We start from the raw sequence: 283994 nt of genomic DNA, 5'->3' as shown, positions 1-283994 counted from the left end.
CGGACGAGTGTCTTCAGTTTTAGAAACGCTCAGTCGTAAATAAAGTAATTGAACAAAAGCAATGTCTTGATAGCAGACTTTCTTGTATAGAAAGTTTGGAAAAAGCATTCTTTACACCAATTGCTTCATATTCTATTAATTAATTAAACCAAACAAGCAATAAGACTCCTAATTCAGGCGATAGCAAGGAAAGGTCTTTGTATCATTCTCTCTAACCACTTTTTCGCAATAAAGAACAGCGGTGATTGTTCATTTCCTATCATTTCCTATTGTACTTCGATGAAACGTGAGTAATTCGTAGTCATACCAACAGTGTTAGTCGGTAGTTTGCGTGATGTTTTAGACTCCTCCAGGAGTTCTGAGGAAGAACGAGTTGTGTTAGCGTAACGGTTAAAGTGTTTGACTGCTGAGCAAAAGGTTATGAGTTCGAACCTGAAGATGTGTAAAAATGCCGGCACGGTAACTGAGCGTGTTCGGTCAGAGAGTTTAGCTGCCCTCTGTAAGAAAAAAACTGAGAGAACAAATCGACGATCAACCTGAAAAGGCGTCATCAGACGTCCGCCACGAAGAAATTCAACAAACGATATAGAACGAAATGAGATAAAAAAACCTTCTTTACTTAAAAACAATATCGAAGTGTCTTACTTCATGAATTTTATTTGTTTGAATGTAATTTTTTGATATTTCTACTGCTATGTCTCCTCATTCTAATCATAGTAAGTTTTCGGTTTTTCTAATTTTGTCCTCCAATATTTCTTTTCACAGGAATTAAAAACAATGAAAAGCCACACATGCAATATTCATGTTATCTGTTTTGTTTGTATATATTCTCTTCCGCCGTCGCTGGTTTGCTATCCATATCGAGATACATTCTTCTGCGACAATATTAAAAGTATCATCTAGAGCAGAATTGCGGGTCGTACGTTGCCGAGCTACTCGATTGTCTGACGCAGTTCTTTGCTTTGCTGCTTTGGCAACATCATCTTCAACGTTTTTGTCGACTGATCTATGTTTTGGCAAGTATTTGCTGTCCGTTGTGACAAAACACCAATTGTTTCGTGCAATGGTTTACTACATTTAATGCTGCACAATAAGTACGTTGAACATCAAAACATAATTACAGTAAGTCATTTATGGGGGAAAGGTATCAGTCAAGAAGATGTGTATAAATCAAATTTTTGGGCCAAATAATATTTGTGAAATCGAATGATAAAGTGTGTCAAAGCAGTCGGAACACCGTGTGTCTGCACAGGCGAGCAGTGCAGTGATGACAAAATCGCGCACAGCGCGGAATGCGGGGAGCACGTATCTGTAGCAGCGAAAGGGTTAATGCGGCCGTGGTGGCTTTACTTCATAAACTGCGCGCTCCCCCCTAAACGTAAGTCTGCGACGTATACTATACTATACTATACTATACTATGGCGCTGCTTCTCTTGGCGCGTACAACTGGCAACGCAGCAATCTCCCGCGTCTGGGCGGGCATGCGCGAACCGCCAGGATAAAAGAATTCAACTAAAGACAGACGGCCTCAGCTTCAGGGGGATTTTTGTTGTTGTGGTCTTCAGTCCTGAGACTGGTTTGATGCAGCTCTCCATGCTACTCTATCCTGTGCAAGCTTCTTCATCTCCCAGTACCTACTGCAACCTACATCCTTCTGAATCTGCTTGGTGTATTCATCTCTTGGTCTCCCTCTAAGATTTTTACCCTCCACGCTGCCCTCCAATACTAAATTGGTGATCCCTTGATGCCTCAGAACACGTCCTACCAAGCGATTCCTTCTTCTAGTCAAGTTGTCCCACAAACTTCTCCTCTCCCCAATCCTATTCAATACCTCCTCATTACCGAGCGAGGTGGAGCAGTGGCTAACACACTGCACACGCATTCGGGAGGACGACGGTTCAATCCCGCGTCCAGCCATCTTGATTTAGGTTTTCCGTGATTTCCCTAAATCGTTCCAGGCAAATGCCGGGATGGTCCCTTTGAAAGGGCACGGCCTACTTCCTTCCCCGTCCTTCCCTTATCGCCGGCCGCGGTGGTCTCGCGGTTCTAGGCGCGCAGTCCGGAACCGTGCGACTACTACGGTCGCAGGTTCGAATCCTGCCTCGGGCATGGATGTGTGTGATGTCCTTAGGTTAGTTAGGTTTAAGTAGTTCTAAGTTCTAGGGGACTAATGACGACAGCAGTTGAGTCCCATAGTGCTCAGAGCCATTTGAACCATTTGAACCTTCCCTTATCCGATGAGACCAATGACCTCGCTGTCTGGTCTCCTCCCCCGAACAATCCAACCCAAATACCTCTTCATTAGTTATGTGATCTACCCATCTAATCTTCACCATTCTTCTGTAGCACCACATTTCGAAAGCTTCTATTCTCTTCTTGTCCAAATTACTTATCGTCCATGTTTCACTTCCATACATGGATACACTCCATACAAATACTTTCAGAAACGACTTCCTGACACTTAAATCAATACTCGATGTTAAAGAATTTCTCTTTTTCAGAAACGCTTTCCTTGCCATTGCCAGTCTACATTTTATATCCCCTCTACATCGACCATCATCAGTTATTTTCCTCCCCAAATAGGAAAACTCCTTTACTACTTTAAGTGTCTCATTCCCTAATCTAATACCCTCAGCATCACCCGACTTAATTCGACTACATTCCATTATCCTCGTTTTGCTTTTGTTGATGTTCATGTTATACCCTCCTTTCAAGACACTGCCCATTCCGTTCAACTGCTCTTCCAAGTCCTTTGCTGTCTCTGACAGAATTACAATGTCATCGGCGAACCTCAAGGTTTTTATTTCCTGTCCATGGATTTTAATACCTACTCCAAATTTTTCTTTTCTTTCCTTTACTGCTTGCTCAATGTATAGATTGAATAACATCGTGGAGAGACTACAATCCTGTCTCACTCCCTTCCCAACCACTGCTTCCCTTTCGTGTCCCTAAACTCTTATAACTGCTATTTGGTTTCTGTAAAAATTGTAAATAGTCTTTCGCTCCCTGTATTTTACCCCTGCCACCTTCAGAATTTGAAAGAGAGTATTCCAGTCAACATTGTCAAAAACTTTCTCTAAGTCTACAAATGCTAGAAACGTAGGTTTGCCTTTCCTTAATCTAGCTTCCAAGGTAAGTCGTAGGGTCAGTATTGCCTCACGTGTTCCAATATTCCTACGGAATCCAAACTGATCTTCCCCTAGGTCGGCTTCTACCAGTTTTTCCATTCGTCTGTAAAGAATCCGCGTTAGTATTTTACAGCTGTGGCTTATTAAACTGATAGTTCGGTAATTTTCACGTCTGTCAACACCTGCTTTCTTTGGGATTGGAATTATTATATTCTTCTTAAAGTCTGAGGGTATTTCGCCTGCCTCATACATCTTGCTCACTAGATGGTAGAGTTTTGTCAGGACTGGCTCCCCCAAGGCCATCAGTAGTTCTAATGGAATGTTGTCCACTCCCGGGGCCTTGTTTCGACGCAGGTCTTTCAGTGCTCTGTCAAACTCTTCACGCAGTATCTTATCTCCCATTTCATCTTCATCTACATCCTCTTCCATTTCCAGAATATTGTCCTCAAATACATCGCCCTTGTATAGACACTCTATATACTCCTTCCACCTTTCTGCTTTCCCTTCTTTGCTTAGAATTGGCTTTCCATCTGAGCTCTTGATATTCATACAAGTGGTTCTCTTCTCTCCAAAGGTCTCTTTAATTTTCCTGTAGGCAGTATCTATCTTAGCCCTAGTGAGATAAGCCTCTACATCCTTACATTTGTCCTCTAGCCATCCCTGCTTAGCCATTTTGCACTTCCTGTCGATCTCATTTTTGAGACGTTTGTATTCCTTTTGCCAACTTCATTCACTGCATTTTTGTATTTTCTCCTTTCATCAATTAAATTCACTATTTCTTCTGTTACCCAAGGATTTCTACTAGCCCACGTCTTTTTATAGCATTCGTTATTTCGTGAGAATAAAGAGCCGGTTGTGTTGCACACGAGAGAGTGTCAACAGATACTTCGACGTAATTTATAATATTCGAATGCAGTGTATGTCCCAAAGTCCTACTGCAAATCGGCGTCAGCGATATGATTACCTCTAATTCGCTTCTCGAATATTGGTGTCACTTGTGCAAGTTTCCAGTCTTCGGGTACGGGTATTTCGTCGAGCGAACGGTTGTACACGATTGCCACGTTTGCGGCTATTACCTCGGCATACTCTGAAAGGAGAGTAACTGGTATGCAGTGTGGACAGGAGGCGCCGCCTTCATCGACAGATTGAAGCTGCTTCTCCCCACCTGGAAAATCCACCCCTACGTGACTCGCGACTTGAGCCGCTATAGTTTCCAAGTCTGGGACATTTCGTTCGTCTTCTTTCGTCAAGGAATATCTGCCAGGTTTCGAGACACGGTTTGGTTGTGGAAGCTGTGAAAAAGCATGTAGGGACAAGTCGTAGTTTAACGTTGCTACCAAGAACGCGAAAAGTTCTTGACCACTATCCCTCAGATTTTTGCAAGATACTCTTAATAAACTTCGTACAGACATAGGGGATAAATGTTTGAAGTATATGCGGTAAACAATGATGTATGTAAAATTTACAGTTATTAATGAAACCAAGTTATTGGTTTTAAGGTTGTTACCAAAAATCTCCAAACGTATTACATTGATCTACTTCCAGTTTTTACAATGTACTCTAATAAAAGTGTGTACGGACGTAGCCTACATATTTTTTAAAACTGTGTGTGGTATATAAGTATACAAATGCTATATAAAGGAGAAACGTTGTTCGCAAAAATCTCGAAAAGTTGTTGAACAATTTACTTCAGGTTGCTACACGATACTCCAACGAACATTCAGATGGACATAAGCCACACGCAGTATTTCTTTAATGTATCAATATATGTAAAGGGAAAAAGTTGTCAAAATTTTCTAAAATTTCCTGACCAGTTTAAACTTTTACAGACGTTCGGACGGACATGAGCTACATAGTTTTGAAACAAGTTGTACAGGTTTTCTGTCTAAATCGACTCCAAGGAGGAAAATAAAGCGCTGTGCTCTGCTGTGAAAATGTGAGGTTTTGTTTTCTTTATCTGAGACATTTCACGTCTCTTTAAAAAAACTATAGCTGTTGCCGACTGCCCTTTCGTTAATTGTTGCTTTTATAAAAATTGTTTTTGCTCCTTCTGGTTTATTTAATTATTTTTAATTATTATTGGCGTAACAACGCATATATGGAAAGAGTGACGTGAAATTCTTTTAACAATGCTGTGCTTTTAATTGCTTTATCATCGTTACCTTTTTTAGCAAAATAAAATGATGGAAGTATTATTGTTCTGAATCTGGCCTACAATTGAAAGAACGATTTTTTTAGTAACTGCAACTCATGCTAAGTATCAATATATCTTTCCTACTTCATAATTATTCAAAGTTGAAATTAATGTCCTATGATCACTGATGTTACAGTTCGTACGATCGTTCACAAATACAAGTTTGCAGTGGATTTTTTTTCTTACTAAAATGCTATTTCATACCACGGCTAGCCCAAGAACATGAGACTCTCATTAAAGAAAATTACGTATTCACTATAAAATTTAGCCAGATCAGAACGGAGCACAGCAAGTTTCCTATCAGATTCTTTAGGTACATAAAATTATTTGCACTGAAAATTATATCCTATCAGCAGCCCGCGTCAACCTGCAACACATCATAAAATCTGCTGATCTTCACTGCCAGCCTGGGAGCTAAAAGAAATAATATTATTTTTTACTATTATTTTACCGCTTCCTTGCGGTATACTCGACTATATTGTAAGTCGTTTAAATACGCCGCGGCAGCGGCTCTTCTTTCTCCACACCGCTCAGCTCCACAGATAATATTTTTATATGGCTGAAAAATATCTTAACAGGATGGGATAATAGGCAGGCACACTTTAACATTTAAGTAATACAAGTTTTCATTTAAACAACTCTATTTAAACATTTAAATATCTTAATAATTACAGACCTGTGTACATTCACGCGCAATGGCGTCCAATTCACAATCTCGACAAAAGAATGCTACCTTCGCGCTCTCTACTACAACAACAGGAGATCTTTATCTCGCAGCTTCCAGATTAAGAAGACAAAGACATTGCTTTACATCATGCCTTATATACAAATTCATTTGGGTGATCTCTGTACAACATTTATCTTCTGTGTCGGTCTTATTATTCGCCGACACAGACGTTCTCAAAAATAAAAATAAAGAAAATAATACATAATCTTACATAATGACACAATATGACACATCTAATATTTTAATTATTACATAATATATTGTCTTTGTTTATTACAAGACGTTACAATGCCCCCTGGCAGCATTTGACTAACGATGAAAATGTTCGGCAATATGCTGCCACTAACGTCAGTCTTGTTTATTGTTTATTACTTTGGTTGGAACATTCACTTTACACTACTCAGTTCTTTTACACTGTAGGTTTAATTACACTTCGTATACTGTTCTTACACTTTGCGAGGTGACCGTCAACCTAGTCCCAGGGTCATTACATTTATTTGGCTCCCCCATTCGGGCTACGTGCGATCAGAAAACCTGGGAAAACTGCGCCGGAGCCATGGTCATCTCACGAAAAGTTCAGACTCTATTCAATGTCCACATATAACAAAGGCTATTTGTGATAGCATGCTACACTTTTAGTCTCTTTGTTATCAATATACTACTTGTATTCTGGATTGTTATGAAAGTCACTTATTACACATTTTTACAATAGTATAATGAACCGTCTTTGCACTTACTCTCGACAGTTGGTTTAAAATGTCTAGCATTCGTGCGAGTATCTTTCATTAACATGACGAAAACACATTAGATCGATACATCACTAAATCCATGAATATTTTGAGTTTGTGTTGGATAACAACAAAAAAAAATGTTTATCACGTCATTGCGTGTCCATTAAACACCATTCATGTTAGCACATTATACATATAGTTAATAGTTCATTTGAATGACAACAATGTGGTATGGAGCTGGCGGCGCGAAGCAATTGTTGAGTAGCGTCGTCTGGAACGCCGCGTACCGACGGCCGCTGGGTTCGACGACCGGCTCTCAATAACAGTGAGGTCGTGCTAGCGTGGCGCCCAAGCAGTCGCGAACCGCGCTGAACCATTCGCTGTTGTCGGCGAGTGGCAGTGGTTTACCGCAACCGGCTGGATGGCGGCACGGCACTCGTCTCTGCTTCTCCGCATGGCTCCCCGTCGTGGCGCATGAAACAAACATTCCACAACGGTGTACTGTCTTTAAGGACACAGATTACTAGCTGTGGAAGAAGAGGCAATTTGTTAAAAGCGTTTATTGTTCAGTAAGCCGTCGCTTCACTGGTATGCACAGGATGTTTTGGCGTGATAACAGGTTTTTTGTGGCATCGTGACACTGGTATTCAGAGTTCGTCACACGCACATTGTACTACACATTTTCACTCACTTCCACGGTTGATGCACTGCCAGAGCGTCTTTCAACACGCGAAAATGGTTCGTTACACTCATACTACATGTCTCCGTTGAGCGATGTTTGTGTAAATCGTCTCCGAACGGATCAATAACTACTGTTTTTATACACTGTCTATTGTTCGTTGAGCACTGCACTAGGACAGTCTATCACTCAACACTAGATTTATCGACGTATATATTGGTGCAGATACAACAGTCATTTTCTGTCCCTACTACACACAATATTCCGTCCTGTCCTTAAGTGTTTATGCACACAGTTTATTTTTTAACACCTTTTAACTGTTCTTTGCATAGTCACTCTGATTTACATAGCATTTATTGGTTTTCACTTTATCACAACATATTTTTCATATTGTTACTAGGCGTATTTGGCCCTTTTGTAAATTTTTTTAACGGTGTGTGAATTTTTTATACATATTTTTTTTTCTTAGTGTAGCTTGCCTGGTTATCACCCATCTATCAAACAGATTTTACCATGTGCATGACAGCTTGACTTGGGCATATTGTTCAATAAATACTTCGTTCAGCACTAACATTATTTTTAATGATTTTTCCTATATGACTACAGTGTAGGTTCTGCATTGTCTGACTTAACTCGCGTATCGCGTAATGCATATTCAAGGTCGTGTACCAAGTACACAGGCTTCAATTGAAGCATTGCTACATACAGAACGGAGTTTCCACGGAACGGGCTCGTTTTTAATTAGGTTCTGCTCCAGTGTCGTTCTCAAATCACTACTGGCAGCAAACATCACATTACATCATTGTTGCATATTGCAAAGTCAATGTCTGACTAGTAAAGACTCTCTCTCTCAGGGTTTCTTATCCTAATACAATTACAGCAATTACCTTACTCTATACGATTGCATCATTAATTGCACTTACACACTACACATAGAAAATGGTTCAAGAAATTAATCCTTTATACAACAAGAAAATTGTTCATTGTTTAATAAGCACATAATATCTTAATGACTAATTGTCTGTAAACAAAATCTGTCCTGTGTAAGCTATTGCTCACTTTCTGATTCCACTTCCTCCCAGCTTCATTACACACAAATTTCTTTCTAAATACTAACACACTTATATTCTAAAACACAATTAAAATCTTCTTACACCTATTACTCTTTATATTTTATGTGTCACTGAATAAATAACTTCACGTCTTTACGTGGATATAATCCTTTGATCTTCCCCGTATGGGGATGTGCTAACAAATAGCTACATTCATGTGGCACGCCTATTACTTTAAAGGGTCCTGAATATAGCAATTGCCACTTACTATTCTGTTTTAAGGTGGCTGAGGATTTAGGGTGGTTACGAATGAGTACTAGGTCTCCTACATTATATTTCTGTTTGTTTGTTACTCCTCGGTCGTACTTCCTTTTCCTCTTTGCTGCACAGTTGGTTAGTCTGTTACATATCTTTTTCGTCTTTTCTTCCCTTGTTTCTGCCTTAGCTGGCAATCTCGGCAACGGCGTGAGCCATTCATTCGGTGTCTCCTTAAATCCATTCAATATCTCTACCGGTGGATAGCCTGTACTTGAATGGGGTGTTGAATTGTGTATTTCTACAAATTTCGGTACTAGCTCTGGCCATTTAGTATGTCGGTTTCCTATGTAGATTCTAAGGAACTTATTCAATTCTTTGAATATTCTTTCAACTAGGCTTGCTTCTGGATGGAATCGGGATACCAGAATGTGCTGTATATTTTGTTCCCGTAAGTAATTTTTCCAAGTTCGACCCGTGAAATAAGATGCATTATCAGTTGTTATGGCTTCGGGTTTTCCCACTTTAGGCAAATATTCTTGACTGATCCGCCTGACCATGGTTTTGGCAGTAGCTGATTTTATGCAATAAATTGCCAAGTGTTTGGAAAAAATATCGTACATGGCCAGTATATATTTCATACCTCCTCTGGCCATGGGATAGGGACCTGCCACATCTACCGATACTATTTGAAGTGGCCTGAGAGGAACTATAGGGTGTAGTTCAAACTTGGTGGATCTATTGTAATGTTTCGCTTTTTGACATATCACGCAAGTTCTAACTGTTGTCTGAATATGGTGTTTCATACGGGGAAAGTAGCAGTATCTCGCCATGATCTCTGCACACTTTCCAATCCCTGCATGGCCCCATGCCAAGTGCGTGTGCCATATCATAACTTTTACTGACTGGCTGGGTATACATACTGCCCAGCAGTCTTCTTTCGTGCTAATTTTATGATACAAAATATGGTTCACTATTTTAAAATTTTGCTCATCTCTATTGTTAACCCCCTCTTCAATATCATTAATAATTTTTCTCCACATCGGATCTGATCTTTGTAACTCGAACATGTTTTTACATATATATAAAAAATCTTTCATGTAAGTGTTGTCACGCACTAACAACACTTTATATTCCGCGGATTGCTCTAACATTTCTGCTAACTCCGGTAATCCTGCCGGCAGTCGTGACAGAGCATCCGCTATTACGTTATCTTGGCCTTTTATGTACATGATCTTTATCCTATATTCTTGTAAGACAAGCATCCATCTCCTCAGTCTGGTATGGAACAGCTTGCATGACATTAAAAAACTTAACGCTTGGTGGTCACTATAGACTCTAATCTCCTTCCCTTGTAGATAATAATTGAACTTTTTGACAGCCCAGACTACTGCAAGTGCTTCGAGTTCGGTTGCCGAGTAGGCTCTCTCGCAGCTAGTTAAAGTCCTACTGGCGAAGCCGATAACTTTTATTGTTGTTGGGTCGTTTCCTTCTTCCCACTGAAACAAGCACGCGCCCAAGCCATAAGAACATGAATCCGTCGCGAGACAAAAATCTTTGGACAGATCGGGGTGCTGCAAAATATTCGCATTCAGTAGGGCGGTTTTAATCGCTTCGAAGGCTTGTTGACATTTGTCATTCCAAACCCATTGCACATTTTTTCGTAATAGATTTAGTAGTGACGCGTCATTTAACAGCTGATTGGGCACGAACCTCCTGAAAAAAGACGTCAGCCCAAGGAACGCTTTCAATTGTCTCTTAGTGCAGGGGCTTGGAAATTGTCGGATCGCGTCTAATTTTTTGTTGTCTGGACTGATACCGAGTGGTGTAATAAGATGGCCTAAAAATTTAATTTTGTTTCTGCCAAATTTTGACTTTTCGAGGTTTGCTGTCACCCCTGCTTGCCTAAATCTCTCTAGTACTCTGTGCAACAACTCCATGTGTTCGTCCCAAGTAGCAGTCGCGATTACCAAATCATCAACATATACCGTAATTTTTTCCAATAGGTCTGGACCCAGTACTGTGTCTAGTGCAGTAATAAACACTCCAGCACTCACATTCAATCCGAAGGGAAGCACCTTGAATTGGTAACTTCGCCCCCCGAATATGAAAGCTGTGTACTTCCTGGATTCCGGTGTAAGGGGAATTTGCCAATATGAACTTTTCAGATCGATCGAGGTCAAGTACTGCACCCCATGAAATTTTTGTATTTGCTCGTCTAAATTCTCTGGACGAGTCCGGACAGGTATAATAATTTTGTTAATGTCCCTAGCATCTAACACTAGCCTGATTTTTCCATTGGCTTTCGCCACTGCTACAAGAGGACTACTGTATGGAGAGAAGGAGGGCTCTATGATATCCCACTCTAACATCTTTCGAATTTCTTTAGCTACTAATTCCCTCCTCGACCAAGGGATGGAGTAGGTTGCGCGACAGTATGTATTATGGGGTATCACCTCTATGTGATAGTGGTACCCTTTGACTATTCCTGGTCGGTCGGTAAATACCATAGTATATTCCGATAGCAGCTGCGTCAACTGTTGCTTTTGCGTATCATTTAAACCTTCCGATTCGTGCACTTTAGTCTGAAATGCCTCAACATTTGTTCCGAAATTTTGATCCTCTAAATTCGGGTAATAGAGGTCTGTTGCATGTGAAAAATCATCGAGGTGTAGTACCCAAGGGTTCCTACCTTTGATATCGATTCGATTACAGCACGGCACAAGTACCTCCTTCGATTTCATCATAGATAATTCAATCCTTCTACCCCTATTAATTATGCTTAGTTTCCCCACGGAGAGGTCGATCAATGCGTCCCTCTCACGGAGAAAATCTACTCCCAGAATGCAGGCCACCTTCAATCCTTTAACCACGAGGAACGAGCTCACTATGGCTTCGCCCTCCTTATAAATCTCCACCTGCACCTGGTACTTAACTGATTGGCTCTGTGCACTAATGGCTCCAGACACCTTACAATTATTAACCGGGAAGGTCGGAATACTATGTCCCTTTCCCAGTGCTTTAAATAGCTCCATACTCATCACACTTACTGAGGCACCTGTGTCGATAATTATGTTTACTGCAACCTCATTGATTCTAGCTTCAATAATAGCTTGCACATTTTCTTTATTATCCTTCTTACATTCGTGCGGTTCGTTCAGCAGATCTTTATCCATACTGACACCTTCGTTGTATCGCAGCATGCGTATCCCAGGTCTATTACTATTATTACTCGAGTTGCTCTCACTCCATCCCTCGGCCGTCGATGGAGAGCATATCGAGGCCGATTCTAGTTTGTTGGATTAGTTACTTGGGAGGTACTTGGACGGCTATTGTCCGCGACCTCCACTATATGTACGTTCTGATTTGTAGGCCGCCACGGCTGCGCAATAGGCGCGTTTTGCGGTGGTGGTCTATTGTTGTCATACCGGTCACTAGCCTGTCGCTCTGGGCTTCTACACTGATTCTGTTGCCAATTTCGATTACTATCATTATAATTACTCTGCCACTGACCTCGCGCATTTTTCCAGCGGTTGGTCCCTGACATTCCGGATTCGTATCTGTCGTCAAATCGACGCTTTTTGTTATAATTTGGTTGTCCATACCCGTTTTGGCCTCTACCGTTACTACCATTTTGCGATTGTTCTTGTCGCTTGCTACCACCCCCACCATTTCTATGGTTGTGGTTCTGTGCACTACTGTTTCTGTCGTGATTACATCCTGACCCATTATTCCGCAAATGGTCGCACGCCGATTTTACATCTTCCTGTATCAAATCTATGGAATCTAGGACCGACAGGAAGTTTTCCATGTCGCTTTCTGGTACATGTATTAACTTCTCCTTGATCTGAATTGGTAAATGGGATTTGAGTAGTCTTATTATGTCTCTCGGTGATATAGGCTCGTCCCAGTAGCGTGTTTTGTTTATATATTTTTCAAAGTACCGCCTCAAATTCCCAAGACGGGGTGAGTACGGTTCGGGATTATATACCTCTTTTCTTAGTCGCTCTTGTATACAAGGCGACCAATATTTCGATAAAAATGCCCTTTCAAACTGTTCGTATGTCTTGCAGCTGTCTGCTACTTCTGTAGCCCACAGTGCTGCGTCACCTTGAATGTACGACATTACGTATTGTATTTTCTGTGTTTCGTTCCATACACTGGGTAAGATATTTTTAAAGCTTTTTATAAATACTACTGGGTGTACTGATTTCCTTTCAGTAGTAAATGTTTGAAATTGTCTATTTTTAATTAAACTTTCTTCCACTAATATTTTTGAACTACATGGGTTTGCTGCTGGGACATATGCTGTGTGCTCCGAACCGGAGCTACAGCTCTTCGCATTATCGACTACAGATTCCCCATTGTTGTATCGCATATAAGTTTGTGCGTTGCCAAAACCATGGGCTGTTGGCGACAGAGGTTCCTGTTCCACTTGTTTCCTGCTTTGTGCTAAACCCTTCTCCAGTTCGGATATCCGTTTGTTAACATTCACTTGCCACTGCGGAATATCCTCACTGAGTATTTGTTTAATGGTTTGCACATCGTTCTGTACCTGACTATTTACGGCGGTACTGAACGATTCTGAATCTCTATTCGCTATTGCTGCTTCTACTTTAGAATTAATATTCGTGTCAATCTCAGTCTCCTTCACTTCTAGCCATGAGTTAAATTCTGTTTCAATTTTATTTGCCTGTTCATTCCACTTCTGCTCTACTAGCTGTGTGGAATCTATTTCTAGCTTTTCTACTCTGTTGGCTAAGACACCTATTTCATCTACCATGTTAGTGTTTGCTACTTGCAGGTGGGTGACCTGTTCAGTCAGCTCCTGCACGGCCTTAGGTATTGACTCATAATTCTTTTTCATATCTGCTATCTCTTTTTTCATACTTTCTATCGATTGCACAAGTTGCTGGTCTCGCTCAGCTTGCTGGCGATCTCGCTCGGCTTGCTGGCGATCTCGTTCAGCTTGTTGGCGATCTCGCTCAACTTGCTGTTGCGCAAATTTTGCCTGGTAATCTAGCACACGCTCTAATATAGCCTGAATTGAATACCCACCAGGCAGATTACCACTCTCTGGTTCCTGCTTTTCTGGTGGTGGTACAATTTCTTTATCTACATCAACTTGATGACTAGTGGGCGGTGGCACTACTTCCTGTGGCCCTGCCCCCACATTTTCGCCTGTTATATCTTCAAAGAGCGTACTAGTACTACTTGAGGCACCCGGTTCCACATTTCCTTCACTAGCTAATTGTTGTTCCTCAATATCCATATTGCTCGGACGTTGACTACGCAACTTAACCATATTCCTAAATTGCTTACTAAAACACAAAATCTAACAGTTTTTCCCCTTGCACACAAAATACATCACTTTATATACACTACACTGCACACTAAAAATTACTATCTACATCAACTTTGTCCTGTCACAAATACTAACATCAAACTACTTACAGTATGCACACCACTAGCGATATGAGATTACTTCACTGGAGCTCAACTTCTACAAACAGGACAACTACACTGTAGTCTTACCTTTACTTTATATTATCTCGGGGTTCGGCTGCCCCCGGATTACGTAGTCGTTAGAGCTTCTCAGTACAATCAGGATCGTCTTCTCAAACTCGCTTGCAGTAGTACGTTTTGTCATGAAAGAGTGTTTGAACCTTCATTAATACATAGCATAGATCATGATATACATACATTTAACACTAAATACATATATATCTATACATACATAACAATAGACACTGAAAGAAAAATACATAAAATTTTATAATCGTGGCCACTGCAAATTCGGGCCCCGCGTTTTTGGGCGACAGTTTCACGTCTCTTAAAAAACTGTTACGTTAATTGTTGCTTTTATAAAATTGTTTTTGCTTTTAGATTTATTTAATTATTTTTAATTATTATTGGCGTAACAACGCATATATGGAAAGAGTGACGTGAAATTCTTTTAACAATGCTGTGCTTTTAATTGCTTTATCATCGTTACCTTTTTTAGCAAAATAAAATGATGGAAGTATTATTGTTCTGAATCTGGCCTACAATTGAAAGAACGATTTTTTAGTAACTGCAACTCATGCTAAGTATCAATATATCTTTCCTACTTCATAATTATTCAAAGTTGAAATTAATGTCCTATGATCACTGATGTTACAGTTCGTACGATCGTTCACAAATACAAGTTTGCAGTGGATTTTTTTTCTTACTAAAATGCTATTTCATACCACGGCTAGCCCAAGAACATGAGACTCTCATTAAAGAAAATTACGTATTCACTATAAAATTTAGCCAGATCAGAACGGAGCACAGCAAGTTTCCTATCAGATTCTTTAGGTACATAAAATTATTTGCACTGAAAATTATATCCTATCAGCAGCCCGCGTCAACCTGCAACACATCATAAAATCTGCTGATCTTCACTGCCAGCCTGGGAGCTAAAAGAAATAATATTATTTTTTACTATTATTTTACCGCTTCCTTGCGGTATACTCGACTATATTGTAAGTCGTTTAAATACGCCGCGGCAGCGGCTCTTCTTTCTCCACACCGCTCAGCTCCACAGATAATATTTTTATATGGCTGAAAAATATCTTAACAGGATGGGATAATAGGCAGGCACACTTTAACATTTAAGTAATACAAGTTTTCATTTAAACAACTCTATTTAAACATTTAAATATCTTAATAATTACAGACCTGTGTACATTCACGCGCAATGGCGTCCAATTCACAATCTCGACAAAAGAATGCTACCTTCGCGCTCTCTACTACAACAACAGGAGATCTTTATCTCGCAGCTTCCAGATTAAGAAGACAAAGACATTGCTTTACATCATGCCTTATATACAAATTCATTTGGGTGATCTCTGTACAACATTTATCTTCTGTGTCGGTCTTATTATTCGCCGACACAGACGTTCTCAAAAATAAAAATAAAGAAAATAATACATAATCTTACATAATGACACAATATGACACATCTAATATTTTAATTATTACATAATATATTGTCTTTGTTTATTACAAGACGTTACAGACAGACAGATTGTTTCACCCATATACAGGGTGGTCCATTGATCGTGGCCGGGCCAAATATCTCACGAAATAAGCGTCAAACGAAAAAATTACAAAGAACGATACTCGTCTAGCTTGAAGGGGGAAACCAGATGGCGCTATGGTTGGCCCGATAGATGGCGCTGCCATAGGTCAAACGGATATCAACTTCGTCTTTTTTTTTTAAATAGAAACCCCCATTTTTATTACGTATTCGTGTAGAACTAAAAGAAATGTGAATGTTTTAGCTGGACCACTTTTTACACTTTGTGATAGATGGCGCTGCAATAGTCACAAACGTATAAGTACGTGGCATCACGTAACATTCCGCCACTGCGGGTGGTATTTGCTTCGTGATACATTACCCGTGTTAAAATGGACCGTTTACCAATTGCGGAAAAGGTCGATATCGTGTTGATGTATGGCTATTGTGATCAAATTGCCCAACGGGCGTGTGCTATGTATGCTGCTCGGTATCCTGGACGACATCATCCAAGTGTCCGGACCGTTCGCCGGATAGTTACGTTATTTAAGGAAACAGGGTGTGTTCAGCCACATGTGAAACGTCAACCACGACCTGCAACGAATGATGATGCCCAAGTAGGTGTTTTAGCTGCTGTCGCGGCTAATCCGCACATCAGTAGCAGAGAAATTGAGCGAGAAAATCTCAAAAACGTCGGTGTTGAGAATGCTACATCAACATCGACTGCACCCGTACCATATTTCTATGCACCAGCAATTGCATGGCGACGACTCTGAACGCCGTTACAGTTCTGCCACAGGGGACAAGAGAAATTACGGGACGATGACAGATTTTTTGCACGCGTTCTATTTAGCGACGAAGCGTCATTCAGTAACAACGGTAACGTAAACCGGCGTAATATGCACTACTGGGCAACGGAAAATCCACAATAGCTGCGACAACTGGCACATCAGCGACCTTGGCAGGTTCATGTATGGTGCGGCATTATGGGAGGAAGGATGATGGGCCCCCATTTATCAATAGCAATCTAAATGGTGCAATGTATGCTGATTTCCTACGTAATGTTCTACCGATGTTACTACAAGATGTTTCACTGCATGACGAAATGGCGATGTACTTCCAACATGATGGGTGACCGGTACATAGGTCGCGTGCGGTTGAAGCGGTACTGAATAGCATATTTCGTGACAGGTGGATTGGTCGTCGAAGCACCATATCGTGGCCCGCACGTTTACAGGATCTGACGTCCCCGGATTTCTTGCTATCGTGATTCACCGACAACGCCTGACAACATGCGTCAGCGCATTGTCAATGTATGTGCGAACATTACGGAAGGCGAACTACTCGCTGTTGACAGGAATGTCGTTACACGTATTGCCAAATGCACTGAGGCTGACGGACATCATTTTGAGCATTTATTGCATTTATGTGGTATTTACAGGTAATCACGCTGTAACAGCATGCGTTCTCAGAAATGGTAAGTTCACAAAGGTACATGTATCACATTGGAACAACCGAAATAATATCTTCAAACGTACCTACGTTCTGTATTGTAATTTAAAAAACCTACCGGTTACGAACTGTTTGTCTAACATTATGAGCCATATGTTTGTGACTATTACAGCGCCATCTATCACAAAGCGAAAAAAGTGGTGCAAGTAAAACATTCATATTTCTTTACGTACTACACGAATATGTAATAAAAAAATGGCGGTTGCGGGCCAACCATAGCGCCATCTGGTTTCCCCCTTGAAGCTAGACGAGTTTTGTTCTTTGTAGTTTTTTCGTTTGACCTTTCGTGAGATATTTGGCCCGGTCACTATCAATGGAGCACGCTGTATATTCTTTCTCATCAGACATTTTTTTTATTGTGTGCGCAACGATGTGTGATTTCGTTTTGTTCCTCTCGGTCTATTTTCGCAAAAAAGAAAACAAAAAAAAAACAGAAAAGCTGTATATATGGCTTATCGGCTTATGATTACAATAGTGCTACAGGACACTAATTTACAAAAAAATAAAATAAAAAAAATAAATAAATAATGGATGCATGAGGCCAGAGAGAGGTGGGAAGGGTACACATAAAGCGGGTGTGTATATCCAGTTGGCGGGTTTGCTAGTTTCGTATAAATTTCTCAGTTCCCTCAGATACTGTTGCCTCCATTTGAACCCAGACGTTCACTTACATAGTTCAGAAGTAGTGGATACTTTGTCTTAGGATGGCGCTCTGCTTTTTTTTTTTTTTTTTTTTTTGCAGGTGCACTTTGCCTATATTTTTGTTGCTTCTGTATGTTAGGCCGGTATTAGACTATCAAATTTCTTTGTCCAGTTTCTATGTCCAGTTTCTATGTCCAGTTTCTATGTCCAAGCTATTTGATGGTGTAATAGGGAACTTTGTCAAATGTCGTCCAATATTTGATCAAATCTAGGGCCTCGCTGTAGATTTGATCAAAGAAGTCGCTTGTCTTCTGTTCACTGCAGTGTGACATGTTAGCGCATGGAGCGCTAGCATCGCTGCAGCGTTCTGTCGCCTGTAGTGTTTTTATAACCATTGCCGGTAAATGCAATTGGTGTGTGCTGACAACCACAAAATTAATAGAGGTGTATGAAGCTGATGAGGCGCCTTACAACATGAGGTGGCTTGAATACCAAAATAGATTAAGAAGATTGGAGACAAGACCTGACCAAACCTAACATAACCCTCTCCTGTAGCAAGGAATCGGAGTGTTACAGTGAGCCTGTCTTCTGAAGATGTAGCAGTTCTTAAGTGAATATTGTGCTTTGTGATATGAGGATACACTTCATTGAGCACATACAGAAATGTATGCTCATCCATTCTTAAGTAATTGATGTACGACTTGACGTCTTCCACTGTAAGCTCACGTAACAAGTTTTGTTGAATGCTTTTATCGTGTCGTCGTAAAACTCATGGCTTCACCCAGATTAGATTAGTTTTTCGTTCCATAGATCCGTGCTGAGGATGTCCTCGTGGATGTGGAACATGTTAATTTTTTAAAGCTGAAATAACAACACTAATAGTATGAAAATGTACAATACATAATTTGTTTCTATTAAAAATTTCGTCAATGGAGTAGAAGGAGTTGGCCACTAGTAAGTCTTTCAGGCTCCTTTTAAAGTGATCTTTATTTGTAACTAAAGTTTTTATGTTTGCTGGCAAATTATTGAAGATGATTAGTGGACCCCTTTTTGAACTAAAGTAAGTGCTTTTAAGTCCTTCTGCAGATCATTTTTTGTTCCTGGTATTGTATGTATGAACTGAGTTGTTTGTTGGAAAAAGAGATATATTATTGAGGACAAATTACATTAAGGAGTAAACATAGTGAGAGGCAGTAGTTAGTATACCCAATTCTTTGAAGAGGTTTCTACAGGACGTCCGTGAATTTACTCCACAAATAAAACGTATTACACGCTTTTGGACTCTGAAAACTTTTGTTTGGATTGAAGAGCTACCCCAAAATATTATACCATATGACATTATGGAAAGAAAGTAGGCAAAGTATGCAAGCTTTTTCATTTTTATGTCGCCTATGTCAGCTAACACTCGAATTGCAAATACAGATTAGTTGAGGCGTTTCTGCAGTTCTGTGGTGTGCTCCTCCCAAATGAGTTTATTATCAAGTTGTAATCCCAGGAATTTAAGACTGTCAACCTCGTATGTACGGTTCTTTTTTTTCCCCCACTTCTCTTCGGCATGTGCACACAATGCAAATGCGGTACGTGCAAGTGCTGCGGTTAATAACAAGTTGTTGTTGTCAGCCATCTTGAACTTTGACGAAAAATATGATGGCAGTGTAATACCCCTTCTAGCCGTACGTCAAAGATCTTTCTCGAATATATTTGACGGAATATTTTATCACAGCTTTGATCAAATCTTTGACAAAGAAATTTGATAGTGTAATACCGGCCTTAAGGAATTAAGTCCGGCCACAACGCCCTTCTGGACGCTAACCCTTGTTGTTGTTGTTGTTGTTGTTGTTGTGGTCTTCAGTCCAGAGACTGGTTTGATGCAGCTCTCCATGCTGCTCTATCCTGTGCAAGCTTCATCTCCCAGTACCTACTGCAGCCTACATCCTTCTGAATCTGCTTAGTGTATTCATCTCTTTGTCTCCCTCTACGATTTTTACCCTCCACGCTGCCCTCCAATTCTAAATTTGTGCTCCCTTGGTGCCTCAGAACATGTCGTACCAACCGGTCCCTTCTTCTTGTCAAGTTGTGCCACAAACTCCTCTTCTCCCCAATTCTATTCAGTACCTCCTCATTAGTTATGTGATCTATCCATCTTATCTTTAGCATTCTTCTGTAGCGCCACATTTCGAAAGCTTCTATTCTCTTCTTGTCCAAACTATTTATTGTCCATGTTTCACTTTCATACATGGCTACACTCCATAGAAATACTTTCAGAAACTACTTGACGACACTTAAAACTATACTCGATGCTAACAAATTTCTCTTCTTGAGAAACGCTTTCCTTGCCGTTGCCAGTCTACATTTTATATCCTCTCTACTTCGACAATCATCAGTTATTTTGCTCCCCAAATAGCAAAACTCCTTTACCACTTTAAGTGACTCATTTTTTAATCTAATTCCCTCAGCATCAGCCGACTTAATTCGACTACATTCCATTGTCCTCGTTGATGTTCATCTTATACCCTCCTTTCAAGAGACTGTCCATTCCGTTCAACTGCTCTTCCAAGTCCTGTGCTGTCTCTGACAGAATTACAATGTCATCGGCGAACCTCAAAGTTTTTATTTCTTCTCCGTGGATTGAATAACATCGGGGAGAGGCTACAACCCTGTCTCACTCCCTTCCCAACCGCTGCTTCCCTTTCATGCCGCTCGACTCTTATAACTGCCATCTGGTTTTCTGTACAAATTGTAAATAGCCTTTCGCTCCCTGTATTTTACCCCTGCCCCTTCAGAATTTGAAACAGAGTAATCCAGTGAACATTGTCAAAAGCTTTCTCTAAGTCTACAAATGCTAGAAACGTAGGTTTGCCTTTCCTTAATCTATTTTCTAAGATAAGTCGTAGGGTCAGTGTTGCCTCACGTGTTCCAACATTTCTGCGGAGTCCAAACTGATCTTCCCCGAGGTCGGCTTCTATCAGTTTTTCCATTCGTCTGTAAATAATTCGCGTTAGTATTTTGCAACTGTGACTTATTAAACTGATAGTTAGGTAATTTTCACATCTGTCAACACCTGCTTTCTTTGGGATTGGGATTATTATATTCTTCTTGAAGTCTGAGGCTATTTCGCCTGTCTCATACATCTTGCTCACCAGATGGTAGAGTTTTGTCATGACTGGCTCTCGCAAGGCCATCAGTAGTTCTAATGGAATGTTGTCTACTCCCGGGGTCTTGTTTCGACTCAGGTCTTTCAGTGCTCTGTCTAACTCTTCACGCAGTATCGTATCTCCCATTTCATCTTCATCTACATCCTCTTCCATTTCCATAATATTGTCCTCAAGTACATCGCTCTTGTATAGACGCTATATATACTCCTTCCACCTTTCTGCTTTCCCTTCTTTGCTTAGAACTGGGTTTGCATCAAAGCTCTTGATATTCAAACAAGTGGTTCCCTTTTATCCAAAGGTGTCTTTCATTTTCCTGTAGGCAGTATCTATCTTACCCCTAGTGAGATAAGCCTCTACATCCTTACATTTGTGCTCTAGCCATCCCTGCTTAGCAGTTTTGCACTTCCTGTCGATCTCATTTTTGAGACGTTTGTATTCCTTTTTGCCTGCTTCACTTATTGCATTTTTATATTTTCTCCTTTCATCAATTAAATTCAATATATCTTCTGTTACCCAACGATTTCTACTAGCCCTCGTCTTTTTACCTGCTTGATCCTCTGCTGCCTTCACTACTTCATCCCTCAGAGCTGCCCATTCGTCTTCTACTGTATTTCTTTCCCCCTTTCCTGTCAATTGTTCCCTTATGCTGTCCCTGAAAGTCTGTACAACCTCAGGTTTAGTCAGTTTATCCAGATCCCATCTCCTTAAATTCCCACCTTTTTGCAGTTTCTTCAGTTTTAATCTACAGTTCATAACCAATAGATTGTGATCAGAATCGACATCTGCCCCTGGAAATGTCTTACAATTTAAAACCTGGTTCCTAAATGTCTGTCTTACCATTATATAATCTGATACCTTTTAGTATCTCCAGGATTCTTCCATGTGTACAACCTTCTTTTATGATTCTTGAACCAAGTGTTAGCTATGATTAAGTTATGCTCTGTGCAAAATTCTACCAGACGGCTTCCTCTTTCATTTCTGTCCCCGAATCCATATTCACCTACTACGTTTCCTTCTCTTCCTTTTCCTACTGTCGAATTCCAGTCACCCATGACTTAAATTTTCGTCTCCCTTCACTACCTGAATAATTTCTGTTATCTCGTCATACATTTCATCAATTTCTTCATCATCTGCAGAGCTAGTTGGCATATAAACTTGTACTACTGTAGTAGGCATGGGCTTTGTGTCTATCTTGGCCACAATAATGCGTTCACTATGCTGTTTGTAGTAGCTAACCCGCACTCCTATTTTTTTTTAATTCATTATTAAACCTACTCCTGCATTACCCCTATTTGATTTTGTATTTATAACCCTGTATTCACCTGACCAAAAGTCTTGTTCCTCCTGCCACCGAACTTCACTAATTCCTGCTATATCCAACTTTAACCTATCCATTTCCCTTTTTAAATTTTCTAACCTAGCTGCCCGATTAAGGGATCTGACATTCCACGCTCCGATCCGTAGAACGCCAGTTTTCTTTCTGTTGATAACGACGTCCTCTTGAGTAGTCCCCGCCTGGAGATCGGAATGGGGGACTATTTTACCGCCGGAATATTTTACCCAAGAGGACGCCATCATAATTTAATCATACAGTAAAGCTGCATGCCCTCGGGATGTAGTTTCCCCTGGCTTTCAGCCGTTCGCAGTACCTGCACAGCAAGGCCGTTTTGGTTAGTGTTAGAAGGCCAGATCAGTCAATCATCCAGACTGTTGCCCTTGCAACTACTGAAAAGGCTGCTGCCCCTCTTCAGGAACCACACGTTTGTCTGGCCTCTCAACAGAGACCCTCCGTTGTGGTGGCACCTACGGTACGGCCATCTGTATCAGTCACAATTGTGTCTATTTGAACTTTCTTGTCCGCGGAGAACGCCGCGCTGTGTTGCGCTCGCCGGGAGCTGCTCGGCTGTTGTCGATTCTCTGGCGTACGCGTGCCGCCGCCTTTTCCCGTTACGACAGAGCAGAGCAGGCAGTAGTCTACGGTGCTGTTAGATGTTGCACTGCCGACTCCACGGTCTCAGGACCGGTCCGGCGTGTTCTCCGCGACGAATAAGGGGGAAGGAAGGTGTGCTGGTGGGCGGAGGTGGCGGGGGCGGGGAGAGGAACGACAGGGAAACAGAAGACGGGAGAGGCGGCAGGACACAGGACGGGCTGTTTCCAGGTCTCGCCGACAGCTGGCGCCGGCGTGCTACTAGCCGTGTTGCACACATCCGCCCTGACCCTGGCGCGTACAGCCCGTGCAGAAAACATAAGCACCGGTCGCGAGGGCGCTACGCGGAATCTGAGAACAACACACCTGTTCAGGGGCGCCCGCAGGTTTTTGTCACAGTAGTGGCAAACAGTTTCCACAGGGGTGAAATACAGCGAGCGAAAGGCTGTTTACAATTTGTACAGAAAGCAGATGGCAGTTATAAGAGTCGATGGACATGAAAGGGAAGCAGTGGTTGGGAAGGGAGTGAGACAGGGTTGTAGCCTCTCCCCGATGTTACACAATCTGTATATTGAGCAAGCAGTGAAGGAAAGAAAAGGAAAAATTCCGAGTAGGCATTAAAATCCATGGAGAAGAAATAAAAACTTTGAGGTTCGCCGATGACATTGTAATTCTGTCAGAGACAGCAAAGCACTTGGAAGAGCAGTTGAACGGAATGGACAGTGTCTTGAAAGGAGGGTATAAGATGAACACCAACAAAAGCAAAACGAGGATAATGGAATGTAGTCGAATCAAGTCGGGTGATGCTGCGGGAAGTAGATTACGAAATGAGACACTTAAAGTAGTAAAGGAGTTTTGCTATTTGGGGAGCAAAATAACTGATGATGGTCAAAGTAGAGACGATATAAGATGTAGACTGGCAATGACAAGGAAAGCGTTTCTGAAGAAGAGAAATTTGTTAACATCAAGTATAGATTTAAGTCAGGAAGTCGTTTCTGAAAGTATTTGTATGGAGTGTAGCCATGTATGGAAGGGAAACATGGACGATAAATAGTTAGGACAAGAAGACAATAGAAGTTTTCGAAATGTGGTGCTACAGAAGAATGCTGAAGATTAGATGGGTAGATCACATAACTAATGAGGACGTATTGAATAGAATTGGGGAGGAGTTTGTGGCACAACTTGACTAGAAGAAGGGACCGGTTGCTAGGGCATGTTCCGAGGCATCAAGGGATCATCAGTTTAGTATTGGAGGGAAGTGTGGAGGGTAAAAATCGTAGAGGGAGACCGAGAGATGAATACACTAAGCAGATTCAGAAGGATGTAGGTTGCAGTAGGTACTGGGAGCTGAAGTAGTTTGCACAGGATAGAGTAACATGGAGTGCTGCATCAAACCAGTCTCAAGACTGAAGACAACAACAACAACATATATATATTGCCAGATTTTCTGTTTCTGAACCATATTCGGCCAGTAAATTGTTTTCTTACCACTAATAATTGTTTCTGCGATAGATGTGGAAATATTTATGCGATATGTTCCTATTAGAACACAGCAATACCCACCTAGAACGTTCCGGCAATGAAGGTAGCTCACGCCACGCGCTGCTAGATCACGTTCGTTGACAATAGTTCCAATGACGAATACTGCCTACTTCTACAGACAAGTAGCGATATTAGTGACCACACAGTACCCTCGAACACTTCTCCAGCAAACGAAAAGGAACATAATACAATACGCTAATTTAAATTAGCGTCTGACAACTGTTAACCATTATTTGAAATTTGAAAGAATAAAATTTTGCCGAGTGTGTTTTGTTGTGCAACTGTATTGTGTTGCCAGTTGAGGTTTACGAAGAGGTTTGTACCTAGTGAGGTGGGAACAGAGAGGGTGACATTTTAGTACCATATAAGTCAACAATCGAGATGGAACTCTCACCACGGGTACCATTCTTAATGGGACCACGTACACATGCAGTAGTTTGTCGATCGGCAGATTCGCTTTATTTTATTATGGCTTATTAGTAATGCCTAGAGTTTGTTAACATGTAAACGGTCTTTCCTTATCAGATACGCATTGTTTACACTTACTAAAACCTCGAATATTCCGGCTATAGATATCTATCTTTAATTTTGTATTTTTCGGTATATAGATACTGCATCGTAGATTATTTTTCAAGGAAGATATCATTTTTTTTTACGTTTGTGTTTAACGTCCCTTTATGACACAACTCACTCTTTTAATATGTAAAGAACGAACAATGGGCGTGCCTTCAGAAAAAAAATGCTTAAATGTTGCTCAAGAATGCATTTGTAAAAGTTAACAATACGCTGCTGGTTCATTTGATTATTCCCATTGTTGCCTCATTTGCTGTTGTTAATTTCTACCACGTGTGGGTGTAGAAATAAAAATACAGATACTTCGTACGCAATAGTTGTAAGATGGATATATAACAATTTTGCACATCAACAAACGAGATTTTTAAATTTCTCGTCATTTTTTAATTTTGGTTCGATTCTCCTTTAAAGTTTTTCATTGCTCTAGTTAATCCTGTAATTCTGTTTACATATGTTTTATATAATTTTTACATGTTATCGATATTTTCCGGTTATTTTAGTGTCAATTTTACAGGTATTTTAAATCATACATGACTGAGCCATAAAGTTACAGGTATTTTTTATATTCGTAAACTGAATGATGTCTCACCAGGGGTAACTGCTCCCACTGCCCCCCCCCCCCCCCCCCTCTGCGGGCGCCCCTGCATCTGTTGCTGTGTCACGCGTGCTACGGTATTTCATTCTTTACGAACTCGTTTCGTGAGCACCTCTCCGAGATGACCCTATCACTGGGACGAAATCGATAGATGGGAAGGAATCCCAGCAGCAGCGCCCCGAGAGAGTTTTGTAGGGCCGTCACTGTTTGCAGCGTACACCAGCGATGTGCTGGCTAACATCGGAGGCTGCGTGACGGCGTTGGCGAACCGTGTGTCATCTGGGGGGGGGGGGGGGTAGTTACGCCACAGCGCGGTGGCGAAGTGCTGGAATACCAGCAGAGGGTCGAGAAAAGCTCCAGGAGGATAGTTAGTTAGCTACGTGTTTCATTGATCAATCTCACGGTAACCTTTATGGTGTGGAAGATCCTAAGTGCATAATAAACGCACACATTGAAACGTCCCCTTAGAAAAATTATACGTGACTGTGCTTAAGCAGCCGGCCGGTGTGGCCGAGCGGTTCTAGGCGCTTCAGTCTGGGACTGCGCGACCACTACGGTCGCAAGTTCGAATCCTGCCTCGGGCGTAGATGTGTGTGGTGTCCTTAGGTTAGTTAGGTTTAAGTAGTTCTAAGTTCTAGGGGACTGATGACCTCAGAAGTTTAGTCTCGTAGTGCTCAGAGCCATTTGAACCATTTTTTTGTGCTTAAGCCGACACACAACATTTTTTGCCCAACGCAATCTGACTTTGAAAAATTCCTACAAACGAATGGCCCTGACTAACAATAACCTATACCTTTCATGAATCACGTACCTCACAAAAATCTTCGTTACTCGAACTACTGCAATACAGCGAGCGCCACTACTGCCAGCTAAATAACAGATTCGAACTACGGAAGGCACTAACTACTGATAGGCATAGTTTGCAGATGAAAGATTTTGGTAGAGAACAAACAATGTATTTACCTTAATAGTGTTCAAATGTCATAATATATATATATAGCAGTTCATGACATCCAGGCTTACAAATTTACTTTCTCTGATGGACACACGTCCAGATCGTCCGCTCTCAAAACTCCGCCATCACACTTCCCCTCATCCACCACTGCCGGCGGCTCACCTCCAACTGCGCAACGCTACGCGCTGTTCCCATCCAACTGACCAACACTAAAACAGCGAATATTCCAACAATGCAAACCAGCCACAGACTGCACACAGCGCAGCCAGTGATTTTCATACAGAGCGCTACGTGGCGTTACCAACATAAAAACCGAAACAGCCTACTTACAACATGTGTCAAGGGTTTTTTTTTTAAAAAAAAAGAAATTAAAATTATTACCTACCCTATTCCCTTAAATGGCACAAAGTGCACACATTATACTTCTAGATTTAATTATTCCTACTGGCAGTTGACCCTCAAGGTCAATAAATACAACGTACTCGGCGTAAACAGCCTCAGACACGAGGCGAGCAGTTCGGTACATATTTGACAGCTCGTTTGCGTCCAGCCTGAAATGAAAGACTCCGACAGAATCCCTCGTTTTTGAGAGAACCTCCCGTAAAATTTTTGAAGCGCCGTCGACTCAAAACAGACGGGACCATTCATTAATTAAAACTTGCGGGATCATTTTTCACGGACATACACACATCAGAGGAAGTGTTGCATCAGCCCTGTTCCCAGAACTCCTGAACATGGACGTTGACTGTGCGACTTATATCACAGACACAGTCCTTTTGACTGTTCAGAGGTGTCACTAAACCCGCCAAAGATGTAAAGAACCGACCAGCGCCTACTATTAGACAGAGGGTGTCCGTCAGCCAGTCAGTCCCAGTCATTCCACCAGGAAGGAGGTACACGGCAAGTGTTGTCTGTAGTTCAGCCGTGCCTAGACGGTCAATACCGCGGTTCGATCGCGTCCGCATTGTTACTTTGTGCCCGGAAAGGCTCTCAACGAGGGAAGTGTCCAGGCGTCTCGGAGTGAACCAAAGCGATGTCGTTCGGACATGGAGGAGATACAGAGAGACAGGAACTGTCGATGACATGCCTCGCTCAGGCCGCCCGAGGGCTACTACTGCAGTGGATGACCGCTGCCTGCGGATTATGGGCCAGAGGAAAAAAATGGTTCAAATGGCTCTGAGCACTATGGGACTTCACTGCTTTGGTCATCAGTCCCCTAGAACTTACAACTACTTAAAACTAACTAACCTGAGGACACCACACATATCGATGCCCGAGGCAGGATTCGAACCTGCGACCGTAGCGGTCGCGCGGTTCCAGACTGCAGCGCCTAGAACCGCCCGGCCACTGCGGCCGGATGGAGGTTTTTACCTCATGGCGTTAAGAAGCTGTCGCAGTTGGAAAAGATTAAGTTGTACATGGTGAGTCACCTAACGTTACCGCTGGATATATTTTGTAAACCACATCAAATACTGACGAACCGATTCCACAGACCGAACGTGAGGAGAGGGGCTAGTGTAATTGTTTAATACAAACCATACAAAAATGCACGGAAGTATGTTTTTTAACACAAACCTAAGGTTTTTTAAATGGAACCCCGTTAGTTTTGTTAGCACATCTGAACATATAAACAAATACGTAATCAGTGCCGTTTGTTGCATTGTAAAATGTTAATTACATCCAGAGATATTGTAAGCTAAAGTTGACGCTTGAAACCTCCGACGTTCAGTTGCGTGTTGTAACAAACAGCTGCAACATACATCGCGTTTCTGCAGAATGATCTGCCAACGTTGCTCGAAAATGTCCCACTGGAAACGCGTCGACGTATGTGGTATCAGCATGATGGTGCACCTGCACATTCCGCAATTAACACTAGGCTGACCCTTGACAGGATGTTGGACGGGCGTTTCATAGGACGTGGAGAACGCATAAATTGGCCAGCCCGTCCTCCTGATCTTACACCTCTGGACTTCTTTCTGTGGGGTACGTTAAAGGAGAATGTGTTCCGTGATGTGCCTACAACCCCAGAGGATATGAAACAAAAGTATTGTGGCAGCCTGCGGCGACATTACACCAGATGTACTGCGGTGTGTACGACATTCATTACGCCAGAGATTGCAATTGTGTGCAGCAAATGATGGCCACCACATTGAACATCTATTGGCCTGACATGTCGGGACACACTATATTCCACTCCGTAATTGAAAACGGAAACCACGTGTGTACGTGTACCTCACCCCTCATGGTAATGTACATGTGCGTCAGTGAAAAAGACCAATAAAAAGGTGTTGGCATGTGGACGTAATGTGCTGTTCCAGTCTCGTCTGTACCTAAGGTCCATCACCGTTCCCTTTGGATCCCTACGTAATTCGGTGCTCTCCGATACACACGATCGAACAGCGGAGGAGTGGTACTCAAGCGTCAACTTTAGGTTACAGTATCTCCGGATGTAATTAACATTTTACAATGCAACAAACGGCACTGATTACGTATTTGTTTATATGTTCAGATGTGCTAACAAAACTAACGGGGTTCCATTTAAAAAAACGTAGGTTAGTGTTAAAAAACATACTTCCGCGCATTTTTGTACGGTTTGTATTAAACAATTACACTAGCCCCTCTCCTCACGTTCGGTCTGTGGAATCGATTCGTCAGTATTTGATGTGGTTTAAGAAATATATCCAGCGGTAATCTTAGGTGACTCACCCTATATATATATAATATATATAGTGTGTGTTTTGCATTTGTATTGTATAAGCGAGAAAAAAGGACGGCATAATAAGGGCGCTTGTAAGTAAAAGTGCTCATTCCACGTTAAATCGCTCCTTTCGCACGCCCCAAGACTTAATTACGTGAGGAAATGCAGCTAACTAGCCGCATGTGTGTGTAGCTTTCTTTAATCGAAGGACGTACTTCTAGTTCAGGCACCCACAAATTCCTTAACACCTCGAGCTCTCCGCCACACTGACGCTCCTCATCGGCCGCATTTTGGATGCCGCTGTTGCCGTGTGCGACGTGACACAGCTGCCGCGTGTTCCCAGTCGGGTGTTTACCTTCAAGCAGGCAAGAGAACAAAAGTACGGGCACATAAGTATTAATTAAGGCTAAAAAGACAACTAGGGGACAGATGAAGGGGATGTCGTACTGTACAAGGCGGCGGCGGCGGCGGCGGCGGCAGCGTTCGGAATGCAGTCCCATAACAGACGTTACACTGAGGAAGACGTAGAGGTGTTACGCAAGTCGAGGATGGGAGAAAGCCCGAAACGCGTCCCTGCGTACAAATAAAACTGAACGGAAAAACGTGCCCGCTTGTCCAGTTGTCTCAAGTACAGGGCTCCAGTCCACGGCGTAGCAGTTGGCCTGCCAGTAATCTACATCTACAGCCATACTCCGCAAGCCACCTGACGGCGTGTGGCGGAGGGTACCTTGAGTACCTCTATGGGTTCTCCCTTCTATGGCCGTCTCGTGTTGTTCGTGGAAACGAAGATTGTCGGTAGGCCTCTGTGTGGTCTCTAATCTCTCTGGTTTTATCCTCACGGTCTCTTCAAGAGATATACGCAGGAGGGAGCAATGTACTGCTCGACCCCTCGGTGAAGGTATGTTCTCGAAACTTCAACAAAAGCCCGTACCGAGCTACTGAGCGTCTCTCCTGCAGAGTCTTCCACTGGAGCTTATCTATCATCTCGGTAACGCTTTCGCGATTACTAAATGATCCTGTAACGAAGCACGCTGCTCTCCGTTGGATCTTCTCTCTCTCTTCTATCAACTCCACCTGGTACGGATCCCACAATGCTGAGCAGTATTTGAGCAGTGGGCGAACAAGCGTACTGTAACCTACTTCCTTTGTTTTCGGACTGCATTTCCTTAGGATTCTTCCAATGAATCTCAGTCTGGCATCTGCTTTACCGACGATCAACTTTATATGATCATTCCATTTTAAATCACTCCTAATGCCTACTCCTAGAAAATTTATGGAATTAAGTGCTTCCAGTTGCTGACCTGCTGTATTGTAGCTAAATGATAAGGGATCTTTCTTTCTATGTACTCGCAGCACATTACACTTGTCTACATTGACATTCAATTGCCATTCCCTGCACCGTGCGTCAATTCACTGCAGATGCTCCCGCATTTGAGTACAATTTTCCATTGTTACAACCTCTCGACATGCTACAGCATCATACATGTGGACAAATTAGCAGCCCAACATGTTACGTGCGTGCGAATGCTTCCAGGGGTAGTTGTGCCGCTGTGTCGTTAAACAGTGAATACGCTACGTTTGCTACTTTCCCGCTTTCGCGACTTGCCTGCGTACACCGGCACCACCCGCACCACCCGCACACAGCCTCACGGAACTCTGCTCGCTGTGAGCTCCACCGCTTGTCTTCGTGCGTCCTCCGACGCCACCGATTCCTCCCCTGCGCTCACCTCTGCAGACACCGCCTCGCGTTTACGCAGAGCGCTTTCCTCGGCAAACATTCCCGCCGCGGCGCCACGTCACATAAAGAGGGCTGTCACAGACTTAGAGGCAGCAGTCGAGTGGACTTGCCAAAAACATTCTGAAGCCAACATCCGATGACAATTTCAACGTTTAAAACAAACGGTGTCGAGAGACTCTGTTGTCATCTTCTGGCCCTAAAAAATCTTCTCGTTATGGAAGGCGTGTTCTGACACCTGAAGATGACGCCAAAGTCAGTCGAAACCGGTTGTTTTAAATATTCGTGCGATCTTGGCTTTAGAATCTTGTCAGCAAATAAAACAGACAACTGTCTTCTCAAGATAAGAACATTCTGTCAGCTGATTGTTGGTTGATTTTTTTTGGGGGAGGGGGGGGGGGGAAGGGGACCAAACGGCGAGGTCATCGTTCCCGTCGCATTAGGGGAGGATGGGGAAGGAAGACGGCCGTGCCCTTCAAAGGAACCATCCCGGCATTTGCCTGAAGCGATTTAGGGAAACGACGGAAAACGTAAATCAGGGTAGCCGTACGCGGGTTTGAACAGTCATCCTCCCAAATGCGAGTGCACTGTGCTGACACACTATCAGCTGAGTCAACGTAGAAGAGCGTATTTACCTTTTTGTGCGAGGCGAGTAATTTATGAATATGCGTTCGTTTACACGAGATTATTCCACTTTGTTGTTGTTGTTGTCTTCAGTCCTGAGACTGGTTTGATGCAGCTCTCCATGCTACTCTATCCTGTGCAAGCCTCTTCATCTCCCAGTACTTACTGCAACCTACATCCTTCTGAATCTGCTTAGTGTATTCATCTCTTGGTTTCCCTCTACGATTTTTACCCCCCACACTGCCCTCCAATACTAAATTGGTGATCCCACGATGTCTCACAACATGTCCTACCAAGCGATCCCTTGTTCTAGTCAAGTTGTGCCACAAACTCCTCCCCAGTCCTATTCAACACCTCCTCATTAGTCATTTGATCTACCCATCTAATCTTCAGCATTCTTCTGTAACACCACATTTCGAAAGCTTCTATTCTCTTCTTGTCTAAACTATTTATCGTCCACGTTTCAGTTCCATACATGGCTACAGTCCATACAAATACTTTCACAAACGACATCCTGACACTTAAATCTATACTCGATGTGGTGTGTCTTACGAAATTCCGACGCTGCTGGAGCGGTCTCTGGCGTCCTGTTTCTTTCACTAAGATTTCTTAATGCTACGAACATACGTAAATATTCGCTTAAAGCTGACTATTTTTGAAAAACAGACATAATGTCTGCAGGGATACCGCAATCACTTTTTATACAATATTATAATCCGTCTCGATTGGGAAAATGTTTATTCACATGACAGGTTTCGGTCGCTCTAGAAGCATCTTCAGATCTGCAATTTCGGTTACAGCAGTAACCCGTCCACACTCAGCAACCTTGACATGGTGCATCACATTCACGCAGCATGTGAAGGTTGCTGGGTGTGGACGGGTTCCTGCTGTAACCGAAATTGCAGATCTGAAGATGCTCTAGAGCAACCGAAACCTGCCATGTGAATAAAGATTTTTCCAATGAAGACGGATTACAAGTAATATTGAAGCTCACGAAGCGGGCATGTTTTGGTGAGTAGTTTTAAGTTGAATATTCTCCTTCAAATATATTGACAGCTTTAGCAGAATTTTACAAATCTGCCTCTCGTCAAACACAACGGTTTTTCGATCACACGACCCTTGTATAGTACTTCCACTAGGCTTGACGTTATTTCCTAATTTGTGTTTTTAAAATCTTAAATTTATGGGATGCCATTCTATGCTAAATTGTAGACTGGCAACATACTGTGTTTAATGATTTCAACTCCGCACGTGGCTTTTTACAGTAAAAACTCGATTAACCGTCACTCCTTAAACCGTCAGTTTCTGTTAACCGTCACTGCTGTAACAGCATAATAACACTGTGATAACAGAATGCTCTAAGGTGCAGCGACGCGTTCGCTTTGTTTATTTACTCTATTTTAGTGATAAGTGAATGTACCCGCCCGCCGTAGAATGGTACATAAAGTATGACCTCCAGCTGACGTGGTAACACATCTCCCCCTTTTCTTGTCTTTGTCTCACTTGTGAGTCGACAATCACCACTGGATCGGTTTCCAGTTGTGGCGAGAAGACTGTAATATAATTGTCGCAGTGTATCTAGCGGGCTGTGCCTTGTTAAGTGTTTTCCACTTGAATAAGCTTTATTGACTAATATTTTACACTGCCGTATTTAGTGCAGGTGTGTGTGATACAGTGACTTGATAAAATGTCTGAAAACGTAAACGTGTTGTTTTAGGACTTAGTCAAAAACTTGAAGGCAGAAGAAATTGACTATTTTCAAGCTAGATAAACTGTTTCACCTGTAAGTTCATAGTACAGTACAGTACTGTACATTACGTATTTTGCAACTTTTGTAGCTACTGTACGGATGTTTTTATCATGTAATAAATAGTTTTATTTGCTGTTACAATCGTGTTTGTTTTCGCTCCGAAATATTATTATATTACTGTGAGAGTGATGTGTGCCTATACATAAAATAATTCATTGAGGTTATGTTTTGGAGGAATCCAGTGTTTCTGTTATCCGTCTATTCGCTCAACCGTCACGACCACGGCCCCGAAGATGGCGGTTAATCGAGTTTCCACTGTATTTATCGCTATACAAACTGTCAGTTGTACAGTTCCTTTGCCTCACAAGCAACCTTGTTAATTTTTTACACAATTTGAAATAGTCATAAAATAATTTGTTGTCCTTTATTCTGGCGTAAGCTATGCAAGGAACTGTTTATTTTCGCAAGAAAATTCCTTCCTTCTAACTTTTTGCAGTGCTGTAAACGTGATTGGAAATGCTACATAACAATATTGCAGATACGAATAAAAAGAAAATCCATCTTAAAGTCACGACATAGCAAGATTTCAGAGTACTTTGAGCTGTGGAGTCTAGTTTTGAAATGAATATTACGCCAAGAAGTGTTTCCTCATTTGCGTTCCTTCTCCGAGTAGGATATGATAAAAAAAATTAAGAAAATGCCCTACATACAGCTCCGTGCGTCTCCTGAACGACACGCCGCAGGGCTGCAAACGGCCTCGCCAGAGATGGGCAGACTCGTTCATCCTTGGGAACTAGTTCACCGCTGATCGTTCTTTTTTGGGAACCGTTCGTTTTTACTCGTTCACCGTTCATTTGTGCTTGGTATATGGTTCTTATGAAAACTGAAAACTAGTAGTGTAGGTGACTGAAGGATGCATGGCACCAAGATGTGGCACTTGGCTCCCCCCTGGAGTACAGGGTTTTTATTCATTACAGAATTCTTACACACTTTTAGATGTAATTTCTGTGATTCTGCAGAACCTCTCGTTTAGCCAACCGTAGCCTCGTGTGGCTGATCGCAGGGAAATAATATAGGGTGGCGCACGGAAAACCGGCCCCGAGTACAGACTGCTCGCCAATTACGGACGATGTGTTGCCTATTACGAGCAGATACAACAAACAGGCAAACATGTAATAATTATGCAGTGAAGAAATAACAAGCGAATGCAAGCAACAATTGCGAAACAACCGATGACGATGTGTAGAGAGCTGGAGAAGAGAACATGAAAATCTCACGCGAACTTAATACGCCACAAGTGTCTTGTATAAAATTCTTCGTTTCGACTTCCACTACATAGCTATGCTACGTTGTAAACAATAATCGTTTACACCCTATATATAGTGTAGTCTTGTAAACCTGTTGGTGGCTGTTTCCGAACTTAATACGCCACAAGTGTCTTGTATAAAATTCTTCGTTTCGACTTCCACTACATAGCTATGCTACGTTGTAAACAATAATCGTTTACACCCTATATATACTTCACGTTGTCTATGAGTTCGTAGGCGAAGTAGAGACTTTATGGAAGCATAAAATAAAATGTGGTTTTTTCATACTTGCGTCACACGCTTAGTAAAAAATAGGTTTTTATGTTGCATTATTGAAGTTAATGCAGCAATAATAATAATAATTAAGTTCGCAGTAATAAAGTTTTGGTTTGGAAGCTCCTTCTGAACAAATGTTTTTCAGATAATAAGTAAATACGATTTTATGGCAATCGATGTCTTTTCAAATGGAGAGGCACCGCTTTTCCTAGTGAGCCAAAATGACTCACAACCCACTTTTTTTCTTTCTTTCAAAGAAACCAAACTAGCAGGTAAATCAAATTGGAAACAACCAAACTTGAAAATAACTACAGCCTTCCCAAATGTAATGTTTTGTATATGAAAGATGCACGAAAATCGTTTTATATGAATTTTCTTACACTAAAAATTAGGCACATTATTGAAAGTTAGCTGCTTAATCAAGTCGATGGAACCAAAAAATATACGAATAACAAAAAAACTTGCCTGCTGTTAATCGATATAATGAAGTGAGCTGATAAGCCTTTTTCTTACCTGAAATGACGTACCTATTACATACGACGTAATTTTTATGTAATTTACGTAACTATACTATATTTTTGGATTACCGGTCGTGGACGCTGAATAGCCAGAACCAAGTGTAAGAACAGTTTGGAACACGTGTAAAATGGGCGAGCGCAGTAAACGAAACGAACAACTCGATACTGAACTGACTAGGAGCAGTCGGCAGTGGAACTGAGACAGGCGGTCGTGCGAAGAACGACGGGGGAGGCCGAGGGAGACAGAGACTGAGGCGAGCACGCGACCCAGGCTCGAACGAGAACTGCCCAAGTGACCGCCGCGACCCAAGTGAACTAGGGACCGATCTTTTCCTCGGAATTCGTTCCTTTCGTTCATCTTGGTGAACCGTTCCTTTGCACCCGTTCGTTCGCCAACTACCCATCTCTAGGCCTCGCGATTCCCCACCAAACAGAAAGGCGACGGAAAACGTGCACCACGCACGGGCTGCCTACCTCATGCGCAGCGCGGCCTGCTCGCTGGCGCTCTCTGCCAACTGCTCGAACGAACCACCGAGCACCCCTAGGGGTGGGGGTCTGACACTGCCCGCCCCAGCTGCCACGTGGGAGACACACCGGAAACGTGCGCTTCCCTCGGGATGTGTTCCCGCCAGACCCTTCTGCCCCCCCCCCCCACCATCCCCGACACTCCACAACCAGGTCCCACAGCCAGCACTAACGTACCTCAGCATCGACAGCAGCGACGGGATAAACTGCGATTTTCCCACAGCAGTGATTTCTGTGGATCCTACTTTCCGGTAACTGCGATTTATCGCAGTTAACGAATTCACAACTTGTTGTTGTGGTCTTCAGTCCTGAGACTGGTTTGATGCAGCTCTCCACGCTACTCTATCCTGAGCAAGCTTCTTCATCTCCCAGTACCTACTGCAGCCTACATCCTTCTGAATCTGCTTAGTGTATTCATCTCTTGGTCTCCCTCTACGATTTTTACCCTCCACGCTCCCCTCCAGTACTAAATTGGTGATCCCTTGATGCCTCAGAACATGTCCTACCAACCGATCCCTTCTTCCAGTCAAGTTGTGCCACAAACTCCTCCCCAAATCTGTTCAATACCTCCTCATTAGTTATGTGATCTACCCATCTAATGTTCAGCATTCGTCTCTAGCCCCACATTTCGAAAGCTTCTATTCTCTTCTTGTCCAAACTATTTATCGTCCACGTTTCACCTCCATACATGGGTACACTCCATACAAACACTTCCAGGAACGACTTCCTGACACTTCAATCTATACTCGATTTTAACAAATTTCTCTTGAGAAATTCTTTCCTTACCATTACCAATCTACATTTCATATCCTCTATACTTTTGCCAGCATCAGTTATCTTGCTCCCCATGCGGCAAAACTCCTTTACTACTTTAAGTGTCTCATTTCCTAATCTAATTCCCTCACCATCACCTGATTCAATTCGTCTACATTCCGTTATCATCGTTTTACTTTTGTCGATGTTGACCTTATGTCCTCCTTTCAAGATACTGCCCATTCCATTACTGGAAATTTACAAATAAACACTACTCATTTTTGAAAAGTTTATTTAAAAACCAAAAATTTTAGCGCTGCCGATACGGCTAATGGATTTTCCGGTTTTGTAACCGTTTAATAGCAGAAAATAAAAAAACACTCATTGTAACAGAAACCAAACAAATACGGAAAAATACAGGTAACAGTCTTCAACCGGGCCGACTTTTCCAGCGCTAGGTTGAGTGCGAAGGGGTGCAGGTCACAATCCGTAAAATGTGATTTCAAAAGTCTAACAAATCATATCTAAAAGTACCAGGTAACATTAAGAGAAATAACGTATCGGGAATTCTTCAGGCTGTTTTTGTCCGGCGTTGCAACTACAAAAATGCGTGATTTTTTTTCTTGACTAGAGGCGTTTCGCTTTATCGAGGTAACGCTTAATCAGTGACCTGTAACTATGTTATTTACATTTTTATTTACTTTAAGATTAAAAACAGTTCGTTAAGAATATGTTAATTTGTACTTGGGGTGGTATTGCTCGATTTCTCTTACATCGGGCCGGCCGGAGTGGCCGTGCAGTTATAGGCGCTACAGTCTGGAGCCGAGCGACCGCTACCGTCACAGGTTCGAATCCTACCTCGGGCACGGATGTGTGTGCTGTCCTTAGGTTAGTTAGGTTTAAGTAGTTCTAAGTTCTAGGCGACTGATGACCTCAGAAGTTAAGTCGCATAGTGCTCAGAACCATTTGAACCATTTTTTTTTCTTACATCGGGAAATACCGTCTGCTAGCACAGCGTTGTTTTTCTGCGTTGGATACTGATAAATTTATGCTTATATGGATACGGTGTCTGTTCTTTCGGACTCTTATGTCTTCCACGAGCAATGAGTGTGTTGGACTGGGACACTACGAATGTAGTGTGTGGACGTACAAGGTGGGAATGTGGGTCTCGCGGGAGGCGAGCCGCACTATCGTGTGTGCCCTCGGTGGCTCAGATGGACAGAGCGTCTGCCGCGTAAGCAGAAGATCCCGGGTTCGACTCCCGGCCGGGGCACACATTTTCGCCTTTCCCCGTTGATCTATATCAACGCCCGTGCGCAGCTGACGGTATTGACAAAATACTGATAATTTTGGTCATTACTCTTTTTCGATCTTAAAGGACATCCAAATGTAAATAAGTTAATTACAGACCACTATTGATGCTCTACGTCAGGGGTCTCCAAACTGCGGCCCGCGTTAGCTGGCTGGACATCCCTGGTCTCCGGCCCGCCTAATATTTGAGGTGGTGTCTATATTGCCGGCAGTTGAGTTTCGAGGCCTATCGCGACCGATACACCGCGACATCGTCGGAGCTCTGTCTTTACAAAGCGGAAGGTCACGGTTAAACTTGTGGCTATCCACAATAAACAGACAGATGGTGGAAGAAAAAGAAAACGGTTAACAGACTAGTTTGGCGAAAACATTTTAAGTAAAAAAACTCTTTCCATTTTATTCTACTCGAGAGTCTGGTGCAAGTCTTTCAAATGGACGCCACTTCGGCGACTGTCTTTCGTAATCAATCATTATGGAAGATGCTTCTTAAGCAACTTTCTTTACGTATTTCGATTTTCAGATTTTCCTTGTCTCTTCGAATTCAAATTTTGAATTGTCCCACACCTACTAGTAGAGCGCATAAAACACTAAAAAACTCGTGAGACACTCGCAACATAGACACAATCACGCGACAGAACTATCAAATATACGCTCTGGCTCTGCTACTCGCTACAAGACTACATAACTAAACTTACTGTTGCGCTGCTTGAAATAACAATGCGTTGACATACTCTACCTGTGTTAAGTCTTGTAGTAATAATGTCGTTACCAGTGATTTTGAGATTTCGTTAACTTTGCAGGACGCTTTCGTGAAGAATGTGCAGTGACATACTTTTTTGTCGGTGAAATTCGCCGGAATAAAATATGCCAGAAATTCGGTCATGTACGTTGCCCAATCAAAATTATGTAATTAAATAAAAATCGTAGTTTGTTTCAGTGCTAGCTATTCCAACAACCTTAGACTTTTGCGACTTCATCTTTCCTTTAGCCTTACATTGCGGTGATCGTGGAGTGCTAGGATTGTTTAACCCTAGGACGCCCAATCCTTTTTTTCTAACTTGGATGCGTAAGGGGAGGGTTCGGCGAGCCCACAGATTTTAATAAGTTTACTCACGAAAAATTACAACTTCCAAATTGGTTTATGTATTTTAACTAAGGCATCGGTTTATAAATGTTGTTAATTGTTATAAATATCGGAACGAGTAAATAAAAAAATTGACATATTACAATACAAAATACAGATGTGTTCATATACAATAGACTACCGAGTCCTCAACTTCGAGGCAAGAAACACACTTCACAATTTTTTCTGAATGTGTGTTACACACATGTTTATGACACTGTCCACAATACTGTTTTGGTTCACTTAGATTTTTGTACTTCTGCTTCTTTGTTTTAGCTTTTCTTACACAAATATGGCACCGTCCTTTCACTGCAGGAGGCTGACGTGCTTCTGTTGTCACTTCTTTGATTTTCTTTTGTAGATTAGTCCCTATTGATTAATCACTTTGGTTAGATAACCCTCTTACATTGGCACTTCTTTCTTCTACCTGCAATTTGACTAGTTCCATCCCACCTTGCAGTAGATAAAGTTTCCGTTTGTCGTGTTTCTTTTCATTCCATCTCGGATGTTGCCGGATGAATATGGTGGTTGCATTGATAGCACAAATGTCGATGAGAGAGTAAAATACAGATAGAGGCCATCTCTTTGTTCCCCTGTTGCAGGTGCACATACGCGCCATTTGATCAATGGTATCAATTCCACCTTTAGTGGAATTATAATATGCATTTATCTCGGTTTTATTGTTCTCTCCTCCAACAGTGCCTTTATCTTGGTGCGTTGTTGACAACATCAGTAATTTTTTACTCGGTTTCGTTTTTGCTGTGTAGGACACCAAAGTTACTGCAGGCCTACGTGTTGGGAACTGCACTGACTCACTGCAACTTTACAAGATAAATAACAGCTGACTGACGTCAACAATCACTTCCTCTGAAAGTAAACCGATTGTTGCGAATAACAAGAATACCGACCGACAAGAAACTAACTTGCATTGCTGTAGAAATGAGAAATATGAAATCCTACTGAGGGAAATTTTCTATAGCACGGAAGCCTCGGGGGAGGGTTTGTTGGACACATAGTAAGTTTTAGTTTTTCTTTCAAAGCAGGAATTTTCTATAAAATATATTGACACTAACGTTTCATAAAATAGCCAACAAACAATAACTCTAAGGGAATATGTAGTGTGAAAGTTACTTAGGCAAAAGCAGGGGACATAAAAAAATTGTGGGTCCAACGAACCCCCCCCCTTCCCCCATTAGGCGTCCTAGGGTTAATCGCACTAGGTAGATCTTGGCCCTTATGACTTCGTGGAGGAATCAATGTGACCCTCAGACTAGAACGTTTGGAGACCCCTGCTCTACGTCAATAAAGCGAAACGCGTCTGGTGAAAAAAATCGCGCATTTTTGTAGTTGCAACGACAGAACATAAGTACCTTCAACAATTGTAAAGCAGCCACGGACACAGTGTGGCCGCAGTAACCGGGGGAGACGCCGGCGAGGTGACGACCTCGTTAGCTGCCTCCCCCCCCCCCCACCACCACTCGGCCCCGGTTAGTTACCTGGCAGCACCTGCCCCCCCCCCCCCCCCCACCTATCCAGCACGCCGGCCAGGCAGAGATTGTTCGTGCCGCGACCGGTTTGTCGGGCAGTCAGTCGGAGGTGCGTGTGCTCCGTGATCGAACGCATCTGTCGGCGCTGCGGTTTCCGCGATCGCCGCCGTGTGTCGGAGGAAGGAAGGCAGAGGTTGCAGCGTGGCGGTGCACCTGCCGGGCCGCGCAGCTGCCGTGAGGGGGAGGGGCGGCGGAAGTGGAGGGGGGAGGCGGCAGGAAAATCTCGGCCGCCGGCCGCGCCGCCTCCAGTGCCGACGCAGGTGCGCCGCGTTCCGAACGCGAGCCGTCTCCAGCTGGACAAAGGAGCTCCCTCCAGCAGGGCAGCGACAGCAGACCGTGCCGTTACCCAGCCTTCGTTCTACTGGAAAGTCGGCCGCGCTCGCCTCCAGATATTACGTGAGCTCACCTTCGCTGCCTCCCTTCCTAAAGGAGACACACAAAAAAATAGAACGGCGCGTGTGAAATGAACAGTTCAGTCTGTGCCTGGCATCAGTAATATCGACGCCACAGATACATTAAAAAGCGTATTTCGTGTCAAATATAGCCGTGTGGGTACCATCGCAGATGTCCGACAAGCGCCGTGTGGTACGAAACAATCCGAACATTTATTAATTCGTTAAAAATCCCTCACCAGAACTCTTCTTCGTACTGCACTGCGAAAAATTTCAGTAATCTCGTAATCTTGCCCTTTTTTCTGCACACTATAATTGCGTAAAGAACAGAACAGTCGGCTAGCTCGCTTCGCCGTGCTATCCGCGAGTTGTTTGTTGCCGAGATACTGCCGGCCGAGTTCGCAGATATTATTAACTCGTGTGACAATTGCCGAGCGCCAACGACGTTACTCGAGAAGTTCGGCAAACACCTGAAGTGCGACTCTCGGTGAGACTGCGACGCTACGATTCGCAGACAATTTACGTGCTCCGTCGGCATTTCGTAACGAACGGCGAGAAAGAAAATAAACTCGAGGTGCGATCGTCGGCGGGTCAGCGACAATAATAGTGCTCCGGCGATGTTACGTAACGAGTAAGAGGGAGAGCAAAAACATCGGAAGTGCTTCTGTGGTTTGTACTGTGAAGCGGCAGGCATTACAGACAACGGAATGGCGGCTGCGGAATCGTGTGTCGTTCGCGTGACGCGCGCGCGACTCTGACTCAGGTGCTGGCGTCGCTTCGATCGAGCGAGACACGCGGTGAAAGGAGCTGACTCGCAACATGCTGTGCGGCATTTCTCGGCCGCGCAAGGCGCCCTCCTGCGACGACGGTTTCGCCGAGGACCGGGATAAGGATAAGGACACGGGACACTGCAGGACCTGCGGCAGGAGTCCTGTCATGGCGCCCAGGAACACGCAGGTCAGTCGCCAGCAGTGTGTCCCCATTCTTTTTTTTATTGCCTGACCCTTCCACTCAGCTGCTCAGATCTCAGTTACATCTGTTATGGATTACCAGTAATCGAACTCGCCTGTAAAATAAATAGCTTCGCACATCTGATTACTTCATAGGCGAATTTCAATGTGTTTTCATTTAATTTTCATCAACACGAGTGCTATGCAGTTCACACTTAAAAGCCTGGCAGAAGGTTCTCCGAAGCACTTTCAGTTAGTTTTCTCTACCGCCCCATACGCTAATAGCGGGTAGGAAAAATAGACACTTGAATCTACCTGTAGGAGGTCTGATTTCTCTTATTTCATTTTAATGATCATTTCTGCCTGTGTAGGTGGGTTTCAACAAATTATTTTCGCATCCCGATGAGGAAGTTGGTGATTGAATTTTGTGGAAAAATCCCTCTGCAATGAAAAATGCCTTGTCTTAATGGCTGACATACCAAATCGCGTTTCGTATCTGTGACGTTCTCTCCCGTGTTTCGCAATTGTAAGAAACGCGTTGCCCTTCTTTGAACTTTGTCGATTTTTCTCCGTCAATTCTATCCGATGCGGATCCCACACCTTAAAGCAACACTCCAGGGCAGGGTGGACAAGCGTAGTGTAGGCACTCTCATTAGGAGACGTGTTGCATCATCTAAGGCCCTAGCCACACGACATTTCCAAGTCATTTGCAATTGGTTTTGATATTCTGATGACTTTACTAGACGGTAAATGACACTATCTGCAAACAATCTAAGACGACTGTTCACATTATCTGCCAAATCGTCTAAGTAGATTAAGAGCACCAGAGGGCCAATAGCACTTCCTAGGGAACGTCGGATATCACTTCTGTTTTACTCCATGATTTTCCGTCAATTACTTCGGAGTGTGACCTATGTGACAAAAAAATCACGATTCCAGTGGCACAACTGAAGCGAAACTCTCTAGGCATACAATTTGAGTAAAACTATCTTGTGGTGGGAAAGTGTCAAAAGGCGTCTGGAAATTCAGAAAAATGGAATGAATTTGAGATCCCCTCTTCATAGCACTCGTTACTTGGTGCTAATAAAGAGCTAGTTGTGTTTGACGAGAACGATGTTTTCCGAATACGTGCTGACTGTGTTTCGCTGGACCGATACCGTAAGGTAGTTCATTTCAAACATGTAAGCGAGAAAATATTCAGAAAAAACAGTGAAATTAAATTTAAAGTTGGTTGGAAGTCGCTAAATACATGCATTATCAAACAATGGGTTAATTTGCGTTCATTTCGTATCTCACTTCGCCCATCATCGTTTTTGCCCAAACAGTAAAAGCCATCTACTAGTTTTAGTGTCTGATTTCCCAATACAATTCCCTCTGCATCACCTGATTTTCTTACATTCCTCCATCCTTGTTTTAATTTTGTCGATGTACATCTTACAATCCGCTTTCGAGACACTCTCTCTTCCGTTTAGTTGCTCTTAAAAGTCCTTCGCCGCCTGCGACTGAATTACAGTGTCATCGGTAAACCTCAAAGTTGTTGATTTCTTCTTCTTGAACTTCAATTGCCTGTCGAAATTTTTGTTCGGTTTCATGTATTGTGCGCTGGTGATAGGCTGGCTGCTTGGCTCTAAACATTATGGGACTTAACATCTTAGGTCATCAGTCCCCTAGACTTAGAACTACTTAAACCTAACTAACCTAAGGACATTACACACATCCGTGCCCGAGGCAGGATTCGAACCTGCGACCGTAGCTGCCGCGTGGTTCCGGACTGAAGCGCGTAGAACCGCTCGGCCACCTCGGTCGGCTGGGGATAGGCTATACAACCCTAGTTACGTTGAAATACCAGTTTCGGAACGTGGGAAAAACGAACCGATGGGCCTGTGTTCTGACACGGAAGTTCAGTTTTGAAAATGTCCTTTTTCCAGTGATGTCTGCAATAACTAGAGACAGCTACACTGTTTGAGCGACCCTAAAATTTCGAACACTTTTTAGCGACTTGTGTGTAACAGTTTGTGTGAAATGAGGTGTGCAAGAAGTTGACCTTCCGCTCAATATAACCCATTTTCAAACTGCCGCAATTCCGTTGACCGTCGTCTTAAGAACCTCAACGCGACGCGTTTCGCCGGCCGCCACTGAGACTTGGACGCGAGGGAGGGGCGAATGCAACTTAATGTTTATTAGCTGCCCGGCGAGACATTCAGTAGAATAAGCCCTTACTGGTTCTGAGGCATCTGTATCAGTCTATGGCATTCGAGACTTTGTGTTTAGTTTTGTGCCGACACTTCGACTTGTCATTGTGCGGCATACAGGGTGCACCTGTCGATGTTGTTTCGTGCAACCCGCCATGTTACGCCTGGCCTTCAAAAAAACCACGCCCGAGATTTTTACATTGTGTCGCTAGCTACGCGCAGACTGTTGGTCCAACAGAAAAAAATGGACAGGACCTTTTTGTAGGAAATGTAATGTAGTTAAATTTTGTACCGGGATAAGTTTTCGCTGGAGGCCACGGTTTTACAGTTACTCAAGAAAATCGTGGGAAAGTGACCTCGAAACACGCCTCCAAGCCCAATCGCATCCCTCGCCTGTCAGTATATGTCGTTTGTTGTTCCAAACGAGTTTCGGTCTCGTCCCACAAGTCAGCGAGGGAGAGACACATCGTTCGTTCTTAAGTTCGCAAGCCGCACCCCAAACTCCCAGTTCCTCGGCTGATGATCTGCCTTACCCACGACTGAACCTGTGTTGTTATTCTTTTCCTGTCCCAACAAAGCGTTACACACAGATATTTGTACGCGTTGGCCGATTTCAACTGTGACTCAGTGATATTGTAGTCACTAAATCAGTGGCGGCTCGTGAGTATACATTTTGGGTGTTGTCAAATTTTTAGATTCAGATAAATTCGAGTGTGTGAAATTAATAGCATCTGTTGTATAACAGTAGTGCTAATCGACAATTGCCGGCCGGGGTGGCCGAGCGGTTCTAGGCGCTACAGTCTGGAACCGCGCGACCGCTACGGTCGCAAGTTCGAATCCTGCCTCGGGCACGGGTGTGTGTGATGTCCTTACGTTAGTTAGGTTTAAGTAGTTGTAAGTTCTAGGGAACTGATGACCTCGGCAGTTAAGTCCCATAGTGCTCAGAGCCATTTGAACCATTTTTGAATCAACAAGTTTACACAACTACAGCCACTGCCAATAATGATGATGATGATAAGTTGCGTAACGAATCTGACAAAAAAATTCTTTGTCGAATTTTATTCTTTATTACGTAATTAAGTACAGAGTAGGGCAATATCAAAATAACGTATGTTTTGACAACTCTCTATTTCGCATTTTTGTGTAAGTGGCAGTTTTCGAACTTTTCCATTTTTTTCGGAAAAATGTTTAAGGTCCCTAACAATTTTATTCGTTCGCGAATTTACTTCCGGGAGGAAAATCATATTCTTACGCTGCACCCACACAACAACCTGTGCTAACTGCACATTTCCTTGTTAAATGTTCGCTTGTAGTCACGCCCAGTTGCTTTCGTCACTCTCTCAATCAAAAGATACCTTCTTGGAGGCCCTAGTTCCTTTTGCGGCTGACTGTTCCCGGTAACTTACTTTTCTGTCCCCAGAATGGGATTTTCACTCTGCAGTGGAGTGTGCGCTGATATGAAACTTCCTAGCAGATTGAAACTGTGTGCCGGACCGAGACTCGAACTCGGGACATACGCCTTTCGCGACCAATTGCTCTATCGGGTCAAGCACGACTCACGACCCGTCCTCACAGCTCTGTTAGCATTAAAAAAAAAATCAAAGTAGGTGATGTTTACACTGCACACGAAAGCCGATTCCCGCACACTAAACAACCAACTCGAAATACAAAGTGGCATTTGTGGAAACGGTTAAACCCAAAGAGAAATGTCTACTAACGTGGTCACGTGACTAGAATGAAGATGATGCGCTGCCACCCACAAGGGCCTAAAGCACTCTGCTGTCGATGCCTCTCGTAAGTGAATATCAGTGATACAGTTTCCTGTGAGGTTTCATATGTACAATGTGGGCCGATAAACGTGACTCACTAGAAGATTTCAGAACTATGACTAAACGCTAGTCTCGCAATGGACAGTTATGTGGCTCTGAGCCCCAAGGGACTTAACTTCTGAGGTCATCAGTCCCCTAGAACTTAGAACTACTTAAACCTAACTAACCTAAGGACATCACACACATCCGTGCCCGAGGCAGGATTCGAACCTGCGACCGTAGCGGTCGCGCGGTTCCAGACTGAAGCGCCTAGAACCGCTCGGCCACTCAGGTCGGCAGCACGAGTCAGCCGAGGTTGAAAGCGGAGAGGCGAATCAGACGTCCCGGCAGGGAGCGCAGTGGGAAGTGCCGGTTAACGCGATCTCGGACCGTACGGTTTGTTCACGGAAACGGACGCGCGTAAAGTGCCTGCGTCAGCACATTTCCTCCCGTATCCACACGGTAATCGTGTTCTCTCCGTAGTGTATATAAATAAAAGGTTAAACGTACACGACGAACACGTTTTAACGCAAAAAAGCAAAATTCCGTCTACAGTCAGTAAGGACATCAGCTTACGAAACTTCAGGAACTCGGACAAACTCGGTGGTCAGAAAGGCAGCACCTAACATTTACGTGACGGAGAGGCGTTCAATTAAGCAGTGGAACAAATTTTTTCCCGGATAATTTAGGTCACAAAATACAGAATCGTGGAAAACTCCCCCTTCAGTGCCCACAGTTCCACGAAGCTCCGCTAGCTGGCGGCGCTGTACGTAGCCGTCTGGAGCGGAGCTGCGGTCCGAGCAGAGAACGGGCTTCAAGTTTCCCAGAAATTTGTAGGCGCTCGCAGAATGTCCACGGTCCCCTCCAATGCTAAATTTGTGATCCCTTGATGCCTCACAACATGTCCTACCAACCGATCCCTTCTTTTTGTCAAGTTGTGCCACATACTCCTGTTCTCCCCAATCCTATTCAACACCTCCTCATTAGTTATGTGATCTACCCATCTAATCTTCAGCATTCTTCTGTAGCACCACATTTTGAAAGCTTCTATTCTCTTCTTGTCCAAATTATTTATCGTCCACGTTTCCCTTCCATACATGGCTACATTCCATACAAATAGTTTCAGAAACGACTTCCTGACACTTAAATCAATACTCGACGTTAACAAATTTCTCTTCTTGAGAAACGCTTTCCTTGCCATTGCCAGTCTACATTTTATATCCTCTCTACTTTGACCATTATCAGTTATTTTGCTCCCCAAATAGCAAAGCTCCTTTACTACTCTAACTGTCTCATTTCCTAATCTAATTCCCTCAGCATCACCCGACTTAATTCGACTACAGTCCATTATCCGCGTTTTGCTTTTGTTGATGTTCATCTTATATCCTCCTTTCAAGACACTGTCCACTCCGTTCAACTGCTCTTCCAGGTCCTTTGCTGTCTCTGACAGAATTACAATGTTATCGGCGAACCTCAAAGTTTTTATTTCTTCTCCACGGATTTTAATACCTACTCCAAATTTTTCTTTTGTTTCCTGTACTGCTTGCTCAATATACATGTTGAATAACACCGGGGAGAGGCTACAACCCTGTCTCACTCCCTTCCCAACCACTGCTTCCCTTTCATGCCCCTCGACTCGTATAACTGCCATCTGGTTTCTGTACAAATTGTGAATAGCCTTTCGCTCCCTGTATTTTACCCCTGCCACCTTCAGAGTTTGAGAGAGAATATTCCACTCAACATTGTCAAAAGCGTTCTGTAAGTCTACAAATGCTAGAAACGTAGATTTGCCGTTGCTTAATCTTTCTTCTAAGATAAGTCGTTGGGTCAGTATTGCGTCACGTGTTCCAATATTTCTACGGAATCCAAACTGATCTTCCACGAGGTCGTCTTCTACTAGTTTTTCCATTCGTCTGTAAATAATACGCGTTAGTATTTTGCAGCTGTGACTTATTAAACTGATAGTTCGGTAATTTTCACATCTGTCAGCACCTGCTTTCTTTCGGATTGCATGTTCATTGGGTGCAGAAAACTCACCAGGAGTACAGTACGGCGCCTGTCAAGTTCCGCTCGCTCCTTATCGGTCTCACTTTGCGTGGTTCGTCGCCTAAACGTATTTTGTGCATCACGTGACGTGGAACGTGACAAAAGGCTGGCCGCCGCTCCACGTGTGTGGCTGCGCCGTGCGTGCGCGCGCTTGCCCTTGCCGGCCGGCGCCGAGGTCACATTCCAGCAGCCTCCAGCGAGCGCCGGCCCGGCAGCGCGACTCCGCAGCGCCCTCTGCTCACCCAGGCGTGCCGGAAGCTGGCTAGGTAGCTGGCTGACTGGAGCCTCCTTGTCCGGCACGTTTGTCCACTGCTGCTGTCGAGTTTCGCGATCGCATCCAGTTTTGTGGAAGTGGGATGTGTGGGTGGAGGAAGTAAGGTTGGGGGTGGGGGCGGACAGATTGTGACGAGGTCTGCCCCCCCCCCTAACGGTAGACGATGCGATGCTAGCACCTAGAGAACGTTTTCGTATAAGAGACGAAGCTAGTGCCACTCTGAAGTCACAATCGGATGCCAGTGACTGAGATGTATCCGGTAAAAACGCATGTCTCTAGAGACGGACGCTCGAATTCGAGACCTCTGTCTTTCGTGGGCAGGTTGCAAGACCCCCCCACCATACTTACAGGAAACCCCCAGCATTGCCAGTGGGTCGCAGAGATGACGTAAGATGCGTAACTGTGATTGGTTGTGCTCCTCCATCCGAGTTTTGCGGAGCCCGAGACGACCCGTCCTCGGACTGTCTTGCTGAGTCGTCGTGTAGGGCTCTTTCTTCCTGTTTTGCCGACAAGCTCTGCTTCCTGCCATTCTGACGAAGCGGGAAACTGCATTACTCGGAATAATGTTCAAAAGGGATGCCGTTAGCCAATGTGGCCGAGCGGTTCCAGGCGCTTCAGTTTGGAACCGCGCGACTGCTACGGTCGCAGGTTCGAATCCTGCCTCGGGCATGGATGTGTGTGATGTCCTTAGGTTAGCTAACTAGTTCAAAGTTCGAAGGGACTGATGACCTCTGATGTTAACTCCCATAGTGCTCAGAGCCAGGGATGCCGTTATGACGTACTTGTTTACCGTAAGCTGATATCATCTACATCCATACTCCGCAAGCCACCTGACGGTGTGTGGCGGAGGGTACCTTGAGTACCTCTATCGGTTCTCCCTTCTATTCCAGTCTCGTGTCGTTCGTGGAAAGGAGGATTGTCGGTATGCCTCAAAGAAGGATTGTCGGTATGCCTCTTCAGATGGTTCAAATGGCTCTGAGCACTATGGGACTCAACTGCTGAGGTCATTAGTCCCCTAGAACTTAGAACTAGTTAAACCTAACTAACCTAAGGACATCACAAACACCCGTGCCCGAGGCAGGATTCGAACCTGCAACCGTAGCGGTCTTGCGGTTCCAGACTGCAGCGCCTTTAACCGCACGGCCACTACGGCCGGCCGGTATGCCTCTGTGTGGGCTCTAATCTCTCTGATTTTATCCTCACGGTCTCTTCGCGAGACATACGTAGGAGGGAGCAATATACTGCTCGACTCCTCGGTGAAGGTATGTTCTCGAAACTTGAACAAAAGCCCGTACCGAGCTACTGAGCGTCTCTCCTGCAGAGTCTTCCACTGGAGTTCATGTATCATCTCCGTAACGCTTTCGCGATTACAGAATAATCCTGTAACGAAGCGCGCTGCTCTCCGTTGGATCTTTTGTATCTCTTCTATCGACCCTATCTGCCACGGATCCCACACTGCTCAGCAGTATTCAAGCGTACTGTAACCTACTTCCTTTGTTTTCGGATGACATTTCCTTAGGATTCTTCCAATGAATCTGTGTCTGGCATTTGCTTTACCGGCGATAAACTTTATATGATCATTCGATTTTAAATCACTCCTAATGCTTACTCCCAGATAATTTATGGAATTAACTGCTTCCAGTTGCTAACCTGCTATGTTGTATCTAAATGATAAGTGATCTTTCTTTCTGTGTATTCGCAGCACATTACACTTGTCTACATTGAGACTCAATTGCCATTCCCTGCACCGTGCGTCAATTCGCTGCAGATCCTCCTGCATTTCAATACAATTTTCCATTGTTACAACCTGTCGATGTACCACAGCATCATCCGCAAAAAGTGTCGGTGAACTTCCGATGTTATCCACAAGGTCGTTTATGTATATTGTGAATAGCAACGGTCCTACGACACTCCCCTGCGGCACACCTGAAATAACTCTTACTTCGGAAGACTTCTCTCCATTGACAATGACATGCTGCGTTCTGTTATCTAGGAACTCCTCAATCCAATCACACAATTGGTCTGATAGTCCATATGCTCTTACTTTGTTCATTAAACGACTGTGGGGAACTGTATCGATCGCCTTGCGGAAGTCAAGAAACACGGCATCTACCTGGGAACCCGTGTCTATGGCCCTCTGAGTCTCGTGGACGAATAGCGCGAGCTGGGTTGCACACGATCGTCTTTTTCGAAATCCATGCTGATTCCTACAGAGTAGATGCATATTGAACACGTACTGAAAGTTATGGGAAAAAAAACTTTGTGTTGCCCGTTCATCAAAAACAAAATCATTGTATATGTTCATTAGTTTCAAAAATATACAGGGTGAAAATTATTTAAACCGACAAACTGTGGGAGGTTATAGGGGACATCAAAACAAATATTTTTCTCTAGTGTCATTTTTTCCTATGAGGTGTATTTAAACCGATAGTGGAAGATTTCTCTGGCGGCAAATTAATTAAAGCAACAAACACTTTTCCATTTTTTTATGACCAAGAGACAACACATTAACGCAACCCAATTTTAATGACGGTAGATTTTCAAAAATGCCTCCATTGATATGTAAACAAATGTTGAACCATCGGATCATGTTCGGTCTGACACGGGCAAAAACCCCGGGAGTATTCTGAATTGTTCCTGCTGCTGCTACCCTCTGGGCAACCGAATCCTTTTCTGATGCAACAGGAGTTGCACAAGCGAGAGGGGACATATCTGGGGATCGAGCAGGCCACGGTACAGGACCACCTTTGTCAATCCACGTTTCTGAGAACCGTCGGTCCACGAATCGACGCACACGACGACTGAAATGTGCCGGCGCCCCGTCACGTTGGAACCACACGTGTTGTCTTGTAGGGAGCGGGACGTCTTCCAGCAATTCTGGCAATGCTCTGGCGAGAAAATTGTAATAGTGCCTGTCATTTAATGGCCTGGGTATCACATACGGCCAAATTAAACAGTCCCCAGCAACACCGACCCACACGTTAACGAAGAACCGCACTCGATGAGCGCTAGTAACTGTGGCATGTGGGTTATCCTCACTCCAAACATGCGAACTGTGCATGTTGAAGACTCCATCACGCCCAAACGTTGCTTCATCGGTAAACAACACAGAGGATGCATTTCACTCTGTTCCAGGTACCACTGCGAAAACTGTTCTCTGGGTGGATAATCAACTGGTTCCAGTTTGTGGATACGCTGTAAGTGAAATTGACGTAACAATTGCTCTCGAAGGACTGTTCTTACATTCGTCTGATTCGTACCCATGTTACGTGCAATTGCACGAGTGCTGATTGAATGATCTCGCTCCACATGCTGCAAGACAGCTTCCTCAACTTGCAGCGTTCTTACCGTGCGACGGCGTCCCTGTCCAGGCAATCTGCTAAATGGCCCGGTCTCACGCAGACGTCGGTACAGAGCAGCAAAGGTCGTACGATGCGGGATACGGTGATTAGGATATTGTTGTTGACAAACCTGCTGTGCAGCTCGTCTGTTGTGGTGCGCTACGTAGTACGCACCAACCGTATCAGTGTACTCACTCCAGGTGTATCGCTCCATTAGTAAACAGAGACAATGCACTGCTACAGTGGTGGACAGCAGTTGCCTACAACTGAAGAGCGTAATACGCCCTCTAACAACTGAAGATAGTAATACCGCCTCTGAAGAGCGTAATACGGCGTCCACAGGTTTAAATAATCCTCATAAGAAAAAACGACATTAGGGAAAAATATTTGGTTTCGATGTTCCCTACAACCTCCCAGAGTCTGTCGGTTTGAATACTTTTCACCCTGTAGATGGGCCAAATCGGGTGATTCTTTTTTATACACCCTGTATAGTGAGAAGGTAGGCTTCCCTTACCGTGTGCTTGTGTCAGCAAGTATTTACTAAGCGAGATTACTTGCTTCGCCTGCGTTCCTCGCTAGTGACGTAACGGGTGTAGCCACAGAGCCAGATTCCACCGTCCACTGGTGACGTCACGGTGACGGAAACCTCGTAACTCCATTGTGTAGACTTTTACAAGAGAAGCGTAAACAGTTCCTTAAAAAGTAATACCAAGTGATGCAGCTAAACGTGTTCCTTGCCTGAGTATGTAGTAGAAGGCCTTTGGTAACGGAGTTACTGGTTGTTTTCACACACACACACACACACACACACACACACACACACACACACATCCGGATCACAGGTTTCGATCACCTCTCGTCGGCAGGATTCCCCGGTCTCTCCGGTGAGCGTCGGAACCGACATCCTACTGCCGAGTGCGGGCTTCGTGCAGTACCGCTTTACCCACTGAATGCTACGCGACGTCTGCAGACGCGATGCGAAATTGTATAACTGCGAGATCGGAAAATAAAATGTGTGTGCCTACCTCACACCGAACCTCTGCTGCGGAACTTGAGACTAGCACCCGGGGAAGAGAGGCTTACGGCTCTGAGCACTGTGGGACTTAACATCTGAGGTCATCAGTCCCCTAGACTTAAACCTAACTAACCTAAGAACGTCACACACATCCGTGCCCGAGGCAGCAGCGCGGTTCCGGACTGAAGCGCCTAGAACCGCTCGGCCGCAACGGCTTAGCCACAGCCAGGGGCGGTGTTCCCACGGTGAATTCTCGCTCTGCAGCGGAGTGGTACTGGCTGAGTCGCTAGAGCACAGGTGTGGAGTTCGAGTCTCGATCCGGCACACAGATTTAACCTCCCAGGAAGTTTCGTATCAGCACACACTCCGCAGCATTTCGTTCCATAAAGTCTTCTGTTGTCAACACCATCCCTCCCCGCCCCCCCCCCCCCCACCCCTCCTCCTGCGTCTTCAATAAATCGAACTCCCGCCTATAAAAGAACCTCAAACGTCCGATCACTTTGCCTAGCGGGAATGTTCGCGAGACAAAAAAGCACGACACACAGTAAGAAGTATACAAATGAACAATGGACAGTTGTGTAGGGAATAAGTGTTCTGTATAAATGTAAAAAAAAAAATGCTTAGTTATGCAGAGTAGTGAAAAATCAGATTGCAAATATCAGTGCCTAATAAACAAAGAAACGAAGTAGGTGCCAGCAGGCGGCATTTCCTGATGTAGGCGAAAAAGAAAGCAGGGATGACTGTAAATGAAAACCGACAATTTGTTAACGAACTGGTTTTAGATCTAGAAAAATGAAAGTATAAATATCTTTAATTACAGACCGTTGATGATACTCTACTTCAGTAATGCGAGACGCGTATGGTGAGGAAGACACGCACTTTCTTGTAGTTGTAACGACGGAGCAGCTGTTAATTTTGTCCGACACATTGTGTAACAGAAATGTAACTTTTTTTTAGTAGCGATGTGAATGAACTCACAATTTTTGTTGTTTAGGGGCGATTGCCAGTTTTCGCACCATACAAAAATGTTGTGTATACTTTTCACACATCTTACCCTTGTGCGTGTGTGTGTTGGCTGTAAGCAGAGGCGAGACCAGAAAAAGAGCGTAGCGGATCAGATGTGTGCGAGATGACGCAAGAGCCGGCGTGCGCGGGAGGGGGATTCCCCCCACTGTGCGCCAGCTCATTGTCACTAACTGGCCAATTAGTCCGCGTTCGCCGGCCGGCTTTAGCTGGCTTCCCGTACACAGACACACACAGCTTCATTGTGCTTCTGTACTTTACTGGCCGCTTTGAAGTACGTGCCAGAGGTGTCCTTACTTTGTAGGACGTGTTGCAGTTTCTTACTGCTGGATTTGCTTATCGGTGACCGCTGTAATTTGTCTGCCCTGCTCCTCACGGTACCTGGAGGGCTGTAATACGCAGGCAGCGTAGAACCAGTAAAAGCTGCACTCATTCACCCTTTGGTGAGCCGTGGGAAACGTGTTCCCCGCTACAGTCAACCCGCTCCTAGTCCAGTTCCCACCACTGTACGGTCCCGCCGTTTTTGCTGTACTTTCGCGCAGAGGCATTGTACAGCTGAGTGTTGCCCTGTAGAGGAGCCTTTCAGTGCTGTTTGCGTGACATTCTGTGATTTTCTCCTCAAAGCTATAGTATAAGCTCAATACTTCTGATTTACCCAAATTTATGAAGGAAAACGTAAAACTGGAACGAGGAGAATTCCAGTTTGAAACAAAAGGAGCCATTTCTGCAGTAAAATAGATGGTTAACCGTCCAGTCACTTCCCTGTCCTCAATTCGTGACCCGTGAGAAACAGCCACAGTGAAAAGGAAAAACAAGGATGGTACTAGTACAGCGAGTTCTTGCCCTGAAGTTGTGGCAGAATACAACAGAATAATGGTTCAACGGTTCAAATGGCTCTGAGCACTATGCGACTTAACTTCTCAGGTCGTTAGTCGCCTACAACTTAGAACTAATTAAACCTAACTAACCTAAGGACATGACACACATCGGTGCACGAGGCAGGACTCGAACCTGCGACCGGAGCGGTCGCTCGGTTCCAGGCTGTAGCGCCTAGAACCGCACGGCCAGTCCGGCCGGCAACAAAATAATGGGTGGTGTCGATAAGTTTGATCAATTACGAGAAAGGTATGCTACTGGCAGACGTCCTGTAAAACGGTGGCACAGAACACTTTATTTCCTGGTGGACGTTGCCGCAGTGAACAGTTCTATCCTGTGGAAAATAAGTAAGAGAGAAAGTGGACAGCACGATCAGCTCACATACGGGATCCGTGTAGCCAGGCAATTGGTCGCTGGCTTCTCATCCCAAAAAAAGGCGTGGACGAAAACCTCTCTTTCTGGCAAAAAGGGGTAAAGTACCCGAAGATTTTCGTCATGTGGCTGTAGGGGAGCATCGACCCATTGTAGGAGAAATCTACTGGAGGTGGCACGATTCTAGTACCAAAGCTACGCAAAACCGCACTCGCTGTGTTTGTACATATTGTCAAATACTACTTTGTATAAACCCAAGTTTCAGAAAATTTCATGGCAAGCAATTGTGAATAAGCATTCTAACAAGAGAAGTAAATTTATCAAATAAATATCACATATATAGCCGGGCGGAGTGGCAGTCCGGTTCTAGGCGCTTCAGTCTGGAACCGCGTGACCGCTACGGTCGCAGGTTCGAATCCTGCCTCGGGCACGGATGTGTGTGATGTCCTTAGGTCAGTTAGGTTCAAGCAGTTCTAAGTTCTAGGGGACTGGTGACCACAGATGTTGAGTCCCATAGTGCTCAGAGCCATTTGAACCATTTTTTTATGACATATTGAAAGAGTTGTTTTTGTCATTTAACTCCAAGGAAGGGCAGTGGGAAGAATACCTCCCACCTTGTTGTGTAACCTCACATTCACAGTTGGAGCAAATTTGATATTCTGTATGATAAATATACCTATCTGTCAACTACTATCTGCTCTCCATTCATTAAAAAAACTGCTCGACAATTTTGCCCACGAAAGGGTTGAAGAAGGAATTCAGCTGCCACTCACTTGGGCTGCCGACGTCCCATTACTTTACAAACGACTTAACGTGTTAAGTACAGTCCAAGGGGGAAAAAAGGCACACCTCCACAGAATTGTCCGAATGCGACGGAAGTCGGCAGATCCGACGTACTAATGATAACTTCTTCATAAAAAGTGCTCCACAAATGGATAAAGCCAGTGAGAGGTTGGTCCACCCCAGCCCCTGCCGATTGCTCGACTCGCTCGATGCTCTCCTGAGGCATAACGTGCCAAACTCTCTCCAGTTGTCTCCGCAGACCGTCGGAGGGCCCCACCCGAGTCCTCCCCCTGTTCTCGACTGGAGGCAGAGAGTGGCAGCTCAAAGAGAAGCAGCACCAACTCTCGCCGCGTGCGGGCGGCCGTTATCTTGCTGGAAGGCGAGCCCAGAGGGCCTAGTCATAAAGGGCAACACAACGGGACGTAGTTTCGTGTCGCAGACGATAACCGAAGGTGTGGTGCTGTCAAACGAAACGGCATTGCATTTGAGCAAGACAGTGCCCGGCAAGAGTTTCTACTGCTTGGCAAAGCAGCAAAGGGAGTACGAGGTGCATTCAAGTTCTAAGGCCTCCGATTTTTTTTTTTTTCTCCGGACTGGAAAGAGATAGAAACATGCGCATTGTTTTAAAATGAGGCCGCGTTCATTGTGAATACGTTCCAGAGATGGCAGCACCGTACGGCAGATGGAATTTTACCGCCAGCGGCGAGAATAAGAACTGTTTTAAATACTTAAAATGGCGACGTTTTCCTTACTTGAACAGCGTGCAATCATTCGTTTTCTGAATTTGCGTGGTGTGAAACCAATTGAAATTCATCGACAGTTGAAGGAGACATGTGGTGACGGAGTTACGGATGTGTCGAAAGTGCGTTCGTGGGTGCGACAGTTTAATGAAGGCAGAACATCGTGTGACAGCAAACCGAAACAACCTCGGGCTCGCACAAGCCGGTCTGACGAGACGATCGAGAAAGTGGAGAGAATTGTTTTGGGGGATCGCCGGATGACTGTCGAACATATCGCCTCCAGAGTTGGCATTTCTGTGGGTTCTGTGCACACAATCCTGCACGACGACCTGAAAATGCGAAAAGTGTCATCCAGGTGGGTGCCACGAATGCTGACGGACGACCACACGGCTGCCCGTGTGGCACGTTGCCGAGCAATGTTGACGCGCAACGACAGCACGAATGGGACTTTCTTTTCGTCGGTTGTGACAATGGATGAGACGTGGATGCCATTTTTCAATCCAGAAACAAAGCGCCAGTCAGCTCAATGGAAACACACTGATTCACCGCCACCAAAAAAATTTCGGGTAACCGCCAGTGCTGAAAAAATGATGGTGTCCATGTTCTGGGACAGTGAGGGCGTAATCCTTACCCATAGCGTTCCAAAGGGCACTACGGTAACAGGTGCATCCTACGAGAATGTTTTGAAGAACAAATTACTTCCTGCACTGCAACAAAAACGTCCGGGAAGGGCTGCGCGTGTGCTGTTTCACCGAGACAACGCACCTGCACGTCGAGCTGACGTTAAGCAACAGTTTCTTCGTGATAACAACTTTGAAGTGATTCCTCGTGCTCCCTACTCACCTGACCTGGCTCCTAGTGACTTTTGGCTTTTTCCAACAATGAAAGACCCTCTCCGTGGCCGCACATTCACCAGCCGTGCTGCTATTGCCTCAGCGATTTCCCAGTGGTCAAAACAGACTCCTAAAGAAGCCTTCGCCGGTGCCACGGAATCGTGGCGTCAGCGTTGTGAAAATGTGTACGTCTGCAGGGCGATTACGTTGAGAAGTAACGCCAGTTGCATCGATTTCGGGTGAGTAGTTAATTAGAAAAAAAATCGGAGGCCTTAGATCTTGAATGCACCTCGTATAACACTGCCTCAGGGAACGCCAGACTCCTGTATACTCGATGGTTTTCCGTCCGTTGCTACGAACTGTGACCTCTCTGACAGGAAACTACAAATACAGTCACATAACTGACACGATACTCGATAAGCACGCAATTTCACCACAAGCCGCTTTTGTGGTCCAGTGTAAAAGCCGTTCGGAAATCCAGAAATACGGAATCAATTTGAAATCCCTCGTCAATAGCAGTAAATACTTGGTGCGAGTAAAGACATAGTTGTGTTTCACAAGAAGGATGCTTTCTAAATCCGTCTTGACTGTGTGTCAATCTATCGTTCCCTTCGAGGTAATTCATAGTGTTGGAACACACTATGTGTTCCAAAATCGTGCTGCATATCGACGTTCGGTGGAATGGGGTGAATATTTAAAGCTGCATTTGAAGGTAAATCGTCAGTTGATGGTCCACAGACTCTTGTCTCGAAGTACAGCATTTACAAAAGAACAGTTCTAGCTGAAACTTGATGGCAGATTAAAACTGTGTGACGGACCGAGACTCGAACTCGGGACCTTTGCCTTTCGCGGGCAAGTGTTCTACCATCTGAGCTACCCGAGCACGACTCACGCCCTGTCCTCACAGCTTTTATTCCGCCAGTACCTCGTCTGCTACCTTCCAAACTTGATTCTAGAAACATTTCATTCTAGTTCTAGCTGAGACTGGAATACGGGTGGCGTAACGCGGTGGGGAACTGGCCCAGACCGCTCCGTGTTGACCTCCGCTATTGAGCGGGTTGCAGCACTGCACGGCGAACGTCCGTGTCGCGCGATTTCGGTCTTCCGTCGCTAGTTTGGCGCGGCGGCGCAGGTGTTCAGCTAACACGGCTCGAAAAACGACGACAGCTGCAAAAGTAGAGGGAGAAAAATCTTCGTGGCGTTGTTTCGGAAAGGAAACACTTGTCGAGGAATCGGAGTAACCTCTGGGAGACGTGCTTGTGCAGTGAAGACTATTATAAACACATTTAATCGGAAGAAATCGCACGAAAACCGGTCACGAAGCGGCTGTCTGGGGCGGAGAAACGTCAGCTACTTGGGCCAGGCGAGAAAATTGCAGCAGTAGGCGCTCCACAACTTGCTGCGTCAGTCCAGATGAAGACAGGGGGAAGTGTGTTCAGTCAGAGGCGTGGTTTGTGAAGCCCGAACAGCCCGTAGTAAACACGGACGCGACGGACAGGTTCCACTCGCGAGAGAGGACACGAATCTACTGACGGGGGTGCATCTTAGCTCTTAAAGTTAAGCGGGACAAAAAAAAAAAAAAAAAAAAAAAAAAAAGAAAGAAATATAACTGCCTTAGTTAAACATGGAGGAAGTTCAGGTGACGTGTTGCTAGAATTAACGGAGAGCAGCGCGCTTCTTTACAGGATCATTTAGTAATCGCGAAAGCGTTAAGGAGATGGTAGATAGACTGCAGTGGAAGACTCTGCAGGAGAGACGCTCAGTAGCTCGGTACGGGCTTTTGTTGAAGTTTCGAGAACAGAAACCAGATAGCAGTTATAAGAGTCGATGGACACGAAAGGGAAGCAGTGGTTGGGAAGGGAGTGAGACAGGGTTGTAGCCTCTCCCCGATGCTATTCGATCTGTATATTGAGCAAGCACTAAAGGAAACAAAAGAAAGATTCGGAGTAGGTATTAAAATCCATGAAGAAGAAATAAAAACTTTGAGGTTCGCCGATGACATTGTAATTCTGTCAGAGACAGCAAAGGACTTGGAAGGGCAGTTGAACGGAATGAACAGTGTCTTGAAAGGTGGATATAAGATGAACATCAACAAAAGCGAAACGAGGATGAATGTAGTCGAATTAAGTCGGGTGATGCTGAGGGAATTAGATTAGGAAATGAGACACTTAAAGTAGTAAAGCAGTTTTGCTATTAGGGGAGCAAAATAACTGATGATGGTCGAAGTAGAGAGGATATAAAACGTAGACTGGCAATGGCAAGGAAAGCGTTTCTGAAGAAGAGACATTTGTTAACATCGAGTATAGATTTGTCAGGAAGTCGTTTCTGAAAGTATTTGTATGGAGTGTAGCCATGTATGGAAGTGAAAAATGGACGATAAATAGTTTGGACAAGAAGAGAATAGAAGCTTTTGAAATGTGGTGCTACAGAAGAATGCTGAAGATTAGATGGGTAGATCACATAACTAATGAGGAGGTATTGAATAGAATTGGGCAGAAGAGGAGTTTGTGGCACAACTTGACTAGAAGAAGGGATCGGTTGGTAGGACATGTTCTGAGGCATCAAGGGATCACCAATTCAGTATTGGAGGGCAGCGTGGAGGGTAAAAATCGTAGAGGGAGACCAAGAGATGAATACACTAAGCAGATTCAGAAGGATGTAGGTTGCAGTGGGTACTGGGAGATGAAGAAGCTTGTGGAGGATAGAGTAGCATGGAGAGCTGCATCAAACCAGTCTCTGGACTGAAGACCACAACAACAACAATATGTATATTTTGTTATCGTAAACGTACATATTTTGTCGGTATCATAAACATACATATTTTCGCGATTGTAGAAGTGGTGAAGAATATTTTTCATGGTTTTGTACGTCTTATCATAAACATAGATACATAAACTGAATAGTACTTAACCTTCATTTCTTAGTTACAGTAGCACAAGAAATTTTTATCGCGGACTGATCATTGTGACGGAATTTGGACAAGCAACATAAGCTTCAAAGAATTACGATCTGAACTCAACTCGACGGGCAACAAACCTGTCATGAAGTAGAGAGAATGAATACCGGTTAAATGGTAGCAGAAACTATGCTTTCCCCCACCCCTGTACGATAAAAATCCGGCATTTCTTAAAGTACCTCCTGAATAAAAAATAAACGCCACCAAATCGATATTGAAGACATTGGTACCGAGTTCTCAACTCATTACATTCAAGATTTACAAACGATCACGCAGGTTCCGAGCCTACGTTTTTACAGCCGTGTAATGTTAATTTCAATTTTTCTGTTATACGAAAACGGCATTATAAATATCCCCTTAAACACTAATTGCTGTTTGGTCCACTTCATACGTGCAATATAAAAAGATACATTGTGAAAGATGTGTGAATAGGTTAACCACGTGGAAGGTAAAACACAGGTGAATCCTCTGAGATAGAGAAAACATGGCGGACTACTCAGCCTGTTACAAAGGAGCTCCAGCCGCCAGCATTACGTGACGCCTTAGTTAAGATGAAGGGGGGATACCATATAAGCAATAGAAATAAAAACCTTGGGGGCAGATGAAGGTGTAGAGCAGTGGTTCAGAACAGGTGGTCCGCGAGCTATGCCAGAGGGGTCCGCAAGATGCTATTACAATAAAAAAAATAGATTAATTATACACTCCTGGAAATGGAAAAAAGAACACATTGACACCGGTGTGTCAGACCCACCATACTTGCTCCGGACACTGCGAGAGGGCTGTACAAGCAATGATCACACGCACGGCACAGCGGACACACCAGGAACCGCGGTGTTGGCCGTCGAATGGCGCTAGCTGCGCAGCATTTGTGCACCGCCGCCGTCAGTGTCAGCCAGTTTGCCGTGGCATACGGAGCTCCATCGCAGTCTTTAACACTGGTAGCATGCCGCGACAGCGTGGACGTGAACCGTATGTGCAGTTGACGGACTTTGAGCGAGGGCGTATAGTGGGCATGCGGGAGGCCGGGTGGACGTACCGCCGAATTGCTCAACACGTGGGGCGTGAGGTCTCCACAGTACATCGATGTTGTCGCCAGTGGTCGGCGGAAGGTGCACGTGCCCGTCGACCTGGGACCGGACCGCAGCGACGCACGGATGCACGCCAAGACCGTAGGATCCTACGCAGTGCCGTAGGGGACCGCACCGCCACTTCCCAGCAAATTAGGGACACTGTTGCTCCTGGGGTATCGGCGAGGACCATTCGCAACCGTCTCCACGAAGCTGGGCTACGGTCCCGCACACCGTTAGGCCGTCTTCCGCTCACGCCCCAACATCGTGCAGCCCGCCTCCAGTGGTGTCGCGACAGGCGTGAATGGAGGGACGAATGAATGGAGACGTGTCGTCTTCAGCGATGAGAGTCGCTTCTGCCTCGGTGCCAATGATGGTCGTATGCGTGTTTGGCGCCGTGCAGGTGAGCGCCACAATCGGGACTGCATACGACCGAGGCACACAGGGCCAACACCCGGCATCATGGTGTGGGGAGCGATCTCCTACACTGGCCGTACACCACTGGTGATCGTCGAGGGGACACTGAATAGTGCACGGTACATCCAAACCGTCATCGAACCCATCGTTCTACCATTCCTAGACCGGCAAGGGAACTTGCTGTTCCAACAGGACAATGCACGTCCGCATGTATCCCGTGCCACCCAACGTGCTCTAGAAGGTGTAAGTCAACTACCCTGGCCAGAAAGATCTCCGGATCTGTCCCCCATTGAGCATGTTTGGGACTGGATGAAGCGTCGTCTCACGCGGTCTGCACGTCCAGCACGAACGCTGGTCCAACTGAGGCGCCAGGTGGAAATGGCATGGCAAGCCGTTCCACAGGACTACATCCAGCATCTCTACGATCGTCTCCATGGGAGAATAGCAGCCTGCATTGCTGCGAAAGGTGGATATACACTGTACTAGTGCCGACATTGTGCATGCTCTGTTGCCTGTGTCTATGTGCCTGTGGTTCTGTCAGTGTGATCATGTGATGTATCTGACCCCAGGAATGTGTCAATAAAGTTTCCCCTTCCTGGGACAATGAATTCACGGTGTTCTTATTTCAATTTCCAGGAGTGTATCTCGTATGATAACAGATTTTTTTGCTGTGGCCGCTTCCTGCATGAGTAGAGCTTTAGCGAACGCTCACTTCTGCGGCTAGCGGATTTTTTCACTAATTTCTCTTGGCGTTTCTCAGTTGCGTACTTGGCTGATGTGTTTGAACACTTGAATGTGTTAAACTTGAGTTTACAAGGAAAAAAATGTAGACATGTACAAAGTCGAGGATAGGATTAGTGCTGTGGTCAGAAAGTGACAGATCTGGGCGTCAAGGATAGAGAACGAGTCACTAACTTTTCTACTTTAAAACGATTCTTGGAGTCATCAGAGGAGAGTTTCTGACCAGATCGAGATCAATGTAGCCGAGCGTCTACACAGCCTAGCCACCACTTTTAGAGAGTATTTCGCTGAACCTGACCCCGACGACAGATGGATTCGAAATCCCTTCAGCTGTGAAGAATAGACAAAATCCGAGGCCTCACTGAAGAAGAGCAAGATCAACTTGTGGATCTGTCCGGCTGTGGTACGGTGATAAACATTTTCGTCGGTGATAAAATTACAGACTTCCGGGCATCAGCACGCAAGGACTACAAGAAACTCGGAGATAAGGCAATGAAAAAGATCCTTCCATTTGCAACCACATATCGGTGTGAGCAAGCATTTTCTTCTGTGTGTTTCACGAAAAACAAATATAGGAATCGGCTCGACATGCGGTCGGCTTTCAGAGTGAAAGTTTAAAGTTTGGAGCCTAATATTTCAGAAATAACGGACTCAAAGGTCAGATTGAACTCGTCTAATTAAGAACTGAAAATTAAAACTAACTGTATAGTGATGGAGTACTCTGTTGTAACTGTACTTTTTCAAATAAATAATACCTCGTATGAAATTATTGTTTACTAATTTTTCACACATGTCTACTCAATGCAATCTCAAGTGTAGTACAGTTGAAAGACCAATACACTCAGTTTAAATCTTTTCCTGTCATTTTTAGTTCATTCTCAATTTTTATTTTCTTAAGGAGTGTGTTACACTAAACACGCAGATTTGAAGACAAAGATTTTGAGCAATAATCAGAAATTTAACAATAACAATGATGGCTAAACTGAAAAAGTTTTAAGGTCAATATTTTCCTAGTAATGAATATGTCAATGTTTTTTCTAAGTACCAAAAATAGAAAACGTATAAAAAGACTCTCAATTTGGCTTTTTTAGGTACTCGATACTGTGATATGACAAGGTACCAATAATGCTCGATGAGGGGGGGGGGGGGTCCCCGAGAACATTTTCTCGGTAACCCCTGCTGTAGAGTATAGAAAAATACTGCTACACTTTAAGAGTTTGAGTGCTGGAATCGAATGAAGGAGAAGAGGCTAGCTCTTGGCAGGTGCAAGTTGAGGCAGCCAGTGTGTTTGTGTGTGGGAGCAGGTTAACGGTCCGCCGAGGCCCTGCCACAATACAAACACAGCACGACTGGCCGGCCCTGAACAATGGCCGCGGAAGGCGGGAAGGCGCCGTTCTCCCGGCCCCAGCGGAGACAATGGCGGACCGCTAGGGGAGGAAAGGTGGCTCGAGACGCCGCGAAACGGATGACGGGAGCGCCGCCGGCCGGTGTGGCCGTGCGGTTCTAGGCGCTTCAGTGTGGAACCGCGTGACCGCTACGGTCGCAGGTTCGAATCCTGCCTCGGGCACGGATGTGTGTGATGTCCTTAGGTTAGTTAGGTTTAAGTAGTTGTACGTTCTAGGGGGACTGATGGCCACAGATGTTAAGTCCCATAGTCCTCAGAGCCATTTGAACGGCAGCCCCACATTCATGCTGCACAGTGCGCCGCGACAAGTACGCTCGCCGGACGCCCAGCCACGGGAGCGCACTGTTCTCGAACGCTTCGTGGGCACTGGCTACCAGAAGAGCGCGGCTGCATCTGCTACACGCAACAAACACACTTACATCGGTACTCGGCAAGCCTCCTCACGGTATACTGTAGACTTGGCCACTGTTTCTACGTTTCGATACGTGGAACTGTTTCAGTGTCTCGGAGCGGCTGTGGTTCACTGTTTCTAAACACTGGTGTTTCATTCCGCCCCTGTCTCGGATAACCGGACCGGATTCGATCTCGAGCCAGACACAGAAACTGCATCGTTGTTTCAAAATAAGGCTGTTTCAGTCCACCTGTGCTTGGAACGGACTAATTGTGTCGAAACAGCGATGTTTCATTCCGCTCTGTGTCTGACGAGATTCGCGCTCGGCACAGGTACTGAAACACAACATAACACTTCGTGAAACACTTTAAAGAGTGTCGAAATCTTTTTGACAAGCAATAGCATGAAGCTTAAGATATCCGAAAATAAAGCTTCGTTTCTAGCTGACTGCCCTATTTCGAAATGGCGTAACATTTGCTTTATAAACATTAACCAAACAATAAAACAACGCATACTATTCACATCCAAAATAATAAATATGTGAAAATCATTCAGTTAAATTACACTTTTTTTATAACATACGTTTCTCTGGTCATCTACAGTAATCATATTAAGAAACGCAAATAAGCTTACAACATTCTGAATAAAAAAAGGTGTGGAGTGACAGTTATTAGACATGTACATAAATTTGATGTAGGTATAATTGCAAGCAATCTGTTTGACACATCTCTTATAGTGTAATGGTGAACGGGAAGGGCTGGGAAGCATGGTGAATTTATAGTAACGGTTCGAAACACCTTGAAAGACAAAATTATTTTTTTATATTTTGTTATTTATTCGAATTATTTGGCGTTATCTGTGACTCTATAGTCACTGTGGGTATTATCCACAATGATTCCCTTTCTGTGCATGGAAATTAGCAGGATGGGTATATTACCCATACTAACGGAATGTGGGAATCCCAGTAGCATATCCGTTGTTTCTGCAGTTCGCTCCCACCTCCAGTTCCGTTCGTGGTGGTTCTTCTGTCTTCAGCTGTGGCTGTCCTCAGCCAATTGAAAAGTATGAAAGTCACACGACACGAAAGCAGCGCATTTGCTGCAGGAAATACGAAACTGCCAAGACGCCTAAGTGATAGCTTCATGCTTTCTGCGATGTGATTAGCGCTCTCGCACCTCATTTGTGTTTATATGGACATACTTATACAGTATAAAATATGTACGTTTATTAGATTACAAAACACAAACTGTTTCACTGTTTCGAAACAGCGTATCGAAACATTACATTGTGCTGTCTCATTTGTTTCCAAACAGTTACGTGTTTCAGTTTGCCCATCTCTAGTATACTATGTCGGTAAACTGAAGAGCGAGCGAGCGAGTCCCCACTGTGGCTACCCAGCCAGCTGCGTCACGAGGCGCTTCTACAGGCTGTTTCACAACGTAGTGCCGGCCCTGCCGCGGCGCGCGATTTAAATCTGTGGCGACGCCGTGTACCGATACGTCCCTGCTGCGTTTATTTTTAGACAAATGCACTAGGACCATAAGGGATGCAAAAAACGATAGCTTCTTTCGAAACACAGCGATAGAGTAAATAGTATTAACATAAGAACGGGAGTTAGTATTCTACTATAAACATAGAACCGAATGCCAGTCCGTGTGAGTATATGTTCCTCTATTGCTATTCGTAAAACGAACCGCACATAATGCAATCAATCTGTAGAATTTAAAGGTTGTTGCTAGTTTGTATTTCTACTGAAAGCTACAAGTTTCTTTGAAGGATTGTACTGAAACTTAACAATTCTTGCAACATGAAGAGTGAGAAAAAAGTAGTGCAAATCGGACTAACACACAAAATTATAAATTTGTGCTTACTTTTTAAACACTGTCTTCGTAAACATGTCTCAAAACTATGCGTACAATGTTATGCATATTGGCTATTTACTCTGTTGTCAGTTGTCAAAAAGGTTACGTGTATTTTGGTAGCATCAACGATTATTTGTTTTGTATAAAAATAGATTAGACAATCTGTACTAAATTTTGTTATAAGAATTCAATAAAATGTATGAAATTTTTAGAAATGCTGAATATTGCTTTTGGTGAGCCTGTTATGAGTAAACCGAGGGCATACAAGTGGTATAAACACTTCAAAGTGTGTCTTAAAGGGCAGCAGTTTCACAAGTATGGATGCACAGTTAGAAGACCTATAAACTATCCCGAAGAAAAAGTTCGGGAATTGGAAAAAGCACTGGTATAAGTCTGTGGTATGTAATGGGGAATATTTTGAAGAGGATAACATTGCTGTAGACTAACAAATAAAATTCTTACCGAAAAATAAAAGTTAATATGTAAGCGCACCTCGTATGTCAAGCATTCTGCTTAAAAGTCCAGAATCGGTGTACATGTTTCGAAGGAAATTTCAGCAGTGTTTGCAATAGCTATTGGGCGCATGTTTTAAGCAATATATCTTTAGTGACCGAGACAGAGATTTAGTGTTCCATCAGCGTCAAAGGTTTTACGTGATTTTGAAACTGTCTCTAACGATGGGTTTCCTCACAAAATTATTAGTTTTCCTTCGTGGCGATTCCAGTAAACCGTGCGGCTTATTTTTCGATTCCTTACTTATGCGTCCTATTGGACGAGGCTGACGTTCGCATAAATTGCAGCCCTTTGATTGGGACTGATAATATTAGCGAACAGTTGTTTTTGGGTGGCCTCTTTAATACACGCTGTAATAATATTAGAGACGATCGAACGCTCGTTTCTCCCCAAATACCTCATCTTCCTCGTATTCTGCACATTTTCTTGCAATGCTAGACGATTATCCATCAGTAAGTATACAAAGTTAACTGACTGACACTGGCAACTGAGATTCCAGGAGCAGAAAGGACGTGTATCACTGCACGCCGACCTACTCCGCTAGACAGGTAACGGGCGACATATTGTGGGTGCCCCTGTAGGCCGGCGGCAGCCTTCTTCCGGGAATGGCCACTCCCCCGCACCAAAAGCGCTGCCCGCTCTTCAGTTTATACGTGGTGTTGGGGCGCTTACAGGAATATCAGTGCCAGAGAAGGATTAAACAAAACAGAGAGTGGCATTCGTGGACAGGAAAATATGTAAAGCTAAATTATCTAGACGCGGCACAAAAACGTATAATAGTTTAAAAGTTACTGTCGTCTTAGAAACTGCAAGTTTATGAAAGTTCAAAAGCTAATATTTCGACTATGCTTTGCCCGATTGATATAAACAAAGTGTCTACGGATGCTGCATCGAGCAATCGTAGGCTCAAATGGCTCCGAGCACTATGGGGCTTAACGTCTGAGGTCATCAGTCCCCTACACTTACAACTACTTAAACCTAACTACCCTAAGGACATCACACACATCCGTGCCCGAGGCAGGATTCGAACCTGCGACCGTAGACGTCCCGTTCCAGACTGAAGCGCCTAGAACCGCTCGGTCACTCCGGCCGGCAGCAATCGTAGCCGATTTAGCAGAATATGTACCATTTTTAATGAGAGGTCTCAATATGGGATTCGACTCAAAGAAAATGTGTTCTTGCTAATAAATAAATTTAAAGAGACGAAAGTAGCGGCAGCATTCTAAAGTTGAAACAGGTTGGTGAGTAATACTGTATGTACTTTTATTTGTTTGCATATGTTTATTATCAAAAATTCGGGAAAAGCAAAATCACGCCACAAGAGCATTATTTGTGAAGAAAACAGTGGCGGATACAAAAAAAATGGACTTTAAATTGTTACTGCCCGGAAAATTTCCATATTTTTCATTGCCTCATAGTTTATTGCTTTGAGTTAGGTTGTCGTTTCGAGGGTGTATAGGGCGGCCATCTTGGAGTGGAGTGGAGTTTGAGCGACGCTAAGAGCCGGAGGTGCCGTCCATCTGGGACACAGTATTGGGTCGGTAGCCACGATCGGGGACAAGTATGAACGTAGCGACGTTCGAAAACGATCAACTTGAGCGCAAGGTAGTCGTTTAGCACTGCAGACAGCAGCTCTGAAAGGACTGTGTAGTGCCGCGATCGCGACATGCGAATTTTATAGTCGAGTGTTGTAGCATCACTTACTTACGGCCGCCCAGACTGCATTTTAAGTGTTTAGTCAGTATATTGATGGCTATTCGCGGAAAAATGGAAATAAACTACTTGTTGAAATTATAAGTCAACGCGAGTGACTCAATATTTTTTAATTTCACCGCAATACCGGCCTGCGTTGTTTTTTTTTAAATATTTTATTTCAGCCTGAAAATTGGGTTTACGACAGGTGTGAGCTGGCACCCTACGAGGAAAAACGTAGCCAAACATTGAGCCACATCTCTGGCGCCGCTCGATTCAAGGTGAAATACGAGGGCTATCCACAAAGTACATTACGTTTTGGAATTAAATATAAATAAAGCATTGGAAATTTTTTTTATTATGTACAGATGAAAGCCACACTCAAATACTACTTTTCTACACAGTTGCCATTTAAATTAAGGCACTTGTCGTAGCGATGGACGAGTTTGGAAATTCCTTCGTCGTAAAATTCGGCCGCCTCCGCCTTCAACCACGTGGTTACCTCTCCTTTTGGGACAGAAAAGGTGTGATTTTTGTGGATTTCCTGGAAAGAGGCACTACAATTAACTCTCAAAGGTATTCCCAAACTCTGCACAACCTCAGAAGAGCAATACAAAACAAGCGCAGGGGAAAGTTGGGCTCAAAGATCTTGCCGATTCACGACGACGCCCGGGCCCACACGGCAAATGCCACTCGTGAAGTTCTCGAATCTTTTAAGTGGGAGTTGTTTCCCCATCCGGCGTACAGTCCCGACCTGGCACCGAGCGACTTCCACTTATTCCCAGCAATGAAGAAGTGGTTGGCTATGCAGCGTTTTGATGACGACGCACAGCTTCGAGAAGAGGTAACCACGTGGTTGAAGGCGCAGGCGGCCGAATTTTACGACGAAGGAATTTCCGAGCTCGTCCATCGCTACGATAAGTGCCTTAATTTAAATGGCAACTATGTAGAAAAGTAGTATTTAAGTGTGGCTTTCGTCTGTATATAATAAAAAAAATTTCCAATACTTTATTTATTTTTAATTCCAAAACGTAATGTACTTTGTGGATAGCCCTCGTATTTGGCAAACGTGGTCAAGTTTGACAAACAGACGGTGTGCGGCGAGCCCTGTTAGCCGCGTGGCGCGGCAGACCGCAAAGCGCGGGGTAGGAGTCGGCGTGCTGGGCCCGGCTAGCCTAGCCTAGCCTCTAGATGTGTTTACGTTCCCCCCCACCCCCACCCCCACCCCTGTGTTGCGGTGCGTTGCGTCAGCGCCCTGTTGGCGGCTTTCGCTCACACGCCACGGGCCGCGCTACGATGTAGGTCGGCGCGTTCACACCGCGCCAGCGCCGACACGCCAAAGCAAAAAGGGAGTTACCACTGTGCACACCAGGCCAGCCTGCGACTCCGACCTGGGAGCAGCCGCAGACAGCGTACAGAACGGAAACTCGGCTCGAAGCCGTGGCCCGGGTCTGCCGTATCGAAACACAAGACACGGCGGGGTGTAATTTGAAGCAATCGAGTGTTCAAAGGGTGTAGAAATCCCGACAGCCAGAAATACGGAGCCCTAATATGGCAGTAACCTTTATTTCTGAAAGATGCAAGTGGAGCCTCAAGGTGGCATACTGGAGTGCCGAAACTAGTAGCGAAAATAAAGTAACGTCCAGTTGCACAGGTGTTGGTCAATTTCGCTGTTAAATAGTTGACCAGCCGCTGTCGCACGTCGACAGCGGATGAGCAGAGACCGGAATATCGACTTTGTCGTCTCGGGAGGACCGGACTCGACACCTCGCACGGCCTCGACGGCGCCGTGCGACTAGCGCCCGAGAGGACACTGGTGTTATTAGCGCCCATCTACATAGGACAGCGGCGCAGACCGCTCTCCCTATGACCGACGAATATTTCCGCAGCTACACCGTACACGCATGATGCGTTCCATTTCCTTACGTGCTTGTAACGCTGTTGACAAATTTCCGTACATCGATTTTCCCTAAAAAGTATCTTTATGCGTCGGCGATATGCTTTTCGCAGATACGTTGTTGTTGTCTCGAATCCACAGACAGGTTTGATGCAGCTCTCCCTGCAACTCTATACAGTCCAAGTTTCTTCATGTCCGAGTACCTACTGCAACCTACATCCTTCTCAATCTGGTTAGTGTATTCATCGCTTGCTCACCCCTCGACGATTTTTACCCTCCACACTTCCCTCCAGTGATAAATTTGTGATCCCTTGATGTCTCACAACATATCCTGCCAACCTATCCCTTCTTCTAGTCAGGTTGTGCCACAAACTCCTCTTCTCCCCAATTCTGTTCAATACCTCCTCATTAGTTATGTGATCTACCCATCTAATCTTCAGCATTCGTCTCTAGTACCCCATTTCGAAAGCTTCTATTCTCTTCTTGTCTAAACTATTTATCGTCCATGTTTCACTTCCATACATGGCTACACTCCATACAAATACTTTCAGAAACGACTTCCTGACAAATCTATACTCGATGTTAACAAATGTCTCTTCTTCAGAAACGCTTTCCTTGCCATTTCCGGTCTACATTTTATACCCTCCCTATTTTGACCATCATCAGTTATTTTGCTCTCGAAATAGCAAAACTCATTTACTATTTTTAAGTGTCTCATTTCCTAATGTAATTCCCTCAGCACCACGTAATTTAATTCGTCTACATTCCGTTATCCTCGTTTTTCTTTTGTTGATGTTCACCTTATATCCTCGTTTCAAGACGCTATCCATTCCGTTCAACTGCTCTTCCTGGTCCTTTGCTGTCTCCGACAGGATTACAATGTCATCGGCAACCTCAGAGATTTTATTTCTTCTCCAAGGATTTTAATTCCTACTCCAAGTTTTTACTGGTTGCTATATCGATACCGAAACGGCTGTATCGGGTGCGATATTTTTATTTTATATATTTTTTCGGAATTTTCGTAAAATATTTGAAATTGTTCCTGACCATAATTTTACTTTCACTGTGTGAATGAGTCTTACCACTTTATTATGTTTCATCACGTGCTATCTTTTTCTTCGATTGTGTGAAGTAAGTATAGGGGGGCACAAAAGTACTAGTCCGATTGCAGTGCGAGGTGGCGGTGTCAGTGGAGTGACTATATACCCGATGTGGAGAGGCAGCACTCGATTTGCGTCGAAAACAGTTTGTAACGCAGTTGGTGTGCTATTTCTTCATATCGGCATTCTTTGAAAACAGTTGCTGAAAGTGATGGACAAAGATATAAATGAGAAATCCGGTCTTCGCAGTGGGTAGAGATCTGTGATGAGAAATGCCGATGTAATCGGCGCTAGGCGGTACGAACAGGGATGCAACGATCGCCAAGGTTTGAGTGCATTTTTTTCCCTTTACATTCTTGATGTAAGGGGGACAAGCGGGCTCTAACTTGTTGATATATAGAATATCTAATAATAAATCTGTACTTAGATATACAGCTCTAAAGCCGGTAGCATATTTACAATGTTCAGCCGATATTATTTTTGGTCGGTGTGTCGATATTTTTTCCGTAGGTACATTGTTATTGTTTTAGATATATCGAGGCCGACGACAGTATCGATGTGTGGGGTTCCCGATGCTTTTAAAAATACGGACAGTCTTGCTGCTAGTGGGGAGCGGCAGACAGCTTGTGTGGGAGTGTGTGGGGTCCACTCCCCCCCCCACCCCCACCGCGCGTTCTTACGACTGGGCGTCGGCCCTTTAGCCCTGCGCTGCCCTGCTGGGGCCCTTTACAACCTGCGGCAGCGCCCAGAAACACCCACCGAGGAAAACAAATCTTTACTTTTTATTTGCTCCGAGTCCAGTCGCTGCATCCAGACAGAGAAAGACGTACACGCACGCTTGTGTGCGTATATATACGAGATTGTGTTAGGGGCCTGCCACACAGGTTTTGTTTCCAGACGTGTGTAGGGCGACCACGCCCTACCAGCGACCGTGCCGGACAAAGGGATGCAGCGCAGGATCGGGGCACCCAGCCCTTCGGAAAGTGTCCCTGCCAGGAGATACGAGGCAGCAGGCTGTCCCACGTACACTCTGCGATCAAAACTAGCTGACACTCCTGCGGCCCCACAAGGTGCAGAACTCGACTCTCTTGCATTGTGGACGACAGAGAGGGAAACCCGCCAGGGACATCCCAGCCCTCGTCTGGCTGCCCAAACCGCCTGTCAAGTGGAAACGCGAAGGGATAACCACACCTGACGAGGGGGAGCCGCGACCTTCGGATGACGTATCTACTTGGAACTTTGGGCACCTCTGGCAGGCCGCTAAAACACGTTGTGCGAGTAGTAACGGGCCGCTCCGAGAAGACCGCAGCACAAGTTTTACGCGTCTCGTGTAACTGGTGTAGCTACCTGTGCGGCGATGCCGGTGGTGACAACGCGCCGAGGGCGAGCGGTTCGCTCTGTTCGAGGAATTCGTGGTTCAGGCGACGGTTCGAATCCCGTTAAGGCTTATTTTGTAATCTGCATTTTTTTCGTCACATTATTTAACTTAAATGACATATGAGACGTAATACGAGGGCTGTTCAATAAAGAACGATCGTAATTTTTGTTTTTACACCATACCTTTAGTCAACGTCATAATTTTGACGGTCCTTCTGAAAGTAGTCTCCCACGAATGCGATGCGCTTGTCGCAGCGTCTCTGCCAGTCTTCGAATACATGTCGGTGAGCATTTTTTGAGAGGTCCTTCAAAATCGCCTCCGCAGCCTCCACCACTGCTTGTCGTATCACTGACAATGACTGCCGCGGAGATGTTCACATGGCTCTGAGCGCTGAGGGACTTGACTTCTGTGGTCATCAGCCCCCTAGACCTAACCCAAGGACATCACACACACATCCGTGCCCGAGGCAGGATTCGAACCTGCGACCGTAGCGGTCGCGCAGTCCCAGACTATAGCGCTTAGAACCGAACGGCCACCCTGGCCGGCCACGGAGACGTTTCTTCGTGTTAGGGAGTAGAAAAAAATCACACGGGGCTAAATCCGGACTTGCTGGGGGAGGGGGGGGCGGGGGGGGGGGTGAGAGATGCACTTCACGTTGACTTCTGCAAGATATTCATCAACGACACAGGCAGTATGTGGCCGCGCATTATCGTGGTGCAGCATACAGCCTGCTACACGAAAATGTGGTCTTGTGCGCCTGATACATACTTGCAATGTTCTCAGGAAATCCTTGTACTTTTGTCCAGTAACTCAGGTCTGTTCAGGCACAATATGCTGACAAACCATTCCACGAATATCAAAGAATGAGATGACCATAAGTTTCCCATCAGAAGCAACCACATTTCATTTTTTGGGGGGTTTCTCATGAAGCAGATTTCCACACTGAGCTTTCCTGTTTGCTCTCAGCATCAAAATGATGCGTTAGCGCTCCAAAGGAGTGCAAAAGGGCACAGGTCATCCCCGTTCTCAAGAAGGGACGTCGAACGGATGTGCAGAACTATAGACCTATATCACTAACGTCGATCAGTTGTAGAATGTTTGGAACACGTATTATGTTCGAGGATAATGACTTTTCTGAAGACTAGAAATCTACTCTGTAGGAATCAGCACGGGTTCCGAAAAAGACGATCGCGTGAAACCCAGCTCGCGCTATTCGTCCACGAGACTCAGAGGGCCGTAGACACGGGTTCCCAGGTAGATGCCGTGTTTCTCGACTTCCCCAAGGCGTTCGATACAGTTGCCCACAGTCGTTTAATGAACAAAGTTTCGTGCGGTAGCATTCTCGCTTCCCACGCCCGGGTTCGATTCCCGGCGGCGTCAGGGATTTTCTCTGCCTCGTGATGGCTGGGTGTTGTGTGATGTCCTTAGGTTAGTTAGGTTTAAGTAGTTCTAAGTTCTAGGGGACTGATGACCATAGCTGTTAAGTCCCATAGTGCTCAGAGCCATTTGAACCATTTGACGCTGTAGTATATCAAGAGGTTGTAACAATGGAAAATTGTACTGAAATGCAGGAGGTTCTGCAGCGAATTGACGCATGGTGCAGGGAATGCCAATTGAATCTCAATGTAGACAAGGGTAATGTCCTGCGAATACATAGAAAGAAAGATCCCATATCATTTAGTTACAATATAGGTCAGCAACTGGAAGCAGTTAATTCTATTAATTATCTGGGAGTACGCATTAGGAGTGATTTAAAATGGAATGACCATATAAAGTTGATCGTCGGTAAAGCAGATGCCAGACAGATTCATTGGAAGACTCCTAAGGAAATGCAATCCGAAAACAAAGGAAGTAGGTTACAGTACGCTTGTTCGCCCACTGCTCGAATACTGCTCAGCAGTGTGGGGTCCGTACCGGATAGGGTTGATAGAAGAGATAGAGAAGATCCAACGGCGAGCAGCGCGCTTCGTTACAGGATCATTTAGTGATCGCGAAAGCGTTACGGAGGTGATAAATAAACTCCAGGGGAAGACTCTGCAGGAGAGATGCTGAGTACGGGTTTTTGTCGAAGTTTCGAGAACATACCTTCACCGAGGAGTCAAGCAGTATATTGCTCCCTCCTACGTATATCTCGCGAAGAGACCGTGAGGATAAAGTCAGAGAGATTAGAGCCCACACAGAGGCATACCGACAATCTTATTTTCCACGAACGACACGAGACTGGAATAGAAGGGAGAACCGATAGAGGTACTCAAGGTACCCTCCGCCACACACCGTCAGGTGGCTTGCGGAGTATTGACCCAGATGTAGATGTAGGTGATGTAGCCAAGTTTCATAGGCAGTGATTACATTTGAAAGAAATTCCGGATATTCCTGTAACATCAACTTTAACCCTAGCATTACCAACGTATTTTTTGTTACATGTAATACCAACGGGGGGGCCTCAAAGGCCCATAAAGAATACCACAATTTATTTTATCATAAATCAAGTTTATTTACTTCTGATACCTCTAATAACAATTCAAAATGCTTAGACATTGTTTTTGTATACTGGATAATAAAAGATGTTATTATAATAGGAATAAAATGAACAAATCACGAGATTCAGTTTATATATTTTTTGGAATAATGTTTCAAAATAGTGTTTTCTTATAAAAACGACTTTTTTAATTCGATACACTACATGAAGCAAACAAAATTTACTGTCTCATTCTGCAACGCATTTTTCACACAACACTGTCTTCCTGCAGTGTTTCCCACAGACGTGCATGTGGCACTGAGAGCAGGTAACAGTTGACTTTCCCAGCTTGTTGTACTTGATCTTTTTAGATGCAGCTTCTTGGCAGCATAGGTGGCACCGTCCACGTGTTCCTGGTTCTGCTGTTGAGGATGATGGTTCTACAGAGCAGCTGAGCTTCCGTTGTGTGATGCTTTCCATTGCCATTATTACTGGCTTCTGAAGTCCATACTAATTTTGTGCCCGTTTATCTACTTGAGATCTTATTAGTTCGAGACCTAAGTTAGTGATAAAAACTCTTCTGCGGTTTAGCAAATTCTTTTTCCAATTCGGAAAGTTGAGGAGGAAGAGTGAATATGCATTTATTGCTGCTATGTCAATGAGTGTGTAGAAGAGGGACAAAGGCCATCTTCTTGTTCCTCTCTTTGTGCTGTAGTGTCTTGCCATCTGGTCTATGGTGTCCACGCCTCCCTTTGTAGAATTATAAAAAAGATTTATGTTAGTCTTTGTTGAGTCTTCATTCAACGCCCCTTCTGAGTGATAAGTTGAAAGCATCAACAGCAGTCGTTTTGGCTTCTCGCGGACAAGCGTTGGTGCAAGAGTAACTGGTGGCCTCTGTGTCTGAGGGTCAGTATAAGCAAAGATGGAAGAGTGTAAACTGCGGCCAGTTGTAGTCTTCAGCTCTTCAGGTATGTGTCGTCTGTTAGACTGTAGGGTGCCAACAAGTGTGAGGTGAAAATCATTCCATAGAGTCTCAGCAAGCTCCACTGAAGTATAGTACCGATCTGTGGTAACATTACGGCCTGATTTTTCAATAGGTTTTATTAGTCTCTTTACAATTTCCATCGGTCCATTTGAATGCTGTGTATTTCCTGACTTGCCTGTATAGATGTCCGTGCTGATCACATACCTAGTCTCAGAATCAGACAGCATTCGAATTAGAATGCCGTATTTTCCAGGTTTTTCTTTTAGAAACACCTTGAATGGACAGCGACCACGGAACAAAGACAACATCTCATCCACTGTTGTATGTAGACCAGGAATGAAATACAATGGAAGTGAAGAATTGAAGCTTTCAAAAATTTCCCTCATTGGAGCAAACTTGTCAGTCTGGCGACGAATTTCTCTTGTTCTTATCATCAAACCTCAATATTTTAGTCAATTCGAAAAATCGGGTCCGACTCATTGATCCATAGTACACTTGTCGGCCCTGAAGCAAAGACCATAAATCTTGGACAGGTATCTTATTGTCATGATTTGAACCCATGATTAGCAAGAGTCCTATATAACAAAATAACTCATCTTCATCTGTGTGCTGAATACCTAGTCGAGAAGCCTCTTCATTTGAGTGTAGTTTTATTAGATTCATAATTTGAGGTGTAAAAAAGAGCTCTATAGCCTCTTTCGGAGACGCAATTCTTCCTTGTTGTCCTAGCCCCATTCTTTCTCGCACTATATTTTGTACAGAACGCCGATATTGTCGAGATGGCTTCGTAATATACTCTCGTCCACTTTTTGCAATGAATTTATCACATTCCGTATCATTATCATCTGGTGGATTGGCTTCAACCTCATCTTCATTCTCAGACGATGAATCAGTTCTAATTTCTTCCACATCATCATCCACTTCACTTTCCTCTAAATCTGATTCGTTCAAAACTTCTTCTAGCACTCTTTCAATGGAACTATCACGTAAAGGATGTCTACTCGTGTTGCTGGTTCAACAGCAGCAGAAACACTGAAAATAACAATGGTCCGCTTCATAATAATATGTCTGAAGGCAACAATGCCAAAATTCGTTTCATGGTAAGAATTTGAAACGAGAGACTCAACCTCGTAAATCTTTCCTTGCTATTACCAACGGGTGGGCTTCTAAGGCCCACAGAGAATTAAATCAAGTAAATGAATTTTAATTACATTTTTATTCCGAAATTCTGTAATGACTCAATAGTACTTTCAATAACGAACAATTACCTTTGCTTTCAAGTTCATGTATCAAAGGGTGTGGATACAACATAGAAAAACTGAGTCAGTGGGCCTACGAGGCCCCCCCGTTGGTAATGCTAGGGTTAACTGCATGCAAACCAGCACTCGAATGTCCTTTTGTTCAGGAATCGAGTGTCTCGCAACCCATCGCGCACAAACACGTGTCGTGTGTAATTTTTCTGTCACCGACGTGTGGGTGGCATCCAACGAAACGTTCACTACTTCAGAAACTGAACTTACGGTAATTCGTCGACCCTCTCTCACAGTGGCAGCAGCAGTGTTGGATGTTTTCTTCCGCAAGAGCAGGAACTGGAGCGCCGGGCCCACCTTCGTTCGAAATTGATTGTCTCTTTAAACATTTTAAACGACCTCAGAATTGTGCAGTAGCGAAGAACGGAATCTCCGTGGGCCTCCTGTAACACTGTATAGGCCTCGGCTGAAGGATTATCGAGACGAAAGCCGCGTATTGTTGCTCGCGTGTTACCTCTACTGCAGTGGCGGGCGGTACTGAACACGTCTGACAGGCGGGAACCGGGAGTCGCAACAGTGAAGCTACTGCAGCGGCTTTTGCTGTCGCAGACCTGCTGTGGTGGTGTGTACCTCTGACGCGTTTCCACAGGAGGCAACATCTAGAGCGGAGCCGCCAGCGTCCCACATGGGCTAATGTTGTGTTCACAGGTGACTCCCAGAGTGGTTCTCGGCGTATTTCGGGACGCAAACATTGTGGAAAGAGACCTATATCGAGGAGGATCCCTAATGGTGTGGGCAGGGATTCTGTTGACCAATCCGACACCTCTTCGTGAAATTATACGGGCGAATCTGCAAAGTGAAAGTGGTTTCCGGTATCGCGACGAGATCTGGGATCTCACGCGCGGTTGTTTTGAGGCGCTGTCGGCCCGGGCTTCTTCGTAATACTCAGTCGTGTGAAGTTAGCACCCTTTTTTTCAGATATCTATATTTTTTTCAGAGTTCTTGATAGATATGCCATAGTTCTAGACTTCTTTGTACAAAATTTCAATAGTTCTGCAGAATTTAGCGAAAAAAACAATACTCGAAAAAATTTTCGTATCGAAAACATTCTTTGTCAATTTCCGCAAAATGTAAATAAGTACGACAGTTCTGAGCACAGTTCTGAATAGAGCTCCAAGAGTTCTATCGAAAATCCCAGTAACATTTTTTTGTGCAGCTAATAGTTTACGAGATAATTGCAATTTAAGGAGAAAATCTTTTCACTTACTGTGAAGTTGGCACCCTTTTTTTCAGAAATGTATATTTTTTTCAGAGTTCTCGACAGATATGCCATAGTTCCAGAGTTCTTTGTACAAAATTTCAATAGTTCTGCGGAATTTAGCGAAGAAAACGACAATATTCGAAAACATTTTCGTATCGAAAACATTCATTGTCAATTTTCGCAAAAATTAAACTCGTACAACAGTTCTGAGGACAGTTCTGAACAGAACCACAAGAGCTCTATTGAAAATCCCAATAACATTTTTCTATGGCTATAATAGTTTATGAGATAAATTGTTTTAATGTGGGACACACTTTCTCTACAGAAAATATAAATATATTCGTACAGCAGTTCTGATGACAGTTCTGGACATCACGTGAAGAGTTCTATCGAAAATCCTGGTAGTCTTTTTTTGTGCAGGTAATAGTTTAAGAGGAAATTGCAACATAATTAAGAACTCTATAAGAGCTCCCACTGTGAAGCTGGCACCCTTTTTTACAGAAATCTATATTTTTTTCAGAGTTCTTGATAGATAAGCCATAGTTCTAGAGTTCTTTGTACAAAATATCAATAGTTCTGCAGAATTTAGCGACGAAAACAATAGCACTCGTACAAATTGTGGTATCGAAACGATTTTTTGTCGATTTTTGCAAAAAGTAAATTCGTACAACAGTTCAGAGGACAGTTCTCGACAGAGCCCCAATAGTTCTATCGAAAATACAAATAACATTTTTTGTGCTGCTAATAGTTTGCGAGATAACTGCAATTTAAGGAGAAAGTCTTTCCACTTACTGTGAAGTTGGCACCCCTTTTTTTCAGAAATGTATATTTTTTCAGAGTTCTTGATAAATATGCCATAGTTCTAGAGTTCGTTGTACAAAATTTCAATAGTTCTGCAGAAATTAGCGAAGAAAACAAAAATGTATAACATAGCTGATTCGGGAGCCCTTTCCTTCTGGTACAATTCTTACTGTTGCCACAATAAAACACTTGTCCATAGATTCCAACCGTATTGATTATTACAGAAATATAACCAGTGACCAACGGCGTACATTTCTTGCAGCGTTGTACAAAGCATTCAGCTTATCCGCTGTGAAAATACCACACTTTACGCTGTTGTAAAATTTACGATTGATGGCTTCCGTTTATGTACAGTGTCAGCATCTATCGAATTATCTTCATGCAAAAGTGATGCGAGGATCACACACTTCCCTGTTTTAGGTACAAAGGAAACTAGAGTTCAGTCTTGTGGAAGCCAAAAAGGGAACTGTGGGCAGACCTTCTTTTACTGATAGCAAACTCTAGAGAAATCTCACGCTTGTTTTTCCTCATCGTGCGAACAAAAGAAAAATTATCCCTTCATAGCTCTATTATCAATCCAATACTAGTATACCAGTTGTCCGCTTTCGCATTTCGACCTGACTGATATATATATTACACAGTCACAGAACAACATCAAAATATTTATTGCTCAGTTGGTAAATCCTTCTGGTTGCAACACAGTGTATATTTCCAAATTGTACAGGTAAAATACTTAAGAATCCACAAAATCATAGATTTTAAATCCATATTTGTTTGTTTTGATAGGTACATATTGGTGAAAACTGCACCTTCCTCAGAATCCTTCCAGCTTCTTGTCTACTGTAACATTTTCTCCGAGGGTATAAGATTTCTGGTTGTTGCGTACAAACACAGTAAATATTTCCCGAATTGCTGTTAGCTTGTCTACTTGTCTCCTTTCATCACGAATAGCGCGACTGTAAAATCTAAGGCACTCCACAATAAATTTGAAACGTTTGAAGTTCATTTGCGAGGTGAAATTTTTCAGTTCCATCCATATCAATTCCACAGAGATCTTCCAGGCTTTATCTGTTACTTTTGTTAACAACAATTAAAAACAAGAGACTGATGAAGGCTTTCAATTCAATAACATCTATTGATTTTACCGCTCTCTCACGCTGAAATGAAGCTTTGACGCTCTCAAAATGCTGAATGGAATACAAAACTACAATAGACAAATGTCCTCATCTATGAGGCAATTACAGCCTCACAAAGGCTGCTTTGGCTGCGCCTATTGTCCAGGTAAATTTCTAATAATATTATCCTCTTCGAACAATATGCTTTGGATTTCTTCAACATGATCTGGTACATCCCACTTAAAATAATAAAATTCCTATAACATAACGCAACCAGGCGCAGTGTATTAATTTGATATCTGACGTTCAGACGGCGGACAATGACGATTAAACAGTTCAAACAGAATTTAGGTGCATTTTACATTATGGATTAGCTTTGTACTACTTACTACGTTGATAAAGAAATAAATTAATTGCTGAAATGAAATACGAAAGGGCACAGTGGATAAAAACGAGCAATCGGCTCATATCTCATCAAGAGGGCATTAGCGTCGATACTGACTCATACAAGAATGAAAGGCATACACAGAAAGGAAGCTATAACGTGAAGGCGCCAGTGCTGCCAATTGTTGACAAGTAATTTACAGAATCACACAACAATGAAAGGCATACGGAAAAGGGAAGCTATTAACGAGAAGGCGCCAATACTGCAAATTGTTGAAAAGTAATTTACAGAAAATTTCGACATGTATCAATCTGAATAGCTGCGCCCGATGGAAGGATAATAAAAACTATGGTACGTCCCTGAGACCTCTCAAGGCCAAAAAATCATAAACAAAGCACAGCAACAATGCAAAAGTCGCGGCACTACATCTGGAAACAATGAACTCGGGAACTGCGTCTTTTAAACAATCGAGAAATGGCGTCAGCGTAGCAGTTACAATAGAGGTAGCATGAAAGCTTCTCGCGGTAGCATCAAAGCTAATGACAACAACAGCTGCACTTTTTGGGTGGCGCGCGCGCCGCGTCGTGTGAAGGCGCCCGCCAGCGCTGCATTTCACTCTTTGCTCTGCCCCTAATGACTATACGTAACAATACTACTCACCCTCATGCGAATTATCATTATGCTCGTTCAGTCAGAGCTCTTGTGCAGTCGGTGCTGTTGTGTAAGTGATATTTATGAACCGTAATAACCATAAGAATGTACAATTTACCAGAATTGAAACGTCTTCTCAGCATGGAGGAATTTAAAGTAATCGATGATAAGAGGCATTCAATTCACTCCGTCTCATCCGGTCTTCCAAAAACTGTCCGATGCCATGGCCGACATCGGCTCGAAAATGTCTTCAAAACATATTTATACAACAATTAAAGAAGATCGCCATGGCCTGCTTACTTTTGTTAGAAACACCTTCAGGCTGGAATGTTTCGTCGAACAAAAAGACGACGTCAGCAAAGATGAGTCGTGGAATGTTTTTGGTTCTTCGTGCAACAAGGACATGACAAAGCAATTTGACTTACTACTGTCAGCAGAAAAATGGTCTTGCATAAAACCAACAGAGAGGAAACTTTGAAAGCCTTCAAGACTGGAAATAGGGAAATGGACCGATTTGATGGGTGATAAAATTTATGAACATCACAAAATTCCATGTGCCTTTTCTTTCAAATATGCGAAAGTGTGTGAATGTTCAAAGTACTTCTTGAAGATCAAAGGAAGATGTACAGAATGCGGAGACACTTTCGAAGGGATTACTCTGAAGAAGCGAAAAAAGGACAACGATATTATTCTGAACTGCAGACTTTCAAACTTTTCAGATGATAGTAATCACCTGAAAAGAAGACAACTTCGTGGCACGAGAAGTCAACAGGTAGCTGCTAAACTGGTTGATTACAGGATGCCTGCAACTCTTTGGCGAAATGATGAAGCGAAAAATATGTCTTTCGGAGACACGATTCCTCCAAATTTACTAAATGCTGATGTCTTGAGAAATGCTAAAGAACGTGAAAGGGACAAACGATTTGGTATAACAACGAGTAAGCCTTTTGAAAACCTGTAAATCGCAACGCATACAACCCATCGGGACGAAATTCACGCAGTCGAATTGGACCCATTCTTCTGTATATATTGGCTGAAAGATCAAAGTCAGTTGCACAAATATTGTCATCAAATCAATAGCAGTGCATACGATTCAATAGATGCTACAGGTGGCGTTGCATTTCGAGTTATTTCACGATTTGGGGATCTGTCAAACAGGGCTGACTGTGTGTAAATGAAGTCAAAGTACATATGCCTGTACCAGTACATGTGCATCCGCGAAGTAAATCTCACTAGTAAAGATCCAAATATCGTCAATCGATCATCAATCAGTTGCCCAACTTATCAGATGATATCCTCTAGGCATGACACATAATTATTGTCATTATTCTTTATGGAAATCGTCAGATCTGGAGCTCCCATACCAAAAATCATGGTAACTGATTTTGGTAAGGCTTTGTTGGTTGTCATTTCTAGAACAATAGCCAATTGCTCGGACTTAACAGATTATTTGAATAGGTGTTATAGCCATATTGTTTTGCACGAAAGAGTAATTCTACCCTCGTGTTGTTTGAGAATAGATTTAAACCATTTTATGGTCATGATTTCGAGGTGGAAATGCTTCTCAAGAAGTAAATCACAAGTCAAACAACTTTATCTTCGAGTTTTGGCCGATATTTGCACGATGATACATTTTCGTGATATTGAAAGTGCTTTGCGCTCACTTTTGGTTGTTGCGTTGAGTGAACGCCTTGGTATTGATGAGTGCGGTCAAGAATATCCATCAATGGAACATCAGTGCCATCTTCATATCACTATCAAAGGTGGTCCACGTCATTCATATATTGACGAAAAGAAAGATGATGACAAGAAAACTGATGATGTTGAAAACAATGATGACTGGCTTTTGGAATCAATTTTGAACTCTAAGGAATCTACTGCAAACTCGTGGGTTGATAACGCAAAACGTATCTACAATGAAGCTGAGGTCATCACGAATCAGACTAATGATGACAATCTCTTTGATGTGAATCAGTACAACATTCCTAATGCTGCAGAGATGCTGAAAGAGAGCTGTGATGTATCTTTCTTCCCGTATTCCTTCATCTATTCGTTCATCAGCAGCGATGGAAGGACAATTTTCATAATTATAGACAATAGGCTTTGACAAGCTGCCTTTACGAGTAGACAAATTGATTCTTCAACATTTGAAGTGGCTGCATGAGGAAACAAAACAGTTAGCGCTACTTATGATGGAAAAAGAAGATTCAAAGCAAACTGTGAAGCACAAACCAACTGAAGCATCATTGCCTTACCATGAAGAAGAAAACTGGAGAGGAAAAAATAAGAAGCTGAAGATAACAAACCCCAGAAGCAATCATATACTCGATAATTCTGAGAGCACACTGAACAATACCTTACGAAGTGAGACCCAACACGAAGATGGCAATGAGACAGAGTTAGACAAAATTTTAATAGTTTTGAATACAGATTTTCTCCTACTTCGAGCTCACTTATTATGAATGCGTAGAACAACAGTCAAGAGTGATCTCTTCAGATAATAATTTACTGCCCAATTTGGACTCTAAAGAGATATTTCATTCCACAAAAGACTATCAAGAATCATACTTCAACAGGGATGTCACTGAAATTTCATCCTGTGGTTCGAAAACAGAAGAAAACAGAGAGACCTGTAACAATAAAATGGAGGAGAGTGCAATGCTGAAAAAGCTTCAAAATGAAATCGTTGTCACATCGAGCATACAAGCTAAGAGCAAGAAAAAACTACTTAGATGATTGCCCAAACTGGAATTCGACGAAGAAATTCATAGATATTAATTTGCCACTTTTCCTAAATGGGTCCTCAAGCAAATTCAAATCTGCTACCTACAACTTGAAGGGAACGTGCAGTTTCGATTCTTTGATGACCTTATTCATGCAAGCAATATCACTCAGTGACGATTTCAAAAGTAAAATTCAAATGGTGGGCCATCCATTTTTGGATCTGGCTTTGGATGTTTTGGACAAATGAATTATAAACTCCCAGCATTTTAAGCAGAGATTTGATATTTTATACTCCTAAAAAAAGGAGTAATGTCTCGAAAAATATTGTCTCTGAATGCAGGTATTATACGAGAAAATATTAAAAGATATCCCGATTTGCAACAAAAATATATCGTGTCTGACGTGCCTAAATTCATGCTATGTGAAGCGACATTATATTTCCGTTGATACGTATGTTCTTTTCAGACTTGGTTATAATTTCATGCAAGAGGCTGTAGATGCAACAAATGGAGTTCTAAAGACTATTTAAAATGCAAGAAATGTAAAGGAGAAGCGGTCGAAGAAAAGAAATTCGGATGCTACTTGATGATGGATACTAGTATAACAACTTGTCCACTAACTGAAGATCAGTTTCCTCCGAATCAAAGGAAGAAATGTGTTTTGCAAACGATCACGAAAGAAATCGTAGTCAACAATCGAGAGTACAATCTCGTTGGAGCCATTCATTCTAATATCTGCATCAAACACTACACGGCATATGTCTTCGATGGAACCTACTGGAAGCAGTACGATGACGTGTATAAAGATGTACAGAAAGTTTCAAAAGAAACGATAATTTCTCCGCACCTGTTCATGTATGTCACGACAGGAAAATTTTCAAATGGCAGCTACAAGACCGACGAGACGAAACAAGTAGTTCCTACATAGGAACTTTGCTTTATAAGGTAAGCAACTGCTAAAAGTTGGTATCTAAATATTACAAATATAGGTCTTATGTTAATTCTTAGTATCTTTGTTTCTGGTATCACAGCCTCCTGTTTTGGTTACTAGAATAAGAGCATTTTATGCCCTAAATTTCACGTATATATTTTTTGTACTTATTTTTCTTAGTTGATTCACACGTCATAAATTCTATGCTTATTTATTACTGAATTCCCTACATATGTATTTCCTTCTAGGTTTTAGTGTATCCTGAAGAAGAGCTGTTAACGGGACCTGTACATCACAGCCTGTAGTTTTTACTGGTACTCTGAAATTTAATAATGCAAGACTGTCAATAGATTCAGGAATGAAACTTTTATCAAAGAATTGGTATATTGTGAGCTCCAGGTGAAAAAAATTGTAAATCTGTGGAATACACTGTGCAGTGAATATTGATGTTTTCTTACATACTGAATTACACGTAAATGCTATTTTAGGTTCAATGTACTTAACGCTATTCCAAATAAAAGATAAAAAACAAATTTTATTCTTTGAATTATTACATTGTTGAAACAGCAAACCAGTAATATTTACGTTTCATGTTTTGATTATTTAAAAAAAAATGTATTTTAAGAGTAAATTTTTTTCTCCTAATGATTTAAGAACATAATATGAGATACTCCAGCTTAAAATACTTAATCCATTGTTGAATAATGTGGTTCAGTGTGTAGGCAAGCACTATATTATTATTCATCCATAGCTTTGTTTATGTAGCTTTAATAGTGGATGAGATACCGGTAACAGTATCTCGCTATGCAAACACGTTGATTACAGAAAACTGAAACTAAAGATTTGTATGTCATTCTCTTCTCAAAGACGACATTGCAAACCATTCCTGCTCCATAATCTTGTTGATACCTTTCGTGTCCTTTTAATTTTCTTTATTTTTACTTCTTATCTTTGTTATTCTGGCCTCCTTTTCATGCTTTCAGCAGCTTTTTCAGTTGATGTGACATGTTGCCTGTCCGCCCATACCAGCACAATGTTCATGTTGTTCCTAGTTTTGATGCCTGTTCTGCTCATTGTTTTTAATCTTTACTGCACCAGGCCGGCCAGAGTGGCCCAGCCGTTCTAGGCACCACAGTCTGGAACCGCACGACCGCTTCGGTCGCAGGTTCGAATCCTGCCTATGGCATGGATGAGTGTGATGTCCTTAGGTTAGTTAGGTTTAAGTAGTTCTAAGTTCTAGGGGACTGATTACCTCAGAAGGTAAGTCCCATAGCACTCAGAGCCATTTGAACCATTTTTACTCCACCATTAAAACAAATTGCTACTGCTGAAACGGATTCTGATTTTGTTTTATGCCATGTAAATATACATTTCTGAAAAAAAGGGTGCCAACTTCACAGTAAGTGAAAAGATTTTCTCCTTAAATTGCAATTATCTCGTAAACTATTAGCTGCACAAAAAAATGTTACTGGGATTTTCGATAGAACTCTTGGAGCTCTATTCAGAACTGTGCTCAGAACTGTTGTAATTATTTACATTTTGCGGAAATTGACAAAGAATGTTTTCGATACGAAAATTTTTTCGAGTATTGTTGTTTTTTTCGCTAAATTCTGCAGAACTATTGAAATTTTGTACAAAGAACTCTAGAACTATGGCATATCTATCAAGAACTCTGAAAAAAATATAGATTTCTGAAAAAAAGGGTGCTAACTTCACACGACTGTAATACTCGCCCTCGTGGAGCACCAGTGGTCCAGCTTCTCCCGGAAGCGGAAGATACCGCTCGTATGGCGCGGTCTGCTCGCTCTCCCGATTTGAATCCCAAAGAGAACGTCTGGGAGGTGGTTTGCGTCACGTCAGCGTCCGTCAACTATTCTCACAGATTTACGAGCCGCTCTGCAGGAAGAAAGGGCGTCATTGCCTCGACACGAGACTGGTGACGCCATTCACAGCGTGCCTCGTCGTTTGTCTCGTCTGTATTGCTGCCAGAACTGGTCACAACCTCATACTGAGCGCACTAACCACTTGTCCGAATGTTTGTGCAAAATCCCTTACGGTGGAAAAAAAACGGTGAACATTTTTCTCTACCGTTATGCATGTAGCAGTTGTTTGCGTTCTGTATTTTGTTGTATCTACGAGGGTTGTTTTCTTAAGTAAGGGCCGTTTTTATTTAAAAAAAAAAGATACAAATACTTTCGTAAAAAAACTTTTCTTTTCTGACTTGTTTATTTAAGCACTTGTCATACCGTACAACTAAGTTTTTAATTCCCTCTTCAAAGAATTCGGCCGCCTGCTCTGACAGCCAACAGTTCACGGCCGCTTTCACTTCATCGTCGTCATTGAAGCGCCGCCCGCCAAGATGGTGTTTCAGGTACCGGAAAAGGTGAAAATCGCTAGGAGCGAGGTCGGGGCTGTATGGCGCACGGTCCAAAACTTCCCAGCCAAAAGAATCGATCAGATCTCGAGTCTTTTGAGAGGTGTGAGGCCTAGCGTTATCGTGCGAAGCAAAACTCCTTTTGTCAGCATGCCGCGCCTTTTGTTTTGAATTACTCTGCGGAGCTTCTTTAGAGTTGCACAGTAGGCATCTGAGTTGATTGTCGTTCCTCGTGGCATAAAATCCACTAGCAAAACACCGCGCCGGTCCCAGAACACAGTTGCCATAATCTTGCGCTTTGACAGCGTCTGTTTGGCTTTGACCTTGACGGGTGGGGTTGTGTGTCGCCATTCCATCGACTGTCGCTTGCTTTCGGGAGTGATATGGGATACCCGTGTTTCATCTCCAGTGACAATTTGACTCGACATGTCATCCCCTCCTTCCTCGTAACGAATCAAAAAGTCCAATGAAGTGGCAAATCTCTTCCCTTTGTGGTCCTCTGTGAGGAGTCTGGGTACCCACCGAGAACACAGTTTCTTAAAGTTTGGTTTTCAGACACAATTTTGTACAAAACCGATCTTGAAACTTGTGGAAATTCCAAAGAAAGAGTGGAAATTGAGTCTTCTGTCCTCACGAATCTTTGTTTCGACTGCAGCCACCAAATCATCAGTGACCACAGAGGGCCGGCCTGAGCGTTCTTCGTCACGGACGTTTTGACGGCCATTTTTAAACTCTCTAACCCATTCACTCATTGCATTCGAGCCATAAACTTCTGTTAACTGACGACGAATTTCTGCAGCTGATAGGCTTCTCGCGGTGAAAACACGTATCACTGACCGTATCTCACACGCGGCGGGCGATTCAATAATCGTAAACATTATAAAGTAGCACAGCGATGCGTACACGTCAGCTACAGAGCTGCAACTTGCATCGGTGTGTACGGGAAGGATGCCGGCAAGTGGCGCGGTGGCTTGTTGCGGCGTCCGCGCTAACTACGGGACTATACGCGCGAACGGCCCTTACTTAAAAAAACAACCCTCGTACTTCACTATCATCGGAATATACTGTATTGTGGCAAACTAAACGCAGGCTTTCAAAAATTCGGTTCGGTGCTTTAATTTTGGACAGCAGTGTAGTGAGCGAGAAAGCGTTCCGCAGAAGCGCAGCCGACTACAGTCGGAGACGACGATTCGGGACTGGAACAGTGAAGGGCCAAAGTCATCCTCGTACTCAAAGTACCCTCCGCCACACACCGCGATGTGGCTCGCGCAGTGTAGATGTTCGGCTGTTCCTCGTGTCGCGCGAGATACGCGAGAGAGGCGAAATACCCACAGACTTGGAAAAGAACGAAGTAGTTCCGAATAGCCCCTAACTGACATGTGTTTGCAGAATACCTACACAAGTTATTTACAGAAGAACGCAAAAACAGACAGACATCGAAATCTGAGAAAAGCAGTTTGTGTTCCCGAGGAGCGTAGGAGATGGAGCGTCATTACTGTAACACTACCACTTTTCGGAACGTAGGCTGAAGAAACGCAAACGTGCGAACACACCTCCGTGCGAACAGCCCGCGGAATCACAACGGTACCGACCGGCCGCCGCGTCATCCTGAGACCACGGGCGTCACCGTATGCGGATGCGGATACGGTCTGCACACCGTTCTCCCTCTCAGTAGAGTACTCCTCACAAGGGCTCGGCAGACCCGACGGTCACCCATCCGAGTGCTAGCCCACCCCGACAGCGCTTAACGTCGCTGATCTGACGGGAACGGGTGTTACCACTGCGGCGAGACCGTTGCCGTCGAGGCTTTAAAGTTCTGAAGGCAGCAGGCGTCAATAGAGCGAGTGAAAGACTAGCCACAACTTGTACAGAAAGCGAACTGCGGTTGTCGGAATCGTCGAAGCGTGTGAGAAGAAAGCAGTAGTAGAGAAGGGAGTGAGATGTACCCCAAATTATTCGGTCTGTACATCCAGTCGTAGAGATGGGACACGGCGGGGACATTCCTCTCGGAAGGGGGAGCGACGTGCTGGGCCGCAACTTCCGATCCCCGCGAAACTCGGCCGTCAGTGCACAGAGAGCTCCCTCCGAGCCACCGACGAACCGTGGCAGATGCGGCGAGCCAGTACGGGGTGGGGACCGAGGCAGACAGACGGCCACGTACATTGTGCGAGGGTGCTCTCAGAATTCGTAATCTGGGACTTCTTGGGCGCTACAGCAGATGTAACACATTATACAAACAATACGTCTGTAAGTTCGTAAATTATGTTCGTATTTTATTTCTAAGGCGTCGTGTAAGTAATAATAATAACAATAATATCTAATAACTGATTTCATATATGTTACAGCGAAAAGCATGTTGCTAAGCAGCCGACCGAGTGGGGCGTAATGCTCGACGATTACGGTGATGAGGCAAATCCCTCAACACTGTACATTGAGGAAGCAGTAAAACAAACCGACTAGGAATTTGGGAAGTGAATTAAAGTTCAGAGAGAAGAAACAAAAATATCGAGTTTTGGTGACGATATTGTCAATCCTGTAAGCAAAGGGCTCGGAAGAGCAGTTACACGGAATCGGTAACGTAACGTAACGTCTCGGAAAGAGGTTACGGGGTGAACGTCAGGCGAAGCTAATAAAGCGTTGTAGAGTTTGGTAGAATTAATCAGGAGATACAGCCGCCGGCTTATGCAGCCGAGCCCCTTATTTACATTGCCGTCTGAGCGTTGGTTCTTCTATGTTAATACGTACCAGTGGAAAACTGGGAAATCGATCTGTTTAGTAGTCTATAACACACTCGATTTTTATTTCGATATTTTGCGAGTTTTTTCAGGTTTTGTTGTTCGTCCCACCCCCCACCCCGCCCCCCGCCCCAAATCACATCAAGAAAACACCCTCCAGAAATTGTGTAGTTTGCAAAGCAAGGATGTAAACTGGAGAGATCGTTCGTGTCAGCAGGAGCGGGACGTTTTCCGAGATTTGGTACGTAGGAACATCCACAACTGAGAGGCGTCATAATTAAGAGATACTCCCTTTAGTAAAACTGAAACGGGTCTCTCTCTCAATTAATTGAACGTTTTTTTTTCACGTGAAAGCGTCTGTTTGCTCGTCAGTCGAACTCCTCCCGTGTGACAAAAATCCCGGCAGATTTGAATCGCTAATAACTACTAATAGTGCGTAAACAGTAGCTACCCCGCAACGGACAGATCGTGTCTGTATTACTGGGCCTGCGTTTCGGTCTACTCGCGTGTTTCTTCGGCTGTGCGCTTGAAGCTCTGCTGTTTTATCGACAACGTGCGGGCCATTCACAGTGTGGACTTTGTTTACTGCAGCAATACAGCGTCTTTGTCGCGCTTTGTTTGTTTTGCCTGCGGCTGTTCCGTCATCGTTAGCAGCGTAGGCACATGCGCTTGACTTACCAACTAGCTTCGTGTAAAGTTCTAAACTAAACGCGTTAAGCCAGGACACTCATTTGGGCTGTTAGCTACTAGGACACGAGTCACCTTCCAGTAAAATAAAATAATTGTCCTTTCCTGATCGAGCTGCATATCAAAGTTTTATCTTTACGCTAGTGGTCGTTCAACATAGCTTTTCGAAAACGTGCAAGCCCACGATGTGGTCTGCCGTAATTTAGAATGCGATTGACGTGAAAAACAAATCGCGACACGATAATCCTTCACGGCTGTAATAATCCTGATACGTATTTGAACTTCTTCAGTAAAAATGCAGGTTCAGGTGTACAGTGAAAACAAAATTACGAACAAGTTAACAAATCTCGCCAATGGCGGATGGAAAACCACTTCAGTCCTTTGCGTAGTCTCCGCAATTAATCTGAAAATTGTTTTGAAAGTGACGGGTTAATGTATTAAAACTTAGGAGAGAACGACCGGACCGGTAACGTAATGACAAAAGTAAAATTTGTCTTCAAATGTCGTTATTAATCACAGTCACAGCCGTACAACAAAGAGATACTTACGCTTCCTCCCAAAACATGTGAAGGCTGAATCTTCTTTTGTTTGTTGAGATATAAATTAAATCTTGGACTTCATTTGACAAATGTTTTAAATTATAAGGTAAAAGTTTTCTTGGAGGAAGTCTCTCAGACCCGAAATCGGACAATAAAACTATTCGTGAAAATTGCTACTGGATCGAAAACAAGCAAAGAAGGAAAGGTCCTCTCACATGTATCCTAAATATGCTGGAAATCGCAGTAGACGCCGAAGCAGAGCAAAGCTCGCGTGGAAAAGAGCTGCAGCAGCGTCGGAGAGAGGGAGAGAGTGAAAAAAAGGGGTAAAGCCCTTACTCACATTGTGGGAAAAAAGTATTCACACACCGTGGTTCATGAAGAATAATTTTATTTATGACAAGTAAAGGACACAACCAGAGATGTTATTTCGTAAACTAAGGTCTGCGATCCGTGCTGGGACTTACGAGCACCGGGATTGTTGCACAACCGCAACAGGCCCATAGTTCCCCGACGTATTCTTGTGCTTGGGATCACTGCTCAAACAGAAATCTGTGCCTAAACTCAAGCTGCAACACAAGTATGTCGACAAATGAAAGTTGCCCTACACCAGTCCTCCACCACCGTACTTTCTATGTTTTGGGGTCCAGCTCCTCCACACCAAAATTCAGCCATCGTTTACAAATATTTCAAATTTACTTTTATCTGTGTCGCAGAGCAAATTCAAGTCTCAATTTCTCTTTCGCCTTGCTGATGTATGGTTTTCTCATACGTGCCCACCTCAACCTGCACATCTTACAGTGCAGCGAACAACCCTCGGTGCGATTCCCTTCCCGAAGTGATCATTAACATGCGCAAATAACGGATCTCTTTGGCCATTCTTATTAACATATTGCGTTCTCTTTGCATTAGCACCTGTGGCCGACCTCTTCTCTCGCTATTAATAGGCGTATTTATTTCTCTAAATCGCGATATTATGCCTGCACAATTGTCCGCCTTAGTCCAATATCATCAGCAATTTCTGAAAGTGATTGTAGCCTTTCATACTGGGAGATAACTATTCGCCTTTCGTCTTACAGTTGTTTCCTTCCGTTTGCGTCCCATTTCGCAGCTGCACGGCATCCATCTTGTGTCAGAATCAACGCGCACGAACTGCTGCCTGCCACTGAAAGCGGTTCGCTAGTCTTTTCCGTGCTTACCCTTCTAGCGGTGTACAAATGTTTATTTCTCCGCCGTCTGAAACCAGCAGGTACAGAACTTTGGTTCACTCGTTGCATCGGGCTAATTCGGTCAATCCTTTTATACGTACTGACTGGGAAGGAAAAACCTATAATGTTTGTTTGCCAAATAACGTCTGTTGTTACGATCGTTGGTTATTACTTCTAATAAAAAGAGTTGTTCTACACGAACAACAGTGTACGAATACCTTCCTCCATGACTGTAACTGGGCCAGCGACAGTCTAAACCTCTGATTTATCCCCTCTGCAACCATGGCACCACTCGGTGTAAGCATTGCAGTAAAGAGAACCAAAATTAAATTACGTGTTATAACGAAAAGCTTGTTACGATTTTATCCCGGTCGCGAAGTGACTGCTGCTGGGATGCACACTGCCGGCGAGTTACACACAGCAGTTACGCCGTTCCTCGCCTCCGCTCTGCTCGCATTCCACGCGTGCAACAAGTTTCGCGCCAATTACGGCGCCCATTAAAAACACTTGAGCGTCGCGGACGAGTGGGCGGCGGCGGCGGCGAATCGGCGCCTCTGGGTGGTGAGTGGTGCTTCTGCCGAGTGGAGCTCTTTGCCCGCGGCGCGACAGCGTTTTGTCTCGGCCCTCTTCTGCCGCACCGCGCTAACGCGTCTGCGTGTTGAGCGGTCAAATGGGGCAACGCTGCAGTCCTCTACAGGGGGCGTCGGTAGGAGAGATTCCTGTATTGAACAGTCGGCCGTAGTCCAACTAGGAACTAATTACGTGTGGTGTCCCACAAGGATTAGTCTTGGGACCGTAGTTTTTCTTGTGTATAAAATGATACAAGATGTTTGAAATTCTGAGAAAAATAGGGGTAAGCTTTAGGGAGAGACGGTTAATGTACAATGTATACGGTAGCCGAGAAAGAATAATAAGAATGGACGACCGAGAACCAAGTGCTCCGATTTTAAAAGATGTAAGTCAGTGATGTACCCTTTCGCCCGTATTGTTCAATATGGACGTGGAAGAAGCAATGACGGAAAAAAAGAAAGTCTCAGGAGTGTGATTGACATTCAGTGTGAATGGATGTCGATGATAAGATTCGCTGACGACATTGTTGTCCCGAGTGAAAGTGAAGAGGAATTACATGATCTGCTGAACTGAATGAGTAGTATAATAAGTACAGAATATGGATTGAGAGTAAATCGAAGAATTACAAAAGTAATGGGAAGTAGCAGACATGAGAAGAGCGAGAAACTGAAAATCAGGATTGGTGACCGCGAAGTAGGCGAATTAAGGAATTCTGCTACCTAGACAGCAAAATAACCAATGACGGACGGAGCGAGGGCATCAAAAGCAGACTAGCACTGGCAAGAAGGGCATTTCTGGCCAATGCAACTCTACTAACATAAAACATAGTCCTTAACTTGAGGAAGAAATTTCTGAGAATGTACGTCTGGAGCAGAGCATTGTATAGTAGCGAGATACGGACTGTCGGTAAACCGGAACAGAAGAGAATCGAAGCATTTAAGATGTGGTTCTACAGACGAATGTTGAAAATTAGCTGGACTGATAAGGTAAGGAATGAGAAGGCTCTGCGTAGAATCGGAGAGGAAAGGAATGTATGGAAAACACTGACAAGGAGAAGCGACAGGACATATGTTTAAGAAGAGACGAGGGAATGACTTGCACGGTGCTAGAGGGAGCTGTAGACAGCAACAACTGTAGAGGAAGACAGAGATTGGAATACATCCAGCAAATAATTGAGGACGTAGGTTGCAAATGCTGCTCTGAGATGAAGAGGTTGGCACGGGAGAGGAATCCAGACTGATGAAAAAAGAAAACAACGCTTGGCGACCCCTATGTTTAACATTTACGCGCCAATCATTTGAAATTTTTAATTTAAGTTGTGTACCTATTAATTTTTACTATTATTTACATTAAAATTACAGTAGTTCAAAAGAAAACGTCGTTTGTGTGTTGCATTTTGAGATTTTTATTTATCTTGTGCATCCAAATACGTTATGCCTTAGTTACAAGGCAGCTTCACTGCGTATCCTGAAACATTATACGATTTTATCGTTTGCGCGTATAGGTTATACATTTAGAACAGTTCAGTGAGACTTTTAACGTAAAAAAAAGATACAAGAAAAAGTCCGCAAATTTGACATTCAGCGCCGGTATCTACATTTTTCCTTATCACGACCCAGAACACGTTTGATTTTCACGAATACACGCATTTTATTGGAGAAACGTGAAGGTCCGCACCCCCATTGTCCTCAAGTTGTTCTTCTGAATGACCCTTCGCTAGCAGAACTGTGATCACTGGCTGTTGTAAAATGGTCGTATTTCTCGTACATTTCTTAATCTGTATCGCTGACATCATCTTGCACCCACCGTCCGCCAATTTAATCGAACTTAGGGTCGTTAAAACGGACACGTTGTTGCGATTTTATTGTAGGTATACTACACTGAAGAAAGGAGGTGCGTATTCACGAGATACCCCCCCCCCCCCTCACGTGTCAGCAACAAACACAGAAGGCGCTAATGCAACGTCGGAGGGTCGCCAAATCTACGTATCATACCTCGTGAGTTAACCCTTTACTATGAACTTTGATCAACAAAATTATCACATCCGAGGTCTTTTTCGTTGGTGGTGATTTTCATTCAGTGACGTATTACAGGGAGTAGTTCTTCACTTTGACAAAAAGCTTCTTTGCACAAGAGGTGTTGGACATGAACACTTTTTGTCTGACAAGCAGACCACGTCGCAACCGCATTTTTTTTTTCAATTAATGGTTCGTAAAGATCAGATATCAACATTTCAAAGCAGTACGACGCAACTCGCAAAATTTCTCGAGGAAATCGATTTTGAACTTACTGAATATTCTAAAGCGACGGTTCGCCTCTACAGGACAGGCAGCGTGGAGTTGTGGTAGAATGATGTCATGTATGGGTCTCAGGTTCGATTCCCGCCAAATTCAAAATTTTAAATGTAGATGCATGTTCTACAATAGCATTCCCATGAAGCGTAAAATAAATAACGCTGGGAAAAAAATAATCAATAGCTTTCGAGACGGGTAGTCGCCGGTTCTAGTCTAGTTTCGTCCATTATTTTGTCGCTCAGTTCCAATACCTACTTCTTTGAAATATAAAATTCGTCAGACATGGATTAATTAAGAGGTATTCGCCATTTTTATTATAAATGTAAGTCTTCTTATTTCTAATTGAATACTGTACGGAAAAAATCCAGTTTTAATTGCAGATATAAACATTACGAATACTTTATAAAGCATTGATTAGATTGAAAAACATTAGAAATGAATTCGTTTTTCATCCTTAACCCAAGTAACACCGAGACCGTTCTCATAGCGCACTTAACGCCCGAAAAAAATTAAAAAACTAAATTTGTTAATTGTTGTTGAATTATATTAACAATACACTTTTTAAAGAGCTACTGATGTGTACGTAGGATCCAGAACCTAAAATTAAAAAAATGCAAATATGTTTAAATGTGGTTGCTTCTAACCTCAACATACTTTTTAAAGAGATAGTGATGCGTAAGTATGGCTCTGAACCTGGAAATTCTGAATACGTCATTCACTAGGAAAAGTGACATCTGCTACGGAGACATAAATTTTTGGATTAAGTTTAACTCAACAATTTAAAACTTATGTGGAGTCTGGTAGAAGACTTCACTAGAAACAGTATTCTTCCCAAGCTGTATTGCGAAGGTTAATGTACGAGTGTAATCCCAAAAGTAAGGTCGCCTATTTTATTTCTACAACGGTTTACAACAGTTTACGGCTTGAACATTTGGCTATTTTTCGAGATGATCACCATTTCTGTCGATGCATTTTTGTAGACGCCGTGGCAGTTTTTTTTATGCCCATGTCATACCAGCTCGCCGCCATGCTGTCCAGAAAGTTACGAACCTCTTCTTTCACCTCGTCGTCGGAGCTGAATCGCTTTCCGGCCAAATGTTCTTTTAACCTAGGGAACTGGGCGCCAAGTCAGGACTACAGGGTGGGTGGGTGAGTGTGTTCCACTGAAACTGTTGCAGTGGAGCAACGGTTTGCCGAGCGATGTGTGGGCGCGCGTTGTCACGGAGAATGTGTACGCCCTGGCTCAACATTCTTCTGAATTGCCCGTTTGAGTTTTTTTAAAGTATCACAGTACCTGGCAGCGTTAATTGCGGTCCCAGCAATTCATCTCCGACGACGAGGTGAAAGAAGAGCTTCAGAACTTTCTAAACAGCGTGGCGGCGAGCTGGTATCAGATGGGCATACAAAAACTGCCACAGCATCTACAAAAATGGTGATTATGTCGATAAATAGCTAGACGTTCAAACTGTAAACTGATGTAAACCATTTTAGAAATAAACAGCTCTATGTACTTGTATATAAAAAAATAGACCACCTTACTTTTGGGATTACTCCCGTATTAATGCTTCACGGAAATGTTTATGGAACGTGTACTAGCGTTTAAAATTTTAGGACGGATCGGCATCAAAGGCAAGCCAAAAAAATCGAAAAAATCTTAATGCCACTTTGTCTCCATTGCGGGTGAGGGATTAGCCCAGAATGTTATGCAGTGAATATCCCGTTCAGTCATCTGGTACCTGCTCCTCACTTCTTTTGTAGTAATCTAGGATAGGGCACACGATTTATATGTAAGCATTGTGCTTCGTAAACTGACTACATTTTCCTATTGCCTTACTAGAGAAACCTGCATCAGCTGATCGTTCCATTTCGCATCCCTGCAGGCTGTTACATCTGACGGGATGCGATGTTTGCGCTTTGTAGATTGCATAATTTTTCATTTCTGAACATTTAAAGCGAGGCTTTTTCTGTTTCTAAAGTGAATATCAGCCGACAATGTAGGTTTGGCAGTATTAGCTCGGTCTGACAGGAAACGTTTTCCCTTTGTCTGTTGCAGGTAAGTCGGCGCTGAACCCACGTGGTGTGCTGTCCCAGTGCCGGGTGAGTTCTGCGTCTCGGACGCTTCACCTGCTGTGCGGAGCGATTTTGTTTTTGGAGACGTCAATAGGGGCGAGACATCCGACAGCCGTGCGAGATTTTGTGCTACTTACCGGTGATCGAAGGGAATCGGCAGAAGTGGAAGAGTGCATTAGTGCCAAGTCATTTGCGCGGAAAAACGTGACACTGCATTTCAGATGTTTTCTAAACTTTTTTCCGCTTACATGTGTCAGACACATCAACTCGTTTCTAAAACGATCAGAAGTTTGAAGCTGTTTTATACATGTGGGTTGGGTTCTTTAAAGAATCACGGGTATAGATTATCTTGCGGCAAATTGTTATTCTCGATAAGACAAAAAACAGACGAAGGCAAGCAATCGCCGCCAACTGGAAATGAAAGAGTGACTTTCACATTGCTGGCGACAGGTCGCTCGTTCCGCTTAAAGTTCACCGCTGTAACGTAAGGAAGCACAGTTAGCAAAATGTAATTACATCACTTCCTCTTACTTTAGTGCCAATGTATTTTCGCACACCTGTTAGTAGTCATTGCATACAAAGGGTGACCTGTTAAAAGTTGCATCGCAGATATTGCGAAAACGGAAATTGCAGTTGATGTGCGGTTTTGGCATCACGGATTGGTACTCGAGGGCAGAACACAGATTGTAGGAAGTGTACTTCTTGTGCAAACACACACCTTTTGAAGCGGAACGCTGCCTACCGACATTAACAACTTAAAGCAGGGTAAATTAGAATGTGAGCGGTGTAGTGCGAGCCGCTTGTGACGTACGTTGTCGCTGTGTTCCCGCTCAGTTAGTGTGTGACGGTGTGTGCAGTTCTCTTACGGTGTATCCGAAGAGACAGCCTCTGGAGCCAGGTACGTGAAGCCAGACAGCGTAACAGAGGGAAACGAGTGACGACAGAAGGGGGACAAATCACTGTTCCTGCTGCTGCCGGAGCCGTAGGAGAATCGTGTCAGGATTCTGCAGATGTATGGCGTATCTGGTTTAGTGACGAAGCCACGTATCGCAGCCTCCTAACAGGGACGCTAGGTGAAGTTCCTCTGCAGACTAGGAGCAACCTGTGCTGCTAACATAATGCCGCTGTACCGAGTACTACAGCTTGTCTTCTTCAGAACTGTTTCCAAATCGGTGGGTTAGACGCAGAGTATCTGTAGCGAAAGCTGAAAGACGCTGCCTAGTGGACCTTCCAATTACAGCCGACGTTTTACTGCAGCCTGCTCGTTCCGTACCAGACTGGAAGCTGCCGGTGGTGAGTTTGAGCACAACGGTCTCCTTACTGGTCACAATCCACACGACTAGTGTTGTTCTTTAGTGTGTCGGTGTACGTTATCTCGTTCACTCACATTTTAATTTACCCTACTCTTACTTTATTACCGTCAGTAGGCATTGTTCCATTTAAAACAGGGAAATACAGAAGCGTCCGATCTTACCCGTCGGCTTTGACCCATGACGTCACAAATGTAGCGGAAACGACTATAAACGACAATTCCAATATGGCGGATATAAAAACATCGCATACGTATTATCCAATATGGCGGATATAAAAACATCGCATACGTATTATAAACACTGAAATACACAAGTTTCACAAAAAGCCTAATGACTCTAACGGGACAAGCGTGGGAAATTGGGGGTTTTTGGGTGGGGACAAACTAAATATACACAAATGTAGCCACCGACCGCCATACAAAACCACGCAAAACAACGAAATAAATCAACATCACAAAACTGACCAAATACCAAAAAACACATTCCTATCCAGAATCGGACACTTCCCTTGACCTATGTAGCTCAACAGAACCTACCGATCACATCCTCCAATACAAAAAAAAGAAAACGAACACTTCCCTTACACCTACATACATCTACAACAGCTCCCAATCACATAAATTACGATCGAACACTTCCGTTGACCTATATAGCTCAACAGAACCTACCGATCACATCCCCCAACACCAACCTAAAAAACCAACACTTCCCTTACACCTACATACATCTACAACAGCTCCCAATCGCATAAATTACGATCGAACAAAGATAATAATAAACAAGTGGTACTCGAGGCCAGGAAGGGGGGGGGGGGGCTGCGCCCCCACCCCTGACCCCCCCCCCCGCCAAAAAAAAACCTCCCAACCTAACCTCGTATTCAGGGCTACGCTACAGATCAATGTGTAGGTATCTACAACAGCTCCCAATCACATAAATTACGATCGAACACTTCCGTTGACGTATATAGCTCAACAGAACCTACCGATCACATCCCCCAACACCAACCTAAAAAACCAACACTTCCCTTACACCTACATACATCTACAACAGCTCCCAATCACATAAATTACGATCGAACAAAGATAATAATAAACAAGTGGTACTCGAGGCCAGGCAGGGGGGGCCTGCGCCCCCCCCCCCGCCAAAAAAAAACCTCCCAACCTAACCTCGTATTCAGGGCTACGCTACAGATCAATGTGTAGGTCCCTAACGTCACGGGTCAAAGCCGACGCGTGAGATCGGATGTTTCTGTTGACACAAAACATACATCAAAAACAAAAAAAAAACGGAACTTACCTCAAAAAAGTTCCAGCCCCACAAACTAGATTGGCCACCACAATCACACACAAATGCACCCTAACTAACCACTTTCGGCCTATACATTTTACCCACAGCCCTTAAAAAAACCCGAAAAATGCAATAGGCCTCTGGGACACTCTTCCGCCAACAGTACTCATCTAAATGAGACTGAAGGTTGGAAGAGCGCCTCTTCCCCCTCCCAAGAACTGACTTAACCGCCCCCCCACATCCCCTCAATTGTGTTAGTGCAAGCCCCAGTATCATAATTCTTAAATTCTAGACTGTGGTTCACTACTAAATGATTAAATCCCCTGTCACCCAACCCCCTATAAGAAGAAAAAGCATCAGAAACTATTGTGGACCCGGGCTTTACATACTCCTCAATTAACCCCACTAATTCAGCCTTCGACCTCCCCTCTACAACCCTAAAAACACATTCAGTACCCCCACCCCCGTGAACAACAGCCCCCCACACCCAAAGACCAGCCACAGACTTCCCCCTCCCATACTTCCTTTTACCAAACTGCGACTCGTCCACCTCCACAAGCACCCCATCCCCACCCAACTTATCCCTGTACTTAATAAATTCCGAACACACTTCACGACAAAAGGAATACCAGTCTAAAACAGTCCTCTCACTCACACCAGTCTCAAACGCGCAAAAACTCTGTGGGCATCTATAACAAAAATAATATGTAATAAGCACAATCTCACGCATGCCCAATCTAGACTTCTCGAACCAGGTACCACGCCTTATAGAACGCCATACGCCATCTTTCCGGCAACACCACATGTATCCGTCGCTGGTCCGAGAGGCCGGAACTTTAACCAATTTCATCGCCTCAAGGCAAAGAGAACACTTAACAACTTCGGCGATTAAACCGAATAGTTGTAAGAACTTGATAAGTTCTAACGCTGTCTCGCCCATCATCGCCCTCAACCGAACACTATTAAGGCGGTCTTTCATATCCATTCCTAAACAAAAAACCACAACCAAATACACTCAAACTCACCCGACATACAGCAATGAGCATTAAATTAAAACAAACGAAAACCATGAACACACCACCAGAGAGCACCACAAACAAAAACAAGACTAAACTCCGCGCCGTAATGACGTCACACACCACAACACGCTTACGTCACGGGTCAAAGCAGACGAGTAAGATCGGAGATTTCTGTTGACCCTAAAACAGTACATGTTTTATGAAAAATACACTTTGTAATTACTATCACAATCTGTTGATAGGCTAGCTCCACGAGCCCCTCATTCCGTGAAAAGAGCACATCACTAACACTTCCCATTTCCGCAGTATTTTAGGTAATTTACCCTGTATACGACGTACTTTCTACCATTTTCCTACACTGTTTTCTGATGCAACGAGCTAATAGGCCTACCGTGTTTTCAAATTAGTAGAGGGAGCAAGGTCCCGTACTGGCATAGTAAAAGCATTTTATATTGGAAAAACCACAGGAAAAATCGAATCTGAGTAATGATTCGCACGCAGACGAACTAAAAACACAACCACGAATCTCTGTCAACAAGCGAATGGCGATTGATGTCAGATCGTCAGTTGTCGACCTCCCACGGTCAGGAAATGTCCGCGTTGCTGAGAAAGTTTTAGGAACTGTCAATAGTGGTGGTCAATATTTGTACCGATCACGCGCCATATATTGCACGTTTGAGAACATTACTTACGTGTGACGGTTGAAGATTGCTGTGCAAATCTGCGGTGATTGTCAGTCGGTCAGAGATGATACTCTGTCGGCCGTGGCGCTGCTGCTATGTTTAGCAGCCGTCATTTGTTTTTTGCCGCGTGCCTCCCGCTTAGCAGTTGGAGCGGAGTCTGCCTCTGTGTGTGTGTGTGTGTGTGTGTGTGTGTGTGTGTGTGTGTGTGTTTTCTGCACGCAGTCGCTGTCTCGCTCATCTGTCGCTCTCGCCTACAGCTGGGTTTTTGCACTCCCCTGGGAGTCTGCAAAACACATCGGGGCGGCAGATATGCTCTACACTGGAGCAGAGCCGCAGATGCGGGCGACTGAGCCAGCTGTTGCCGTCTGCGGATTACTCACAGGGAGCGGCAGGGAGCCCACAGCCCGTGCCGCAAGTCGCGTCGCGGAAAAGTAAATGCACACTGGCAGGTCAGCCGACCGGGAGCTAACGTGTGGTTCCAGTTAAACTGTAGCTTCTCCAGGAGGTACAGTGGGGGGTGTAATTATCGTATGCTAATGTGCTAATGCCCGACGAATTTGTAGCAGTTGTGAAGCGAATGCCGTGAAGTGTTTCCTTCAGTTTAGAAATCCAGTTGAACTCGCGAGGGCTCGAGTCAGGGGAGTGCAGTAGGTGGTACAGCACTTAGCTGCCCCATCAGTCAAACAAACCTGTAACAGGTTGCACTGTACATGCTTGAGCATCGTCCTGCAAAATGATGATCAGGTCAAGCAGAAAGTGTCATTATTTCTGTCTCTATGCTGTTTATTTTTGGAACACGATCTACGATCAGCTTAGAGACAGAATTGGTGACACTTTCTGCAGGACCTGACCATCATTTTCCAGGACAAAGCTCAAGCACGTACAGTGCAAGCTGTTACAGGTTTGTTTGACTGATGGGGCAGCTAAGTGCTGTACCACCTACTGCACTCCCCTGTCTCGAGCCCTCGCGAGTTCAACTGGATTTCTAAACTGAAGGAAACACTTCGCGGCATTCGCTTCACAACTGCTACAAATTCGTCGGGCAATAGACCGCGCCGCTCGAACTGTCAACACAACTGGCACTGCTAAGAGCATCCTACGACTTCCACATCGCTGGCAGCGGGTTATACACAATCCTGGTGACAACTGTGAATGTCAGTAAAACTTTGAAACACGCATCTATTTTGTACGAGCTGTAAATTGCCACTAATGAAGTTCCAACCCTCGTACTTCTACGTAATTAACAAAATGGATTTGTATTTTGGCGTGAATTATCGAGACATGAAATATCCTAAAATAAATGTAAAGTAAAAAAAATGACGGAATCTCACTTACTAAGTGACATAAGCTACAATTTATTCACGAAGAAAAAATTCGGGTATGCGTATCATTGCAGCTCACTCTGCTGTATGCAAGAGAATGTAAACACGTATCTGAAGCATGAGAACACGGGGTCCCGGGTTCGATTCCCGGCCGGGTCGGGGATTTCTCCGCCCAGCGACTGGTAGTTCGTGTTGTGCTTACCATTTCCTCATCGTCCAGGAAAATGGCGAGACTAGGGAGTGGAAAGACTGGGAATTTGTGCGGGCACTGGTGATGACGCGGTTGAGCGCCCCACAAACCAAAATCATCATCATCATCATCATCACTGATGCATGAGAAGCATAATATATATTTCTGTTGGTATTCGTATTATAGAAAGCACATATCTTGATACCTAACAGCTTCGTATGCGGTCTAATGATTGTCGCTTCCTTACACGTCACACACTGATGCACGAATATTTTTGTAAATATAATTCTTTTTTGCCCCAAAAGAGAATGTGTTCATGAATGTCGTCATTTGTGGCTCCGGTGTAGCAACAATCGCGGAAAAGGTTTCTTCTGCATTGGGAAACGGTTTTATTGCCTTCCACGGTTTACCATCATGTCTTCATTGTTGACCCATCACCTACAGACGCTAAATGGTGTAGGTACTTGGTTCCGCGCGTGGTTTGTTCGTCCCACATTCACAGATTGGCCTGGAACTGTAATGAACAAAAACTTCACGTCGTTGGGTAGGTATGTGACGTCTTTTTGTAATGCATGAGATGATGTCTGCTGTTTACTGTGAGTTTATTTATTTTTTCAGAGAAGAAACTACTTTAGCAGGTACCGGTGCTTTATAAGACGACATAAACAATGTGATGCCAGGGTCCAAACACAAACACTAAACAAACACAAATGTGGCGTCACTTTTTAGTTACTGACGATCTTTATTGGACCACATACGACGGTGGTTTGACCAGTCAGTTGAAAAAGCAAGAATTTCTTCGTCGTCGCATTGGGTAAAGCAGCTTGCGCCCTCGACCGCAACTGCCGGTTCCTCACTCGATGAAAATTTCTTCCCAGCAAGCCGAGGTTTCAAGATGGGGGCGGGAAGAAGTCAATTGGCGCTAACTCTGGTGAACAGGTCGGATCAGGGACCAGTTCAAATCCCAATTCGTATACTTTCGCCATTGTCGTCACCGATGTGTGGGACTGTGCATTATCCTGATGAAAGGGAACTTTTTTGCGTTTTCTCAACCGACACAAAAGATTTCGAAAATGAAACATAATGGAGTCCAGTTACGGTTCTGCCGTTTCCCAAAAAACCTTATGACCCAATGATCTGTCCTCTCGTTCGATTACAGTCACATCTAAGAAGTTCACGTGACCATCGATTACCTTTTCCACAGTGAATTGAATTCTCGGAATAATACTATTCAGATGTAACAGGAAGGGATCCAGTTGCTCTTCCCCACGGGTCCGTATAACAAATGTATCGTCGACATAACGGTACGGTCTTTCTCTGGCTGTTTGCAGCGCCCATGGTTCAAAGTTCTCCACGAACAAGTTAACCAGAGCTGGACTAAGAGGACTTGTACCTAAAGGAAAAAAATTTCCGGAAACCTCCACGTGATGTAATGGAGCCCAGAAGACTTATTCTTCGAGCTTGCAGTGAAGGTAATCACTAACTTCTGTGTTCGTTTGAAGGAAGTTAGGAAACGAAATGGTGGACATATTGAGCACGTGCCGAGTTAGAACAAATCTCCACGGACGGCTCTTCATTGTAGTATATGTTCGTTTCAGATTGTATTGACAATGAAGTTTATATTCGAAAAGAAAATGGTAACACATTTGGTGCGACACCCTGTAGACTGTGGAGGACGCCTTCCGCAGTCAGGTGAGAGTTTCACGTATCGACCACGGCATCTCAGCCCGGAAGTGTTAAGTTATGACAACACCTGCCGTGAAAGCCTTAATTCGATGATCGACACTAAATACTGTTGACTTTGTACGTGCAATATGAAATATTTTATAAGAAATATTGTAGAAAAATTCCGTGAATAAGTAGACCTCCCAGAAGGTAAACACTGCCGAATCCTCACAGTTGGGGAGAACACGGCGGAAGGTACAGGCTGTTTACCGTGTGGGAGGTGTAGGCGCGGCCCGGTGGACCGCTACGCCAGCGCGCCGGAGTGAAGGCGGAAGCGGCCGTGGCGCGACTGGCGGGGCAGGCTGTGGCGGCCGGCCGTCCCCCAGCCGGCGCCGCTCGCCCCCCCCCCTTCCCCGCCCCCACCCCCACCCTGGCTGTGGCCTCCCCCGCATCGCCGCTGTCAGTAGTGTGGCGCGGTCCGGGCAGTCGAGTCGTGGTGTTGTGTTGCCGTGCTGTAGTGCTCTGTAGTGTGTACCTGTGTGTCCGCCGTAGCAGAGCTCTGTGCCGTCGCAGCTGTCTGGGATAGCAGTGAGTGAGCCGAGCCTTTCCAATAATTACGGTCTTGGGCTTGGGCTCGGGGTCACACGGACGGTAGGTGTCGTCAGCGCTTCCCACTGCAGTCTCATATACTCGAACGGGTAAGTGGTCGTGGTAGTCGATTAATGCCTAGCGTAGCCCGAGGTCTAGGTCACCTTTGGGTCGTAGATTGGTCGAGAGTTGGCGAAGGCGAAACGAATGTGAGCGCAGAATAAAGCTTGTGACAGACTGACCGGCATCGGTAGATGGCGAACGCTAATCAGAAAGCTAACTTCGCCAATGGCTAATACGTTACTTAAAGAAAAGAGACTCGTCTGGGTTAAACGTTAAAGCGTGGCTCCACAGCAGATTTGTCGGAAGCTGAGGTTAATCGTTAATCGCCAACTTCACGTCGTGGGTGTAGTGAAACGAGCGGGTGAAAAAGACGCATTTGCCGTAGCTCAAATAAAATGCCAGTTGCTGCGGTGTCAAAAAAGACTCACTCCGGCGTTCTTCTCCTGAGATGGCTCCGCTGCCTATACCTCGATGCCGAAGCTTCATTTTTCTTTTTGGCTTTTCACCGCAGGACCGTCCTTTCACTGTTTCTTCAAACTGTACACGTTGACATTCGTGTGATACGTCTCGTTTCAAATTGTTAAACTTCGCAACCCTAATTGTTGATTTTCTTTCAGGCGAGCGCAGTTTTCCAGTCCAAAAGTATTTGCTCCCCCACTCTGTATACAAAATTAACGGAATCGCCTAAATCCGGCTACATATGTTCATCAGTTGCAGAGCTCGAACACGATTCCACGCTTTACTTTCCAGAGTCAGTCTAGTAGCACAAACTACTACTTCACTCCAACTCGCAAAAGAACCTCACCATCGCACCCCCCTCAGATTTAGTTACAAGTTGCCACAGTGGATAGGCCTCGAAAAACTGAACACAGATCAATCGAGAAAACGGGAAGAAGTTGTGTGGAACTATGAAAAAAATAAGCAAAATATACAAACTGAGTAGTCCATGCGCAAGATAGGCAAATTCATGGATAGTGTGGGCTCAGGAGCGCCGTGGTCCCGTGGTTAGCGTGAGCAGCTGCGGAACGAGAGGTCCTCGGTTGAAGTCGCCCTTCGAGTGAAAAGTTTAATTTTTTATTTTCAGACAATTATCAAAGTTGAGGCAGTCACACATAATCAACTTCGCTCTCCAAAATCCACGACATGTTCAGATTTGCTTGGAAATATGCAGGGTTTGACGGTCTACACACGGAAGAATTTGAAAACGTTGAAAACATATGTTTTGACAGAGCACAGGGAAAACTGTGCGACTGTAAAACTGTTGCATTCATTTGTTGCAGTTTATGTGACAAACTCTTACGTTTTCATCACTTTTTTGGGAGTGATTACCATATCCAGAAGAAAACCTAAATCGGGCAAGGTAGAAGAATCTTTCTACCCATTCGCCAAGTGTACAAGTTGGGTGGGTCGACAACCCTGTCATGTGTCACCAGTGTCGTATAGAATGTATCAGACGTGTTTTCCTGTGGAGGAATCGGTTGACCTATGACCTTGCGATCAAATGTTTTCGGTTCCCATTGGAGAGGCACGTCCTTTCGTCTGCTAATAGCACGGTTTTGCGGTGCGATCGCAAAACACAGACACTAAACTTATTACAGTGAACAGAAACGTCAATGAACGAACGGACAGATCATAACTTTGCGAAAATAAAGAAAGTAAACTTTTCACTCGAGGGAAGACTTGAACCGAGGGCCTCTCGTTCCGCAGCTGCTCACGCTAACCACGGGACCACGGCGCTTCTGAGTTCTCCCTATCCTTGATGTTGCCTGTCTTGCACATGGACTACTCAGTTTGTATATTTTGCTTATTTTTTTTTCATAGTTCCACACAACTTGTTCCTGTTTTCTCGATTGATCTGTGTTCAGTTTTTCATGGGCTATCCGCTGTGCCAACTTATAACTAAATCTGAGGGTGGGTGCGATGGGGAGGTTCCCCTGTCAGTAAACGGGCCGGCGCCCCGGTACTCCGGCTGCCGCTCGGCTGTCTACACCCCCGCACCCACCCACCCACACACCTACACCCACGCGCGTCCCCGCAATTTGTCAGAACTCGATGCCCGCGCCGCCGGTCCTGCGTCATTTCTGTCATAAATAGTAGGTGCCTGGGTGACGGTTAAAGGACGCCAAAGTTAATTGAAATTAGACAGCCCGTTAAGGTTTCTTTTAAAGAGTTGACTCGAAAAAGTCTCGGACAAGATTTTCGGTACGTGAAAAGAAAAAAAGAAAAAGAAAATAAAATTTCGCGTGGCACCACGGCTCGGTGCAGGTATTTGAGTTGCGCCCCGCTTTAGCGACTCGGCTGGCCTCGACAGCGACGGCACGCACATTTCTCCGAACAGTCACCCATCCAGGTAGTAGCCGAGCCCAAGGCGTGCTTAAGGGTCGGGACCGGCGTTGCGAACGTGGCGCCGGTGCAGATTAACTACACGGATTACGAAAAATGCTACCGAATTCACTGCGTAACTTTATAACGCGGTTTGCTGTACTCTTCGCATTATTCTGTCTTCGATTACACGAGCTCAAACTAAAAGTTTGCGGTAGTCGATAAAGGTTTCCACTACGCGATTCAGAGGTTGCAAACCTCGCAAGATCGTACACATTCGTGTCGAGACAGGTACTTTCATATTTTCCGGTAGTACGACACAAAGACGAGACACCGGAACACTGGTTTTGTGGAGGCGTTTGACTGCATAGGTGGAGCGTGCTAGCAGCTGCACTCGGGTACTGGACATGCGTCCGTATAACAGTTGAAAAACAAAAATAACGTAATTCCTCTCACGGTGGATCACCTAAGACTTGGAACTGCAAATATGGCGAAAATGGAACGAGCTATTGGCGTGCGCTTTTCGCAGAATGGATTCATAGTGAACAGATGGTATTGTTAGCCCATCAACGGATTCTAAGAACACTTATTGTATTTTTTTTGGTGCAAACACAGTTTTTTTAAATGGTACAATGGCTGTTGTTGTTGTTGTGGTCTTCAGTCCTGAGACTGGTTTGATGCAGCTCTCCATGCTACTCTATCCTGTGCAAGCTTCTTCATCTCCCAGTACCTACTGCAACCTACATCCTTCTGAATCTGCTTAGTGTATTCATCTCTTGGTCTCCCTCTACAATTTTTACCCTCCACGCTGCCCTCCAATACTAAATTTGTGATCCCTTGATGCCTCAGAACATGTCCTACCAACTGGTCCCTTCTTCTAGTCAAGTTGTGCCACAAACTACTCTTCTCCCCAATTCTATTCAATACATCCTCATTAGTTATGTGATCTACCCATGTAATCTTTAGCATTCTTCTGTAGCACCACATTTCGAAAGCTTCTATTCTCTTCTTGTCCAAACTATTTATCGTCCATGTCTCACTTCCATACATGGCTACACTCCATACAAACACTTTCAGAAACGACTTCCTGACACTTAAATCTATACTCGATGTTAACAAATTTCTCTTCTTCAGAAACGCTTTCCTTGCCATTGCCAGTCTACATTTTATATCTTCTCTACTTCGACCATCATCAGTTATTTTGCTCCCCAGATAGAAAAACTCCTTTACTACTTTAAGTGTCTCATTTCCTAATCTAATTCCCTCAGCATCACCCCACTTAATTCGACTACATTCCATTATCGTCCTTGCAGAACTATAGTTGAATTCTTTTATCTTGGCGGTTCGCGCATGCCCGCCCAGACGCTGGAGATTGCTGCGTTGCCAGTTGTACGCGCCAAGAGAAGCAGCGCCATAGTATAGCATAGTTCGCAGACTTACGTTTAGGGGGGAGCGCGCAGTTACGAAGTGAAGCCACCACGGTCGCATTAACCCTTTCGCTGCTACAGAGACGTGCTCCCCGCATTTTGTCATCACTGCACTGCTGGCCTGTGCAGACACACGGTGTTCCGTCTGCTTTGACACACTTATCATTCGATTTCACAAGAACTATTTGGCCCAAAAATTTGTTTTATACACATCTTCTTGACTGATACCTTCCCCCCATAAATGACTTAATTTTGTTTCCATGTTCAACGCAGTTATTGTGCAGCATTAGATGTAGTAAACCATTGCACGAAATTTTGAAGAGTTTGCAAAGATAAGTCCATAGCGTATATTTTTCCGTATGGCCGATTTTAGTTCCCACTAGAAATTTCAAAAAATTACATTCAAACGAATAAAATTCAGGAAGTAAGACACTTCGATAGTGTTTTTAAATAAAGAAAATGTTAAGCACCGAACAAGGTTTGAACTCAGAACCTTTCACTTAGCAGTCATACACTTTAACCATTATGCTAACGGAGCTCGTCATTCAGCACACCTCACGGAGTACTTTAAACTATCACACAGAATACCGACAAACACTGTTGGTATGATTATGAATTACTCACGTTTCGTCGAAGTACAATAGGAAATAAACAATTACCGCTCTTCTTTATTGCGAAAAAGCGGTTCGTGAGAGTGATACAAACACCTTTCCTTGCTATCGCCTGAATTAGGAGGCTTGTTGATTGTTCGGTTTAATTAATTAATAGAATATGAAGGAATTGGTGTAAAGAATACTTTTTCCAAACTTTCTATAAAAGAAAGTCTGCTATCAAGACATTCCTCTTGTTCAGTTACTTTATTTATGACTGAACGTTTCTAAAGCTGAAGACACTCGTCCGTGCTCTGCACTGCAGTCGAGCTCTGGCAACGTCGTTTTCTGTTCATTGGCTGACTGTGTTTTGTGACGTCAGATGCGCAGAACGAACCTAAACTCGGCCGCCGTCGTAAATGTCACGCACTTCAGCACTCCTGAAAGAAAGGATATTGCGGAGACATGGCTTAGCCACAGCCTGGGGGATGTGAGGACCGTGCGTGAGTCGTGCTTGGGTATTTCAGTTGGTAGAGCACTTGCCCGCGAAAGGCAAAGGTCCCGAGTTCGAGTCTCGGTCCGGCACACAGTTTTAATCCGCCAGGAAATTTCACCAGTCACATTGTCATTCAGCCTACTTTTTGTTTGTTAATGTCAATACCCAGTGTCTCATTTCAAAAACGGCATGTTTGCACAAAATCTACACCAACTATTATTACAATCTGTTTGTCGGTTAACAATACGAACCACTGGCTACATATCCATTCTGCGAAAATCGCACGTCAGTAGCACTTGTAGGTGATGCATCCTTTACACACGTAGCCCTTCAAGTAGGGGTCTGGTTCTGGAAAGGCGCGACAGCTGCTTGGCCGTGGCCAGACAGGACCAACCGTCCGGGCATTCACCTATCTGGCTTTCATCGTGCCTATATAGCGAGTGAGATGTGGAGCTCAGACAGAAGAAAAGTTGTGGGAATTGTATACCGCACACGTTTGGGAGTAGCTTTTTTACAGAAAAGCAGATTGTTTGTGAACGTCTTACGTGAAATTGTAGACGTGTTATCGTCATTGTTAATTATTTGTGTTGCCTTGCTTTATGAAATTACTACTTTGTGTCGCCTAAGTAAACCGCCACAGGATAGATAGCATTGCTTAGCTGTCGGTAATGTGAATGTGCGAGTACGTTCAGCGCTCACACACTGCGTTTCTCACGTCACATACGCTTGGCAGTAAGTGACGTTGTGTGTGATGCAAACACGGCACAAAATGACGCTATCACGCCTCCAGGTACTTACAGTTACATTACAAGTATCGTAATTCGTCTGTGGGTTCTTAGTGAAACGCGGAATACTTGCTCGACTGTAAGGGACCGGTAGCAGGTAGGACTGACACGGGATATCGAACGTATACAGAGAACGGCGCCACCAATTGTGACAGGTTTGTATGGCCCGCGGGACAGTGTCGCAGAAATGGTGAAGAAACTGAACTGGCACAATCTTGAGAAACGCTACTTAACATTGTTTGAAGAACCGACTCTTTACGTGATGACTCCGGGAATCCTCTACAACCCCCTACGCATCGCTGCCGTAGGGGTCGTGCGGTAACATTATGATAATTTCTGCACGCACATTCAATCATTCTTTCAGCGGTCCGTGCGTAAATTGAACGAGAAGAAACGCTAATAACTGGTACAGTGGGACGTACCCTCTGCCACACACTTCACAGTGGGTTGCAGAGTTGCAGACTGTATGATGAATGTTACCCAAAGTCAAAATAAGTAAATTATGACTAAGTACCATTGTACATGGAGGAAGATACTCTATAAAAGAAACATTTCATTTGTTTTGTTTCACAAAACTTTATTTTGGAGCGACGCGAGTTTCGAGTTGTGAGCACATTTTCATTTCTGCACGACGTGATAACTCCGTCGTATGGAAAGAAATTTTTGTGAAACAAGACAAACCTTCTCGTTTGATTTACGCGAGTCATTTGCGTTATTTTTCACTTTTGCAGTCGAACACATCCGCAAAACTTTGAGCCTTAAACTGAACTAGCGTTTTTCTTTTTTTTTTTCGGACGGACAATACTGCCACTCTCATTAACTGAGACGAATGCAGTAGGTGGTCGAGGTTAACCGTCCCGAAAAAGCGTACTGGAAATAAAGGTGAAATCTATTGTGACTGGTAAAAGCAAAGTTGTACTTCCAATTCGTGTATTCATTATGGTCGCGGCGGAGCCTGACTGGAAATATCAGCATTTAAAGTTATACTCGCTTTAGAGGATGTTCTACTTTGCGTCTCGTTTCTAAAATAATGAAAAGTGATCTTCAGTATCTAAGAAACCACCAACCGTTTGTGTGCCCTCAGCCCAACCGAAGTATGTAATATGGAAAAATAACAGTGTTTACGTGAGTTTGTTTGTTTGTTTGTGTGTGTGTGTGTGTGTGTGTGTTATATTCCCGCAAGTCTTTCTGATGCCCCATTCTACCTGTCAAATTCCACGTGAAGTTTCCAATTTCGGAATTGTATAGGTATTTTCCAAAATTGCCTAACTATCTAGGGTTAAAATTCAGAAGGGAAATGAATGATTCATAAAGTAAGTGGTATTTCGGGAGGTCGGATGCGAGACACTGACCTGTCGGAGCTACTGTGGGAGTCGAAGTACTTTCTCGCAGATGAAAACTGCGTGCCGGAATGAGACTCGAACCGGGAACCTTTCCGAAAAGCACAGGTTTAAGCCAGGGCATACTCCGCTGCAGTGTGAATGGTCATTTTGGTATTGTGCGAGAGCTCGGCAGTAAAGCAAGTAGCAGAAAGCAAGCTCTTGAAGTCTGTTCGCAGATGAGGAGGCTGTCTACAGGAATGCGGCGACGCCAGAAGGCGGTGTATCGAGTTGCAGGCGGTGGGTTGTGCAGGCTGTGAACGTAAGTAAATGTAACGTATTGCGCACACACGTAGGAAAATGAGTCCGCTACGCGACGATTATACTACTGACGAGGAATTGCCGGAAACAGTATCTACCGTGAAGTAGCTACCAGTAACTGCACAGAGAGAGGCGTGGAGGTGCCGCCACCTTGTAGAACAATTAGTGGGGAAAGGACTGCCACACCTGAGCAATGTTGAGGACGTGTAACTCACCCACAAAGGAAGTGGCTTACATTCACATCTACATCCATACTCCGCAACCCAACTGACGGTGTGTGGCGAAGGGTACCTTGAGTACCGCTATCGGTTCTCCCTTCTATGGCAATCTCGTGTTGTTCGTGGAAAGGAAGATTGTCGGTATGCCTCTGTGTGGGCTCTAATCTCTCTGATTTTATCCTCACGGTCTCTTCGCGAGATATATCTAGGAGGGAGCAATATACTGCTCGACTGCTTGGTGAAGGTATGTTCTCGAAACTTCAACATGAGCGCGTACCGAGCTACTGAGCGTCTCTCCTGCAGAGTCTTCCACTGGAGTTTATCTATCATCTCCGTAACGCTTTCGCGATTACTAAATGATCCTGTAACGAAGCGCGCTGCTCTCCGTTGGATCTTATCTCTTCTATCAACCCTATCTGGTGCGGATCCCACACTGCTGAGCAGTGTTCGAGCAGCGGGCGAACAAGCGTGCTGTAACCTACTTCCTTTGTTTTCGGACTGCATTTCCTTAGGATTCTTCCAGTGAATCTCAGTCTGGCATCTGCTTTACCGACGATCAACTTTATACGATCATTCCATTTTAAATCACTCCTAATGCGTACTCCCAGATAATTTATGGAATTAACTGCTTCCAGTTGCTGACCTGCTATATTGTAGCTAAATGATAATGGATCTTTCTTTCTGTGTATTCGCAGCACATTACACTTGTCTACATTGAGATTCAATTGCCATTCCCTGCACCATGCGTCAATTCGCTGCAGATCCTCCTGCATTTGAGTACAATTTTCCATTGTTACAACCCCTCGACACACCACAGCATCATCCGCAAAAAGCCTCAGTGAACTTCCGATGTCATGCACAAGATCATTTACGTATATTGTGAATAGCAACGGTCCTACGACACTCCCCTGCGGCACACCTGAAATCACTCTTACTTCGGAAGACTTCTCTCCATTGAGAATGACATGGTGCTCGTTCGGACGATTCGCGAGTACTGTACAGCATTGTGGGACGGCTGATAGAAGAGTGGTGCCTTGCGTCACGGGGCGGTGTGGTGGGCGCGAGGACGTTACGAGAGAGGCTTTGTGCGTCGCGGGGAGGTTCTCAGAAAAAAATGTTCAAGTGAGTGTGAAATTTTATGGGACTTAACAGCTAAGGTCATCAGTCCCTAAGCTCAGACACTACTTAACCTAAATTATCGTAAGGACAAACACACACACACACACACACACACACACACACACACACACACACCCGTGCCCGAGGGAGGAGTCTCAACCTCCGCCGGGACCAGCCGCACAGTCCATGACTGCAGCGCCCAGACCGCTCGGCTAATCCCGCCCGGCGCGGAGGTTTTAATATTGGAATTTGAGAAGAGTCGTATTACTTCCTCCCAGGTATACCTCGCGAAATGACAGCCGTGATAAAATTCGAGAAAATTGAAACCGATAAACGGGCTGACCGAGAACGATCGTTGACGGTAGGAAGTGATAGCGGTGCGAGAAGTACGCTCCGCCACACACGGCAAGGTGTCTCACAGAGCACAATCGCGTAGCTTTCGGCGCCACTCGTGTTCAGCTGTGAGGCGAGGAGGAAATTCCTGCGCTATCTGGGCGTGTTAACCCCGCGATAACCGCCGACACACACAGACACACACACACAGAGCGTCCCAGCTGCGCAGTCGCTGGGTGAGAGACCCGAACTGCAGAGGCTCGCCTCCGACCACATTCCCTCACTCGTGGTGAACTGCGGCAACACGTGTTGCGACTCGGACGTCCCGCTCGGTTGGCCGCGCTCGTTACAACACCGCTTGCGGGATCCGGGGAGGCGCGCCGGGGCATTGACGACGAGCGTGGGTGTGGATTTTAGGCGGTTCCCCACATCCGACTACCTGAGTAATAGAAGTAGTAGAACCCCGTACGTTGTCCTCGACGGTGAATGTTCGTCGGAGGTGAGGGTATCATCTGGAGTGCCCCAGCGAAGTGTGGTAGGTCCGCTGTTGTTTTCTGTCTACATAAGTGATCTTTTGGATAGGGTGGATAGCGATGTGCGGCTGTCTGCTGATGATGCTGTGGTGTACGGGAGGGTGTCGTCGTTGAGTGACTGTAGGAGGATACGAGATGACTTGGACAGGGTTTGTGATTGGTGTAAAGAATGGCAGCTAACTCTAAATATAGATAAATGTAAATCAATGCAGATGAATAGGAGAAAGAATCCCGTAATGTTTGAATACTCCGTTAGTAGTGCAGCGCTTGACACAGTCACGTCGATTAAATATTTGGGGTTAACGTTGCAGAGCGATATGAAGAGAGATACTTGTTTTACCAAATAAAATTTTTTTATATTATAAAGTTTCTCCTTTCAGTTGCAAGAGGGGAATATTTATCTTTTCTAAAGCGCATGTTTAAAAAAATTTAAGGTCAGCAGCATTTTCGATGTATGAAGCTATCTTGTTTCCTGTTTAGAATTCCTTTCGTTGAAAGCGACTGTAATCTAATGACTGGCAACAGTTGGACATTTACACATGTAAATTAGTTCACATTTCCAAAGACGATGTCAATCGAAAATGAATAAAAGAAACGAGTTAATTGTAAGGTGGTTGGGGTAAGTTTCGATAGCAAAATGGATCAAGTAAGTAGAGTTACTTGAATGTAAAATTTCCGAAGCTTGCAATGGGGCAAAGCATCTTCTCATACTGATCTACGTTTGTTTCGACAGGATTCAGTAATACAGAAGTATGATCTTCATTTGTAGCTTTACGATAGTAAGAAAATCTTACATCCAGAATCCAGAACCTTACATGCAGAATCCAAAACAATACGAAACATTTTGTCCAAAAATAAGAGATTTATAGTGATAAGCACGCGCAGGCGTTTCTGCCTGCAACAGACGCGGCGTTGGCCGTGCACAGCCTACGTGACGTCAGCAACAAGCGCCGAGGCCTTCCTTCGAGTCGGTGTTGCCCGAATGCCCTCCACTGCCAGTGCTGCCACGCGGCGTCTGCCAGTGCTCACTGCACGCTGGCGTCCGACACGTTAATGTGGCTCGGCCGTGTAAACAGTGTCCCCAAAACGTGGGAAACACGCCACCTGTCGACAGAGTCTTGGAAACCTGGTCTCGACGGATGGATTCAAAATGGCTCCGAGCACTAGGGCACTTAACTTCTGAGGTCATCAGTCCCCTAGGACTTGGAACTACTTAAACCTAACTAACCTAAGGACATCACACACATCCGTGCGCGAGGCAGGATTCGAACCTGCGACCGTACCGGTCGCGCGGTTCCGGACTGAAGCGCCTAGAACCGCTCGGCCTCCCCGGCCGGCTACACGGATGGAGCCTACAAGATAGGGAAGCTTCCGGCACAAGTTGGCTAAGAGAAGAGATCGGCTGGCGGAAGAGATTCTGAGACATCGAGGCATCGCCAGTTCAGTACTGGAAGAAAGCGTGTTAGGTAGCAGATTTTGCAGCTTACATGACGCTAAATCAGTACTAATACACCAAATAGTAATTGATAATAGGCCGACCGGTAGGAGAGAATGGACACAGAAAAGGAAGTTATGTGTGTCATGTCAGACTAACGAGATGGGCTCAGAGGCTGGAACACGGCCGGAACCCCTAAGGAAGGTGTTTATGTCATGGCCGCGGCCGGGCCCTTTCGTCGGCTGGCACTGCAGACCACCGAGAGGCTGGGCCGTCACAACAAGAAGCGAGAAGCAGCTATATGCGAAAAAGAGAGACGATTTCGCGCCACAGTGGAAAATTTGCGGAAGATTGTGACGGGATTGGCGCAGAGCGCGTAGAGATACGTGTCAAAAGTTTGGCGGCAACAGGAACCGCGGGAGAATTCTGTGTCGTGATTGGCTACCAACGCGGACGGATCCGTGCGGCGAAGAACGGCCAGGTTTGAAGTCGCGTATGGTTCGCGGGAAGAACGACTGTCTGAAGGCCTCCGTGCGCGCTCGAATCTCTCTAATTTTACGTTCGTGATCTCGGGAGGTATAAGTAGGCGGAAGCAATATACTCGATACCTCATCCAGAAACGCACCCTCTCGAAACCTGGCGAGCAAGCTACACCGCGATGCAGAGCGCCTCTCTTCCAGAGTCTGCCACTTGAGTTTGCTAAACATCTCCGTAACACTATCACGGTTGCCAAATAACCCTGTGACGAAACGCGCCGCTCTTCTTTGGATCTTCTCTATCTCCTCCGTCAACCCGATCTGGTACGGATCCCACACTGATGAGCAATACTCAAGTATAGGTCGAACGAGTGTTTTGTAAGCCACCTCCTTTGTTGATGGACTACATTTTCAAATACTCTCCCAATGAATCTCAACCTGGTACCCGCCTTACCAACAATTAATTTTATATGACCATTCCACTTCAAATCGTTCCGCACGCATACTCCCAAATATTTTACAGAAGTAACTGCTACCAGTGTTTGTTCCACTATCATATAATCGTACAATAAAGGATCCTTCTTTCTATGTATTCACAATACATTACATTTGTCTATGTTGTCAGTTGCCACTCCCTGCACCAAGTGCCTATCCGCTGCAGATCTTCCTGCATTTCGCTGCAATTTTCTAATGCTGCAACTTCTCTGTATACTACAGCATCACCCGTGAAAAGCCGCATGGAACTTCCGACACTATGTACTAGGTCATTTATATATATATTGTGAAAAGCAATGGTCCCATAACACTCCCCTGTGGCACGCCAGAGGTTACTTTAACGTCTGTAGACGTCTCTCCATTGATAACAACATGCTGTGTTCTGTTCGCTAAAAACTCTTCAATCCAGCCACACAGCTGGTCTGATATTCCGTAGGCTCTTGCTTTGTTCATCAGGCGACAGTGCGGAACTGTATCGAAGGCCTTCTGGAAGTCAAGAAAAATAGCATCTACCTGGGAACCTGTATCTAATATTTTCTGGGTCTCATGAACAAATAAAGCGAGTTCGGTCTCACACGATCGCTGTTTCCGGAATCCATGTTGATTCCTACAGAGCAGATTCTGGGTTTCCAAAAACGACACGATACGCGAGCAAAAAACGACCCTTCTTGAAGTCTTGTGCTCTTTTCCAATCATTTGGAACCTTCCGTTCCCCTAAGAGACTTGCGGTACACGGCTGTTAGAAGGGGGGCAAGTTCTTTCGCGTACTCTGTGTAGAATCGAATTGGTATCCCGTCAGGTCCGGTGGTCTTTCGTCTGTTGAGTGATTCCAGTAGCTTTTCTATTCCTCGGACACTTATTTCGATGTCAGCCATTTTTTCGTTTGTGCGAGGATTGCATATGTGCAAGTAGCTCGAGTAGTGACTAGTGACGGAGTCCGCAGTTGAACACTTACGTACAAGAGTTGACGGACGCAAACCACGTCCACGTTGTAGGTTAAAGCCGAGCTGGCTCACGGGAGAGACGGCTGCGCCGACCGTCGTAATCATCGCGGAGAATTACGGTGATACTAGCAATCGTCAGCCAGAGTAGGGCACTGCAGTTCTAAATGAGTTGGTATTCCGCTAGCTCTTTGACTGGCGCTCTCTGAGTCTGTGTCCGTTCAGGCAGAACTTCAATGGAGCCACTTGCGGGTTCAGTGTTGACTTAAGTAGTTAGGAAAAGAGGAGGCATTGTGACAATCGTAGGCTAGTTAGGTAGCGGGTGTATTGGATTGTCATGTTAGGCTAGAAATATTGCTCATCCTGTTCCGAATAAATCATAATTTGGTATCATATGCTAATCACCGAATTATTGATTTCGTAGCTAGCAATCACCATATTTTTGGCTCAAATGGTTCAAATGGCTCTGAGCACCATACGACTTAACATCTGAGGTCATCAGTCGCCTAGAACTTAGAACTACTTAAACCTAACTAACCTAAGGACATCACACACATCCGTGCCCGAGGCAGGATTCCAACCTGCGACCGTAGCGGTCGCTCGGCTCCAGACTGTAGCGCCTAGAACCGCACGGCCACTCCGGCCGGCCCATATTTTTGTTTAATAGTTAGGATGCAATGATAACTTCGATGCAAATGATACTGGGGGCATAACCGCGCGCGTTTAAACAGAGCCAACTTAAGTCAGATAGCAACTCGAGGGCTTCTAAGACTACCGATAGATATTTTTCAGTATATCGATGACTTTACAATAAACCCCCGTACGTTGCAAGCGTGCGAGGTAGAACTGGTAGAGCGAGACCGAGAGATGAATACAGTAAGCAGGTCCAGAGGGCTGTCGGTCGCAGTAGCTAGAGGCCCGCGCAGGATACAGTAGCACGGAGAACCGCATCGGAATGGAGAGCCCGACAACAAGATTCATACGTAGACCCGATCACTATCAAAATCGTGTCGCAGGTAGCTAAAGGAGACCAGCTCTGGTGAAACCTGCGAAAAAAAAGTGGCGTGCAGGCAAGCGCGGAAGCGGCTACTTGCAAAGTGTCTCCTGACTTTGGGTGAGGTGATGGATGTCGTCACCACGCACGTGCAGGCATAACAGATGTTAAATGCGAGCGTTTCCGGGAACGGTGAAACAACGACTACGGCAGAAAAGCTTCCCTTTATTTGTTTTTGTTGAGCCGTAAAACGCGGCGGTGGTACTGCTCTGTGTCGTCGTTGTGGTCGTCAGTCCAGAGACGGGTTGATCCACCTCTCGACGCTACTGTGTCCTCCTGAACGTGCTGGCTGTATTCGTCTCCAGGCCTCCGCACACTTTCCTCCGTTACCAAACGGACGATTCCTCGACGTGTCCTCTGAAACGACCGCTCCTTTCAGCCACGCTGTTCCCTGTAGAGGATCGGCTACTGACGACAGTGGGCGGTAGCAGGAAGTGAGTGTCTGGTGGGTGGCAGGGGGTACTTCCTGTTCCGTGACGTATTTGGCTCGCGCTTCCTGGTAACAACGCGTCGCTGGATTGCTGCAGGCGCCTCATCTACATCTACATGACTACTCTGCAATTCACATTAAGTGCTTGGCAGAGGGTTCGTCGAACCACAATCATACTATCTCCCTACCATTCCACTCCCGAACAGCGCGCTGGAGAAAACACCTAAACCTTTCTGTTCGAGCTCTGATTTCTCTTATTTCATTTTGATGATCTTTCCTACCTATCTAGGTTGGGCTGAACAAAATATTTTCGCATTCGGAAGAGAAAGCTGGTGACTGAAATTTCGTAAATAGATCTCGCCGCGACGAAAAACGTCTTTGCTGTAATGACTTCCATCCCAACTCGCGTATCATATCTGCCACACTCTCTCCCATATTACGAGATAATACAAAACGAGCTGCCCTTTTTTTTGCACCCTTTCGACGTCCTCCGTCAATCCCACCTGGTAAGGATCCCCCACCGCGCAGCAATATTCTAACAGAGGACGAACGAGTGTAGTGTAAGCTGTCTCTTTAGCGGACTTGTTGCATCTTCCAAGTGTCCCGCCGATCAAACTCAACCTTTGGCTCGCCTTCCCCACAATATTATCTATGTGGTCTTTCCAACTGAAGTTCTTCGTAATTTCAACACCCAGGTACTTAGTTACGGCAATCTTTTCTAAATCGCTTTGCAACTGATGCTGGTCTTCGGATGAGCTTACTAGACGGTAGATTACAGCATCATCTGCGAACAACCTAAGAGAACTGCTCAGATTGTCACCCAGGTCATGTATATAGATGAGGAACAGCAGAGGTCCCAGGACGCTTCCCTGGGGAACACCTGACATCACTTCAGTTTTAATCGATGATTTGCCGTCTATTACTACGAACTGCGACCTTCCTGACAGGAAATCACGAATCCTGTCGCACAACTGAGACGATACCCCGTAGGCCCGCAGCTTGATTAGAAGTCGCTTGTGAGGAACGGTGTCAAAAGCTTTCCGGAAATCTAGAAATACGGAATCAACTGGAGATCCCCTGTCGATAGCGGCCATTGCTTCGTGCGAATAAAGAGCTAGCTGCGTTGCACAAGAACGATGTTTTCTGAAACCGTGCTGATTACGTATCAGTAGATCGTTCCCTTCGAGGTGATTCATAATGTTTGAATACAGTATATGCTCCAAAACCCTACTGCAAACCACGTCAGTGATATAGGTCTGTAGTTCGATGGATTACTCCTACTACCCTTCTTAAACACTGGTGCGACCTGCGCAATTTTCCAATCTGTAGGTACAGATCTATCGGTGAGCGAGCGATTGTATATGATTGCTAAGTAGGGAGCTATTGTATCAGCGTAACCTGAAAGGAACGTAATCGGTATACAATCTGGACCTGAAGACTTGCCCGTATCAAGCGATTTGAGTTGTTTGGCAACCACTAAGGTATCTACTTGTAAGAAACTCGTTCTAGCAGCTGTTCGTGTTTCAAATTCTGGAATATTCCATTCGTCTTCCCTGGTGAAGGAATTTCGGAAAACTGTGTTCAGTAACTCCGCTTTAGTGGCACAGTGGTCGGTAACTACCATCGGCACAGCGCAGCGAAGGTATTGACTGCGTCTTGCCGCTTGTGTACTTGACATCATACGACCAGAATTTCTTCGGATTTTCTACCAAATTTCGAGACAATATTTCGTTGTGGAACCTATTAAAGGCATATCGCATTGAAGTCCGTGCCAAATTTCGCACGTCTGTAAATTTTAGGCAATCTTCGGGATTTCGCGTTCTTCTGAGCTTCGCATGCTTTTTCCGTTGCCTCTGCAACAGCGTTCGGACCTGTTTTGTGTACCATGGGGGATCAGTTCCATCTCTTACCAATTTATGAGGTATGAATCTCTCAATTGCTGTTGCTACTATATCTTTGAATTTGAGCCACATCTCGTCTACATTTGCATAGTCAGTTCCGAGGGAATGGAGATTGTCTCTTAGGAAGGCTTCTAGTGACACTTTATCCACTTTTTTAAATAAAATTACTTTGCGTTTGTTTCTGGTGGATTTGGAAGAAACTGTATTGAGCGTAGCTACAACGACCTTGTGATCACTAATCCCTGTATCAGTCACGACGCTCTCTATTAGCTGTGGATTGTTTGTGGCTAAGAGGTCAAGTGTGTTTTCGCAACCATTTACAATTCGCGTGGGTTCGTGGACTGGTGTCGGTGTCGATGTGTGCAGGCTCCACTGCCTCACCCCGTCACGCACCACGCCTACGAACTCTTTCGCTGCCGCAGACGAACCGTTCGCACTGCGTCCTACTGCCGCGGCTGTGTTGCTGGCCCCTCTCCTCACAAGGGAACCTCCCCATCGCACCCCCTCACATTTAGTTACAAGTTGGCACAGTGGATAGGCCGTGAAAAACTGAACACAGATCAGCCGAGAAACCAGGAAGAAGTTGTGTGGAACTATGAAAAAATAAACAAATTATAAAAACTGAGTAGTTCATGCGAACATAGGCAACATCAAGGGTAGTGTGAGCTCTGGAGCGCCGTGGTTAGCGTGAGCAGCTGCGGAACGAGAGGTCCTCGGTTCAAGTCTTCCCTCGAGTGAAAAGTTTATTTTTTTATTTTCAGACAATTATCAAACTTGAGGCACTCACACATAATCAACTTCGCTCTCCAAAATTCCAGGACATGTTCAGATTTGCTTGGACATATCCAGGAATTGACGGTCTACACACGGAAAAATTTGAAAACGTTAAAAACATACGTTTTGACAAGAGCACAGGGAAAACTGTTTTGTTGCATTCATTTCTTGCAGTTCATGTGACAAACTCTTATGTTTTCATCACTTTTTTTGGGAGTGATTATGACATACAGAAGAAGCCTAAATGGGGCAAGGTAGAAGAATATTTCTACCCATTCGCCAAGTGTACAAGTTAGGTGGGTCGACAACATATTCCTGTCATGTGACGCACATGCCGTCCCCAGTGTCGCATAGAATATATCAGACGTGTTTTCCTGTGGAGGGATCGGTTGACCTATGACCTTGCGATCAAATGTTTTCGGTTCCCATTGCTGAGGCACATCCTTTCGTCTGCTAATCGCACGGTTTTGCGGTGCGGTCGCAAAACACAGACACTAAACTTATTACAGTGAACAGAAACGTCAATGAACGAACGGACAGATCGTAACTTTGCGAAAATGAATAAAGTAAAAATTTTCACTCTAGGGAAGAGTTGAACCGAGGACCTCTCGTTCCGCAGCTGCTCACGCTAACCACGCCGCTCCTAAGCTCCCATTATCCTTGGCATTGCTTATCTTAGACATGGACTACTCAGTTTGTATATTTTGCTTATTTTTTCATAGTTCCACCCACCTTCTCCCTGTTTTCTCGATCGATCTGTGTTCAGTTTTTCAAGGCCTATCCACTGTGCCAACTTATAACTACATCTGAGGAGGGGGGAGGGGGTGCGATGGGGAGGTTCCCTTGTGAGAGGTGCCGTTCCGGCCGACGTGTGGTACTTGTCACGCGACTTTTCGAAAACTGTTCCTTGCAACAATTTGATTTTCCGAAACGTTAATCTCATACTTTAACTCCATAAAGAAGTGAATTTCTTCTCGTTATACCTCATAGTTACTGCTTCGCATGATAATAACTAAAACGTGACGCTAAATTTTAATGATTTTGCAGTCGTAAAAAGGCATTGCACGAACTTTGCAAATGGTTCATTGTAGCTCAGACATTTCCCCAATGAAATGTAGACAAGATGTGGATTTAGGAAATCTTGAGAGGGAGGATTGAGAAGTATACTTGCATCTAATTCGCCCGGGCTCGCTAGTGTACAAATTAGAGCTTGCTGTCTGTGAGGAGTGAGTTTGATCGATTTTGTGGACCTGCCACGGTATGCCTACGAACAAAATGTTCAGAATGGTGTTCTGCACAGTAGGCACATTGAAACTTCCTGGCAGATTAAAACTGTGTGCCGGACCGAGACTCGAACTCGGGACCTTTGCCTTTCGCGGGCTGCAAGTGCTCTACCGACTGAGCTACCCGAGCACGTCTCACGCCCCGTCCTCACAGCTTTAATTCCGCCAGTACCTCCTCTCCTACCTTCCAAACTTTACAGACGAGATACTGGCAGAAGTAAAGCTGTGAGGACGGGGCGTGAGTCGTGCTCGGGTAGCTCAGTCGGTAGAGCACTTGCCCGCGAAAGGCAAAGGTCCCGAGTTCGAGTCTCGGTCCGGCACACAGTTTTAATCTGCCAGGAAGTTTCATATCAGCGCACACTCCGCTGTATAGTGAAAATTTCATTCTAGTATGCAGATTACTGCGGCTACGACGTGCTGATGTAAGTAATACTGTCTCGTAAGTAGTAGCAGAGAGGAGCTGTCCGGAGGTCACTTAGCCGTCAGTCAGTCCGTTGTTCCCCTCCGGTTACAGTACGTGGTCACAGTACGTAGAAAGTACCCCCCTGCCACGCGCTTGCCGGCGGCTGGACAGCGAGATGCGCTGTGGAAGGCCAGGAATAGAAACGTGCGGCAGACGGCACAAAGGCGGCGGCACGCCCCCACACGCACTCACGCACGCACGCGCTTCCAGGAACCGCCGCCTTGTGCGTGCACCGTGCCGCCCGCCGCTTCCCTTACTTCCCCGTTCGGCACTCCCTCCCCTGCTCGGCTCTCCTCAACACGAAGCTTCTACTGCCCGGTGCTTTTCTTTCTTATAAAATAACACTCCCCGTCGCCGGACACGATTTTCCCGTACTGCTCACCGTCAGCTCAATGGATGCAAAATACTAACACGAATGGAACAATGGGAAAACTGGTACAAGCCGACCCCGGGGGCGATCTGTTTGCATTCCGGAGAAATGCTTGAACACGCGACGCAGTACTGACACCACGACTTAGAAGACGGGTTAATGAAAGGCAAACCTCCGTTTATACCATTTGGAGAGCTAGAGAAACCTTTTGACGATGTCGATTGGAATACTCTCTTTCAAATTCTGAAGGTGGCAGGGGTAAAATACAGGGAGCGAAACGCTATATACAATTTGTACAGGAACCGTCGGCAGTTGGACTAGTCGAGGGGCACGAAAGGGAGGCGGCAATGGAGCGGGGAATCAGACAGGCTCCCAGCCTATCCCCGATGGTATTCAGTCTGTGCATCGGACTGGCAGTCAGGGGAACCAAAGAAAAATTTGGAGTAGGAATTAAAGTCTACAGGGAAAAAATAAAAACTTTGAGGTTTGTGGACGGCATTGTAATTCTGTGAGAAACAGCAAAGGACTTGGAAGAGCAGTTGAATGCAGTGGACAGTGTCTTGAAAGGAGGATATAAGATGAACATCAACAAAAGCAAAATGACGATGTTGGAATGTAGTTGAATTAAATCGGGTGATGCTGATGGAATTACATTAGGCAATGAGACACTTAAAGTAGCAAATGAGTTTTGGTATTTGGGGAGCAAAATAACTGATGGTCGATGTAGAGAGGATTTAAAATGTACACTGGCTATGTCAAGGAAAGCGTTTCTGAGGAAGAGAAATTTGTTAACATCGAGTATTGATTTAAATGTCAGGAAGTAGTTTGTGAAAGTATTTGTATGGAGTGTGGGCATGTATGGAAGTGAAACGTGGACGATAAATAGTTTAGACAAGAAGAGAATAGAAGCTTTCGAAATGTGGTGCTACAGAAGAATGCTGAAGATAAGGTGGGTAGATCACGTAACTAATGAGGAGGTATTGAATAGAATTGGGGAGAAGAGGAGTTTGTGGCACAAGTTGACTAGAAGAAGGGACCGGTTGGTAGGACATGTTCTGAGGCATCAAGGGATCACAAATTTAGTATTGGAGGGCAGCTTGGAGGGCAAAAATCGTAGAGGGAGGCCAAGAGATGAATACACTGAGTAGATTCAGAAGGATGTAGGTTGCAGTAGGTACTGGGAGATGAAGAAGCTTGCACAGGATAGAGTAGCATGGAGAGCTGCATCAAACCAGTCTGTGGACTGAAGACCACAACCACAACAACAACATCTCCAGACATTGTGTTGAAGTGTTGTGTCGCACACGCTTTTGGGATATTATGCACTCGCTCAGTTGACGTGCCTACAGACTCGGGAATCTCCTGTATTTTTTATTCGGATGTCTCGCATTACCGCATCACGGATTTTGTCAATGGTTACGATTGCGTTGACCACAGTAGAACAGACGGAGCGTGTTCAGTCTTCGGTGCTCGTCCGTCCACTTTTGAATTCATTAACGCAAACGTAAATGGTTTCAGCGATGGTTCAGAGCCCACTTCATCCAGTTCTGTTTTGATCTGTGCGCCAGTCCAGCTCTTCAAATGAAAATTTCGAATGACAGCACGAAAATGGGTTTTCTCCGATTTGCATCGCAGTCGGCACACAAACTGACCTGCTCAGACGGTTCTAAACAGTAAACTGTCGGCTGAACGCTGTCCAAATTCTTTATACGATTCTTGCAGTTGTTAACCGTCACGACGCAGGAAAAATGTTTCATTCTTTCGTGGAAATTTACCAGACTTACCAAACAAACTTCCGAAATTGTGCGGTTCTTTGTTCGCAAGTTGTCTCTCTTCACCGCTCCCTTCCTGCATTCCCCCTTTGCCGCGTGTGTGTTAGTGTGTGTGTGTGTGTGTGTGTGTGTGTGTGTGTGTGTGTGTGTGTGTGTGTGTCAGAGAGAGAGAGAGAGAGAGAAAATCACGATCATGGAATTAACATCGATTATACACATTGCATAGGGGTGTTCTGGTAATAGGCTGGGAATGCTTCCATCGGCAGGTAGAGGTGTGACGTAACGCAGAGCGACTTGGCGGCTATCGGTGGAAGGTAGAGCAGCGGGCGGCGTTTCTGCATTTGCTCGACATCGGCAGGGCACAGAGTCAGAGGCGAGGAGCTGTCGCAGCGGAAACAAGCGACGGGCACCGCTGCGGTCACCGTGACGATGACGAAGTGCGCGTGAGCCAGCCTCGGCGACGGCGCGGAGCGAAGTGCGTGCGTCCGGCCGGCACGCGCACGCATTGTGCGTGCGGCAGACAGATAGGGGAGAACGTGAGTGGCGAGGAAACGATAAACGTCAGTGACGAAGAGGAAGCAGCGCGCGTGCGCAGACCGGCCGCATGGCGGCGCTGGCGAGCCGCTGGCGGGGAGCGGGTGGAGGGGGAACGGCCAATGGCGGCGCACAGCCGCACCCCCACCACCGCGACGCGCGCGGCGCCTTCCGAGACTGCGACGTGGAAGACGAGAACGACGACGAAGGAATGGTTCGTAAACCGAGCTTCTTTGTCTTCGTAGGACACCACAGTGCAGTGGACTTGCTGTAATTTTTTGCATTTATTGTGCCGCAAACGGGGTATACTTTGACCGATTTTCAGGTCAAAGGCGATTACCGGGACTGTTTCTTAGCTTCTGATATTTGTGGCAGTGAACATAGGGGCTTGTATAAGAACATTACATCCCAAATAGTACAATACATTTTCTAAATTGCAGAGGAAGTAATGGAAAGAAATTGTAGGTCGTCAAAGTTAGCACCGATATATTGACTGCCCTATACTTTCGACACAACTGTCAACTAGCATTCCATTTGTGGTCGATATTTCAAAAACACAATCAAATTTTACCACCTAGAAATAAATACATAAACTTAGAAGTTTTCTTGAGTCATGTTGTAAGCCTCATAAAAGAAGAAAAAAAGCGTGGTATGGTACCTTACATAAATTACAACATTGTGATCGACCAACGAAATCTTTAAGTATAATGAAAGGTTTTTAGGATATAGTACCACACACATAGCTCCAAATTTAGTTCAGTTTGATCTATCGTAAACCTAAATCCTCGTTTCAAAACATCCGGTGCAGTTAAAACAAAGGTTATAGTACTTCCTGGCAGATTAAAACTGTGTGCCGGACCGAGTTCGAGTCTCGGTCCGGCACACAGTTTTAATCTGCCAGGAAGTTTCGTATCAGCGCACACTTCGCTGCAGAGTCAAAATCTCATTCTGGAAAGGTCATAGTTTCTGCATTTGTCGAGTCAACATCTGACACGTGTGGCCAGAGAAACTTCGCACCATGTTTCCGGAGATATTTGAGGTATGTTGTGTCTGAATCACTGCCTGAACCACAATAGTTTATAGTTTGAGCATTACATGACTGACATTTGTTTTTCGTAGTTGCAAGCACGTTAACAATTACAAATGAGCCCTTCACTATATACCGATGGTCAGCGTTTGTATTCCATACTTGCACGCTGTCATTGGCCTCAATACTGATCAACAAAATGTGTGTCTATAGTCTTGGGGTGACAAAGACCAGTGGTCAAAATAACCCCAGAACAGAGAAATCATGCTCATGGCCTTAGAAATCGTAATATATTGGCAGATATATTCATATGACCGAAAACTAACCAGTGCTCTCTTTCGAGAATTGATGGAGCGACGTACCTGATACACTTGGCAACGCCGATGCCTTTGCGGCACAACAGGCTAGCCAACTGTTGCGCATGAAAATCGGTATTACGTGGCTTCATCTAGCGTGTAGGCAGCTGCAAAGCTTTTGGTGAATGAAATGGTCAGACTACACCCACTCCACGGGTTTGTGAAATTCGGAACTAAAATATCAATCACCCGAAGCATATCGATACAACAATTCTCGAGAAAATCGAGCGTCTTGCCCACTTATCGACGACCGTTGTAGCTCTGCAGAACGCTTGTCTGCCCTTTAGGGGTCCTGGGTTCGGATTCGCGGCAGATGGAGATTTCTGAACAAAACTGCAATCTCTACGAGCATTTCGGTGAGGCGAGAAATACACAAGAATGGAAAAAAAGGTAGCAGATTAACTAACAACATTTTCAAATATTTGTGGGGTAAGAAGCCCACATCTAGCTGGCTCAACGAAGTAGGAAACTGTGTGGAAAGAAACAATATAAGAACAGAATATATAAACAACAGATAATCCTTTCGGGAAAAAGCATTGGAAATAAGTGGATTCCAAGGCAGTATAACTGAAAAGACTGGTTCAAAGTCGTCTGAAGACATAAAGAAGAAACATTGTGAACAGATGAAAGTATACTGGAAGAAACGAAAATAAGGCAAAGAAAAACTGAAATTGGAACGTGGTTCTCGGATGGACTATTCGCAGTAAAAAAAGAAAAAAAAGAAGTGACACCGGAGACAGATATTCGCTGATTTGAATCTCTTTTAGTCATTATTTTTTCGTCGTTTTTCTTACGCTGAGTTCTAATACCTAGGCCATTTATGTTCATCAATTCAGTGACAATTACCACACGTGTAGCTGACATTTTCATGATGGATTCAGTACTCTAATGACATATCACAGTGAGAAACCCAGTTTTCACAGCAGTTCTTAGTTACTTGTTTAAATTAAAAAAGATCTTGCATCTCTGTGTGTTTTGTACGCTGTACTGAAATGCTCGTAGAAGATGCACCTTTGTTTAAAAATTTGCGCGAGGCAGGAATCGATCTAAGGGCTCCCCTACTTGTAGGCAAGTTTCCTACCAGAAAAAGTATTCCCCTGCAAAGCTACGTAGTCTTTAAGAAAAGCTCAGCGAGCCCTCCGGTCCGCGGCGGCGCGTTGGCTGCGGCTGCGTCACTGGCCTCTCTTGCCGATATTCTCGCAGGCTTTCGCCGCACGGCGTGCCAGCGGCAGCAGCTTACGCCAGCACAGCTGGTATCTTTGCGTTCTCCACCACGAGACACGACACTGCCGGGGCTCGTGGTGCACGGCCAGTCAACAGCGACGGATGCCTCGTCGGTGAGTTCGACCGGAATAGGACCCCATCCTCTTCAAAGTGCCACACCCACCTCAGCCGTGTTTTTGCATTCCTCCTCCTCCTCCTCCTCCTCCTCCTCCTCCTCCTCCTCCTCCACCACCACCTTCTTCAACCCATTCAGTGACATCAGTCTGTCCTCAGACCTTTCAGCACGGTACTCTCTGAACACTGCACTCTAACTGCTGCCGTTCCTGTAAAACAGTTTCAATAATCGGACTGGATTCGTGAGGTGGCCACATCCCGACAGACTGCAAAATTTAGCCGACTGAAGACGACGTCGCAGCGAGAAACTGTTATTCGACGTCCCGTTATTAATATGACAGGTACAGATTTGGGCGGTGCTACGGTGACGGTTTTGAGTAAGCGACCGAATGTTGCACCCACGCCACAGGTTCTGCCGTTGCCTTCGTTTATCGGCGCCACTGAAGAAGCTGTTCGACCAGTTCCCTCTGATTCGGCACAGGAAATAAGACGCGAAACGTGCCGTGCAATTGTGAAGGCTCGCCCGCAGAGGAGCAGAGTGTCTGTGGCAGAGGGGGCTGCTCTACGCGAGCTTTGCCCGGATACTCGGACGGTGGTACTCCCACCAGACAAAGGTAATGCTACTGTTTCATTGTCTCGGGACAAATACCACGATAAAATGTACAAATTACTGAGTGACGGCACGTACCGGAAGATCGGCAGGGATCCCACTAATCGAGTAGCGAGGAAAACTGTTTCTCTTCTGAACGATTCTGTTTCCACCAGAAGCTGTTCGGAGATTGAAACCGAGTGGTCCGGTGCGTCCTAGACTTCGTGGACTACCGAAGGTCCGCGAGAAACGTGTTCCTCTACGACCCGTAGCGCGTAACGTAGGCTCTCCGACCGATGACGTTGCCAGACGTGTGGCATCATTGTTGAGGCCTCTTGTGGGAAATTGTACTCGGCACATCACAAACTCTGCCGACTTCATTAGTAAACTGAAATCATTGAAAATGAACCCGTCTGATATATTAGTTAGTTTTGATGTCGTGGCTTTATTTACAAAGGTTCCCCTTCCAAAATCTCTACAACTTATTTAAAGAAGTTTTGACAAACAGATTTCAGCTTTATTTAAACATATTTCTTATTTAACAACGAATTTTTTGAACAGACGGGCGGAGTCGCCACGGGTAATCCCTTATCCCCTCTGGTGGCCAATTTATTTGTTGAGGACTTCGAGGAGAAGGCGCTCGAATCTGCTGACTTGAAACCCACGATATTCTGGAGTTATCTTGATGACACATTTGTAGTTTGGCCCCACGGTTAAGACAAGTTGCAAGACTTCTCAAGACATCTGAATTCCCTCCACGATCAAATAAAGTTCACAATGGAAATTGAAAAGGAGGGATGCCTTCCGTCTTCGGATGTTTTGGTTCGGCGCACAGAGGATGGTACTTTGGGACACGGAGTCCATAGGAAGCCGACGCACACCGATTTCTATTTACGTCCAAATAGCTGCCACCATCCTGCCCAGACGACGAGTGTTCTCCGAACTTTGACCCACAGAGCGCATATTGTTTCTGACGAAAGCAGTCTGCAAGATGAAGTTTCCCACTTACAGAGAGTGTTTGAAGACAACGGGTACTCTCCACAACAAATACAGAGGGCACTGAAAATGAAACCGAAAGAGGCCACAAAGAAAGCAGAAGAAGAAGATGAAGAAAGCTTTAAATCGATGGCCTTCCTGCCATATGTGGGTAGCCTCTCGTCAAAAATAGGACGCATTCTCGGCAGACACAAAGTAAAAGTGATTTTTCGTCCTCCACCCAAGACAGCTGCACTCGTGGGCTCCGTCAAAGATGATTTGCTGCTCCGAAAATCTGGAGTTTACAAAATTCCACGTGAATGTGGCCTTTCTTACATCGGACAAAGATGTACAGAACACCGGAGGTACACACGGCTTTTACAACCTAACAAGTCGGCAGTGGCAGAGCACTGTATTGATAATGGTCACAGTATGTTGCATGACAACGTCGAAATTTTGGCAACTACATCATCCTTTTGGGACTCTATAGTAAAGGAGGCAATTGAAATTCGCTTGACGACGAATTTAATTAATAGAGATAGTGGTTTCAATCTCGATAAATCGTGGAATCCGGCGCTGGCTGAAATAAACTCGCAAACACGTCGTCACAGTGCAGCTCACAATGATATCTGCCGCCGACCGACGTCTCCGGCGCGTGCGCAGTCGCGCGGCACAACCGTATAAAGGGACGAAGCGAGCACCGGACTCGCTCTGAAGATGGCTGGACGGTATACAGCCGAAATATTAGGAGGAGGAGATTTCTTGCGGCTGCACACCCGAAACTTAATGGAACAGTTTCACTAACGGCGTACGGTCTCCAGTCTCAGTAGCGGTAGCGTTCACTTGTGTTACGGCTTGCCAAATGGCAGCGTTCATGTATGAACAGCGTACAGCGCCAGATTTGCACCTGGCGGTCAAAACTGGGACTAATTTCTGTGTGGCGTGAATCGGTTCCCCATTGACACGTCTGTGTATCTACAGAGTTTCTCTGCGATGCGACAAATACACACCCTATATTGGACCTTGTAGTGGTTCTTTATTTACGTGACCATTACAGCACTCCAACCCCAGTTCTCGATACCACTAACATCGTACTACTTTTGTGGGAAGTAACAGACGTATTTTCGTGACAATATTCACATTTGGTTTTATTAATGTATATGTACTCCGTTGTATCGATATATATCAGTGATACGGTTCTTGTGTGTGCTCATTTCTGCGAGGCTGTCGTACTTGTTTGTAACCGTTTTGGCGCGAATGCGCACAGAGCAGTCTTTGTTTCACTTTCCAGAAGTTAAGTTGTTACTTCGCTTTGTAAAAGAACAGTCAAGTTAAAGTGGAAATTAAATATGTGAACATTGATACAAAACTGTTTTCTTCACGATGTGACAATTAAGAAGTAGTATATGTAAATTTACAAGAATTTTAATAAAAATGTCTATCTTGAACACCAAGTCAAAAATTATTTCTACCATAGCATTGTTCTGATCTGCGATAGTTTGATCATTAAGAATTTCCTGAAAAACGCGCTTGTTAGGTCTTCAAACATTGCTTAAATACAGATCTCGACCTTCTATCAGTCAAAGTGGGATCACCCTAGAATCAAAAAGATGAGCCATAACATCTTCGACGAAATCTACGTGGGAATCCATTCGAGGTAAGTGCCAAAATTAATGACCTTTTATACAGTGACTTCATTATTTCCATCCTGACGATACCATCCACAGTCAATAACTTTGTTGTTGCCCGATAAAGCGAACATGTGCTGCGTGAGCGACATTATGAATGTGATTGCTAACCTAGTTTGCAGGTGGTGTAAGCTCCGTGAGCAGGCGCAACCGTAGCGCCAGTACTTCCAGGGCTCGTGACGAAGGGACACGTGAGAACGGCCTGACGCACCTACCCACTTCCGACCAGTGCTTTTTTTTCCGAGTCCCTGTGTAGCTGTGTTTAGTACGTTGTAATGTTATTCTACGTATATGTGCAGTGTTGCAGCAACGTAACGTTTCTGCCACGTTGTACCTGGTGTTTTGCCGTGACCCTCGGCAGGGGGCGGACTGCCTGTTTTGGGGGTGGGGTGCGCCCGTTACCCTTGATGCCCCCCCCCTCCCCCTCCAGTCCAAACACGCCGCTGCCCCCTCTTTCTCTTTAATTATGCCGCGTCCAGTTATCGTGCCGAAGGGCTCGCAAAGGCCCGCCCTCTGAATCGCAGTCTAAAGCCTGAACACGCTTCCACACCCCCTCCCCCCCCCTAAGCGCCTTCTTTTTTTATACGCTTCGCCCCCACCCTCGTCGCACGCGCGTGTTTTTTCCGCTGTCTGGACGCGGCGCTGTTACGCTTCGTCCACAGCGGCGCCTAATCACTCTTCCCTCACCTGTTTCACGTGCATTCGACTTGCACACTTTCTCGTGTCGAACGAGATGAAACATTTTGTGGTTAATAAAAAAGAAAAAGTGAAGAAAATAAAATAAAAGGTTGAAAATGGTGGGAAGAAATGGTGAATAAAAGGGGGGTTTTAAAATCGTAAATGACCGTCAAAAAGGGAAAGAATGAAATGCAAATCGGACTTCGTATTACAGAAAAGCTGTCGGACTTCGTGATTCGGAAAAGCTATTGTTGGGGTCGTCCTTGTGGCGTTTTTGAGCAAAACTTAAACCAATTTCTACTACAAAAATTATTTGAAAGAGAACAGACAATAACAAAATTTAACTGACAGCGGAAAATGGCGTAGATAAGAGTTCGTCCTTTAGCAGGTTAACACGTCTTCTCTCGTGTGGAGTCCAGGTCTTAAAAAATCTCCATTTCTGCGTGAAAAGTCTGCTCCGAAATCTTGCAATAAGTTTCATTGTCCAGGAATTTCTAATGTATCCAAAACCGTCTTGATATTAAATGCAATTTATTTTAGTTGCTTCTCTCCATCCTCCGAATTTCATAACTTCCACAATGTCTACACATTAATAAGTTTTTTCGTCTTAATCAGATCACGTCTGCATAAAGCTTCCGCTCTCTAGAGACAATAAAGAAACGGATAGAAAACAAAAAAAGACTTACAAGTTTAGTATTTTCTGTGCCGTCGAGCGCTCTTACCGCTGCGACGGTATAATTTGTGTCTGAGGGAACGAGTGTAGCGCCGGGAAATTCAAAGTCCCGCTACAATCACATCGGCATGCTACGGGAGGTACCACATGCAAGCTGTGAATTCTCCCCATCATGTCAAATCTGCCGTCAATCGAAATTTCCCTCAAACACGTCGCAGACGCTCGTGCCTCACAAACGCGACCGACATTAGCGGGCGTCCGCAGAGAGACGGAAAAAAAAAACTAGATGCTAAGCAGGAGTTACGCAAACTGGTCACAAAGTCATACATTCGTGCAGCTCTGGCGCGAGATACCGTCGGAAGCGTGACGAAGGATTGTCGAGTGTACGCCACGCTGAATCCCCCACTCCCTTACGTTCCTCATGCGGTCCGGGCTGCTGTCGAAGAACAGCTACCTCTGTATCCATTCTTGGGAAGCCACCGCACGGTGCGTGGCGGAGGGTACTCTACCGTATCTTCCTCCGTCGTCGGCGTTGCCGTTGTTGCCGTGAGGCACCGTTATACCGAGTGGAAAGGCGCGTCCATCTTAGAGCACGAGATATGGTAACCTTAAGCCACTGACAACACACAACGGTCACGGTAGCACCTGATTCCAGAATAGCTGCAGGAGTTAGTATCTACCAACTACCCGCTCTTGTCCAGGTCCCCAAAACTTAACTCGTAACGAGGTCACTTCAAAGCAAATTGTCATAACGATCGTCTATAAAGGCTTCGTACGGCGATAAGAAATGTCACAGTTTATGGAATAACAACAGATACGACCAAACTGTCTTGTTTCTTCTGTTTTATTTAACATAACGTTCTTCACAGTTTTATTTCGCATTCACCACTCATTCAGCGAAACCCTTTGCTGAACAGTTTTGGTTGCTTGACACCAACAGTCAATGATAATGATACAGTTTTTTCTCCTTTTCATAAACTGGAGCCCGCTCTCCGCGATATAATTTAAAAAAAAAAAAACTGTCTCAATACCGCGTCCCTCGTGAGATGCGTACATATTTATCCCGGAATTGACCGCCCTGTAGGTGTACTCAATTTAATGACCACACTTCGCTATCCCCGATTTCGTGTAACTAAATGTCCTTTTGTTACTCTGATCGTATACCGTAGTTATTTAAAACTCGCCCCTACATTTTTTCACTACGCACAATTAGCACTTCTTTACTTGTTTATTTCTCAGAGTAACCGAAAAAAATGACGCCGTATCGTCGGCTTCGTCGATATAAAGCAAAACACCTCAATATGCCCACTTTTACCTCTTCTTATAGGATCGGCTACCTTACTCATTAATTTACTACATACTATTTCCAATAACACTAAACAGGTGTTAGCACACTGGACTCGCATTCGGGAGGACGACGGTTCAATCCCGTCTCCGGCCATCCTGATTTAGGTTTTCCGTGATTTCCCTAAATCGTTTCAGGCAAATGCCGGGATGGTTCCTTTGAAAGGGCACGGCCGATTTCCTTCCCCATCCTTCCCTAACCCGAGCTTGCGCTCCGTCTCTAATGACCTCGTTGTCGACGGGACGTTAAACACTAACCACCACCACCACCACTAAACAGGTATCGTCGTTATATTTTAATTGTATTCAAAAGCATGTTATTATTATTATTATTACTATTATTATTATTACCGACCAAATCGTAACAAATCGCGCGGCGCGTGTTTTTAACGATAACTTTACACTCGCTCAGCCTATATTCAGGCAATATTATATATAAATTTACAGACAGGACCGAAATATCGATCTCTCTACCGTAACCAATAGAGGCAAATACGCTACTCAAGTTCCGTTACAGCTATCTTGACTCGTAATGTTACAGTACCTTTCCTGTTCCACTCTCAGGTGCAGCGAGGCAAACACGATTCTCTGTTGCTCTCTTTATCTTCGTGCTCCCTGTGCGGAAAGTACGCCGGCGGCGGAAGTATCGTTCCGCAGTCAGCTTCAAATGCCGCCTCTCTCAACTTCTCACTACTGGTCTTCGAAATCTACACCTACAACTACATGGATACTCTGAAGATGACATTTAAGTGCCTGGCTTTTGAGGGTTCGTCGAACCACCTTTACAATTTCTCTATTATACCAATTGCGTATAGCATGCCAGAGAAAATGAACACCTATATCTTTCCGTGCGAGCTCTGGTTTTCCTTATTTTATCTCGGTGATCGTTCCTCCCGATGTAGGTCGTCGTCAACAAAATATTGTCGCATTCGGAGGACAAACTTGGTGATTGGAATTTCGTGAGAAGATTCCGTCGCAAGAAAAAACGCCTTTGTTTTAATGATGTCAATCCCAAATCCTGTATCATTTCAGTGACACTCTCTCCCTTATTTCGCGGTAATACGAAACGTGCTGCCCTTCTTTGAACTATCTGGTAAGGATCCCACACCGCGCAGCAGTATACTAGAAGAGGACGGACAAGTGTAGTGTACGCAGTCTCCTTAGTAGGTCTGTTACATTTTCCGAGTGTCCTGCCAATAAAACGCAGTCTTTGGTTACCCTTCCCCACAGCATTTTCCTCGGTTCATTCCAATTTACGTTGTTCGTAATTGTAATTCCTACCCATTTGGTTGAATTCGTGGCCTTCGGATTTGACTGATTTGCCGTGTAACTGAAATTTGAGGACTGATATGGATGACCTCACACTTCTCGTTATTTAGGAACAATTGCCAATTTTCGCAGAATACGTATACCTTTTCTAAGCAGTTCTGCAATTTGTTTTGCACTTCTGATGACTTTTGTAGTCGATAAACTGCAACGCCACCTGCATGCAAACAACCTAAGACGCCGCTCAGACTGTCTCCCGTTTATATAGATAAGGATCAGCAAAGGGCCCAGAGCACTACCTTGGGGAACGCTAGAAACCACTTCTGTTTTACGCGATGGCTTTCCGTCAAGTACTGCGAACAGTGGCCTGTCTGACATGAAATCACAGATCCAGTCACACAACTGAGACGATATTCCATAAGCACGCAATTGCACTAAAAGTCGCTTGGGTAGTACGGTGTCAAAAGCGACCTAGAAAAGATAATATGTCTGATTCAAAAATTGCAAATTCTTCCGAAATAACGAAAAGTGTGAGGTCATCGACACGAGTGCTCAAAGGAATTCGTTAAACTTTGGTTACACTATAAAACAGTCAAATCTAAAGCCTGTAAATTGAACTAAATACCGACGAATTACAATTACGAAGAACTTAAATTGGAAGGAAAACATAGGAAATGTCGATTAAAATTCTTCTGCGTATTATGCCACGACATCGCTAAAAACTAACAATAATAATAAACTAAAAGTGACGTTTCGGCGGAATTGCAACGGCCTTCCTCAGGGCACGACTAGTTTTGCATGGGGATAGGTGCTTCTGTTTATTACAGACTATCGATGTCTGACTTCACTGTTGTAAAACTTTTAATTGGCCGTCTAATATGATTGGCTGGTCACGACGTAAGGAAAGATGGAAGGAAAGAGTCTATTCGTGGATGTCCACGTCGTCATCGATTGGTAGCTGTCCGCCAATCGGCGTTCGGCTCCTGGTCGGCAAGTTTTGTTCCCGGTGTGCGCGGAAGTGGACTGACAGTCTCTCCACAGATACGCCCGTGTCCCGTGTGGCTCCTGCCGTTGGACTGGGATGGCCGGCAGTTTGTGGCCGTCTTCTCTGTCGATGTCGTCAGGCTGCTCAATAATCTGGATCGCCTCCCGTATTCTGCGTCCTCGCACCCACGATGCTCTCGCCAGTACTCGGGCTTCCTGGAACCTGATAGGCTGTCCACAGTCACGGTGGAGTTCGGCTATCGCCGATTTATTATGTTGTCGTAATCGTACATAGCGCTCGTGTTGTGCTACTCGTAACCTGACATGTCTCCCTGTTTCTCCTATATGGGTAGAAAATGTTGTCGGGAAGGCTAACTGGAGGCTGCGTGTTACTCGCAGGTTGTTGTTGTGGTCTCCAGTCCTGAGACTGGTTTGATGCAGATCTCCATGCTACTCTATGCTGTGCAAGCTTCATCATCTCCCAGTACCTACTGCAACCTACATCCTTCTGAATCTGGTTAGTGTATTCATCTCTTGGTCTCCCTCTAAGACTTTTTACCTTCCACGCTGCCCTCCAATGCTAAATTGGTGATCCCTTCATGCCTCAGAATATGCCCTACCAACCGATCCCTTCTTCTGGTCAAGCTGTGCCAGAAACTCCTCTGCTCCCCAATTCTCTTCAATACCTCCTCATTAGTTATGTGATCTATCCATCTAATCTTCAGCATTCTGTAGCACCACATTTCGAAAGCTTCTATTCTCTTCGTGTCCGAACTATTTATCGTCCACATTTCACTTCCATACATGGCTACACTCCATACAAATACTTTCAGAGACTACTTCCTGACATTTAAATCTATACTCGATGTTAACAAATTTCTCTTCTTCAGAAACGCTGTCCTTGCCATTGCCAGTCTACATTTTATATCTTCTCCACTTCGACCATCATCAATTATTTTGCTCCCTAACCAGCAAAACACCTTTACTTCTTTAAATGTCTCATTTACTAATCTAATCCCTCAGCATCACCCGACTTAATTCGACTACATTCCATTATCCTCACCGGCCGTTGTCGCCGAGCGGTTGTAGGCGCTACAGTCTGCAACCGCGCGACCTCTACGGTCGCAGGTTCGAATCCTGCCATGGGAATGGATGTCTGTGATGTCTTTACGTTAGTTAGGTTTAAGTAGTCCTAAGTTCTAGCGAAGCCATTTGAACCATTATCCTCGTTTTGCTTTTGTTGATGTTCATCTTATATCCTCCTTTCAAGACACGGTCCATTCCGTTCAACTGCTCTTCCAAGTCCTTTGCTGTCTCTGACAGAATTACAATGTCATCGGCAAACGTCAAAGTTTTTATTTCTTCTCCATGGATTGTAATACGTACTCCGTATTTCTCTTTTGTTTCCTTTACTGCTTGGTCAATATACAGACTGACTAACATCGGGGAGAGGCTACAACCTTGTCACACTCCCTTCCCAACCACTGCTTCCCTTTCATGCCCCTCGACACTTATAACTACCATCTGCTTTCTGTACAAATTGTAAATACCCTTTCGCTCTCTGTATTTTACCCCTGCCACCTTTAGAATTTGAAAGAGAGTATTCCAGTCAACATTGTCAAAAGATTTCTCTAAGTCTACAAATGCTACAAACGTAGGTTTGCCTTTCCTTAATCTAGCTTCTAAGATAAGTCGTATGGTCAGTATTGCCCCACGTGTTCCGATATTTCTACAGAATCCAAACTGATCTTCCCCGAGGTCGGCTTCTACCAGTTTTTCCATACGTCTGTAAAGAATTCGCGTTAGTATTTTGCAGCTGTGACTTATTATACTGATAGTTCGGTAATTTTCACGTCTGTCAATACCTGCTTTCTTTGGGATTGGAATTATTATATTCTTCTTGAAGTCTGAGGGCATTTCGCCTGTCTCGTACATCTTGCTCACCAGATGGTAGAGTTTTGTCAGGACTGGCTCTCCCAAGGCTGTTAGTAGTTCTAATGGAATGTTGTCTACTCCCGGGGCCTTGTTTCGACTGATATCTTTCAGTGCTCTGTCAAACGTTTCAGGGAGTATCATATTTCCCATTCATCTTGATCTACGTGGTCTTCCGTTTCCATAATATTGTCCTGAAGTACATAGTCCTTGTACTGACCCTCTATATACTCCTTCCACCTTTCTGCTTTTCCTTCTTTGCTTAGAACTGGCTTTCCATCAAAGCTCCTGATATTCAAACAAGTGGTTCCCTTTAATCCAAAGGTGTCTTTAATTTTCCTGTAGGCAGTATCTATCTTACCCCTCATGAGATAAGCCTCTACATCCTTACATTTGTCCTCTAGCCATCCCTGCTTAGCAGTTTTGCAATTCCTGTCGATCTCATTTTTGAGATGTTTGTATTCCTTTTTGCCTGCTTTATTTACTGCATTTTTATATTTTTTCCTTTCATCAATTAAATTCAATATTTCTTCTGTTACCCAAGGATTTCTACTAGCCCTCGTCTTTTTACCTATTTGATCCTCTGCTGCCTTCACTACTTCATCCCTCAAAGCTACCCATTCTTCTTCTACTGTATTTCTTTCCCCCATTCCTGTCAATTGTTCCCTTATGCTCTCCCTGAAACTCTGTACAACCTCTGGTTTAGTCAGTTTATCCAGGTCCCATCTCCTTAAATTCCCACCTTTTTGCAGTTTCTTCACTTTTTAATCTACAGTTCATAACTAATAGATTGTGGTCAGAGTCCACATCTGCCGCTGGAAATGTCTTACAATTTAAATCCTGATTCCTAAATCTCTGTCTTACCATTATATAATATATCTTTAAGCTGTCAGTATCTCCAGGGTTCTTCCATGTATACAACCTTCTTTCATGATTCTTAAACCAAGTGTTAGCAAAGATTAAGTTATGCTCTGTGCAAAGTTCTACCAGGCGGCTTCCTCTGTCATTTCTTAGCCCCAATCTATATTCACCTACTATGTTTCCTTCTCTCCCTTTTCCTACTGCCGAATTCCAGTCACCCATGACTATTAAATTTTCGTCTCCCTTCACTACCTGAATAATTTCTTTTATCTCATCATACATTTCTTCAGTTTCTACGTCATCTGCAGAGCTAGTTGGCATATAAACTTGTACTACTGTAGTAGGCGTGGGCTTCGTATCTATCTTGGCCACAATAATGTGTTCACTATGCTGTTTGTAGTAGCTTACCCGCACTCCTATTTTTTTATTCATTATTAAACCTACTCCTGCATTACCCCTATTTGATTTTGTATTTATAACCCTGTATTCACCTGACCAAAAGTCTTGTTCCTCCTGCCACCGAACTTCACTAATTCCCACTATATGTAACTTTAACCTATCCATTTCCCGTTTTAAATTTTCTAACCTACCTGCCCGATTAAGGGATCTGACATTCCACGCTCCAATCCGTAGAACGCCAGTTTTCTTTCTCCCGATAACGACGTCCTCTTGAGTAGTCTTCGCCCGGAGATCCGAATGGGGGACTATTTTACCTCCGGAATATTTTACCCAAGAGGACGCCATCATCATTTAACCGTACAGTAAAGCTGCACGCCCTCGGGAAAAATTACGGCTGTAGTTTTCCCTTGCTTTCAGCCGTTCGCAGTACCAGCACAGCAAGGCCGTTTTGGTTAATGTTACAAGGCCAGATCAGTCAATCATCCAGACTGTTGCCCTTGCAACTACTGAAAAGGCTGCTGCCCCTCTTCAGGAGTAGGCTTCACTTAAAGGGTTACTGAAAAACCAATATTTTGGGGGTTTGTCTTCATCTAGGAAAAAATCTTTTAACGGTTCAAACACGCGGATTACTCTTTCAACTGCTGGAAACAGTGATAACCAGCGAATTTTCGAGTGACACATTACATTCATATATTCCGTTCCCACATAATCGCAGAACTCCTTAAGCCTCTCTGTTCTAACAGAGTGAGTATACCTTCATGACGGTAGTTTCAACGTCACAACTTAAACTGTCAGCAGATGTCTGCACGCTGTTGTGTGAAACATGTGCAGGGCACCGTATGGCTTCAGTGTTTTCATGCAGTGTTGCCTTTAATTTGGTAAATACGTTGCATTTGCCTTGCCTTTTTAAACCATCAAAGTTTCTGTTGGTATTGCCTCCACAAAATGCCACACATTTAATTTTCTCAAGATCAAAGATTTCGATAGTATTCTTACAAAGTCTTGAAATTTCGTCAGATGTTTCATTAGGTAGGGAACTCACCCTCAAAAGTTTTGTCTGAATTCCCTGATTAATATCGAAAAACTGAACAACAAACGGAAATATTTTAGTGGCCTTATGATTGCTGGCATCAGTGGATATCCCGTAAAAAGAAGACTTTTTGATGTATTCGAGGCTTTGCTTTACACTCTGGGGAGCAATAACTCCTTTCACTAAGGCTGACACTTTAGTTCCTGCTGAACTACACTGTTTTGCAATGGAAGAGTCATCAAACATAATGCTGTTAAGCTTGTTAGTACAATCACTAGATCTATAAGTTTGGTCATGTTTTACCGTGTGGTAGGCTAGTGTAAGCTCGGCTGTTCGAACTTTCGTCTCTTCACTTGACTGATGTTTCACAAAATAATTTTGTAGAGTTTTACTGCAGCTCGGTGCACTGCATCTATTAATGTGTTTCTTTGACCTGATGTGATCAACTGTGTCGGAACGTCCACCGTGACTCATACTAATAAAACAGTTACATACGGAACACTCTGCTTCGTAGTCAAAACGACGTTTCTTAATGAAATTCCATTCCTTGGAATAACAGTCACTGAACTTGCAGGCGCGTTTCGTCATTGCGTTTCACACTACTGCAGCAATAGACTTGGCCACTGTTTCTACGTTTCGATACAGTGTATCGATACATGGAACTGTTTCAGTGTTTCGGAACAGCTGTGGTTAACTGTTTCGAAACAGTGGTGTTTCATTCCGCCCCTGTCTCGGACAACCGGACCAGATTCGATCTCGAGCCAGACACAGAAACTGCATCGTTGTTTCAAAGTAAGGCTGTTTGAGGCCACCTGTGCTTGGAACGGCTAATTGTATGGAAACAGTGATGTTTCATTCCGCTCTGTGTCTGACGAGATTCGGGCTCGGCACAGGTACTGAAACACAACATACCACTTCGTGAAACACTTTCAAGAGTGTCGAAATCTTTTGACAAGCAATAGCACGAAGCTTAAGATATCCGAAAATAAAGCTTCGTTTCTAGCTGACTGTCCTATTCCGAAGTGGCGTAACATCTGCTTTATAAACACTAACCAAACAATAAAACAACGCATACTATTCACATTCAAAATAATAAATATGTGAAAATCATTCAGTTAAATTACACTTTTTTTATAACATACGTTTCTCTGGTCGTCTACAGTAATCACATTAAGAAACGCAAGCCTACAACATTTTGAATAAAAAAAAGGCGTAGAGTGACAGTTATTAGACATATACATAAATTTGATGTTGGTATAATTGCAAGCAATCTGTTTGACCCATCACTGATAGTTTAATGGGGAACGGGAAGGGCTGGAAAGCTTGGTGAATTTATAGTAACGGTTCGAAACACCTTGAAAGACAAAATTTTTTTCTGTTATATTTTGTTATTTATTCGAATGATTTGGCGTTATTTGTGAGTCTATAGCCACTGTGCCTATTATCCACAATGATTCGCTCTGTGTGCATGGAAATTAGCACAGGATGGGTATATTACCCGTACTAACGGGATGTGGGAATCCCAGTAGCATATCCGTTGGTTGTGCAGTTTGCTCCCAGCTCCACTTCCGTTCGTGGTGGTCCTTCAGTCTTCAGCTGTGGCTGTCCTCAGCCAACTGAAAAGTATGAAAGTCACACGACACGAAAGCAGCGCATTTGCTGCAGGAAATACGAAACTGCCAAGACGCCTAAGTGATAGTTTCATACTTTTTTGCGATATGATTAGCGCTCTCGCACCTCATTTATGTTTATGTGGACATACTTATAGACATTAGAGATTAATCGCGCACCGCACAGCCGGAACTACACTACTGGCCATTAAAATTGCTACACCAAGATGATAAAATGTGTAGGTTTATAAGATTACAAAACACAAACTGTTTCACTGTTTCGGAACAGCGTATCGAAACGTTTCATTGTACTGTTTCATTTGTTTCGAAACAGTTACGTGTTTCAGTTTGCCCATCCCTATTCGTGAGCGCTCACCAGCACGTTGAACTCGGCACGCTCGCCGTTGAAGTTCGACAGCACGGTCCGTGTGCCGACGGCTTAAAGGGCAAGAGACACCTGCGGGCCGTGACGTCACAGAACAATAGGCGGGGAGAGCATAGCAGTCCCGGCGTTACGTGACGTCCCACTGGGCTGGTCTGCGGCTCATTAGCCTGCCCGGCTGCTCAGTGGAGAGAGAGAGAGAGAGAGAGAGAGAGGGGCGGGCCCCGCAGTCTAACGGGGCAGTCTGGCACAGGCAGGTGACTTGCACCACGTGGGGTTGGCGCGTCGAGAAGCGCCTCGGAAGATGCTTGGCAGTCTTGAGGGCGCCCGCCTTTCTGGATCCGCTGCAGAGTCAGAGTGCGGCTCTCCCCCAGACCACGGCCGCATGCTCTTAACAGTGGGCGGCGAACCAGTGCCAGGTAAAGCGTGAGGCCGTGTTGCGGTGGCAGTGACGGCGGCGGATACAGGGGGCGGAGGCGTCCCTCCCTTTCACATCACGGATGCGATGCTTCCAGGTGAGCCGGCGGTCTAGGGTAGCCCCTACGTATTTCGCCGTCCCACTCCGTGGGATACGTTCTCCCAGGATTTCGACCGGCGTAAGCCCTGGCGGCACAAGTCTTCGGGTGAAGACGACTGCCTGACTCTTTGTGCCGTTGAATTCCAACCGCCATTTTGTTGCGCACGAGCCCGAGGCGTCGCTCCGCCCGGGCCAAACCACTCGCCGCGGAGATGTCCTCGCTGCTCCACGCACACCGACCGACTAATCGCACACCGCACAGCCGGAACTACACTACTGGCCATTAAAATTGCCACACCAATAAGAAATGCACACGATAAACGAGTATTCATTGGACAAATATACTAGAACCGACATGTGATCACATTCTCACGCAGTTTGGGTACAGAGATCCTGAGCAATCAGTCCCCAGAACAACCACCTCTGTCCGTAATAACGGCTTTCATACGCCTGGGCATTGGGAGTCAAACGGAGCTGCCCGTGCAGCTTCCACACGATACCACAGTTCATCGAGAGTAGTGACTGGCGTATTGTGACGAGCGAGTTGCTCGGCCACCATTGACCAGACGTTTTCACTTGGCGAGAGATCTGGAGAATGTGCCGGCCAGGGCAGTAGTTGAACATTTTCTGTATCCAGAAAGGCCCGTACAGGACCTGCAACTTGCGGTCGTGCATTATCCTGCTGAAATGTAGGGTTTCGCAGGGATCGAATGAAGGGTAGAGCCACGGGTCGTAACACATCTGAAATGTAGCGTCCACTGTTCAAAGTGCCGTCAGTGCGAAAAAGAGATGACCGAGAGCTGTAAACGATGGCATCCCATACCGCCACGCCGGCTGATACGCCAGTATGACGATGACGAATACACGCTTCCAATGTGTGTTCACAGCGATGTCGCCAAACGCGGATGCGACCATCGTGATGCTGTAAACAGAACCCGGATTCATTCGAAAAAATGACGTTTTGCCATTCGTGCACCGACGTTCGTCGTTGCGTATACCATCGCAGGCGCTGCTGTCTGTGATGCAGCGTCAAGGGTAACCGCAGCCACGGTCTCCGAGCCGATAGTCCGTGCTGCTGCAAACGTCGTCGTCAGAAGTTAAGTCCCATAGTGCTCAAAGCCATTTGAACCATTATCCTCGTTTCGCTTTTGTTGATGTTCATCTTATATCCTCCTTTCAAGACACTGTCCATTCCGTTCAACTGCTCTTCCAAGTCCTTTGCTGTCTCTGACACAATTACAATGTCATCGGCGAACCTGAAACTTTTTATTTCTTCTCCATGGATTTTAATACCTACTCCGTATTTTTCTTTTGTTTCCTTTAGTGCTTGCTCAATATACAGACCGAATTCCATCGGGGAGAGGCTACAACCCTGTCTCACTCCCTTCCCAACCACTGCTTCCCTTTCATGTCCATCGACTCGTATAACTGCCATCTGGTTTCTCTACAAATTGTAAATAGCCTTTCGCTCCCTGTATTTTACCCTTGCCGCCTTTAGAATTTGAAAGAGAGTATTCCAGTCAACATTGTCAAAAGCTTTCTCTAAGAGTACAAATGCTAGAAACGTAGGTTTGCCTTTCCTTAATCTAAAGATAAGTCGTAGGGTCAGATTGCCTCACGTCTTCCAGTATTTCTACGGAATCCAAACTGATTTTCCCCGAAGTCGGCTTCTACCAGTTTTTCCATTCGTCTGTAAAGAATTCACGTTATTTTTTTGCAGCCGTGACTTATTAAACTGATTGCACCTGATTTCTTTGGGATTGGAATTATTATATTCTTCTTGAAGTCTGAGGGTATTTCGCCTGTCTCATACATCTTGCTCACCAGATGGTAAGAGTTTTGTCAGGACTAGAGATGGGCAAAACTGTTCTTTTCAGAGATCGGATCCGAACTGTTCACTCCCTGAAATGAACTAGGTCTTTTTCATGACTCACCACTCATTCACAATAGAAAATAAATGGAAGGCACATTGCCCTTTAAACTTGGTTTATTCCAGTACTATACCTGTATTTTGATCTTATTTGATCCTATTTTGAAGTAACACAGATAATGAGTAAGAATTTTGTATTGTTTATTGAATATTCCATGATATGACAAAGTTTTTGATTATCGATTTATTTTGCACTACCGTGGTTTTTTTGGATGATCGGAAAATGTTGTAACTTGAGATTTACATTAACAATGTATTTGGCTATAATGTATTAAAATTTCATTAACCTCGTACAAATACATCCCAAGCCACATATTTTTAAAGTGAACATTTCCTTCCGAAGACGCCCAAATTCGCAAAATCCGTACTACAATTAGAAAAAAAATATAAATTTGACTGTAAGACCAAAGTGCTGCATATAGCCTTATGCAGAATAAAACAAGGAAAATATTGGTGTATCACATTTTGCGATACGTTTATTGGTTCGCTCGTAATTGAAGTGTAAATTCGAGTGTCCATAATAAAAAATCCTATAGTAAGAGGAGTCGTCAGGAACCTCATCTGATCAGTTTAAACAAATAAAAATAAAATAAAAACAAATGATGTATACGTAACATAATTATGTAATATACGTATCGGTATTAGTACGAAGAACAATATCCAGAATAGACGAACTCCGATGCAGAGGCTCTGAGTCAAGCTGGTCGAGCCGCGAGCTGTATTGCTGCGTGAGCTGAGACCGCAGAGACCAGAGTGACACCTGAGTTGCTTTGCTCAACGCTCTGGCTAGAGTCGAGAACGGTGGGGTGAGCGTTGAGCGGGCGCGTTCCGAGGGTGGGGGGAGCGGTGAGCGGCCACCAGTCACCCGCTCCGAAACAAATCGTCCGTTCTCTTGCGAGCAGGGTGTTGCAAGTAGTTCTTATGTTCTCCGCTAGGAGGCTCTCTGTTCTGTTGCTCGCATCAACCGCCCAGAGGGCAGGACGTGCGACTGAAACGATCGCCGACGGAGTGCGGTGGTAAGTTAAGGTGCGCCAGACACTGCACGCTGCAGAGGAAGCACAGAGAGGGCACGGCATATGTGAAACACAAAATCCAATGGGGCACTGCACAATGCAGGCAGCCAAGGCAGAAGCAGGGCAGAGGCCGGCGCCGGCTGTGTTGTGTGGCGTGCAGTGTGCTCTGACCAGCAGAGGCCCCGCTGATATGCTCCGTCTCTCTCTCTCTCTCTCTCTCTCTCTCTGCTGTGTGAAACGTTTGGAGCTACCGTTCTTTTTTTCTGAATCACTGATTGTTCACTCCTTTGAAAGATTCAGCTCTATAAAACAGTTCAGGAGCGGATCCCCCATCTCTAGTCAGGAGTGGCTCTCCCAAGGCTGTCAGAAGTTCTAATGGAATGTTGTCTACTCCGGGGGCCTTGTTCCCACCCAGGTCTTTCAGTGCTCTTTCAAACTCTTCACGCAGTATCGTATCTCCCATTTCATCTACATCCTCTTCAATTTCCATAATATTAAGTTATAGATTGATAAATTCATCACGTTAGGCCCCATCTTACTTGCGCCAAGCCGGGTGCGATGTTTCTTTTGGGATCACTGACATCGGAGGTACTAGCTGCGCTTCGAAATTAGACGAGAACAAAAATAATAAGAAATGAAGGGTGGAGATGGGTCGACAGCGGGGCGCGATGTATCGATAGTGCGACGGCAGACACAGGCCGCGTCGCCTCGGCATTGTTCCGCTAGCCGGCCGGGCTGTGGCCGCCTAGTTAGCTGAAGTGGCCGCCAGGTGGCTCCGGCGCCGCCGCGCCCCGCTCGCCCTGGATATCCAGGCCAGTCGGAGCTCTCCAGGAGCGGCGGGGCGGCTGGAAGCGCTGGAAGGGCAGCGCGCGGCGCCGCCTGCCTGCCCGGAAGGTCGCCGCCGCTCCAGCTCCAGCCGTGCGCGGCTGGAGAACACTGCTCTCGACACCACTACTTATCGCGTCCGTCACACCGTCCGTGTTTCTCCCGCCGTCGCCGTATCTGTTCGGCAGACCGGATGGTGCCCGCGTAATTTTTGTTTGCTTCTATCCGGCAGACGCGCAATGGCCGAGGCTGCGACGCTCGGACTAGGTGGCGAGCCGCCGGCTGTGGCCCGTGTACAACCGACGTTGTAAGTACTCAGCAGACGAAACGGTACCGACGGTCACAGAAGCAACGAAACAGTGGTACAACTAGAATAGTTTCTAGACGTAGTGCGCATAACAGCTTTCGACAGACAGTTCTGTTCATTTACGGCGCTTCAGACTGCGAAGCGAGCGGCGGAGGGTTCTATACGCTAAAAAAAAGCTGAAGCTCTCATTGAAACAGATATTATTTTCAACACCGTACATTGCTCTGTCTTCTAGAGGCTTACCCACACCCCTCCCTTGACCCGAGGCCGTCTCTCACACTGGCTGTTTCATATCCACGGGTTTGTCAAGCAAGCAAGCAGGCGGGCAACTAACTTTCACGCGATGTGTCTCGTGTTGGCGGAGTGTTTTGATACGTGGAGGAATGGCTCCAGTGCAGATAAACCATTTCTTGCGATCCGGCTTTTGTAATTAAAAAAAAAGGGTACGTATAGTTCAGAACTCAAGTATGGCTCCTTCGAAGCGATTCTACATTTACATCTACATCGATACTCTGCAAATCACATTTAAGTGCCTGGCAGAGGGTTTATCGAACCAGCTTCACATTAATTCCCTCTTATTCCGATCTCGTACAGCGCGCGGAAAAACGAACACCTATATCTTTCCGTGCGAGCTCTGGTTTCTCTTGTTTTATTACGGTGATCGTTTCTCCGTGTGTAGGTCGGCGTCAACTAAATACTTTCGCATTCGGAGAAGAAAGATGGTGACCGAAATTTCGTGAGAGGGTCCCGCCGCAACGAGAGATGCCTTCGTTTTAATGGTGTCCACCCCAAATTCTGTATCGTGTCTGTTAAACTCTCTCCCCTGTTGCTCGATATAACACAAAACGTGCTGTGTTCCTTCGAACTTTCTCGATGTACTCAGTCAGTCCTGTCTGGTAAGGATCCCACACCGCGCAGCAGTATTCCGAAAGAGAAAAGACAAGCGTTGTGTAGGCAGTCTCTCTTTAGCAGAACTGTTACATTTTCCAAGTCTCCTGCCACTAAAACGTAGTCTTTGGTTAGCCTTCCCCACAACATTTTCTGTGTGTTTCTTCCAATGTAAGTTGTTCGCAATTGTAATTCCTACATACTTAGCTGAATTTATGGACTTTAGATTTGACTGAATGGAAGTTTAACGTATTATTTTTAGCACTCGTGTGAATGACCTCACACTTGCCGTTATTTAGCGTTGCTTGTCAATTTTCGCAGCATGTAAATCGTTTTTCAAATTTTTTGATTCTCTGACGATTTTCCTAGTCGGTAAGCTACAACGCCGTCGCCAAACAACCTGAGACAGCTGCTCAGACTGTCTCCCGTTTATATAGATAAGGATCAGCAAAGGGCCCAGAGCACTACCTTGGGGAACGCTAGAAACCACTTCTGTTTTACTCGATGGCTTTCCGTCAAGTACTACGAACAGTGGCCTCTCTGACATGAAATCACAGATCCAGTCACACAACTGAGACGATATTCCACAAGCACGCAATTGCACTACGAGCTGCTTGTGTGGTACAGCTCGATCCAACAATCAAAGTCGATTTTCTCGAGAATTTTGAAGTTTTCCGCGTCTCTGTAATTCACTAAAGTTAAGGCGATTTTTACGTCGGGTAAGTATGGTTGACTCGGTAGCGTTGAAGAATGATTATTGGGTGATGACTGGATCACTGGTTCGGATCACAGTGTGGCCTTCTTTCCTAGTTCTATATTTTTTCATTGAGTTAAAGTACCTACACCACTTAAGTAAAAAAGTCTTCAAATACACAATAAGACATATCTAATCATCATTTTCAGTGTTTCTCGTTTGTAATTACATGTCGGGCTCAATATTGTACTTTTCACTCAAATATAAACTCACAATTACGGATAATTTATACAAGGTTGTTAATAAATTTGTAATATTTGTAATTTAAACGATGTTTTTTCTATAAAACATGTAAAGAATTTATAATTGCTGTGCGTGTGATATGTAGTTACAAAGGGGAAGACGTACATTTTTTTATACAAATGATTACATGTTAGTTAACCTTTTATCAATATTACGTTTAAATGATGTACATGTTCTAATTAAACGAAGAAACTAACGGGAAAGAAACAGGAGCACAGCGAGATTCGAATCGGCGATCCATTGACAATCTGATTCCTATTTTCGAACGCTACCGAACGAGCAGGACGTCCCACGGAGAAAATGGCCGTAAGTTAAGTGAATTTAAGTTGCTCGGAAATCTTGGAAGTTAATTTTCTCGAGAATTTTTGAGCGTTGCGTGTAGATGCTTAGGAGCGTTAGCCGTGACTGTGGAAAGCGATGACCAGTGGAACGAGCGCGGGAGGCCGCTAGCAGGCGAGGCGAAGACGGGTTTCAAGTACAGGGATGTGTGTACAGGCAGAAGGTGGCGCTGCGGCCTGTATAAGACAAAAACTGTCTGGCGCAGCTGTTAGATCGGTTACTGCTGCTACAGTGGCGGGTTACCGAGATTTGAGTGAATTTCAACGTGGTGTTGCAGTCGGCGCACGAGCGGTGAGACACAGCATCTCAGAAGTAGCGATTAAGTCGGGGATTTTCCCGTACGACCGTTTCGCGAGTGTGCCGTGAATATCAGGAATCGGGTAAAACATCAAATCTTTTACGTCGCTGCGGCCGGAAAACGATCCTGCGAGAACGGGACCGACGACGACTGAAGAGAATCGTCGAACGTGGCAGAAGTGCGACTCCTCCGCAAACTGCTGCAGATTTCAGTGCTGGGCCATCGGCAAGTCTCAGCGTGCGAACCGTTCGTGGAAACATCATTGGTACGGGCTTTCGGAGCCGAAGGTTCACTCGTGTACCCTCGATGACTTCTAGACACAAAGCTTTACGCCTCGCCTGGGCCCGTCAACACAGACATTGGACTGTCGATGGCTGGACACGTGTTGCCTGGTCGGACGAGTCTCGTTTCAAATTCTATCGAGCGGATGGACGTATACAGATAAGGAGACAAGCCTCACGAACCCGTGGACCCTGGTGGAGGCTCTGTAAAGCCGGCCGCAAGATGAGACGCAGGTCCGTGACGTGACGCAGGGTGGCTCACGCCAAATTTCTCACGGCGGCGTGAGTCACGGCGACAATCACCGCAAGTTGGATCGCAGTTTCAATACGCAGTTTGCTGCGGAACTTCGGCTCTGGCAGAGATGGCGACTACTTCTGCTATGTTAATAGATTTAAGTTCAGAATCGGATTCCGATTCTGAGTTCGAATTCGAAACAGTGTGTTACATCGCTTTGATGAAACAAAAAGCAGAAAAAAGTGCATACATGAAAAGAAGACTAAGTCATGGGGAATTCGCTTTAACTAAGGAATTTGATGATGAAAAATTCACGAACTATTTTAGATTAAATCGTGATCAATTCCAAGAAGTGCATGGTCTCATCAAGAATGAAATTGACAGAGAGGGATGCAACGCTACAAGGCCGATTGGAACCGAGGAGAAACTAGCTGTGTTTTTAAGGTAAGCTATTATGATTAACCTATATCTATATCTCTATAGTGCGTTTAAAATTACTTGCGACGTTTGACGGATTCTTTGTCGCCCCGTGCTGCCGCTACACCAGCTGATGCTAACCACGCCGCAACAACGGCGGTTCCTTTGAAGTAACAATGTGAGTTATGCGGACCACGCCGCCACAGTGGCGGATCCTTTGAAGCAACAATGTTTCCTAAGACCGACAACCCCTCCACTCGCTCAACGCCGACCTGTCAAAAGTCGCAAGTAATTTTAAACGCACTATAAAATTAAAAATTTGAGTTGGTTTGTGTATAGCCATTAATGTGCGAAACACTTTATTGAATGAACGCTTTATTGAATAAACATAAATAATATTGAAATGGCCAAAATGTTCTGTAATAGCACATAAATTCACTCTGTACATCAAATGTGAATAGCAAAGTTTTTACTAAAAATCAGTTTTCAGAGAAATTATTAATAAATGTGAGCAAATTGCTTTGTTGAAACTCACAATTATCTTCTGTTGTAAGCGAGGGACTGTTGGATTGTAAGGACTGGGATGGAGTTGAACTAGTGTAGGATGGACTGAGGGTTTGGTTACTGTACGGTGATGATGGCCGCTGAACTGTGTTGGACTGTGGAGATCTCACGGGAATGTTCAGCAACGAGGCCTCCATTTCTGTAACCACACGGAAAATGTCATTTCTGACGACATACTGAGATGACGGTGGCATGCGTCTGGTCATCTGGTACATTGACATGAAGAAGTGGTACAGAGGATCACTTGGAGCACTCGTTTGTGCCAACAGATTTCTTCTTTCCTCTGATCTCGATTTTCTTCGTTCTTCATGTTGTTCAATGCTTCGTTTGAGTAATCCAGCAATAGTGTCTTTCTTAATTTTTTTTGCTGATGTCGGTTCTTCTGGCGGGGGTGAAATTTCAGGAAGTGCCCGTGACTGAAGATCGTCCCGAGCACTTGTGATTCCCTGCTGCATGTTCAGTGATTCCTCACCCTCGTCGACTACATCAGTTGGACTATCAGTGGCAAAAGTTTGTGGTGTTGTTTCACTATCGTCATTGCATTCGATAAGGTTCCCCTCTCGTGCTTTATTGGCCATATATGGTTGTAGAAAACCCATCTGCTTTTGAAATTTCCATTCTTTAACCGATTCAGCCGGTGCCCCACTTTTCATGGATTTTTGCTGTCTTCTGAGAGCATCTCTCAGCGAATGTCTCAATTTCTCCCACAACGCCTTCGCTTCAACACCTGCAACAACCGCGTCAAATGAGAATTTCGCTATGTCAATTATTCACTTTTTAATTACAAACGTAAAAAAATACAGCTACAAATTTATCATTCCTTTTTTAATTTTTTTCTTTTACGTTCTAGGTATTTGGCGACAGGAAACACATACAGAACTATTGCTTACAGCTACAGAATGGGAGAACGAACGGTCTCTAACATCGTATCAGAAGTATCTCAAGCTGTATGGAAAGTAATGCAACCAATATTTATGCCAGAACCCACAAAAGAACAGTGGGAATCAATCGCAGCTGGTTTCCAACGAAGATGGCAATTCCCACACTGTATAGGCGCCATCGATGGGAAACATGTAGTAATAAGAAAACCTCGTAAAACTGGATCCTCCTATTTCAATTATAAACACACTTTCTCCATCGTGCTAATGGCTACCGTAGACTACGAGTATAAATTCACTACAGTTGATGTTGGGTCACAAGGGAGGTTCAGTGATGGAAGCGTTTTCAACACAAGCGTTTTGGCGAAAAGAATGGTGAAACGCACTTTACAGCTTCCGTCACCTGCAGCACTACCACAAATACAGGAGGCAATCCCTTTCGTATTTGTAGGAGATGAGGCGTTCCCTTTATGTGAGCATTTGATGCGGCCTTATCCTAAACGAAGCGTCACTGACAATTATGAAAACAAAGTGTTCAACTATAGACTGTCAAGAGCACGCCAAACGGTAGAGTGCGCTTTTGGTATACTTGCTTCGCGTTTTCGAGTTTTTCGAGTACCATTTGAAATTAAAGTAGAAAGTGTTATCAGTGTTGTCAAAGCAGCTTGTGTGTTGCACAACTATTTAATTACTTCTAAAGCTGAAATATGTGGAGACGACACTATGGAAGATATGCCAGAGGATCAAATGCGACCATTATTACAATCAAATGTAACACGATGTTCACAGAAAGCTTTCACAATTCGACAGAACTTCACTACATACTTCAACACTACAGGAATGGTTCCTTGGCAAAGGGAAAGTGTTTTTAAAGGAAAGTACTGAGAAACTAAGAATATCTATACAGTTACAGTGCTACGACATAATGTTTCAAATATATAAATAAATATATAAATTAATTCATAACATTTATGTCATCCTTCTATTTTGTGAAACAATACCTTGGTACATGTTAATTGTAGTAAAAGTCTTTGTGATGGGCTCTATGTTCATGTAAAATGTTAACAATGAATTACAATGCAACTTACCACTTCGTATGTCCGTTTCCTTGGCCACTTCCTCCCACTTCTCAGCTTTCAGCTTCGTTTTCAAATAATCTTCATGGCTTGTATCATACAGTACTTTGCGAACACGTACGGCTTCAATTAGCTTCTCCTCCATTCCGAACTACGAAACGCTGAACGCGAACAGCCAGAATCACCGTGAGCCTCGCAGGAAACTGCGTACAGGAAACTGCGCTCCGCAGGGTCACCACGCGCAGGAACTGCGCCACGTCACGCTGCGCTCTAACGTGCGCTGCCCCATTCAACTGTGTGGTTCGCAGAAACTCACCGTGAGCCACCCTGCGTCACGTCACGGACCTGCGTCTCATCTTGCGGCCGGCCTAACGGTGTGGGGCGTGTGGAGTCGGAGTGATGTGGGACCCCTGGTACGTCTAGATACGACTCTGACAGGTGACACGTACGTAACCATCTTGCCCCATCACCTGCGTCCGTGCGCGTGCATTGTGCATTCCGACAGACTCGGGCAATTCCAGCAGGGCAATGCGACACTCCACACGTCCAGATCCGCTGCAGAGTGGCTCCAGGAACACTTCCGCTGGCCACCAAACTCCCTGGAAGTGAACAATATTGAGCGTATCTGGGATGCCTTCGCAACGTGCTGTTCAGAAGAGATCTCCGCCCCATCGCACTCGTTCGGATTTATGGAGGGCCCAGCAGGGTTCGTGGTGTCAGTTCCCTGCACCACTAGCTGTCCTAACTGCCTACTCTCAGGATTGTGGACCAAATTTTCGTCCGAGATCGACTTCTGCGGCCGATATCCTGTAAGTGTGCTTTCTTTTCCTTAGCCCTAGCAATAGCGACGCATTTCCCAAATTTCCATAACGCGTACTACGAGAGGGAGGGATACTTTGTTGTCGTCGTGTTTTATCGACGACATACCTTTTAAAGACATACACATGTGTAAGAAGGGTCCCGAACTTGGAAATACGAATATGAGATTTGATGTGTAAAGTCACATTCACTACTAGGACTTTTGTGTTACGTTTTACCGAAAATACAAAAGAACTGCCGAATCTGGTACAAGACATGATTAAAAAACTCTGCATACTTTTTTTCAATACTTTAGCCTGTAAAGTACGTGACATGACAACAATACTTTCAGAACGTCGGCATTAAGCCTTCCCCCCTTGATACTGCGGTTGTTAAGACACACGAGTTCCAGTTTGTTCCTCTTGTTGGTGAGCTGCAAGAAACTTTCAGTATAATTTCAGATATCTGGCACATTTGTAAAGTAATCAGACGTTACGAGCTGATTTATGCTTTGCAGTTCGATTCCGGGGTTTACTGGTCGAACGTAATACTGACTGCGTAAGAAGAAGACCACACGTGATCAGATTTTCCTATTTTTTCTTTTTAATCTATTTATGCTCCGTCAACTTCGGAACCCAAAATTCAATTACCTAAAGCAGTTCGACGCAACTCCCAAAAATTCTTGACAAAATCGTCCTCGAATTTTTCCGACCATCTTTAATGCCCTAAAACGGGGTCGCTTTTCTTAAAGGCTGTGTACGTAGCTTCGCGGTACAATACTTTTGCGGTAGGAAACTTGCCTACAAGTAGGGGAGCCCTTTGTTTAAAAATTTGCGTAAGGCAGGAATCGAACTAAGGTGCATCTTCTACGAGCATTTCAGTACAGCGTACAAAACACACAGAGATGCAAGATCTTTTTTAATTTAAACAAGTAACTAAGAACTACTGTGAAAACTGGGTTTCTCACTGTGATATGTCATTAGAGTACTGAATCCATCATGAAAATGACAGCCACACGTGTGTTAATTGTCACTGAATTGATGAACATAAATGACCTAAGTATTAGAACTCAGCGTAAGAAAAACGACTAAAAAATAATGACTAAAAGAGATTCAAATCAGCGATTGTCAGTCTCCGGTGTCACTTTTTTCTTTTCTTTTCTTTTCTTTTCTTTTATTTTATTTTTTTACTGCTAATATTCCATCCGAGAACCACGTTCCAATTTCAGTTTTTCATTCTGTCTTATTTTCGTTTCTTCCAGTATACTTTCATCTGTTCAAAATCTTTCTTGTTTCTGTCTTCACACGACTTTGAACCAGTCTTTTCAGTTATCCTGCCTTGGAATCCACTTATTTCCAATGCTTCTTCCCGAAAGGATTCTCTGTTGTTTATATATTCTGCTCTTATATTGTTTCTTTCCACACACTTGGGATTCTTACCCCACAAATATTTGAAAATGTTAGTTAATCTGCTACCTTTTTTTTCTTTTTTGTGTATTTCACACCTCACGGAAATGCTCGTAGACATTGCACCTCTGTTCAACAATCTGCATCTGCCGCGAATCCGAACCCAGGACCCCTAGCAGAGAAGCGTTCTACAGAGCCACGATGGCCGTCGACAAGCAGGTAAGACGCTCGGAAAACTTGAAAGTCGATTTTCTCGAGAATTTTTCACAGTTGTATCGATATGCCTCGGGTGATTGATATTTTAGTTCCGAATTTCTCAAAACCGTAGAGTGGGTAGAGTTTGACCATTTCATTCATCAAAAGCTTTGCAGCTGCCTGTTGGCTCTCAGTCGAGTGTTCGGTACATACAGTTTTGTGGTATAGATGCGACTCTTGACAGGTGACACGTATGTAATCATTCTGTTTGCATCCATTCGTATCCACTGTGCATTCCGACAGACTTGGCCAATTCCAGCAGGACAATGCGACACCCCACATTTGCACAATTGCTACAGAGTGGCCACCAAACTACCTAGGCACGAACATTACTGAGCACGTCTGGGATGCCTTGCAACGTGCTGTTCAGAAGAGATCTCCACCCCGTCGTACTCTTCCGGATTCACGGCGTCAGTTCCCACCAGCACTGCTTCAGACATCAGTCGAGTCCACGGCACTCCTGCGTACTCGCGGGGGGCTACACGATATGAGGCAGGTGTACCACCAGATTCTTTGGCTCTTCAGTGTAAGCAGGAAATAAAAGTTTGACACTTGCTGCAGGGAGGTTTGTACTCGAAACAGTGTCTTTTTCCGTACCGGCACCTGCAGATTTTTTTCCTTTACAACTGTTACGGAGCGCGTTTGAACTTCGGTGAAGTTCTTACGTTCTCTTAGATGTAACACGTGCTTCAGTTTTAAACTGATGCTTGTCGACCGAAGTTTTGAATGCAACTCGCTCCTGCACAGTTATCTTTGTAGTGCCTGTTTCCTGAAGATCTTTTCCAGTTTCGAGTATCCGTTTGCTTTTGACTATCATCGAGAGCGAATCCTTCTGGTCAGTCTCTCTATCGTTCGTTCTGAGAAGGCGACCGACCGTAAAATTCTTTTCCTGAAAGCGTGCGACATTTTCTGCAAGTTTTGAAATATCTCTCTAGACTTCCGTCTCAATAGATTCTGTCGACACAGACGGGACGAAAAATGTTCTTAATTATGTGCTCCCCTCTTTCTTTGTCTTTTGTTTATGATGTACCTCCAAAGACTACAGTCTTCGATGCAAATAACGCTTCAGATTTGACTACTTTTATGTAATGTTTTAATTTTGCGTTACGAGGTACTGATTTTTTTTATTGTACCTATTCCGTGTAATTCTAAAAGTTTATCGTCACTTAATGATTCTCTCTTTATTTGCTGCGCGATTTAATCCACAGGACTGGATGATTTGCTAGGTATTTAAGACATGTAGCTGTTGAAGAGAACCTTCCATTTACTGTTTCATACCACACTGCCAGTCCACGCTTAGCTGCTATTTCGTGGTGTTTTTCGAGGGAATTGGAGTATGTCCACGTCAGTACTCAGCAAGCCAGCTGACGGTGTGTGGCGGAGAGTACTTCCGGTACCACTAGCTGATTCATCCCCCCCCCCCCTCCCCGTCTTCTCTGTTCCACGCGAATGGCGCGTGAGAGGAATGATTGTGGGTAGGCCTCTGCGTTGCCTCTAATTTCTCGACTTTTCTCCACTCACTACGCCTCTCTTGTAACGCCTGCCAGCGTAGTGTGTCTGGAACTCCCTCGCGCCGAGCAAACGATCCCGTGACTAAACGCACTGCTCTTTGTTGGGTCCTTCCTGTAGCTCCTACCTGGTAAGGGTCCCACATTGATGAACAATATTCGAGAATCGGTCGACCAAGTGCTTTTAACCCACTTCATGAGCGAATGAATTACATTTCCTTAAGATTCTTACTATGGTTATGTTAAGCAGTGGATTTTTTTTGTCCTCTGCGTGCGCAATATGTTGCATTTATTGACGTTCTGGTTAACTGCCAGAAGCTGCACCATTCATCAGTCCTCTGCAGGTCGTTCTGCAAATCGGTACTCTCTCCTGGCGTTGCTGGTTTCTGTATAAAGCCGCATCACCTGCGAACGGGCTTAAAGAGCTTCCCGCGCATTCTACTAGTCCATTTATATATATGGCTTTATCACAGTTCCTTGAGATACTGCGAACGCTTCTTTTAACATCCGTCGGTTCTGTTCCGTCGAGAGTGACGTGTTGAATTCCGTCCGCAAACGAGTCTTCGACCCGTTCGCAATTTTCCATTGAGCTCGTTTGCTTGGCGTCACCAAATGAAGTCGAGGAATCGCCTCCTCGCTTTTGTTTGAAAACATCGCTTATCCCCTGCGTGTGCTAAACAACGTAAATGAATTGTTATTAAATGCGATGCAACATCCTCGAAGAGGTTAGACTTTGACAGCGAATTATACTTCGGGAAGTGGAAGGAGGGAGGGAGGGAAATGAGAAACAGTTACCCTTCCCGTACACAGCCGCGCGAGGACGATGATGTTGAAAAGAGGGAGAGCGGCGATGGCGGACAGTTCAACTCTGAAAGCGAGACATCGAGACGGTGGGACTTGGAAGCGAGCGACCTTGTCGCTTTCAGCTGATGAGCGTTTTATCGCGCGTGTACGCACGCACGCACGCCCGCCCGCGTGTGTCCCTGAACCACCGCGCGCGCGCAAACGCCGCCTGTATAAGCCTTGTACTCTTCTGGCTCCGGCGAGCTTCCATTGTTCGGAGGCAGCCGGCGACAGGCTTTTGTTCGGCGAGTAACCATTTCAATTTCCTGCACCTGTCTCGTCTCACTGCTCTCAGAGGAGGAAACGAGAGAGAGAGAGAGAGGGAGAGAGAGCGCTGGCTAGCTCCGTTTCGACCTTGTGCTACACTTAAAGCGCAAACTCCCTTGGCTGCTTGTTTTTTTTTTTTTTTTCGTCTCGTTTTCTTTCCTTTTTTTTTTATTCCAGCACGCCGGAAACGCGGCACTCGTCGAAACTACGGCATTGCGCGCCTGCCCTTTGTTTTTCTCTCCTTTTTTTTGTGCCTACAAGGTTGCCACTACCGAAAGCGTATGCGGGCGCCCGCAGTCTTTTGTTTACGGATCTGCGAGTTGTAGCGGGGGATTCCCCGTGACGGGGAGGGGTGTGGGGGAGGGACATCTGTCGGCCTCGGTGCCGATACCAGTGAAGTATTGTCTCTCGAGCGGAGTTTCTTTACGCTCGCGTGAATTTCGTGTCCTTCGTGCTAAACAGCGATTGTCTTACTGGACACAGAATCTCGCGGTCTCCTGTCTGTGAAGGCTGGTTTGATACAGCTCTGCACCGTACATACACTTGCTCTTGCTTATCGTAGTCGAGTGTCGGTCTCCTTCTACAATTCTTACCTCCGACACTTTTCACCGATGACAAACTGACAATTCTTTGATGCCCCACGATGTCTGTCAACAACCGAACTTATTTAGTCAAGTTGAGCCATTAATTTCCGTATTCACGAATTCGATTCAGTCCCCGCTCAGTACTCAATAGATGTAGCTGTCCAAAGCCGGCCGGAGTGGCCGTGCGGTTCTAGGCGCTACAGTCTGGAACCGCGCGACTGCTACGGTCGCAGGTTCGAATCCTGCCTCGGGCACGGATGTGTGTGATGTCCTTAAGTTAGTTAGGTTTAATTAGTTCTAAGTTCCAGGCGACTGATGACTTCAGAAGTTAAGTCGCATAGTGCTCAGAGCTATTTGAACCATTTTTTTTGTAGGTCTCCAATCTCGATGGTTCCTCTGCAACGCCACACTTCAGATGCTTCTGTTGTCTTCTTGTCGCCCACATTTCACTTCCGTGCACGGCAACACTCGACACGGAGGCCTTCACGAAAGACTTGCAGTCGTCCAAATTTATAGTAGACCTTCAGTGTTTCCTCTTTTTCAGAAATGCCAATCTGCAGTTTGTACCTCCCCAATTTCGGCCATCGTAAGTTATTTTACTGGGAACAGTAAGTTGCTAGGAGCAGTCATCGGGGGACAAGTCGCTGTAATACTGGCGCTTTTTGCTTCCATCGTTGGTAGAACCAATCTATATTAGTAATCGGCTAACGCGATATACCGGTAAAGCAAAGTTTCTCTCAAACTCGTCCAACACTTTGTGCTTAAGACAAACAAGTCGAACCGGACCGTCGGCGTTCAAATATTTGACAAACATTGTTAAGTTTAGCAAACTGTACTTCCTAACCTACGATTTACTTTAAAATGCAAGTATTAGTGTAAGTTGTATTTCGTCTACACAGATTTATTTTAGTTAATTTGCGCTCTCTTCTGTTGCGGCGACATGGCGCGGTAAAAGGTAAACTGCATTCGGAAAGCAGGCTCTCTTTTTTTTCCTAATAAAAGCCTTGTTCCGCATTTAAAGATTTTCCGGATGCGGACGTTACGGAGGTGTGCTTGTCGCAGAGGACTTGTTTCCTGTGTGTAGGAGAGGGTACACACACACACACACACGCCTGCCCCTGCTTTGCATGCTTTATAGTAGCGGCTCTCGGCTCTGCATAATGCATATGGCGGCGGTTGTTCCAGAGAAATCCCGAAGCGAAGAGCAGCCCACCGAACGCTGCCTTTTATCTCTGCAGCGTGGGTGCTGTGGCCGGAAGCGGAAGTTGGTGTTGGGGTGGGGGGGAGCGGGGAAGCAGGCGGACAGCTGCGGCCGCGCCACAGGGCGACCAGCAAGTCGCGCCACGATTTCAAGCAGTGCTTCGTTCTACTGACGATTTTCTGACGCGTTTAGTCCGAAACGGGGCGTGTCGTGATCTGACACACACACACACACACACACACACACACACACACACACACACACACACACACACATTGCTGATGCATCGGGTAGCGCGAAAGCTGATACACAGTGTAGGGGTTCAAGCTGCGCAGAATTTCATTTCACAAACTTCGGGGCAAACCGGTACATAATGACAAGTGAAATTTCAAATTCATCTGCTTTTTATTTTTTGTTTAGTTGTTCGTTTTTAAACTATTGCTTAAATCAGAAGGTACAGTATTAATAAAAATACAAAACAGAAAATGTTAAAACTCGTAAATAGTTCTACGGAATTCTGTATGGACAGATCACAGCGGTGCAATACTCTGTCGTTACATTCCTGCACCTATTGTGTCTGACTGTTATATAATTCTAATGGAACATTGGTAACAGTTCTTAATTCACGATGCGAACGTAACAAATATAGTTAGGAGAACTTGACACGGGTCGTCTGTTGTTCGCTAAGTTTTCATGCGTACTGTAACCGCCTACAACCGAGAGCACAGTTTCATATTTACATTCGGAAATAAACTCTAAAAAAAATTTTTTTTACAAATTTTCGTTTTAAAACTATTTTCATTTTCGTCAGTTGCGATTGTGACATTCCACCAGAATCGCAAACTAACTTATTTGGAAGTGTGAATAGGCCAGTCCTCTCCAGACATCGTCCGCTTCAATCCATTTGAGCCTCGGTCTCCGTCCACAATAACACACCCTCCTCCTCCTCCCCCCCCCCCCCCCTCCCACACACACACCTCTTTGAGAAATGTTTTTGTTGCTGTTCGCCGTCTGCATTTTGCACCCTTTTAACTGCGGCCACAGTGTCATTTTTCTGACCAAATACCGAGACTCCTGTACTACTTCCAGTATCGCCTTCCGTAATCTTTTCCAAATCTGTCTTCGGTTTGCTTCGCTGCTCCCTCGGTGTACGGGTCGAATAACACTGGGAATAAGCCACGACCCTGTCTTACTGCCGTCTCGATTAGCGCTCCCCTTTTGTGCCCTTCGACTCTCGGAACTCCAGTGCGGTTTCTGCATTCGTCTCGGCGAGACTGACAATTGACAATTTAGAACTGGACTGTTGTGGCGATGCGGCTGGTCCCGGCGGTGGTTCGAGTCCTCGCTCGGGCACGGGTGTGTGTGTGTGTGTGTGTGTGTGTGTGTGTGTGTGTGTGTGTGTGTGTGTGTGTGTGTGTGTGTGTTTGTCCTTAGGATAATTTAGGTTAAGTAGTGTGTAAGCTTAGGGACTGGTGACCTTGGCAGGAAGATTTGACACACATTTGAAAATTTTTGAAAGCCGACGTGCTTCCTACGAAGGCAGTGCTGTACTCGATACGTCCCGGGCATAAATAGTAGTGTCGTTCTCGGCGTCGCGCAATATATTGAGCCAATATTATTGGCCAACAAATAACGACCGTTTAAGGGTCCCCCTCCTTCTTCTAAACCGGCACACGTCTCTCCTTGTTGTAACACGTCAGCGGAGACTCCACCTCCCGAGAGCGTCAAGTTGGGCAGGTGTGGATGGGACTGTTATGGATTTTGGGGCCGTCCCCCCCTTCACCTTGGCGGCGGTGACGTCACGGAGGCCCAGTTTCCATGGCGACGGCTGACCTTGGCTGCAGCGGCTGCACACTGCAGATTGCAGTCCGGCCGCCGCCGAGCGATCCCGAGTCGCTCCGGAGACGGCCGAGGCGGACTGCCAGCCTGCCTGCCTGCCTCTGCAGCGGGCGAGCTGAAGAAAGGCCATCGCCGTTGCTACGAAATCTTCTCACGAAATTTCCATCGTCAGCTTTGTCCCAGAGTCCGGAAATGTTTTATTGGCGGCCGCATACTGTAGGGAAATTTATCATCCTAATGAAATTAGACAAATCGGAGCTCTCACGGGAATAGTTAGGTGTTTAGTGGAAAGGTCCTGTGCAAAATCGCTAAGCAGGTCGAAGGCTCCAGCCCACTCACTCATTGTCCAGCTCGATGTCGCATTAGGATACAACCGAAAGTAACGCTGAAGATTAAAATTTTGCGTGCGTTCAGGAAGTCGTCCACGCAGGAGAGTCGTACAGTCGCACCGCCATTCGACCAATGGACAACTCCTGTGTGGGCGACTTAGTAAAGTAATAAGCGTCCGCCGCTTTGGTGAACACCGAAAGAGTTGAAAAGAAGTACGTCGGCAGGTGCTGGTGCAACACCGGTAGTCGGCGACATCGGCCCCTGGCTTAGCTCGCATTTGTCGCGAATATCCGGCGCACCGCACTGGCTGGGGCGACTAGAAAGAAGCGCACACGTGGCTCCCGTATCCGAGAAGGGTAAAGCAACGGATCCGCAAAATAGCACACCAATATCCCTAACTTCGGTTTTGCTGCAGAATCCTTCGACGTATTCTCAGTTAGAGTATGTGGCGAAATAAATAAAATCAATATATATATATATATATATATATATATATATATATATATATATATATATATATATATATATATATATTGAAAAGAAATAAAATATGCATATGGAACTTTAACTTAAGAATTTTTGAAAGGCTTTCTTACGGACTGTATTGACGGGCTTGAATGCGGACAAATTCAGAGCTGCGTGAAATTTGCCTGTAATATAATTTACAATTCCGATTAGTAATATTTTTGAATTCTGTCTCATTGTTGATTTATTCAGAGTTCTCACCTTAAACGTAGACGCAATTCATTGGTCGCGATCGATGTTCTTCTCTTTGTTGACCGTGAGGATCTTCATTAGTCCGCATCGGTTTACTTCACGAAGACGGTCGAAACAGTGGAATACAGTGCTACGTCACTTAAAATAATTGTGGGAAAACTTTGATACTTTTCACTATTTTTTTATTCACAAGACAATAAGACTTGCTATGCTCGTCGCACAAACCATAAATACTAACAAGGTGGCTGCCTTTGAGCACACACCAAAAATTACGTCCGTCCACTACAAGGCAACAATGGAGAGTGTTAACTCCTACTTGGAGTAGGAAACAAAAGAGAATCCAATATGAACGTTACAGAGATTGTATTCTGCACGCCTCTCAATTTAATCTTTGGCGCAGACGTTAAAATATTGTATCTCTCTGCGTCGTAATGTGTCACTACGAGTATAATAAACTTCCTACACACTGAGAAGCTTATTTCCACGAATCGGTACGGCTTTAGAAAACATTTAGAAGGATGTAGGCTGCAGTAGGTACTGGGAGATGAAGAAGCATGCACAGGGTAGAGTAGCATGGAGAGCTACATCAAACCACTCCCTGGACTAAACATCACCACCACCACCAACAAGAACAACAACAACAACTGCGAGAACCATCACCGACACAATGAGCGAGCCATCTGCGCTCTATCCTTCAAACTGACGGCCGTCAACCTCAGTGGAAGCACCACAGCGACCAACAACATTCTGACGCACCCTGGCGAATACAGGCAGCTACAGGTGTGGCAACGACACTGCTGGCCGTTAAAATTGCTACACCACGAAGATGACGTGCTACAGACTCGAAATTTAAACGACAGGGAGAAGATACTGTGATATGCAAATAATTAGGTTTTCAGAGCATACACACGAGGTTGGCGCCGGTGGCGACATCTTCAACGTGCTGACGTGAGGAAAGTTTGCAACCGATTTCTCATACACAAACAGCAGTTGACCGGCGTAGCCCGGTGAAACGTTGTTGTGATGCGTCGTGTAAGGAGGAGAAATGCGTACCATCACGTTTCCGAGTTTGATAAAGGTCGGATTGTAGCCTATCGCGATTGCAGTTTATCGTATCGCTACATTGCTGCTCGCGTCGGTCGAGATCCAATGACTGTTAGCAGAATATGGAATCGGTGGGTTCGGGAGGGTAATACGGAACGCCGTGCTAGATCCCAACGGCCTCGTATCGCTAGCAGTCGAGATGACGGGCATCTTATCCGCACGGCTGTAACGGATCGTGCAGCCACGTCTCGATCCCCGAGTCGACAGATGGGGACGTTTGCGAGACAACCATCTGCACGAACAATTCGACGACGTTTGCAGCACCACGGACTGTCAGCTCGGAGACCGTGGCTGCGGTTGCCCTTCACGCTGTGTCACAGACAGCAGCGCCTGCGATGGTGTACTCGACGACGAACCTGGGTGCAAGAATGGCAATGAATCCAGGTTCTGTTTACAGCATCACGATGGTCGCATCCGTGTTTGGCGACATCGCGGTGAACGCACATTGGAAGCGTGTATTCGTCATCGCCATACTGGCGTATCACCCGGCGTGACGGTATGGGGTGCCATCGGTTACACGTCTCGGTCACCTCTTGTTCGCGCTGACGGCACTTTGAACAGTGGACGTTACATTTCAGAAGTATTACGACCCGTGGCTCTACCCTTCATTCGATCCCTGCGAAACCCTACATTTCAGCAGGATAATGCACGAGCGCATATTGCAGGTCCTGTACGGGCCTCTCTGGATACGGAAGATGATCGACTGCTGCCCTGGCCATTACATTCTCCAGATCGCTCACCAACTGAAAACGTCTGGTCAACGCTTGGCTCGTCACAATACGCCAGTCACTACTCTCGATGAACTGTGGTATCGTGTTGAAGCTGCACGGGCAGCTGTACCTGTACACGCCATCCGAGCTCTGTCTGACTCAATGCCCAGGCGTATCGAGGCCGTTATTACGGCCGGAGGTGGTTGTGCTGGGTACTGATTTCTGAGGATCTATGCACCCAAATTGCGTGAAAATGTCATTACATGTCAGTTCTAGTGTAATATATTTGACGAATGAATACCCATTTATCATCTGCATTTCTTCATGGTGCAACAGTTTTAATGGCAGTACACGAGTGCGAGGGGATTCAGTTCGCTGGACCTCGCAGGCCGTCCGCTTCCGATGCGGCGACCAGGAAATACTGTGCTGGTTCTGCTCCACCCTCCTGTACTGCACCTCTCTGAACAGCAGTGAGTCAGGAGTGGGTCTCCGTTCTGTCACGGGGCAATTTTAAGTACGATACAACAGAGCCACCTTGTAGACGAGTAAAGTAAAGAAACCCGGCATCGTGACTTGGCGGTAGCCAGACTCACACTCCTCGTTTCTTTGCAGCAAATAAAGGACGTACATGTCAATAAAGAGCACAGTACGTGTGAACTTGTGCCATGTTAGTTGTAAATAAGCTGCTAGCAGACTGGTGGACAATTTTACTTCAAAATCTACTTACACTGGCTTCTCCGACCGCTTGTTCCCTACCTCAAATTGTTTAATGGAGCATTCTCTACGTCCTGTTCATTTTTGCACTCTCCCACTGAAACACCCTGCGTAGGCACTGAGCCATCCCCAACTCTGTTGCGGTTCCCTTTTTAGGTACTCCACGTCGACGTCTGCTCGTAGATACGTATCGGCGGTGGGTTTTCCGGCTTCACTTCCCGACGTGACGGCGACGACTCTCCAATGAGGTGCGGGCCTCGTGTTTTGCTATTACTGCGAGTCTTGTAAATGTCGCTTTTATTTAGTAATTTGCCCGCCTAAAACTCTCGTCTTTACACAGCCTGCGCCACCTTTCGGAGGGAGTGGGGACGTCAGAGAGTCACAGTAGTTCGTTTTAAGCAGTCGGTGAAACACGTAAACATTCACTTCACTTAGCGTGTTAGTTAATGCCTGCGCTTTCCGCTAGACGGTGCTGACTTACTGCTGAATAGTTTTGGTTCCGTAAAACCTTCACTGATTAACACTAGGTAAATGGAATAAGTACGACACTCTTGTATTTCACTTTCACTCTATATTCGAGGATTAAGATGGTGACGGATGATGGTCTATTTAAAAGGTTCCTAGCCTGGAGGAATCTAAATAGTCCGCAAATGCCGATATGCACGCGCTCTACGTCCAGATTCCGAACTAACGCCACACGACGCTTTCAAAGTCCACACGTCACCATCTGAACACCGGTACCTCTGAATTCACTCGTATCGGCAGATAATTTGAGTTTCTGTCGTCTATACGTCCGTAAAGTTCCAATCTAGGACTAAAGTCCTAAAATACCCTTAATACTCCGTTCCTACCGACAGTCACAGGTCGTACACTACATCACTTTTAATCTATCTTAACACGATAAAGTCCAATCTAATTGTTGTCTCCCCGACTGACACGGGTTCCCCGCCCTTTAACGAAACAATCGAGGAAAGAAGGCGGCAATAATGACGATCGGGCCTTTTAACAGGTTTTTCATCGCAAGAGTTTAACGTCACTGCCTCCTCCGTGACGGAGCTCCCGTGGCTTTGCTGTACTTAGACGTTAAACTACTTCCTGATATACTGTAGTTTTGATCTGCAATTTCCGAACTCTGATTCTTCACTATTTTGCCGGCCGTGGTGGCAGAGCGGTTCTAGGCGCTTCAGTCCGGAACCGCGAGACCGCTACGGTCGCAGGTTGGAATCCTGCCTCGGGCACGGATGTGTGTGATGTCCTTAGGTTAGTTAGGTTTAAGTAGTTCTAAGTTCTGGGGGAATGACGACCTCAGATGTCAAGTCCCATAGTGCTCAGAGCCATTTAAACCATATTTTTTCTACACTATTTTCCCCTCTAAAAATGCTATTCTTAATTTTAAACTATTCTTTCTGTAGCTTTTATCGCTGTAAACTGAACCGAGGTGTTTTCGAAAGTGCCAGTCAGACAGAGGCAGCGCCTCGACGAGTTACATCGGTGGAAAAAATGCATACTAGGAGATGGTGACGTCAGGAGCCTCGCAATGACCCCAGAAGCCTGGCCATCGGCTCGACTCCTGAGTTAAAACTACATTTACTTCTCAGACTGGATACTAAGACACACATTTTACCTGCAGCAAGTACGGTAATTTTGAACCTCTGGGTGTCGGTAAGTAATCGTGATATCAAAGTTTCGAGGTTCGCCGAGAACATCGTTTTAAGAACATGCGGTAGAAATTTCGACGAATTGTCAGGGATATAAAATATAAAAGTGGCTCCCCCCCCCCCACGACTGGTAGTACTGTCACCAAAAATGAGGACGGTTTTTCGCCGTTTCCTCAGGAACCGTCCACGAACAAACGGCGCTTCTACGCGCCGTCTTGTGTCACTGTGGACGACATCTAGCGAGCGAAAAACAGCCAACCGACTTGCTCGGTTTGGCCGGGCTGGAGGAAATGTCTACATTTTGACCCTGTTGTCACGCTAGGCTTACACAGTGTCGGCCGGTCACGTGACCCCACCCCTCTCCGCTGCCCCGCTTTTTGGAAGGGACCGATAAAGAAGACTGCTTTGGTGACGTCACGGTGACGTTGGCACCGCAGGGAGACCGGCGGCCGAATTCCCTGCAGCGCGGACTGGCTGCCGCTGCGGGATTTCCGGGCCGCAGGGTTGGCAGCGCCGGCGGCCGGCCGATCAATAGCGGCGGTCCGTGCCGCCAGTGCGTGGCGGAGGGCGTTCTAGCCGCGGGCACCGAGCTCTGCAGCATTCGTCGCTCGAATGCCTCCCGGCGGTCCCGTAGGGCGCCGTACGAAGGGCAACAACAGTCGTCGGACAGGACAACGCAATTACAGGCCTCTATCGTTGAAAGACGTAAGGATGTAGAGGCTTATCTCACTAGGGGTAACATGGATGCTGCCTACAGGAAAATTAAGAGACCTTTGGTGAAAGGAGAACCACTTGTATGAATATCAAGAGCTCAGATGGCAACCCAGTTCTAAGCAAAGAAGGGAAGGCAGAAAGGTGGAAGCAGTATATAGAGGGTCTAAACAAGGGCGATGTACTTGAGGACAATATTATGGAAATGGAAGAGGTTGTAGATGAAGATGAAATGGGAAATATGATACTGCGTGAAGAGTTTGACAGAGCACTGAAAGACCTGAGTCGAAACAAGGCCCCGGGAGTAGACAACATTCCATTAGAACTACTGACGGCCTTGGGAGAGCCAGTCCTGACAAAACTCTACCATCTGGTGAGCACGATGTATGAGACTTGCGAGATACCCTCAGACTTCAAGAAGAATATAATAATTCAAATCCCAAAGAAATCAGGTGTTGACAGATGTGAAAATTACCGAACTATCAGTTTAATAAGTCACGGCTGCAAAATACTAACGCGAATTCTTTACAGACGAATGGAAAAACTGGTAGAAGCCGACCTCGGGGAAGATCAGTTTGGATTCCGTAGAAATATTGGAACACGTGAGGCAATACTAACCCTTCGACTTGTCTTAGAAAATAGATTAAGGAAAGGCAAACCTACATTTCCAGCATTTGCAGACGTAGAGAAAGCTTTTGACAATGTTGACTGGAATACTCTGTTTCAAATTCTAAGGGTGGCAGGGATAAAGTACAGGGAGGGAAGGCTATTCACAATTTGTACAGAAACCAGATGGCAGTTATAAGAGTCGAGGGGCATGAAAGGGAAGCAGTGGTTGGGAAGGGAGTGAGACAGGGTTGTAGCCTCTCCCCGATGTTATTCAATCTGTATATTGAGCAAGCAGTAAAGGAAACAAAAGAAAAATTCGGAGTAGGTACTAAAATTCATGGAGAAGAAGTAAAAACTTTGAGGTTTGCCGATGACATTGTAATTCTGTCAGAGACAGCAAAGGACTTCGTAGAGCAGTTGAACGGGATGGATGGTGTCTTGAAAGCAGGATATAAGATGAATATTAACAAAAGCAAAACGAGGATAATGGAATGTAGTCGAATTAAGTGGGGTGATGCTGAGGGAATTTGATTAGGAAATGAGACACTTAACGTAGTAAAGGAGTTTTGCTATTTGGGGAGCAAAAAAACTGATGATGGTCGAAGTAGAGAGGATATAAAATGTAGACTGGCAATGGCAAGGAAAGCGTTTCTGAAGAACAGAAATTTGTCAACATCGAGTATTGATTTAAGTGTCAGGAAGTCGTTTCTGAAAGTATTTGTATGGAGTGTAGCCATGTATGGAAGTGAAACGTGGACGATAACTAGTTTGGACAAGAAGAGAATAGATGATTTCGAAATGTGGTGCTACAGAAGAATGCTGAAGATTAGGTGGATAGATCACATAACTAATGAGGAGGTACTGAACAGAATTGGGGATAAGAGAAGTTTGTGGCACAACTTGACTAGAAGAAGGGATCGGTTGGTAGGACATGTTTTGAGGCATCAAGGGATCACCAATTTAGTATTGGAGGGCAGCGTGGAGGGTAAAAGTCGTAGAGGGAGGCCGAGAGATGAATACACCAAGCAAATTCAGAAGTATGTAGGTTGCAGTAGGTACTGGGAGATGAAGAAGCTTGCACAGGATAGAGTAGCACGGAGAGCTGCATCAAACCAGTCTCAGGACTGAAGACCACCACAACAACAACAACAATAATACTTTGATTTTAATAATTTTGAAATGACTGACTGACAGCTGGCTGTTGGGAGATGTTTATTAAAAAAATGAAGTAATTTGGATGACAGGTCTAATTAATAATAGAAACTAAACATCATGCAGGTGGTCTTTATAACGGGAATGGTATCGAATCTAACATCTGTCACCGGTACCTCATCCCACATTGCGTCATCTCTATGCTTCTTGCATCTCCACTGCCCTGGGAATAGCTTCCTGGAGCCTAATATGATGGCTGAATAAGCCACAGTTATTACAAGGGACTGTGAAACTGTTGTAATGCGGAAACGAAGCGATTTATCTGATGTCCAAAAGGGCACGCTCGTCGGCTTTCGGACCGGGCGTGGAAGCGCTTGAGACACTGCCGCCGTGGTTAAACACTGAAACGTCCCCTTAGAAAAATGAATGAATTACTGTGCCCATAAACCTGTACATTGTTTGATTTTCAAACAGCTGAGCAGAACTGAACGTACTCAGACATTTGTCTCTTTACTTATTGTGATCATCACTAAATCGACACACAGTATTTTTTGCGCAACCCAATCTGACTTTCAACAATCCCTACAAAAGAGTGTCCCTGACTAACAATAACCTATACCTTTCATGGATCACTTACCTCACAAAAATCTTCGTTACTCCAACTGCTGCAATACAGCGAGCGCCAATACTGCCAGCTAAATAAAAGATTCAAAGTACGGAAGGCACTAACTACTGATAGGCATAGTTAGCAAATGAAAGATTTTAATAGAGAACAAACAATGTATTTACCTTAATAGTGTTCAAAAAGTCATTCCAAAAGGTACGGCCAAACTTTCAGGAAACATTTCTCACACACAAATAAAGGAAAGATGTAATGTGGACATGTGTCCGGAAACGCTTAATTTCCATGTTAGAGCTCATTTTAGTTTCTTCAGTGCGTACTGTACTTCCTCGATTCACCGCCAGTTGGCCCAATTGAAGGAACGTCATGTTGAACATGTGCCTTTACAAGTACGACAGAACATGTGGTTCATGCGCGATGGAGCTCCTGCACATTTCAGTCGAAGTGTTCGTACGCTTCTGAACAACAGATGCGGTGACCGACGGATTGGTAGAGGCGGACCAATTCCGTGGCCTCCACGCTCTCCTGACCTCAACCCTCTCGACTTTCATGTATGGGGGATTTGAAAGCTCTCGTCTACGCAACCCCGGTACCAAATGTAGAGACTCTTCGTGCTCGTATTGTGGACGGCTGTGATACAATACGCCGTTCTCCAGGGCTGCATCAGCGCATCGGGGATTCCGTGCGACGGAGGGTGGATGCACGTATCCTCGCTAACGGAGGACATTTTGAACATTTCCTGTAACAAAGTGTTGCTGTGTGTTTCCATACCGTGAATAATGTGATTTGAAGAGGAGTAATAAAATGAGCTCTAACATGGAAAGTAAGCGTTTCCGGACACATGTCCACATAACATATTTTCTTTCTCTGTGTGCGAGGAATGTTTCCTGAAAGTTTGGCCGTACCTTTTTGTAACACCCTGTATATCAGGTCATGACATCCAGTCATACGAATTTACTGTCTCTGATGGACACACGTCCAGATCGCCCACTCTCAAAACTCTGCCATCTCTCCCCCCACATCCACCACTGCTGGCGGTTCACCTCCAACTGCGCAATAGAGTTGTGGCGATTCGTGATTGAGTCGTTCATTTGAACGACTCTAAATAAAGAATGGTAAGAATCGAATCGTGATACGGACGAATCGTCGTTCAAAAGAATCGTAAGGACGATTGCGTGTTTCCGAGTCTTGACGATTCCAATCTTCAATGATTCATCGATTCTTAGTACGCTATGCTTCGAAGGCAACTTCCGAATCATGCCGAGCCGTGCGGAAAAAGCGGAATGACTACGACCGCCAGATGGCAGTCAAGTGGAGGATGCGTGTGAACAAAGGAAGCTCGGAACGAACAAACGAAGTTCGTGGGCCGTAATATGACTGGTGAAAACCGAGCTGACACATGGCGGTGGCTGACGGGAACGAGCGTAAAGGCGTCTCCCATTTCCCATCCCTATATGGTGCACATGCGCGGATTCGTATCATGCTACGTTTTTCTGTGCTCTTCCCAATTCCACAGCACCTTATATTTCATAATAAAGCAACTGTCAGCCCTCACACACTGCAAATTTAGCTTAACTTTTGTTTCGTCGAAATACAAAGCATAGGTATTTTGCCTTTAATTTGTCTGAGAACTTGCTTCTGCCACTACCATTTATGTGAGAAGACGACACACTTCTAAAGTGTAGGATACAATCGCATATAGCAACATTACTTCACTGCTGATTTGCTAATTCTGTTAGTTCCACCACTGCCGCCGCGAAATGGCTGTCGCACTAAACCAATATTACAGAGGCTATATAGAGAGGCTGTAGGCTCTCTAACCATTACCTTTCTTGGCGGATCGCCGTGTAATAGCGTCTTTAAACAAAAGCTTTTTAATTAATAATTTCCAGTTCGAGTTTTCGAATGTTATCCTGTTCAGATTCATACTAAATTTTAGTGTAGTAATGTCGCTGTATACGATTGAATCCTACTGTTTAGAAGTATGTCGTCTTCTCACGTAAATAGTAGTGACAGCGGCAAGTTCTCTGACAAATTAAAAGCAAAATACCTATGCTTTCTATTTAGAAGAATTGAAATTTAAGCTAAATTTGCTGTGTGGGAGGGCTGTCAGCACCGTTATGAATTACAAAGGTGATGTGGACTTGGAAAGACACCTTAGTACAGAAAAACTTAGGATGATGTGAGCCAAACCACGTCTGCCTCACTGCTAGATTTTGTTACTATAAAACAGACGTCTGTAGTTGGTGCGTTCAAGCCACACAACCAAACTGGCATACCACGTAATTTTGCTCCGCATTCCACACAAATCGACTCATTTTTCCTGGCATACAGAACTAAAACAATAGATGCAATCAAATCAAACGTGAGCTTTCAACAATTAAGGCATTACACGTATAAATAGAGAATCACACTTGTAACGTCATATGCATGTTTACTCGTAAATAAACTCTTTCTGGCATATCTTATCACGACACTGTTCGATTCTAATCCCATTGACAATTTTAGACCTGTCCTGCCATCTGCGAGTAAGATGTAGAACTTCTTGCATTCCGTAAGAATCGTGCCATCGCAGACCAGAATGAATCGTGAACGAATCGTAGGAATCGATTCGCAATGTGAGATTGAATCGTAGCAATCGAATCGGGAAAAAGAATCGTGTTGCCCAACTCTACTGCGCAACGCTACGCGCTGTTCGCATCCAACTGCGCAACACTACACTAGCGAATATTCCAACAATGCTAACCAGCCACAGACTTCGCACAGCACAGCCAGTGATTTTCATACAGAGCGCTACGTGGCGTTACCAACATAAAAATCTAAACAGCCTGCTTACAACGTGCGTGGCAAAATGGCGCCGAAGCAACCGCTTCAGATGGCAGGGGTGAGACGAGTACGGACGACCAGAAGCAAAAGTATGAAACTTCCTGGCAGATTAAAACTGTGTACCCGACGGAGACTCGAACTCGGGACCTTTCCCTTTCGCAGGCAAGTGCTCTACCATCTGAGCTACCGAAGCACGACTCACGCCCGGTACTCACAGCTTTTACTTCTGCCAGTACCTCGTCTCCTACCTTCCAAACTTTACAGAAGCTCTCCTGCGAACCTTGCAGAACTAGCACTCGTCAAAGAAAGGATATAGCGGAGACGTGGCTTAGCCACAGCCTGGGGGATGTTTCCAGAATGAGATTTTCACTCTGCAGCGGAGTGTGCGCCGGTATGGAGTGCTAGTTCTGCAAGGTTCGCAGGAGAGCTTCTTTAATGTTTGGAAAAGTAGGAGACGAGATACTGGCAGAAGTAAAGCTGTGAGTACCGGGCGTGAGTCGTGCTTCGGTAGCTCACACGGTAGAGCACTCGCCCGCGAAAGGCAAAGGTCCCGAGTTCGAGTCTCGATCGGGCACACAGTTTTAATCTGCCAGGAAGTTTCATATCAGCGCACGCTCCGCTGCAGAATGAAAATCTCATTCTAGAAGGAAAAGTGTTCTCCCAGATGAACCGATGGCGACGGAGGCTGCAGTCTGCACGCCAGGACGGCAACCGCACGCCCACTGCGTGGTTTCTTCCGGACGAGTTATGTTTTATGCTCCGTCGAACAGGTGTGAAGCGCATGAAAGCAAACGAGGAGGGTCCGACCCGTGGGTGACCTCGCCATTGTGGAGGGCGAGCACGCACCCATCCCAGCGGGACAACGCAGAGCGTCCCACAGCTCGCGGTTGCAAGAGCGGGACGGGTTTCCCCGCGGAGCCACCTCGGTCGGGCATTCGAGTCTGCACAGCTCGGCATCCGTGTAGGGGATCTGTCGCTGGTAAAACAAAAGCTTCGGAACATCGTAAAGCCAACGTTGTAATAAAAGTGAAATATAATCGTTCAAAACAGTTCGTGAGGTCGGTTGTTCGTGTCACCTATTGGAAAGAGATAATTAAGTATATATGTGTAAGTAATGAACGCATTTGGTTGCTGAAATGTTCTGCTGCTACAAATCGACGCTGATATTTGCTTTCTCTTCGCTCGATTTCATCTCTCGTATGCTCTCACAACAATAAAACGCCTAGCGATGCGTACTTTACACAAACAGTATTTCCGGATTGGGCAACTAGTGTATTATATCACAATGTGATTTACGAACATAACAAATAGTATAGAACAAACAGTTAATTTGCAAAAGTGATGTTACCTGTGTAGCGAGCTTAATTCTCCAAACGAGGACGTGGTCATTTGTGTGACGTGAATGAATAAAGGCGCGAAGACGAAGTGGCTCTAGAGCAGCCGAAACGGCGGCATCGTCCCACGAAACTGTGTTAGCGTCGCGTCACGCGCCATTCTGGCGTTAATAGTTTTCATTTATTTACTTATTTATTCGACGTGCGGGGGACGCCACACTAGTGCAGCAACTGAGCTATATATATACTTTGGTGCTGTCCAACACGTGCCATTGACGTCCGTGTTGAACTGAAAACTGTTATTGCGCGAGGAATCGTGCCGCAGCGTCGAATTTTGGTTCGTCCTGTGTACAGGTCTAGTCTGACAGGGAGTTGGACGTGGCAGCTAAAAAAAAAAAATTCGGGAATACGATATATCGACATTTAAAAAATTTCATTCTTGGTTCTCATATATCGAAAAAAGTACCGATTACCGGCGGAAGAGATATCGAGGTACCTGCCTATAAAAATATCACCTGCACACTGTACTAGTCAAAAACTTTAAATAATAAGGTAAAGCAATCATATGGGGAACAGGAAAAATTAATCAAGATAAAAGGCTACCACCAAAAACAGCAACAAATAATAAACCAGTCATACCAAATGAAATATAATAACCCTTATCATGAAAAGAATAAAAATTATCACCAGATATTGAATAAATAAAATAAACGAAAAGAATAAGAAGCTGTTAAACCGGTAGAAAAAAATAAAGAAAAAATTAAACAATTAATTCATCTTAAACAAACCATTTCAAGAATCAAGTCCTCTGAATAAAACCCTGCCAAAAAAGGCATACCACACAAGGATAAACTAGAAACATTAAAACAAACAGAAGTAAAGGTATAACATTAACAATTGAGCGCATATAACGAATATCCTACGAATCCTCTAAATTATGAATTATTGAACCTGCACACATAAATAATAATGCCTTAAATAAAGCGTGAACCAATAAATGAAAGAATGCAAGCTTTGGATAACCTATAGCCAAAATTCTTATTATTCAACCAAGTTGTCTTAAAGTAGAAATCAAATTCAAATTAGCACCTAATCCAGCCATAAATATAGTTATACAACCAATTAAAAGTAAGAAGCAACCACAATTATAAGTGTCTAATATTTGTCTAAAACGAATCAATAAATAAACCCCAGCAGTGACAAGAGTAGAAGAATGAACTAGAGCAGAAACAGGAATTTGAGCTCTCTTAGTTAGAGCTGCCAAAACAATTATTATAGTAATAAGCTTTATTTCAAAAGAATTAGAAATGAAATCATAATAATAAATATAATTTCAACCACCAAAATTTAACATTCGAGCAATAGAAATTAAAATACCAACATCACCAATACGATTTGTTTTAGAATTGTATTCTTAAGTGTCGATTTATTATTAGATATTCATTCTGCACATCAACTGCCTCCCCCTTAGAGCAATAACTGAAAGGAAAACGGTCCGCGCTCACGCTTGGCTGAGGCCGGTATTACACCATCATATTTCTTTGTCAAAGTGGATATGTCAAATATTTGTCAAAGAAATTTGATGGTGTAGTACGGAACTTCGTCAAATCCCGCCTGTCGTCAAATAAATAAGATCAAATTATTTCCACAACAAAACTTTGTCTCGAAACCTGGCAGAAAATCCAAAGAGATTCTGGTCGTATGTGAACTACGTTAGCGGCAAGAAACAACCAATGCCTTCTCTGCACGATAGCAATGGAGATACTATCGAAGACAGTGCTGCCAAAGCAGAGTTACTAAACACAGCTTTCCGAAATGTCTTCACAAAAGAAGAGGAAGTAAATATACCAGAATTCGAATCGAGAACAGCTGCCAATAACGTAGAAGTAAATATCCTCGGAGTACTCAAGCAACTTAAATCACTTCATAAAAGCAAGTCTACTGGTCCAGACTGTATACCAATTAGCTTCCTTTCGGAGTATACTGATGCATTAGCTCCATACTTAACAATCATATACAACCGTTCGCTCGACGAAACATCCGTACCCAAAGACTTGAAAGTTGCACAGGTCACACCAATATTCAAGAAAGGTAGTAGCAATAATCCGCTAAATTACAGGCACGTATCATTAGCTTTGATATGCAGAAAGATTTTGGAACACTTTTTGTGTTCGAACATCATGAATTACCTTGAAGAGCACGGTCTGTTGACACAGTCAACATAGGCTTAGAAAACATCGTTCTTGTGAAACACAACTAGGTCTTTACTCGCATGAAGTGCTGAGTGCTGTTGACAAGTGATTTCAGATCGATTCCGTATTCCTGGATTTCCGGAAGGATTTTGACACTGTACCAAGCAAGCAGCTCGTAGTGAAATTGTGTGCTTATGGAATATCGTCTCAGTTATGTGACTGGATTTGTGATTTCCTGTCAGGGAGGTCACAGTTCGTAGTAACTGACGGAAAGTCATCGAGTAACACAGAAGTGATTTCTGGCGTTCCGCGAGGCAGTGTTATAGGCCCTCTGCTGTTCCTTGATATAAGCGAGTTGCGAGACAATCGGAGCAGCCGTTTTAGGTTGTTTGCAGATGACGCTAACGTTTATCCACAAATAAAGTCATCAAAAGATGAAAACAAACGGCAAAACGATTTAGAAAAGATATCTGAATGGTGCCAAAAGTGGCAGTTGACCCTAAATAAAGAAAAGTGTTAGCCCATCGACATGAGTACTAAAAGGAACTCGTTAAAATTCGGTTACACCATAAATCAGGCTAACCTAATACCTAGGTATTACAATTACGAACAACTTAAATTGGAAGGAACACATAGAAAATGTTGTGGGGAAGGCTAACCAAAGACTGCGTTTTATTCGCAGGACACTTAGAAAATGTAACAGACCTACCAAGGAGACTGCCTGCATTACGCTTGTCCGTCCTCTTCTAGCACACTGCTCCGCCATGTGGGATCCTTACCAGATACAACTGACGAAGTACATCGAAAAAGTCCAAAGAAAGGCAGCACGTTTTGTATCATCGCGAAATATGGGAGAGAGTGTCGCAGATATGATACACAGGATTTGGGCCGGAAATCATTAAAAGAAAGGCGTTTTTCGCTGCGACGGAATCTTCTCACGAAATTGCAATCACCAGCTTTCTCCTTCGAATGCGAAAATATTTTGTTGACAGCGAACTACATACGGAGGAACGATCACCCGTACTACATACGGAGGAACGATCACCGAGATAAAATAAGGGAAATCAGAGCTCGTACGGAAAGATGTAGGTGTTAATACTTTCCTCGTGCCGTGCGAGATTGGGATAATGGAGAATTGTGAAGGTGGTTTGGTGAACCATCTGCCAGGCACTTAAATGTGATTTGCGGAGTATCCATGTAGAGGTAGAAGTGCCTCGCCGCAGATTTGATAAGTCGTTCGTCTTCTGTTCACTGCAATGTGAAATGTAACTTGTCCGCTTGGAGCGCTGGCGTCGCTACAGCTATTAGACGTGTCTGTAGTGTGTTTGTATACATGGCTTCAAAGTTCGTATGTTCCATCGACTCTGTGTTTTAGTGAACTTGCTTCGACGAGGGCGCGGGGTGAGCAATGGCCACATTGCATCCTATTAATTGCGTGTTGAGGGGCAGATGGGACATGCTGTAGGCGGCTTCTTGTCCACAATCACAGCTGCAGCCATCCACTTGTACATCTGGAAATATCCAGGAAGTAAGCCGGAATGGGCGATGTGGTCAGGCTCTAAAATAAAAAATTCTTTCTTAGCTTTCCATTATATTTTGCCTATTTTTGAACTTCGGATGCCTCAAGTTAAAAAACGCTTCATCTGTTTCGTACTTTAATTTTGTAGTTGTTGGAACACTAATTCCATTAATTAAATTATTCAAAAATGAAAATAGTTGTTATTCCCATTGTAGTGTACGAAACATTTATTTACCTTCAAATACTCCCTCATCAGTGCTTTATAAATAGCTTCACACGTTTCTGGAGTTACTTTCGTCAATGTGCAATGTGATATTCGAGTGCTGTGTTGTAAACTAGAGTAGCTCTCTCCTGTATCAAAAAATCACAGTGTCAGAGTTTCCCTGTCTTCTGTACGTATAGCATTTGTCAAGAGAGTATTCTTTTTTGTGATATGAGAAGCCACTTCACTGAGCGAATACTGAAACAAGTCCTCATTGATTCGTAAGGATTTATATAGACTGGACGTCCTCCACTTGCGGCTTTCGTAACAAATTTTGCTGAATGCTTTTATTTTCTCGACGTAATACCTGTAGCTTTATCCAAATATGTTTACTTTTTTTCCGCCGCTTTTCTTCCGAATACACACAAAATGCAACTTTGGTACTAGCAATTGCAATTCATAATAACAAGTTGTCGTTCGCCATCTTGAAATTTGAGAACAATACCCCTCTGAAGCGCCGAGTCCCCCCTCGGGCACGGGTGTGTGTTAGTTGTCGTCAGCGTAAGTTAGTTTGTAAGTCTAGGGACCGATGACATCAACAGTTTGGTCGCTTAGGAATTCACACATATTTGAACATTTTTTGAAACATATTTCTTTGTCAAAGAAATGTGATTGGGTAATACGGGCCTATCAATAATAACTGTGTGGAAGTGGCACAATAGAAGGCCGTCGTTCTGTTTGGTCACACATCGGATTTCTCCGCAGCAGTTGAGGTCGACTTCCGAGCAAACGCCAGCGACCTGGCAGTCGTCGTGCAACTAAACGTTGCAGGTTGTGCTGCTAGCGCCTTGCTCCAGTTACGTCAACATTTCCCCCTCACACTGTAACGACAGATCTCGTTATTCAGATTTTCGTTCGTCGTTTTCATCGACTGTTTTTGAAGAATGTCGATGTGAAGAAATAGCGCACTATATATAATCCGTCCATCATAAGAATAAACGTGATATAAACATTACACTATGTATTCTTCCGTGTTTGCTGGAACGTCATTGGATTTCCGTTTGGCGGGGGACTGCGGCCAAGCTGTCAGGTACGACAATAAGGGTGCGTTTTGTGCGTCAGGCGGGACAACAGCCATACCGGCGCATTTAACTGGGACAGCTGCAGTGACGTGGCCAGCTGAGGAACAATACAGCTTCGAATTTTTAAGCAGAATGAAACAATACACTGCAAATCTCCCACAATGCGCTCCTTAGACGACGAGACGAAAACCGCAACACGTCATCGTTTTTAGCTAACGTACTGTTGTAACTAAAAACAAGAACGATGAAAATTCCTGATGTAGCGGGACTTTGAATTTCGCCGCGCCACACTCGTTCCCTCAGATATAAATTATACCGTCGCAGCGGTAAGAGCGCTCGACGGCAGAGAAAATACTAAAATTGTAACTCTTTTTTTGTTTTCTGTCCGTCTTTTGTCTCTCGAGAGCGGAAGCTTAATTCAGACGTGATCTGATTAAGACGAAAAAACTTATTAATGTGTAGACATATTGTGGAAGTTGTTATGAAATTCGGAGGATGGAAGTAGCAACGTAAAATAAATTACATTCAGTGTCAAGATGATTTAGATTTATATAAATTAGTGATTCCTGGACGATTGCAAGATTTCGGAGCAGACTTTTCACGCAGAAATGAAGTAGGAGATTTTTGAAGACCTGGACGCCGCACGAAAGAAGACATGTTAACACGGTAAAGGATGAACTCTTACCTACGCCATTTCCCCCTGTCAGTTACATTTTGTTATTCTCTGTTCTTTTCAAATAATTTTTGTAGTGGGAATTGGTTTGACTTTTGCTCAGAAACTCCACAAGGAGCACCCCAACAATAGCTTTTCCGAATCACCAAGTCCGATAACTTTTCTGTAATACGAAGTCCGATTTGCATTTCATTCTTTCCCTTCTTCACGTTCATTAACGATTTTAAAACCCACTATTTATTTACCATTTCTTCCCACATTTTCAACCTTTTCTTTTCGTCTCTTCTTCTTTTTTATTAACCACTATGTACTGACTTAACCACAGGGTAATTTTTCTGCGTAAGCTCTGTGGATAGGAATAGAAATAAAATACCTGCATTTGTTGGGCAGATCGCGAAACAACCAACAGTAAAAGCAAGCGTTATTTTAATTTAGCCCGAAATGCCTTTCTCTTCCAGTTTTTGTCTTTTTTTAAAATTCAAAGCATCGAGTTACATCCATCCCGGGAGCAATACGGAGGAAAAGGAATCAACCAAGTACGCCCTTTCCTTTCGTCAGGTATGATCCAGAGTGCTTACAAAAATTATGGTTTTTGCAGTTTGATCGAAATTTCCGACTTCCCTTTGCAATTGCCCCGATTGTTTTCCCTGAAAACATTTCCAGAACCATGAAGCACAAAACAAAAAAAAGAAGAATTACGCATATCCATCATGCGAAGCGTGAGTCCATACAAAAACGGTAGGAAAAGGGATTTCCGGTTTTCCCGAATTTTCCAGGAAACTCTTCCAATTTGTTTCCTCTAACCACCTTACATGGATTATTAAGAATATAAAAAAAAGCAGTTTCGGTGCAGCCGTTCTTAACTTTTCCTATAAACTGGCTCAGTATGCAGTCTTTTTAGTCCTCTCACCCTGCCTCTTTCCCCTCCTCTGCCCCTCTAATTCCATCTCCTCCTCCCCCCCCTCCTGTGTGCACTTCCCCTCTCCATTCTCTGTCCACTCACGTTATAACCCGCGCCTCAATAGAAGACTGGTTGTTCTTACAACTTCTTCCTGAATCGTATCTAATATGTATACCGAATTTGGTTGAAATCGTTCCAAGGGTTTAGAGTGAGCTGGTTACCCGTGGCTTTGCCCTTGCACGTACGTGTTAAATATTTAACGCACTTTACACGTACTGACATGTATATTTTACTTGTGTCTCCGGCAGGTTTAGCCCTGTTGTCTCATTTTCACCCGGGAAATGTCTCCTGAATCGTGAGTCGTACAGTGCTGCAGTTCTGCTGGTGGCACATTCAGCGGTAGATTTGAATGCTGTTTATGAAACGTGTTGTGAATAGAGATAGTAGTACGGGAGTAATCAATTAAAACTTCAGCACTTTTACTGCATGAACAGTGAAAACGGGGCGATAAAATTTTTTTTCATTTCACGATTTTGTGCGGGCTGTGAGCAAGAAAAAAAATTTTTTTCGTAAAGGTTTGAAATAAGGGTTGCAGTATGTTGCAGGACACCAAATGCTCTCGTTGTCAAGTGACGGATGCAAAAATGTGTATTTTCGTACGGTGGCGTCTCATTGTTTTATGAGGTCATTTCTACTTCACTGCGTGCCGTACTTTTTTTATCTTTCTACGAACCTCCGCGGGAGTACGAAGAACAACTGAGCAAAATTTCATCGCAATCGGATGAATCGTTTAGTAACGCTCAGACGACGAACATAACAAAAATTCGTTTTTGGTTATGTACATTAGTTTTAGTCGCATTTTGCAACTGAATAGTGGTGCCTTTTTTACTCATTGTCATCAGCAGCGACGTGTTTTATGTTTGAAACAGACACGGCAGGTTTGCAGTTGCAGAAGGTCGCGGCTATGCATTTCACTGTACGTAACCTTTGTCACTGCGTACAGCACGTGGCCCTGCGTGTAGGTTCATCTGGGTGTGGTGTCCAACCTTACACCGTCTCCAGGACTCGCTGGAGCGGTGTTGTTGTTATGTTACGATTGTTTTCTCGTGTGTAATTGTAAAGTCAAGGCCGGAACACCTCTACGGCTTCAGGAAACACAGTTGTTGTCCTGACTTCTTTCGACTTGACTAGTAAGTCTTCATCAGATAGGCTGATTATAGTATGTTACGTAGTAACATATAACTTTAGATTTTGACAAGTTAATGTGTCAAGTATTCAGATCTTCTGATCGCGGTCTATTAAGATTTCGGAAGCAATTGCGATGCCATGACGTGAGGCTGGATTATAAAATTAAAAAAAATGTTTTCTTTACACATTGTTCCCTTCAAAATTTATGCCCAGTCGATGTGTAGGGCTGCAGCTAGCAAGTGAGAGAGGCAGAGAGAGAGTGAGAGAGAGAGAGAGAGAGAGAGAGAGAGAGAGAGAGAGAGAGAGAGAGAGATTTGTAGTGAGCTTGAACAGCTGTGGCCCCACTTGACTCCCACTTTCGACTGGCCCATTTGACCTCGACCTATGACAGTCTGCCAGGTCACGGGATTCGAGTTGCGACAGCTGCCGGGCTGACCCAGCGTGAGCCCTCTGCTTCGCGGTGAAAATCTTCCAGGTGCTGACTTGGCACTGACAATGACTTGAGCAGTGTATGCAACAAATTAGAGCGCCCAGTTGACAGTGCGAGTGTAATAAACACAACGGCGGTATCGGGAATGGTATGTTTGTAGGGGTAAAATCGTCTTGCGGCGGGAACTAATAATTAACAAGCTTCGGTTGTTGTTGTGGTACACTGTTAGAGTTTGAATCATTTGCCTGACTTCTTAGGTTAGTTGCATCACTTTCACACCAATGTTTTCTTTTACCTTTACGCATCTGTTAGTGTTGCTAGGTGACTAGTTGATGGTGCGGTTGATGAAACCATGATTGATGGTGCCGGTGTTGATGGTGTGGTTGATGATGTAAGTGTTGATGGTATGGTTGATGATGTATGTGTTGATGACGCCATGGTTGATGGTGCCCATGTTGATGACGCCATGGTTGATGGTGCCCATGTTTATGACGCCATGGTTGATGATGCCCATGTTGATGACGCCATGGTTGATGGTGCCCATGTTGATGATGCCATGGTTGATGACGACATGGTTGATGGTGCCCATGTTGATGGCATGGTTGATGGTGCCCATGTTGATGGCGTGGTTGATGGTGCCCATGTTGATGGCGTGGTTGATGGTGTAAGTGTTGATGGCGTGGTTGATTGTGTAACTGCTGATGGTATGGTTGATGGTGTAACTGTTGATGGTATGGTTGATGGTGTAAGTGTTGATGGTACAGTTGATGATGTCGGTGTTGATGGAATGGTTGATGGTGTAAGTGTTGATGGTACAGTTGATGATGTCGGTGTTGATGTTATGCTTAATTATGTCGGTGTCGACGGTGTTTCTGATGTCGATGTTGCTGTCGTTGCAGGGCCTGGACAGCGTGGCGCAATGCGCGATGCGGCCACTCAACTCGCATCTCGACACGCCGAGGATAGACAGCTACAGGTTCAGCATGGCCAACCTAGAGGGTGAGTATCGTTTCTAACTGCTGCTGCTGCGGCACCCACACGTACGTACGTACTTCACAGGCCACTGTACAGTACCTGGTGGAGTGGACCTCTCGCCAATATTAGCAATTTCTTTGTCTGTCCCATTTGCTTATGGAATGAAAGGAAAGAAAAAGAAGTGTCTACCTGCCTCTGTGCCTTATTCTCAGGGTCGCTTTATAAGATACGACAGTGGTATCGGGACAGTCACAAACTCTTCCTCCGTCACTGGTCGTCTATATGTACCAGAGAAATTTTTACGAGAATATTAGCATTCTTCCAAAGGTTCCAGTTTACGTTACTCGGGTAACTTTGATGCCATTTTCATAGGGGCTGTACTCTCCTGTTACGGTTCCAGAATCGGGTTGCCAGATTCGTGTGACGTGCGATGCGTGTACTCGATAAATGCCGGACCGGTGCTCCGGAACTGGCCGCACTGGCTTCACATTACAAGGAAACAGGTGACGCAGAAGAATGCCTTTTAAATTTGCAGCTACCAATGTCTGGATTTCTTTCTGTTGCAACTAGTTGGCTAAACGGTTTATCCGTGTCTCAGTCTCTTGATCAATTGTACCAGTAACCCGCCCGACTTGCAATTCTGTAAAGAGTTGAATTCCTGTGTACAAAAGAGGTTCACACATCCGATGACTGTAGAAGTCAGTTAATATGTTTATTATTTGACATTAAGCGCGTAAGAACGAAAAAGTTTAGGAAAGATTTGAATTGTTACGTCAAGTTTGTCGGAAGCCACCAAGTGCTCTCGTTGCGAGACGAGTGTACGCGCTGTCGTGCTGTGCAGCCGGCATCGGTGTTTCCTTCGAAATACTTGGCTGCACCGTGTGGCAGAAGCTTCGACCAGGCTGATGACCTCAGCTGTTGAGACAGGTGCCACACTCCGATGCTGGCGGAATCTACACTACTGGGCATCAAAATTGCTACACCAAGAAGAAATACAGATCATAAACGGGTATTCATTGGACAAATATCTTATACCAGAACTGACATGTGATTACATTTTCACGCAGTTTGGGTGCAAAAATTCTGAGAAATCAGTGTCTGTAATAACTGCCTCGCTACGCCTGGGCATTGAGTCAAACAGAGCTTGGATGGCGTGTACAGGTACAGCTGCCAATGCAGCTTCAACACGATACCACAGTTCATCGAGAGTAGTGACCGGCGTATTGTGACGAGCCAGTTGCTCGGCCACCATTGACCATACGTTTTCAGTTGGTGAGAGATCTGGAGAATGTGTGCTGGCCAGGGCAGCAGTAGAACATTTTCTGTATCCAGAAAGGCCCGTACAGGACCTGCAACAAGCGGTCGTGCATTATCCTGCTGAAATGCAGGGTTTCAGGGGTCGAATGAAGAGTAGAGCCACGGGTCGTTATACATCTGAAATGTAACATCCACTGTTCAAAGTGCCGTCAGTGCGAACAAGGGGTGACCGAGACGTGTAAGCAATGCCACCCCATACCATCACGCCGGGTGATACGCCAGTATGGCGATGAAGAATACACGCTTGCAGTGCGTTCACCGCGATGTCGCCAAACACGGGTGCGACCATCGTGATGCTGTAAACAGAACCTGGATTCATCCGAAAAAATGACGTTTTGCCATTCGTGCACCCAGGTTCGTCGTCGAGTACACCGTCGCAGGCGCTCCTGTCTGTGATGCAACGTCAAGGATAACCGCAGCCACGGTCTCCGAGCTGATAGTCCGTGCTGCTGCAAACGTCGTCGAACTGTTCGTGCAGACGTCTTGCAAACGTCCCCATCTGTTGACTTAGGGATCGAGACGTGGCTGCACGAAATGTTACAGCCGTGCGGATAAGATGCCCGTCATCTCGACTGCTAGTCATACGAGGCCGTCGGGATCCGGCACGGCGTTCCGTATTACCCTCCTGAACCCACCGATTCCGTATTCTGCTTACAGTCATTGGATCTCGACCCACGCGAGCAGCAATGTCGCGATAATAAACCGCAACCGCGATAGGCTACAATCCGATCTTTATCAAAGTCTGAAACGTGATGGTACGCATTCCTCCTCCTTACACGAGGCATCACAACAACGTTTCACCAGGCAACGCCGGTCAACTGCTGTTTGTGTATGAGAAATCGGTTGGAAAGTTTTCACATGTCAGCACGTTGTAGGTGTCGCCACCGGCGCCAACCTCGTGTGAATGCTCTGAAAACCTAATCATTTGCGTATCACAGCATCTTCTTCCTGTCGGCTAAATTTCGCGTCTGTAGCACGTCATCTTCGTGGTGTAGCAATTTTAATGACCGGTAGTGTAATTACAGCAGGGTTGTGCAGCAGACCAGTGGTCTCCTCTGGTCCCTCCGACCCCCACAAACCGACCGACCGTGCACTGCAGAATGGTCGGCACTCGGGGATTTTGGAATTGTGGGCCGAGGAAGAATGGGGAGCAGGCGGTCGGCTGCGGCTGGCAGGGTAACGGCCAGTGCAGCGCACACGGGGTCCCGGGAGGAGAGGCCGTCGAGTCGGCAGCGCAGCCAGGCGTGGCGGTCGACGGGACGAACTGGTGGTGGCTCGTAAGCGAGGCGGGGGGAACGGTGAAACTGTAGGAGGGCTCAAGACTACTGTGTGGACTGGACTGGGGCGTGCTCTTTCGGAAGAGTCCTCCTCGTTTTCGTCTAAAGTAACTTCGGTTACTCACAGGAAACGTAAATCTCGACGGCCGGATGTCCGATCTCGACTGCAGTGTCTCGCCACCGCAGCTGACGTGTGTGGCGTTTGCGAGACGCGCGGGCATTCGACTGGGAGGAAGAGCAGTGAAAATGGACGAGTTTGTAAAGGGTTGAGGTTACGGTATCGTAGTAAACGAGGATGTGGCGGTGCCGACGGAAACTGGGCGGAGTGGAGGCTTTGGAGAGGTTTCGGTGGTTAGTGGAGTGCATTTCTCGTGCAGTTTCTGGTGTACTTTTAGTACGTGAGTTTTTCAACTCGGTTTAGTCGAGGTTAAGTTCGACGTAGTTTAGTCTCTCAACTTAGCAGGAGGGAGGGTTACAAAGAGACAGGTAAAAGTTACCGAGTGAAGGAGCTCTTAGAGTGTAATTATTGTCTCGGTATCGGGAGACTTAGATTGCACCACGAGGTAAAACGACTGAGGGACAGCCGAGACTTGTGAAATGTGTGCCAGAGGGCTAGCACAGCGGTATCTGCAGTTTGTGGGAGGTGGAGAGGAGGAGGGGGTGAGGAGTAGCAGCAGCAGCAGCGGTGTGGGCTGTCTGGAGGCAGTGGAGCTGGGGACAGAGGGCGGATCGGCGATCGGCCGAGAAACGCGTACACGGAACTCGGGAGTGTGCACGTTCACAGCAAACGTAATGTCGACGGCCAGCTGACTGTCTCGCTCGTGTTTCTCGGGATCGCGGGACACGGAAGTGTGCACTGTCGGCTATCCGTAAACAGCAGCTGTAGACAGGTGTCGGTGTGAGAGTTTACGCAGAACGAGGCCGACGCGGCAGCAGGCAGTTCCTTCGGTTCTTGCTGGGGTCGAGCTGTTCTTCTGGCACGGACGGGGGGTCACACTCTACACTCTTCCGGTCTCGTCGTCAAGGTACCGGCTGATCAAATTTGAAAACTGAATAAACCACGGAGTAATGGGGATACAGAGGTAAAAAATGACACTCGTGCTTGGAATGACATGGGGTTTTATTAGAACAAAAAAAAAAAAAAAACAAATTTCACAAAATGTCCGACAGATGGCGCTGGACAGCAAAACGTCAGTGACTGCGGATGACAATCGTGTATAAAAGGAGCTGTAATGAGAGAGAGAAACAGATGCGCCAGCAGTCGCAGCATGTTGACGTTACCTGAAAAGGCGCTTCTAGTGAAGCTGTATTGTCAGAATGGGGAATGTGCTAGTTCAGCGTTTCGATCCTACCGCCACAGGAAGGGGATTCGGACGGGTAAAGGCCCGTCGACAAATGCAGGTGTGGCGAGAATGGTTTCGAAGTTCGAAGCCACGGGTTGTTTAGACGATAGACCCCGTAGTGGCCGACCGAGCACGAGGCGTAACGCTGCTGAGACAGTTCAGCAACAAACGGAGAATGTGGCGGGTTCGTCTATGCACGGGGAAGTCGGCGCTCGTGCAGTCGCACGTCGCACCGGCATTCCGTACACTACTGTTTGGTTGGCACTTGGGCGTACCCTCCGATGCTATCCGCACAAAATCCGTCGGCATCGTGAACTGTTACCTGGCGATTTAGTGAAGCGGAGGGAATTTGCGGTGTGGGCGTTTCAAAAGATGGCGGAAGATGACGATTGGTCGAGTAACGTGTTGTGGACCGACGAAGCTCATTTCACGCTCCGAGGATCTGTCAACGCCCGCAACTGCAGAATATGGGCTACCGAAAATCCTAGAACTGTCGTGGAAACTCCATTGCACGACGAGAAAGTCACGGTATGGGTTGGATTTATCACATCTACCGTTATCGGGCCTTTTTTCTTCGAGGAAATACGTGATTCTGGTTTCCTAACTGCTACCGAGACGGGTGAGAGGTACGCCAATATGTTACGGAATCGCATCATCCCCAGCCTGGCTGATAAACACCTGCTGGTACGTACCATGTTTATGCAGGATGGCGCTCCACCCCATATTGCTAGACGCGTGAAAGATCTCTCGCGCACGTCGTTCGGTGGTGATCGTCTGCTCAGCCGCCACTTTCCTCATGCTCGGCCTCCCAGGTCCCCAGACCTCAGTCCGTGTCATTATTGACTTTGGGGTTACCTGAAGTCGCAAGTGTATCGTGATCGACCGACATCTCTAGGGATGCTGAAACACAACATCCGACGCCAATGCCTCACCGTAACTCCGGACATGCTTTACAGTGCTGTTCACAACATTATTCCTCGACTACAGCTATTGTTGAGGAATGATGGTGGACATGTTGAGCATTTCCTGTAAAGAACATGATCTTTGCTTTGTCTTACTTTTATGCTAATTATTGGTATTCTGATCAGATGAAGCGCCATGTGTCAGACATTTTTTGAACTTTTGTATTTTTTTTTTTGGTTGTAATAAAACCCCTTGTCATTCCAAGCATGTCTGTCAATTTGTACCTCTCTATCTACATTACTCCGTGATTTATTCAATTCTCAAATTTATACTGACTTTTTGATCACCTGGTATTTAGATGGTACGCGGCAAGGTTTCCAGATTCCGGTTCCCGTGGTTAAGTGTTTATAGACTCGTCGGTAATGTCTCTCTGTTTTGTTTGGCCGGCCGGAGTGGCCGAGGCGGTTCTAGGCGCTTCAGTCTTGGAACCGCGCGACCGCTACGGTCGCAGGTTCGAATCCTGCCTCGGGCACGGATGTGTGTGATGTCCTTAGGTTAGTTCGGTTTAAGTAGTTCTGAGTTCTAGGGGACTGATGACGTCAGATGTTAAGTCGCATAGTGCTCAGAGCCATTTTAACCATTTTTGTTTTTTTTTTTGTGCGGTGCCCGCAGACTCGCAGGAGACGGAGCTGGACGCCATCTTGGGCGAGCTGTGCGCCCTGGAGACGCAGTGCGACCAGGCGCTGAGTGCGAACGCCGCCGCCAGGCGGCAGCACCTGCAGCCCAAGCCCGCGGCCGCCGGTGAGTGCCCCAGTTCACTCCGCCTCCTTACAGATCCTTCCCTGCCTCACCGATCCGACTGTGTCGAAAACTCGGTCTGCTTTCAAATATCTAAAACACCCGTTCTGTCAGAGTCATCCCGAGCACGGATGTAGTATGTGCTAACCCCCCTACTATTGTATGCTGCTAACAAGGGAACCTCCACATCGCAACCCTCAGATTTAGTTATAAGTTGGTACAGTGGATAGACCTTGAAAAACTGAACACAGATCAGTCGAGAAAACAGGAAGAAGTTGTGTGCAACTATGAAAAAAATAAGCAAAATATACAAACTGAGTAGACCATGCGCAAGATAGGCAACATCAAGGGGGGTGTGTGCTCTGGAGCGCCGTGGTGCCGTGTTTAGCGTGAGCAGCTGCGGAATCAGAGGCCCTCGGTTCAAGTCTTAACCTCGAGTGAAAAGTTTAATTTTTTATTTTCAGACAATTATCAAAGTTGAGGCACTGACACACAATCAACTTCGCTCTCCAAAATTCCAGGACATGTTCAGGATTTGACGGTCTACACGCGGAAAAATTTGAAAACGTTAAAAACATATGTTTTGACAGAGCACAGGGAAAACTGTTTTGTTGCATTCATTTCTTGCAGTTTATGTGACAAACTCTTATGTTTTCATCACTTTTTTTGGAGTGATTATCACATCCACAAGAAAACGTAAATCGGGCAAGATAGAAGAATCTTTTTACCCATTCGCCAGGTGTGCAAGTTAGGTGGGTCGACAACATATTCCTGTCATGTGACGCACATGCCGTCACCAGTGTTGTATAGAACATATCAGACGTGTTTGCCTGTGGAGGAATCGGTTGACCTATGACCTTGCGATCAAATGTTTTCGGTTCCCATTGGAGAGGCACGTCGTTTCGTCGACTAATCGCACGGTTTTGCGGTGCGGTCGCAAAACACAGACACTAAACTTATTACAGTGAACAGAGACGTCAATGATGAACGGAGAGATCATAACTTTGCGAAAATAAAGTAAACTTTTCATGCGAGGGAAGACTTGAACCGAGGACATCTCGTTCTGCAGTTGATCACGCTAACCACGGGACCACGGCGCTCCTGAGCTCCCATTATCCTTCACGTTGCGTATCTTCCGCGTGGACTACTCAGTTTTTATAATTTGCTTATTTTTTTCATAGTTTCACACAACTTCTTCCTGTTTTCTCGATTGATTTGTGTTCAGTTTTTCAAGGCCTATCCACTGTGCCAACTTATAACTAAATCTGAGGGGTTGCGATGTGGAGGTTCCCTTGTAAGAATTGCAGAATTCGATAAAACCGAGTGCTTGTAACAACAGGAATGCCATTACATACGTACATAAATAATTGATGTAATGTACAGGAGACTTGTCAATGTAAGTAATATAACTGACACACATACAGAGTGTAAAATAATTTATCGTAATGAGTGTACAAGTTTATCCCTTTACTCTACAAAGATAGATTTATCATTGTATAAAAATTGTGCACTGTATAACAACATTTTTGGATAAGGATGCCGTATAATTGTCTTTCGAGCAGACCTTGTTCCAAACCGTGAAAGCTCTTCACTTTCAGATTTTTGTAGCACGTACCGAGTGCCAGTAACGAGAAATTTTCTTTATTTCTACCATCACATACAGTGTCTGACATAGAAAAGTGAAGCATCTAGAAGTCGATGGAGAAATGAGACGATATGTGATGTTATTTGAGTGATTACGAAGTCTAGCGAAATTTACGAATAAGTTAACTGTACGAACGCGCGTATCGGAACGACGCGGCACAGCTTCTGGCCCGGGTGTACACACACACACACACACACACACACACACACACACACACACACACACACGAATTGTGCCGCCGGAGCTGTTGTACGAGGAGTGGTTGGAAACTTTTGAGAATGAATCCGGCAGTTCTTAACTGGTTTGTCGGGCATGCACACGGAGGGTGGGCAGTGAGTCATTGCTTCGTCCTCGAACGCCCCGTGACCGAAAACTGCGTTTCCTTTATTCGATTCGTTGAGGCAGCTGGTAGAGTCCGGCTGTGTTAGGGCTTGTTGGCGGATTCTGTCTGTGTGAAAATGGACACAAAAACTGGGCAACGAGTTTGTGCGAAATTTTGTTTTAAAACCGGGAAATCAGCCTCTGACACTTACGAACTGTTAAAAACAACTTATGGTGACAATTGTATGAGGCAGTCAAATGTTTTGGTCCGGTTCGACAGATTTAAAAATGGCCGCGAATCGTTTGAAGATGAACCACGGTCCGGCAGTCCTTCCGCCTCAAACACGAATGAAAATGTTGTAGAAGTTGGCGACTCGGTGCTCTCTGATCGTAGACTTACAATTAGGGAGATGGCTGATGAACTTCGTGTAAGCTTCTGTGCAGTTCAGACAATTTTAACTGAAGATGGGGACACGCGTCGAGTGTCCGCAAAATTCGTTCGAAAAATGTTGTCAAGTGACCGGAGACAATACCGACTCGAAGTGTGCCGAGAACTGATTAATCGGACTAAAATTACCCAGATTTGTTAAATGGGGTAATTACAGGTGACGAAAGCAAAGTGCAGCCTTTGCTGTGGGAGACCCCCCAGGTTCGCCACGACCGAAGATAGGACGGCAAAGTCGGTCGAAGGTCAAGACAGGGTTAGTGATTTTTTTTTTTTTTTTTATTCTACCGGTATTGGACAGCAGGAATGTACCCCTGGAGGACAGACAATTGACCAGGAATACTTCAAATGTGTCCTCGAGCGTTAGTGCGAAAAGGTGCGGAAGAAAAGGCGTGCACCGTGTGACGTCCGTTCTCATTCGCTACGTCACATACAAAAAAATTACATATATATTTTATATATTTTTATTTTTAATTTATCAGCATGCTTCTTTCTCTCAGGGATATTGTCTTTTCTTGTCACTTTTACTTACGTGCACAAGTAAGTATGAAACGGGTTCTTGAAGGGCCTCAGTTACTCATGTACCAACTTCAGATTTTGAACGTGATGGCTAAAATTGAATTGAATGTAATTTTGTTAGTTTCTATTTATTGATTGCAAAGCAAGACTCGAGAGAATTTCGATTGTTGCCGTGGAGCGGCCAAGATAAAACTTACTGAACTCGTGGAATCTGTATAGTTTAAAAACATGAACTTTAACGTAAATTACTTATCTGTTGCAATTTAAAAAGGTTCTTATAACGAAATCTCTCGCAGTTACAGTTACTGTTAACACTGAAAAATAAATTAATACTTCGGCGCGTAATGGGCGACCAGAGGCTGCATCGGAAGATGAGCTTCTGGCAGCGCAAATTACTGAAAAAAAAAAAAATGCTTATTAAAAATAATTAGCCACTGCGAGCATTTGAGGTGACAACTATTACAAAGAAATTCATTTTGTAATAATAATAACAAGAGTAGTTTAGCAATAAATACGAATAACTCACACGAAATATGTGTAGCGACACAATGGCTGCCTTCCGTATACTGAAACAAAACAGTGTGCGTCCCACAAAATACGTCCTTCCTCCTCGGCCGTACAATCGCGTCTCGTTCGATCCTTTTTTATTTTCATAAACATTAAATAAAGATGCTATCGCTGCATATCAGTTGTTTCGAGAACATTAACTATATCTTTTACACTAATTATATTCGTAAAATACGTAAACTACGATTTACAACCGCTAAAAAGTCAATATTTATGTGACGTACCGTCACAACCGTGGCAGTGCTCTGGCTCTCCGTCTCTATATTTTTGACCAAATTCAGGACTCGTGTGCTTCCCGCGATTTGGCCCTTGCGGACTCGTACCTGTTTCCTAAACTGAAATTTTCACCGAAAGGGAAGCGATTTGACTCGATCGGAGACATCTTGGCAAATACGGAGAGCGTCCTTAACACACTCCGGGAAGAAAATTTCCAGGAATGTTTCCAATAGTGGAAACTCCGTCGGAGTCGGTGTGTTCAGTCTGGAGGGGTCTCTTCGGAAGGAGATGCGTCACAGCAGCACGTAGACAGCACCGCTGTACAGATCCTTCGCACTCTCCAGCCACACCTCGTACGATGTCGTCAGCGGGACCGAACAGACGCCGGCTCACACTGGGAGAGAGTATCGGGCAATTCCTAGACCCACGTGCTACGTGCAGACGAGTATTTTCCCTCGGAGATACTTTGTCCCCGTGTGGAGCCACACCGCCGCGTCACGACGCTACTCGCTGCGTAACTGCCGTCCGTGTGGGAGGCGACGCGCGGGTCGGCGATTGCCCGGCGGCGGTCGCGGGTGCGGGGGTGTCAGCCCGACGCCGGTCCTCGCACGACACGGCGCGGCCCCCTTTCGAACTCTGTCGACCGCCGATAACGGCGTCTCGTCGCACCGGTACGTGCCACTGTGCGATAACCCGGCGTGCGGTGTCTTTTTTTTTTTTTTTCTTTATTGTTATTTGAACACCTTGTACAATGGTAGGCCGACAGCGGCAAAATTACGGCGCTCTTCGGCCACTGATAGTGCAGGTAATGCGAGTGGAGACGTCGAAAAACGAAATGACACGGTGGATACGCGACATCGGAGACGCAAATTTAAAATACGTCAAGTCGTTCACGGGTGCAGCGTCCGAAGAAAATCGTTCGGCACTCGGACACTAAGAGAGACGACAGAAATGGCACACGAGAACGAAGGAGCACAAATGACGAAACACCGAATCGATCACTAACACGATAGACCGCGCGCGCGCGCGCGCACACACACACACACACACACACACACACACACACACACACACACACACACACACACACACACACACACACACACGAAACACTGCCGAAGATTTCCTTCGCGCGAATGTCGACTTTACGTGTACGAGTCCGGAGACCTGCCGAATGGGCAAAAGATGGGGGATGAGGGAGACGGGAGGGTGTAGATGCCAGTGGCGGAGGATACCGGAGGGGGAGGAAAGGTGGGGGGGGGGTAGGGAACAAACACGGGGTGTGCCAGGGGAGGATCGAAGTCGGTACGAGGGGTAGACGGAGGGTCCGAGGGGCAGTCGGTGGAAGCCACCTCGGCTGAGGGTACGGAGAGTGCGGCGTGGGAATACAGGTGCGCCAGCAGACTGTCGAAGGAACCGCCCCGGCATCGGCCCGCAGCGATTTACGGAAATCGCGGAAAACCTAAATCGGGACGGTCGGACGCGGGATGGACCGTCGTGCTCCACTGCGCCACCTCGGTCGGTCAGGTGTAGCCGGAGTGGTGTCAGGTGTGGCCGGCTGCCGCGTCGCGGTCACTGACAAAGTGCCGGTCGTCAGCCAGGTGCTGGTGACATCTTGCGAGAAGCAATCGATCAATGGTATCGATTTCGTAGGGCTGTCGATAAATGGCTGTCTCACTCGCTCGACGTCGCCGTCGTACGTGCACAGACGACCCGACCGTTTCCCGTGTCTTACGGAGCACCGCGATTCTACAAAACATTTGTGCCACTCGTAAATTGTAAACCTACCGGGAGGACCTTCGGCGTAGTCGGTACGGAAATTACCCTGAACTGTTGTCGCCGAATTCGATTCTTAGAACCGAAACACACGACCGGCACGCTCGGGTCCAGTAGAGGCAGCCATCTTTTGACGCAACCGCCGCTAGCGCTCCTTGCCGTGGGTCTCGGCACTAGCGAACTACGCGAGACAAAACTCGACGAATTTCCCTACAAGTTGACACTACAGTCACCTCTGTAGGTAATACGAATAAATTTATACGAATTTTCAAAATTGTAAAGTGTTTTTTGGAACACCTTGTATATGTTAAGAAAATGACTTCGTGTAAATAATTACGAATTACGTGTGAACAGTTCGTGCAAATACACTACTGGCCATTAAAAATGCTGCACCACGAAGATGACCTGCTGTAGACGCGAAATTTAGCCGACAGGAAGAAGATTCTGAGAAGTGCAAATGATTAGCTTTTCACAGCATTCACACGAGGTTGGCGCCGGTGGCGACACCTACAACGTGCTGACACGAGCAAAGTTTCCAACCGATTTCTGATACAGAAACAGCAGTTGACCGGCGTTGCCTGGTGAAACGTTGCTGTGATGCCTCGTGTAAGGAGGAGAAATGCGTACCGTCACGTTTCCGACTTTGATAAACGTCGGATTGTAGCCTATCGCGATTTCTGTTTATCTTATCGCGACATTGCTGCTCGCGTCGGTCGAGATCCGATGACTGTTAGCAGAATATGGAATCGATCGGTACGGGAGGGTAATACGGAACGCCGTGCTGGATCCCGACGGCCTCGTATCACTAGCAGTCGAGATGACAGGCATCTTATCCACACGGATGTAACGGATCGTGCAGCCACGTCTCGATCCCCGAGTCGACACATGGGGACGTTTGCGAGACGACAACCATCTGCACGAACAGTTCGACGACGTTTGCAGCAGCACGGACTATCAGCTCGGAGACCGTGGCTGCGATTACCCTTGACGCTGCATCACAGACAGGAGCGCCTGCGATGGTGTACTCCACGACGAACCTGGGTGCACGAATGGCAAAACGTCATTTTTTCGGATGAATCCGGGTTCTGTTTACAGCATCACGATGGTCGCATCCGTGTTTGGCGACATCGCGGTGAACGCACATTGGAAGCGTGTATTCGTCATCGCCATACTGGCGTATCACGCGGCGTGATGGTATGGGGTGCCATCGGTTACACGTCTCGGTCACCTCTCGTTCGCATTGACGGCACTTTGAACAGTGGACGTTACATTTCAGATGTGTTACGACCCGTGGCTCTACCCTTCACTCGACCCCTGCGAAACCCTACATTACAGCAGAATAATGCACGACCGCACGTTGCAGGCCCTGCACGGGCCTTTCTGGACACAGAAAATGTTCGACTGCAGCACATTCTCCAGATCTCTCACCAACTGAAAACGTCTGGTCAGTGGTGGCCGAGCAACTGGCTCGTCACAATACGCCAGTCACTACTCTCCATGAACTGTGTCAGTTCTGGTATAATACATTTGTCCAATGAATACCCGTTTATTATCTGCGTTTCTTCTCGGTGTAGCAATTTTAATAGCCAGTGGTGTACATACACAGAGTAGTTAAAAGTATTAAGATCGGTAAATAGTGGTAGACATTAATGCGTAGCCTTAATATTACACGTATTTGTAATAACAGTTTTTGTGATGGTGATATCGTATTACTTTTTACATTAGTCGCGTTGCAGCGTAGCTTACAAGTGATTGGTAGTGTCTGCGACGCCCCGCTGGTGTGCTGCCCGCTACCTGCGCTCTGTCACGTTGCAGGTGAGCCGCAGCCCGCCCCCGCCCCCGCGCGGCAGCAGCAGCAGCAGCCCCGGATGACGCACTCGCGCTCCAGCTCCGAGGGCGCCCGGGCCAAGCCGGAGGGCGACGACGCCGGCCGCGAACACGGTAACAAAAAAAAAAAAAAACCGCCATTACCGTGGACCTACCGGTTCTCCCCACTCTTTGTCTCTGCCCCCTAACGTACGATCGATTACTCAACACATTCGGTCACGAAAGACTGAGACTCGAACTCGGAACCTCTGCATTTTGCGGGCGAATGCTCTTCCCGACTGAGGTATGCGGGTACGAATCGTGGCCCGTGTAGTGTTTAATAAAAAAGAAAAAGGAAAGAAAACAAAAGGTTGAAAATGTGAGAAGAAATGGTGAATAAAAAGGGGGTTTTAAAATCGTTAATGACCGTGAAAAAGGGAAGGAATCGAATGCAAATCGCACTTCGTATTACAGAAAAGTTATCGGACTTCTTGATTCGGAAAAGCTATTGTTGGGGTGGTCCTTGTGGCGTTTCTGAGCAAACGTCAAACCAATTTCCATTTGAAAAAGAAGAGAGGAGAACAAAATGTGATTAACAGGGGGAAATGGCGTAGATAACAGTTCATCCTTTACCGTGTTAACATGTCTTCTCGCGTGCGGCGTCCAGGTCTTCAAAAATCCCCTACTTCATTTCTGCGTGAAAAGTCTTAGCTGGTCCGAAATCGTGCAATAAATTTTAATTGTCCAGGAATTACTAATGTATACAAAATAAAACCATTTCCGTGTCGAATGCAATATATTTTACGTTGCTGCTTTCAACCTGCAAATTTCATACAAACTTTCACAACACGTCTGCACATCGATGAGTTTTTTCGCCTTAATCCGACCGAGAATAGCTAATAAGTTTTTACGTCTGAATTAAGCTTCGGCTCTCGAGAGACAAGACAGATAGAAAAACAAAAAAAAGAGTTACAATTTTAGTATTTTCTCTGCCGTCGAGCGCTCTTACCGCTGCGACGGTATAATTTCGAGTGTAGCGCGGCGAAATTCAAAGTCCCGCTACACCCACCTCGGCTGTCTCTCTTTCTGCGGTACCCACTCTCGTCTCCTCTCCTCTGCTACCTTCCAGTCTCCACACTAGTTCTCACTTTGCCGGGACTGTCGTTTCTAGTGGACGGGGCCTGTCGGTGCGGCAGCTTTGCAGCTACGAGTTCCGGCTTCAGCTGGCGAGACATTTCCGACTTGCACGCACTGTGTCTCAGAGTGAAAATCTGTTCTGCGTGACGGGTCGCGGCTCTGTGTGTAAGGGTCCCGAAGCTGCTAATACGGTATTCAAACTGAGGAGGACAGACTGTCACGGCACGCGACAAGCCTCTCGTGTCTACTCGCGGCGCAATTTAGAGAAATACCTCCACTCTGAACGAAACTGTCCAGTTCTTTAATCGCGCGAGGGAACGGCCGGCGAGAACTGCTGCAGGCGAGTGGGACCTCCTCGGTTCGAAATACATCTACAGTTATACGGTGTGTGGCGGAGGGCACTTTACGTGCCACTGTCATTACCTCCCTTTGCGGTTCCAGCCGCGTACGGTTCGCGGGAACAACGACTGCCGGAAAGCCTCTTCGGGAGGTATAAATAGGGGGAAGCAATATATTCGATACCTCATCCAGAAACGCACCCTTCTCTAAACCTAGACAGCAAGCTACATCGCGATGTAGGTCAGATCCCCATGCGTTGGCGTGACGCCGTCGTTGCTCCTATACCCAAACCCGGGAAGGATAGACACCTTCCTTCTAGTTACCGCCCCATTTCTCTTACAAGCTGTGTCTGTAAGGTGATGGAGCGCACGGTTAATGCTCGGTTAGTCTGGATTCTCGAATCTCGACGGCTACTTACCAATGTCCAATGCGGCTTTTGTCGCCGCCGCTCCGCTGTCGACCACCTTGTGACCTTGTCGACATTCATCATGAACAACTTTTTGCGAAGGCGCCAAACGGTAGCCGTGTTCTTCGATTTGGAGAAGGCTTATGATACCTGTTGGAGAGGAGGTATCCTCCGCATTATGCACAGGTGGGGCCTACGCGGTCGCCTGCCCCTTTTTATTGATTCCTTTTTAACGGATCGAAAGTTCAGGGTACGTGTGGGTTCCGTATTGTCCGACGTCTTCCTCCAGGAGAACGGAGTGCCTCAGGGCTCCGTCTTGAGCGTAGCCCTTTTTGCCATCGCGATCAATCCCATTATGGATTGCATTCCACCTAATGTCTCAGGCTCTCTCTTTGTCGATGATTTCGCGATCTACTGCGGTGCCCAGAGAACATGCCTCCTGGAGCGCTGCCTTCACCGTTGTCTCGACAGCCTCTACTCACGGTGCGTGGAAAATGGCTTCCGGTTCTCTGAAGAGAAGACGGTTTGTATCAACTTTTGGCGATATAAAGCGTTCCTTCCGCCATCCTTACATCTCGGTCCCGTTGTTCTCCCATTCGTGGAAACAACTAAGTTTCTAGGGCTCACATTGGACAGGAAACTTTGTTGGTCTCCGCACGTCTCTTATTTGGCGGCCCGTTGTACACGTTCCCTTAATGTCCTCCGAGTTCTTAGTGGTTCATCTTGGGGAGCGGATCGCACTGTCCTGCTTCGCTTGTATCGGTCCATAGTCCGATCGAAGCTGGGTTATGGGTGCTTCGTCTACTCGTCTGCTCGGCCATCCCTCTTACGCCGTCTCAACTCCATCCACCATCGGGGGTTACGTCTTGCGACCGGAGCCTTCTACATTAGTCCCGTCGAGAGTCTTTATGCTGAAGCTGCCGAATTACCATTGACCTACCGGCGCGACGTACTGCTGTGTCGGTATGCCTGCCGGCTGTTGTCTATGCCCGACCACCCCTCTTATCAGTCCTTCTTCGCCGATTCTCTCGACCGTCAGTACGGGTTGTATGTGTCTGCCCTGCTGCCCCCTGGAGTCCGCTTCCTTCGCCTGCTTCGACAATTGGATTTGGCCCTCCCTACCACCTTCAGAGAGGGTGAGAGCCCGACACCACCTCGGCTCCAGGCTCCGGTTCATATTTATCTCGACCTCAGCTCACTCCCGAAGGAAGGTACTCCGGCTGCAGTGTATTGCTCACGGTTTGTCGAACTTCGTGCTCGACTTGCCGGTCACACCTTTATTTACACCGATGGCTCCAAAACTGACGATGGTGTCGGCTGTGCCTTTGTCGTCGGGGCCGTCACCTTTAAATACCGGCTCCTCGACCAATGTTCCAGCTTTACGGCCGAGCTTTTTGCTCTCCATCAGGCCGTTCAGTATGCCCGCCGCCACCGCCATTCTCCGTATGTACTCTGCTCTGACTCACTCAGTGCTCTTCAGAGCCTTGGAGCTCCCTATCCGGTCCATCCCTTGATTCAACGGATACAGCAGTCCCTCCATTCTTTCGCTGATAATGGTTCTGCTGTCAGCTTTCTGTGGGTTCCCAGACATGTAGGAGTGCCTGGGAATGAGGCTGCTGATGCTGCAGCCAAGGCTACAGTCCTCCTGCCTCGGCCAGCCTCCCATTGTGTCCCGTCCTCTGACATTAGTGGGGATGTTTGTAAGAGGCTTGTGTCTTTGTGGTGGGATGCTTGGTCATCCCTCCAAGGAAACAAGCTCCGGGCAGTAAAACCGCTCCCAACTGCTCGGACAACCTCCTCCCGACCATCTCGGCGAGAGGAGGTCCTTCTGACCAGGTTGCGGATTGGGCATTGCCGGTTTAGCCACCGCTACCTGCTCTCCGGTGACCCAGCTCCGCAGTGCCCTTGTGGTCAAGCATTAACAGTGCGCCGTGTTTTATTGTCGTGTCCCCGCTTTAGTCAATCTCGTGTTGTCCTGTCCCTGCCATCTACTTTACCGGATATTTTAGCTGATGACGCTCGAGCAGCTGCTCGTGTTCTGCATTTTATAACTTTGACTGGCTTGTCCAAAGACATCTAACTTTTTTACTTATTTTATCTGCATCTTTGTCAGGACTTTCTGGTGTCCCCCCCTCCCCTTGAGTTAACTAGATTCCATGTGCTCTAACAATCGTGACTGGGCGCTAATGACCTCAGTAGTTGAGCGCCCTTAAACCCAACAAAAATAAATAAATAAATAAATAAATAAATAAAATAAAATAAATAAATATATATTTCGGTGTCGTCGTCAAACATCCGGTGTATTAATTTCTCCTTGTTCGACTTTAATAACCTTACTAAACTTCTTCTCCGTTTTTTATACTACCTGCTCAGCATACGGACCTGCTCCACATCGGCCACTCGTCCGTGCCGCCCGACTCCGATGACTGCAGGCTTATTTCTGTACGAGCTGTAGACGACCTCCGACTGCCCGTATTTTGTCCACGTTACCTTCGGAATCGATCTAAACGGCGGGAGATTTGTAATGACCCAGGTGGAAGGTGGAAAAGAGAATCCGAACAAACTGTGGAGTACACTAGTGTTCTCTCCTCAAACGACGAGTGGCCGACCTATCTCCGAGTTGTAGTGACAATGCAGACCAATTGGCGCACCTCACAGCACTGCACTTCCTCGTATTTCCAGTTGGACCGGCCCTGGGTGCTGTCGGATGGGTTCAGATATTAAACTTAAAACTGTAAATAATTGTGCTGCTATCAAAGGTGTGGATTACTAGGGATGCCAAGTCACACACAGGCACTACACAAAGACTGTCAAACGAGTAAGCTTTCGACCGAGAAGGCCTTCGTCAGAATGGGACAAAGGGCATGTGCGCTGCCCCCCCTCACCCCTCCCCCCCCCCTACACACACACACACACACACACACACACACACACACACACACACACACACACAACTGCAGCAAGTCTGGCCTTGGCAGCCACACACTGTGGTCATTTGGGTGAGGGATGTGTGTGTGTGGTGTTTAATTGTGGTGAAGGCCTTGTATTGTTTCCGTTCCTCGGGGTTCTGTCGTGAAAATATAAAATAGAAAATCTGATTGGGTTTTGAATTTTGATGGAATAAGTTACGGATAAGGCGGACTTCGTATTTTTGATTGAGATAGTGCTGTAATTTGACCGTGCATGGCAGACCGGGTCGGCAACACTACAAAAAGCGACTGTACGGAAATAGCATCAGAAATTAGTTGAAATTTACCTTATAAATCTGTCAGAAGCGTAGTATTAATTATAATATAGTCTTCGTGGCTGTCTTCTTAATTTTCTTGTAGTATGACCTGTTTTCATTGTTCTCCGTCTGTTGAAAATTTGTTTAAGTTGTCACTGTCAGGATCAATTTACAGATTCGGGTATAACCATTTCGAATCAGTATTGAAACAACTTCGTTTCGTAATATAATTTTAATTTCCACCCAAAAGCATATTTAACACAGCGCTGAAAATACACGTCTTTCGTATGAAGACGAGAGAGAGAGAGAGAGAGACAGACAGAGAGAGAATGAGTAATCAATTAGTTGTTAAAAACAAACACCTACGCAAAAGTAAAAAGAAGAACAAAATTATTTATAAAAATCGGTCGCTGGCGCAGCGCTCTTCCGCGTGCGCGATCGTAGATTATATCTTTTGTATTGGCGGAGGCGCGGTGGTCAAAGTACCATTACAATGCCTCCTCTACTGACACGCTCCGCAAGCGAGCGTGGCAGTATAAGAAAATAAGAAATTCAAATATTAAAAAAAATATTTCTGAGCACAATGCTCTTTGCATATCAGTCTTTGTATACAGTCTTTTTGGTGTGTATCTTCTTTAGGAGTCGTAGCATTAATATCTTTGAACTGCGGCGTATTATCGTTGCTTAGAACAGCGTTTGAATTCATTTCACATGATTCGTGTTTGCAATGCAATTAATTAGAACAATAAGTGTTCTATTACATTGCTCCAATGTCTTTAAACGTAGTATCGGCTTCTGAGTGTGTGTGTACTGCCTGGATCTGTTGCGTGTGACTTGAAGAAAATCCAAAGTTTGTTCATTGTGTCAACACGAAATTGTGATCTCCTGCATTCGAATTTTGGTGCCGTCCACCGGGGTATAAATGGTCAATGAGGGCACAGGAAACACCTCACTGCCTACGACAGGTGATGAGCTTGTCCTTTACACCAACCTGAAGACCTGCCGGCTTCCACAACACCATACACTTCAAGGCATATTGACACTACGTAAATATTGCTTGATCAGTGTTCCATCACGTTGGTTTCTTCTCTGCATTTTCAGTTCCATTTATATGAATCATGTGCTACGTTCACAAGTCCTTTGCAGTTCATTAACATCTCCTTAAAATACATTTCTTGATATAATATGTACATAAATATACAAATATTTACAATTAATCATTCCATGAGATATTTACATTGTTGTATAGTACATATACAGAATTAAATGAAAAATATAGTAAATTTTTACGTTACATTCGATATCATTGTGCTGATATCTGAATTACATTACATTCAGATTGGAATATACATTCTATTTGTTGGCTCATTCTTTTTCCTTTCTTTCCTTTTTTGTTCTTTTCCCTTTCGTTACACTTGCAACATTTTAAAATAATTATGGCAACTCGCTATAATATTCAACTTAAAATTCTTCTTGCCTCCTGGAATAAAATTTACACATATTTCAAGCTTCAAGACAGCCCTCTGTAGGAGGATAGGTTCATGGGATGGTTGCTGACTACTTCATAAATACTAGTAAAGTTACCTTCTACAGTAGACTACACAAAATAAAACATGATAGACAAAATACATGTTTACTTACTATAATGTAAAATTTCCTATGCGTAATACTGTTTCTAAGTGTGGTGTCCCCACTATTGCTGTTTCTAAGAGTGGTGCCCCTCTATTACCGTTTCTAAGAGTGGTGCCCCTGTAAATATTTTAGGATGCTACAAGTATGTACATCAGTGTGGTAAGTGTGTGTGTGTGTGTGTGTTTATATATTCCTCTTATTCATCATCACTTACTTTTTTACTTCAACAATAATAATAATGATACCCTTTTCTAGTCTTATATTCCATTTACCTCTCTCCATATTACTATTTATCCTCTTATTAAACTAAAATTACATTCACTCATTACATTCAGTCACTCGTATCAACATTACTATTATCACATGCCTCCTAAAGAAAATAATTCTGTTCAGTTCTCTGCCTCCTCTAATGTGTATATGCCTCAATAGCAACTCCTCTTATAACCAAATATCTAATTAGCTATTGGATGGTTCACATTGCTTTCTAGACTTACCTGCATTCATTAGATTGTAAGTATCTGTATAACTTCAATGTAGGCTGCTCATAACTGTATACCATATTAATTATCTTCTTCTCATTAGCTAACATTTTAGTGTATGTATTTTTTCAAATTTCTGTGTGGATGTAAACCTCTGGGTTTATGTATTAATGGATATTCTAATGAATAACAGCCAGGGTGTGGAATATTTGCAATTCGGTATGGTCCAGAGTATAAGATCTGCCATTTCCTGTTTAAATGTTTCAGTTTTGTGGGTTTAGGATGTGTTCTTAGTAAATCTAACTCAACAACTTGAAATGTTTGTGCTTTCATGACACCTCTGTCATATTTCTGCTTTCTTTCGTTAGCTTTGTCACATAATTTTGTGTAAGCTTGTCTTACCTTTTCTTCTAAACTAACAGGATTTGTATGTTGCTGTAATAGGTAGAGGGTCTGCCCATTCATTTCTTTCTGTTTTATCCATAATTAATTCGGTTGATGTGTATCCAGTAGAAATGTGAGTTAAATTGTTCACTATTTGTTCAAATGGTGTTAGGTATTCTACCCATTTTGTGTGCTTCTCCGGTGTGTGTGTGTGTGTTCTCATAAACTGTCCCAATTGTCGAAATGTTCTTTCTACCGGGTTTCCTGCCGTGTGAAATCTTGAACAAGACAGCTACGCCACACGGAGGTAGCCGAAAGGCACGCGTCAACTCACGCAGGCTAGTTTAGGTCTGAAACAGGAGACGTAATGAAAGCTATAAAGAAAACTACGTTGCGGCTAGAATACTTAACTTTTATTCTATCATTGTGGTACATCTGGAAATTGTGGCGATACAAGTGAGACTCTTTAGATACATGCAATGTTACTAATGGCGCCTTGCTAGGTCGTAGCCATTGACTTAGCTGAAGGCTATTCTGTCTCTCGGCAAATGAGAGAAAGGCTTCGTCAGTGTAGTCGCTAGCAACGTCGTCGTACAACTGGGGCGAGTGCTAGTCAGTCTCTCGAGACCTGCCGTGTGGTGGCGCTCAGTCTGATCACTGACAGTGGCGACACGCGGGTCCGACATGTACTAATGGACCGCGGCCGATTTAAGCTACCACCTAGCAAGTGTGGTGTCTGGCGGTGACACCACAGCAATATTGTATAATCTTATCTGTACATTTGGTTACACCATAGTGTCCCGAAGTTCTGTGTGTAAATAAAATAAAATCATCAACATGAGCTTCAGGTAAGCAAACACACCAATGCTGTGATTCAGGGTTTCGTCGGTGAAATAGCACTTCCTTGTGTGATGTGTAATATTTTTCAAGATGTGGGTCTGTTCCTGCACGTAATTTATTCTTTATCTGGATCCACCTGGGATCATTGTCCTGCAATATGGCTAACTTCCTGCACATGTTTTTGTAGGAAGGTGCAAATGTACCGTCATACATGAGTAAAATTTTAAAATCTGATGTTTGTTTTGTCACATCTGGAAATTCTTGTAGGCCTTGTGGCAAACGAGATAGAGCATCGGGGTCATTCCATATCAAATCACCCAATAAAAAATAAATTTTACACCCACCTCCTTAGATTTTCATGAAATTTGGCTCAAATGGTTCTAATACCATCCTGTGACTGTGACTAAGGCAAGATCATCTGCATAGATGAAACTCTTTGTGAGAGAAGGTTGAGGCTGGTCATTTGTAAATATGTTGTCCTTTCCCCCATATTGTTCAACATATTTACAAATGACCAGCCTCAACCTTCTCTCACAAAGAGTTTCATCTATGCAGATGATCTTGCCTTAGTCACACAAGCCAGAGATTTTGACACAGTAGAAAACCAGCTTACTGTTGCTCTCAAGGACCTATCTGAGTACTACAGAGTCAATAACTTAAGACCGAACCCTGCTAAAACTCAAGTTTGTGCTTTCCACCTACGCAATCGAGAGGCCTATAGAAAACTTACAGTGTTTTGGGAAGATCAAGAGCTTGAACATTGTTTCTACCCCAAATATCTGGGTGTCACCTTAGATCGAACGTTGACCTACAGAAAACACTGCACTAACACTAAGCAGAAAGTTGCTGCTCGTAACAACATCCTGCGGAAGCTCACTGGCAGCGTTTGGGGTGCAGATCCCAAACTACTAAGAACATCAGCCTTGGCCTTGTGTTATTCCGCAGCTGAATACGCATGTCCTGTATGGTACAAGTCATCTCATGCAAAGCAGGTTGATGTGGCACTGAACGAAACCTGCAGGACAGTAACGGGATGCCTCAAAGCTACACCTATTGATAAACTCCATAAACTAGCAGGTATTGCTCCTCCAGACATAAGGCGTGAAGTCGCAGCCAAACTTGAGAGACATAAAGCAGATCATAACACCGATCACCTGCTACATGGATACCAGCCACCAATTAGTAGACTCAAATCTAGGAGGAGCTTCATGAGAACTACTACACCCCTCACCGGTCGGACTGGAGCAGCCAGACTATCTCAGTGGACAGCAAAATCTGACAGCAATGATTGGATGACTCCTTCTGAGACCCTTCCTCCTGGTGGAAATCAAGTCTGGACAGTGTGGAAGTCTCTAAATCGGCTCAGGAGTGGCGTCGGACGAACTAAGGACAACCTGTTTAAATGGGGCTTCATGAAGGAATCTTCCACCTTGTGTGACTGCGGAGAAGAACAGACAACCAAACATTTAATTAACTGTCCTAGATGTCCTGTATCATGTTCCACACAAGAGCTTGTTGATGTTTCAGACAATGCTGCTGCCGTTGCACAATTTTGGGCTAATACCGTTTAGTTTGTTCTTTTATGATTTGACCTGATTTGTTATATTGTATGTATTGTAAATATTGTTGTAATGTTTTTGACTCGAAATAATAATAATAATAATACCATCCTGACAACACCTGCAATTTTTTTTTTTTGCTGTATCTCTTACAGTTTTTTTTTTAAATAAATTTTTAAAGTTTTTATGTTTTGCGTTTTCTGAACCTTCGGAAATGGTCAATTTAATTTGTATTCAAAACTTTAAATTTGCTTATCTTAAAAACTCTTTTAGATAACATCATGAATTTTTGCAGCAAGTTTATTTATTATACGTATTTGAAGATAAAAATGATGCTATTAAAATATATTAATATTTTCTATGAAAAAAAATATATATATGTATTTTTTTTCTTTTTTTTTAACGGATGTTTTGTTTTATAAGAATTGCAATATCTAGAGTCTCAGACCTGATAGAATGCTCAAATTTGTTTTAATTTACTCTTAAACATATAGGCTACTTGATAAAACAAAAATAATGATGGCTTTTTAACATGTTTATTAATTATAGTAGATTACATTAGAAAAATGTACGAAGATAGTTTACTTACGACACTTATGTATAACCCAACTGATTGCTTGAAACATTGAATTTTTTGAGTAATTTTGTCTTTTTAATAAACATTAATGCTGATTCAATCTGTTTTTCCACTTCATCCAAGAGCTTTCAGTTCTTTTGATACAGTCTTTTTTGAAGTAATACATTCTCCCAGTGCCGCTTGATTGAGGTGCGTCTACTACACAGACTATGTGCTCCAAAGGCACAATGCAGGAATCTTCCCTTTCAGGCCAATAAAATGAAGCAGCTGGTCCTGAAGGATGTAGAAATAGAATTTCTGCATCTTCTTCATCATTGAATATTGTTTTTACCAGTCCAAAGTACCAGTTACCATCATAATTTGCAGCCACATAGCTATTTACGGATGGTTCAACACGAACCCAATCAGAAGAAGAACGGAAAGAAAAGACTAAGGAGGGTTTTACACTATCTGTAGTCCTTCTAATTTCAAGGTTGTTTGTTGGAAGTGGTTTGAAGTTATGAAAACTTCTAGTTCCAGGAATGGTTCGGGTTGCTGAAAAACGTTTTTCTAGTTTTAACCGTAGCAGATCAGCTTCTTTTTTGTCAATAAAGTGAAAATGAATGTTTTCAATATTTTTTTCACAAAACTTGTACACATCGATTGCTGTCATTTGTTCTTCGTCTGAAAGCTGTAGACTGGCTTTCCTTAAAATTCTTTTAATAGTTCCTCCTAGGCCATCACAAATTGACTTCCCATGACTTGTTGCAAAAAAAAGTGTGTTGGGCCTTCAAATTAAAGTCTCTCAAGTGTTCAGTCAAATTTTTAAAACTGTTTCTATTTTTGTACTGCCCAGCACAACCATCTGTAAAGTAGTGAACTGAGTCAATGTCAGTATGATGTAATGACAGCCACTTTGTAATTTCTTTTTGTACAAAGTTAACAAAACCAGTGTCATGTTCTTGGTCATCACTAATAAAACAGTGGTTGGAAACAAAAACATTGTTTTCCTCATTTCTTAGAAAAACTCCAACTGGGTTTAGAGTACAACCACCTCTATTCCAGTGGTAACTTTAGATTTCATCTTGTATAACAAAGGAATAATTTTCACTGAAAGCCATCACAATAATTGCTGTTTTGGGTGGTGGGTCTTCTTTCAATCTTTTAAGGCTGCTGATTGGGATTTTGCTATAAACGAGTGCAGGGTGAGCTTTTCCAATGACCTAACCAATAAAGAAATGTCGTCTTCAACACTGATAGACTGTTTCTGCCCTGTCTGTGTTAACCCACTGACTGATTACAATTTCTTCTTCTAAATCATAATCTTCACTTAGTTTTTCAGTTAAGTACTTAGTTAGTGCAGTATTTGCAGGACAGCTGTCGCAATGATGTAGCATGCAGTTTTGGTTTTCCGTGTTGCACACAAGCATCTTAATTAGGTCTTTATAAGATTCTTCAATTTTCACAGCATCCAGTAATAGTTTAACATTCTGGTGGATACTGCATACACATACAGTGTGTGTGCCTGCAGCACCAGCAAGGATACGCCATTTGGGTCTCAAGAAACAAAATTTTGAAAATCCTACTTCTACCTCGGGATTCTCCCATTTGAAAGAATAATAGAGTTCTCTCAAGTTACACAAAATGAGTCTTTTTTGCATGTACACATTTTTTTGAACACTTACTTTGTCTTTTGTTCCAGGGAGCACTCTGGAACTTTCATCCTTTTCATAAAAATCTGTTACAAGTCTTACTGTATTTTCAGAAAGAGTTTTACCTTTTTTTGGACCAGGAGTTTCCAAAATACCCTTTTCAGATTTTAGCTTTCTAGCTTGTCGCACCATGTACTCACTTACATTAAATTCTTTCATCACTTTATTTCGAGTCCAAGAATCTGGAGCCAAGGTCAGAATCTGGATTTTTCTAGACCTCCCAACAGATGAAATCTTCTCTTTCATAAGAGAAATCATTACATCAAAATCCTTTGCTTTCTCAACTACACTTTTATCTTCTTCGTCATCATCAGAACTTGGTGCATCATATTTTAATGCTTTTGAAACCGCCTTTTTTGCAGTCTTTTCAATACTGCTAACCTTCCTTTTAAAATAAGACCCTTTACTTTGTTCTGACAAGCCATGAAGCTTTATCGGTGTTAAACCTAAATAATCAAGTGCAATGTTTGTTTGTACGAGGGATTCATTTCTGGATTCCAATGATTCTAATTCAACCATGACTTCATCATCTGTTTCACTTTCATTGACTTCAACTCTTAATTTTTCCTCACAAAAGTTACGGCATGTTGAGCAAAGCTTTTGTCCAGGTTTTATGCTAATATTTTTTGTCAGTAATTGTTTGGAAAGATCCAAGCCTACACTTCTCAACGATTTTTTGATGGGCTTTTTGTGTTTTTTAGTGGGTCTACACATGTTGTTTGATACTTTTCAAAAACATTTAAAAATTAGTAGCTGTGGTGTGAACATATATTCTTAAATTCACACAGATTAATTCCAGATCGTAAGTGGATCAAATCTTTTTCTTCCTCACTCAATTCTGATACCGGTTGTAACTTTTTTGAAGGTGTGTAGGTTGTTTGGAAACAGTCAGATTTTTTAAATAACCCTACACTACACGTTTGAATATCTGACATACTGATTTCACTTTTGGTCTGATTACTGTTGTGGTTACTTTTATAGGATATTGGAAAAGAATCTCTGTAAACTAAGTAACAGTACTTAATGAGAGTTCGAATAAACTTAATAAAATACTATCCAAGCACTATTTAACACTGTAATATTTTTTTTACTTCAAAACACAGGAGTAACAATACAAAATCCAAGTGTACATTGTTACTCCAAGAAGACAAAAAATTATTTTCGGTGTCTAAGTCACTTGGTATTTTTTATTTTTAAAATATAATTAATATTATTTTAAAAATTAGATGACTATTAAACAGGTTAAAAAGCCAACATAATTTTTCTTTTATCTAATAGCCTATACAATTAAGAGTATTTTAAAATAAATTTGCGCTTTCTATCAGGTCTGAGACTCTAGATATTGCAGTTTTTGTAAAACTAAACATCCGTAAGCTCAAAAAAAAAAAAAAAAGAAAAGAAAAAAAAAATTCATTTGGAAGAATTTAATATATCTTTATGGTAATTTTTTTTAACATTTACATATAATACACAAACTTATTCCAAAATTTCGTACTGATATCTTGAGTATTCTTTAATATACAAATTTTTTTAGTTGTGAGGACACGTTTAAGTTACAGTTTCCGACTGCTGAAACAACGCCAAATCTAAAAACTTTAAAAATTTATAAAAAATAAAAAAAAAACCTATAAGAGATAGAGCAAAAAAATTTTACAAGTGCTTTCAGGATGATAAAAGAAGTAATTGTACCAAGTTTCATCAAAATCTGACATGGTTGGTGTCAAGGCCTGGGTGACTTGACATGGAATGACCCATCGGCTATAATGTTGGATTCTCCTTTTATGTATATAATATCAAAATCATACTCTTGTAGTGATGCACACCAGCGTGCAAGACGTGAATGAAATAACTTGCATGATAGCAGGAAAGAAAGAGCTTGATGATCAGTATAAAGCTTAGTACGTTTTCCCCACAGAAAGTAGTGAATCTTGCGAAATGCCCATACTGTGGCAATTGTCTCGCGCTCGGTCACTGAATATGACTTTTCGCATTCAGTGAGCGTGCGGTTAGCAAAACTGATAGGTTCGATGACTGTTTGTTCATTTTCTACATCAATTTTGAATAAAAATACTCCGAGCCCATAGGAACTTGCATCTGTTACTAGGCAAAAGTCTGATGTCATGTCAGAATGACATAACAATAGTGCATTTACTAAAGCATTTTTAATCGCTTCAAAATCTGTCTGACAGAACTCTCGCCATTTCCAAATATTATTTCTTTTGAGTAAAGATAGAAGATGTGGACTGTTAAGAAATTGGTAGGGTACAAATTTCCTGAAGAATGAAGATAGACCAAGAAAGGCTTTGAGTTGTTTACGATTCTGTGGGGATGGAAAATTCTTAATTGCATCAATTTTTCTTGAGTCTGGATAAATGCCTTCAGTTGATATGATGTGACCAAGGAATTTGATATCTCTCCTCCCTAATTTCGTCTTTGATAAATTGGTAGTGACACCTCCGTCAGAAAATTTAGTCAGAAGTTGCTTCAAAAGATTAACATGTTCTTCCCAAGTAGTGGTGGCAGTGACAATGTCATCAACATAAACTGTGATTTGCGATAGCAATTGTGGTCCAAGAACAGCATCTAAGGCTTCAATAAATACTCCAGCACTCACTCGTACACCAAAGGGTAGAACACAAAATTGATAACTACGTCCCTCACATAGAAATGCAGTGTATTTACGGCTGTTTTTATGGAGGTTCACCTGCCAAAACGATGAGCAGAGGTCGATATTGGTTAAATACTGTGCATTATGAAATTTTAAAAGTTGTTCTTCCAAATTTATAGGTCGTGTGTTGATTGGGATTATGACTTTGTTAATTTCTCGTGCGTCCAGCACTAACCTTACACTACCATCCTCTTTATTAACTGCTAGGATCGGACTGCAATATGGTGAATGTGACTTTTCAATGATACCCCAAGCTTGCATTCTTTCAATCTCTTTCAAAATTGCGGGTTTCTTTGACCAAGGGATATTATAGTATGTTCTACAGTATGTTTTGTGTGGGTTAACATCCATCTCAAAAGTATATCCTCTAATAATTCCAGGTTTCTCCACAAATACCTCAGCAAATTGCTGCAAAACTTCAAGTAATTGAAGTTGTTGTTCCTTCGTCAGATATTCAGATTCTGTGCATTTCTCATATAAATCATTAGGTTTAATTCCCTGAGATACAGCTTCATTAAAAGTTAAATCACTTATGTTTGTTGCTGGTGGATACACAAAATGTAACTGTTGAAACTTACCTTGTTTACTGTTTAAGTTTTTACTCTGTGTTAACTCTATTGTCAGTTGGTGTTGGTTTGCGGTAAAATGACATTTCCCTTTTCCTTAATCTATGATTGCTTGATATTCATTCAAAAAGTCAATTCCTAATATGCAATGCATAACTAATTTGTCTACTACCAGAAAAATGTAATTGAGTGGTATATTTGAAAATGTGAAGTTAATGAGAGCTTGAAATTTCACGTTCTTTGATTTGTTACCGGTGGCACTTATAATGTGACAATTCTGTACTGGCAATGTTTGTATGTTCATTATTTGTTTGAGTTCATTATATAAGGACATTGAAATGACACTTGCTGCTGCTCCTGTATCTAACATTACTTCCACTTCATAACTACCAATCATAACTCGTGTTATAGCCTGAATAATCTTCTTTGTTTTACTGGTACTATTAAAATCTACATCCTGATATAATTCTTTTTCTATTTTCTTACTGTCATCATATCGGAGGAAACACATCGTCGGTTCCGTTGCACTCTGCTCCCTCTCGACCGTAACTCGAGCGCTTAACTCGGTCGTCGTTCGTTTTCCGGCAAATTTGGTTGTTGTTGCGTGTTGGGTATTGCCCAACTCAATAATATTTACATTTCTGTCGCGCGTCACCCGAGTATCAGCTGTTTGGTTGTTGACATTACCTCACGTTGCATTGGGAGCTCCGTTAGGTAGGAATTGAGGGTTGCTGTATTGCATGTGTCATGGCGGTGGTCCATTGTGATTTCCCCATACATTATTTCGCCCATGACTGTAACTGGTATTGTCATTACTGTTATTCCTGCAATACATGTTTGGATGTTGTTGTATGTTGTTTCTCTGAAAATATCCTGGATGGTACCTGTTATCCTCTCTTCTTTGATCTCTCTGATTTTGGTTCCTTCTTCTGTTGTTGTTATTTTGAATATAACTGTTATTGTTCTGATTGTAATTACTGTTCGGATAACCATTATAATAATAATTTCCGTTTCCTTGCCAATGCTGCGAGTTGTTTCTCCTATTATTGAATGGATTTGTCCCAGTGCAGTGCAAATTGTTTCTTTGAGTGTTTTGTTGTGGTGTCTGAGGCGGATTCCAATAGCCTCTGTCATCTCTGTTGTTGTGCGTACGCGAATTGCTTGGATGGATCGGGTACAATTGATTGAAATTCCTGATCTCATCTCTGTAAACAACATCTATCTCATCAACATAACTGAAAAAATTCTTTATGTTGCCCTCGGACACTCCTATTAATTTATCACAAGTGGCTTTTAAGTGTTCTAATTACGTGTGATGAATCTGCTGGTTTTGTCCAATATGATGTTTTGTCTAGGTAGCGTTCAAAGTATTGACGTAAAGTCTCTTTCTTGGGGTTGTAAATTTCTGGATTGTATACTTCTCCTTTTAAACTTTGCTGGTCTGTGGTCGACCAGAATTCCTCAAGAAATGCTTGTTCAAACTGTTAAAATGTTAAACATCGTCTTTTAATTGCTGCTTCCCACTTAGCTGCTCTTCCACGTAACAAATTTGTAACATATCGAATTTTGTCGGCTTCTAACCAATGTCTCGGGAAAATACCGTCAAAAGAGCGGATGAAAACAATCGGATGCACTTTGTCTTTCTCATCACATGAAAATGTGTGAAAGTATCCATGTCGTACTAATGTTTCATCAGCTACTCCCGATGGTATTATGGGTCCTGCATTTTGTGTCAAACTGTGCATAGTATGTGGTGATTTCTGATAGCAATTTTGATCTTGTGGTAGCATTGAAAATGGTTCATTGTGATTTGTATCACTCATTGGTAATTCTATTTTCTGCTGTGTGCTGGGTCTAGCATTATTCGGATTCTCATTTGTGTTTTGGTTGCCTGTTATGGGTTTTGGTATCACTGGCAAACTTGGTATTACATTTTCTTTAAGTTTACTTACCACTTTCTGAATATTATCTGTTTCTCCCTTTACTTGTTCCTTTGTCTTATCTAAAATGATCTGTGTCATTGTCTCCAACTTCTCATCTAAATAATCATCACATAGTTTGCATTCATGTACAAGTTTCTCTGCTAGAGTTGTCTGCTCTGTCTTCAAGTTTTTCTAACTTTTCCTGTAAGGATTTCTGCTCCAATGTTACATCATTTAATCTGTCTGAAAGGTCTGTAATCGTCAGGTCTAAGTGTTCTTGGTTTGTATTTACGGAATTGTGTGTCTCGTAATTCGTCAACTTGGGTACTGGTTTTCTGTTCAAAAACTACTGTTAACAATTTCTCATTACATCTTTGTAAGCCAGTTTTTGTCTCGTCACTGAATTCCACAAATACCTTTTCTTGTCACTTATCTTTGTCTGATAAGTCAGTAAATTTCCTTGCAAGACTACTGGTGGTTTCTGTCAAGTCGGCAATTTGTCTCGATTGTTTTTCAAAATTTTGTATTATTTCCCGTGTCAGTTCATCGAATGTAGTGTCAAATTTCCCAATGTCACGTTTTAAATTGTTATTTTTCTCATCTAAAGCGTCAAATCTTTTGTCTAAAGTGTCAAATTTTCTGTTTTGGTCACCAAGTGACTTGAGAATCAGGTTGAGCATGTCAGAGTCCTGTGTCTTACTTTCGTCATTTTTTCGTGTCTGATCGATGTCTGGTTCTGAAGTCGACGTTGCCAATGTCGCGTAGTACTCACTCTCCATTCGCCTGTATATCTGTGTAAATATAGGGGTTGTTGTCTTAATCGATCCGGTAAAATTATGTCTTGAATATCCTCATAATTAAGTTCAATATTCATTTGACTGTCGGGCATGTTTTGCAATGTGTCACTTTCACTAAGCTCGTCCGCGGAAACAATTTCTACGCGTCTAGCGTCCATCTTGTGATTTTCGTAATTAATTGCAAATAAAATTTTCCAACGGCAAAAAAAAATTTAAAATATGATATGTTGAATTCTGAAATTTCTCTTTTGGAATGGATATTTCTATATGATTTTTAATTAGAAATTGAATTATTAAACTGGTACTGAAATTTCTCTCTCACAAATAAATGACTGAATATGCTCTTCACTTATCATTTGCAATAATAGTAAATCAATTTTAACTACAATTAGGAAAAATAATTTCGAAATAGATGGATCGGAATAAAGGAAGTACAGATAACTGCTTGAAACTGGAAAAAATGTAAATTTCTGTACAACCAGTTTTTTTTGTTCTTCAGTCTTATGTTGCAAATGTAGCGTCAGATACACAGTTTTCAATCCAAAATTTTTCTTTAGCGTCCGTGCTAATTATTTTATGGAACGTTATCCTTTTCCTAATTTTTTTTTTACCAAATTAATTTCCTTAGCATGAAAATGAAAATTAACACGAATTAATAACAGGAAAAACAATATTGTTGTAAATTTCATGCATGTAACATTACAATTGAAATGAATGAGAACTAGTCCAAATTCATTTTCTAATGCTATTAAGTGATTAAAATTAGATTAAATGTCCAAAATTTATAATAAATGCACTTGCATCAAATCCGGATATTGTAAGTCCTGTCACGGTTGCCAATTGTAGTGTTTCCTTTCCTCGGGGTTCTGCCGTGAAAATATAAAATATAAAATCTGATTGGGTTTTGAATTTTGATGGAATAAGTTACGGATAAGGCGGACTTCGTATTTTTGATTGAGATAGTGCTGTAATTTGACCGTGCATGGCAGACCGGGTCGGCAACACTACAAAAAGCGACTGTACGGAAATAGCATCAGAAGTTAGTTGAAATTTACCTTATAAGTCTGTCAGAAATGTAGTATTAATTATAATATAGTCTTCGTGGCTGTCTTCTTAATTTTCTTGTAGTATGACCTGTTTTCATTGTTCTCCGTCTGTTGAAAATTTGTTTAAGTTGTCACTGTCAGGATCAATTTACAAATTCGGGTATATCCATTTCGAATCGCTATTGGAACAACTTTGTTTCGTAATATAATTTTAATTTCCACGCAAAAGCATATTTAACACAGCGCTGAAAATACACGTCTTTCGTATGAAGACGACAGAGAGAGAGAGAGAGAGAGAGGGGGGGGGGGGGGGGAGCAGGTATTATTGGTAATGGGACATCTACCTTCTAACCCCCCCCCCTCCCAGCATGGGTGGCATCAAATTCTTATTTTGAAATGAGATGCCGATTTTATTCCATATTCATATTCTTTCTCAAAAAATATGTACTACATATTCGGACCACTGTTTCCCCTCTCGTGGTGGGTGGCGTCATAATTCACAAATATCGAGTGTTCCGGTTTTTCCAAGTAAGAATCGATGCGTTTGATTGTTGGTTTCATTTATGGTGGAAATGTAAACCTCTGTGTTCAGAGGTTACTCGAATGTGCCAAATGTGGTTCTACAGTACTAACGATACGGCCGGACACTGACATTTCTGTAAAATGCGGACACTGACATTTCTGTAAAATGAGCCGGTCGTACAGTAACGTAGACGGTGACCGAATTCGGTGTGCGTGTCTGACTGCTGCGACACTCGCACCGGCAGAGTACAAACTGCGACCTCTGTAACGAGGTAAAACGTCCGGGAAACTGTAGCGACACGCCTGCCTGCCACCGATACTCGCCGACGCCGTGCACGGCGACGGTGTCGGGCGAGGGGACGAGAAATGTCACCGATCCCGACCGTACTTTATTGTACAGTCAAATTTTCGACACTAAAGTAAATTTCAAACACAAATATGAAATGTTAGAACACAAAACACATCAGTTATCAATTGCAAAAAGACACACACTGATTGGAAAACACCGGTTCGAGTGAACTGTACGTATTTTGTCGGCGTAGAATCTGAACGTGCAACGAAAGTGGGTTTCCGATTTAAAAATACAGTGTCGACCGCTCCCACGTGGCAAGTAGCCACTCGGAGCACTTACGTATGCCCCGTTACTAATATCGGCGTTTCACCTACGACCCTTTTCTCGTACGGTGCACCATTTTGAGATACTTTGTAGTTTCGAGTTAAAACACACATCCCGTGTCGTAAGATATTTGCACTCTCTCTTTTATCTATTTTTGGTCACGCTCCCACTCTGTCGGCAGTGGTGCGGACGGACAGCCCCGACAACGACTCCGCCTTCTCGGACAACGTGTCGATGCTCTCCAGCGAGAGTTCGGCGTCCAGCGGTGGCAGTGGCGGGCGTGTGGTGGGCGCGTCCGGAGCTGCCGACCCCGGGAAGGCGGGGCAGCCCGTCTCGCCGACGACGCAGGTGAGTGCGGGCGCCGCTAGGCTGAGGCCGTCACCGTTGCGCTCGCTCGTGTCGCGCACCCCCGGCAGTCGGTACGCCGTGCTGGAAACTGGAGTGTCCGTTTCGGGGTCACCTCTGCCGTGTCAGTACTACGTGAAACACTCGCTCCACCTGGACTGTTAGATTCGTCAGTACACTGTCGGGTGTGACATTTTGACTGCATCTGTGAAAACATTTTAACACGAATACGATACGAAATGAGAGGTGAGGTTTATCTAAATACGTTATGTAAACGTAACTGCTCTTCCGTTATCGTGTGTACGGAGTGAGACGTCACTCGTAAATGTGACGAGAGGCGTGTGCGGTACTGTTAAAACTCGGATAAATAAGGAAAAATATACAGTTGTCAGAACACGAGGACGTACGTAATGTGACGGTACTGTACTGTAAGTCGTCATTAAAATACGTACGGCAGTCGCCCACACCTTCGTACGTCGCGATTCTTCTGTCGTGTAATCTGTCGGTACCGAGGTGTGTAGCGATCAGACAGTGTTCGCCCTGGCGGACAGTGTCCGACGACTGTCTCCGCGTAAGCGGTATATAGTGTGCCGACTCAAATACGTGAGGTTTACTCTCGGGCCTTTGTGAATTTTGTGCAGTTCATTTTCACATTTTCTATATTTGCAAATTTTCGACAGCTTCGAAGTGAAAGGACCGGGACGTACGACATTAGGTAATACTGTAGTCGGTGCGTGCTATACGGGGGTGTCGGTGACTGTCGTGACTGCTACCTCGCCGATAACTGAGGGTACGGGAAGTGGCTGCGGTGCAGCCGCCTCTTGTGGCAGATAAGTGTTCCTACAGTTATTCGTACGTATTAATGTTTTAACAGTACAGCAGGGGGTCTCGCATTGCCTACATGTGACAGTAAGCTTTGTATTTTAATGGTAACATTTTACTATTTAATTTGAGGAACCCACTAGTAGAAGACCATTGTGTTTTGCGTTGTGCCATCTTGGTTTTTTCGTAGTACACTCCTGTCAAACACTTTCGTGTACACATCTCGAACTGTTACAGGAAAGTGTACTTCAAAGTTTCACATTTGACAGAATATTAAAGGAGCATTAAAAAGCCTAACAACAACAACAATAATAATAATAATACACCCCGTGGAGGCCCGGGAAAAGAATAGGCCTCCGGTATGTTTTGCCAGTCGTAAAAGGCGACAAAAAGAACAAACCACTAATAAGGCTAACGCCCCTTTTAGTGTGATTAGTTGGTTCAGGACAGAACTAATGAAGCCTCGGACAAGCGCCGTCACGGTCGGGGACGACACTTGAACCCTACGCTCGCCCACAATGGTAACGACACTGCTAGCCAACTGGAAAATGATTTAAATCCAAATAGAGGTGTTTTGCAGGATATGCTTCCTGCAACCACCCTAGAAGGAAAACAAAGACAGAGGATGAGACGGTCAGATGAAGTTAATCGACACCTCGTGTTCTGTTATTACCGAGCAACAAACCTAGGAACCAACACAACTGGATACAGATCACAAGTATACACAAAATTTATTACCAGATACCCAGAATTAAAATTTTTAACAGAACAACGACTAGCTGATCAGATCTGTGTAATAATCAAAAATAACAGGATACCCCAGTCAGAATTAGAAAACATCAAACAACAAGTACAACAAATACTGGAACAAAATAATGTGCAATCAGAAGAAGAAGAAGAAAATACAGTAATCGACTCAAACATCCCAGAGCAAACAAACAAAGAACAACACGCATCAATTAAACAATCGGAGCAAAACGAAATCTTAAGACAGCCACCAGAACAAGCACTAATAGAACACGAAGTGACACACATGTTATAGAAGAAAAATTTCAGCTGACAAATATAGAATACAAAGACACAAATACACACATTAGACCATTCTTGCATAGACCACCAAATAACCCCCAAGTCGAAACAACAATAACAACTATCAACGCAATCATACACAACAAAATAAATGAAAATACAACTATGGAAGAGTTACAACTACTGGTTTATATAGGAGCACTCACTACACTAAATATACACACTAGGCAGAGATCAGAACCAACCAACACACAGAAGAAACCCACAAAACCAGCATGGCAACACAGGCTACAGATCAGAATAGAAAAACTGAGAAAAGACATCGGACAGCTAACACAATTTATAAGAAATGAAATATCAGACAAAAAAACGAAAAAGGTTAGGTAAATCTCACTACAAGAAGCGATAGAGCAATTAGATGAAAAGAAGCAGAAATTACAAGCATTGGCCAAACGACTTAGAAGATACAAAAAAAATGAAAATAGAAGGAAACAAAACCAAACATTCAACACAAACCAAAAGAAATTTTACCAGACAATAGATAACACACACATTAAAATAGACAATCCACCAGACATGACAGACATGGAACACTTCTGGAGCAACATATGGTCAAACCCGGTACAACATAACAGGCATGCACGGTGGATACAAGCAGAAACAAACACATGCAAGATGATACCACAAATGCCTGAAGTGATAATTTTGCAACATGAAGTCACCCAAGCAATTAATTCTACTCAGAATTGGAAAGCCCCTGGAAAAGATAAAATAACAAATTTCTGGCTAAAGAAGAACACCTCAACACATTCACATCTAACTAAATTATTTAACATATCTAAAAACAAAGATGATGTGACTTACCGAACGAAAGCGCTGGCAGGTCGATAGACACACAAACAAAATTCAAGCTTTCGCAACAAACTGTTGCCTCATCAGGAAAGAGGGAAAGACGAAAGGATGTGGGTTTTAAGGGAGAGGGTAAGGAGTCATTCCATCTCTGCCCAAACTCTCTGTCTCTTAATATGTCTGCTTGTGTCTGTATATGTGTGGATGGACACGCGTGTGTGTGCAAGAGTACACCCGTCCCTTCCCCCAGTTTTGTCTGAACTGTTTGTGACACTGTGGTTAAGCTGACTTTGTAACTGTTCCAGTTTTTTTTTCTTTTTTAAGAGTATGTGTAATGCATTTGTTTACTTAGCAGGGTTACCCAATTGCACTTAATTTCTAGTGGTCAGCACTGTATGTGAAATGAGGCAGAGGTAACACAAAACTGAAAAACCAGTGACAAAAAACAGTAACTCTTGGTCCATAGACGGTTGGTTGACCATTTTTAAACGTTTTAATTTTTTTATATGTGAATGCCCTATATTTGAGAAGTAAAAAACAGTTTTTAAAAATAATTTATCTTGCACCTTTAGTGGATGGCAGCCATTTTTATTTGTTGGCACATGACAATTTTTCAGTCTGCAGACGTTGGCGAAAATTTGAATATCTCTGCACACTGGTTTAAGTTACATCATTGCAATTGACATGATTGCTTTTACAAAAGTGTCCTCTACAACATTGTCTATTACTCAAAATACACTAAATTAAAAAATGACCAGTCAAAATGAGCTCCAAAGTTTGGTATCCAAATTTTGAAAAATCCACTTTTTAGGCCCAAAAATAACAAACAAGAAGTGATTTATGAGTGTCTACTTTTTACCTACAGTTAGATATCATACACTACTAGCCTCGTATAGAGAAAAAACACTTAAAAATGTTTCTTTATTTTTTATGAATTTTTGAAATTTGAAGATTTTTTTTTTTTTTTTTTTGTAAAGTTTGGGGTTGGTTATCTTGCGTGGGACTGCATATAAAAATTTGATTGTTGAACAGTTTGTACACCTACATGAGAGCAACATATTGTAAAAAATTCAACATTGATATCTGACTCTGAACAAAGGTATGAATTTTTGAAAATGAGGAAATAATTCACATTTCTCTACAACTGATCTTATGGCTGTTGCCTATTTAAATCATTTATTGTTTCATTGTAATAACATTTAATTGTGACATACATTTAGTTAACACTATCACCAAATATTCATTTAGTTTATTTATTTTTAATAATACAATAGGAGCTTTCACTTTTGTTCTATGGTAATAAAAATGCCCATTTACGTTTAGGTTAATTGTCAATAAAGAAGTACATTGTTGCTGGGTGTGGCATCTGCAGTGTTACGTGGCTTTATGCTTAATTACAGTCTTACTATTTTATCAGTTGATTTGTTTTCACCACGTAATGCCCGCAGTCTACGTCCTGCTTCGCTGCTGAGCGATGTATCACTTTTCGTTCTGATGCCGCAACTCTTCCTTTCCTTTATCTTTACTACTTTTTATCTATATCGATGATGAACTATTGGTTTTACGTTTTAACAACTTTTTAATAACTGTGGAAGTATTACAGGCATCGGGTCCCACCTAATGTGTCACCCGCCTATACGTTTTACACGAACCTTTCGAAACTCGATCGATCTGTTTACAAAGAGAAAGGAAAATATCTCTTCCTTTGATGTCGTCCGACGCCGACATAGGAAGCTGGACACCCTTGCGGCCCGGGCTCTTCCTTGGCTCGCGGTAGTTTGCGGCATTCGTTTAGTTCCTCGCCCACTTGCCGCTACGTCTGCAACATAAATAAACTTTCTTCCCACAGTATTTCTGAAAACCCAAAAACAAACTTAAAGAACATAATAATAATAACTGTTCTTACAATTATTCGTATAAGTCTTGGTCGCTTTAATGAGGGGTGGGACAGGCCTAAGCCACATTGTTGTAGTCAGTCTGTTCTGAAACCTCTGTTAGAGTGGATGTACTTACTTCATCGGGAGTGTAAAATGTGTTATGTGCTTTGTTCTGTGTGTAATTTGTAATTAGTGTTGAGAGATTAACTGGAATGCAATAACATGGATGAACAGTGCTCTGTTGGACAGATAGCAAGTGAAGTGTGTCACGAAACAGTTTACAGTTCAGTTTCAAAAAACTTGAAAATGTATATGACTTTGATGAAGTTAGAGAAACTTTGTTTAAATTTTGAGTATGTTCTTCTGTAACACCGGTGTGTGAGTATCGTGAGAAAAAATATATTCTGAAGTACAACCACATTTTTGGAAGAAACTGCTGTGATCCACCTTTAAAGTTCATAAAAAGCCTATTACTAAAGGTTTGAGGGAAGTAAAACTTGAACATTTGTACTTGTTTTGTGAGAGTGAAACAGCTTTCCAAGTGAAACATAATGCGATTCCTGGAAATTCCTTGTGCCCAAATTGTTACTCAAAAATATTTGTTGTGAATCCAGAACCAGAATCGTGTAACCTTGTAAATGACATTTATATTCCTAATGAGGAAGCTGTGAACATATTGGATTTTTCTCGATGTAAGTTAGACGAATCTCCTGCATCGAAAATAATAAAATTAAGTAGCAGAAAAAGAAAAGCAACTATTGAAAATAGGGACAACAAATTCGAGACAAAATTTGAAAAGACTTGGAATCGTGCTTTAATAATACAGATACCGACATTATTTCTAAAGAAGAAGAAAACCTACCACCAGCATCATATGACATTGAATATTTGAGAAATTAAAAATTAAATGTTCAGTGATATCTAAAGAGGAAAAAGTTAAAATTTTAAGTTTATTCCCTGACTCGCGATCAAGAGAAAAAAATAGTTCACAAATTCAACGTTTCTCATCGTTTGGTTAAACTGACCCGAAAATTAGTGAAAGAGCGAGGCATTCTTCCAGTTTTGTGAAAGAAGAAAGGAGTAGGTATAAGTGAAGAAGCAATTAAAGAAATCCAGCAGTTTTTTTAAGATGATGAAAACAGTAGAATGTGCCCAGGTTGCGAAGATAGCAAACGAGTTGTTATAAATGGAGTTACAGTAACAAAGCAGAACTAGTAGTACTGTCAAATTTAAATGAACTTCTTGTAACTTTCCAAAATTCTCATCCTGAATGCAAAATTGGAAGGTTAAAATTTTGTGACCTCCACCCTAAGTGGTGTATTTTGCCTGGATCCTCAGGGACACACTCCGTATGTGTTTGTTTATATCATAAAAATGTCAAACTGATGATTGCGGGTGCAAAACCCGGTGATCTTAACTACAACGAGTTACTAGATTTAATGGTTGTGACACTAACAGTAATGACTGCATGATGAGTTTGTGTAGTAAATGCTCTGGTAAGGAAACGGTTATCGAATTGTTTCCGAATATGATGAGGAAATGCCAGACAGTATTACCTTCAAACAGTGGGTCACAACTCACAGGGAAGAAATGATAACAGTGGTTAAATCTCAGGAAGAGTACTTGGAATCTTTAATTACAACTTACAAAGACTCAAAAGTCACCACTATGTTTCTAAAATCCAAAGTAAGTATTTGAAGGACAAAAAAGCACAACTTCATGAAACTGAATGCATAGTGCTAGCTGATTTTGCAGAAAATTTTAAATTGTGATTCAGGTTGCAACACAAGGGTACCACTGGGTCAGTGACCAGGGAACAGTGCATCCATTTATTCTCTACGTTAAAAATGAGAAAGAAGAAGTTTGCAGTTCTTCAATTTGCATTCTAAGCGACTACTTGGAGCACAACACTTTGGCTGTAGATGTGTTTCAAACGTTTTTAATAAAATAAAAGAAAATTTTCCCAGGGTTGAGAAGCTGATATACTTTTCAGATGGAAGTGGTAGTCAGTATAAGAACAAAAAGAATTTTTCAAATATGTGCAGCCACAAAGTATACTTTGGGTTGGAGGCCGAATGGCACTTTTTTGCAGCTTGCTGTGGTAAAAATGCGTGTGATGGAGTAGGAGGTACAACAAGACATGAAGTAAAGCCAGCCTACAAAGACCAACCACAGACCAAATTCTCACAGTACAGGACACGTATGTCTTTTGCAAGGATAATATTAAAGGCGTTACCTATTTTCTGATTGAGAACGAAAGAAGTGGTTCTGCATATGAAAATGACACTTCAAACCAGATTTGAAAACTGTAGAGCAATAAAAGGAACAAGGCATTCCCACAAATTCCTTGGCACTGCAGAAAACTTAGTTCGATGCTGTGTAATATCAGAAACCGAAATTTATGAGGATCATCGTGTCAGTAAATTTAAATCTCTTTCTTTAATGTTGAATGACATAGTGGCATGTGTGTCTGATGGACAGTGGTGGCTTGCAGAGGTTGAAAGTCTGCTAGTGACAAAATTTTGGATACCAATGACAAATGTTTTAAGGAAACTTTCAGTGCTCGAACTTACAACAGCGACTGGTAGGTCTTATTGTATATCGCAGAAGCTGTCTGAAGAAATGTGTGTTCTTAACATTCACCACCAGATTTAGGAACAGTCGCATCTCGAAGGATGTTAATTGAAAATATTTCTTTTAAGCAGCCTATGTAAAAATAATATAAATGTTAATTTCAGTGATGTTTCCACTTTTTGTATATAATTCAGTACCTCAGTTCAATAATAATTGATTATATCCCGCCAATATCGCACCCGAGTAGGCAACTGCCGTAAGATAGGTTGTAGAGTAATGTGAATTATCTCCTCATTTTCAAAAATTCATATCTTTGTTCACAGTCAGATATCAATGTTGAAATTTCTACAGTATGTTGCTATCACATAGGTGTACAAACTCTGCAAAAATCATATTTTTATATTCAGTCCCACCTGAGATAACTAACACCAAACTTTACAAAAAATCAAAATTTTCAAATTTCAAAAATTCATAAAAAATCAAGGAAACATTTGTAAGTGTTCTTGCTCTATATGACATCTAACTATAGGAAAAAAATACTCTCATAACTCACTCCTTGTGTGATATTTTTGGGCCTAAAAAGTGGATTTTTTAAAATTTGGATACCAAACTTTGGAGGTCATTTTGACTGGTTATTTTTGAAAGTAGGGTATTTTCTGTAATAGACAATGTTGTAGAGGACACTTTTCTATAAACAATTGTGCCAATTGCAATGTTGTAACTTAACCCAGTGCAGAGATATTACTATTTTTGCTAACGTCTCTAAACTGAAACATCGTCACGCGCTTACAAACAAAAATTTCCGCCGGTCGGTAAAGGTGAAAGGTAAAATTTTTTTAAAAAACTGTTTTGAACTTCTCAATTATAGGGTAATCACATACAAAAAATTAAAATACTTAAAATGGTCGAGCGACCGACTTAATTTTTGTCGGACCACTTAATTTTATTAACAAAAAACTGCACTCTGACCTCTCTCGCGGCAGCCGGATCTCGGGCGGGGAGCGGTACTGACCGATTCGGTGTCGCAGACGGACGTGGCGAGCCGCGCCAAGGCGGAGAAGATAAAGATCGCACTGGAGAAGATGCGGGAGGCGAGCGTGAAGAAGCTCTTCATCAAGGCGTTCGGCGGCGACGGCAGCTCCAAGAGCCTGCTGGTGGACGAGTCGATGACGGCGGGCCACGTGGCGCGGCTGCTCGCCGACAAGAACCACACCGCCATGGACCCGGGCTGGGCTGTCGTCGAGCACCTGCCCGAGCTGCACATGGGTAGGTGGCCCGGCGAGGCAGTTAAAAAAATCTGTGCTCTCGCGCACATTCTAGAACTGAGCCGCAGTAGTGAAAGGGATCAGTAGCTTCTTGCAATATGGCGAAAACTGCACTAGCCGTATTTTTTGTGTGATATGTTGTTGTTGTTGTTGTTGTTGTTGTTGTTGTGGTTGTGGTTGTGGTCTTCAGTCCTGAGACCGGTTTTATGCAGCTCTCCATGCTACCCTGTCCTGTGCAACCTTCATCTCACTTTACGTACTGCAACCTACATCCTACTGAATCTGCTTAGTGTATTCATCTCTTGGTCTCCCTCTACGATTTTTACCCTCCACGCTGCCCTCCAATACTAAATTGGTGATCCCTCGATGTCTCAGAACATGTCCTACCAACCGATCCCTTCTTCTGGTCAAGTTGTGCCACAAACTCCTCTTCTGCTCAATTCTATTCAATACCTCCTCATTAGTTATGTGATCTACCCATCTAATCGTCAGCATTCTTCTGTAGCACCACATTTCGAAAGCTTCTATTCTCTTCTTGTCCAAACCATCTATCGTCTATGTTTCACTTCCATACATGGCTACACTCCCTACAAATACCTTCAGAAACGACTTCCTCACACTTAAATCTATACTCGATGTTAACAAATTTCTCTTCTTGAGAAACGCTTTCCTTTCCTTGCCATTGCCAGTCTACATTTTATATCCCCTCTACTTCGACCATCATCAGTTATTTTGCTCCCCAAATAGCAAAACTCCTTTACTACTTTAAGTGTCTTATTTCCTAATCTAATTCCCTCAGCATCACCCGCCTTAATTCGACTACATTCCATTATCCTGGTTTTGCTTTTGTTGATGTTCATCTTATACCCTCCTGTTTGATATAAAGAAACAAAAAGTTCAGTAACAAATTGATCGAGTGAGTACGGGGAATGGAGCATTGTAAGTCCACGTTTTTCGCTATCAAATAATCATTTTGCATCGGCCAGTATTGTGTCGATGAGGAAGGACGAGACATTTACGGTTGTTTGTCCCGATTTTATTGGTGGCTCTTCCTCTTCTCCTGTTCACTTCACGGGTCAGCACAGTTGCAAGGGTTGAAGCAATGTTGCTGGCAATTGGTGGCCGTATGCCCTCCCCAATGTCATCACTTCACTCTGTACTTGATCTGTCTGCAACTAGAGTAAAGTTTGTGTTTTGAGTGTGAGAAGATTTTTCTAGAGGCAGGATGTGGGAACTGACGCGACTCACCTACACTGACTCGGTTGAAGATACCTCGGGTACCACAAACGGGGAACCCCCCCCCACACACACACCAACCTTTTTCCCTGTGCAACGTGCGAATGGCACTCGGGAAGAACGGTTCTGTTATCAGTATCGAGTGGTGAGATGCTGTCGTTTCACTATACGTAGTACTTGGGCAATTTTTGAGCTGCCATAATTTTTACCAATAGCAGGTGGAATATTTTATAATAATAGCAATATCTCATCTCGTTACTGGCATTTAACAGTTTTCCATAAAACTAATAAAACACGGCCGTTTCAATAGAGGACGGTAGCGGCAGAGCTGGCGATACGGCAGCGGCTGGTGAGGATCCCTTCCTCAGCTGAGCCGACAGTGCAGGTTAGAGTAGTGCCTTCTGCTCCCGTCTGTCCAGGTACATCGTACGGGACTGCCTCGTCTTGCAGGCACAGCACTGTATCTGAATAGTTTTGAAGCAGAGCTCACACGATTTCGTGACGGACGGTGGAAACGACTGTTCCTCCTCTCTTCCCCTTTTTGGGTAACTGACATTTGTGACGACGGGAAGCGCCATTAGAGGCATTGGCATTATTGGAGAGGATAATCAGAAGGACAATTTTGGTAAGAAACACTGGAGCCTGGAAATTAGAAAACGTGCCAGAAAGAGAATTCGCCTGAATAGCGGAGTGCATTTAAACACTCGAGGCGTGCCGTGGCGGTTCCCGGACCGAGCCCTACTCGCCGACTGACGGCCGGCCCGGATGTGGGTTTTAGACAGTTTTCCCGATCCGCCTGGACGAATACTGGGCCGGTTCCTGTGTCGCACTTCGGATAGAAAATGTGCAAACACTTTGAAACGTGTGTCACATTTTGGTTGTGGGAAACACGCTAGACGCAGTCACGAGAGATACCAGAATTCCTGCGTGGGGCGTGGGGTGTGGAGGGTGATCTGACAAATGAGTATAGCGGTTCGGTGCCTAATGTGGTTCGACCTCTACATGTGGAGTAGCCCGTTTCTGTCGAAGACGGTGGAGTTCGTCGATTCTTTGTCCACGTACCGTTTTATCGTAAAATTAAACGCGTCACCCTAATACGATATTAAAATATAATTGAAAATGTGGGTGTATAATTCCTTACAGGTCTAATTGACTGATTACCTGTCTGAAAGTCTGCCAGTGACTGGGCATCACGGCGTGTAGTCGTTTAGCTGTGGAAGGTGAGAGGATGTCGGCAGTCTCCGTCCCGGGTCTCGGGCATACGGCTCTCCTGTGACGTGCGCTGTACTCCGGAAGTATGTCGTGCAGTCACAGAGACGATTAATTTCTTTAAATAATTACCGACTGCGACCCGTACTTTCTGCCGTTAAAGTATCCTCCGGCATATCTCCTCCGTCTTTGCGTCCTTTCGCCTTTTCCTACGTCTTCTACGGGGTCGGGGTCGTTACGCGGGTCGACGTGTGGGCGGGTGCCCTTCCTGTCGCAATCTGTGCACCCCGTCTGTCTGCATCCGGAGTAAATCTGTGTTCCGGTAGGAGAACGTGTACGGAATATTTGTGAAGCGCGTATCTGAGGACGTACGAGGGTTCCGACCCGGTATTCACCCGGTCGGTCGTGGAAAACCTTCCAAAATCCCCGTCCGGCCGACCGGGTCCCGTCGTCAGTCCCCGAGGCGGATTCCGTGCGGGGAAGGCTCGTCTCCCCCACCCCGAAAGTGGCCGTTCAACGTGTTCGGCTGTCTGGGCGGCAGATTAGTCCTGCACTGTACAGTTCGTGTTATTTGATGGGTGTGCTTTGATCGACTTTTTAGGCATTTTGTTTTAAGTTACTTCTCATTTCGTTCCGTAATTTATTGAACATCTGTGTTCCCTGGCAGAAAATATTTATACGTCTGGTGTCTGCTCTTTCAGACGTGCCGGAAAGAATAGACTCCACGAGTGTAAATGTATGTATGGCAAACAGTGACACCTTCAGTACAGATCGGGTGAGGCCGTGGGCGACGGGGCCGGTGGACGGGAGGGATACATACGTAATCTGCGAGAAGTCGGGAATTTGGGTGGGACGGGAAGCACGGTCGGATAGCGGAAGTTGCGGAGGTGTTCGGTCGCGTAAAGTGGGAAATTCGTGTCGGAGTCTCGGCCCCGCACAAAGTTTCACTCGTCACCTTCGGATTTATTTTGGTACCCGTTTGCGGCCGATGTCGGTAGCTTCTCTTTCGTCGAGAGAATACTTTTAGTGTAGTGGTTTGGGATAACTGCAGTGCCCACTTGTGGAAAGGCTGCAGGCTGTCGTCTGCGCCGTCACTGTAAATGGGATCGGCTGCCGTATTCGAAAATCTCGCCACCCGGGAGCGACGTGCGAAAAATGTGAAACCTGTAGGCGCTCGTCGTGCAGTGCACACAGAGAACATCACGACTTCTGAAAGAAATGGTGCCATTTGTTTTGGAAAGGTCGGACAGACGTCCCTGGTGGGGATGAAAGTGGAACGAGATAATTACTGCAGGTGAGGGTTAATGACACGACTGGCACAGTTCGGCGTTTCACAATTATAGAATCGTCGACCAGTTTCCTCTCTGATATCGCAGACAACAGTTTTACAAATTTGTGGCCGATAAGGTCAGTTATCACAAATTGTGTGCACAGAGCGTCACAAAGCTTCTGAACGGTGTCCGCAAAAGTAGCGGATTGCGAGCCACGTTAATTTTTCTGCAGAAGGGGAAGAATTACACAGTCACGTAGTGACAAGCCGTGAAGTGGGGTCGAAAATGGCAACGTGGAGGGGAAAACGACCATTTGTGAGGTGTGGGGAGGGTGGGGGGTCGGTCCTTACCGTCCAGACACACCAGCCTCTGAAGTGCCGCAAAATTTTTTCCACGTGAAAACCGGTAACTGCTGTCTTTTGGGACAGAAAGGAAATACTTCTTGCTGATTTTATGGGAAGAGGCGGTACAATGAAGTCTGAAATTTACTGTGAACTACACGTTCAGAGGAACCGCCCAGAGCGAAAGATCTGCGAGTCAAATTCTGGCACGTTTTTGTGTACGGTAACACAACGGCACGTACTGCCCCGTGGACACGAACGTCGCCGAACAGTTTCGACTGGGACCCAATCGATCATTCTCTGTACAGAACTGATTTGTCACCCAGTGATTTTCACCTGTTTCTGAAGGTGAAAAAATAGTGATGTCACAGTGATTTGGAGGTGACGACAAGTTAGAAGAGAGTGTCAAAGTGTTGCTCGGTTCACAGGTGGCAGAATTACACGACAAGGGCTTCGAGAAACTCATTCTTCGATAGGACGAGTGCATTACTCTAATGGGCAGTTATGTCGAAAAACAGTGGGGCATTGCGGAGAGAGGGGGGCGGGGGGGGGGGGGGTTGCACAAAAAACCAGAAACACCAAAAATGCAACACATCAGCATGCCCAGTAGTGCAGCAAAACAGTTCGCATTCAAAACACCTTTCAGTTGTCCCAGAATGGATACGTACAGGTCACGTGTGGTTTTCAGTGAAATCTCATTCTTTACTTCCTGCAAAATGGTCGCAAGTTTGGGTAATGACCGTGGAGGTGGACTGCAGTCACACACCCAGCCTTCCAATATAGACCACTAAAGATCGATCAATAGTACTCAGATCAGCTCAATAGTAGTCGGATCCGCAGACTGCGGTGGCCAGGGGAGGACAGTTCGACCTCGTACTTGTAAAACTGGTCTCTGATTATGCGAGCTGTACGAACAGGGGCGCCGTCATCGCAGAACACGGCATCACCGTCAGACAACAAACGTTGTGCCACGGGACGGACCGCGCTCGGGGCGGCGGTGGCAGTAGTTCGACCTCACAGAGTAACCTCGAGGCCCTCGGAATACCGCAGCACGGCTGGCCGAATCGTCACCGGCCCCAGCCACATTTCATTCTCGTGACGAAAACTCGACGCGAAGTCGTAGACTGTGAAATGAACCGTCCGACCGAATGACATTTTTCTGTTGCTCCGTAGTCGGGTTTTACGACTTTGACACCACGTTTTCCTGTTTGATCTTTTGCATCACTGGAATTCCAGATTGCCACGCTCCCTCCTTGTCGTTTCGGTGACGACGGGGTCGTTTGTGAGCGGGACGTTCGATACTGCAGTGACTTCTGCGACTGTCGTCGTCTCATTTTCTGTCACTGTCCTTTCCGGTGACTGTCCGTCTCGACCGGTCGACACTCTTTCGTAGCTTCACGAGTTGCAGCAAAAGGTTTTCCACTCTCACTGCAACTGAAGTCTCTGACGGGGTACCTTTCAGTACAAAAACCACTGGACTCCATCGGTCGCGAAAGCACTGCACCGTACGAGCACCGACAATTTGCCCACGTTCGAATTCACTGTGACGTAACGCATTCGCGGCTACGTGGGATATTCCCCCGACCGCAACTGACGCTCGCGACGTATCGAGAATGTCGCACGGCTGTCACTCGTGGCTGGACGGTGTGCCGCGACCCGTAGGCTCGGCTAGCCGTCCGCATTTTCGTTTCCACCGTTTCTGTGTTTTCGTTCACACTGTGCTGGAAGTTGTGTGCAGCTTAATAAAGAAACTATTAGTGCACTCGTATCCTTTTCGTAAACTGACGCAACTGACTTACCAGATAGTCCTCGTACGTAAGTTATAGGCTGTGGCAGAAAAAAACTGGACGGAGAGAACAATACAGACGACGTGGAAAGTTAGGAGGGGGATTCGAGCTAAAATTTGGACAATTCGTCGGCACGCAGAGCGTCTCCGTACGTCTGTCCCAATTTAGTGGCCCCGCGGGTGCCTCGTACCGATCGTCGATCGAGCAGGACGTCTCGACACTTTGCGATGGAGAGGGGTGGGGATTTCCTTTTCTGTTATCCGATGTTGTATATATCTGAACTTGTTCACTGTCTGTACTGGACTACATTATAAATACTTCTCACTTTAACTTTCCGGATGTAATTTCGCAAAATTAGGTTACACCGCCACGGATCGGGACGGAACTGAACTGGTGGGTTTACTCGGCCATAGTACGACCGACTACCGTCTGTCGCCAGAGTCGTGGGAAGGTGCAGCTCACCTGTAAAGGGTGTACTCATACGGAGTGGCTCGTGCTACGGGGTAGGCAGGTCCCGCTACGGCCGGGGCTACGTTTCGCGCTGTCGCGTGACGTGTAGGTCCCGAAGTGAAAAAGTGAAATTCGAGGAGGGCGCGTTCTGAATGTCGGCTCCTCTCTGTGGACAGAGCGCGCCTACGAGGATCACGAGCTGCTGGTGGAGAACCTGCTGATGTGGACCCGCGACTCGAAGAACAAGCTGCTGTTCGTGGAGCGGCCCGAGAAGGTGGCGCTCTTCACCGGCCCGGAGCTGTTCCTGCTGCCGCCCGGGCAGCGCGGCTGTGCGCAGTCGGACTTCGACGACCACTCCCGCACCCTGCTGCTCGAGGTACGTACCGGGCGACGGTGCGTCGGCCGCGCCGGAACGGGAAGTGGCTCTCGGCGTGACGGACGGACGGAGCGAGTGACGGGGCCGTTTTCTCTGCGCAGGAATTCTTCTCGGGCGGAGCGGGTGTGCCGGAGGTGGAGGGCCCGCTGTTCCTCAAGTCGGACTCGAAGAAGGGCTGGAAGCGGCACCACTTCGTGCTGCGCGCCTCCGGCCTCTACTACCTGCCCAAGGAGAAGGCGCGCGGCGGCGGGGGCGGGTCCTCTGCCCGCGACCTCGCGCACCTCGCCTCCTTCGACGTCAACCAGGTGAGTGTGCGGTCGACGGGGGCGGGAGCTGACGGAGGTGGTAGGCGCGGGCCTCCGATTTCTTTTCCGAGTTTGGGCCTGAAACTTTTTAATGTCAGTGTAGTCGTCTTTGACACTCATTTAATTTCGTGTGTAGTGGAACTGCAGAAAAAATGACACGCTCAGAAAACGAGAGAGTAAATTATAAAAAAAGTTCTTAACAGAGTAGTGTAAAATGCCTAAACTTTACACGGGGCTATCCGCGCACCGTAAGTTCTCGTTCGCTCGTAACCTCAGCTTCGAGCACCCGTAGGCACCGACACCGCCTGTCCTCGTTATTGAGCTCGTGTCCGTAATGTGTGTCTCTGTGGTACTGGATCTGCCAGTCGGTGCCTAGCTAATAGACAGCTCGTCATTTGATAAGTATTAGCACTACTGACGTGCTAATTAAACATAATTTTTGCAAGATATTCCTTTCTGGTTATGTTCGAATAGTGTTAACGACTTCGTAGGAAATGTGTCAACCTCGATAGTACTAACAAAATATTTTTTCAGTTTCTGCTTTTGTCCATTACAAGTGTTTATTTTACTGATATATATATGGAGCAGATTTCCAGCATCTGTATTGAAACGTTATTAACTTTGTCTCGGAGGCATAATCTAGGTTGTGATGGAAGTGATCTGCAATGTAGCCTGATGTCTAGACTGGGTTATTAGATGGCAGTACGATTGTGAGTTGGTGAAGCGAACAGATGTGAAAGTGTGGTTGTGATGCAAACCGATCTGTAGTAAAGCTCGATGTCTAGGTGAGCCGTTCACGAATCGCCAGGTAATTCGAACTTCCGAATGGGATTCTTCGACCCCAGTGTGGAAAGAAGTCTCTCCGTATTCCTTAAATGTGTCAGTACTCTCGAAGAGTAGCGACACGGTTGCCAACTTTCGGATAAGACTGTCTTAAGAGTAAAGCCCCCCCCCCCCCCCCTCACCTCGTCCGGATCCGTGTCGACGTCTGCAACTGTATCGCTCGTGTTTGGACGCTACGGAACCGGCACTCGACGGGGAGTTGTATCGGTGACACTACTGACGAAACGCACAATCTGGACTTCATTCCTGTGCAGTTGGTTACACGTATGGTAAATCGTTTCCTGTTTACCTTGACCCGAGTAGTGAAAGTTTAATTATAACCACCCTGTGTGTAGAATACCCAGTCAGATGTAACACAAGTCCTTATGGCACTACTGATTTCTGGAAAAGCAAACAAATAAATAAGTAAAATATATATAAAAGTAACACAGAGTTTTGAGGTGAGTTTTTTATTTAATTTTGTGGAGAAGTTCACTGTCAGGAGATGGTAATTTTATTGTTTTGAACAATGTCGGAAATGGGGTGTACGTAACTACGCTACTGGCCATTAAAATTGCTACATCAAGAAGAAGTGCAGATGATAAACGGGTATTCATTGGATAAATATATTATGCTAGAACTGACATGTGATTACATTTTTCATGCAATTTGGGTGCATAGATCCTGAGAAATCATTACCCAGAACAACCACCTCTGGCCATAATAAAGGCCTCAATACGCCTGGGAATTGAGTCAGACAGAGCTCGGATGGTGTGTACAGGTACAGCTGCCCGTGCAGCTTCAACACGGTACCAGAGTTCATCGAGAGTACTGACTGGCGTATTGTGACGAGCCAGTTGCTCATCTACCATTGACCAGACATTTTCAGTTGGTGAAAGATCTGGAGAATGTGCTGGCCAGGGCAGCAGCCTGACATTTTCTGTATCCAGAAATGCCCGTACAGTACCTGCAACGTGCGGTTGTGCATTATCCTGCTGAAATGTACGGTTCCGCAGGGATCGAACGGAGGCTAGAGCCACGGGTCGTGACACACCTGAAATGCAACGTCGACTGTTCAAAGTGCCGTCAATGCGAACGAGAGGTGACCGAGAAGTGTAAGTGATGGCACGCCATGCCATCACGCCGGGTGATAACGCCAGTATGGCAATGACGAAGACACGCTTCCAATGTGCATTCACTGCGATGTCGCCAAACACGGATGCGACCATCGTGATGAAGTTTCGCCATTCGTGCACCCAGGTTCGTCGTCAAGTACACCGTCGCAGGCACTCCTGTCTGTGATGCAGCATCAAGGGTAACTGCAGCCACGGTCTCCGAGCTGATAGTCCGTGCTGCTGCAGACGTCGTCGAACTGTTCGTGCAGATGGTTGTTGTCTTGCAAACGTCCCCATCTGTTGACTCGGGGATCGCGACGTGGCTGCACGATCCGTAACAGCCGTGCGGGTAAGATGCCTGTCATCTCGACTGCTAGTGATAAGAGGCCGTCGGGATCTAGCACGGCGTTCCGTATTACCCTCCTGAACCCACAGATTCCATATTCTGCTAACAGTCATTGGATCTTGACCGACGCGAGCGATACGATAAACCGCAATCGCGGTAGGCTACAATCCGACCTTTATCAAAGTCAGAAGCGTGACGGTACGGATTCCTCCTCCTTACACGAGGTATCACAACGACGTTTCACCAGGCAACGCCGGTCAACTGCTGTTTGTGTATGAGAAATAGGTTGGAAACTTTCCTCATGTTAGCACCTTGTGTGAATGCTGTGAAAGGCTAATCATTTGCATATCGCAGCATCTTTTTTCCTGTCTGTTAAATTTCGCTGTAGCTCATCGTCTTCGTGGTGTAGCAGTTTTAACGGCCAATAGTGTAGTTGTCACGTCCATTTCCCGGTAAAGCCCACAGAGACGGCACACGACCAGCTGCCTCCGCAGTGTACTGAAACCGCTGTCGCTTTGCAGGTCTACTACGGCGTGGGCTGGCGCAAGAAGTACAAGGCGCCGACCGACTTCTGCTTCGCCATCAAGCACCCGCGCCTGCAGCAGCCCAAGTCGACCAAGTACATCAAGTTCCTGTGTGCCGAGGACGAGGCCTCGCTGCACCGGTGGGTCGTCGGCATCCGCCTCGCCAAGGTGAGTGCCTGCCCGCACCGTCCGGCGTTCGCCGCGTACGAGCTGTCGGACCGCGCCCGGCGGTTTGTCGCGGTGTTACTTTTGTACTGCTCGGTCGTCTTTCGTTATTGTGGTAGTCCGCTCACAAAGTTTGGGCTTTTCTCAGAGCACGGACACAAAACAGTTTCACTCTGTAGCACGACAGGAAGTGCTGTCATTTGTCACTCTCAGCAGTTCACTTTATTCGGCACCGTGAATTTGTACAATTTATTCCTGTGCTTTTAAAAGGTAGATTTAGTACAGTTTCCTCCTTCTCTGCCGTTCTGATCCCTCTGAATCACAGTCGGACACTACAAAATCTGAAGATTTTGTGTCGGAGTGTATCAAAAACTTCTGTCAGAAACGGTCGTCAGGGCGAGCTCTCCTGCCAGATTAAAACTGTGTGCCAGACTGGGACTCGAACTGAGAACGTGTTCCTTCTGTCGCAGTGCTTCTAATGTATTCTTCTACAGTTTTCTGCATTACCGCGATTTAACAGGTGTCGAATTTAATGACAGGTTCTCCGAATGAAACGGGCAGCAAAAATGTGGCGAAACTCGCCGTACGTTCGTGGAACGTCTTTAGAAGTACGAGATCGTGTCTGGACTAGAGTGTGTCTGAGAGACTGCCCCAGAGTGACACAGATGTGAATTTGTCTGTTACCTTCGTCAGTGACGAGTGGAATTAAGTCTGCAGTGAAGATACAGTTCACTCCTGTGACTGCCTAATTGACTGAAAAATATGAGAAACTGAACAAAATGTATCGCACTACTTACAAACCCGGAACTAAACACACCGTTTCTTCTCGGAGTGCTAGTCCACGAAGGAAGTGTCGGGATCGATCGAGCAAACTGATTGTGTCACTACTGCCGAGTCTTTTCCACTTTCGACTCGTAAAGACTGACGGGAGAAAAGAAAAATTTGAGTCTCTCTCATTCTGCAGCAGTCACTTACAGCGATGCAACTCCGGAAGCACTCGTACTCCTTCAGAGACTCGACGAACATCTGGTGAGTTTTATCGTATTTCTACCGCCTACGTCAACCGGAGACCTCGTCGTCAAGTTTCGGGTCCGCTGAAGCGTAATACGTGCGGCAAAACCTCGAAAGGAGTGTAAATCGTGTCACTCTCGTTAGGTGAGGTTCCGTGTTTCGGGCCCGGTCTCGCGCACAGTTTTAATCGGCCGGACGGGAAAACGGCAGACACTTCACAGCCGAGTGAGAGGTCTGTCGCGGAGAAGACATTTAGGGGGACCCACCCGTCTGAGGTTTCTGCCCTCGCTCCTCGTCAGCCGGACAGTGCGCGTAAAGGAAACGGCAGTCGGCACGACACTGTTGCGATAAGCGTGCTATTTCCGTGTGGCCCGTCTAAAGGTGAACCCGAAAAGTTTTGATAACTAGTTTACGGGAATAAACAAATATTTCGAGCGAGTAGCTGGCTGCAGTTCTCTGTTTTGTGTTCATTACACACACAGGTTTTAGAATCTAAAACATCCGTAACGTAAGAGCTAAAACTGCTGCGAGGCAGAGGTGCCGCCCCCAAAAGAGCCGCCGCTCCACTCGGTGGCGGACGCCTCGGTCTCTCAGTTCGGATGACTACGGCGACCGTTTCAGTTCGGTCGCCAGCTGACGGACGATTACCGTGTTTTGTTTCGGGTTGTCTGCCAGCTAGTGGAAAACTGTTGTCTGTTAAACTGTTTGGCTGCCAGCTGACGGACGACTAGTGTGTTTCGTTTCAGTTCGGCCACCACCTGACGGACGACTGCCGTGTCTGTTTCAGTTTGGCCGCCAGCTGTCGGACAACTACCGGGCGCTGGTGGACGAGCTGGCGCAGGACGACCTGGACCAGCTGGCGCAGGCGCGCTCCTGCTCCGTCAGTTCCATCGCGCCCGCACTCGGGGGCGGCGGCGCGCGGTCCGGCGGGACCGGGGGCGCGGGCTCGCCCTCGGACTCGCCCGGTGGGGGCGGGGGCGGGGGCACGGCGGCGGACGCCGTCTCGACCGGCTCCAGCTCGAGCGGCTGCCTGAGCGACGGGTGCTGCGGCAGCGCGGCCGGCAGCGGCGGCACCGCCTCCACGCTCTCCGGCAACACGGCGGCCGCCGGGTGCGTGTAGGTCCGGCAGTGGGGAGAGCGGAGCGGCGGCGGGGTGTGGGACGAGTAGAGTGACTTTCCGGAGGGGACCTTACGGGCTGACACTTTTCATTTTTCTAGAGCAATACCGTTATGGATTTTTTTTAAAGGAAAGTGGATACTTTGAAAATTAGAAGGTTGTTAACATCACTCAAGTTCAAACATTTCAATGTTATTAATGGAATCTGCATACATTTTGTGTGTCTGTATCAAAGTTTTAATTTCTTGTTATGCAGTTAGCAATTATAAAAAAGAATGTTACTTTTATCAAAAGTATCATTCGTTGTTTGTTATTTAGCATTTGAATGTGATAATAAATAAAGAACTGAAAGAAAAGTAATAAATGTGGGCCCTACTGAGACCTGAAATGCCAACTTCGCAATTACAAAAGTTTACAAGATGCTCTGCTACTGCAGGTCCCGTCAGTGAGTTTCAGCCGTTTCGTATACGGCAGGACTCCAAACGTCTACTCTTCGAAGGCAGTTTTATTCTGACTTTTTTAGAATTGTGTTGCTGTGCTGCTTTATGAAATTCACGTCCGGGATCTTACGGCCAAATTTGTAAGTACAAAGAAAATTGGAGAGAGCCAGTGTGTGAGGTCCCCTTGTTGTAAGAAAGTTGTTAGGAAAATTCGCACGAGGAAGATAAAAGGTGACTACCCTTTACCGACCTCGACGAGTGAAAACGTCGATAAGTGAATACGCCAAGTCTGGGTTTCAATACTATTAGACTGTTTCCAGGGGGCTGAGGGAGGGAAAATGTTGAGGAAAGCTAGAAACGGAGGGCAGACAACTTTGCTGTGCGTTATGTTGTATTGGCACATCAAAGGGAATGTTTTGACAAGAGAAAATAATTATTGATGTTGTGCATGTGTATCTGCAGGAAAATTTAATCTTAAGTGCAAGCAGTCCCCCGGCCCCCCCCCCCCCCCACCTCCATCCTGCCCTCCCCGTAACCCCCCACTCCACAGAAGTGCAGGCAGCCCATTCTCAATGTATTGTGCAGAGAGATATGTAAACAGAGACTGCCCGTATAGAATAATTCTGTCTCCTTCCGTAGCTTCCCAGTTCTGCTGTCAGCAGCTCTGTAACCAAATTTTGTCCCTGCAATGGACACGTAAATAGAAAGTAACCTAAGCAAAATAAGAGTGCACTGGAATAATTGCTTACCTATTTTAGTCTTCTAGTAGTATCACCTTTGTTAGAGTTCCACCAATTTCCGAGTTATCGGCATCGTAAACTTACGATCGACTGTTATCTCATCGTCAGTATTGAGGAAAAAATAACTTTCTCGAGATGCACGAATCGTCTTCATTTAAGCAAATTATCCATTCACTGCAAACAATTTGTTTCCATTATTTTAAGAAAATTGACCAAATCTATATTACGACAAAACTCGTTCGGATTGACAGAACTGTGCCGAGGTATACTCGGAAATCACGAGTCGGACACTCCGACGCCCCACGGCGTCCCCGCCTGCCGGTACCGCGGTGTTCTGACCCCCCACCTCTGCCCCGTTCCGCCCGCAGGTTCGAGTGCGACTTCCCGACGACGGGCACGATCAAGCGGAAGCCGTCGGTGAACCCGAAGCTGCCGCTGACGTCCATCACGCGACAGCTGAAGGAGGTGGGCGAGACGGTGGCCTGCACCCCGTCGACGCCTTCTCCCTCGACGGCGGCCACCACGCCCACGTCCGTCTTCTCCCCGTCGGTCGACCTGGCGGATTCTGTGAACGTCAACGTGGGCACTGTCCAGAGAGCAGGTCGGTAATACCTTCTACCGTTTGTAAATTTTATTATCCTCGTCTACTTTCGAGTTTGTCACAAAATTTGATACGGACACTTAGAGCGTGCAATCTAACTTATTTAGTTACTGCATTGACTCGAATATACGCCGGACTATTTACCCGAATTTGATCCTCGAAAAGTTAGGGTGCGGCTTATACCTGCTGCCTCGTCTTCCGACAAACATTTGCCGTACAAATGTGAAGCTCATTTGTGACGGTGCGACTAGTGTCCGTATCTCGAATAGGCGATGTTGCATTTTTTTACGCGACAGTGCAAACTTTTACCAGTGTTTGATTGGAATTAACATTGTGTAGGTCTTTCAGTATTGTTTTGTTATTTTATAATTCAGTTGCAGCTGGATACCGGTAAGAAAGTCCATTTCGTGACAGTACGCACGACCGAATAGAGCAAAAACCACCTTCGAGCCGAGGACTTCGGCACAGTTACGGTGCGAGCTACTGATTTACAATTGTGTATACTGTGCCGAAACTGTGACCGAAAGAGGGGCCAGAACAAAGTACGGACTGGAAGAGCGTAACATATGTAATGTCGTGTCTCTTCAGAAGAAAAATGAAAGGAGAAAATTTTGTCGATAAAATTGTTAAGGGAACTGTAATGTGGCAAGTATCTAGAACTGGAAGTTTCTTTCCTATGTGCAAGATAAGAGGAAAGATGGGGGTGCCTATCTCACGAGAAATTATCCAACGGAAAGCCTCGGAAGTCGCGAAAGTCTCAAACGTGTCGCAGTGAGAATTTCGTGCGAGTATCTGTCAGTGTCGTCTGTTTGTGCGGAGAAATGGCCTCGCTCTCAGACGAAGTACTACACTGGCACGAAGAAAGCCGGCAGAAGTCGAGGAGAAGCTGACCGACCTCGAGCGTTACGTCACACAGTTGCAAAGCTGCCACACGTACGCTTTTCATCAGACTGGCAATGCTGACGAGCCACAAGTATTTTTTAACGTGCCGAGCAATATGACAGTAGACGTGAAAGGCGCAAAAAGTATCTCCTTGGGGGGAACAGGAGGGGGGGTGGGGAATAACTGTGATGATAGCTGTTACAGCTGAAGGAAGGAGGTTACCCCCTTACGTCATTCTGAAGGGAAAAACTGTGTCCAAAGAAAAATTTACTAAAGGCTCAGTGATAGGCTGCGAAGAAAAGGGCCGGATAACGACGCTACTGACGGTCGACTGGTCGTCTGACATTCAGAATCGCAAGTCTGGAGCCCTCACTGAGAGGCCCGTATTAGTTTTGTATGTTTGTGGGGGACATCTAGCTGCTGAAGTAAAAGATAAACTTGCCGGACGAAAGACCTGGACGAATGACTTGAAAACTACAGCCACTAGATGAGACAGTAAAAGTGCCGTTTGAGGGCAACCTCTAAAAAATGTATCCAGATTGCCTCCCGGAAGTAGACCGTGCCCTTAAAGGAGTCACCGGTCACCGTTCTGTGCGAGTGGATTCCCGCTCTGCAGTCCTCGGTATCGTCAGCCCACCTCCGAGGGGTTCGACAGGTGCCGCCTGTCGAATGTGCGGCACAGCTGTGAGGATGATGCACTGTGGGAAGAGAGTGAAGAAAGTGGTAGGAATGAGGGTGATGAAGTGAATACCAGAACTGATAGCGATGAGATTAATAAGACAAAGGATGTTGCCAGGGTGTTGTATCAAATACCAGGACAAATGTATGTGGTGATACTTACACCCTGCAAGTATGTACAGATAAATGTTTGGTAACTTTTCTCCTCTCAATCAGTGTGCAGCTTATTTATGTGCAATTTTTTTTATCTTTTATTTTTATTTCCCCCCAGCTCTGAATTTAGGGGTGTGGTTTACATGTGGTGGTGACTTATTTTTGGGCCAATACGGTTTACTTTTATTAAAAATTGTCTCAGTTTCACTGAGCATAATGATAAAGTAGATTGAGCAGTAATTATAACAAAAAATTCTAATAATTTTTTTTTTTTTTTCAAATTGTAATAATTAGTAACCATGTTTGTATAGAGTAGGGAATCCAAGGTCATCCCTGAATTCCCAAAGTTAGCAAACAGAACTGGTCTCAAAATTTCAGCATGAAAAACAAAATTCATGACAAATATAAAAATGCACCAAAATACATAGAAACACAAATAGGTAAAATAGAGCGAGTAAATAAATTTAAATATCTTGGAGACACTATACAACAGAATGGTCTAGAAAAATCTGCAATAGATGTAAGAATTAACAAAATGGAAGGAGAGCATATGGTTTGACCTAAAATATTTACAACAAGAAATGTATATCTAGAAAAACAAAACTAAAACACTACACCACAGTGGTACGACCAGAATGTTTACACGGATCTGAATGCCTAACAATGAACTATAAGATGGACGAACTAGAGGTACTGGAAAAAAGGATTATTAGAAAAATAATGGGTGCAATGAAAACTACAGATGGTTGGAAATAAGTAATGAGGAGATCCACAAAAATATAGAGAAAATATCTGAAGTAATGGCCAAACGAAGATTAACCTGTTTTGGACATCTCTACTGAATGGATGGAAATAGACTAACAAAACAAATACTCCTATATTTCTGGAAGAAGAAATCAACAATAGCGTGGATTACAGAAGTAAGAAAACATCTTGAAAGAAACAACATCAAAGAATCACAAATAGCAGAAAGAAACCATTTTAAAAACAAAATACTAAATTTGGAAAGCTTTCAAAGCAGAAGAAATAAAAAATCGGGAACAACATGGACAGAAGAAAGGAAGAGACTTCGTGGGGAGAACATGAGGGAATACTGGAGAAATAGAAAACAACAACAAAGGAAGAAGAGGAACTGAAGTTGTCAACGTGATCCTAGTTGGTCAATACGATTGTAAAAAAAGAAAAAGAAGAGGTAAGCATGTTTGTGTGACAATTTGTATTAACTGACCACAGCAAGTCACGAATTTTCCATCTTAATTTTTACCAAAGTTCCCAGATAACCAGTTTTCACTGTGCACCAGAATGAACACAACCAGTTTTCACTGCGCACCAGAACGGACACCTTACATCGGACCGGGACTCGAACCTTCTGTCTTTGCCTTTAACAGCTGACGGAGCCTCGCGAGCGCCGTGTTGCGGCCCCCTGCAGGCTGGAAATCACCTCAGCTGCAGCTGAGCCATTTCAGTGCAGTGTCCCTTCTTTCAGGAGTGCTAGTCTTGCAAGGAATGCCGAGGAACTCGTGTGAAGTACGTAAGACGGGGAGAGGAGGTACTGTGAGGCCGTGTCGCAAGTCGCGCTCGGTCGGCGGAGCACTTGCCAACGAGGGGCGGAGGTGCCGGGTTCGAGTCCCGCTCCGGCACGCTGTTCTAATTTCACAAATTCTCGACGGGTTTCACGTCATTATTTTTATATTTCTAGTTAGCGTACAGTATCCCGTTTCCGCAAGTGTCGCGTAGGAGCGAGAATGGCAGTTTTTATCGTCTTACCGAGACTCACGATTTTATCTGGTGACGAGCCACACGGACGTATTATTTCTCGTATTCGTGCACTATTGGGTTTCCGTACCTAACAATCGTTGCTGGAGGGTTACACCTTAGACTCAGAATTGGAGGTGACACAACTGGATTGCTGCTCTGTTACCTTCTTCCGAATGCTAAGTTTTGTAGTAATCGATCGTGAAAAACTTCCCCGTAAATGAACCACCGCAGATATAAGGACATCACACACACCCGTGCCAGAGGCGGGATTCGAAGCTGCGACCGTAGCTCTTGCTCGGTTCCGGACTGTAGCGCCTAGAACCGCTCGGCCACACCGGCCGGCAGCTGTTTCTGACCTGTCACTGTTTTAACAATAACTTAGATAAAATTTAAAACTCTAATGGTGTCACATCTCAGTTGCCATCTGGTGGTTGTACGAAAAAACTTGAAAGATGATAACAGAACTAATGGGATGGAAGCAGGGGAAAAAAAAGGAAGACAGGTACGTACTTAAAAGAGGCACACGTAACACAGTACGGTTGTCACTACAGTCTGATTCAAATGAGATGATACTTGACACTTCACTCACCAGAGCTGGTTTCCTCCAATCTGAGCACTCAGCCTCTCACCCAAATCATTTGCTGTTGCCGAACTTCCACAATAATTGATCACTTTGCTTCCAGTCACTTGTCTGGGTTTGTTCACACACACACAAAAGCTAATAAAATACACATGTTTCATGCACAGCACTGACGAAAGACTACTGGCTCCTTCTGCCCAAGACACGATTCAGTGTCACATGTACAGTTATTGTAGTTACAGAGATTGGCTCGCATCAGATAAGCTTCACACGACATTGTGTGAAGCTGGATTTTTTGAAGACCACAGTTCATCATTACAACTGGGTCACCAGAGCTATAAATGTAACATTCTACCCTAGTGAAGTGTTTAAGGTATAAACTTGACAAGTAGAAGCTTGTAGGTTCATTTTGTAGTGTTGGCAGAAGAGCCAACACTGTGTTTCTATAGGAGGCTGAAATGCACGTGTTTAATTACACGCTGACTGGCGTGAGGTCTGGAACAGGACAATATCTTGAGAATTGTAAATAAAGTACGTAGATGATGTAATACTGAACTTTAATCCACAATTGTAGAACATCTCTCGTTACGGTACATGCTTCATAATTTTAATTATCAATTGAATACGGCGCCTTGCTAGGTCGTAGCAAATGTAGCTGAAGGCTATGCTAACTATTGTCTCGGCAAATGAGAGCGTAGTTGTCAGTGAACCTTTGCTATGAACGTCGGCTGTACAACTGGGGCGAGTGCCAGTACGTGTCTCTAGACCTGCCGTGTGGTGGCGCTCGGTCTGCTATCACTGACAGTGGCGACACGCGGGTCTGACGTATACTAACGGACCGCGGCCGATTTAAAGGCTACCACCTAGCAAGTGTGGTGTCTGGCGGTGACACCACATTCCTCCCCCGCAAATCGGTGAACGGTTGTGTTATAAGGCTTCCGCCCGCCGTGGGGAGGACCCCATGTTGACGTATGCGATGAGGTGGGGAGCCTAACCACAGGCGAGGCTGTGCCACCCGCACCCGGCCATTCGGTCCGAGGGGAGCTAGGAAACGCCTGAAAACCTAGTCCAGGGTGCACGCCAACATGCGGTGTATGCGCCCGTAAAGAGACAGGCGGGGCCGTAGGGTTGACCCCCATCGCGTCGGGGCAGCCGACGGGTGAAGACGCCATGTGGTCCGGTCCGGAGCGGGCAAGAGTTCCATGTCGGAGGACAGCTGGTCATGGGAAGCGATCAGCAGCGCGTGACCCAGGGAGGCGCCTGGCGGTTGCAGTGAAACGTGCACTGCGGGCGTTGCCGGCGGGAGAACAGGCGGCAGCGGCGGCGCGTCGCCATGTGGCAAAATGGAAGGCAGCGTCGGTAACACCTGGGGATGAGGCGAGCCAGTAGTTGGGTCCCCAGGGCGCTGACCGGATGGCACCGTCGCTGAAAGCAGACGGGGAGCGGCAGAACCCGTGCGACGACAGAGGCGCAGCTGATTGAGATGCCGATGCACCTCACCAGAGACCCCCAAAACCATATACATAGCGCGGCCGAGGCAGCGAAGAACGCGCCCTGCGAGTCAACGCCGTGAACCTCGATAGTTGCGATAGTATACAATGTCGCCTGGAGCAAAAGCAGGCGTCTGCCGCTGCACAGGAACCTGATGTGGCGGATGCAGCAAAGACATGAAGGTTCGATGAGGACGACCGTGGAGGAACTCAGCCGGCGAGCGACCATCTCGGGGCTGAGAGCGATACGAGGACAAAAAGAGCAACAACGCGTCCTCCCGAGAATGCGACTTTTTCAACTTCAACATCTGGGACTTGAAAGTCCGGACCAATCGTTCAGCGGCACCGTTTGACTGAGGCGAAAACGGCGCGGATGTGAGATGTTGAATACCATTGGCCTTGCAGAATGACTGAAATTCTGCGGACATGAATTGTGGGCCATTGTCAGAAACAATAGTCTGTGGAAGACCTTCAATGCAAAAGATAGCAGATAACGCTTGGATGGTGGCTGAGGACGTCGTGGAAGACATCCTGACAACAAAAGGAAAATTACTGAAGGAATCGACAACAACCAACCATCGAGCATTCCAGAATGGACCAGCAAAATCGATGTGTAAGCGTTGCCAAGGGGAAGTGGCATTCGGCCATGCAAAGAATTTCCGCGGTGGTGCGGATTGTTGTTCGCCATGCAAGAAGAGCACATATTCGTAATCGCAGCATCGATTCTGAACCAAGTACAATGCTGACGAGCAAGTTGTTTCGTTCGCACTATACCCCAATGTCCTTGGTGGAGAAGCCGTAAGACAGAGGACTGTAAATGAACGTGGGACCACGACTCTGGACTGATCATTATCGGAACGCAACAGCAAAACACCACGTCGAACAAAACGTCTCTCCTTGTGAGCAAAAAATCGGCGAACCAACGGATCCTCGATCCGTGATTTCGACAAGGGCCATTGCGTAGCAACGAAACGCAGAACGGTAGCAAGGACAGGGTCTGCAGCTGTGGCTGTAGCTACACGACGAAAATCAATCGGAAACGATTCGACCACGTCATCGGTTTCCGCATCAATGAACAGGCAAGCAAGTTCGGAAGAATCGAACGCTCTATCATCAGCAACAGGCAAACGGGACAACGCATTGGCGTTTCCGTGCTGAGCAGTGGACCGATACAAGATATCGTAGCAGTACTGCGAGAGCAAAAGAGACCAGCGAATGAATTTCTGCGCTGTACGTGGAGGTACAGGCTTGTTCAGATGAAAAAGCGATGTCAAAGGTTTGTGGTCTGTGATGATGGTAAAGTGACGACCATACAAGAAATCATGAAACTTTGTAACACCAAACACGAGAGCCAAGGCTTCTTTCTCGATCTGTGAATAATTTCTTTGCGCAGAGGAGAGCAATTTGGATGCAAAGGCAATAGGGCGACCATGCGATCCATCTTTGTGCGCAAGCACAGCACCGATCCCGAAATCCGATGCATCTACCATTAACAAAAGGGGTTTCCGGGGATCGAATGGCATAAGGCAAGTATTTGAAAGCAACGCCGATTTCAACTGGCGAAAGGCGCGTTCGCATTCCGTCCTCCAGACGAACGGAACACCTTTACGGCGTAAGCGATGAAGTGGAGCTGAAATGGAAGAGGCATTGCGCACATAGCGATGGTAGTAATTTATTTTACCCAGCACACTCTGTAGCTGCTTCAAATTCTGCGGCGAAGGCAAGTCTTGTATGGCACGGAGGTGCTCTGGACTAGGATGTATGCTTTGGGCATTGATTACATGTCCCAGATATGGTAAATCACGAGCAAAAAACACACATTTGTCCTTCCGCAAGCGAAGACCTTTTTGAGACTCGTTGCCAATTTTGTGGTGTTGGCAGAAGAGCCAACACTGTGTTTCTATAGGAGGCCAAAATGCACGCGTTTAATTACACGCTGACTGGCGTGAGGTCTGGAACAGGACAATATCTTGAGAATTGTAAATAAAGTACGTAGATGATGTAATACTTAACTTTAATCCACAATTGTAGAACATCTCTCGTTACGGTACATGCTTCATAATTTTAATTATCAATTGAATACGGCGCCTTGCTAGGTCGTAGCAAATGTAGCTGAAGGCTATGCTAACTATCGTCTCGGCAAATGAGAGCGTAGTTGTCAGTGAACCTTTGCTACGAACGTCGGCTGTACAACTGGGGCGAGTGCGAGTGCCAGTACGTGTCTCTAGACCTGCCGTGTGGTGGCACTCGGTCTGCTATCACTGACAGTGGCGACACGCGGGTCCGACGTATACTAACGGACCGCGGCCGATTTAAAGGCTACCACCTAGCAAGTGTGGTGTCTGGCGGTGACACCACAGTTCAAATCTCATCAGATGCAGGAAAATTTTTTTATTTTTAAATCTAATCGGACGACTTTTATTATTATTTTTATTCAATTAATCAGCTTAAATGCAATTATTCTTGTACTTCTAATAATGTACCGTATAACATTTGTTGTCCTGTTGACTGCTTTTATTTGTTCTCGTTTTTCTCCCAATCGTTCTTTTTTGTTTGAAATCTGCCCGTGTCGCCTGTAATCGGCAACCGAGTGCCGACCCCGACTCGTGTAGCCCAGAGTGAGGACAGTGTCGGGTGTTCAGTGACGGTGAAAAATCGGACGTCGACTGTCGATTAGCTCGGTAGCTGCCACTCTGTCTGCGCACCGCGTGTCTCTCGGCTCCGGTCGAGTGGCCACCTTTGCTCTTTCCTGTCCGTCACAGTCAGAAAACTGCCCGTCTCGCAGGTTCGGTGCGGAGGCGGCGGTCGTGCCAGACGCCGTCGACGCCGGACGGCGGGGGCGGCGCGGACGGCGGCAGCAACTCGAGCACCCTCAAACGGCACCACAGCATCGGGGGCGGGTCAGCCCGGAGCTCCGCCTCCGCCTCCTCGTCCAGCTCGTCCACCCCCGTCAGGGAGCCACCCCCACCGCTGCCCGTGCCGGCAGAGTCGGAGGTAAGAGAAACTTGCGCACAGGTGCGTATCTCGCGCGTAACTCGTATGCTACGTCTGCACCTCTGCGGATACGCAAATCGCACTGGAGTGCCCGGCAGAGGGTTCGTCGAAACACTTTTGCGATACTTCTCTATTATTTCCAGTCTCGAACAGTGTGTGGAAAAAACGAACATTTATATATCTTTCTGTGCGAGCTCCGATTTCCCTTATTTTATTACGTCGAGCGTTTCTCCCTACGTACGTCGGCACCAATTAAATATTGTTGCATTCGGTGGAGAAAGTTGGTGATTGAAACTTCGTGAGAAGGTTCTGTCCGCCGTAACAAAAATAGCCTCTGATTTAATGATATCCACCCAAATCCCGTATCGTGTCGATAACACTTTCTCCCCTAGTTCTCGGTAATAGGAATCGTGCTCCCCTTCTTTGAACTCTTTCGATGTACTCTACTAATCCCATTTGGTAAGGATGCCACACTGTGCAGGAGTACTCCAGGTTGTCAATAAAACTCAGTCTTCGATACACCTCCCCCACAACATTTTCTGTGTGTTTTTTCCAGTTTCAGTTGTTCTTAACTGTAATTCCCAGGTATTTAGTCGAATTTACGGCCTTCGGATTTGACCGATTTATCGTGTAGCCGAAGTTAAACGGATTACTGTTAGCAGTCGTGTGGATGAGCTCACGGTTTTCATTAAACAGGGTCTGCAAACGAACGTACTGACACGTCACGTCAAAACGACCACCGATTTGATCGATATCGACGTCTGAAGTCGATAGTTGTTCAGTAGAGTACTGAGAGAGAGATAATCGCGTAAGCAAAGGATCGGTCAAAGCAAAAAGAGTCTGACCGTGCCGAAGGAAATCTTATAATACAAAAAAAAGAGAAAAAAAATGTAGTGTAATATACGACACACTTAATGTGATACTGACTGTGTAAAATAAAGACCAGGGTCACATCGAAATTGCGTAAGAGACCCCCCCCCCCCCCCTCCCTCTCCCCCGACACCCTGTCGGCACTATAAAATTTTCTTTTCCTCCTCCATCTTTCCTAACATTATGAAACCCTGACAAGTACAGGATGGTTATAATTAAACTTTTGCTACTCGAACCAGGGTAGGCAGAGAACTGTTTACGGTACGGGTACCCGACTTTATAGGAATGACGATCAGAGTGTGCACTCCAGGGTCTGTGTTGTCAGTAGTGTTACTCTCACGACGGGTAATTGTCTGTGTAGCCTTCAAAATCTTTAAGAAATAATCTTGTAGGGATGTCCATTACAGTCGGATAACCTTGTAAGCAGCACAGTCAAAACAGGTAGTAACCCGTGAAGTCGAGATTTTGTTGTTGTTATTGACGCAGTATACGTGTAAATAATTTCTAAATTTTATAAGTTATTTGTGGAGTAAAGAATTTAATTATGTACAATACGTTTTGGGATCAATAGATAGGTAATGAGTGCTTACGAACGGATATAAATGTGTTTTGACATAGCAGATCACAATGCTGCTTTACGCGTGATATTTTTTCTCTTCGAGAGGGACGTTATTTTCAGAGTTGCTCGAGTGCGCGGTCGAGTCGTAATCGAGTGCGGGTCCTCTGTAATTTTTAGGAATGGACATAGAACTGATAATTCACAACCCTGAGTCGGTTTAGAAAATATTCTATGGAACCACGGCCAAACTTCGTTACAAACAAATCGAGCGCGGACTTCGAAATATCGGTGCGAAGTTTGAGGTACGCGGTAGGCTGTCGCACGTTATAGTCGCGTGAAGGATCGGGTGACACTGACTGTGATTTGTTGACATTAACTTAATAATAATTATCAAAGAATTATCGGAAGGGATAGTAAGTGTTCCCGATGCTTAAAGCGTGAGTCTATTTACTGTTTGAATAAGACAGATATTAATCACAGAATAGTCAGGTAGTCGATACGTTGCCCAGTGACCCGTAAACAGATTGCGATAGAATTACCGGAATGATCATTTCAGTCATTAGTGACCACTACACACACACACACACACACACACACACACACACACACACACACACACACACACAACAGAAATTACCGGAATGATCATTTCAGTCATTAGTGACCACTACACACACACACACACACACACACACACACACACACACACACACACACACACACACACACAACAGAAAACTAACTACTCTTTCTGTCAGTTACATTTGGAACGGGACGAGTTTTGTTTATGCTCGTTGGTATCAATAAACTTCATCCAAAGTTGAAACTTTACAAACTGTGTCGTGTTCCTTCAGTTTGGTAGAACGGTAGACATTATAGTCTACACTACTATCTACCTTTTTTCACAAAGAGAGCACTTACCTTTTCCTTTTAGAGGAATGTTTCCGCTCCAGTCACCAGTCCTCTCAAAGCGGAGATAAGGGCGACGCCCACACGTAGCACTACGTCACCGTGGTCGACCGCACACGTGTGCCCCCTTTCTCCCTCCCTTTGCGTGTCGAAAGCCCCGCGATACACGCGCGGTACGACTAAGGGAGGAGGTAGAGGAGAAGAGAGAGAAGAAAAGGAGAGGGGGCCTAAAATGGGAGGTGACACAGTTAGGTGCCGGTATCAGTACGGCGTCACGGGGTCAAAACGTGAGCGTCGGTGTAGGCGGTCGACTCGGGTCCGGAGGAGGTGAGTGGGGTTTCCACTCGTAAAGACGTTCCGTCAAAATGACGGCAGTAGTGCTGTCGACGCACTGACGGAATACGGAGAGGTCGTCCCTCCACACCCCCCCCTCAGAGCGTCTCCTCCTCTCACCTTTCCCTCGCCCTCGAGTCTCGTTTACTGTTACTGCAAAGTCAGATTCTGTAGCTTCCCCACTGTCAGTCGTGTCCCTCAGCTGTGCAGACAGTAGTAGAAACGGGAGGGCTCCGGTACCGAACTACCGAGAATCGCCGGTACGGCTTATTGTGAAGTGGCTCGGTAGTGACGCGGCTAGCTACTCGCAGCTGTGAGGTTGCCGACAGTTGTCAAAGTTCTCTCTCGCAGCCGTTAAATCAGTTGTGGGAATACTGGCCCAGTGTGTCGTACTTTCGTTTATTGAAAATAGAGGCCGTATCGAAACGGCCACCACTTACGGGACTTCCGCCTCGTACAGTTAAGTTCGGCATTTCGATTCTGCCGAGTAATTAAATTGTCGAGAGACTACACTTTTATTCGAGTGGGACACACGGCTCGGAAGTATTGTAAGTATGTTCTATTTGCCGACATAGGCCCCTATTTTTTTAACGGTGGAATCTGGGGGTAGTTAAGTTACGATCGGTTTTCATTCCGCAGATTGTTTTCGGACATTATAAATGGTGAAGCGGTATACTTACGCGTAGGTACTGCCGTGTTTGCGACGGTACGACATAACTGGTGGTTGCGATTGTAATAGAACCCGCAGCTCGTGTGCCACTGTCGACACTGTAATACGGTGTATTTTAAGTACGACTTAACCTCGGTGGTGTTCATTTTAAATATTCGTTACTCTTGACACTTGTCGAAAGTTCGTACGAGTTCTCAATTGACTTCGGGCTGGTACTTCTTGTTCGACAATCTGGCGATTACTCGATTGGTGTACCGACGACGACCCACAGAGGCGAGCACGTAACAGTTGCAGGTTTTCACACACGTCGAGGTGTGCACGTGTGTGTGTGTGTGTGTGTGTGTGTGTGTGTGTGTGTGTGTGTGTGTGTGTGCACGCACTGCTCGAACTTCTAATACCTTGGAAATTCAGCATTTATGGCCACACACTGACATAAAAAGTTTCTTACTCTTTTTTTTACTCGAGGAGACAAATTTTGAAGCATTGTGGAAATTATTTTGTTTTTAACCAGACACCGTTTTTAACTGAATACCTCAACTATTCGTGGTACTATATTATATGAGGTATATGTAGAAAATAGTGGTACTTTTTTATTATTTCATTTACATCCTCCGTATACCACAAAGTCAATAGGCATAATTACATATAAGGGGCAGTCAAATGAAAACTGAACACTTGCCACAAATGGTTCAATTCAAAACTAATTAGCACAAGTGTTTTCGAACGTAGATCCCACTGGGAGATGGAACAATCGATTCGTGTTCTGTATAGTGCAGTCGGCTGGGAACAGATCCACAACTGCATCCACTCTTACACGACCTCGTCTGACTGAAACTGGTGTGAGAATCGCACAGTGAAAGATCTGGGCTGTGCAGACGATCTCGCACCGTTTCCCAGCCGAATCGGTCAAGTGTAGCCTTCGTCTACTCGACAGTGTGGAGACGTGAGTTATCGTGCGACGGGACGATTCGGTCGGGTGCCGTTCCCGAGTTTTTCAACTTTACGGCGAGGCGCAGTTCCTGCAAAAACGTATTTGTAGCCCGGTGCACAGATTGTGGCTCCGCACTCGGAATCGTCCTGTCGCACAGTAACAGTCGCCCCCCCCCCCCCCCCCCCCCACACAGCTGACCTGATGGTGGCTGCTCCGCTTGGGTATTTCGGTCTGGAAACACTGCAACTTTCTCTGTACAGCCCAGATCCTTTGCAGCACAATTTTCACACCTTTGCCGACCTGAAGGCGGACGTCAAATTCGGTGGGATGGGGACATGCGAGAGTGGGTGCGGCCACCGATATGTCGGCGGCCGACCGCTTTCTACGAAGTGGGAATCGGTCGTCTCGTCTTCTGGTGCGACAGATGTGGCGTGTGTGGTGAGGACTCAGTGTTCCGCGGTCCCACTGTGGCCAGTGTTCATTTCTGTTCGACAGCCTCTCACATTATATCCTTACGCTAGCAGACAGGAAAGGAAACGAAAGAGGAAAACCGCGATCGGGCCCCGAAGATTGCGCGATAGTCGACAGACTGCCGTACCGTCCTCGGATGCGGTACAGGGGGGCGAGGAGTCGGCATGCCGCACTCTCGGCTGCTGTCGACGTTCTGTTCCCGGAGCCGCCACCTCTCGGACCGGCAGCTTTTCTGTCGACGTCACGAGTGTAGCTCATTCGGTCCTCCCGCTGGAGAGAATCTGTCGGTTCGGGGAATCGAACCTGGGTCCTTCTGTGACGGTATGTTGCGACGACCGCTCGTCTGTGATGGCGGAAACTTGCACTGGCACTATTTCGTATCTTCAGAAACATTTTCGGAATGCGATCTTCGAAATAGCTTTTAGCTGCAAATAAACAATTTTTTCAGCCTTCAGTTGCAAGGTAATTTTTACTCGTTTATCTAGGTTTCGATTCCAGTAATGGAATCTTCTTCAGAACCTATAAATTAAACCACATACGGACATATATTACTCACTAAAATGCATTATCTGTCTAATGATTGAATATTAAAGAAATTGTGATACTTACAAAAAATTAAATTATTTTGTGAGCCAAACACTGGCCATGTCACAGATTAAAAATTAAAACAATAAAGACGCACAATCATAAGATTATGTCAGTCAAAATTAAAACCATTAAGGCGAACGTAGACGGAGCTACGCCGGCCAGAAATCAGGACCACACGAAAGCGGCTCGAAAACTAGGCATTGTGAGCAGTTACGCGGCGAGGCTCGGCTGCGGCCAAGCGCATGCGCGAGCGCAAGCGCAGGGGCGAGAGACAAACTGTCTCAAAATTACTTAGAGCAAATATACATATAAACAAAATGTGACTGAAAGCCTTCCTACAATTGGACAAAACTATCTATTGGTATAGCAACATTAAACAATTTACCTGAGAACATACTACAAAGCCAAGGTAAATTTTTTCTTTTTTAAATATTATGGTAAGAGGGCGTAGCCCCGCGACAGTAACTAAAAATTAGTGTCAAAACCATGTGTGCTAAGCATAAAATGTCTTTAACATAAAAACGCCTTAGCAACTATGTGTCATTACCAAGCATATAACGAAATACACACATGTACATTGGCATTATAATAAAGGGACAAAGCAGATAGGGAAACAGCATCGGCCATTCGAGGCGGACTGTTGGTCAACTCTACTGGAGTAAAGGTTGAAATCCTTCGAAATAACTTCTATTTTTTAATTGCAGCTGATCATTAAGTAAGTTGTCTCTACCAATACTAAGATGTTTAAAAATTTGCAATTCTTCGAGGGTGTCTAGCCTACATCCCTTTACTTCATTATGCAACAGCTCTGCGTCTTTTAGAGGCTTGGGAGCATGCGCCTTTTGGACCAGATGTTCAGCAAATGTAGATCCTCGAGTTCCATCACCGCTTTTTGTCGGCAGATGCTCTTTAAACCTAACAGACAAGGCCCTTCCTGTCTGGCCAATGTAATAAGAAGGACATTCAGCACACGTGATTTTATACACACCTGACAGCGATGATTTATCATTACCTTTATCCAGGGAATGAACTAAGTTCTTTTTGAGGTTGTTGGTGGTAGAGTATGAAACTTTACACCCTAGGTTTTTTAATAAACGACCTACCTTATAGGTACATCAAACGTTGAAGAGCATTAATCTTAAGCTTAAAAATAATGAAGCACTGATAAGTAAGGCCGACAAAGGCAATTCCCTAATTATCGCCCACAAAAGCGAATACATCCGTAAAACGGAAATGTTTTTTGAGGAAAATGGCATCGTGCCAATCGAGGTGGACCCCACATCCGTGATCCAAAAAGAGATAAGGTCGGCTCTTAGCAGTACAAAAAAGTTAATCGGCGGGTTTTATAAAAAATGCCTTATAAACATGAATCCGAAACCACCTAATTTGAGAAGCCAGTTTAAGGTTCATAAAATTTCCCATCCTATCCGTCCGATCGTTGACAGTACCAAAAGTGCATACCACAAACTAGCTAGGTTCCTACATCGTAAATTGAAAGAGAATTTTGTGTTTGAAAAAAATTTCTCCGTCAAAAATTCGGTAGACGTGGCCAACAAACTTAAAACTTTAGCCTGTTCTGACATCACAAAACTCGTATCATTTGATATTAAAAATTTATACACTAATTTACCCGTTGAACAGACGATGGACATTATAGAAACGAATTTGCGATACCATAAAAAATTATCGGCCCCTGAGATCGATGAACTAATGGTTCTGTTACGCACCACCCTCAAGTACAATTATTTCTCTTTCAATAATAAAATATATTCGCAACCCTGTGGTCTAGCTATGGGCAGCCCGTTAGCTGGTATCATGTCAGATATTTTTATAAACTCAATGGAGCAGTTGTTTTTTCGGAATTATCCAGATTTGGCAAATAATATAATATTCTATGCGAGATATGTAGATGACTTGCTGTTTGTGTTTGAAGGTTCCCATGAAGAGCTAGAACTGTTATTTACCACTTTCAATAACCTACATGAAAAAATCAGTTTCACGCAAGAAAATCAGACAGCTGATAGGACCTTAGACTATCTCCATCTGACTCTATCCATTATTGGCAACAAAATAGATTTCAAAATTTTTCGGAAAGCAACCTATTCCGACATCATCATCCCAGCTGATTCCACTCATCCTCAGGCCCAAAAAATGGCCTTTTTTCACTCGAGCATCCATCGAGCTCTTTCCATTCCACTTTCGCCAGTCAACTTACAGAACGAATTAAAAGTCCTCGAAAACATCGCTCAGAATAATGGATATAATCCCAGTATAGTGAGACAGTTGTTCAATAAAAAAACACGAAAGAAGACTACCACCCTTTCTAGTTCAGATACTCACAATCAACACCAGGCAACGAAATACATATCAGTTCCCTTTATAGGTAACATATCCTATAAGGTAGGTCGTTTATTAAAAAACCTAGGGTGTAAAGTTTCATACTCTACCACCAACAACCTCAAAAAGAACTTAGTTCATTCCCTGGATAAAGGTAATGATAAATCATCGCTGTCAGGTGTGTATAAAATCACGTGTGCTGAATGTCCTTCTTATTACATTGGCCAGACAGGAAGGGCCCTGTCTGTTAGGTTTAAAGAGCATCTGCCGACAAAAAGCGGTGATGGAACTCGAGGATCTACATTTGCTGAACATCTGGTCCAAAAGGCGCATGCTCCCAAGCCTCTAAAAGATGCAGAGCTGTTGCATAATGAAGTAAAGGGATGTAGGCTAGACACCCTCGAAGAATTGCAAATTTTTAAACATCTTAGTATTGATAGAGACAACTTACTTAATGATCAGCTGCAATTAAAAAATAGAAGTTATTTCGAAGGATTTCAACCTTTACTCCAGTGGAGTTGACCAACAGTCCGCCTCGAATGGCCGATGCTGTTTCCCTATCTGCTTTGTCCCTTTATTATAATGCCAATGTACATGTGTGTATTTCGTTATATGCTTGGTAATGACACATAGTTGCTAAGGCGTTTTTATGTTAAAGACATTTTATGCTTAGCACACATGGTTTTGACACTAATTTTTAGTTACTGTCGCGGGGCTACGCCTTCTTACCATAATATTTAAAAAAGAAAAAATTTACCTTGGCTTTGTAGTATGTTCTCAGGTAAATTGTTTAATGTTGCTATACCAATAGATAGTTTTGTCCAATTGTAGGACGGCTTTCAGTCACATTTTGTTTATATGTATATTTGCTCTAGGTAATTTTGAGACAGTTTGTCTCTCGCCCCTGCGCTTGCGCTCGCGCTTGCGCATGCGCTTGGCCGCGGCCGAGCCTCGCCGCGTAACTGCTCACAACGCCTAGTTTTCGAGCCGCTTTCGTGTGGTCCTGATTTCTGGCCGGCGTAGCTCCGTCTACGTTCGCCTTAATGGTTTTAATTTTGACTGACATAATCTTATGATTGTGCGTCTTTATTGTTTTAATTTTTAATCTGTGACATGGCCAGTGTTTGGCTCACAAAATAATTTAATTTTTTGTAAGTATCACAATTTCTTTAATATTCAATCATTAGACAGATAATGCATTTTAGTGAGTAATATATGTCCGTATGTGGTTTAATTTATAGGTTCTGAAGAAGATTCCATTACTGGAATCGAAACCTAGGTAAACGATTAAAAATTACCTTACAACTGAAGGCTGAAAAAATTGTTTATTTGCTGTACATTTCACAGTTGCTGACACGCTGCAATATGTTAAAGATTTGTAGCTTTTAGCTCTCTCGGCAGTACATTTTTAATCTCATCTGTGCTTCTAAAATGACAGCCCTCTTTTGGTGGCAAGTTGGATAAAGTTAAATCTCCAGAATTAACGATCATCACATTGAAAACGTAAGCTGTCTTTGCTGGAATCCATAGCCTTACTACCATTTCGTGTTTCTAATAGCTGGAATAATTATGTTTGAACATAGTATGCTGAATAAGAGTGATTTGACAAACATCAGCGGTAACAGCCGAGTGGTGACAAACTGTAATTTGCACTGACAAAGGTGCCCGCTATAGTCTTCAGGCCGGAGTAATCTGTCGTCGTGTCAAGTCGGAAGCCATAAGCTTCAGACGACAGGCAGTATTGTGTGTTGTAGTGAGAGCTGTAGTGAATCTTCTAGTATTAAAAGTGCCTCGGAAATTGATTAGAGTGGCTACAAAATATTTAATGTGAGGAGAAACTGATTACTATTAAATTTGCTAAGTTTCTCGAACGTGATGTTAGTTGCTCTCGATGGGCAAAATGTCGCTGTGCGATATGTCTTTCATATTACACCAATAAAAAGAGATGGCATCCCTTCTTTTAAATTAAAAGACTTGGAATTCATCATTCACAATAGAAATAACTATCTATATTAGCAACATGGCTTTCACGGTTCATACGTCACCTAAGAGAGAGAGACGGAGAGATGAATTCACTAAGCAGATTCAGAAGGATGTAGGTTGCAGAAGGTACTGGGAGACGAAGAAGCTTGCACAGGATAGAGTAGCATGGAGAGCTGCATCAAACCAGTCTCAGGACTGAAGACAACAACAACAACACCTAAGAATCAGCGACGAATGGAGAAGATAACTGATGAGTGATGAGACATCGAGATATCTATAGGAAACGTATGGTAAACAGAACTCTTTTTTTTTTTAATGAACACTCCACTATTTGACTGTACTCTTATTTATTTAATTACAACCTTGGTTCAGCCTTGTATGCCATTTTAAGTGATTGTGTTTATTCCATTAACACATTTTGCATATCGAGCTTAAGATTGGCCATAAATTAAGAAAAATATCCGATCCCCACGAAATGGCAGGTGTAAAATCGTCATCTTGTAAAAAGATCAGTAAATAATAGTGGACGCACGTTATATTTATATATTTATTAAATTTCACACGCTCCCACTTTTTACAAGATGATGATTTTACATCTGGCATTTCATGGAGAGCAAATATTTTTCTTAATTTATCGACAATTTTGAGCTTGATGTCCTGCAGAATATGTTAATGACATAAACTCGATCACTTGAAAATGGCATAAAAGGCCGAAACGTAGGTCGTAATTAAATAAACAACAATACAGTAAAATGGCGGTGTGTTAATTTAAAAGTTATTGAATGACTGTTGCTCAACAACATAAAAAACTGAGAACTCTTACAGTTTACTCTTGCAGTTCATCCGATGCCCTCCACAAGCAACTTCCTTATAGTGTAATTGCGGTTCACACACTAATGTTTCGCGACAGGATTACTACGCGCTATGCTACGAGGTCCTCAGAAAGGAAAAAAGGCTGAGTAAGTAGAAGAAGAGGGATCTGGGCCAAGAAAAATGATCTGCAGTAAAAACTATGTGTACGAAGTGTTTTAGAGTGTCTGTTGAAATATAATTAATGTGAGTTAAGTATAGTTTTCATGAAATGCTTTCTTTCTGGAACTTATAGGTTTGCTCATATAAGGTACGGTTTTTCGAAACCTACCCAAAATTGAATTACATTTTAAAATTAAGTCCCCGTCGGAAACCAGTTTCGTAATATTTTACATCGGTAAAGAGACAGAAACCTTTTAAGCCATTAATGATAATTTATATAAAATTAGAAGTGTGTGAAATTTTACAATTTAGTTTCGTTACATTGTGCTCCAGATTTTTCTTTTCCTCTTCATTTTTGGAAACAGAAAAATGTCATACAGGGATAGGCTGCAGCATCGGTGCAGTGCTGTTTCGGCTGAAAATTCACGAACTGGCAATGAAATGCATTAGGGTGGTGCAAAAGCTCAGCGTAGTTTTGCCACAAATCTGTTTTTATTTCCTCACCGACATCGCCGAACTTTGCCAGTAGTAGTCCTTATCGAATGTTCGATCTCGTGGGACACCGAACTGTTAAAATCGAAGGACGTAGTGAGTGTAACGTCACATCTGAGAGCACCTGTCGTTCAATTTTCGTCTCACCGACCGGGGTGATTCCACTGCGATGACTGAGCCTCAGTCGTGACGTATCTGCGAGCCCTCATTGCGTCACCTTTTGTGACGGGTTTCAGTTCTGCATTGTTTTTGACTTCATCTAGTGACTTCTGAGTAACTCACATTCATTGCTGTTCTTATGTGAAGTTCGACAATTTTGAGGAAAAAAAAAGAAAAGAAAATTAAGTCACATGCTTCATACACCATAAATATCACTGGGTAAGAGAGGTTTTTTGCCAACATCAGCTCGAATTTCTCCAACTGTGATTCGGTGACTGTTCGTAGTCATTTCTTCCCTTTTTTCCACAATCTCGCGGGTCGACAGTGTGGCAGGCCGTCGCGGGCGGTCGCTGCCTTCGACCTCTTCACGACCTTTGCCGAAATGCTTCTGCCATTTATAAACCCTTGTGTTATTCCTAGCAGCAGAATCACCAATGTTTGACATTTCTAAGACTTTTCTGTATTTAATTCTATTTTTATACCAAAATTTAATACATATCCTCTGATCCATTTTTAAGCTAAATAGACAGTTGCAGCTACTGTCAGAACACGTATTATATTCTCGACAGCTGACGACAGACTAAATAGCCGGGACGGGTAACACTGTACGGACACCTCTCAGACCCGTGTGTTAACAGAACGAGGAAACAAGTGCGCAAATCGGACTAATAAGACGGGCAAAATTAGAAAATTTCTGTTACATTTTAAATGCGACTGGTGTTGGCTGCTCTGCTGGTCCATTTTCATCTGACCGACACAAACAAATTACGGAATGGAGTAAGAAAGGTGAGGACCTACCTTTCTGCAAGTAGTGCAGTATCCGAAGCAACCGTCCTGGCATTTGCCTCTCGTGATTTGGGAATCTACAGCGAACCGGGGCCAGGCGGCGATTCCAACTGCCGTCTTCCTGGAAGTGTGTTTGCCACCTGCATCGCCCTCGCTTTCTCCCCCTCCCCCTCCTCCGCCACCCACACAGCTCATCTGCCTGCCACCATTATGTCACATAACACCGTAGCACACCCTGTCCTAGAGGGAGCCCTGATTTTTGTGTGTGTGTGTGTGTGTGTGTGTGTGTGTGTGTGTGTGTGTGTGTGTGTGTGTTAAGGCTGTCCGGGTTGATAAAAGATCCTGGTATCAGCACAAAGTTTACTCCCTCAAAAGCCAGTCACCATAATACCTCCCCCCCCCCCCCCCCCTCCCCCCATTGTACACTCACTGAAATTGCATCACTTCATTGGCCTTGCTACATTATTAGAGTGCACAAATTTAGCACTGGCAGTTGCAGGCTAATTAAAAATTACGGTAACTTCGTGAGCAAACCTCCTGAGGTGCCTACCTCCAAACTCGTATTTTGGTTTGTTTATCGTATTGGGTCGGCAGACCGAGGTTACGGATGCTGAGGTAGTTGGGATAACAAATCTGTAATCGAACAGTTACCGATGCAGATCTGCCATCTGGGTTAGCTTTTTCTACAGTACTCTGAAATTGCTCGAGGTCAGTTCGTTTCGCACACTCGCCGATTTTCCGGCCTCCTCGAGTTACGTTTGCAGACGTCAGGGACTTGTTCACTAGGCCACAAAATTTTGTACTCTGGATAGAGTCTGGCACATTTTGGAGCTACGATTTCACTTTCCGGGACCGTATTGTCCGATTTTTTTGGGCTCTGTACGTGCTTCAGCTTACGGCCTGGCAGTAAACGGAGTACGTATTTCTCAGTTTTACGAGAAAACCGTCTCTTATATTTTTAATTAATGAAATATTACTTTCACTTGCTGATAAGTGGATTGTCTTTTCTATTGGTTAGCAAGCTTACCCAATCCTACTTACGCTTTAACTGATTTAAAATGTTTATGACTGTATTATGGCACCAAATTGGCACAATTTGTGGTTCAAAGGTGTAGTAAAGTACCAAATATTACATTATTTTTGTTTACATATTAAGATATAAGGAATGTAATGCTTTACTGGTTTATTAATATTGTTAAAGAAACATTTCTCTGTAGATGAAGGGCAAAAAAAAACAACAGCTATGTCACACATTTTCTGCCGGGTGATGACACGGACGAGGTGCAGTCTCAAAAATTGTATTATTTGAAAACGAAGTTGTAGCTTTCAAATGCATTGTACACAGACAGAAAAATGAAGTATTGCAATGACAGTGGGTGTATTAATAGTATAAATGCCCCTCATCTGTAAGCTGCTATTACGCACAGCTGACGTCTGTTAATAATGTTACACAGACAGTTGGAGAGAGGAAGGTATGCACCGGGGCCAGGGATCCGCCAATTTCAGTTCAGACTGTGTAGCTCATCGACACGCTGTCATCGCCGTACCGGGATGAGCAGAAGAGCTGTAGAAATTGAAATACTCGAGAACCACTTTAACAGGGTTGAAAGAGTAATACATAAGAGATAGTTTAGGAGTAACAGTAACGACTCACCAAATAACAGAAGCGCGGCCAGTTGCATACTGTGCTGGCTGAATATCTATCTGTTACGATGTATCCACTCACTGTGTGGACCGTTGTCATTTTCGTGTGAAATTGGTAAAGTCAAAATTTTATTACTTAGCTGACTCTTTTGCTGGCTTTGTTGCCTTCTTCTGTGAGGTACGATGGTCTCAATATTTTCCTGCACGGAAAAATGTGTAATTTTCCAGTACCATTTGGTTTGTCGAGTAACTTCAACTGTGAAATAATAATAACTTGTTTGTCAGTGATTGTTTTTTCGACCAGGAATCTGTCAATCCTAAAATATACAACGCCTATCTTTCACATAATACGATATTTATCCTCTCAAATGAGCTACAAAATTCTAACTGCTTACTGTGTCTGCACAAAACTTGTCCGTCCATTTGGACTCGATTTGTGAGACTCCCTCTCAAGACTACTCCTCTCTCTATATGCAATTACATTTGTAGGCCACAGAGTTTAATCGATTGTGGCACTGACAGACATCGGTTAGATTAACTGATACGTATTTGTTACATAAATTCAACAAAATTTATTGTAAGAAAGATTTACATATTTCTGTGTTAATAATTACTCAGATCACATTAAATGTAAGCAGCTGTGCACAGAACACAACATTTTTGTACCGGTATTAGGTTATCGGGCAACGATAGCGAAATTATTGTTACCTGTCAGTGCCGGAAAGTTCACGGTACGCGCAGGGCTCGATTACGGCACGGTCCGTCAGACGGGGTGTGCCGAATGGAGCGGACGGCGACTCTTCCCCTCGTACAGTAGAAGCCCCGTGGCACAATTCCGAGACGGTCGGGCACCGTCAGAACCCGACGGACGCACCTTTCCGCGCGTACTCTTTGACTACCACCCAGTCAGAGTTTACAATTTAACTAGCTACATCTGCGTAGCCTCCGAATGTGTCTCTGGCACTGACGTTCACCGCGTACTACTACTGCGCTGCCGGCAGGTGGAGGAGGAGCTCCCGCCGCCCCCGCCGGACATGTTCGAGAGCACGCTGAGCCTGGACTCGCTGCCGCCACCGCCGCCGCTGCAGCCGGCCGAGCTGTCGGGCAGCCGGCTGAGCCTGGCCTCTCTGCCCCCGCCGCCCCCGCCTTACCGCCCGCCGCCCCCGGCACTGACGCCCGCGCCGCCCTCGGACGCCTCGGCCCCGACAGACTGCCTGTCGCCGACGCGCCGGGGGCCGCTCGCCGCCCCCCCTCCGGTAAGTACCCGTCACGAACGGGGGATCTGAGTCGTGTAGGAGTAGAAGTAGAACGGACGAGTGACGTACGTACGCAGTCATTTGCGAGAGGTGTTTTTCGAATATTTTTGTTACGACGAAACTTTTATAATGTGCTGTTCTTTTTATCCGAACGACTACTCGGAACGAGGCCAGATTTGAAAGGGACACATTTTGTAAAGGAAAGATTGTTTTAGACCTGAAGATGACAGCAAAGTGTATTAAAAGTTCTTTTAAATAAGGAAATATTTGTGCCATCTCACCTGTAGAATGTTTATCGAGCAGAAGTGACTGGGGTCAAATCGGGGTGACGGGCACCACTCGGGAGCCCATTTTTGAAATTTCTCGGGTAGTGATAAATGGTGCGTGGAGGCTGGAATGTTAAATTAATTTTGCCTCTAAATGAACTTTCAACTTTTTTCACAAATAAAATATTCAGTCGATTTGCCTAGCCCCGGTGTCACGTCGTCACGACGTTCCTACTGTAGCCGGTGGATAGCAGATTCCTCTGCCGAGGGTCGGACGGGTAGGCGGTGGGCTGCCTTCGGAGGACGTCACTTCTGGTGTGGGGTGGTGGGGCTGCCTGGGTGTCGAATCCTGCTGCTCGGAGGTATTTTTGCCGGTGCCTAGTACCGTGTGAACCTGTCGGAAAACACTGTCAGAGTTTACGACATAGTGGCGTACTCGTATTTATACGACCTCTCTGACGACGGAACGGCACACGGTGCCGTCACCTGGGACACCGGTTCACGACAGAGCTCTGCGAGGGATGTGGCGTCGGCAAATACGTGTCGGTGAGAGTCCGATGTGAAATGGGCAGAGGCGGCAGACGAAATAGGCTAGCAGCTCTGAGATTTGACACCCGGACCTCCCTCCGCCTACCTGGCACCTTCGGTCACGAGACCCCTTCCGGAGACGTTACTTGACGTGAACGGTGGACTGTCCCGTATGTCCTTATTTTTGAGAGGCACTATTAGTTTGGCCAGCAACTAGATTCAATTTTTTAAATTAAGGAAAATGCTCTGACGAGGTATCGGACTCGAAAACTGGCTACGAAAAATTAACACGGTGGAGAGACCGAAGAGAGAGATTACAGACGTAAAATGTACGTACACCTCCGTTCCGCGAATCGCATCCTGCGGTACTGCTCGCCACTGTCGGCGACCTCAGAGTCGGTCCCCTCCCGTGTCGCAGGTGTACTCGGCGCCTCCGTACCTGGCGGAGCTGAAGGCGGCGGGTGCGGCGCCCTGCGGCCAGCCGGGGTCTCCGCTGGCGAGCAGGCGGCCCGGGTCCCCGCCGCCTCCGACGCCGCCCCCGGCGACGCCTCGCAGCCCCGTGCCGCTCGCCGAGACGCAGCAGAGGTCGCGCACTGCCGGTGAGTCGTCGTCCCACTTCTACTCCCTTCCCTTCCCCTCCCCTGCCCTCTCTCCTCGACCTAACCCGGCCGGCGGGTTCGACCGTCGGTGCCCGAAAGTGAATGTAGTAAAGCAGTAAACACACGATAAAGTGAAAGGTGAAAATATCAATTTTTCAAGAACCGAGTGGTGCCAGTTTTACACAATTTTGAACTCTTAAGTAAAAGAACTGTAACTTGGTATGTACATCCCATTCTAGTTTCGTAATTCACACACACACACACACACACACACACACACACACACACACACACACACACGTTTTCCACCACTCGGTGCCTAAAGTATGACGACGAACGCAGAGAAGCAGCTGAGACTGTTAAATTCTCGGGATTACATCTCGATAATAAATTTGACGGGGAGGAGAACTGCCAAAGTGGCTAAACCGAATCTCTATTTGCAGCACGAATGCCGTCGGTCGCAGGTGACGTAAAAATAAAAGAGGTGGCACACTGTGCTTGCTTTCATTCCGTGATGTCGTACGGGATTATTTTCTGGGTTACTCGTCGAGCCGAGCTATAGTTTCCGGGTCCAGAAACGTGTAATGAGAATTATTTGTGGTCTGAACTCTAGCATATCCTGCAGAGCTCTGTTTAAGGAACTAGGTACATTAATTACCACTTACAAATATATTTACTACTTAATAAAATTTGACACTTAAAAGTATATCTCTTTTCTCAAACTGACATCTAAGTTCATGTAATCGACACTGGAAATAAGGATAATCGTTGCAAAGATTTAAAAGTCACTTGTTTTGGTCCAAAAAAGTATATATTGTTAGGCAACACACGTAAGGCCGGTATTACACTTTCAAATATCTTTGTCAAAAATCTTTGTCAAAGATATTTGATGGTGTAATAGGAACTTTGTCAAATGTCGTCCAATATTTGATCAAATCTAGAGCCTCGCTATAGATTTGATCAAAGAAGTCGCTTGTCTTCTGTTCACTGCAGTGTGACATGTTACCACGTGGAGCGCTAGCATCGCTGCAGCGTTCTGTCGTCTGTAGTGTTTTTATAAACATTGGCGGCAAATACAATTGGTGTGTGCCGACAACTACAAAATTAGTAGAGATGTGTGAAGCTGATGAGGCGCTTTACAACGTGAGGCACCCTGAATACAAAAACAGATTACGAAAATTGGAGATCTGACCTAACCTAACCTAACCTACCCCTCTCCCGAAGCAAGGAATCGGAGTGTTACAGTGAGCCTGTCTTCTGCAGATGTAGCAGTTCTTAAGTGAATATTGTGCTTTGTGATATGAGGATACACTTCACTGAGCACATACAGAAATGTATGCTCATCCATTCTTACGTAATTGAGGTACGACTTGACGTCTTCCACTGTAAGCTCACGTAACAAGTTTTGTCGAATGCTTTTATCGTGTCGTCGTAAAACCCACGGCTTCACCCAGATTAGATTAATTTTTCGTTCCATAGATCTGTGTTGAGGAGATCCTCGTGGATGTGAAACATGTCATTTTTTTTTAAAGCTTAAATAACACTACTAATGGTATGAATAAATACAATACATCATTTGTTTCTATTAAAAATTTCGTCAGTGGAGTAGAAGGAGTTGGCCACTAGTAAGTCTTGCAGGCTCCTTTTAAACTGATCTTTATTTGTAACTAAATTTTTTATGTTTGCTGGCAAATTATTGAAGATCAGTGTTCCCGAGTAGTGGACCGCTTTTTGAACTAAAGTAAGTGCTTTTAAGTCTTTGTGCAGATCATTTTTGTTCGCGGTATTGTATGTATGAACTGAGCTGTTTGTTGGAAAAAGAGATATATTATTTAGGACAAATTTCATTAAGGAGTAAATATAGTGGGAGGCAGTAGTTAGTATACCCAATTCTTTGAAAAGGTTTCTACAGGATGTCCGTGAATTTACTCCACAAATAATACGTATTACACGCTTTTGGACTCTGAAAACTTTTGTTTGACTTGAAGATTTACCCCAAAATATTATACCATATGACATTATGGAAAGAAAGTAGGCAAAGTATGCAAGCTTTTTCATTTTTATGTCGCCTATGTCAGCTAACACTCGAATTGCAAATACAGATTTGTTGAGGCGTTTCTGCAGTTCTGTGGTGTGCTCCTCCCAACCGAGTTTTTTATCAAGTTGTAATCCCAGGAATTTAAGACTGTCAACCTCGTATGTACGGTTCCTTTTTTTTCCCCCCACTTCTTTTCCGCATGTGCACACAACGCAATTGTAGTACGTAGAACTGCTGCGGTTAATGACAAGTTGTTGTCGGCCATCTTGAACTTTGATGAAAAATTTGATGACAGTGTAATACCCCTTCTAGCGCTATGTCAAGGATCTTTGTCAAATATATTTGACGGAATATTTGATCAGACCTTTGATCAAATCTTTGACAAAGAAATTTGATAGTGTAATACTGGCCTAAGCAACTTGTCATATCCGTACGGAATTGTGCATCAGATTACTTTCGCCTGTGTCACATTTTGCCATTAATTACGATGCGCTAGAATAGTCACAGAAGTGAGCACTGTGTGTGTGTGTGTGTGTGTGTGTGTGTGTGTGTGTGAGAGAGAGAGAGAGAGAGAGAGAGAGAGAGAGAGAGAGAGAGGAACACACTCCACTCACCATCCCTGCCGGTGTAAACGACGATACACTCTACGGAATGCGGCAGACTGACCGGGGTGCGGATCTGTGCAGGGAAGAAGATCTCGTTCGCCATCCCGGCAGAGAGCCCGGGGGCGGACGGCACGCGGTCCCTGCCGCCCCCCGCCTCCCGCAAGCCGCCGCCGCCCCGCCGGTCGGAGTCGACGCGGCTGACGACGCTGCCGGCTCCGCAGCAGCTGGCCCCGCCTCCGAAGGACTTCCTGAAGGACCTGCAGAGGGTCATGAAGAAGAAGTGGCAGGTGTGTGCCGCTAGGAACGCTGTTTCGACTGACAACTTTCTTTTCGTGTAAAGGTGAAGTGCGGCTCGCAGGCCGAGTGATAAACGCGGAGGAAAGGTGGCGCGCGGTTTGAAGGGCGTGTGACAGTAATCCACAGTAGCCCGTCCAACTCTGCTACACACTTGAGACGACCGCTACAAAATACCTGTTATTTACAAATCACTACAAATATTTTGTACGTTACAGAAAGGTAAAATGACGGATTGGAAGCAAGAAATTGAAATGTGCATCAATCTTAAAGGCAGTTTACGCTTTTAAATGAACAAAACGACCTGCAAAATTGGGAATTCTAGCCAACTTTTAGGCCTACCAGTTCTACGTAATGCGAAAGATCCCGCAACCGTAAAAAACGTAGTGAAAGATTTTACTCGATTTTCACGGTTTTGAGTACTATTTCATTAGAGTACTGTAATTGATTTTATATGTAGATCTTTGTAATGACTTTCCAAAAATGGCACGCTCACACAAGAGTAGAACAAACATATGAGAGTTATTTTAAAGATATTACATACAGTCATTTTTACTCTGATCACAAACAATAATTAAATATAATTGAGAACAAAGACATATAGAGCTCAATTAAGAAATTTCTCTAAAATAATTATAATCTTCCTAAAGTACGTACATTAAAAATGTCAACCGTATATGTAAGAGCTTGGCAATGACTGCTCGAAAACGAGGAAATCTTTTTCTAATTTATTTCGTGACAATTATGTGCTGCCGTAGGAGTAAAGACGTACACGGCATAATGTACCGCTAAAAATCGACTGTAAAGTAAGTTATAATCCTCCTAGCCTATCTCGGCTTACGACTTGTTCCTTTCATAAATTTGTAAGTGTTACTAATGCATCCGATGTGTAATGCTTCCATTTTGGATTCTAGAAAATGGCCAGAGGCCGAAATTGTACGATTCTACATTGAATAGAGAAAATGTCAGCCGAAGGCACCACTCGTCACAGCTGTAGACCCTATAGTAGTGAAGATATAAAATCCTAAGGACCCGGGTTCGATCCTAGGATTTTCATCTGTCATTTATCACTTCTTTCGCTTCCTGTAGTGTACGTCAGTGTGAAAAATGCCGAGTTACACTGCGGTTCAGAATCCGCGTCTAACTGCAAGGCAGCCTCTGACTGGGTGGGTGGGTGGATCAGTTGAAACATCAGCGCACCACCTCTGACAGGATGATGATGATGATGATGATGATGATGATTATGATGATGATGATTATGATGACGATCATCTTTGGCTTGTGGGGCACTCAACTGAATTTTCTTCACAGTTCAATTTAAACACTGTCACAACTGATGAGTATGGTGGTGAAATTATGAGGACAACACAAACACCCAGTCCCTGGCAGAGAAAAATCCCCAACCGGGCCGGGAATCGAACCCGGGACCCCGCGATCCGGAGGTAGCGACGCCGGCTGACATTAGACGGGACCCTGCCCGGTAAAGAAAGCAGTGTCGTGTCCCGCAGTAATCACAGCTTTACTTACCCGATAAGGAAAAATTTGCACACGGTGCGCTAAATATTAAAATTCATAGATTCGTGTAATAGTATTTCATTTATCAGATGTGTGTAGTTGTAAATAAGTTACAATGTTAAGAAAGAAAGTTTTACAAAAAGAATCAATTTTTAGGGGACGTAATGTAATCGGACAGATAAAAAATCAACTCGACAAGTGGCAGCGAGAAAACACAGGTACGAGAGATATTACGTACGCGAGGTTTTAGAGGCGGTGGCTCCTTCTGGCAGAAGGGGGCTAGGAAAAGGACTAGTGAGGTTTAGGAAAAGGGACAGAATTCGGAAGTGACGCGGAACCCCAGGTCGGGGGAGACTCGGCGGTCGGCACGGGAAGGAGAGACTGACGGTCAGGTACTGCACCGGGTGAGGTTTGGGAACCCGAGATCTCAAAGGTGGAAGACGGGTAATACGCACGACAGAGATTACTGCCGAAACACCGTGCGGGAATTTGTAAGAGTGAAAAGCTAATGCAGTGCACGCTTCGGGAAAGTATCCGGATCGCACGTACGGTGAAACGAGGACCGAAGTTACGACCGTCACGTCGCGGAGCGCGCTCTGCGACGGGATACCGCGTGTCGCCAGTTCACTCCCTCGGCCCGTGCCCGTTCGTCCCAACCGATAACCGGGCGGTAGTCGGGCCGAATGGTGTTTACGTAAAAGCTGGTACACGACGTGTGTCGTCTCGCAGGTGGCCCTCCCTCCCTCGGACGGTACCGGTGGTGCCAGGAGGGTGCACGGAGCGAGTCTCGTGGCAGGGACGGTCGCGGGCGTAGGAGCCGTAGCGTATCGAGACGGGTGCGGTGGGAAAAATATCCGGCGGAAGGGACTTCGTTTCGGGGAACGATTTTAGGAAGTGTCGGTTTCGTCAGAGTAACCGATCGGTACATTCTCGAGACCTGGATCGTGCCGAGTGACAGACGTTGTACCGATAAGTCGTTTTTTCGAGGCATCGACAGTACCCGGATCGGATGTGAGGACCCGGTAAATTTGCTTTCAAACCGGGCCGATTTATCGAGCCGTCGAACCCGCTCCCAGTACTGTCGATCCCTCCACAAAGCGACTTACTGGTACACCGTCTGTCACTCGGCACGATCCGGGTCTCCAGAATGTTTCGATCGGTTACTTGTTCGAGGCCGTGACTTCTTAGAATCGTGCCCTGAATATTTTTGTCGGACCCTGCGCTCCTTCTGTACCCGTCTCCCTACCCTGTGGGTCTCCAGACCTTTTCCTTCACCCCGTTTGCTTCCCCTTTGATCCTTCTTTCAGAAGAGGGAGTCACTGGTTCCGAAAGCTTGAATACATAATTGTTTCTATATGTGTGTTTTCCTGCCGCTGCTTGGTGAGTAGATTTTTTATCCATCCAACTATATTGTATTTCAAAAACGATCCCCCCCCCCCCTCACTTACACACATACATTGCAGTTTTGTGTGTGTGTGTGTGTGTGTGTGTGTGTGTGTGTGTGTGTGTGTGTGTGTGTGTCATCTTAATTCAGAAGGAGGCTTTGTGGCTGAAAGCTTACTTCTTTAGCAGTCTTTTTCACTTTGCCTGTGTCACTCAACATTTCCTTAATATGCTGAGTAGCAATTTATCTTTTTCATAATATTGTCATTATTTCATCCTGGATTCTCCATTATAAATTAGTTGGTTACATGCTCTGTACACAGTTTAAATGATTGTATTATCAAAATGATGTTGAATGAGTGAGTAGTATCTTTAAAACTGCAACATTACGGTTTTTCTTAATGCAAAGTGTACTGTAGGCGCCCCGGTGGTCCCGGTCGCCTACGGTGGACTGGATGGCCGAGCGGTGACCTCTCCAGTTGTCAGGATGCTAGGAAATGACTGTGGATGCGTCAGAAACGCCAAAGAAACATTATTAATTCGTAACACCTTTATTCCTGCAGAGTACAGTGTGGCTTCGTGATACCGACGACCTTCCCAGAGTCCTCACACACTCGTAGCGATGACACCAGATCCGGGCCGCGCAGTCTCGCTAGCACAGCGCCGCGTGCTGTGACGTAGCGAAGGAATGCCCTTACTTCGGCCGCGCGTGGCTGGCGGCGTCCAGCTGGGCGGTCAGCTGGGACGGCAGGTGGCTCCGGGTTTGAGTCCCGATGCTGTCTGCACGAGAGGCGTTCTCGTAGTGGGGAGTGTACTCTGTCCCACCCCGTCTTCTTCCCTGCTCCTCCCGGTGGCTCGTCCGTGGTGGACGGGCGGAATGGGCCGCAGTCCGCATGCGTCGTCGGTTCACCCGGTCGTGACGGCGGATGCACGGGGCCTAGGCCCCGCACGATCTCGACGACGGCTCACCGGTGTGGTCGGCATTGGCGGCGAGCGAGTCTGCTGCGATGTCTGCTAATCCCGGGTCGACGATTGACGGCGGCAGCAGAGAGGACCAGAGCTGGGACTGTCCCCTCACGTCTGCTGCCGAACGGGCCGCCCTTGCTGCGACATCTGCTCAATAAAGATTAACATCTCGATTATCGAGCTGTGCGCTACGCAGCAACCCGGTACACATCTAACTACGAGTGCGAGTGAGAGTGCCTTGTTACTGTCCAAGCTGGCGTATTTAAAGGAAGCACGAGCGACGTCCTGACGTCGTGCTCGTTTGTAATGACCGCATTCGTTCCACTTATACTGCCGATTCATCTGTCGTACTCGCCCCTCAGGTGTTCTCGTGACAGAGTCACGTGTTGTTGCAGCAGAGTTACGTGAAGTTCTGAAATGCAGTACAGCTGACACTATACCTCTGTCTTGCACTCCACGAAAGTCTCCGTCTAACACAAACCCGCGCGCTAAGCGATTCTCTCTCGCCTGTCGTGTGTAACCGGGCCATTGCCCTTGCCTGACGACACACTCCGATATATGTGCAATCCTCTTGGCTCTTCCCTAACCTACTGCCTCTGGCTCTCGGCATAGGCGACGAAACTTTGACAATATTCCACGTTTCCAACTCTTTACTATTCCGCGACACTACAGTACTAAGTTCCTATGGCTGTTTATACATATTATTGTCTTGCAGATTCAGTGATTCTGTTGTCTAATTTAGGTACTCTCCACGTGGACTAATTGACTTCATCTGAAAAGCTGATTATAAGAGGACGCAACTATACTCATTTAAATCGTGTTTCGTAATTTGGCTTTTGGTATTTATAATAATTAAAAGACTGAGAATCTTTTTATAAGTTTGAAAGGGAGGGGGGATAAAAAAAGATAAAATTTGAAAGCAATGTCCCCCAACTAGGATTAGCTGTCAGCCGGGAAAGAATTTGTATCTTAATTTTTTAAGTCAAACTGTTAGTTGAGCTCGGATTAGGAATAGGTTTTTAATAGTGCTGGTGAACTTTGTTTTTCAAGTTTCTTCGTGAGTAAACTTTTAAAAATAGTTTTTAATATTTTAATTTTTCACCTTCTGTTGCCGAATGTCGCATTACAAATGCTCGTCGCTCTGTAATCTCGTGAGGGTAGGTACGAAGGTTCTCGGCCTAGTATAGAATAGAACAGAAAGAAATGGCTTACCTAAGTGAAACTTTATTTTTCACTGTAGTCTCCTCGTGCACCGACACCCTCAGTTCCGGTTCCTCGATCTGCTCTCGAAAATGCGATTCCTGGACTAGGCCTGCAAAACGTGTGTTAACTGAAAATGGCAGTTCGTCATTTGAAGAGAGAGAATCTCTGTCAACTGAGGAAAATTTTTTAGCTCAGGAAAGAGAGAGAAGTTTGACAGAGCCAGGACAGGTGAATGAGATGGGTGTGGCAACAGTCCGTATCTCTGTTAAGTATTCTTCTCACTGCAGTGACACTCGAGTGTGGACGAACACTGTCTCTGTGAAAAATGACTATCCCCCACCCCCCTCCGAACCTATCACTGTAGTCGATCTGGGAGGTTAGCGTAATATTGACCTGTAAATATTTGAACAGTGGGACGATAACACACAGACGGAATTCCTTTCTTATGTCAGAAAGCTGTAGCCGTGACGTTTCGGACCGACTGCATCGCCCTCGCTTTCTTCGGTGACGGCGAATGGAGATTTTTTCCACTGCTCTGACTGCCGTTTCGTCTCTCGGGGGACAATAGTGGACCCGAGTTTCATTGCGGTCACAGACCGGCGCAAAGAACCTTCTCGGATGCTCTAAAAAAAAGGGTCAGACATTGTTCGGAGATTTCAATCCCGAAGCATCCGTTCCGATCGTCTATCCCCTCCGCCGGGGCCCGAACTGCACGATAACCCGGGGTTCGGCGCGGGGCGGCAGTGGGGTCGGTGGACTGCCGCGGCCTGTCGCGAACCGCCGAGGGCCGCGGTGGGGCGGAGCCTCCGCGCCGTGTCTGCGTCCCCAGTTTGACGCACGATACGCGAGTGCCGTGTCGGTTATCCCCGGACCGCCGTTACGTGTGGTGTTAAATTTGATTCTGCCTTAACAGAGACTGGTGTCCGCCGTGGTCAGAATCGTTGCACTACTGCTGTCATCCGCGTAAGCGGCGATTACTGGATCGGAAAATTTTCCTCCCCGAGATATCGTCACGTACGAGGCACTAGTGTCGTCGGAGCCTGTAGGGGCACATTCTGTGTCCGCTAGTGCGTCTGTTGCTCTCGACCGAACTCTCGTGTGTTCGTTACGGTCGTACGTTTCACTCGAGTGCTGCTGGCACGTCATATATTTGGATTAAAGCTCTCGGACCTACTGCTAAATTTAGTTTTGAGAGTGACTGTACAGAACATGCACCTAAAAAAAAAAAAAAAAAAAAAAAAAAAAAACACTACATGCTGACTTTGCAATTTGCTGTGTAACAATAGTTTTTATTTTTTGATATTAGAATTTCGAGTAAATGGTATGTACCGAGGATCAGAAATTCCTGTCACAGGAAACGGAAAATCTCTGACCGGGCAAAGTTTGAAAGAAGACGAGGATACAATTCGTACTGATGGCAAACGGGTGCTCGTGTTTTATCCACAACAACCGAGTTATGTAATCCAGTAATATCTTCAAAGAAACCGAAAGTTGGGGCTTTCGGGGGCGAGGAGACAGATATTGGCAGAGGAATAAAAAGTAATCTGAAAATAGGAAGTATTTCTTAGGAGGTCAGAGATGCGATTCCTAAGAAGAGTACCCGGGTACACACTCTGTGACAGGAGGGGGAATGCAGATACCAGAGAAGAAACGGGAGTGCAAAGCTCGAGTTAGCTTACCGAGGAATACGGGAACGACCAGAAGGACTGTGTCAATAGAGTAAAAGACGACACAGTGTTAAAATTGGTGCCCCGACGGATGCGCTGCGTTTTGTATTGCGAGCAGGCGCACCATTTAATGAAACAATAATGATACAAACTTTCATTATATCGGTCTGCCGCTACAGACAAGTGTTAATACGCAGTAATGGCCCACTCGAAGGATTATAACGGTGCAGTTGCATCGGATCCCAATTAACCACTTACTCGATAACTAATTATCTCGTAGATGACTGTGATTGTGCACCGATCATAAATTTCGTCTCACCCGACTCGCATTTTATTTTATGTTACTGCCACTCACTCAGACGTACGACGACACAATTTATCGTTGTGTTAGCTGAAGCGATAGTGAAGGAATAGGTACGTGCTTGCAGTTGCAAAACGACAACGGAACAGGCAAAACAATTTTGCTCGAGGATTAATGACGAATTATTACCCAGTTGACAGATGGTGTTTGGGAGGAACTAAGAAAAGGTGGAAAGATCTGTAATTTGAACAGAGATGGCTTAACAGGCAAATGACTAATAACACAAGGAAGAGAAGGAGAATTTTATGTATAAGTTATATTTTTGTTATCGGAGGTTCAAATACGAAATATACATCGCACCTGTATTATACGTCAGTGATTCTGCTCCTGACACAAATGTATAATGTTGAGGGACAGTGTCGTTTTCATTAAAACCTGCCGTGTGTATGACTTTGTGTCATTTAAAATACTTACAGTCAAATAACGAGGAATATTTTGCCAAGGATTTTACTCTCATTTCAGTGGGGGACACGTACGAATGCCACGGATGCCTTCGGGGAATGTAATGTGGCCGTGCCGTAATGTGAGAGTGTAACGCTTTTCTCCCGGTCCACTGCAGGTCGCACAGAAGTGCAAGGCGGACCTGTCGACGACGCCGCACGAGGTGCTCGGCTTCCGCGACGCGCCTCCCCCGCCGCTGCCGCCTCCGGACGTCCGGCGGGAGAACAGTGTGCTGGACTGGGTGCAAGAGCACTACGGGGGCGGCGGGGGCGGTGCGCCCCACCAGTACAACCTCTACGAGAACGTCTACCTGGTGGGGGGCGGCGGGTCACCCGCCCACGCGCCGCCCGCCGTCAACGGTCAGCACTGCCCACCGTACCGTCACCACCCCCACCCCCGGCACCCGGACGGGGCACCGCCCCCGACAGCCGTGGACTACCGAGCAGGTGGGTGCCCGCTTCTGCCGGAGACGTGTTGTGCACTCGAGAAACGCGGGTGTGCTCCGACGTACTCTAGTGTGTTACTACTCTGACATATGTAGAAAATTAGTTACTTTAACAAAAATTCTCGTGAACCGGTTTACTTTTGTAGCAAATACGCAGGCCTCGTTACCAGAAGTAGTGACATTAGAAGTGACCACTTGACTATTTACCTGATTTCTTTGATTTGTTAGAGTTGTCTCGGGTTTCTACAACACAAAAAAAGACACAGTCTGGTTAAAGTGTTCTGTTTGTTGTAGCAGGAGAAAAGAACCAAACTGTACACTAATATAAGACATTTTAGTAATAAAAGTATGGACTGTGTATCAAAGTGACCTTGCAGTGTAAACACGGAGCCACACAGAGCGGGAGAGAAACCCTCGTGGTTGCAGCAGTCGTGACATTTAGAACTCTTTGACAGTGTACTCATTTTATGTGTTTGTCTTGACTCCAGTTGTAATTAGATTAATGATAGACACACAATTACAACTCCAGTTTCCTTGTAAAAAATTGCTTCACATTCATTAATTAACATGTTACACTAATTCATCAACATTCCCCCCCCCCCCCCCCCCCTCTCTCTCTCTCTCTCTCTCTCTCTCTCTCTCTCTCTCTCTCTCTCTCTCTCTCGTGTGCCACCTTTCATTACTTCGGGCTTTAAAATACACTCACATAACTCCAAGTACCCTGTTAATTTTACAGTAAATATCATTTCTCACAAAGCTGCCAGTCTGTGAGGAAAATTACAAGTTTCAGTGGTGCAAGCTATGCACATTAATAGTGTAGCTAATGAACATTTTCCAGTTTTAAATGAATAAAAATTCACTGGAAAATAATAAAAATTATCTACACAAAGCCAAGATTTTATCAAAATATGGATGAGAGGTACTAAGAATATCAAATGTATGTATTATCTGGTTGTGCAGTAGTTTGGTGTTTCACGTTCTGGAATATTACTCGGCACTGGCTGTCTCATTGTAATATCTGCACCATTTGTGAAACTCCGATGCAGAGCGACTCCAGTAGATGTGGGGTGTCTGTCTCGTACGTGTTCGGTATCGTGTTACACGTCTCGTGAACGAGCTTCCCTGTGTAACGTATGCAGAGTTGTATCCTGAACTTTTAAATTCAGCTTTTTTTAAAGTGAAATTTGAGTAATTGCTGATCTAGGTCACTAAATTTATTTGTATTGCAGCACACGAAAAGCTAATGAGAAAGTTAGCTCAGTCGAGGGAGTGATTTTTCGTCCCAGGAACTTGGTGCATTGCTTAAGACGCAAATCAAAAAAAAAAATTGTGCCTCAAATAACTTCAAAATTTATTACTTATTACATCGTGGAACACACAAAATACTACACTTGACAAATATGTATGTAAAAGCAAGACCACAATGAGCACCCGAGTTCACAGCCGCGTACCTATTTATAAACTTTCAACAATCGATATAATTCTTCCTTTGTTAAAAGCTATAGCAGTTCGATTTATCACACTCGACGCATTTTAACAGACAGTTTATTTAGTGTTTCTATCTAAATTTGTTAATCCCTTCTTCTACAAATTTAACTTCTCTGATACAAAAATGTGATGTTCTTCATACAGTCCACATATTGTCTGTCTTTTGTGAAATTTGTTGCTCAGCTTAAGCCTCGTCAAATGTCCTCGTATATTTCTTATGTTACATACAGTCAGGAGGAAAGGTATGTGCTCGGACGAGTGATAGTATTTGTGATTCTTAACGGAAAAAGTCATACGAATGTATGTCCCGAATGAAATTTTCACTCTGCAGCAGTGTGCGTTCCGATAAGAAACTTCCCGGCAGATTAAAATTGTGTGGCGGACCGAGACTCGAACTCGAGACCTTCGCCTTTCGTGGGCGAACGCTCTACCTACCGAGCTACACGAGCGTGACCCTCGACCTGTCCTCACAATTTTACTTCTGCCAGTACCTCGTCTCTACCTTCCAAAGTTCACAGAAGCTCTCCTTTGAGCCTTACAGAAGTAGCACCCCGGGAAGAAACGGTATTGTTGCAGACTGAAAATCTCATTTTGGAAACATCCCCCAGGCTGTGGCTAACGTGTGTCTCCGCAATATCCCTTCTCGCAGGAGTGCTAGTTCTGCAAGCTTCGCCAGAGAGCTTCTGTGAAGTTCGGAACGTAGGAGACGAGGTACTGGCGAAAGTGAAGCAGTGAGGACGAGGCGCAAGTCGTGCTCGGGTAGCTCGGTCGGTAGCGCACTTGCCCACAAAAGGCGGAGGTCCCGAGTTCGAGTCTCGGTCCGGCACACAATTTTAATCTGCCAGGAAATTTCGACATATGTCCTGATCTTAACAGTTTCTGAGGAAAGTAGTTCAAACAGTGGGGAACAGGACAAATGTAGGTGATAGTAAACAAAACATTGTGATCTAATCTTTAGTAAACAAAACATTGTGATCTAATCTTTTGTTTGATTGTCTACATATCCTCACTAAATCCACCGTCAACTGCAATGCATTTTGCAGCTCTCGTAGGCAGTTTACTCTCGTAGGCAATTGCTCTGTTGCCGATCTAAGTTCTTTCGTACAGTCTTCTACTCGAACACGTGCACGTACAATGTGAGCGAGGAGTTGCTCCTCTGTGGAACTATGTGCCCACAGATGTAGCTCTCAAACTGACCCTGAAGACGGTAGTGCGGTGGAGTGAGGTTGCCTGACCTCGGTGGCCTAGAAATGACTCCACAGTGGCAAAATCGGATTCCCAGGACAAGTTTCAGTGACGTACTGTGTCACTGGCCGTGCAGAAGGCGTAGGAGCTCCGTCGTGCCGAAAGTACGTGAGATGTCGCGGGAGGCAGTGAAGGTGACAGTACGCGGTGTGACCGACGCCTGCGGTATTCGAGCAGCCGAATGTCGGATACGGTTAAGAAAAGGCACACGTTCACGCAGAGTTTTACGTTCAGAATCGTCTGTACCGATCCCCCCTCCTTACTGAGCCCGTGTAACCGTACACACTCTGCGTCGTACCGTTCCCTTATTTTCGTACGAGAAGTTGTGGTTTTGCAGGCGTAAAAACGAGAAAGTACCTGCCACTAGCTTGCTAGTATTGCACAATATTAGCTTTGCTAATTTTGTTATTCTAGGAAAATATAAAATACTCAGATTATTATTTAAAAATGTCAATTGTGTATTCAGAATTATATACTGTTGGCAAAAGTCGAAAATAACAAGTTACGGGATCGATGTACGTATGCGCGTGTATAGAGTTCTTCACGAGAGCTGCAGTTCGGAGTGACTGACATTTCACGCGCCTTCCGCAGGTCCGGCTCCGGGCTCGCGGCTCTCCCGTCAGAACAGTGTGGCGGCCGCCATCGCCGCCAAGAAGAGGCCGCCGCCGCCGCCCCCGAAGCGCTCGGAGACGACACAGCTGACGACGGCGGTCCCGCCGCACGCGCGGGCGCCCCTGCCGCCGCCTCCGCCGCCGCACCCCTCGCGCTGACGCCGCCCCCGCGGCCGGTAGAGCTGCGCCCCCGGCCGTCCCCGCGGCCGCCGCCACCACCCTTGCGGACTCATCTGACGGCCGGCGGGGTCGCGCCGGGGTCACGGGAAGTGTGCGCCTCGGACGGACGCCCGTCTCTACGTCTGCGGTCTTCGGCAACTGTGACGAATAGGACGAGTCGACGGTAGAGTTACGGGGCGGTCACTGTGGTTTTCTGGTAACCTCACAACTGTTTGCCAAAGTTTTTTCGCACGTACGGTGGCCGAGGGACCCGCCACCGTGTGACAGCTGTAGTCGGACCGTCCCTACGGCGGTCGGACCCTGCCCTCGGAGTGACTTTTTGTAAATATTGTGCTGCAGCTACGGATCGGCAGGCGGCCACCTGTAGTGTGCGGGGAGAACGGTTCTCACGGTCGACAGTCTCTTGTCCGACATTTTCTTTTTACTGCGAATATTTTGCAGTGCAGAAATGTACGTGGGTATACTAGTTCCCAGCAGAATTGTATTTTAATGAGCTTCAGAGTTTCTGAGAAAGAAAATTTATCGATCGACAGTTGACGACTATATTCCGGGAAATAAATCTTCCTCTGTTATAATTCACTTCTGTTTCTATCTATTTGTTCTGAAGGTAAAGGCCTCATCGTCGGACGCTTCTCGCCACGGTACAGTCCTCGAGGGACCGCCGAGTAGTGAACACTGCACGGAGGTGGTGACGATTGTGATGTCGGTGATAATTTTATACCGAAACTTCGGCTTCGAACCGGGTTACGACAGAACGATCTGACGCTCGTGACACGTAGACCCCACCCACTCTTACCGAGCTATCCCACTGTCTGTCTACGAGGAAGTAACGGACACTCTCGAAAGGTGGGATACTTTCCCCGTCTGCCACGTATGTCGTATTTCCGAGTGTTCGGAGCTGTGCCTGCCGAACGTAAATACGAGGCCAGCGATTGTGCCACTATATTTTCTGCTTTTGAATAGATAACTGAGAAAAGAATTCAGTTATAGGTACAGAAGATTTATTTCGCGAAATAAAACAGTGTCCGTGTTCATCGAATACAGTCGAGGTTTCATTTCCCGATTGCTCCAAATTCTCTGTCTGTAATAGCTCGCCGAACGGGTCTGTAATTCTCGTCGACGACGGGTCTCTGTCGCACCGGACGTCAGCTGTAGGGAGCCGAGGCGCGTTATGCCATTCCCCCGCGTCAGCCGGAATAAATTTCTTCCCCGGTCAGATCGCACGATCTCGGAGTGCTGCCCCGAGAGCCGAGAAAGTGAATGGCGTGTACTGCTGCAGCGAGAGACCGGCGTGAGGTGCAGGCTGCTACACCACACCGGAACTGGACATTCTCGCCACGAGACACGGCCGGGGCATCGCGCGGAAGAGGTGGCCGGCGCATGGCGGAGGGATTGTCGCACAGAGGGGGGCACTGAGCGAGGAAGGAGCAGCACTGGCGAGCAACGAGAGAGAGAGAGAGAGAGAGAGAGAGAGAGAGAGAGAGAGAGACTTTCTGAAGAAGTTGTAACGTTGTTCATAGATATGAAAGAAATCCAGCAATCATTCAGAGGACCTCACTAACCATTCTGGTAGTAATAGTATTACCTAGTGGAAAATTCTTATGTTAACTGTTTTTCAGTAGTAGGTGGAATGAGTTGAACTGTTCGTGCGAATGATGCACACTAACATGTGTGTGTCCTGTCATAAGTTGTCTCTCTCTCTCTCTCTCTCTCTCTCTCTCTCACACACACACACACACACACACACACACACACACACACACACACACACACACACACACACACACAATAACATAGTAATAAACTGGAATATTCGCTCAGTGTCTTTAAGAGTCGTGGACTCGAAGTCTTCTTTCAGTGCTGCTGAAGAACGCAAACACTCTCTTGTTCAGAGTGCAGGTTTGTGCAGTCAACTCGGTTCAAATGTGTTTCGTTTGACGTCCTCTGTTGCAGTTTGCTTTTGTGAAATGAGAATTTGAGAAACAATCGTACCTGTAAGAGAGGTCGAACTGAAATAACCAACTGAGCACTTACGTTTTTTTCTGCATATATGAGTAGTCTGCATAAACAAATCGTGTCACGCTACACGTCGGTGGTGCGTTCGGACTCTCGCCTCCCGTGCCTCTGTTTTAGGTGCTTCTAGTTGAGGGAAACTTTCCGTAATGATCTCCAGTTGTTTGTATAAAATATATATATATGTATATGTATGAACAGTAGTACGGGCCTCGTACTTGAGCAAGACTTTTTATTAGTCTGTTTTTTATAACGACGGTGCTTCTAACTTTAAATTTAAATTTTGCCGTAGAATCCGCTTTTTGTATGTACACACGGGATGTATGTCTAAAAGGATCGCCATTCGTATCGGTAGCTGTCGATACACGGACGGTACCGGATTAATGACACCTTTTTACGCGTAGATTGTATCGGAACTTTCGTGATATATTTTCGTGTAAAAATTGTAGCTAAGTAGGCGTTTCTCCTCTGGACCCAGGTGTACCGCACACATCGAACGAGAGAAACGTGGTACCCGTTCCCTTACCCTCTCTCTTAGTGATGTGAATTTGTATCCCAGAAAATTTCCTCCTCCTCCTCCTCGTCCCTAGACAATTTTCAGTACTCTGGATGTATTTCCGAATCGTAGAAGAAGAAATTCCTGCCATCAATAAGTAGAACAAACTGCTGACTTAAATGTATAAAATGATGCACAAATACGGTAAATGTGACTACCGGTTTTGTACTAGTTTTTTTAATTTTCTACAAAGGCAATGTCACTTACGTTCATTTTTATATGTATATGTATTATATAGATGAAATATAACTCAGTGATGGACTTTTATCCTAAATATATCATCTGTTGTATGTTGTTCTAATAATGCTCTGTATAGATCGAGATGTGATGTGGGGAAAACATTTCGGACGTGTTGTGACTACAGCTGTAAATAATACAGATTTTTGTAAACGAGGATCGCTTTTAAATTTTCACCCTCCGGCATCGGAGGACACGCATTTCAGACTGTGATGGGGCGTAAACACATTATTGGTTTACCTTGCGGAATTTGATTCAGATACGTACAGGAAAGAGTTCGGAAGGAAATGTTACGTCTCGGAGAGCTCCTTAATGTTCTAAAAAATTCATTAATTTCTCTTCGGGATTCTGTTATTAAA

General features: G+C 44.7%; 1 protein-coding gene and 1 non-coding gene across 2 annotated transcripts; both read left to right on the top strand.

Annotated features, from left to right (window-relative positions):
• The first annotated feature begins 38093 nt into the window (after window positions 1-38093).
• Window positions 38094-38168, top strand: Trnat-cgu (transfer RNA threonine (anticodon CGU)). The gene has a single exon. It is a non-coding gene; the product is annotated as a tRNA-Thr (tRNA).
• A 2946-nt stretch (window positions 38169-41114) lies between these two features.
• LOC126232176 (ras-associated and pleckstrin homology domains-containing protein 1-like) lies at window positions 41115-280948 on the top strand. Its single transcript, XM_049942473.1, has 17 exons — window positions 41115-42225; window positions 185467-185566; window positions 191055-191183; window positions 198485-198610; window positions 219064-219230; window positions 227362-227644; window positions 234114-234313; window positions 234415-234618; window positions 237423-237593; window positions 239389-239711; window positions 241267-241499; window positions 249826-250034; window positions 264740-264994; window positions 266207-266387; window positions 269112-269317; window positions 276979-277306; window positions 280630-280948. The coding sequence occupies exons 1-17, from the start codon at window positions 42088-42090 to the stop codon at window positions 280806-280808; spliced, it is 3432 nt and encodes a 1143-aa protein (XP_049798430.1). The 5' UTR covers window positions 41115-42087; the 3' UTR covers window positions 280809-280948.
• Window positions 280949-283994: the final 3046 nt, after the last annotated feature.

The sequence above is a fragment of the Schistocerca nitens genome, unplaced genomic scaffold (genome assembly GCF_023898315.1).
Source record: "Schistocerca nitens isolate TAMUIC-IGC-003100 unplaced genomic scaffold, iqSchNite1.1 HiC_scaffold_465, whole genome shotgun sequence".
NCBI lineage: Eukaryota > Metazoa > Arthropoda > Insecta > Orthoptera > Acrididae > Schistocerca > Schistocerca nitens.
Note: the sequence above shows the minus strand (reverse complement) of the source record. Positions and strands in the feature narration are given on the sequence as shown.

What these genes read in the sequence shown, in the direction of transcription:
- LOC126232176 (XM_049942473.1), top strand. Translation starts at nt 42,088, where the DNA reads ATGCTGTGCGGCATTTCTCGGCCGCGCAAGGCGCCCTCCTGCGACGAC. An exon ending in GCCCAAGCCCGCGGCCGCCG is followed by an intron (nt 191,184 to 198,484) that starts GTGAGTGCCCCA and finishes GTCACGTTGCAG; the next exon opens with GTGAGCCGCAGCCCGCCCCC. An exon ending in TCGGCATCCGCCTCGCCAAG is followed by an intron (nt 237,594 to 239,388) that starts GTGAGTGCCTGC and finishes TGTCTGTTTCAG; the next exon opens with TTTGGCCGCCAGCTGTCGGA.